This window comes from Moschus berezovskii, chromosome 10, assembly GCF_049115385.1.
Source record: "Moschus berezovskii isolate FMDL1 chromosome 10, NW_MosBer_1.0, whole genome shotgun sequence".
In the NCBI taxonomy this organism is placed as follows: Eukaryota; Metazoa; Chordata; class Mammalia; order Artiodactyla; family Moschidae; genus Moschus; species Moschus berezovskii.
Window position 1 is genome coordinate 30748003 of NC_142469.1, and position 228269 is coordinate 30976271.

A 228269-nucleotide genomic window follows, 5' to 3' on the forward strand; every position below is an offset into this window, starting at 1 on the left:
TGAAAACAAAAGAAAAAGAAAAGGGGGGAGTCACGTACCTGTAAGTTCAGTCTCCCCAAATTACGAGGTTATACACAGGAGTCCCTGTTCAGAAGAAACATCTGATGGGAAGGCAGTGGTGGCACCATGTTTCTTTGTGTCCTTCCCTCTGGTATCTACAGGTGATCCTTTGGGGGGAACTTGAACGTGGCCGTCCTTTTATGCGCTTCTTCAGTCTCTGGTTCTCCATACTGACTCTGCCCTTCCTCTCCAGATGGGGAGAGTCTTTGGAGACTGTTCACCTCATACCAAGATATTCGTTTCCTTCATGTCCACAGAAATTTGAAACAGTCATTCTCTCCACCTCAAAAATGGCTTTGGCAAAGCATCTTTTCCGGTTTCCTCTGATACACATTTCCTTCAGTTATATTTTCCTGATCAAAATAGTCAAGAGGCTCATTCATCTGATTTATAACATTGCAGTCCTCCTTTTGTGTCTTCTGGCAACTATTTGATTTCTGACTACTTTGGACATAGGACAATTTTATCTGTGATCTACTTGTACTGCAAAGTCAAGCCCAGAGTTCATTTTCTTTTCCAGGTTTTTGTTGTCAAGATCATCCTCTACTACCATTGTCTTAAAATTCAGCTCATGTGTACTCATGAGTTTTTTTCTGGACATGGAAATGTCTCTCAGAATTACACCAGGTGCCAGTTTAACCAAATTTCTTATTATCCATGTGTTGGGGCCACATTTTTATTTTATAGAGCCACTGAATTTCTTTCTTCCTTTGTAATGTTAACTAGGTCCTTTTTTTTTTTTCCTGTCCATCTCCTTTTCTGGAATTTTAGAGAAATCCCAACAATAGCTATTCAGCACCTATTGTATGCCAGGGTTAGGGTTAGAAGAAGTAGAGACACAAGGCAAAGTCTTGCCTTCTAGAAAATTATAATCTAGTTGTGGGTCATGAATAAATACTGAATTAGAAATCCAAATCTCTGGGGGCCATCCTGTTCTGTCCCTAACTCAGTTTTGTGGCCTTGGTAAAGGTTAGCTTATTCCGTGTAACCTAGTCACCATCCATCCAAGTAACAAAGGATGTGTGATGTTGACCTGTGTTCAAGAGAATCGAAGTGTACCTGGGGAGGCTTAAACAAAATAAAAGTGAAAATAAGGTTAGAGGGACTTTGTTTAAAAGCATAAATAATCTGAAGACTATCACCAAATGAATTGCTCTGATTAATTATATGTGTCGTTTAATCTCTTGATCAGATGCTGGAGAACTGGCTATAGCTTATAAATAAATATATGTATTTGTGAAATAATCATTCCAGAATACGTACGAATGTGTGTATAGTATGCATGCTTATATTCACATTTGAAAGTCATGACCAGAATTTTGGTCCTTAAAATTAATCACTCGGAACACTATAGGCTTGGGCCAGGTGGTGGGAGTCACCGATATATTGCTGCCTCTTTTCTGGCTTATGTCCTGGAAAAGCGTCAGAGTATGGATGAGAAGGGGAAATTGAGCGACAGGCCTGCCTCAGGTTAGAGAGCGGGTTGGGGCTGGAGCCAGGAATAGCCCACAGCAGGATTCCTGAGTGATAATCGAGCGGCGTGACCCCGGGCAGGCTTTCCCCGATAGCGGAGGGAAGGCTTATCAATCCTCAGGCTCTCCATTCCATCCTCTCTTCCGAAAGGGGTGCTGTGAGCAGTAGGGGGAGGCAGTTAGGAGACCCGAGCCCTGGAGGGCTGAAGGCATGGCCTCACTAAAGGCAGGGCAGAAAGTGGCCTCCGCTGATCCTCTTTTTTTTATTCTGTGGCTCCTTCACTGGGTGCATCCTGGTCAAGAACCTTCCAAGGCCCCTATTGCTGGCTCTTTGCCCGAGAGCAGTGGGAGGCGCGCAAGCCAGCCTGGTGGGAAGACTAGCCAGACGTGCGCCTCCCTTTCAGCGCTTGCCGCTCTATCCTTCACCCGGTGGCAGATGCTTTGTTCCGCGGGCGAGGCCGGCAGCTGGCCCCGGCGCCCCCCGCCCGCGGCCCGCGCGCCGCCGCGCATCCCGGCCGGCCCAGCCTGCGCGGCCCGAGGCCCGGCGTGGTGGACGGCCATCCCCTAACTTCTAACAACACCTGCTACCAGAGTGCCTGCTGGTGGCCTGAATGAAGCTGGCTGTCGGTGCGCGGGGCTGGGGGGAGGCCTTTATATTTATTGCCCCGCGGGGGGAAGTCCGGGAGCCGTCCCGTGGGGCAGGAAAACAGCAGGCAGGTCGGCGGGAGCGAAAAAGCCATCAAGCGCCTGCGCCGGGGGCTACTTCACCGGCCGTGGGGCTGGCCCTCTTCCTCCAACCTGGCAAAGACGGCTGCATTGTCTTTGGAAGTTTCCAGTGACCTCGTTTGTCCTGACTGCAAGGAAGCAGTTAGCCCCCACAGAAGTGGAATCTGCAGTTTCCTCCAGGCAGGACCTTTTCACTGCGTGACTCAGCCTCACTTCTCCCGGGCGGGACGGGAACGGCCCTGAGTGAAGGAAATTTAATTAACTTTAAAAAAGGGGGGGTTGGGGTGGAGGATGCTTAATTTGTATTAGGCGAATGCATTTCCAAAGGCCTGCTGAAATTTCCTCTTCCAGGCCTTTAAAATAGGACACACACCAAAAACCGAACTTGGCCTTTTTCTCTACTGTCGCTGGTTTCTCGGCTGGCTCAGCTTACCAATTCCCATCTCATCCGGGTTTGCAAATCTGAAATCCTCTTGATGACTCTCTACCCTGCCTGGCACATCCTGTGAGTGAGTTAAGTCGCTCAGTCATGTCCAACTCTTTGGGATTCCTTGGACTGTAGCCTGCCAGGCTGCTCAGTCCATGGAATTTTCCAGGCAAGAATACTGGAGTGTGTTGCCATTTCCTACTCCAGGGAATCTTCCCTACCCGGGGATCGAAGCTGGGTCTCCTGCGTTGCAGGCAGACGCTTTATCGTTTGAGCCACCAGGGAAACCATAGCTGGCACATCCTTCCAGCTATGAAATCCTTTCCCTTCTGCCTTTGCACCGTCTCTCACAGGGTGCTTTTGCTCGATGTTTTCAGAGACACGGTCGTGCATTTCTTCCCCTCTCAGATGGTAACCAGGGTCTGCAGTATCTCACTCTCCAGCTCTCCAGCCTATAGGCTGCTACCATATTGTCATATACTCATCATCCCAGTGACATTAGAGGACTGACTATTCTCCATAGTAAAATGTGCAACTCCTTGATGGGACGTTCAAGACAAAGGTCTTTACCTTTGCTCTTTACCAACATTATTTGCCTTCTTTCTATTAAAACTCTTTGCTTTGGTCAAAATAATTCATCAAAAATTCCCTAAAAAAAATATCTCTCTTTTTTTTTTTCTGCCGCTGTCCTGTGTGCCCTCTCCAAGACACCTCTCACCTCTCTACTGAAACTTTGCCCATTTGGGACTTCCCTGGTGGTCCAGTGGTTATGACTTCACCTTCCAATGCAGGGGGCATGCGTTAAGAAGCTAAGATCCCACATGCCTTGGAGCCAAAAGCAAAAACACAAAACAGTTACAACATTATAACAAATTCAATAAAGACTAAAAATGGTCCACATTAAAAAAAAAAAAAACTTTAAAAAACTTCATCCATCCTTCAAAGTCTAGGCCAAGTATTCCTTTCAGTGTGAACCCTTTCCTAGTTTCTCAGAGGGAAAAAAAAAAGTTTCCTTCCTCAAGAAATCTAACACTGTATCAGTCTTGGGCAATTTATTACACATTTCTAGCAATTTATCCACATATCTTGTCTCTATCTCCTCTGACACACCCTAGGAAAGATGGGCAAAATGATTAGTTGCCTGCTTAATTGACACAGCCTTGAAAATATCCATTAAGTGCCCATGAAGTATCCAGTAGTGTTTTTACTCTATTCATTTATGAATGACCTACTTAGAGTAAAATAAAGGATATTTTAAAGCCTCAGAAGAACAGTCACATCTGTTTCCCAAGCTCCTTCCAGTGCTGACCCTGGCATGTATCCTGCCACACCTACTTCTTACCAAGGGCACGCATTTGTGTAGTCTGTAGCCATGGAAGTACTGAGGTCAGCTAACATTGGAATATTGGACTTAGTAGCTCTATGTAGAAGCCAAATGAACTAACCAAGGGCAAGTAACAAGGGTTTATAATATGGTCTATAAGGAAACACATCTACTTAAATCCCAAAGCAGAACTAGCTATCCTATTTTATCTAATACAAGCGAAGTAAAAAAAATACACATACCTCCATATGAACTAGTCAAGCAACATTTCCAAAGTGTGAAGTTCTCAAAAGGCTCTTTTTGGCTTAATGTCCTTACGTGAAGTCTGATATAAGATAAAATTTAGATGTCCTTCTTCAAAACTCATTATAACCAGAAGATACTACAAACCCAAGTGGCCCTAAAAAGGGTCCAGAAACCACAGTGTGTGTGAATTAGTGGGAGAGGTTGGGGGGGAGTTGGGGGGTGGGAGTGCCCCATACCATTACCATCAGGCAGTATTTGAATATTATCTGGGTGTCCTATAATTGACCTCATTTTTGACATCATCTATCTGGGAGGGATTGGGGGCAAGAAGAGAAGGGGATGACGGAGAATGAGATGGCTGGATGGCATCACCGACTTGATGGACATGAGTTTGAGTGAACTCCGGGAGTTGGTGATAGGCAGGGAGGCCTGGCGTGCTGTGATTCATGGGGTTGCAAAGAGTCGGACACGACTGAGCGACTGAACTAAACTGAACTGAACTGATCCCAAAGTAGAATCAGGTTCCACAAAGTTAAAGTTTTACATTTCAGACATGACTTAAATCTTGGCATATCTGTCAAACAAGAAGGTAGGTATTTCAAACCAGTTCTTCTTATTTTAAGGAGAATTAGAGTATAAGATGACTTTTTTCATTACTACTGATCCATAAAAAGAATACTTCTTTTAGGACATTTGTCTTTTAAAACTCTGTGCTGTGTGCCAAGTTGCTTCAGTCATGTCCAACTCTTTGGGACCCTGTGGGCCATAGCCCATTAGGCTTCTCCAGGCAAGAGTATTGGAGTGGGTTGTCATTCCCTTCTCCAGCAGATCTTCCCAACCCAGAAACTGAACCTGCAACTCTTAGGTCTCTTGCATTGGCAGGTGGGTTCTTTACCACTGACACCACCTGGAAAACCTGTTATTTCAGTCATTACTTTCTCCTGACTTTATGTAGTCTCCTTATCTCAGAACGGCTCTCGTCAAGCTAGCAGAACATAGATAACACCCTGACAACCAGGAAAATTCAGTTTCCTAAATCCAGCTTTTGCAAGAAAGGCTGCAGTATCATTTCACACCTGCCAGGATGGATAAAATGCAAAAGACAGATAATACAATCATTGGGCAGCATGAGGAGAAACTAACTCTCATCCAGTGCTGACATAAATATATATTTGTGCAGATATTTTGGAAAACAATCTGGCAGTTTCTAAAATGTTGAACACAAATTTACTGTGTGACCCAGTGATTCCACTTCTAGATACTGACTCAAGAAAAATGAAAACATAAAAACATACTTCCACATAAATACTTGTACCCAAGTGTTCATAATAGCACTATTCATATTAGTAAAGATATAAAATTAATCAAATATCAACTAAGTGATGAATGGATAAACAAAATGTGGTATGTCTATACAATGGAATACTATTCAGTAATTAAAAAGAAAACAAGTACTTACATAAGCTATAACATAAATAAAATTTCAAAAGAGTAGCTTAAGCAAAAGAAGTCAGACAGAAAGAACCAGAAAAAAATGTATGCATGATTCCATTTACATTAAATGTTCAACAAATGAAATTCTGTGAGACAAAGTAGATTAATGGTTGCCTGAAGCTAGGAATGAGGAGTGATTGATAAAAGAAAGAGTGCTAAGGGAGGGGTGGTGATAAAAATGTTCTAAAATTGGATCATAGTGATGTTTGCACAATTCTGTAAATTATACTTAAAACAGGTGAATTATGGTATGCAAATTACAAGTCATAGATTTGAAAGAAAGAAAAGAAGAAGGAGGGAAAGAAGGAAGGGGAAAGATGGAGATGTTGCAGTGAAATAACTCTCTAAGCTGCAGAGTTCTGCCTTGGAAGCGTCACACACCATGGACCTGACAGTTTCAACACACAATGTCCCACTGGACTCCCCTATTTCTGGAAGAAGGAGCAAATTATGCAGAGTGCTAAGGAAGTTTACAGGCTGCAGAGGGTGGAAAAAACAATCCTTCCTTTTATCTATTTTTGTAAAAGTAGCAGAAGCTATAAACATCTTCTCTTTCCTGAGTTGATAATTTTATCCCGCGTGACCTGTCTGTAGCCCCAGAGAAGGAAGTCATTTAATTCAAGCCCTGAGGATGGAGAGGTACTTGGAGCTCTCTCACCCCATCGTGTCAGCACGCAGCCCCCCTCTGCAGCCACATCTTCTCTCACCTGCTTCTGGCATTCGTCTTGCCAATCAATGGCAAGAGGACAGAAGAATTAGCTGTTGGCTGGTGACCCCACATAATGGGCTGACCCGGGGGCGGGGGAGGCGGCCCGGGAGCAGTTTACTTGTGTGACACCATTTCCTCTGAACTGACAGGCAGCCCTTCCTTCTGAAGTCCCTCCCGGGCCCCCAGTATACTCTGACACAAGTGTACACAGCTGGCTAGAAGCCAGACCTGACCTGCATCCTTATTACGGGTTGTCTTAGAAACAAGCCAAGGATTGTGTGGACGCGTCTCTTCCTGGCAGAGTGAATCTCACCAAGCGAACCTCGCCCAGTCCTGCCAAGATGCTGCTTCTGCGCCTGCTGGGAGAAAGAGAAAGGGGAGGCACCAAACAGACGGAAAGTCAGGACAGGGATCCATTCTCAGAGCGGACAAACCCGGCGGAGAAGTGCCATAAGCGACATGTGAAAACTCTGGATGCGCTTGGAGTTAAAAGCACGCACACTTGCTCAGGTCTCTGCAGGGATGGGCTTACTGCGTGTAACCACATCCTGTGCTCACTGAAACGCTCCAGTGGAATGTCATGCAGTGCATGTGCCAACAGTGTCACCTTCCAGCCAGGGCCATGTTTTCTATTTTGAAGAACAATTTCCAAGAGGATGTTTTTCTTTTTCACAGCAAGTCCAATATCAGACTGAGTGTGTTTGTAGTGGGGAAGGGGGGGAGGGGGGAGTCCACTTCTAAACAAAAGGTTGTTTACCATCTTATCTTTTGAACTAAATATAGAGATTTCCCTCAAAATGGGCACACCGATGACCTACAAATGTGGTGAGCTCAGGACAAGTAAGTGGGGCCCTAAGCCATTGTCCGTGCTCAGGGGAGGACTGCTCCCGGGTGACTGTGAGAAGCCTACACATGCCAGGACAACCTCAGGCCAGCACAGGACATCCTAGGAGGACGTGTGTTCAGGTTCCTCGGTAGCACACAGAACTTGGGTGTAACCTGGGCCCAGACAGTCACGTCAGGCTTCCCAAAGGAAGGCGCTTGGGAAAGTCTCATTGCATCAAGACTACTCAGGTAACTTCCATTTTTAGAAGAAGCACCCTAGATTTGCTCTACACACTCTTTTAGCTACTGCCAATTTTTCCAGTCTGCAGAGAAAATTTTCTAGAGTGTTCCATTCATTGTAGCTCCTTTCCTCGCTTTTCCACTTCCATCTATCTGCCTTTTGTCCTAAGCCAATCTCCTGAATCCACTCTGGGAAAGTCATTGGTCACTTCTTTGGTGTCAAAACCTGTGGATGCTGTTTCAGTCTCATCTAACTCAGCTTTTCAACAGCATTTGACACCGTTGAGCACTACCTTCTTCCTGAAACACTATATGTGTGCAGTCGCATCTGCCTGGATGAAAAAGGCCACCTTTCCTTGTCAAAGGTGACATCTGTCGAACGCAACAAGCTGAGCACGGAAGGGGTTGCATCTGCCTTCAAAGGCCTCAGTTTTATCCTTACAAAGGATATGCACACAGGTGAATTATATTCCTGCCATCTATCCAGTTACAGTTACCAAATATGACACCTGCCAAATTCACCAGTGAGTCCACCTCTCGTCTACAGCCATCACCCTAGTTCATGTACCCATTGTCCAGTATGCAGACCACCTTAACCTCCATCAGCTTCTCCACGTTTTTCATATTTGTCATCTCTGATCCATTCTTTACAAACTGGCCAAATTTATTGTTTAAAAACAAAATCAGATGTCTTAAACATCTCCCTTTGGCTAAACTGTTGAAATCATTCCCCATTCTCCTTAGAATTCAATTCAATTACTTCAGCCTAATGGCAGCCCACTCAAGTATTCTTGCCTGGAAAATCCTATGGACAGAGGAGCCTGGCAGGCTACAGTCCATGGGGTCACAAGAGTAGAACATGACTGAGCGACTAAACCATCGCCACCACTTCAGCCTACAAAGACTTCTGTGATCTGAGCCAGCCTCACCTCTCCAGGCTCTTTCTTCTATGCTCCTTACCTGTCCCCTTGCCAATTTTTTCTGTCTTTACCTTATGTGACCTCAGCCCAACATATTATCACTGGAGATTACTTCTTCCTGTCCAGAAGTTTTCTTTCATGGCTTACCTAAAGCTTTCTCCCTTGCCTGAGTGCAGAGCTTAGCCTAGTTGTTCTCACAGAAAGTGTGTCTACTTCTGTTACCTAATCACCTGTGACCATGAACAGGAATATCTTTTCCGTTAGACTGTGGTATCCTAGAGGGCAGGAACCATGTCATTTTGGTCCTGAATCTTCAGTGCCTAGCTCAGTGTCTTAATCAATAAATGCTGGCTTACTGAATTTTGAATGAGTGACAAAATTTTCTTCATAACAGTTTAACTGGGCAGAAACTGTTCATTGCCTCTAATATCTATTTTCCCTCTTTTGTAACAGAACCCTGAATGTGTTCAGCTGAAAAACTGTATTTCCCAGCCCTGACGGCGTAATGAGATGGAGGGAGAAATCTCTATAGTATCAATACTTACTTATGGAAAGTTCTTAAGAAAAAAGGGGCACCCTTTCTCTCCTTTTTGTTTCCTCTAACGTGACGTGAATGGCTGCAGCTTTTTCAGCCCTTTCATGATCTTGATAATGCAAGGCAAAGCAGTAGAAGAAAATGAGCCTGGTCCCCTGATATATTTTATAGGGTAACCACACCAGCGTTGCACCAAATACTGCTGGATTTCTTAAATGTAAAATAGTGGATCCTTAAACTGGTTCACTCTAGATGGCTCTCTGGTATTAGCAGAATTTAATCCTAACCTGGCATCCCAGGTGGCTCAGTGGGTAAAGAATCCACCTGCAGTGCAGGAGACACAAGAAACAAGGGTTCGAATCCCGGGTAGGGAAGATCTCCTGGAGGGAGAGCACGTCAACCCACTCCAGTATTCTTGTATGCAGAACCCCATGGGCAAGAGGAGCCTGGAGGGCTACAGTCCATAGGGTCACAAAGAACTGGACACAACTGAAGCAACTGAGCATGCACGGTCCTAACCTACACACATCCTAAAATAAAAATTCTTACCTAAGGTCAGCATTCCTCAGTGCTGGAGAGTTGGAGCCTTTGGTTGCCTAATTCACTCCCTGCACAGAGGAAATATGGGCCAGACAGCAGTTATGTAAAGCACAGATGGTCACTGTCACGTTTGATGCCCATCTATTAGTGGATTTAGTTAGAACAATGGGCTCCTGTAGAGAAAAATAAGTTAAGAGTTTATCAAACCAAGACACATGATTATTCAGTGGTCAGTTTTTAAGGGGAGTAAGTGACTGGATTAAATCTACACTAGGTTATTCAAAAGGGTAATTGGATTAGATAAACCAGTAAGGCTTCCTTGGTGGCCCAGTGCATAGGAATCCACGTGTCAATGCAGGAGACGTGGGTTTGAGCCCTGATGGGGGATAATCCCACAAGCTGCAGAGCAACTAAGCCTGTGTGCCGCAACTATTGAGCCTGTGCTCCAGAACCTGGCGGCTGTGACTATTGAGCCTGCATGCCTTAGCGCTCGTGCTCCACAGCAAGAAAAGCCACCGCAACGAGACACCCCCACACCGTACCCACAGCATAGCCCCTGCTCTCTGCAACTAGAGTAAAGCCCTCCAAGTAACGATAACCAGCATGAATAAATAAAATTATTTTTTTTAAAGCCAGTTAATTTTGTCCAAGCAGTTGTCTTCCTTTAAATAACATTTAAATTGTAAGTTGATCATTTTAAGACCAAATGGAACTTTGGTCACCAAACAGGACATTTCAACACCACAGGATCACTTGACCCAGAAGTAGTCTAGGGAGTACCTTCATTGTAAGTATGGGAGCTAAAAGTCACATTTGGAAGAAGCATCGTGGATCTAAAAGGCATGGAGCACAGCAGGTACAGATGCAGTCTGGGCGGGAACTAATTTTTAGTATCTTGGAAAAGCTGGCAGTTGATTTATTCTTAGCGGGCTCAAAAGATTTAATGGATGTAATCTTAAAATACATTTTCAAATAATTTAAATACCTGAAGTATGTGAAAGAGTCCAGACTCCTGCATTTACACTGGAAAGTTTGATAAGCTGTAGTTTTTCCCATATAGGCACGCAATTGATTTAACTATAGGCTTGACCCATGGAATTCCCTTGTCAACTGACAGCCATGAGAAAACCCACTCTTGCAGTGGAGTCCTCCTGAAAATAGAGCAGACACTTCTTGCCCTTTCTCACAGGCCTCTTGGCTGCAGGGAAACAAGAATGCCCTTTGTCAAGGCATACCCAGGAGGAGCACTTTGGAGCTCAATTTTCTCATGGTGTTTTCAAATAAAAGGAATGACGATAATTCAATTTGAAATATGTCCAAGTGTTTCTAGCATCATCCCTGGGCTGTGGTATGTTTCTGAAGCAAATAAGATAATAAGGAATCAAATACGGAGAGTCAACTAAGTGTCTAATATGCTAAAAAATGGCCACTTACAGATTTTTGCCATTGCTTTCTTTTATCTCTCCTTTTCTGAAATAACATGCTTGATAACCTGGTCTCCGGAACCAAAGAAACATATGAACAGAAATGGTTACCAGATCATGTCTGTGACCTCAGTGTAGCTCAATATATAAAGGAGCCATTTCTTCAGTAGTTCTGCAGCTTAACTGCCTTCCAGACACAGTGAATGAGTCATGAGTCCGAGGAGGTTTAGCTGGAGAAAGGGGGCCTGGGTCGCCATCCACACAGACTAGGCCTACAGGGATATAGGACACTCAGTTTTGATGAAATGCTGAAGGGTACATGAAGTTGTTTTCACTTCCTTCAACCATATACTTACCAATTAATACCTCTATAACTGTTACTGGTTTAATGCTAATGGCTGAAAACTATTTTTAAATGAACACATGAAGTGTTTTCAATTCTGCTGAATGCCATTTACATGCTATTCACAAACCAAGAAGGTTAAAAGAACAGGCTCTTCAGTCAAACTGCCTAGGATCAAATCCTAGCCTGCCTGCCTGTCCTCCTTCAGGGGATCTTCCCAAATCAGGGATTGAACCTGTGCCTCTTACAACTCCTGCATCGGCAGGCAGGTTCTTTACCACTAGCACCACCTGGGATCTACCAATTACTAGCGGTGTGATCTGGGAAAGTTAGTTCACCTCACTGTATTTATTTTGTCATATGTAATCAATGAAGATGATGGATAGCAAGTACTCAGTAAAGTTCATTATATATAGTGCAAGGCATCAAATATATAGAATGGAAATTCGATTGCTATACACATGGAAAGAATTCCAGTGTTACAATTAAAATTTGTGTATGAATGAGTTGAGAGCTTTGGAATTAGTCTATTTTAGTTTTCCACAATCACACAGAACTCTGCAGGTAAAATGTCTTTAACTGGATAACATCAAATAGTTTGGTAATTCATTTAGCCTGCTGCAATGACATTACAGATGTGATTATAAAATTGCAGGATGAATTGAGGAAGAAAACCCACAAACTGCTATGCCAAATTTACCTATCAAAAGAACTGCTGACATTCCAAGCTGTTACTTTGTGAGACTTTTCTAAAATTTATTTTAATGTTATTCTGATTGCCAAAAATATTCTTAGTTATTCTGTTGAGGAAGACAGTTTATAGGCTACAAGGCAAAAAGTAAGCAAATCTATTTTTTTTCCCATCTATTTTTTTCCCATCTGACACTGATTGTAATTATTCCCCAAAATCCTGCTTAGCCTTAAAAAGAATTGTTACCAATAACAGAAATCCAAAAGATGAATAACTGGCCCTGAAAGCAATAAATGAATGTATTCCCCATTCATCCATAAATATTTACTTCAATGCACTACTAAAGATGCTTTTATAATATCAGTCACACTGGCTTAAGCAAAATATTTTATTTTAATATTTTAACTGATTGTTTTAATAGGAATGTGTATAAACTCCTGCCTATATGTAATTAAATAGAAGCTACTCAAATCAGTTTATAGACACAGGTCAAACTTGAAAGGATCCACAGAGATGCCTACTGAGGAGCCCACAAGAAAATCGTGGCAAATGTACTACTGTTTTTAAATGGAAGGGAAGTTTCAAACGTTGGTAAGGTAGACATTATTTGAATTTATTATCCTTTAGTGTGAGTTTCCCCTGTGGCTCAGCAGTAAAGAATCCACCTGCAATTCAGAAGCCACAGGAGATACTGGTTCGATTCCTGGGTTGAGAAAATTCCCTGGAGGAGGGCATGGCAACCCGCTCCAGTATTCATGCCTGGAGAATCCCAAGGACAGAGGAGCCTTGCAGGCTACAGTCCAAGGGTCGCAGAGTCAGATACAACTGAAGTGACTGAGCTCACATCTTTTAGTGTTATATTTAAGATTCTCTGTTTCGTTTCCTGGGGCTGCCATAAAAAAAAGATCACAAACTGGCTGGAAACAGCAGAAATTGTCTCTCAGTTCTGGAGATTAGAAGTCCAAAATGAAGGTGTTGGCAGGGCCATGCTCTTGCTGAAGGCTCCAATGAAGGATTCTTCCCTGCTTCTTCCTTAACTTCTGGTGGTTTCCAGTGATCCTTGATGTTCCTTGGCTTGTGCATACATCACTGCTCTGTCTCCACTGTCACAGGGCATTCCTCCTGCCTGTCTGCATCCAACTTGCCTTCCCCTTCTTATAAGGACACCCAGTCATGTTCACTTAAAGGCCACCCTACTCCAGTATGACCTCATCTTAACTTGATCACATCTGCAAAGACATGTTTCCAAATAAGGTCACAGTCACAGATACCACAGGTTGGCCTTCAACACTACTTTTGCAGGAATGCAGTTCAACTCATACCACCTTTTGTGTCAATTTAGCTAACCAGCTAATGGTTCCCAGTTACTCAATCCAACATATAGATGATGCTGTGAGGATGACTGTTGGTATGATTAAAGTTGATCAAAATCAGTTTGCTTTATGTAAGGAAGATTATCCTAGATAATCTAAGTGGTCGTGATTCAACCAGTCGCAAGACCTTAAGAGCAGAACTGATGTTTCCGCGAAGAAGACATTCCACCTGTAGACCATAGTGTCAGCTCCTGCCCCAGAGTTTCCAGTCAGTCCTCTTTGATGACCAGTCCTGCAGACTTGCCTAGCCAGTCCTTACAATCAGGAAAGCCAGTTCACTGTAACAAATCTTTTAACATATGCACATACACATATAGTACCAGCTCTTTATCCGGTAGAATTCTGACTGATACACCTAAAGGAGTACAAACGTCCTCAAATCAATATCTCATCATTCAGAAATCATTTACTGAACTCCCAGAATGGCACAGGGGTTAAGTGTGTAGATTCTGGTGTTAGGGTGCCTGGGCTCAAAGCCCACCTCCACTGCTTACTGGTTCTATCACTTTTGGCAAAGGAACATAACTTCCCCATGCCTCAGTTTCCTTCTTTGTATGAAAGTATGTCATAACAGTATCACTCGATAGAGGACCTATTAATAACATTGTGAATACTTACAGCAGGTAGTCCTAGGTAATGTTTGTTACCAGCGGCATCCCAGCTCTGACTTGTATGTACCAGCTCAGGAAAGCCAGTTGTGAACATGTCTTCTCAAGTCCATGTTCAGTTTCAAGAGATTTGGTAGCTTGAACTAGGGTGTGAAGGGAATATTTACACCAGGGTAATTAAATTGACAAACTGCAATTCAGGGCTTTTTTTTTTTTTTTCAGAGCTGGATTACTAGCATAATACTTCTACTAATATCTGATAGCCCTTGGTAAATAGTGGTGATTATAATAGGTAAAGTGCAATCTGAAAAAAAAAGTGGATACTATTGGTCCTTTATAGTTCTTTTGTACAAAATAAACAAAAAACACCCCTCCTTCAACACACTTCACTGACACCTGCCAGGAAATCATCATATTAAATTAAAATATTAAATCTGCAGTATGAATGGTGACAGCTAGAGTTACATAATGCATAACTCAGACAACTAACTACACATAGTAGTCCTGCAAGAAACAGCATTCAGTGACCATTTCATTTTTCTATTATTGTTTTCAAGGCAATTTAAAAAGAGTGGTTCCCCTCGTTCCATTTTAACCTCAAATACATTATAATCCTTGTAAAGAATTGGCTGGAAAACAAAGATATTTCTCAAATATTAATAAAATGAAATGTTTTCTATTCCAGGACATTTTGAAACATCTTTTCAGTGCAGAAAAGGACCTCAGCAAGAGCATCAGAAAGATAAATAACCAGTTACTGGGAAGAGCAAAGGTGAAGGGATGAGATAGGCCATATATTTACAGAATTTTTTTTTCATATTTATTTATTTGGCTGCACTGAGCCTTAGTTGCGGTATGTACGATTTCTTTTTTTTTTTTTCTAGTTGACCCATGCAAACTCTGAGGACATGTGGGATCTAGCTCCCTGACCAGGGATGGAACCTAGGCCTCCCGCATTGGGAGCGTGGAGTCTTAGCCACTGGACCACCAGGGAAGTCCCCTACACAACATCTTGACTAAAGCTGGATAATACACAAGAAACAAACCACCACAACAATAACAAGAACTTCCACATGAAAGGGCCCTTAGAAAGTAGCGAGAGCTGAATCTCTCTTGCTAGCACCCGAGTTTGCATGAAGATGCCGGAAGTTTAGCCCTCGACCCGAACTGCTCCATCCACAAAGCCAGCAAGTCTTCACAGGCCCAGGGCAGCCGTCCTTGCAACGCACCGTGAAGACAGCCTCCCTACCACATTCCCGGTGCCTCCACAGGGTCTGCTGCTTCCCAAGTCTTGAAGACACAAAACGAAACCCCAAGGGCTGCATTAACAAGGGCCCCAAACACAGGCAAGCCAAGCCAGCAGTTGTGGCAAAGCGTCCTGGATTCCCATGAGAAACTCTCTGGATCTGGTTCATCGAAGTCACAGGAGACTGCAAACAGGCGGCCACAAAGGGTTTAAAAATACTGTGGCTGAAAAAAAAAACCAAAATAAAATAAATAAAAATACTGTGACTGCTAGAGATTTCCCTGGCCATATTTAGTTCACCCGCCTCACAGGGATAGGAGAGGGCTGGAAAGAGACAAAGGGAGATGGTGGGAGAGAAAGGGTGCTGCTCCCCTTAGGAATTAGGAAGCAATACTGCAGCCACCTTCCTGCCCCCAACCCCAAGGCTCCCTGAAGCGCCTGCTTTTCTCCAAGGAAGCTGCAGTACTCCTCCGCTATCCCTGGACGTCTGCTGGGCTTGTCTATTTTCTGCTACAGGCAGAGAACAGGAAGGAAGAGTTTGTTTCCTGTAAATAGAGGGAGAGAAAATTACAGCTATTATTGTTTTGACAACGGAAGCCCTCCCCAAAGCTTGCCCCACGGTTCATTCCTGACAGGCATCAGGTCTGAGTTGCGGCTCTCTCGGCAGAAAACTCCTCCCAAGGGGTCCCCAGGGAAAGCTGAAAGCCTTGATGGCTTTGCATTAGGTGTCTAATGGCATAACTATGTGATTCTGGGCAATCTTGATATCGGGCTGTGGAAATGGAATGCAACTTTGATGAATGTTTTGATGCAAAACCTCTGCTGCCCTCGGTGAGCGTGTTGGAGCCTGACACACACACACCAGAGTTGCAAAGGCCTTGATAACACAAATTATTTATCTGTTAACTACTTCCCCTTGCTCCCTATTCTCCCAAACTTCATTTCTTTTGAAGATTCTTGGCTTTTTAAACTATAGACACATGCATATTCAGTGCAAGGGCTTCCCTGGTGGCTGAAATGGTAAAAAAAAAAAAAAATCCATCTGCAGTGCGGGAGACCTGGGTTCCATCCCTGGGTGTGGAAGATCCCCTGGAGTGGGGCATGGCAACCCACTCCAGTATTCTTGCCTGAAGAATCCCCATGGGCAGAGGAGCCTGGCGGTCCACAGTCCACAGGGTCACAAAGAGTCGGACATGACTGAGAGACTAAGCAGAACACAGCGCATATTCACTGAAAAGGTATAAATTATCCACAACATACTGGGTATCCTGCCTTCTACTTTGAAAACGTGATGTGTCTGCATGTTGTTGGGGATATATTTGACCGTGATCCTCAGACATACATTTGTTATTTTTAGATGTTTTAAAGTCACCTTTTACATGACTGGTATTTGAAAAAGAAATGAGGAAGGAATTAGCCAGAACTTAGATTGGGAGCCAGGGAAAATCTATGACTATGTACATTTCCTAATGAGAATGAGATTTGTTACTCCAAGGGAGTGATTTTCTCATACTGGTAGGAGAAATAAAATTAATTTTGATAGTGGAAGCAGGATTCATATTTTTGTCAAATATAGGAAGAAAGGGTTGTTTAGATTTTCTTTTTTTTTTTTTTGCTGAATTTTTTTTTTCTTTTTCGCTGATTTTTTTTTTTTTGCAACAGTAACAGAACACCCTAAACAGAGTTGTTATGGGATCACTTTTACTCTTGGCAAGCAGATGGCGCAGTGGTAAAGAATCCACCTGCCAACGCAGGAGATTCAAGAGACTAGGTTCAATCCCTGGGTTGGGAAAATCCCCTGGAGGAGGAAATGGCAACCCACTCCAGTATTTATGCCTGCAAAATTCCATGGACACAGAAGCCTGGACCATGGCTCTTGAAGAGTCAGACATGACTGAGCACAACAACAAATTGGGATGGCACACCCTGTTTGTCTGCCTTTACCAGCTGGTCCTTTTATCATTCTTTCCTAGTCCCTGTCCTCAGCTCCACCAGGAAAGATAGTACGTCCCAAGGCTCAATCTCGGTTCCTCTTCACTGTTCTTCCTAGGATTTTGGCTTTAATAATATCGATATGCTGATGGTTTTCCAATCTGTGACTCTAGGCATCACCTGTCACTGGGATTCCCAATTCTTAGAAGTCACAGCCTACCTGATGAATCTACTTGGCCATCTTACATCTCAAATTTGACATGCTTAAAACAGAGGTCGTGTTTTCCCCATCTCTAAACCTGCTGTTGCTTAGTATCCTCTTTCTCAAAAATTGCTACCACCAATCACCTAGTGGCACAATTAAGACATCACCCCGAGTCCTCTTTTCCCTTTATCTCCAATATCCAATCTGCCAGCAATTTCTCTTCTTTTGATTTCCAGCTGACATCCTCTGTCTTCCTCCAACACCATGGCGGCTCTGCCAGTCCAAGTCACCTGGCCTACTGCAGTAGCCCCCATCTGACAGCTGTATTAAACACTTGTACCCCTAAAATCCTTCACATACAGTAGTCAGGGGCTTCCCAGGTGTCACTGGTGGTTAAGAACCTGCCTGCCAGTGCAGGAGACTTAATACATGTCTGTTCAATCCCTGGGTCAGGAAGATCCCTTGGAGGAGGGCACGGAAACCCACTCCAGTCTTCTTACCTGGAGAATCCTCACAGACAGGGGAGCCTGGCAGGCTGCAGTCCATAGGGTCACAAAGAGTCGGACACAACTAAAGTGACTCAGCACACACGCACAGTACCCAGAGCGGTCTTTTGAATATGTAAATGAGATAAAATAATTTATTTGCTTAAAGCACTTTAGTACCTTCTTTATGCTGACCTGCAAAATCCTGCCACTGGTGATCTCTTCTATAGATCTAACTCCCTTCACTTCTGTACTCTACCATCTTTCTCTTCTCCAGAGCCTTCCTTTCTCCACATGAACCTCCACTGGAAATGTCCTTCTCTTAGAATTTCATGCCATTGGCTCCTTCTTGACACTCAGATCTCAGTTTAGATGTCGTCTTCTCAGAGAGGTCTGATGCTTCACTATTTCTATCGTTGAGCTTATCACTGCCTGGTGGTTCCTTGTTCATTTGTCTGTGTATTATTTCTTTTTCCAATGATATCATAAGCTTTTGTGAGCAGAGGCCTTGTTTTCATACCCAGTGATGTAGTCTGTGTACCTAGAAGATTTCCTGGCATGCCCTAATGCTAGATTACTGTTGAGTGACTGAGAGACTCAATAAACATACTCTCAGGGGGTGATCTGTGACCTCAGGAAAAACTTCCCTAAAAAAGTGTTGCTTGAGCAGAATCCTGAATGATGAGTGGCAATTAATGGAAAGAATTCATGCAGAAGAAGAGATGAGAAAAGTCTTCTAAGCAGAAAGAACAATAGGTGTAGAAACATGGAGTTGGGAAGAGCACCCCACCTTTATAACAGCCTAAGGAGGGAGACCGCGTGCAGAAACGTGGCCGAGGCCAGAGGCGGTGGCCAAGAGGAGCTACCCCATGTCCAAGAGACGGTGGCTGCGTAGGCTCAGGAGGGCCGAGAGGAGCTACCCCATGTTCAAGGTCAGGAGGGGTGGCCTTGAAGAGATACCCCTTGTCCAAGGTAAGGTGCAGCGACTGCGCTTTGCTAGAGCAGCTATGAAGAGATATCCCACGATCAAGGTAAGAGAAACCCAAATAAGATGGTAGGTATTGTGAGGGGGCATCAGAGGGCAGACACACTGAAATCATAATCAGAGAAACCTAGTCGATCTGATCACGTGGACCACAGCCGAATGTGGTCCACTGGAGAAGGGAATGGAAAACCACTTCAGGATACTTGCCTTGAGAACCCCATGAACAGTATAAAAAGGCACAATGATAGGATACTGAATGAGGAATTCCCCAGGTCAGTAGGTGCCCAGTATGTTACGGGAGATCAGTGGAGAAATAACTCAGGAAGGAATTGACGGGATGGAGCCAAAGAAAAACCAATACCCAGTTGTGGATGGGACTGGTAATAGAAGCAAGGTCCGATGCTGTAAAGAGCAATATTGCATAGGAACCTGGAATGTTAGGTCCATGAATCAAGGCAAATTGGAAGTGGTCAAACAGGAGATGGCAAGAGTGAACATAGACATTCTAGGAATCAGTGAACTAAAATGGACTGGAATGGGTGAATTGAACTCAGATGATCATTGTATCTACTACTGTGGGCAGGAATCCCTTAGAAGAAATGGAGTAGCCATCATGGTTAACAAAAGAGTCCGAAATGCAGTACTTGGATGCAATCTTAAAAATGACAGAATGATTTCTGTTCATTTCCAAGGCAAACCATTCAATATTACAGTAATCCAAGCCTATGCCCCAACCAGTAATGCTGAAGAAGCCGAAGTTGAATGGTTCTATGAAGACCTACAAGACCTTTTAGAACTAACACCCAAAAAAGATGTCCTTTTCATTATAGGGGACTGGAATGCAAAAGTAGGAAGTCAAGAAACACCTGGAGTAACAGGCAAATTTGGCCTTGGAGCACGGAATGAAGCAGGGCAAAGGCTAATAGAGTTTTGCCAAGAGAACGCACTGGTCATAGCAAACACCCTCTTCCAACAACACAAGAGAAGACTCTACACATGGACATCACCAGATGGTCAACACCGAAATCAGATTGATTATATTCTTTGCAGCCAAAGATGGAGAAGCTCTATACAGTCAGGAAAAAAAAGACCAGGAGCCGACTGAGGCTGAGATCATGAACTCCTTATTGCCAAATTCAGACTTAAATTGAAGAAAGTAGGGAAAACCACCAGACCGTCCAGGTATGACCTAAATCAAATCCCTTATGATTATACAGTGGAAGTGAGAAATAGATTTAAGGGACTAGATCTGATAGATAGAGTGCCTGATGAACTCTGGACGGAGGTTCGTGACATTGTACAGGAGACAGGGACCAAGACCATCCCCATGGAAAAGAAATGCAAAAAAGCAAAATGGCTGTCTGAGGAGGCCTTACAAATAGCTGTGAAAAGAAGAGAGGCGAAAAGCAAAGGAGAAAAGGAAAGATATAAGCATCTGAATGCAGAGTTCCAAAGAATAGCAAGGAGAGATAAGAAAGCCTTTCTCAGCGATCAATGCAAAGAAATAGAGGAAAACAACAGACTAGGAAAAACAAGAGATCTCTTCAAGAAAATTAGAGTTTCCAAGGGAACATTTCATGCAAAGATGGGCTCGATAAAGGACAGAAATGGTATGGACCTAACAGAAGCAGAAGATATTAAGAAGAGGAGGCAAGAATACACAGAAGAACTGTACAAAAAAGATCTTCACGACCAAGATAGTCACAATGGCGTGATCACTCACCTGGAGCCAGACATCTTGGAATGTGAAGTCAAGTGAGCCTTAGAAAGCATTACTACAAACAAAGCTAGTGGAGGTGATGGAATTCCAGTTGAGCTATTTCAAATCCTGAAAGATGATGCTGTGAAAATGCTGCACTCAATATGCCAGCAAATTTGGAAAACTCAGCAGTGGCCACAGGACTGGAAAAGGTCATTATTCATTCCAATCCCAAAGAAAGGCAATGCCAAAGAATGCTCAAACTACCGCACAATTGCACTCATCTCACACGTGAGTAAAGTCATGCTCAAAATTCTCCAAGCCAGGCTTCAGCAATACATGAACCGTGAACTCCCAGATGTTCAAGCAGGTTTTAGAAAAGGCAGAGGCACCAGAGATCAAATAGCCAACATCTGCCGGATCATAGAGAAAAGCAAGAGAGTTCCAGAAAAACATCTATTTCTGCTTCATTGACTATGCCAAAGCCTTTGACTGTGTGGATCACAATAAACTGTGGAACATTCTGAAAGAGATGGGAATCCCAGACCACCTGACCTGCCTCTTGAGAAACCTGTATGCAGGTCAGGAAGCAACAGTTACAACTGGACATGGAACAACAGACTGGTTCCAAATAGGAAAAGGAGTAGGTCAAGGTTGTATATTGTCACCCTGCTTATTTAACTTATATGCAGAGTACATCATGAGGAATGCTGGGCTGGAAGAAGCACAAGCTGGAATCAAGATTGCTGGGAGAAATATCAATAACCTCAGACATGCAGATGACACCACCCTTATGGCAGAAAGTGAAGAGGAACTCAAAAGCCTCTTGATGAAAGTGAAAGAGGAGAGTGAAAAGGTTGGCTTGAAGCTCAACATTCAGAAAACAAAGATCATGGCATCTGGTCCCATCACTTCATGGGAAATAGATGGGGAAACAGTGGAAATAGTGTCAGACTTTATTTTTTGGGGCTCCAAAATCACTTCAGATGCTGATTGCAGCCATGAAATTAAAAGACGCTTACTCCTTGGAAGGAAAGTTATGACCAGCCTAGATAGCATATTAAAAAGCAGAGACATTACTTTGCCTACAAAGGTCTGTCTAGTCAAGGCTATGGTTTTTCCCGTGGTCATGTATGGATGTGAGAGTTGGACTGTGAAGAAGGCTGATGGCCGAAGAATTGATGCTTTTGAACTGTGGTGCTGGAGAAGACTCTTGAGAGTCCCTTGTACTGCAAGGAGATCCAACCAGTCCATTCTAAAGGAGATCAATCCTGGGTGTTCATTGGAAGGACTGATGCTAAAGCTGAAAGTCCAATACTTTGGCCACCTCATGCGACGAGTTGACTCACTGGAAAAGACTCTGATGCTGGGAAGGACTGAGGGTAGGAGGAGAAGGGGACGAGAGAGAATGAGATGTCTGGATGGCACCACCAACTCGATGGACATGAGTTTGAGTGAACTCTGGGAGTTGGTGATGGACAGGGAGGCCTGGCTTGCCGTGATTCATGAGGTCGCAAAGAGTCGGACACGACTGAGCAACTGAACTGAACTGAACTGAACTGAAGGAGGAGCCTGTTCAGAGGTGTGGACGGAGGAGAGCAGCGTGAACTGAGACTGGTAGGTATACAGAGCATCTAGACAAGAGAAGGATTCCCACCTTTACTATCAAGGCTTTGAAAACCACTGTGTGTTTAAGCAGGCAGATGCCATTTTAAGATTGCTTTTTGAAAATACCCTTTGTCTGCAGTTTAAAGAGAGGCTGGGATATGGGCAGTGTGACTGTTGCTCTTCCTGCCATTAGGGTGATGCTGCAGTAATCTAGAGGAAAGATCATGGGAGCTTGGTGAAACAAGTGCTGGAGGAGAATGAGAAACTGGGACAGACTCCAGAGTCAACTGGGGCTTCCCTGATGGCTCGGTGGTAAAGAATGTGTCTGCAATGCAGGAGATGTGGGTTTGATCCCTTGGTCAGGAAAATCCCCTGGAGAAGGACATGACAACCCACTTCAGTATTCTTATCTGGGAAATTCCATGGACAGAGGAGCCTGGCAGGCCACAGTCCATAGGGTCGCCAAAGACTCAGACATGACTTATCAACTAAACGACCACCACCAGAGCCAATTAGGAGGGGAAAGAGTTAGTGGTGTTCAATTCCATAAAGGTAGAGTGATGGAGGGTGGGGAAAGATGGTGGCCTTAGGCCTGAAGCTCAAGTTTTTGACTTGTATGCATACTTCAGTGGAGGGTGGCACAATTTTTGGAGAAAGAGAACATGAAATAGAATCAGAATGACAAAAAAAAATCAAAGTCTTGATTTTCTTTTTTTTTGGATTTTCTATATACTGAATCTGAATTCCTTTAATATATCTAAGTGGGGATGTGGAAGTAGACAGCTGGAGTCAGGTGTAGGGAGCTCAAAGAAAAAGTATGGTGGGCAGGAGATATAAATTGGGAGACACTGGTTATAATCGATGCACACTGATGTTAAGGACCACCCTGAATTATTTATTCTTGCTATAGATGCTAACACACAAATATAAGCTACTGTGACCATTATAAGTGGTGAGTGGGTATGAAGGCAATTTGTACATGTTATTTTAAAGAAGCAAAATGAATGTTCATTTGGAAAGTTTTTTATTTAAGCTTCTGCTAAGTCACTTCAGTCGTGTCCGACTCTGTGTGACCCCATAGACAGAAGCCCACCAGGCTCTCCCGTCCCTGGGATTCTCCAGGCAAGAACACTGGAGTGGGTTGCAGGGAAAAAAATGAATTAACAGGAAAATCATATTTAAATTTCCCGTGAACATTCACAACAGTTTTTCTGCCAGAATTTCAAATTGGTTAAAAATTACCTCATTAAAAACCCTTCAGATGACTACTTCCTTTAAGGACCAGTTTATTGGGATTCCAAAGCTAGGTTAGTAATGGAGCAAATATATCCTAAAGAAACATTTTTATTGTAATTACATCACGACTGTTTTCTGGGTTGAAGAATGATAAAGAAGTATATGTTCCTTAGAGCACAAAGTAGCAGTTGTCCACCTTGCAAATCTGACTCATCTTTCATTACACTCCAAACAAGACAGCTTGACATGAATTGATTGGAGTAGAGAGGGTGAGTTTACTATGTTTAAGTTTGAATTGTTTTACGTGAGACATAAGACAAGTGTGGAAGTGTGTCAGAGGAGATGTGCATGGAAGGTATATGTGTGAGGGTATCCATTCCATAGTAATGAATTATACAGGTTTCCTAGGGTTGCCATAACAAAACTCCACAAACTGGATGCTAGAAGTCTGAAACTAAGGTGTTGGCAGGGCCGTGATCCCTCCAACTCTTCTAGGGCAGGAGACTTCCTGGCCTCTTGTGGCCCCAGGCAGTCCTTGGCTTGTGCAGTCCTAAGTCTTGGCCTCTGGGTCTGTATGGCTCTGTGTCTTCATGACATTTTCCTCCTTGGATCTCTGCTTTCTCTTATTAGGACACTAGTCATATTGGATTGGAGCCCACGAACTTGAATATGACCTCATCTTAACTCATTACATCTGCAAAGACCCTGTTTCTAAAGAAGTTCCCATTCACACATACTGGGAGTTAATTCTTCAACATGTCTTTTTTTAGGGAGGTGGGGAAGGAACACAATTCAGCCCGGAGCTTAAACTATGGGAGCTAATGGAAATGCACGTGTGAATACGCAAGGGAGGGCTCAGTGTAAGATTGTGTGTTCATGTGAGTGTGTGTTTGAGTGAGTGTGCATTTGCGTTATAAAGAACTACAACCAAGTAACCAGTTCCTTGATCTCTATTCTGATTCCTGGTTCTTGCTTTCAGTGGTTACTTGGAGAGCTTTTATGCTGTCCCATGACTCCATTCACAATGAGTAATGGATCGTTTCCGGGCTCTCACTCCCACTTTTAATGAATACCAACACTAATTAACTGACAGTAACATGGAGTTGCTCCTGGTGGCATGAATCTCTCGCTGAGGTCATAACGGCTGTTGGAAATGTAATTTATTACTTTGTAAGGCACATTCTGGGACTCTCAGTGTGAAGACCATTTTTGCAAGTGCCAAGGCTGTGTTAGGCAGACCTTTAAGGTAATATGTTCCATAGCTCCTGGGCCTTGGCATAATGATGCATCAAAGGCACAATGGTTCCACTGGAATGCTGTAAAGATTTCCAACCGTAGTACCATCTGCTGGGAGGGACAGATGAGTACTTTTTGAACCAGGACTCCCACTTATATCCTGAAACCAGAGAAAGCAGGAGAACACCCTCAATTCTCAGGACATGGCGTATTATTAGTGTTATTTGTATTATTAGTCTTCGAATTATTCTAAGAGTGAGAAAATTGCATCTCAGGAAGAAACAGCGCCCTATCATATAAGCCATATCAAGGATGTGTGATTAGGAGAACAGCAGGCACCTGGGCCCTGGTGAGCCCTGCAGTGAGGTCACTTGGGCAGCCGGCTTCAGGACCCAGCTCTGGACTCCCCGTGAACTCTACCAAATTAGCTTTACACGAGGAAGCCGTCTTGCTTCTCTAGAGGATCAAAGTAGCTGGACCTGGTCCCAGTGTTCTGTAGATAAGCAGGTCACAGGATACGTTCGCGCCCTGTTCTGCTCCTAGCACACCACGCTGCGGATGCCTCTGTATTTTCCAGTTAATATCCATAGAGGGAACTCGGGTCCACGTGCTTCCTTCTCTTATCTGCACTAATCTGGTGACCTGAGATCATTTATGTACCCTCCACTCTTGTTACAACGCCTCTGGAACCATGTAACATTTTTTTCTCATGTCTGGGGCTACTGTTCCCAACAGAGTCCTTTTATCCTTTGTACCAGTAACAGCATCTCCTTGTAACACTTAACATGCTTGTCTCGCCAGGGCAGCCTGACAAGGGAAAATATGTAAATATGACTTTCAAAATGACGTCTGAATAGTGGAAAATCACAAGACTATCCAGCCAAAGTAGTAAGAACAAAGACAGTGAAAAGATGTACTAACAAAAAGAAGAATGGAAGAGAATAACATGAGTTAGAATGAATTTTAGCTGTTCAGTGGCGGGTGTTATTGGTCAACATTCCATGCTTGGATTTGTTCTCCTTTTTCTGACACTCAGTCCTCATAGACGAAGGCCACACTGTGCATCCATCCTCATATACAACTATGTGGTAAATGTGACCATGAAGTTTTGAGACTGATTTTTGAAAAACGTCAGAACTTAAATATCCAAATTATTATTTTCCTTAATCCTGGAAACATGTAGTCATTCCAATGCAACTATATTTATCTAAAAGCCTGTGAAACTGTTCTTTTAGAATCATTTTTGAATTTAGGTTGTGAACACTAAAAACAGAAATCATACTCATTACTTTGTGTTCATATCTGACATACGTCCTCAAACTGTTTAATTATCTGGAATACTTATCATATTCAAGAGATAGTTCTAAACATCTTGTCTATAAGCCAGCCCCTTTGAATGAACCTTTGCTATTATGTTTTTAATTTATTAGGTATTTTAATAATAAAGGTAATACACATTCATTATAATAAGTCAAATATATGTATAAGGAAAAAATAATAATCTCCATCCTCTTCTCTCCCACAAATATCACCCTCATGAACGAATAAAATATGGCACATCTATACTAAAGAAAATAAACAGCTATATGTATTAATCTGAGGGGATTCCAAAGGCATACCTTAAATAAAAAAGAAAGAAGGATAGAGTATACAGTATGACTTTATTTTTATTTTAAATTCTGTCTATAAATGAATGGATCTGTAGCATAGAAGCACCATATTTTATTCAAGTATTGCCCTATAAGTGGATAGTCAGGATATTTGCAGTTTGTTTCCCCTACAAGCAATGTTCCAGGAGACTTCTTTAATCATAGACATCTTTATATCTTCAGAAGAGATCCCCAAAGTTGGAATTTGGGGGTCAAAGTGCATATGTGACTCCTAAGAAGAAAAAAAATTCTTAGAACTGGTAAAGCATAATTGACATTTTATTAATAGAAAAATTAAAAATCCCATTTGTGTTTGTTTATTCTCATGATAAAGAAAAAGCTATCTAGATTATTGTTCAACATTCAGGGAGCACATCTTCATATGACACAACAAATCCACTGCAGCCATGGGCAACTGTGCTTGTTAAGGCAGTCACTCACATTATTTCTCACTCTTGAGTGTCTAAAGCCAAGCTTCAAAAGGAAAATCACAGTGATATGAGCATAAAGGAGCAAATACATCCAACTACACTATTAGATAAAACCTAATAAAAAGTACCCAGAAGATGTCAATTTTATCATTCTGTTTTATGACCACAAAGTATACAATAATCCAAGGCTAAACATATTAACTCGTTGTAAACTCTGCCTGAAAAAAGCAGCTATTCCACCTGTTTGTGACTTTCTCTAATTACTCACTAAATGCCCACAATCGCAACGTCTGTGCTTCATCGTTGAGTCACTCTTCTAGCCCAATCCCCTCCCTAATGTCATCACAGTGACTTGTGGGTACATAGGTGCATACTGATGAAAAACACTGCATGCCAGTTTGCAAAGAGTAACTGGTATAAAGACCATCAAGTGCCGTGTTCACCAGTAGCCATGAAATCTCGTCTTCCATCTGTAATTGTAATTTAGTGCTTTCAGTGGTTCAGGAAAGAGGAAATACTCTTCATACTTTATAAAATAATGAGAAGCAAGGTTACTGAGAACTGGAGAAGTGTTCTAGTATGTCCCATAAAGTATAAATTATATTTCATATGATAAATATTTACTGAGTGCCTCCTCTCTGCCAGGAATAGTCCAAGGTATAAGGAACATAGAAATGGAGTAACTAGTCACTGCCTCCAATAAAGGCAAGAGACAAACCAGTAGCCACATTTCCAGCAGTTTGGGAGGAGAGGTGATGGACTTGTATACAACTTGCACTGGAAACCCAGAGACTGGTCCGTACAGAACCGAAAATAGTCTAAACACTCACTGCCTTTGGCAAAGAAGTCCACAGAGCTGAACATTTAGTTTGCTAAATGGTACAGAAAGCTCAAAGATTAAGTCAAGTAACAAAAATATGATACAGTAGTAAATAGGAAATCCAAAAGGTTACAATTAAACTCTTCATTTTGAAAAACCTAAATACACACTCACATATATTTATGATGGAGCCCTACCAGGACACTCATGCTAGGGACAGGAACAAACAAACTTTCTAAATTGTGAAATCAATTTATCAGATAAAATTCCTCTTTAGCCGCATCCACATAATAATAAACCAGTGTACCATGAGGTTTGACTGTATTTCTACAATCTTAACAAAAAAAAAAAGTCATTGAAAACAAAAATCTTTTTATTTAGTTTTTACTGACACAGATAGACTTCGTGTGACACAGCAATTACAGCTTAATTAGGCTTCATAAACGAGCTACAAAACATTTTTTTAAAGACGCTAAAGAATCTATAAAAGTATCCCAAGAAAATTTTTAAAAATTGATAAATCTTTAAGAACACCCACATAATCCACTTTTAAATGGGAACAGTAAATGATGTGGGTGTAACAAAGCCCTCATAAAATATTTCCATCAATGTTTACTTTTAATCTAAAAACAATAATCCAGGACTTCCCTGGTGGTACAGTAGATAAGCATCCACCTGCCAGCACAAGGGACACGAGTTCGATCCCTGGTCTGGGAAGATCCCACATTCTGCAGAGCAACTAAAGCCCGAGCGCCACAACTACTGGAGCCCGTGCGCCTGGAGCCTGTGCTCCCCAACAAGAGAAGCCCGCGCACCACAACAGAGAAAGCCTCTGCACCAACAAAGACCCAGAGCCGCCATAAATGAATATAAATTAAAAAATAAAATAAAAACAATAACCCACAAAGCCACAAATTTAACCCTGAGCTTTGCTTTTGGGGAAAAAAAAATCCAGTTTTATCTGTTCCCCTTAGCTCCCCACAGCAGAGGGGTATTTGCTGATTTCTCATTTGTTTGCAAAACATGAAATGTTCTTCAGTAGTTTGCTTAAGGGAAATATTGCGCATCTTCACTTCGTGTTTTCCTGCAAAGGAGTAAAACTTAAGGTCTTAATTATTTTTTAAAGCCATTTTGCAAGGCCTCCAGGATATCACAACCCAGCACTCATCTGTATATAAGCACATTACCCCTGCCTTTCCTTTCCTCTCCCCTCCCTTCCACTCTCCCTCCATCCTCTCCCCCTCCCTTCAACAGTATTGAGCAATAACAACTACATGTTTATCACAGTGCTCTCTCTGCAGATTCCAAAGCAGACTTAACAATTATATCACAGCTGCTCTATTAAAGGGCTTCACAGAGCAATGTGGAGACTGCAAATGTACACGATTACATTCAGAAAACTGAACACTTCTGCTTCCGTATCATTTCATAATTTCATTAGTAGGATGAACAACTGAGTACAAGCCTAGTTATCAATTCCTTGAGGCCAAAACTTTTCTCTTCTGCCTTGGGGGACAATGTTCCAAATTCCGAGTGATCATGTAAAACTGGAAATGTGGTCAGTTGGAAACCAATTAAAATCAATGGAAAAAAAAAAAGCTGCAGACTAATTTAGAACTAGGAAAATACACAAATAAAATTATTGAGAATGACATTTTATGCGAAAGAATAATAGGAAAGTGTTCCCCAATCCTGGACTCGGAGTGAATGCCCCATGACTACTGCAGCATTTCAGAACAATCATTTTTCAGAGCAAGCATAACAGGCTGTAGGAGCTGGAGGTTAATTCTTGCCCAACACACACACGTAGAGCTGTGCTCATGTTTAGTCACTAGGTCGTGTTCTGACGCTTTGTGACTCTGTGAACTGTAGCCCACCAGGCTCCTCTGTCCATGGGATTCTCCAGGCAAGAATACTGGAGTGGGTAACATTTCCTACCTCAGGGGATCTTCCAGACCCAGGGATGGAACCCAAGTCACCTGCATCTCTGGCACTGGCAAGTGGATTCTTTACCTCTGAGCCACCAGAGAAGACCCATACCAACCTGTTACTCAGTTGGGATACATCTATTGAAAAAAACATGGATGGTAAGAGAAAATTCACAGAGAAGCCTTATTTATGATATTATCAGGTCTCTTCAAGTCTGCCAAGTGGCCCCTGAGGATATTCACCTCCGTTCCCCACTTACACTGAGGATGACACAGGGACACACCACAGAGGAAAGCACGTGGGTGAAGGAAACAGACGAGAAATGAAAGCTGCCTCTCTGCCTTGGGGTCAGATTAGAGCCTCAACTTTCTGAAATGTCTACAGTGTAGACCTTCCTAGAAATGGGCAGGGGGAGCAAAACTCCAAACACCAACTTTAGAAGGCTAATTAATAAGCTGGCAGTGTCCCGGCAACCTAAACATAGCTATAGCTCCCTTTTGACTGGAATATATCTATATATGTGAATTAGTGTTCTTGCCTGGAGAATCCCAGGGACGGCGGAGCCTGGTGGGCTGCCGTCTATGGGGTCACACAGAGTCAGACACGACTGAAGTGACTTAGCAGCAGCAGCAGCAGCAACACAGAGGCTTATAAGGAACAGGAAGAACTTTTTATTTATTCACTTGTTTTATAGCCTATATCACATCAGAAAGGATTGTAAATGACTTACAAAGATTCCGGGAAGATGGCAGTGGTGAAGGCATGGTATTTAAATATCCTTGAATTCCCCTCATAAAGAACAGAGCAACTATGATACCAGAACCCAACAACCCACAGGCAACATGTGCAGCAAACTAAGTGACAAAGTATCCTCCACAAACCTCAAACTATGAGCACCCACAGCTACAGGATCTGTGTGTGGCCATCGTTAGCGCAGGAGGATGCAGGGAGAAGCCGGCAGGCATCTGGCAGCCCTGAGACTAGGAGAGGCCCACTGAACTCTCCCCAGGGGCCCACAGCCATATGAGAGAGTGGTTAGGCTGGAGAGTTTCATCAAAGCTCCCTCCCAAGACAAAGCCCTGCAATGAGAACAAACTACTGCTGAGGTAGAATTCAACATGGGCAGGAGCAATAGGAGCAGAAGAAAGAAAAAGTCCTGATAAGTGCTATGAAAACAACAGAAGAAGGGGACTTCCGTGGTGGTACAGTGGATGGAAATCCACCTGCCAATGCAGGGGACACAGGTTCGAGTCCTGGTCTGGGAAGATTCCACAGCTACTGAAGCCTGCATGCGGTAGAGCCCACCACTGAGAAGTTCCCAAGAGAAACTGTACAGGGGACCAGGCCCAGCAGAATCACGTCCTTTAATACTGCAGTGTCTTGATTCTAAGGCTTGTCTAAGTCTTGACATCTCTTGCTTGAGGCCAAAAGGACAGGTTGTGTGGAGAACTCTGTGTAAGTGGAAGCAGGACTAGAACCTCCACCAAAGAAAGCCAAGAAGTCTTGTGATTCTCGGACCTCCTCAGCCTACCATTCTCATGGTGAGTGCAGCGGGGAGAGACTGAGGAGGGCAGCTCGGAGACACGAGAGCAACACCTGCAAGAGGGAGAGGGCTCAGAACAGCTCTGAGAATAGCTCTGAAACAGGCTTAACGTGTGTCCTCTTGCTGCGACCCCATCCCAGGCAGGGGGATGGTCAGGGGACCCATCGTGGGCAGGGGCTGGGGAGAGAGGGGCTTCCAGCCACACCCACCATGCTCAAAGCTGATCATGATGTGATCTAAATGCTGCTCATGGTGGCAGATACGGGAGCAGAAAGGAAAAGACTTGATAAGAGATCACAATGACTGAAAGAGTAGAACCATCCAAAGTCACAGTTTTGAGCCGGAATAATGGGAATAATGTACGCAGAGAACTATGGGGACCAGAAAGAGATGCCTGCTCTGAGTAGATAATTATCCCTCCCTCTTGTTTACACATCACAGTATAGCAAAGCTCACAAAACTTAAATGAGATTTCAAATTCCTGGCGCACCATCTTGGAGGCTTCAACAAAGGCAAGTAATTCAATATTCTAGTTTCCCCACAAGTTCATGGTTTTTTTTGTTTGGTTTGGTTTTTTGGTTTTTTAATTTGGAGAGATTATTTTAAAGGGTGTGTACATATAAGCTGGGGCTTTCAGGTGGCACTAGTGGTAAAGAACCCGCCTGCCAATGCAGGAGACTCAAGAGATGAGGGCTCAGTCCCTGGGTGGGGAAGATCCCCTGGAGGAGGGCATGGCAACCCACTCAAGTATTCTTGCCTGGAGAATCCCATGGACAGAGGAGCCTGGAAGGCTACAGTCCATGGGGTCGCAAAAAGTTGGACACAACTGAGTGACTTTGCTTGCAGCACGCACATATAAGATACTCTTACTTCTTATGAGGTAGGACAGAAAATGATAATGGTTTCTTAATAAAAACAAGAGTTTCTATTCCTCGAGTACTGATTTTATTTCAAGCATTATGCTAATCACTTTATATACACTACAGCAATAATACTGTTTTCATTTTCCTGATGAGGAAATTTAGGCACTACAAAGTTAAAAATATTAAGAAATTCATCCCAAGGCCCACAGCTAGTAAATGGCCATTTCACGTGGAAAGCTTAGATCTGACTTCAGCACACTTGTCAAGGGTTACAAATGATGTTCAATATTGCCTCTGACTTCACTTTTCTAGTATCTATCAAACCAGCAGGTTTTTCTCAGGTGGCCACTACAAAATTAACAGGCGTTCTTTTAACTAGATTGCAACTCACTGGTTATTTAATTGAACTATTAATGAATCGGTTTAGTCAGCACTCTTAATTCCTCGTTAACTTATTAAAGCATGAAACTGATGGAATATCTGGCATGTACAGAGCACATCAATCTGCTGGAGAAACTGGAAACAGAGACTTTCCTTCCATGTCCACAGTTTATCATCCATGGAGAGACATACTTTGAGAAATAAGGTATAATTCCAAAATCAGGCTGAACACCACTGCACAGCATACCATTTAGATTCTTATTCTAGTAAAACATTCTATTCAACAGTTTGAGTTCAGTTTGGAGAAAGGCTTACCTAGTATGCAAAATGACAATAAGTGGGATGATAATCTAATGTAAACCTTACCACCAATTCTTGCAAAGAGATTAAGGCACTAACTTCTTTTCTCATCTATATTTAAAATTTTTTATTTTTACCCTTTGACCCCCTTCTTTCATTTCTCTCACTCACAACCCTCTACCTTTGGCAACCATCAATCCATTCTCTATGAGTAATAACTTTTTTAAAAAATTAAAAGTTCAATAAGTCAATAATACTTAAACATAAAAAGATTAAACATTGTAAAGGATGTGAGAGTTGGACTATAAAGAAAGCTGAGCACCGAAGAATTGATGCTTTTGAACTGTGGTGCTGGAGAAGACTCTTGAGAGTCCCTTGGACTGCAAGGAGACTCAACCTATCCATCCTAAAGGAAATCAGTCCTGAGTGTTCATTGGAAGGACTGATGCTGACGCTGAAACTCCAGTACTTTGGCCACCTGATGTGAAGAGCTGACTCATTTGAAAAGACCCTGATGCTGGAAAAGATTGAAGGTGAGAGAAGAAGGGGACGGCATAGGACGAGATTGTTGGATGGCATCACCGACGCGATGGACATGAGTTTGGGTAAACTCCGGGAGTTGGCGATGGAAAGGGAGGCCTGGCATGTTGCAGTCCGTGAGGTCACAAAGAGTCAGACACGACTGAGCAACTGAACTGAACTGAAAGGATGAATAAAAGAACACATGTAAAAAAAAGGAAACTATACTTTCGCAGACACACACCAAAGACAAATAATTGCAATGATTTTTCAAAATCAATCAGATGAAATCACTATTTTTCACTGAATCATTAAAGTCCTTCCTTTCCCAAATAGTTATTTGGGCCTGAAAAACCCGTGTAATTACCTTTATTATCTCCTTGACTTTATTTTTTTTTTTTTTCATTTTGCTTGTAATTTTGTTTATTTCTTGTTAATTACCAAGAATTTAAAAGGCCCCCAGATTGCTGGTTCCTCTGACTGTAGGAGTTGCTTCATTTGGCTCTGCCAGGACTCTGATCTGGGGGCTCACACCTGGCCTCAGGTGTGGTTTGAGCAAAGAATCTGGAAAGAGTCTCAGTAGACCCACTTCTCTGCCGTATTAACAAGCCACCCCCGCCCCCCTACCCCTGACACACACCGCTGCAGCAGGCAGAGGCGATGGGAGCAGGCTCCTAATTGCTGCGGCATGCCTGGGCAACCATTGCTTTCTTGGATATCAGCAGAAGCCACGGAGTATAATAGGAGAGATCACTGCTGACTGGGGTCTGATCATCTCTGGAGCATATCGGGCTGCTGATCTAAAGTAAGCCTTGATGTCTGAAGCGCAGAAGGACTTCTTCCAGAATTGGAAAGAGAAGCTTGGAAGGAAACTTGAATGGCAGCTTCTGTAATGTTCCCCGCCATCCTTGCCCTATTTTTGTTGAGATAGTCCTTTATCCTTTAGTGCCCTTGAGTGATTTAACCCCACTGGATAGAACTGTCGCTGAGGACCTACTTTACAGAGGAAACTTGAGAAAACCTACATTATCAAGTACGCTTGGTCTCTTAACCTGTGCTTGTCTTAAAAGTGGCTCTGCATCTAGATGTGTAGGATGTTTTTTTTAATTGTAAGATACAGTATATGTAGAAAAATGTTCACAAAACATTTATAAACAGTGTAAAGATTCATATAAAATAAACACCAGGGGATCACCGGTCAGTCAAGAGGTAGAAGACTGAAGAATCTTTCGCCTCAGAACAATCCCTTCCTTTCCCTCCAGAAGGAACCACTATCCTGACATCTAAAGCAATCATTTCACTGTTTTTCATGCTTTTAGGCATCACTAAATGATATTGTTTACGGTAGCCAGTTTTGAGCTTTGTATAAATCTGGTAAAAACATCAGTCTTTTTATGACTTGCATCTCTCACTCTGTAGCATTTGAAGAATCATCATTGTTGATACCTGCAGCTGTAGCTATCTGTATTTTGCTGTTTAGTTGCTAAGTCCTGTCTGACTCTTGTGATCCCACAGACTGTAGCCTAGCAGGCTCCTCTGTCCATGGGATTTCCCAAGCAAGAATACTGGAGTGGGTTGCCATTTCCTTCTCCAGGGTATCTCCTTGACTTTAGCAGGGGACATGTGGAATGAGAAAAGTTATTTCAGAATGAAACTTTAAAAAGCAAAGTCAGAAGAAGTAAGTCACAGACCTGGGTGACCCCAGCCTGCATGGAAACAATAATTCAATAAGTCCATAAGGGCAGCAGAGTTTGCTGACCGCCTTCTCCACTGAAGCGAGCACAGAGGGGCAGGGAGCACTGAGCCAGGAACACAGCAGCTGGGCAAACAATTTACAATAACAAGGTCCATTCCAAACAGGAACAGTGAAGGGAAAGCCAGCCCTCTTGGTGAGAATTGCCTCTTGCTTGAAATCATTAAAAACCAAGTAGAGTTTAGATCTAGGGATGACATTCCTTGGAATATTCCTCAAAGGGGAGCCACTTGTGCTTCCAGCTATGCCTTGGGCCCTAAAGCTCTCCTTTCCTCATGGAAATTTGCCACTTTTGTCTGATCACTTCTACTCATGCCATGCTCTGTGATCTCAAGAAATGAAAGTCACTTCCCGAAATCAATCACCAAAAGGGATTTTAGACCTCAGCGATGCTAAACTCAGAAAAAGAGACAGAAAAAAAAAGATAGTGACTTCTTAACAACTGTCAATGTTTTTCTTTCCAGTTTCAACAGTTTTATCTTAAAATCACAGCTCTTTGTTATTGGAGGTGAATGTAGAACAAGACTTGAGAACCTGTTTCATGAATGCTCAGGCTGCTGGCCTTGGAAAGGGTCAAAGTGATGAGGTAAATAAAGACCTTGCTTGGGAACTCAATGATTTAGCTCAACAGCTCACATTTGCTGAGCCTCAACCCAAAGATTTGTACTGGAAGGACTCCCCTGGTAGTCCAGTGGTTAAGAATCTCCTGCCAATGCAGGAGACACGGGTTCGATCCCTGATCTGGGAAGGTCCCATCAGCTGCAGAGCAACGAAGCCTGTGCATCACAGCTACTGTGGCTTGCACACTCTAGGGCCCACGTGCTGCAACTGCTGAAGCCAAAAATAAATAATCAATAAATTTAAAAACAACAATTTGTTGTTTTTAAACACAACAATTTGTTTCATCTTATGTCACCAAGAGACTATCGTGTGATACTTCTCCATTTAATATTGGAATCTGTTATTATTCAGAAGTATCATGGACTTAAGACTCACATCTCACTCTAATAAATTCCAGTGCAAGTCCAAACCAGTCACACACAGAAATACACTATGTACTGAGATATAACCATTTCTTGCATGTTTGGTAGAATACAGAAGCTATTTTGTTTCACAAGTATAACATGATGATTTTTATGGGGGAGGTGAAGAATAATTTATCCAGTGGGGGAGGAATGTAATTGGCTTGAATATAGAGGACTTGGAATTGGGCCAGGACAACAGCAAGTTACTGAAAAGAATACTCCATTTTGGACACCAAAAATTAAAATGGCACCCTTACCCCCGCGCCTGTAGAAGCTTGTATTCTCATGTTTATTTTTTCTCTCTCTCAAAGTAGAAAATACATAATATGTAATAAGGCACTAAAGGGTTGTATCAGAAATCATGTTTGCAGGGGACCCACTGAATGCTAAGACACTGTGCTGAACATTCTGTCTTCACGATTCTTCTGCACCGTCTGTACAGTCAGGCTCCCTTCATGAGCCCACAAACGCCTGTCTTGGCCCCCTCTTCAGCCTACAAGTGATCCCCAGTGGTGCAATGCACTTTCAGGAAAACACCTGGAAAGAAAGAGGCCTGAGAAGACTGGAAACAGGTTGGGCAGCAGAGCAAGAAACTGGCCCTGGGACCTGGATGATGGCCTAAAGGCTGAGCAGGTGCCAGGGGAGTCTGCCCCTTGACCTGAACACTCCTTGACGCAATGCCCAGAGGCCAGAATAGAGATTTCTAAAATGCCAGGGACTTCCCTGGCAGCCCAGCGATTAAGAGGCCCTGTTTCCAATGCAGGGGGTGCAGGTTCGATCCCAGCCAGGGATCTAAGATCCCACATGTGGTGCGGTCAAATAAATTAAAAAATTTTTTTTAAAATCACTGATCTTCTATTACACAATATATTTGGGCCAAATAACTGAAACCGTCCCTTTGTATTCTTCTAGTTCAGATTTCATAATCTCAGAGATTGTTATAAATCAGAGATAACATGTTTAGAATAAAATATTGATTAATATGAAAAAGGAAAGCAATTATATAATGTGTGATAGTTAATAAAGATAAAAACTATTTGCAGATTCTAAAAAAAAAAAAAAATCACTGATCTTAGATCAGCATACAAACATAAAAATAATTTTAATAAATAAATGAATAAAACGTGGAACCTGGAGCAAATCCACGTGTGTCTCCAGCTCCTGCCTCCAGCCTTGGTCTCAGGCTGCTGTTACCAACCTGGGTTTGACTCAAAGCCTAGGCTCTTAGTGTGCGTGTGTCAGTCACTCAATCGTGTCCGACTCTTCGTGACCCCATGGACTGTGCCTCCCAGGCTCCTCTGTCCATGGGATTCCCCAGGCAAGAATACCAGAGTGGGTAGCCTTTCCCTTCTCCAGGGGGTCTTCCCAACCCAGCAATCGAACCCGGGTCTCCTGAATTGCAGGCAGATTCTTTACCATCTGAGCTACCACAGAACCCCTCAATTAATGGTAAAGTCATGATAAATCTCTGAATTTACTTTGTTCTTAAGCATTTTATTTATTGCTATTCTTAAAATCAAGAGTTGTAGAAGTCCTCGGCCTGGTCTAATGAAAGGGTAGGCTTTTGGGTGCACATCTAAAAACACAAATGAGTTCAAATGATTCCATTCTATTTCTGAAAACCCTAGTCTACTCCCCCAAAGTCAGCTTCTTAAGACTCACCATGACCCCTCACATTATTTGGAAGTATTGCTTCTTATCTCAAGCTTACCATGAACTTTTATTTCTATTATACTTCCCCTTCTTCAATATCTTGCATGCAAATGTTTATTTTTCAAAACTCAAACCTAATTTTTTGGTAGGGTTGCTGAGGATTATGTCTTACCACTCAAGCTAATTGTATTTAAAAACAGACCAAAAAGCACAAGGAAACAGGTATGAGGATTACCAGTCCGAGGGAGACTCACTTGGGAGAAAAGCATCCACACACCAACTTCAGCAGGATGTGGGATTTTTGCCACTGACTTTTTTCTATTCATGGTCTCACTTGTGAACAGTAGAAGCAAAAGGAGCTGGTTGGTGGTCTGCGCCTGTCCAGTCAATGCTGGGAAACTGTCAGGATTACAATGCTCCTTTGTTGGCTGGCTTGGCAGCGATGCCAAGAGCTGAATGGGCCACAGAGACTGAACTAGTTATGACGACCGCTGGGTTCTCCCGAATGACCAGAGGCCCTCCCCACCCCATCGCCCGGCCACCCTGGGATGACAGTGTGGACACGGAGACACTCCTATTCCCCCCACAAATATGCTTCACCAAGTTGGCTGATGGAAAGCATCGACTACCTGATGATCCATCTGATTCAGTAGGGGCATCAAGCTTACTGGAAACTTGCAAAAAAGAAGAAAGCAGAAAAACGAGAAAGTGTATCTTGAAAACACTATCGTGTAATTATGTGCTAATCTTTTCCCACTGAAACTGTACAGGGAATTTTGCAGATGGAGAGTAAAAGATGAAAAACTAAACTTAGGACAAAACAGAAAAAAAAGTTCTCCTCTGATAATATTCATGGAGAAAAATATGATCTGACCAATTTAGGTCACAGTGATTTTTATGTTTGTTTTTGACAAATCACATGTCCCTGCGCCCCAGTTTTCAGATTTAGATGCATCTCCCAATAACAGAGAAAGAAACTAAAGACTAGGAAGCAGGTAGGGCAAGAAAAAAGATTACTAAACAGAAAATGAGTTGTTTTCTAACAGCTTTCTGCTAACCAAGACTCCTGGTTTTATTTAAGAAGCCCACTGCCTTTGAAAATACACAGGGTCTTTTCAATAGAAAAAGATCAAATGATGTTAATCAGGCAGCGGGGCCTAATCCTTTAATGCTGCTGTCTCTTTACATTATAAACATTCCAGCTGTATGAGCTGGAACGATTTTTATCTTAGCTTTTCTTCTTCTTCCTCTCTCTTTAAATTTTAGGTTTTTGCCAATCAGTACAGAATAGGCTTTCTTCTACCTCTTTGCTAAACCCCATCCACCAATAATCTGGTGTGCCTTAGAACAAAGGAAGACAGAAGATGGGGCAGCGGGTACCTCCATCTCCCTGTTTTCTAATCCACGTCCTTCACACACTTAAGTCAGTTCCAGTAGAAAAGCCACGACTGCCGGGCACTGCATGCAGCTCACGGTTCTCCACGCTTATCATCTCTGCTCCCGCTCAGCTACTGGTCTGGCCTGATAGTCTCAGTTCACGTACCACAGGAATGGATGCATTTACAGCTACTCTCAATTGCTTTTTTTTTTTTAAACCAAATCTTTGCTGCAGAAAGATAATAATTATATTTTGAAAACAGTAGCATGTTTAGCTGAAAGAATTGACTGGGACAGAGAGAAGGATATGTGACAGCTGTCTTCAGATATTTGACCTGCCACCCTGTTGACATAGGACTGGACTTCTGGAGGAATGCAGAACCATCACAGCAGTGATTCTTCAATGGGGGTGTGGTGGTGTGCAGAGACACTTAGAGAATTCTTTAGGTTACATCTCTGCTGAGATGCTAATGTCACTGCAGCAGAATGCCACCGTTATCCTGAGAGTCTGACCTATTTCTTAGGAAGATGAGGATGGAAAAAATTGAGGTGTATCAAATTGGACTATAAATTCCACGAAATCAGTTGAACTATATGTAATCTCCTTATCTTTTTATTCCTAAAGACTAACAGGGCCGGACATGTGGCAAGTGCTCAAAAATGCTTTTTGAAGTATTATTTTGTTGATGAATTAAAAAAAAAAAAAGCAGCGAAGCAAATTTCACTTTAACATTAGTGGGATGCTCTAAGAAGAAACACTGTCCTAGGTGGCTATGAGAGACAGTGAGCTCTTCATCTTTGGAAGAGTTCAGACAAACTGGAGATAGTGTTATGTAAGCTGAGGAGCTGACCCGGTTTATAAAGTGAAAACAGTGGCAGTCCATTTTAGCTCCAGGCCAAGGAAAAACTCCCAACACTTTCTACTCATGACCATGAACAGATTCATCTTTTGAACGGTATAGAAAGACGCAGCCTGCAATACTGTCAGTTTAAACCAGAGCACCAAATCCTTGTGCCCTGCTTTCTGGGAGATCTGTGTTAAATTTGAGCCACGGTTCATTAAATCCTAAGTTTTTAATTTCTATTCCTAAGACTAAAGATTTTTTTTTTTTTTTACCCAGAAGAATACTTGTACCTTTGAAAGTCTCCATGGATATGATTTTCTTTATTAGTGCATCATTTGAATGCTGATGTTTATTAGCCTAGAGCCGTGGTTGACAGGTCCTAAAAACCCAATTCCCTCTTCTTGCGGAACTAGACCTTGAAACCCATCTCTTTGTCGCACTAATTTGGGGCCCAAATTTCCAAATCAATTTAAATGTGGCCCATAAGATAATTCTAACATTTCTTGAAACATTCTAAGTCTTTTGAAGACTTCCCCCTCCCTTCTCCCCATCCTGCTTTTCCCTCCTCCTCCTTCCTTTTTCTTCTCCTCCTCCTTCTTTTAATTCTGAATGAAGGTTATCATCTCAGGAAATGTGGTACCTTGATAATCTCTTTTGGGGATTATCTATGCATCCCATGTTGATTTATACTGAACAACTGTGGCCGGTTAAAAAGAAGTAATAAAGTGGGAAGCCTCATGCCCAACTGGTAGACTTGCTGTGATGATCTTTTGGTGAAGAGCGCCACCTCTCATCAGCAAAACAAGGTAGCCTTTCTGTGGGCCAGAGTCGGAGGAGAAATGGAAGAATAAATCAGCGATCACTAGCATTTTCTCTTTGCACAACGTTCCATTACCTTTTGGACCTCAGACTGCATCTCATGTCTGTTTCAGTGGGAGCAATTCTGGGCTCTAAAGTCATTATTTACTATCTATGAGTTCACTGCTGAAAGACAGCAATTCTTAATTTATTTCTCAGCCTGGACCATTCTTTAAAACCTTGGACTTTCTACTGACTAACAGTGGTAACAGTGACAGACTATTTTCTTGGGCCCCAAAATCACTGTGGACAGTTCAGTTCAGTTCAGTTTAGTCGCTCAGTCGTGTCCGACTCTTTGCGACCCCATGAATCACAGCACACCAGGCCTCCCTGTCCATCACCAACTCCCGGAGTCCACTCAAACTCATGTCCACAGAGTCGGTGATGCCATCCAGCCACCTCATTCTCTGTTGTCCCCTTCTCCTCCTGCCCCCAATCCTTCCCAGCATCAGAGTCTTTTCCAGTGAGTCAACGTGTCGCATAAGGTGGCCAAAGTATTGGAGTTTCAGCTTTAGCATCAGTCCTTCCAATGAACACCCAGGACTGATCTCCTTTAGAATGGACTGGTTGGAGTGAAGAGGAACTAAAAAGCCTCTTGATGAAAGTAAAAAAGGAGAGTGAAAAGGCTGGCTTGAAGCTCAACATTCAGAAAACGAAGATCATGGCATCTGGTCCCATCACTTCATGGGAAATAGATGGGGAAACAGTGTCAGTGTGGACAGTGACTAGAGTCATGAAATTAAAAGACACTTGCTCCTTGGAAGAAAAGATATGACAAACCTAGACAGCATATTCAAAAACAGAGGCATTACTTTACTGACAAAGGTCCATCAAGTCAAAGCTATGGTTTTTCCAGTAGTCATGTAGTGTGGATGTGAGGGTTGGACCATAAAGAAGGCTGAAGAATTGATGTTTTTGAACTTTGGTGTTGGAAAAGACTCTTGAGAGTCCCTTGGACTGCAAGGAGCTCAAACCAGTCAATCCTCAAAGAAATCAATCCTGAATATTCATTGGAAGGACTGATGCTGAAGTTGAAGCTCCAATACTTTGGCCACTTGATGTGAAGAGCTGACTCACTGGAAAAGACCCTGATGCTGGGAAAGATTGAAGGTGGAAGGAGAAGGGGATGACAGAGGATGAGATGGCTGGATGGCATCACCAACTCAACAAACATGAGTTCGAGCAAACTCTGGGAGAAGGTGATGGACAGGGAGGCCTGGGGTCCTGCAATCCATGGGGTCTCAGAGTCAGACACGACTGAGCGACTGAACAACAATGTAGCATGTGAAGCGGAAGTCCTATGTTTAAAGGTTAGAAGCTAGGCTCTTTGATCTGCCAGTCTGGATGGAATCCCAGCTTCACTGCTTACTTACTAGCTGTGTGCCCACTGGTGAGTTACTGAACCTGTTTAAGCTTGACATCCTGAGGGAATATCAATTTAGTGCACATTTTATTGAGCTGTGTTAAGATAGAATACACTGTGGAGCCACTATGGAGAACATATTAAGGTTCTTTAGAAAACTAAAAATAGAGTTACCATGTGATCCTGCAATCCCATTCCTGAGCATAGATCCAGAGAAAATTCTCATTCAAAAAGGTAGGGAATTCCCTAATGGTCCAGTGGTTAGGACTTGGTGCTTTCACTGCTGAAGGCCCAGGTTCAATCCCTGAAAAGATACATGCACCCTAATATCCACAGCAGCACTATTTACAATATCCAAGACATGAAAGCAACCTAAATGTCTGTGGATACATATGTATATATATATATGCTTTCCCAGTGGCTTGGACGGTAAAGAATATGCCTGCAATGCAAGAGACCTGGGCTCAATCCCTGGGTAAGGAAGAGCCCCTGGAGAAGGAAAAGGCACCCACTCCAGTATTCCTGTCTGGAGAATTCCATGCACAGAAGAGCCTGGTGGGCTATAGTCCAATGGGTCGCAAACAGTCAGACAGGACTGAAGCAACTTAGCACCCATCTATATCTATCTATCTAACTAAACACACACACACACAACTACAGGTTTCCCAGGTGGTGTCAGTGGTAAAGAACCTGCCTGCCAGTGCAAGAGAAATAAGAGTGGCAGATTCGATCCCTGTGTCCAGAAGATCCTCTGGAGGAGGGCATGGCAACACATTCCAGTATTCTTGTCTGGAGATTCCCACGGACAGAGGAGCATGGCAGGCTGCAGTCCATAGGGTCACAAAGAGTCGGACATGACTGAAGAGACTTAGCACACGGCACGTATTTATATACGGAACACTTGCTGTTGTTTACTCGCTAAGTCATGTCTGACTCTTTTGCAACACCATGGACTATAGCCCACCAGGCTCCTCGATCCATGGGATCTCCCAGGCAAGAATACTGGAGTGGGTTGCCATTTCCTCCTACAAGGGATCTTCCCAACCCAGGGGTTGAACCCATGTCTCTTGTGTCTCTAGCATTGGCAGGCAGATTCTTTATCACTGAGTCATCAGGAAGGCCAATGGAATACTACTCAGCCATTACAAAAGAATGAAATAATGCCATTTGCAGCAATATGGATGGATCCAGAGATTATTATACTAAGTGAAGTCAGTCAGAAAGAAAAAGACAAATAGTACATGAGATCACTTATATGTGGAATCTGAAATATGACACAAATGAACTTACTTACAAAAAAGCAAGTCTCAGAAAACAAACACCATTACCAAAGGGAAGTGGAGGGGGGGTGGAAGAGATAAATTAGGAGTTTTGGATTAGCAGATACATACACCATGTATACAATACAAATAATAAACAAGGTCCTATAGGGAACTATATTCAATATCCTGTAATAAACCATAATGGGAAAGAACATGAAAAAGAATATATGTACATATAACCGAATCAGGTTGCTGTACACCTGAAACTAACACCACATTCTAAATTAACTACATTTCAACAAAGAATAAAGAAAACATAAAGTACAGCGATGCAAGCAAGGCACCAAGCAAGTTAACATTAGTTTGTTTTAGTATTATGAGATTACTGGTTCTTTTCGTTCATACGGTTCTGTGTGATAAATAATTGGGGAGAACTGGGTCTCTTAGTCCTTAAAATATTTTACTTAGGTCTCCCTCCCCTATGACTATTGCTCTAGCTGAGACTTCTCCTCAAAGGACACAGAGCAAATGAAGGTGTCATGACACAAACCTGTTCTGTGCTAAGTCGCTTCAGTCGTGTCTTACTCTTCGCGACCCCATGGACTGTAGCCTGCCACACTGCTCTGTCCATGGGATTCTCCAGGCAAGAATACTGGAGTAGCTTGCCAGTGAGTTTCCTTCTCCAGGGGATCTTCCCGACCCAGGGATCAAATCCGAGTCTCTTATGTCTCCTGCATCGGCAGGCGGGGTTTTTTTTTAACCACTAGTGCCACCTGGGAAGACCCTAAGGATTCATAAGTTTGAGGATAAACTCAAGAATATCTGCTTTTTCCCCCTGCCCTCCCTACCCTACTCTAATCTTCAGAACTACATCCCTTACAGAAAAACTCAAGAAGAGTCGATTTCAGAATGTCTCCTTGACTCTGTTCCTAGTAAGTCTCCCCAGTAATTTTAGACCCTTTATAAACTTTATGAAAGCCACTGTGTTTTAAAAATTATATTGCAAATAATTTAATTTACTCTATTTCCTCTTTCACATTATGAACTTCACAACGTCTAGCCTCTTTCTGTTTTTCTCACTACACCCCAAGTTCAAGTTCCAGGAATGATTCAAAGAGAATTCATGCCTTGATATTACATAACCCTGGGCTCATGTTGTGCTTCTATTACCTACTTGTTGGGTATCTTTGGGAAAGCTGCTTCAATTCTCTGAACCTTGGTTTCTTTGTTCCTAAAATGAAGGCAACCGTGCAGAGTTCCCAGGAGTCTTAGAAGTAACACTTGAAAAGTCCTTAACACATAATAAGCCTTCAGTAAAAGGTCATGATCTGTACTTTTCTCTTTCAATTGTCTAGTATGACTATTACCACCATGATGACCACCATTTCTAAGCCTATCATCGGCTCGGATTCTCAAGAACTAAAAAAAGCAGAAGAAAGGAGATATAAAAAACCAGAAAAACATGATGAGAACTGAAAGCTTTTGCTGAAACCAAATCAGCAAACACAAGACAATAAACATAGTATTCCAGAGTGCAGCCCAGCAGGCCTCACCACGCTGATGAACAAGAACAATGGTGAGATAGTGCCACTTAGTGGTGGTCTCCTAATATTACATGCAGCTACTCTGAGCTGTGGGGAAATAATTGCCAAAGGAACCTCCAGTTTATCCCTTCTGTCTCTGTTCAGAAGGTGGGCATGCACCTCTTGCACCACTGGTGCACCCATCCCGAGTGGGGCTGCGGACAGCGCTCATGGATCTGCTCAGCAGCACTTTACTGTGTGCCGGTTACTTCTATGTTAACAGCTAGATCCTCTGTGCTTATCGATTAACGCATTGGCAACAAGTCAGCAACCAACCAAGGTATTAATCAATCACAAAGTAACAAGGATAATGAGATTCTTCTTGACATTGGCAGGATAAACTGGGACCTTGATAATCATTTCCCCCTCTGCAAAGAAGGAAAAAAATATTTTGTAAGTTTTTCAAATGAAGTTCAAAAAATTATGAATGCTTAAGGAAAATGTTTTATCTATCATGATAGGGCATCTTGCAGTTACTGAAAATAATTAAACACAATGATGTTAAGTGAGGGGTTATACAGTGATCTATAGACATTCAGTCCTGAATCCCTGGGAAAGAGAAAATGAGCAGATTCGATTTACTTTGTATTATTTATTCACTTGTTCATAGTAGAATGTATGAAGACAAACTAATTCCACCAACAAAGGAAAATTCTAGTAGCCCAAGAATAAAGCAACATACCCTTCAACTGTAAGAAAATTTTAGAATTTTAGAAGTAGAAGGTACTTTAGGAAGAAGAGGGCTTCCTGGGTAGCTCAGTGGCAAAGAATCTGCCTACCGATCCAAGAACCACAGGAGATGCAGCTTCAATCCCTGGGTCAAGAAGACCCCCTGGAGAAGAAAACGACAACCCACTCCAGTATTCTTGTCTGGGAAATCCTCATGGACAGAGGAGCCTGGCGGGCTACAGTCCATAGGGTCACAAAGAGTCAGACACGGCTGAGCATGCATGCAATCCTTCTTAAGAAGAAGAAGGTTTCTTCTTACATAAATGACACTGTTTATCGAATGCACATTTTTTGTGACTTGGTCTTTTAACCTTGATTGCCGTGTTAGGTTTTGTTACAGAACAGTCTGGATCGATTAACAAGTCAGGCTGTAAAACACCTTCTACAATGTGTCATTTATTTGGAAAGAGGCGGCCTGGGAGAGAATTAAAAACAGCTGAAGGCACATAGACACCCATTGCTGCTCCTTTTTTAAAAGGCAGTTTAAAAGCTCAGATCAAGAGAGAATAGGAGGAAACAGAAAGTTAGAGCAGAACAGATGTTGCCGCTGCCGTGGCTCTGACCCAAGACAGGCTCCAGCCTCGGAGACAGAAAGGACCATCCACGCAGCTTGATACATCTCCTTCCCAACTCTCTGCCACCCAGATTCACCTGTGTGTCCCAGTCCTGAATGCCCTTGCTTTAGCAAAATTACAAGACTTTTGGACCAATGGCATCTCTTCTGGTAGATACCGGAAAACATCTCCCAAACAGACTGAAGTTTGTTCGTTAAGTTAACATTTTTGCCCTCCTGACTTGTGCTCTTCTATAAACATCTCAATGGGGCTTCCCTGGTGGCTCAGTGGTAAAGAATCTGCCTGTGATGCAGGAGCCACAGGTTTGATCCCCGTTCAGGAAGATCCCCCGGAGAAGAGCATGGCAACCCACTTCAGTACTCTTGCCTGGAAAATCCCATGGACAGAGGAGCCTGGTGGGCTACAGTCCATGGGGTCACAAAGAATCGGATTCGACTGCAGCGACTTAGCACACTCACAAAAGGAGAAGACGGCGACAGAGAAGGTTGGATGACATCACCAATTCAATGGATACGAACTTGGGCAAACTCTGGGAGACAGTGAGGGACAGGGAAGCCTGGCATGCTGCAGTCCATGGGGTTGCAAAGAGTCGGACAGGACTTAGTGATGGAACAACAACAATTTCCACCTTCTGAGGTCAGAAAGGAAACTTATAAGCGTAAGCTAAAAAATTACCATTTCAATTAAGTTGAACCAAAGACACACACAGAACCTGACTTATCCCTAGAGAAAGTTTGAGATGACACTTTGCCTGGAAGAACATTTCTGCTCCATATCACCTTCCAAGCTCTGACATATAATTCCTTGGCAATACAGCCGCTTGAAATTCATTCAATGTTTACCAAGTAATGGCATATTCTGACACACCGTCTCTCCTTGTGAAATGATTTCTTCACGCAGGAGAACTTGATGACTGCCAGGGTTCCCACAATGCCATTCTAGAAAGTCCTAGGAGGTGGTATGGATACTAGAAAATACAGGACTGACGGTGATACCATGTTTCAATTCTGACACAGCAATTTAACACGTGTACAATCTTGGGTACATTTTTTTTAATCTTTCTGAGTCCGTTTTCTTACCTGCAGAAAACAAATAATACTCTGAAGGACGGGACAAATTTGAATAATACAGTAGAACTCCTAGTGCAGGGTCTGGCACAAATGAGGTGTTCTTTAAAGAAAGGTATTATCAGGACTTCCCTGGTGATCCTGTGGTTAAGAATCTGCCTGCCAATGCAAGGGACACGGGTTTGATCTTTGATCTGGGAAGATTCCCACATGTCTCAGGGTAACTAAGCCTGTGTGCCAATATTACTGAGCCCATGCTCCACAACAAGAAAAGCCACTGCAATGAGAAGCCCACACACTGTAACTAGAGTAGTCCCCGCTCTCTGCAACTACAGAAAAGCCTGTGCAGTAACAAAGACAGTTCAGTTCAGTCGCTCAGTCATGTCTGACTCTTTGCGACCCCAAGGACTGCAGCACGCCAGGCTTCCCTGTCCATCACCAACTCCCAGAGCTTGCTTAAACTCATGTCCATTGTCAGTGATGCCATCCAACCATCTCATCCTTTATCGTCCCCTTCTCCTCCTGCCTTCAATCTTTCCCAGCATCAGGGTCTTTTCCAGTGAGTCAGCTGATCACATCAGGTGGCCAAAGTACTGGAGCTTCAGCTTCAGCATTGGTCCTTCCAATGAATATTCAGGACTGATTTCCTTAGGGATGGACTGGTTGGATCTCCTTGCAGTCCAAGGGACTCTCAAGAGTCTTCTTCAATGCCACAGTTCAAAAGCACCAATTCTTTGGCGCTCAGCAATAAAGACCCAGCACACCAAAAATTAAACATGAATAAATAAAAACAATTTTTAAAAAAGAAAGGCATTATCATTTCCATCTAAATACTTCTTGTACTCACTGCCTGATTCATGCATGCTAAGTTGCTTCAGTCATGGACAACTCTTTGCGACCCTATGGACTATAGCCTAACAGGCGCCTCTGTCCACGAGATTCTCCAGGCAAGAATACTGCGATGGGTTGCCATGCCCTCCTCCAGGGGATCTTCCCAATGCAGGGATTGAATCCACATCTCCTGGGGCTCCTGCACTGCAGGCGGATACTCCACCACTGTCACCCTCTCAGAAGCCCCCACTCTTCCTGTAAGACTGCCTGACTGTCCTGAGCTTTTAGTGAGGCTAAGGCCTGCAGTTTTAGTATCTGTCCTTATACCGAATTGTTTTCCTAGAGTCAAAGTCTGTTTCCACCACCTGTAACATTAACCACTCACTGCCTTTGTTGTTTGCCATGCTCACTCTTGTTCTCCCCCCTCTTCCGTCAGAATTCCTCTATACATCCTGTCTTGAATGTTGGTGTGGCTCCTCTGTCCACGGGATTCTCCAGGTGAGAATACAAGAGTGGGTTGCCATGTCCTCCTGCAGAGGATCTTCCCAACCCAGGGATCAAACCCACATCTCCTGCATTTCCAGCCTTTGCAGGCAGATTCTTTACCACTGAACCATCTGGGAAGCCCTAGGTCACCATGGAGCAGCTCCCAAAACTGGCTGTCATCAAGGTCCTCCATGAAATTCACCCGGAAAGCCACCCTATTCCTGATGTTACCTGCTGATGAACAGGGGCAGACTGTAGTCTCAGTCACTCAAGACGGATAAAAGTTCCAATCTGTTCCACGTGATAAGGATGGAGTGATACAGTAGCTGAAGACTCTTGTGCAGTTATGAAACTCTTTAGTCACTGAAGATGGTTATCTATGAAGAAAGTCTGGCAACCTTCCAGAAAACTCATGTAAGAGATTGTTTATTAATACCCAGATAATAATTTAAAACACAAACCAAAACAATACTGTAATACCATCTTTATACATGCAGAGCCCCCACTCTGTAATCCAGATGTGTCCAGGGGTGACTCTAACACATACTCATGACAATTAGCGTGGAGCCAAACTGTTCTTGCTCAGCTTAAGGTTAACTGGAAAGAAGATACATCTTTCTTGGCAACGTCTCGGCCATCACCCTCAGCCAACAGACAGGGTGCACTCTGCAGCGGCTCATCTGAGCAGAGAGCACCCCTCCACCTCTGCCCCTAATGGCTGGTTTTATGGAAGACTGCTGCCCACTCCTAACTTATTTTGTTGCACTGCAATACTGCACCACAGGCAAGCAAGTGGCAAAAGAGAACAAAGCCCAAGCTCTTTCCCTTGAGCAAATACTCCCATGGGAATACTGCTCCACTCCACAGCCCGGCTATCCTCCGTTTATCTTCTGTGGGCTGAACTGCTCTGCTTAACCTAGTTACGTGCATGTGTGCACTCGGTTGCTTCAGTCGTGTCCGACTCCTTGCAACACTATGGACCATAGTGTGCCAGGCTCCTCTGTCCATGGGATTCTCCAGGCAAGAATCCTGGAGTGGGTCGTCACGCCCTCCTGCAGGGGATCTTTCTGACCCAGGGACAGAATTCGTGTCTCCTGCATTGCAGGCAGATTATTCACCCACTGAGCCACCTAAGAATCCCAACCTAGTTCCATAAATGATCAAAGCCCTCCTCTGATTCCCCTCACCTTTCCAGGACCTCTGTGGCCAAGCTCCAGAGCCTGTCTACCCTACTTTAAAAAGGGATTACACATGAGAATTGCTTGTTTACTTTATTTTCTTGCTCAAGTTAACGTAAACATACTTCCATTTTCTGCCAATTACAATTCATCGACAATATGAGTTTAATTGTAAGCATTTTCATTTTGGAGCTATACACTGCAGCTTCTTAACTGCAGCATAAGAGACATCTGTGCTGGATAATTCTTTGTTGTGGGCGGTTGTCACAGGCTTCGCAGTTTCAGTAGCAGTCCTGACCTCTGCTTCCTAGACGCACACCCTCCCCTGTGTTCTGTGACAACAATGTCTGGTTGTCTGGTTTGGACAATGTCTCCAAACATTGCCAAATGTTCCTCTGGGGCAAAGTCACCCAGAGACTGAGAGTCACTGAAAAAGACCAACTATTAAACCTTTTTATCAGTGAAGACAAGGCAGGCAGAAGCATGATTTCTCTCTTGGTATCTAAAGGAAAAAAATTTTTAAAAGAACGTAGGTTTTAGTCTCTATTCTTTCATCTGTTCCTAAGACATTTTTATAAACATTTTCTGGGCAAATTTTCTTGGATCAATCCATTGCTATCTGTTCACTTGCCCAGTGCTTTACACAAATAACAGTAACCAAATCTATTTTATACACAGGATCTTAATTTCCACAACAAGATGTGGTACTAAAAGCCAGAGGGTTGGGAAGCAGCAAGGTGTCAATAAAGAAATATTTGGAGGAAGACAGGCCACAGCTTCAATTCTGGAAGCATTGTTCATTGGTTGTGAAAACTCAGACCAGCTCTTCAGCTTCTGTGCCACTCAGTTTTCTCGTCAGAAATGTGGAAATGTTATCTTGGAGAAACACTGGGTGAATTAAAATGAGGTGAGATGAATAACAATATATCTCACTTAGCAGGGACTTAATCAGTGGCAACTTTTTAAATTAGAACACCAAGACCAGAGCTTCCTGGAGACACCACAGCGGTACATTGAGGCAGCTTTCTCAATAGCAGCATTGCCCCATTCTGGTCATAGACCTCTTTAAGGTCTGATTCTTTCCTTATTTAGCACCACCTACCAATCAAGGGCTGTCTAGTCAAGGCTATAGTTTTTCCAGTGGTCATGTATGGATATGAGTTGGACTGTGAAGAAAGCTGATCACCAAAGAATTGATGCTCTTGAACTGTGGTGCTGGAGAAGACTCTTGAGAATCCCTTGGACTGCAAGGAGATCCAACCAGTCCATTCTAAAGGAGATCAGTCCTGGGTGTTCATTGGAAGGACTGATGCTAAAGCTGAAACTCCAATACTTTGGCCACCTCATGCGACGAGTTGACTCACTGGAAAAGACTCTGATGCTGGGAGGGATTGGGGGTGGGAGGAGAAGGGACGACAGAGAATGAGATGGCTGGATGGCATCACCAACTCGATGGACCTGAGTTTGAGTGAACTCCGGGAGTTGGTGATGGACAGGGAGGCCTGGCGTGCTGTGATTCATGGGGTCGCGGAGAGTTGGACACGACTGAGCGACTGAACTGAAGCTAAGAACGGCCTCCCAGGTGGCTCAGTGCGAAGAATCCGCCTGCCAGTGCGGGAGACACAGGAGGTGCAGGTTCAATCCCTGGGTCAGGAAGACCCCCTGGAGAGTTCCATGGACAGGGGAGCCTGGTGGGCTATGGAATATGGGGTCGCAAAGGGACGGACAGGACCAAGCGACTGAGCACACGTGCACCTAAAGAATATCTCCTGGCCCACCATCGTAACCATGTGTGAAACAAGCGCCACCGCTCTTGGCATTCATTCGGTGCTCAGTGCATTTAATTCTGTTGCGATCCTACTCTCCAAAACAACTGTGTCATCTTCTCTTTCCTTAACCCTCTGATGCGTCCTCTTCCATTCATAGATTTCCTGGTCTCCTGTCTTCCTGGGATGGTAAGATCGCACTTCACAGGTCTCTTCCTTTGAAGCTACCATGGTGGTGTTACTTATTTTGGCCAATGATATGTAGAATAAGGGTCAGATATCATTTCCAGGGACAGGCTTTAAGAGGCAGGATGCCACTCTTCCCTTTTTCAATTTCAGTAATAGAGAAGAACAGCGAGTCACCCAGCTCCCTGGCTGAGGTTAGAGCAACATCCCCTAGTTGACCAGCAATAGACATTTAGCCTGAGAGAAAAACAGACCTTTGTCATGTCAGACTCTTCAGATACAGACTTTGCAAATAACTACAACATAATCTAGTCAAGACTTCACTTCCTCTTTGAGTGAGAAAATAGAAACAATCAGAAGGCAACTCCACAATTTCTCATGACCACAACTGCCATTAATTCCCTTCCGTCGCTCAGTCGTGTCCGACTCTTTGAGACCCCGTGGACTGTAGCCTACCAGGCTTCTCCGTCCATGGGATTCTCCAGGCAAGAATACTGGAGTGGGTTACCGTTAGTCACCACTTATTCTCCCTTCCTTCTGTATTATGGATGAATGCTCCTGAGACCAACCTTTCATCTTGTACCCTAGACTGTATGCTCTTCTGTCTACTCGAGGCCATCATTCCAGCATTTCTCTCCTTTGTCTCTTAAATCATCAATTTCCCCCTCTCTACTAGGTCACATCCATCAGTAAATAAGATACTAATATAATACCCCAATCTTCTGGAAAAAAAAAAAAGTCCTCTAGTAGCCCCACTCACTTTAAAAGAGGTGCAATGTTTACTCTTGTTCTCTCTGGAACCATCTTCAGGTAGGGTCCTGCTTACCCCAGTCAACTGAATCTGCTCTTATCAAGGTCAGCAGTGACACTGAATTTGCTAAATCTAGTAGTCAAATCTCAGTCCTTATCTGACAGACAGAGTGCCTGATGAACTACGGATGGAGGTTCATGACATTGTACAGGAGACAGGGATCAAGACCACCCCCAAGAAAAAGAAATACAAAAAAGCAAAATAGCTGTCTGAGGAGGCCTTACAAATAGTTGTGAAAAGAAGAGAAGCCAGAGGCAAAGGAGAAAAGGAAAGATATATCCATCTAAATGCAGAGTTCCAAACAATAGCAAGGAGAGATAACAAAGCCTTCCTCAGTGATCAGTGCAAAGAAATAGAGGAAAACAATAGAATGGGAAAGACTAGAGATCTCTTCAAGAAAATTAGAGATACCAAGCGAACATTTCATGCAAAGATGGGCACAATAAAGGACAAAAATGGTAGGGACCTAACAGAACCAGAAGATATTAAAAGGGGATGGCAAGAATACACAGAAGAACTGTACAAAAAAGATCTTCACGACCAAGATAATCATGATGGTGCGATCACTCACCTAGAGCCAGACATTCTGGAATGTGAAGTCAAGAGGGCCTTAGGAAGCATCACTACGAACAAAGCTAAGGGAGGTGATGGAATGCCAGTTGAGCTATGTCAAATCCTAAAAGATGATGCTGTGAAAGTGTTGCACTCAATATGCCAGCAAATTTGGAAAACTCAGCAGTGGCCACAGGACTGGAAAAGGTCAGTTTTCATTCCAATCCCTAAGAAAGGGAATTCCAAAGAATGCTCAAACTACCACACAGTTTAACTCATCTCACACGCTAGTAAAGTCATGCTCAAAATTCTCCAAGCCAGGCTTCAGCAATACATGAACTGTGAATTTCCAGATGTTCAAACTGGTTTGAGAAAAGGCAGAGGAACCAGAGATCAAATTGCCAACATCCACTGGATCATCAAAAAAGCAAGAAAGTTCCAGAAAAACATCTATTTCTGCATTATTGACTATGCCAAAGCCTTTGACTGTGTGGAAAATTCTGAAAACTGAAAACTGTGGGAAATTCTGAAAGAGATGGGAATACCAGACCACCTGACCTGCCTCTTAAGAAATCTGTATGCAGGGCAGGAAGCAACAGTCTGAACTGTAAATGGTACAACAGACTGGTTCCAAATAGGAAAAGGAGTACGTCAAGGCTGTATATTGTCACCCTACTTATTTAACTTATATGCAGAGTACATCATGAGAAATGCTAGGCTGGATGAAGCATAAGCTGGAATCAAGATTGCTGGGAGAAATATCAATAACCTCAGATATGCAGATGATACCACCCTCATGGCAGAAAGTGAAGGAGAACTAAAGAGCCTCTTAATGAAAGTGAAAGAGGAGAGTGAAAAAGTTGGCTTCGAGCTCAACATTCAGAAAACTAAGATCACGGCATCTGGTCCCATCGCTTCATGGCAAACAGATGGAGAAACAGTGGAAACAGTGGCAGACTTTTTTTGTTTTTTGGCTCCAAAATCACTGCGGATGGTGACTGAAGCCATGAAATAAAAAGACGCTTACTCCTTGGAAGGAAAGTTGTGACCAACCTAGACAGCATAATAAAAAGCAGAGACATTACTTTGCCAACAAAGGTCCGTCTAGTCAAGGCTATGGTTTTAGCCGTGGTCATGTATGGATGTGAGAGTTGGACTGTGAAGAAAGCTGATCGCCGAAGAATTGATGCTTTTTTAACTGTGCTGCTGGAGAAGACTCTTGAGAGTCCCTTGGACTACAAGGAGATCCAACCAGTTCATCCTAAAGGAGATCAGTCCTGAATATTCACTGGAAGGACTGATGTTGAAGCTGAAATTCCAATACTTTGGCCACCTGATGTGAGGAGCTGACTCATTTGAAAAGACCCTGATTTTGGGAAAGATTTCAGGCAGGAGGAGAAGGGGATGACAGAAGATGAGGTGGTTAGATGGCATCACTGACTCAATGGACGTGAGCGTGAGTAAACTCCAGGAGCTGGTGATGGACAGGGTGGCCTGGCGTGCTGCAGTCCATGGGGTCACAAAAGTCGGACACAACTGAGAAACTGAACTGATTGACTGATCTGATATAACGCTGACTTCATTGATCACATTCCTTCCTTCTTGAAATATTTTCATTTGGCCTTCAGGACACAACTATCTCTATTTCACTGGCTACTTCATCCTGTTCTCGCTAACTCTAAATGTTGGTTTGCCTAAGACCTGAGGCTTCAGACTTCCTTTCTTCTTCATCCACACTTTTCCACCACATAGTCTCATCTAGTTTCTTGGTTTTACGAACTGTCCTATGCTGCTCACACAAAGTTGTTACCTTTCCCCTGACCTTTAGATTTACATCTCTACTAAGATCTCCAATAGGTATCTCAACATGTCCTAAACTAAACTGCTGATTCCTACCCTTCCCACAACCTACTCTTACAGTTTTCTCCAGCTCAGTATATACAGCAACTCCATCCTTTTGGTTGGTCAGGTCAAAATTTGTGAAGTCATCCCTGATATCTCTCGTTCTCTCATCCTCCATGTCCAATCTGTCACAAACCCTGTTAGTCGTACCTTTAAATTATACCCCAGATTCAACATCTCACCACCTCCACTACTAGAATCCTGGATTAAGCCAAAATCATCTCCCCAAAGTATTACTTCAATAGACTCCTAACTGGTCTCTCTACTTCCTTCCTCCTTATAGAGTTTACTTTCTATGCTACCCGCTCTCATGGAGTCCTTCAGTAGGCACATCACTAATGGCTCAGATGATAAAGGATCTGCCTGCAAAGCAGAAGACCTGAGTTTGATCCCTGCGTCAGGAAGATCCCTGGAGAAGGGAATGGCTACCCACTTCAGTATTCTTGCCTAGAGAATTCCATGGACACAAGAACCTGGCGGGCTACAGTCAATGGAGTTACAAAGAGTCAGACACGACTGAGTGACTAAGTGCCTTTAAAACCTGGCACCCTTGGTTGTTGATAGAATTAAGACAGATGGTTGAAATAGGCCCTGAACAACTTTTCAGGGTAGGGGATTCTTTATCACTTGCGGTGTCAGGGAGGTCGTGATTTCATTATGGGATTGTTCTCACTCCCTAGCCTCCAAGTCCTCTAGTTAAGGCTAGCATCCAATCCTTCCAGTACTCTTGTCACTCCTAATTAATGTCCCCTTCCAATCCATTTTCTTTGTGCCCCCGTTAAAAATGTTTATAGATTTCTCGCTTGGATGTAGAGTCGATCTCTTCCTCTAGTCCAGAGGCAAGATTTTGGTGCATTATGACATAACCCTCCCTCCTCCTCCACGCCACTCACTCTGCCCGTCCCCAAGGAACTGCAAGCCCTTCAAAAGTTTGATGGAGTGCAGTTGAGCAGAGTTTAGCAAATAAGTAACGCATACCTAGATGCTCCTTTTCCTATTTGGAACCAGTCTGTTGTTCCATGTCCAGTTCTAACAGTTGCTTCCTGACCTGCATACAGGTTTCTCAAGAGGCAGGTCAGGTGGTCTGGGATTCCCATCTCTTTCAGAATGTTCCACAGTTTATTGTGATCGACACAGTCAAAGGCTTTGGCATAGTCAATGAAGCAGAAATAGATGTTTTTCTGAAACTCTCTTGCTTTCTCCATGATCCAGCGGATGTTGGCAATTTGATCTCTGGTGCCTCTGCCTTTTCTAAAACCTGCTTGAACATCTGGGAGTTCACGGTTCACATACTGCTGAAGCCTGGCTTGGAGAATTTTGAGCATGACTTTACTAGCGTGTGAGATGAGTGCAATTGTGCGGTAGTTTGAGCATTCTTTGGCATTGCCTTTCTTTGGGATTGGAATGAAGACTGACCTCTTCCAGTCCTGTGGCCACTGCTGAGTTTTCCAAATCTGCTGGCATATTGAGTGCAGCACTTTCACAGCATGAGGAACTCTGGGCTGGAAGAAGCACAAGCTGGAATCAAGATTGCTGGGAGAAATATCAATAACCTCAGATATGCAGATGACACCACCCTTATGGCAGAAAGTGAAGAGGAACTCAAAAGCCTCTTGATGAAAGTGAAAGAGGAGAGTGAAAAGGTTGGCTTGAAGCTCAACATTCAGAAAACAAAGATCATGGCATCTGGTCCCATCACTTCATGGGAAATAGATGGAAAAACAGTGGAAACAGTGTCAGACTTTGTTTTTTTGGGCTCCAAAATCACTGCAAATGCTGACTGCAGCCATGAAATTAAAAGACGCTTGCTCCTTGGAAGGAAAGTTATGACCAACCTTGATAGTATATTAAAAAGCAGAGACATTACTTTGCCAACCAAGGTCCGTCTAGTCAAGGCAATGGTTTTTCCCGTGGTCATGTATGGATGTGAGAGTTGGACTGTGAAGAAGGCTGATCGCCGAAGAATCGATGCTTTTGAACTGTGGTGTTGGAGAAGACTCTTGAGAGTCCCTTATACTGCAAGGAGATCCAACCAGTCCATTCTAAAGGAGATCAATCCTGGGTGTTCATTGGAGGGACTGATGCTAAAGCTGAAACTGCAATACTTTGGCCACCTCATGCGACGAGTTGACTCACTGGAAAAGACTCTGATGCTGGGAAAGGTTGGGGGCGGGAGGAGAAGGGGACGACGGAGAATGAGATGGCTGGATGGCATCACCGACTCTGTGGACATGAGTTTGAGTGAACTCTGGGAGTTGGTGATGGACAGGGAGGCCTGGCGTGCTGTGATTCATGGGGTCGCGGAGAGTCGGACACGACTGAGCGACTGAACTGAACTGAACTGACCTAGATGCTCCAAGTACAGAGTCTCTGACGTGGGTGGTGCAATGCTCAACGGCTGCCACCGGGGCCAGAAAAGCGGAAGTCGGGATAGAAGGGTTGAGGAAAACCTGAGACAGAAACGTACAGGGACGCAGAGGAGGAGAAGGGGGAGGGAGGAGCTTCAGGGGGCGGAGCTTCGGGAGGAGCTTCGGGGGAGCTTCCCGGGGAGGAGCTTCGGGGCGGAGCTTCGAGAGGCGGCCCCGGGGCCCGCTGGGACCTGCGGGTATCCACTGCCGCATGGCTTCGGCCTCACAGGCTGCGACCATGTCGGGCCGCGGAGCCCGGAACCTGCTGCAGTTCCTGCGGCTGGTGGGGCAGCTCAAGGTGAGCGGGCGCCGGGAGGGCTGTCTGAGTTCGCGGCTGCGCGGAGAGAGGCCGGGGCGGCCGCCGGGCAACCCGGCTTCCGGTCCCCGCCCGGCCTGAGGCCTGCCCCCTTCCTCGGCTCTCCGCGCCTCGTGGGGCCTGCAGAGGGAAGCCCTTCCAGAGGGCTGTGGCCGTGAGTGAGGATCGCGGGCGGAGGAGGCAGGTGGTGGAGACGGCGTGGCGGGATTGCTGGCCCCCACCCCAGGCCGGGCAGAGTCCAGCCGCGCTGGACCCCAGCGTCGTCCTGGCGCTCGGAGGGGCCCGGCCCCGGCGGCCTTGCCGGAGATTTCTGAAGGGGAGCCGGCGCGGTGATGTGTGGCTCTCCAGGCTCGAGTCTGCCCCGAGTACATAGGAGGCTCACGACCCCACAACTGGGCTAGTGGGAAGAACAGAACCCATTGATCCTGCAGGGTTTGAGTGCCTAAAATCTTTTTTTTTTTTAAGGAGGGATTTTGTTTTGGACACACTGAAGTTATATCCGAGGGGATCCTCCTTCCATCCCCCACCCCTATCCTGGCCACAACCAATAATGATTTTGCAGAGTTTCTCCAAGCTCAAAGCAGATTGTTTCGTGCCACTGTTACTATAGTTTATAAACTTTAGACATGTCAAGTCCCAAGGAGAAAAGACAGTCTCTTAGGATCACAGGGTATGACTGGCGGTAGTGTGAAGGAATTAGAAATGCCTTACTTAACCCTTTATGCTTCAGAATTTGGAAGTCTGTCACTTGTTCAAGTTCAGCTGCTGCTGCTGCTGCTGCTAAGTCGCTTCAGTCATGTCTGACTCTGTGCGACCCCATAGACAGCAGCCCACCAGGCTCCCCCGTCCCTGGGATTCTCCAGGCAAGAACACTGGAGTGGGTTGTCAGCGCTTTCCCTTTTATGTCTAAGGACTTGTGTATGTTCTGTACATGCAAACATCAGTAACACTGTTGGACTCACAGGTTGTGTGTGTATATAAGTTACTCAGTCGTGTCTGACTCTCTAACCCCATGAACTATATAGCTCACCGGGCTCCTCTGTTCATGGAATTCTCCGGGCAAGAATACTGGAGTGGATAGCCATTCCCTTCTCCAGGGATATTCCCAACCAGCGATTGGACCCAAGTCTCCTGCCTTGCCAACAGATTCTTTACCATCTGAGCCACCAGGGAAGCCCTTCTATGTTGTTTGAGTTATTCGTCCCTCTCTCTTTCTCGTTCTCTGACCTGACTCATTTATTCGATTAAGTTGGCTAAACATTTTTTAATATGTGCTGAAAGTATGGCCCAGTGTTCTATTCCCTGGACTTCTCTTAAAGAGCATAGCAGATAGTTAAAATATATATTCTTATAAATTTCTTTCTGTTCATTTTTATCAGAGAGTCCCACGGACTGGCTGGGTATACAGAAATGTCCAGAAGCCAGAGAGCGTATCAGACCACATGTACAGAATGGCAGTTATGGTTCTGGTGACCAAAGATGAACGTCTTAACAAAGACCGGTAAGCTGTGAACTCTCGTGTCAGTTAGGGTCTCTGATCTGGCTCTTCACATATGAGGCCTGTGTCCAGTTCTTCTAGCTTAGTTTATAGTCAAGAAAAATTATTTGAGGCAAACCATACAGATACAGGATGTGGGCAGGGGGACTGTGTGCTGCAGTTGTAAACTACACTCTGGGTTTTCTCTTGGCAAGTGAGAGTCTGCCTTAGTCTCAAGGAAACATAATTGTGATTTGAGGATTTTCCAGGGCCTTGAAGTTAAGTGTTTTATGTCTAAAATTGGATCCAGACACTATGTTTTATTTAGCCCCTTTTCTGAATAGCAGCACTCGTTTGTGAAGTGACTTTTTGAAGTGGTATGTGCAGGAAAGAGCTGAGAAAGAGATATCCTGTCCCCTTAAGTCAACCAACAAGAGTTTAAAATGATTTTTGAGCACAAGACAAAGTTTTCTAGCCAAACAGTATAAGGTAGTAAATAAAACCCAGATGAAGTGCATAGGCCCAGGGTGGCTTCTATACAAAGCACAAAATAAGTCATATTAGAAAACTACTCTAACAGGAGAAATCACCTGTTCTTGGGTGATCTTACTGGAGGGGGCAGAGTCTGAGTTGACCTCTAAAGGGTTGATTTGGTATAGAAGTAGAAGACACAGCACATAAAGAGAAGGGCATGGAGACCAAATCTCTGATGATAGGGAAGTAAAGGTATGTTTTGGAAATAAGTCAGTCCATCCAGCTGAAGCAGAGGTTCATCTGGGAGTCTCAGGAGCCCTGTTACTCTGTAGATGGGGTAGAACTTAAGGAGATTTTTGACACATGGTACAAGATGAACATGGTGTCAATTGGAGATGAACCTGTGCATAGTCTGCAATTTGAGCTAGATGAGAAAGCAGCTGCAGGCAGGGACACCTGCGAGTTTTTGTTCTGCCTTGTTGATGCTGGGAACATAAAGCAGACTGGCCCTCTGGGGCATTTATCTCATGAGCTGCCTTTGTTATTTTGATGAAGGTTATCCTGATCAGCAATCATTACCACTAACAATTACCAATTGTTACCACTGACAATTATAGTCATTTGTTGAATAATCAACGTGTTCCAGGAACATAAAGTATCGAATTTAATTTTCATACCAAACCTAGGAAGTATTAGTAACCCTTTCTTACAGATAATAAAATGAAGGCTGCAAAACTTAGCATTTAAAGAAATTAAGTGACTTGGCAAAGGGCACGCAGCTAATAGATGTTAATTGCTGGATTCAAACTCAGATCTGTCCAGCTCTACCTATTTCTCTATAAAGGGCTTCATTTTGACATCTAACTAGTACATTTGGAAAATGATTTTTTTAAGTGTTATATCAGTAAGTAAATGCTATAACCAGATCACCTTCTTCTGGCTTTTTAATCTAAAGTTATCAACCTTTTAAAGTGATATTTGAGAGACCAGCTTTTTTTTTTTAATTCATGCTAACAACTTCCCTTGCAGTCTCATGTATTTGTGCTGAATATTAACTAGCAGTTTTGATTCAGATCTGTTGCAGGTTGGCAGAATATAATTACCTTTAGAAAATACTGCATTAAAATCCTCTGTGAGGCTGGAGAAAAAAATATATATTATGTAACTTAAAGTAGTATAGAGAAGGAGTCTGTAGTGAGTATAATTCTGTGTAATTATTTCTTGCCTGGTCAGATGTGTACGCCTAGCCCTGGTTCATGATATGGCAGAATGCATCGTTGGGGACATAGCACCAGCAGATAACGTCCCCAAAGAAGAAAAACATAGGCGAGAAGAGGTCAGTGTTGACTGTTGACTCCACAAAAGAAAAACCCATTGCTGAAACAAAGGAAAACCAGAAAAACCCATTGCTGAAATGCAGCTAAGTTCACCAACCGTATTGCAGTAAGAGAGAGTACCTCCTTGACAGAGTCTTAGTATCTTGGGAAGGAAGATCAGGGGAGGGTATTTATAGAGTTGCAGGGCCTGGGCCTGAGGATATTTGGATGATCTTACAAGAGCGGCTGCTGTCTTACAAGGTGAGATTGCCCAGAGTTTAAACATAAAAGCTTTGGGTTGGTAGGGCTGGTGAGGCAAGGTCTTAGCAAGGGTCTTGAACAGCAAGCTGTTAGTGCTTACTCTCCTTTGGATTGGTTTACAATCTTACCTTCCAGAAGTAAGGATTTCATGGAATAAGCAGTGAATTGGTTTTTGCTTGTTCTAAGCCTTAACACAGGGACAGGATGTTGTGTTGGTTTCATTTCTCATGGAGAGGCAGAATGGTGATCTGAACACAGGATACGTGGTATGGCTTTCATTCGAACCATAGAGATAGCTGGAACTTGAAGGCATTCTCCATGCCAGGTAAGCTCTTTGGAGAGAAGTTCTGTAAAACCCAGGAGTAATCATTATTATAATTAGTATTTAGTAAGACAAGCCAATGGCAAGCCACTCCAGTACTCTTGCCTAGAAAATCCCATGGATGGAGGAGCCTGGTAGGCTGCAGTCCATGGGGTCGCTATGAGTCAGACATGACTGAGCGACTTCACTTTCACTTTTCACTTTCACACATTGGAGAAGGAAATGGCAACCCACTCCAGTGTTCTTGCCTGGAGAATCCCAGGGATGGGGGAGCCTGGTGGGCTTCTGTCTATGGGGTCACACAGAGTCGGACACGACTGAAGTGACTTAGCAGCAGCAGCAGCAGCAGCAGCAAGACAAGCCTGGTGGGCTGCAGTCCATGGGTTTGCAAAAGAGTCGGACACAAGTTACTGACTAAACAAAAACAATAACCAATTTTAAGCTAGTCCTTTAATTTAGTGGTTGAAAATCTTAAACATTTGTATTAGTAAGAAATGACATCAGTTAAACAGGGTCTGCTGATGTGGAGTCTTGAGACCAGGGGCAAATAGGAAGATGTATTTGAAGCAGAGACTGGAAAATTCAGGAACTTTTTTTTTTTTTTTAGCTAAATGGACAGTTCCCAATTCCGAGGTTGTTGCAAGCTCCTTTTCTTGTAGGCCAGAGGGATTGATCCTCAATGTCTTTAAGTCAACAGATCCTTCATCAAAATGGTTTAGCAGGGAAGGTGGACTTCAATAACAATTCTTGGGGAAAGGGTGTGGCCAGAGCTGAGTAGCCAACAGCACTTTTTCCCCTTTTGAGGCAAGAAGATCCACAGGGAATCTCAATTCAGGAGTTCCAACACACCATAAATTATGGGAACAAGGGAGATACAGGTCCAGAACACATGAGCATCAGGACCGTTTGTGAAAAGGGAGGAGCTAAGGAAACGTTTCTCTGTAGGAGTCTGGACTGTGGTGAATAAAGAATTCCTGGGTGGATTGGTTGATACAAAAAGAAACCAGTTAGTTCAAGATACTGAGTTGCAGGGACTCTCCCGGTAGTTCAGTGGTTAAGACTCCATGCTCCCAAAGCAGGAAGCCTGGGTTCGATCCCTGGTCATGGAGCTAGATCCCGCGTGCTGCCGTGAAGTTCTCATGTGCTACAACTAAGATCGGGTGCAGCCAAATAAATTAAAAAAAAAAAGACACTGAGTTGCAGAAAGGAGTCAGCCCCAAACCAGAGGATGCTGGGTGTTGGCGTGTGGCATAGAGGAAAAGCCTCCTCAGTTATACAAGGGTGAATTTAGACATTGTGAAGGAGAAATAACAGGCTGAAGAACCATAGGGTGATCAGAAACCTTAAAGTGACCAGAGGAAGAAGACACTTCCCATGTCGGCACCCACGCAGTGTGAGGCTCCCTCCACCGAGGAAAGAATCAGAACCTTCTGAAGAAAGAACAGTTCAGGAGGATGCATCTCCAATGCCTGGCGCCAGAGGAAACCGACCTCTGTCCTGACAAAAGCTGAGTCCTGGCTAGTAGTGCCCCCTGGCGGGACATCGAAGGAACTTGCCACCCAGAGAGTGTTGGATGCCATATCTAGGCAGTGATGAAAAGCCCTCCCGGCCTCATTAAAATTCCTGGCTGCTGCCCACCCCATCTGATTCACAGGAGAATAAAGATCATCATCAGAAAGGACGGGCAAACATCTTTAAGAACCGCGAGTTCTTGGACAAGAAACCAAAGGCTCGGGAAGCGCTGATCCTTCATTGCTTCTTCCTCCGCTCATTAGGATTTGGGAACAGAGAGAAAGATGTGGGAGGTGAACAACTCCTTATGCAGATGGTGTTTAGGGATGAGGTTTGGATGTCTGAACCATGCCTTAAGATAATTGATTGAGGGTTTCTTGGCTCTTTGAGGTGAAACACATATATTGGACCAGAAAGTGTCATTTTCCAGAGGCTAGTCCACTACATCCAGAGGGCTTTAAACCCAAGTAAGAGGGAGGGAAAATATTTGATAACCCTGGATGGCTGATTGTCTCAGAGGAAAGTAGGTACTAAGATGAAAGGGAGATTGAGGGTGTAGAAGAGAAAATTTAGAGGGGGCAAAAGCAATGCATATAGTCTGACTCCCCTCCTAAACAGAATAAAATTAACTTTATGTTATAAACTGAGATGGTAAATGATGCCTCGTAGTAATCATGGATTTGAGAGTTGGGATATAAAGAAAGATGAGTGCCGAAGAATTGATGCTTTTGAACTATGGCATTGGGGAAGACTCTTGAGAGTCCCTCGGACTGTAAGGAGATCCAACCAATCCATCCTAAAGGAGATGAGTTCTGAGTGTTCATTGGAAGGACTGATGTTGAATCTGAAACTCTAATACTTTGGCCACCTGATGTGAAGAACTAACTCATTTGAAAAGACCCTGATGCTGGGAAAGATTGAAGGCAGGAGAAGAAGGGGACGACAGAGGATGAGATGGTTGGATGGCATCACCGACTCAATGGACGTGAATTTGAGTAAACTCCAGGAGTTGATGATGGACAGGGAGGCCTGGCATGCTGCAGTCCATGGGGTCACAAAGAGTTAGACACAACTGAGCGACTGAACTGAACTGAACTGAAGGGATCGTTAAGAACTAGTGGAATGGAGCTTGAGGCTGGAATACAGCAATAATAGGTTATTATATTCTTTTGCAAAGGGGAAACTTACTAAGAGGACAGAGTCATGATACACACACACACATATATATATACACATACCTGACAGTTAAAGTTGCTGAAGAGCTAGAGGTTAAAAGGGGAAGAACCATTTATTATGGGAGTGAAAATGGCAAGATAGAGACAGTGAAACATATAGTGAACATTTTGTAGAGTCCTTACCCTGTTCAAGATAAGAAGTGCTTTATACATAGTGACTATTTCATCCTCACAGCAAACCCCTTCAGGTGGGTACCCCTATTAACCTCATTTTATAGACGAGAAACCAGAAAGACCAAAGATGTATCTTGCTCAGGATTCCACAGCTAGTAAATGGCAAGCTGGGTTTCAAACCACATCTCAGTCTAGAGTTTGTCATGAGCTTTTGCACTGAGCAGCGTCACCAGTGATGTGTGAGTGATGAATACTGCTTTCTGGGTGCTTAACGTTTCATTCAGCTCAGAACTTCAGGCAAATTCTTGGCATGCTTTGCTAACAGGAGGAAGCTAGGGAAATTACCGCTGTGAATCTGTGTGTGAACAAGGCGAAACTCAGCTTAAAGGTGGGAGTGGCAGGGCTCACAGTCAAGAAGGGAAAGTCTGGTATCTTCAGACCCTTGCCTGGACCTCAGCGAAGTCGATTTCAGAGGATCATTTAGAAAGGGCCTGATTCTGTGACATAGGCTGCCAAACAAGGAATAACAGCTAAGAGGTCTCAAATGCAGTCCTGATTTTATAATAACAAATGGTGTCAATGAGTTCAGATCCAGAAAAATCATTGCTCAGCTTCAGGAAGAGAACAAAAACTTATTTGTTTGTTATGTTTTGTTTTTTAAGGACATTGTGATTTTAGTCAACAGGAAGCTTGTTAATAAGTCATATGTGATTTCCAAAAAGCCAACTCCGTCTTGAGCTGCATTTATAGAAATAGAGCATTTACCATGATGGACACTTTGGTTCCATTGTGTTTTGACTGGGTCACACCACCCATCAATCACTATATTCAGTGCTGGGTGCATCACTTTAAAGGGAATAAAATAATTCCTTGTCAGAGCAGGACTTTTAAGTTTGTATTCCAAGAGTTTAGATTTTGATATATCTCTGAACATATATGTTATTCAGTTCATTCCTTTCAAACAAAAACAGTGGGCAAACGTTTCTATAATAGTGGAGAGAAAAGTGATCTATTTGTAGAGACATTTTTAATTTTTAAAAATGCAGAGTTTTTTCTCAAGTATTTTGCTGAGATTTATGAAACAGAAACAAGGGAGAATGCAAGTACAAAATACCCAAAATTTCATGCCACTAAGGGTGGTATCGGAGACCGGCAGTGGCACCCCACTCCAGTACTCTTGCCTGGAAAATCCCATGGACAGAGAAGCCTGGTGGGCTGCAGTCCATGGGGTCGCTAAGAGTCGGACATGACTGAGTGACTTCACTTTCACTTTTCACTTTCTTGCATTGGAGAAGGAAATGGCAACCCACTCCAGTGTTCTTGCCTGGAGAATCCCAGGGATGGGGGAGTCTAGTGGGCTGCCTTCTATGGGTTCGCAGAGTCGGACATGACTGAAGCGACTTAGCAGCAGCAGGAAGAGTGGTATAATGCTACAAGCCATTCAAGATGGCGACACTGCTTACAAGAGCAGACCATTGACACTGGCAGTATGGTTTGCTCTGGAAGTGGTTGCGTTCTATAACTTTTTATTTTCTCCCCATTATAAATAGTTACATATAAAATATTCACTTTTATTTTTATTGCTTTTTACCATTTCACCATTTGATTTTAGTAAGACCTTGCCCCTTTTATATAAGCACTTTGCCAAAAGTGATTCTTAAAACACTATTCTTTTCAGGGAGCCTAAGCTCCGGCCAATTGTGCGGTAGTTTGAGCATTCTTTGGCATTGCCTTTCTTTGGGATTGGAAGGAAAACTGACCTTTTCCAGTCCTGTGGCCACTGCTGAGTTTTCCAAATTTGCTGGCATATTGAGTGCAGCACTTTCACAGCATCATCTTTCAGGATTTGAAATAGCTCAACTGGAATTCCATCTCCACCACTAGCTTTGTTCGTAGTGATGCTTTCTAAGGCCCACTTGACTACACATTCCAAGATGTCTGGCTCTAGGTCAGTGATCACACCATCGTGATTATCTGAGTTGTGAAGATCTTTTTTGTACAGTTCTTCTGTGTATTCTTGCCACCTTCTTAATATTTTCTGCTTCTGTTAGGTCCATACCATTTCTGTCCTTTATCGAGCCCATGTTTGCATGAAATGTTCCCTTGGTATCTCTAATTTTCTTGAAGAGATCTCTTGTTTTTCCTATTCTGTTGTTTTCCTCTATTTCTTTTCATTGATCACTGAGGAAGGCTTTCTTATCTCTCCTTGCTATTCTTTGGAACTCTGCATTCAGATGCTTATATCTTTCCTTTTCTCCTTTGCTTTTCGCCTTTCTTCTTTTCATAGATATTTGTAAGGCCTCCTCAGACAGCCATTTTGTTTTTTTGCATTTCTTTTCCATGGGGATGGTCTTGGTCCCTGTCTCCTGTACAATGTCACGAACCTCCGTCCAGAGTTCATCAGGCACTCTATCTGTCAGATCTAGTCCCTTAAATCTATTTCTCACTTCCACTGTATAATCATAAGGGATTTGATTTAGGTCATATCTGAATGGTCTTAGTGCTTTTCCCTACTTTCTTCAATTTCAGTCTGAATTTGGCAATAAGGAGTTCATGATCTGAGCCACAGTCAGCTCCTGGTCTTGTTTTTGCTAACTGTATAGAGCTTCTCCATCTTTGGCTGCAAAGAATATAATCAGTCTGATTTTGGTGTTGACCATCTGGTGATGTCCATGTGTAGAGTCTTCTCTTGTGTTGTTGGAAGAGGGTGTTTGCTATGACCAGTGCGTTCTCTTGGCAAAACTCTATTAGTCTTTGCCATGCTTCATTCCGTGCTCCAAGGCCAAATTTGCCTGTTACTCCAGGTTTTTCTTGACTTCCTACTTTTGCATTCCAGTCCCCTATAATGAAGAGGACATCTTTTTTGTGTGTGTGTTCTAAAAGGTCTTGCAGGTCTTCATAGAACCATTCAACTTCGGCTTCTTCAGCGTTACTGGTTTGGGCATAGGCTTGGATTACTGTAATATTGAATGGTTTGCCTTCGAAACGAACAGATTTCATTCTGTTGTTTTTAAGATTGCATCCAAGTACTGCATTTTGGACTCTTGTTGACCATGATGGCTACTCCATTTCTTCTAAGGGATTCCTGCCCACAGTAGTAGATATAATGGTCATCTGAGTTCAGTTCACCCATTCCAGTCCATTTTAGTTCACTGATTCCTAGAATGTCTACGTTCACTCTTGCCATCTCCTTTTTGACCACTTCCAATTTGCCTTGATTCATGGACCTAACATTCCAGGTTCCTATGCAATACTGCTCTTTACAGCGTCGGACCTTGCTTCTATCACCAGTCACAACCACAACTGGGTATTTGTTTTGCTTTGGCTCCACCCCTTCATTCTTCCTCGAGTTATTTCTCCACTGATCTCCAGCAGCATACTGGGCACCTACCAACCTGGGGAATTCCTCATTCAGTATCCTATCATTTTGCCTTTTGATACTGTTCATGGGGTTCTCAAGGCAAGTATACAGAAATGGTATTGCACTCATCTCACACGCTAGTAAAGTAATGCTCAAAATTCTCCAAGCCAGGCTTCAGCAATATATGAATGGTGAATTTCCAAATGTTCAAGCAGGTTTGAGAAAGGCAGAGGCACCAGAGATCAAATTGCCAACATCCGCTGGATCATGGAGAAAGCAAGAGAGTTCCAGAAAAATATCTATTTCTGCTTCATTGACTATGCCAAATCTTTGACTGTGTTGATTACAATAAACTGTGGAACATTCTGAAAGAGATGGGAATACCAGACCATCTGACCTGCCTCTTGAGAAACCTGTATGCAGGTCAGGAAGCAACAGTTAGAACCGGACATGGAAGAACAGACTGGTTCCAAATAGGAAAAGGAGTATGTCAAGGCTGTATATTGTCACTTTGCTTATTTAACTTATATGCAGAGTACATCTTGAGGAACGCTGGGCTGGAAGAAGCACAAGCTGGAATCAAGATTGCCGGGAGAAATATCAATAACCTCAGATATGCAGATGACACTACCCTTATGGCAGAAAGTGAAGAGGAACTCAAAAGCCTCTTGATGAAAGTGAAAGAGGAGAGTGAAAAGGTTGGCTTGAAGCTCAACATTCAGAAAACAAAGATCATGGCATCTGGTCCCGTCACTTCATGGCAAATAGATGGGGAAACAGTGTCAGACTTTTATTTTTTTGGGCTCCAAAATCACTGAGGATGCTGATTGCAGCCATGAAATTAAAAGACACTTACTTCTTGGAAGGAAAGTTATGACCAACCTAGCAGAGACATTACTTTGCCAACAAAGGTCCGTCTAGTCAAGGCTATGGTTTTTCCCGTGCTCATGTATGGATGTGAGAGTTGGACTGTGAAGAAAGCTGATTGCCGAAGAATTGATGCTTTTGAACTGTGGTGCTGGAGAAGACTCTTGAGAGTCCCTTGGACTGCAAGGAGATCCAACCAGTCCATTCCAGAGGAGATCAATCCTGGGTGTTCATTGGAAAGACTGATGCTAAAGCTGAAACTCCAATACTTTGGCCACCTTATGCGACGAGTTGACTCACTGGAAAAGACTCTGATGCTGGGAAAGGTTGGGGGTGGGAGGAGAAGGAGAGGACAGAGAATGAGATGGCTGGATGGCATCACCGACTCTGTGGACATGAGTTTGATGAACTCCGGGAGTTGGTGATGGACAGGGAGGCCTGGCGTGCTGTGATTCATGGGGTCGCAAAGAGTCGGAAATGACTGAGCGACTGAACTGAACTGAAGTGAAGCTCTGGTGAAAGGAATTGGAGCAGATTAAGAGGTGGAGGATGACGATAGGTGGAGAGGGAAGGAGTTGGAAGCCATTTGAGAGTAGGTTGCAGACCTCATACCCCTCAAATGGGATATTTGATGATTTTGGAGCAACTCGGAAATGAAGGAAGAGATGGAACAAGAGGGGCTCTTGGGACTTTGGAGATTAGAAGTATGTACTGAGCACCCTCCGTGCTCTCACTCTCTCATTTCAGCCTATCCGTGCGTTTGGCTCTCTGAACTCCACTCCGGGGCTTCTCTCCCTCCATCTCATCATGCAGCTGCCCCCTGAGTGGCTAATTAGAGTTACATGGCCATCCCTTGGACCAATCACTGACCACAGAGATTCTAGTCTGCTGGGTTACCACCCACCTGATTGACATTGTGTTTTTGTGAGGGAGGAAGACAGGAAGGGTCGGGTTAGGCATAGTGGAAGAATTTGCAGGGACAATTTTCAGCTTGATATGAGACATTGGTACTTCCTACTAATGCTGCTTAAAGTCCACTTGAGCAGCCTCTTGGGGTGCTAGGTTCCCACCATGAGGCACGTGTGTGGAGGGAGGCACGAGTGCCCAATGATGCTGCTGAAGGGTTTGGAGCATGTGGATGGTTTGGCTCACTACCCTTTAACATCTCTTTTCAGCCTTTGAGTCTGTGAGCTTAACAAAATGCTGTCTTGTAATTTTCTTTCTGTTAGTGACAATAGCTGCCCATTTGTGTAGTGCTTTACATTTTGCAAATAAAAACATTAACAATAGAAAGTGAACATAATGGTGTACCAAAAGTTTATTTGAGCTTCGTATTCAGTGATACTTTCCTGTTTTCCCCACAGTCAGATTTGTTTTGAACTATAGTACTTACTGTTGAGGGCTTCCCCGGTGGCTCAGCAGTAAAGAATCTGCCTGCGATGTAGGAGACAAGGGTTTGATCCCTGAGTTGGGAAGATCCCCTGGAGGAGGGTATGGCATCCCACTGCAGTATTCTTGACTAGCGAATCCCATGGACAGGGGAGTCTGGTGGGCTACAGTCCATCGGGTCGCAAAGAGTCTAATACAACTGAAGTGACTGAGCACGCATGCACTTACGGTTGAAATTCACATGCAATTTGGGACTCTCATCCACAGAATATAAGGCCTTTGGCCTCACTTCTGTTATTTCTGTAATCGTCTCATACCCTTCTCATTGTCCTTGATTGTGTCCAGTGTGCTGCAGGCCACAACATAAGTGCTCCTGAATAAATACCTATAAATAGAGGAAGACACTTATTTATTTAATGTACACATCTGCTCTCCTTGTTAGCCTAAATCTTCTCCAATATTCTGCTGCCCCTTTGGGAGTTATTTGGAAGAGTGTGAGTCCATTATTTGGCATTTGTAGATGTGTTGTTAACTAACAAATGTGAACATGGTTAAAATAACAGTTTGATCTTTCAGGAAGCAATGAAACAGCTAACCCAGCTGCTCCCAGAGGATCTCCAGAAGGAGCTCTATGAACTTTGGGAAGTAAGTATATACACTGAGTTGCTTTTTACTGTAACTGAATTTATATGGCCCATCAGTGTTTTAGTTGCCTTAGACTATCTTAACATGCCGTGTCCTGCTTTCTGGGTTGTGTCTGATTCTCACCTCCCAGCTGCTGTAGGTGTCTGTCAGGGCTGATAGAAATGTTTCCTCCTTCCATGTTCTGCGTTTCCCTTCTCACCGTAATGCCTGGTACAAATACTGACTCAGAGCCCCTGAATTTCCTGATGCGTTGCTCTCATCCTCCACCCTGCCAGCCTCACACCCACCCACCCACCCATCTTTGGTCCTTGAGAGAAACGTGGGCTTTGGGGTCGTTCAGAACTGGGTTCCCAATTCACTGCTTCCTGGCTCAATGACCTTGGGCTCATCCGCCTCCCAGAGTCAGCTGCCCATCTCTGAAACCCGTAAGGGTTGTTAGGGTTGCATGAGGGCAAGGGCAGACGTGCCGTGGAGCCCAGCACAGAACAGGGGCCCTGTCGCGTCTCAGTGCCTCCCTGGTGCTGCTGATAGCAGGTGGCTCCAGGGAAGGGGGCATGCCTAGTGCTCCTGTTGTCCCCCTCCTACTGCTGACTTCCACGTGTGAAGGGAAAATAACACATCCCTGCCTCGGGCAGTTTCTCACTTCCCTCCAACTACCTCTTCTCCTGCCTTCCTTGCTTGAGCCCTTAGCCCCTCCTTACTCTGGGGTAGCCCTGCCTCATAGCTCTGGAGGCCGGAAGTCCAAATCATGGTGTGGGCAGGGCCATGTTCCTTGAGGGCTCTAGAGGAAGATTCCCTCCTTGCCTCTCCCTGGCTTCTGGTGATGCCTCGTCCAGCTTTGGCAGCCTTGCCTCTGAACACATGGCTCCCGGCTCTGCCTGCATAGTCAGATGTTGTTTTCCCCGTGTCTGTGCATGCGTACTAAGTCGCTCCAGTCGTGTCCGACTCTTTGCGACCCTATGTACTGTAGCCCGCCAGGCTCCTCTGTCCATGGGACTTCTCCAGGTTTGAATACTGGAGTGGGTGGCCGTGCCCTCCTCCGGGGGATCTTCCCGACCCAGGGATCGAACCTGCATTGCCTGCATTACAGCCAGATTCTTTACCTCTGAGACACCAGGGAAGCTGCCTGTGCCACCTCCCCACCCCCACCCCCTGCCCTGTGTCTGTATCTGGGCCCAGTTCCCTCCTGTAAGAATGTTGGTTAGATTAAGATCCGTCCTAATCCACTGACTCTTTCTTAATTTGATTACATCTGCAAAGACTGTTTCCAAAAAAGATCACATTCATAGATTACAAGAAGATTTGAACTTTGTCGGAACACTATAAACAGAGAACAGCTCTCATATTACACATTTTAAAAATCATGTTCAGTATTAACACATTGGCTTTGGTATGAGATTTCCAGGGTTCGAATTAGTGGCTCCTCTGTTTACCAGCTGTGTGATCTTGGGCAACTTACGGTATGTTAATTTCCTCATCTACAGAATGGCACTAATAACAGTATACCCGTATTACAGGGTTGTATGGCAATCAAATTAATTAGTAGGTTAAGCTGTTGGAAAGCCCTGGTGGCTCAGTGGTAAAGAATCCACCTGCCAATGCAGGAGACACTGGTTCCATCTCTGGGTCAGGAAGATGACCTGGAGAAGGAATTGACAACCCACTCCAGTATTCTTGCCTGAGAAATCCCATGAACAGAGGAGTCTGGTGGGCTGCAGTCCATGGGGTTGCAAAAGAGTTAGACACGACTTAGCAACCAAACAATGACAACGCAGTTAGAATATTGCCTGACATATATAGTATGCTCTGTGTTTCTGTCTCCAGTCCCTATGGTCTGATTTTTATTTCAGAAAATAGGGTCATTCCGAACTCAGGGAACTTTGAATAGTACTAGTTAGATAGAAAATGGCAGTTGAATTGATTTCTGAAATGTAAATCACTGCTGTTCACCACTAACAACAGCTTTCAGCTCAAAGGGTCACATCTAGTTAAAGCAATTAAATATCCTTAATTATAATTTATCATTTGCCATAGAAGCGTGAAATCACATTTCAGTAAGTCAAGAGAAAGCTTTTTCCTCGAAGTATCACAGAAGGTTGTCTACTCTACCACCCGAGTTTTGCTTTAAAGAAAGAGCCCTTCCAATCCCAAGGCAGAGCAGGAGCCGCTTCCCGCCACGTGCCCAATGTCTGGCACACACACCTGCCTTTGAATTGTTTCCCAGCCTGTAGCTGAAGATACAGCTGGGTTAAAAAGTACTCCTTCAAAAGGCCCCTGGAGAAGGAAAATGGCAACCCACTCCAGTATTTTTGCCTGGAGAATCCCATGGACAGAGGAGCCTGGCAGTCCATGGGGTTGCAGAGAGTCAGACACAACAGTGTGTGCAGCACTTCAGGAGGTCTCCCTGTTCTGTCCTCTGAAGTAAAAGGGTAGTTTTTCGGTGGGGAGTTTGATGTGCAGCAATATGAGGGTCCGGGGTCCCAGAGGGAGAGTGACTAAGGTGGGAAAGCGTGACATGCTGATTAACTTTACGTCTGCACTGTGGTCAGGGCCAGCCTTTCTCCAAGGGAGACAGGAAACCTTTGACCTTCTCTGCCTTTCCTCTCTCTCTGCCCTTTGGGCGTCCATGTTGAGGACCTAGACCTTGTATGTCTTTCCTGCTTGAAACCCTTATCCTTCTGTTGCTCTGCAAACACCCACCGGAGCTGCGTCTAATGAAAACCAAGAAACCGCCAGTGAGTCACAGCACATCACCCTGGCGAGAGGAAGCACAGCAGATTTATTATCTCGGGTGCAATTACAAATGAGAACCTGACAGAAATCAGCTGGGAACGCTTTGGTCTTAACAGAAGAATGCTTCCCTGCGGTCTTAACTGGGCCATGCGGTTGTGTGGCAGGTGTGCTCTGAGAGGCCGACTGCCTGCGGCTTCTTGTTCCAGGTCTGCACCGAAAAGGGAGGGACTGTGGGACGAGAAAAGGTAAATAAGCTGCTCCTGCCCGCTGCCCTCACCGCCCTCCTGCCGCCACCACACGCACATACACCCGGCAGAGGAGTCCTCAGACCCTGGTCGTGTCCCCAAGAGTCATCACCCAGAGGGATGCAGTTCAGTTCAGTTCAGTGGCTCAGTCGTGTCTGACTCTCCGCGACCCCATGAATCACAGCATGCCAGGCCTCCCTGTCCATCACCAACTCCCGGAGTTCACTCAAACTCATGTCCGTTGAGTCGGTGATGCCATCCAGCCATCTCATTCTCTGTCGTCCCCGTCTCCTCCCGCCCCCAATCCTTCCCAGCATCAGAGTCTTTTCCAGTAAGTCAGCTCGTCGCATGAGGTGGCCAAAGTATTGGAGTTTCAGCTTTAGCATCAGTCCTTCCAATGAACACCCAGGACTGATCTCCTTTAGGATGGACTGGTTGGATCTCCTTGCAGTCCAAGGGACTCTCAAGAGTCTTCTCCAGCACCACAGTTCAAAAGCATCAATTCTTCAGCGATCAGCTTTCTTCACAGTCCAACTCTCACATCCATACATGACCACTGGAAAAACCATAGCCTTGACTAGACAGACCTTGGTTGGTAAAGTAATGTCTCTGCTTTTTAATATGCTATCTAGGTTGGTCACAACTTTCCTTCCAAGGAGTAAGCGTCTTTTAATTTCCTGGCTGCAATCAGCATCCGCAGTGATTTTGGAGCCCAAAAAAATAAAGTCTGACAGTGTTTCCACTGTTTCCCCATCTATTTCCCATGAAGTGATGGAACCAGATGCCATGATCTTCCTTTTAGCTCCTCTCTATTCTGAAAGCAAGGACAGAGCTTCCCAGTGTAGAGTGGAAACCAAAACTAAAGGAGAAAGCCAGAAACTGGCTTCAAAAGGAAAAGGAGACCTGACATTAAATGGAGCGGGAACTAACTGGAGAAGCATAGAATGAAATATTTGTTGTCGTTTAGTCGCTCAGTCGTGTCTGACTCTTTTGCAGCCCCATGGACTGTAGTCCACCAGGCTCCCCCGTCCATGGGTTTCTCCAGGCAAGAATACTGCCATGGGTTGCCATGCCCTCCTGCAGAGGATTTTCCCAACCCAAGGATCGAACCCACATCTCCGTGTTTCCTGCGTAGCAGGCAGATTCTTTACCACCTAGCCATCGGGGAAGCCTCAAGATGAAATATTAACTTGAAATTAATACTCAGAATCTGGATTAAAGAAAAATGATCTTGGAGACAGGTTACTAAACAGGAAGGAAAATGTTTGGAAGTGCCCGTGTGAACACATGAGACTTCGCAGGCATCAGGTGGACTAGATGGAACTGTGAGCGCCCACATGGAACATGGGTGTTAAGCTGGGGAATTGCGTGTGAATAGTCTCTGTGACGGTTTTATGTACAGTGTAGAAATGTGGCCAGTGGAAAATGTGCTTTTAGCTGTAACTGATTTCAGGTACCAGATTTTCCTGGCATAATCTATCATGTGGGCCTCCCAGGTGGCCCTAGTGGTAAAAAACTTGCATACCAGTGCAAAAGACATAAGAGATGCAGGTTCAATCCCTGGATCGGGACTATCCCATAGAAGAGGAAATGACAACCCTCTCCAGTATCCTTGCCTGGGGAACCCCATAAACAGAGGAGCCTGGTGGGCTACAGTCCATAGGGTCACAAAGAGCCAGACACAACTGAAGCGACTGAGCACCCACACGTGCAGCCCTAATCATGCTGCTTTAATTGTCCCTTTCCTTAGGAATATGAGACCCAGTCTAGTGCAGAAGCTAAATTCGTGAAGCAGCTGGACCAATATGAGATGGTTCTTCAGGCATCTGAATATGAAGACCTTGAGAACAAGCCTGGGAGACTGCAGGACTTCTTCGACTCCACCGCAGGTACGCAGCGCTGATTTCAGTTTGGCTTAACTTGCTCCTAGTGTAATGACTAATATTACCTTAGGGAAGTCCATGGTTGTTCAACCCTCCTCTGCTTTCATATGGAGCATCTGAGAAGAAAATGGTGGGATTCGTGGTGTGAGGCTGCCTAATGCAAGAGAGCTTTGCCGCCCTGGAGTCTGAGCACCAGATTCACCTCACACATACTGGCTGTGTGCTCCTAGGCGGTCTTCTGACCTCTCTGTGTGCTTCCTGAAAAATGGAAATCATAATACCCAACTCAAGCCATATGTAGTACCCTACTCGATCCATAGGTTGGTTTTGAGATTTGAGAGAGATGATGAATGTCAAAGTGCATTATGTCAGTACTTAATAGATGGAAGGTCATGTAAGGTAGAGGCAGAGATAGTGATTTAAAAAGAGAAAACGCCAGACAGCGAAGTCACCATTGTCTCTGTAGCCCTTCAGAGCACAGGCCTGAAGCTGCTTGGGTTTGAATCCTGGTTCTGCCACGTTCAGCTTAGGTAACCTCCAGTAGATTACTTCACCTAGTTCTGGGTCTTCATTTCCTTATTCTTGGGGTTCCGGTGTAGCTTAGTTGGTAAAAGCATCTGCCTGCAATGTGGGAGACCTGGATTCAATTCCTAGGTTGGGAAGATCCCCTGGAGAAGGAAATGGCAACCCACTCCAGTATTCTTGCTGGGAGAATCCCATGGACAGAGGAGCCTGGCGGGCTACAGTTCATGGGATCTCAAGAATAGGACATGACTTAGAGCTATGTTTCTTTTCTTCTTTCTTCCTCATTTTTAAATTAAGAATGATCATAGAGTCTACTTTATAAGGTGGTTTGAGGATATATGTGAAGTGTTTAGAAGAATGCCTGGCAGTAAGCCTTGGCTCTCTTCATTTCGGCACAGCTTCTGCAGCGAGGAGCCAGGGGCACTGACCACGGGTCTCCTGTTGCTCCCTGGAGTGGAACTCCAGCTCACTTCCCTCAGAGTCCCCAGGCTCAGCTGAACCTCCGTGTCTCCTGAGAGAACTGTTAGAGATGGCCTTGCTGTAAGAGAGAGATGGCCTCCTGACCCTTTTGTGGCCTCATCAAGTTGAGCAAAGTCCCAGCTCCAAAATAAGCTCCCAGATCTGATTTGCATTATAATGGGGTTGATTTTATTTTTCTTCTGTCTTTTCCAGCCCGCTTACCTCTGCCCTAGGCAAGGCCCTCATTGTTTCTGTATGGATGGTGGTTATAACCACATAATGTAATCTCCCAGGCTCAGGAGTTCGCCCTGCCCATCTGAGTGCTTTCCTCCTTTGTAGATCTAGGTATCATCACATCTTTGCTTTGTGGCTTTCGTCTTCCTTGAAAATAAAATCTTGATATTTCCTGCACTTCCTGGGTGGCGCAGTGGTAAAAAGTCCACCTGCCAGTGCAGGAGACGCAAGAGACACGGGTTGCATCCCTGGGTTGGGAAGATCTCCTGAAGTAGGGAATGGTAACCCACTCCAGTATTCTTGCCTGGAAAATTCCATAAACAGAGAAGCCTGGTGGAATGGTCCATGGGGCCCCAAAGAGTTGGACACAACTGAGCACAAACAGCTCTGTAGTCTAAGGCCGTTCAGCTCTCTGGTTTCCTTTCTCAATCCTCCCTGTCCCAAAGAAGTGTTCCTTCTTTTTGCTAAACCTGCACCGTGATGTCACAGTCTGACTTGCATTCTCCATTATGATGTTCCTAGTTGGGTTTCTTCCCAAATCCCCATCTAGTCGGTCACTCCACCCTGTGATAAGCTGTTTGAGGGCCACAACCAGCTTTGTCTCCTCTGTCCTTGAAGTAAGTGATACTCAAAATGTTTGACTTCAGTTAAATAGAATAACACTGTAAACCAGGAGTCGGTCAACTATAACCCATGGGCCAAACTGGCCTGCTGCTTGTTTGTGTAAATAAGGTTTTATTGAAACAGCCACACTCTTATGTATTGTCTCTACTGCTTTTGTGCTACGACCACAGAGTTGAGTAGTTGGCCACAAAGGCCAAATTGTTCACAACGCCCGTAATATTTACTGCCTGACTCTTCACAAAAAAGGTTTGCCAACCGTGTTAGAAGCAATGATCGGGTTCCCAGATAGCATCTTTTTCCCAATAAGGTCATAATTATGTTTGTGTGGTGCTTTACACTGTTATCCTCGGATACATTCACAATGAAAAAAATAGAAAATGAAACCCGAGAATACTGATAGAATCCAAAAATGTGAGAGCTGCAAGGATCATCTAGTTTAAGCTCCACATTTTACCAAGGAAGAAACTTGAGCCTAGAAAGTGGGTGATGCGCCCACAGCTGAATCTGAGATTAAAACTCACTGCGCTTTCTCCTCTGGTGTACTACTTCTAGTGAACAGTTAATGTAAAATGTGTCACCGATGTAAGAAATGATTTCTCACCATTTTGCTTGCCCTGGTTTGAACAGGGTGGTCATGGTAGGAAACACAAGAAGAGGTCAGATTCTGGACATATTTTGAGGGTAGAGTCAACAAGATTTGGATGTGGCGGTGTTTGTAAGAGGAACCAGAGACTTTTGGACTTTCCACTAGATTGGGCTTCCTGGGTGACTTAGTCGGTAAAGAATCCACATGCAATGCAGGAGACCTGATTTCCATCCCTGTGATGGGAAGATTCCCTGGAGGAGGGCATGGCAACCCACTCTAGTATTCTTGCCTGGAGAATTCCATGGACAGAGGAGCCTGACAGGATACAGTCCATCGGGTCACGAAGAGTCAGACACGACTGAGCAACTAAGCACATACACACAATAGATGGGAAAAAATCAGGGGTCCCAGAAGCCAAGGGGAGAAAGTTTCAAGAGGGCAGGAGTAGCCGTCAGATTGAGCAGCGTGGTGCTGATTGCTGCCCTTGGTAAGAGCAGTTTTGGTGGAATGATGGTAAGTCTGACGGCCAGCCTTTACACAGTGGGGCAGAGGGTGACCTGGAAACAACACGGAGCGTGGAGGACAGGCCCCGGCTTGGTGCTAAGAGCTGCGTAAGACAGAAAACAGCCAGCACCAGGGGAGCTACAGGGAAAGCTGCATCTCAGGACCAGCCAGGTGTCAGGTAGGGCAAAAAAGTGAAGGAGACATTAAGCAAAGAGATGGCGCATAGGGAATAAATGGGATAGAGTTCACTGTGAAATGAACAGTAAGCAGCAAAAGGCACTGTCAAGAGAAGACCGTCAGGGAAGAGACGGCGGGCTTAACACCGCCCCTGCCAGCCACTGTGCACCTAAAATAGCTCAGAGCTCGGTTACTGCCCAGGGCAGAAGTCCAGGGAAAGCCAAGGGGCCGGGAAGACAGGACAGACCAGCTGCTTTCAGGGTAAATGTTTGCATTCTTGTTTGCAAATGAGGGGACAACCTGGACCCACTGGTCTTCCTGCTAGTCTTTTCATATGTAGGTGCTTGAAAGTGAAAATGTTAGTCATGTCTGGTTCTTTGTAAAATCATGGACTGTAGCCTGCCAGGCTCCTCTGTCCATGGATTCTCCAGGCAAGAATGCTGAAGTGGGTTGCCATTTCCTTCTCCGAGGTAGGTGCTTGGTTCCCCATAATTGCAGATTCAGAATGGCCAGAGGCTGTTCTCAGATGTTCCCAGAGAGGGCTCCAACCTCCCCAAGTTTCCCTGGAGTTCCCAGTAAAAGTTGCTTGGTGCAGTTTTCCCCAGCTCTGCCTGAGCTGCAGTTCTTTTCCTAATTCTCATCTTGACTGTCCTTTGCATCTGGGGTGATGAAAAGTAAGTTGAGTGGTTGCCTTCAGCACCTCTCCAGGACCTGGGATTGTATCATCTGTGTTGGAGTGAAGTGTGGGTCAGATCACAGAACCGAGCCCCTGGCAAGCCCGAGGAGCCAGCTGGAGAAATTGACATGTTCTCTTGTCATTATTTCTTCCCCCATCTTCTTGCTTTGCAGGAAAATTCAGTCACCCTGAGGTAGTCCAGCTTGTTTCTGAACTTGAGGCAGAAAGAAACGCTAACATAGCCAGCGCCGCCAGTGAGCCACGCTCCTGAGATGTCCCCTGTGTTGCTGGCACTCCTGTAACAAACATTTCAGTTTTCTGTCTCGTGGTATTGTGTTTTGCCGCTATTGGTCTGTTGATTTTCCCAGATGTGTTTATTTTCAATTGCCTGGACTCCAGCACGAAACGTGATACAGTTTGGATAATGAAGCTACAGAATGTGGTCATGAAAATGTGGTTGGGAGACTTGGAGGCTGGGGGGGAGGGGTTTGAACTAAATAAAATTTTTAAATCTTAAACTTTGGAGTATTTATTGCTGATTCTAAATCATCGTATTCTGAGTTCATAACCTACACCCCTGAAGGCCAGATTCATTGAATAATAGAAAATTTAATTATGATTGCTTTTAAGAAGATTCTTCAGCTGGCTTAGTGATAAGGATCTAGGAAAAACAAATTATTATAATGCATTCTCCCATCAATTGAAATGCTGCTTTATTCAAATTCTGCAGCCCGATCTTTAATTCACTGTGACCTGTTTTAGGCCCCTGATCACAGACTTGAAAACCTGGTCCTGGTTCCCTCCCTAAAATCCTTTTTGTCATCTGGGGATAGAAATGTGGGCATGCAATTTCAAATGTTATTTGTCTGCCTCTGCTTTTCCCCTGGCTGGTTTATATTTTTCAGGCCTTGATTATATTTATCACCAGACAAGAAATACATAATAAGTTATTACTGGGTCATTGGACCTTATGGAGAGATCACGTCAGACCTGGCTTCTTCCCCTCATTTCTCTTTCACAGGATAAGTAGTTTGCCTGCTTGCCTTTAAATGATGCACAGCACTGAATGGTGAAGAAAGGATGGCTGTCCGTGCATGCCAGCTCAAGAGTTCAGTGGCAGCATGATGCCTATCCCTTTAATTCAGATGTCAGTTTCCGTTTGAAGAGGGCCTAAAAAGGCTGGCATGGTGAGAATTCTAGGCAGCGTTTCTTTGGAAACTCTTCGCAGTATCCATGGATACCCAGTCTGCCGGAAGCAAGGTGCCGTGATCTCCAGAGACAACACACACGTGTACATAGAGCTGATCTGCACTGCAGAGAGCTGTGCTGCTCTGCACTGCAATGCTGTTGCATCATAGCCACACTATGTAAAAACCAGTGAATGGTTGAAAGTCAACAAAGTCTGGTTATTACCAGAGATACAATTAGCAAGAAAACAGAACCAGATCAGTATTTTGGAATTGATTTTTTTTTTCCTCCTGGCATGAAATCATGCACACAAAATAACCCCAGATAGAGTTCAGATATTTATAACCGGAAGATGTTCTGTGACCCTGGAGTTTTATTGGGATGTTCGCCTGCTGTAATTTTCATAAATCCACACAGAGACTTTGGAAGTTTTTACTGGGTCAGACTTAATACTGGTCACAATCATCGCAGTTTTTCATTTACCTGCCACGTGAGGATTCACATTTACTCCTAAATCTTTGCTTACTGGAATAATATATTTAAACACCAGGTTTTAAACAGTTGCTCTCCACGCAACATTATCACCATCTCCCTGTTCCCAAGTCCAGGCTCGCTCTGCTTGCCAAAGATCGGCCAGTAAATCTGAGAAAAGGTATTAAGGCAAGGAAGACGACTTTATTCGGAAAGCTGGCTAACCAAGAAGATGGCAAGATAGCACCTCAAAATAACCATCTTCCCAGGGCCTAGTTGCCAGGTTCTTTAATGGATCAGAGATGGGGGGAGGTGAGGAAACCAGTAAAAAGACTATTCAATCCTTGCAAATGTCTCAGAATGGCAAACCTCAGGCAGGGGGATATATTAGTTTCACTTCCTACTGTCCTTCAGGTAGGTGGGCTGAGATTATCTCCCCAAGGCAGATATATGTTTGCCTATAGTAACAGAGTGGCAAAGTGTTAAGTCACTCAGTCATGTCCAACTCACTGCAACCCTGGATTGTCACCTGCCAGGCCCCTCTGTCCATGGAATTCTCCAGGCAAGAATACTGGAGTGGGTTGCCATGCCTTTCTCCAGGTGATCTTCCCTGATCCAGGGATCAAACCCAGGTCTCCCACATTGCAGGCAGATTCTTTACCATCAGAGCCACCAGGGAAGCCCCAAAAGTGGCAAGATGAGGTAGTTAAAGTCACATAAGCAACATGAATTCAAAATTAACCCTTCCCGGTTACATTCTTTTATTGCACCCATCCACACTCCAACTTGATAAAAAGTGAGAGGAGAGCGTTCGGGTTAAAGTTCACAACCTTACACACCACTATACAGTGAAGTTCAACAACTTTCAGGCTGACATAATTTTGGAACAATGTACATGGCAGAACAGTCACTTAGATCCCCAGTGTTCTCTTCACATTGACCACTGTGAGTGGCATGGCTTATCAGGAGTGTTCACAGTAAAGCACACAGTTGTTCTGTTTTCCATGGTTCATGACCAGATTTATAAGAAATGTGTAATTTAGGGAAAATGCAGATTGTTTTGCTGACATGACTATCAATAGTCATAGTTGAGATACAAATTTAAGATAAAGGTATAGTGTGAATTTATGAATATTCTCCAAAACAATAGGATTTAATAAGTGATAAATGGTTAAATTACAGAATGGCTTACTTCAAAAAAATATTTTGTAATCACAATTCACATTGGAATTTTTGATTATTGAGAGATATTTTTGGTATCATTATAATATCATTTCGTATACTTGGTGCTGATCTAGCCTGAAGCTGTTTTGATTTGTTAACCAAATCTGTCCATTGTGTGCAAATACTGTTCAGTACTGTGGAACACTTGAAAATACTGCATGTGAGCTGAGCCCAGCTGAACAAAATAGGGCAACACAGCAGCCGGTCAAATTGGGATACACTTGCCCATCAAAGTCAGGGAGACACAGGCAGCCCTAGAGTCATTAGGCAGTGAGAAAATGAGACCTACCAACCAACAGCTGTTTTAATTATTCTACTTAGTGATGTGGGTTATTTATCACACATCTCATGGCAGAATGAAAAAAGGCATCATGGCCATCATACCATTACTCACTCGGAATAATTTTTTAAAAACTTAACAATTATTAGAGGTGATATGAAAATAGTTTTTATAAAACATCAAAATAGAATTTTTGAAGAATAATTTAAACAGCTAAGATATAGTTTATTTTAGCTTTGAGCATTAACACTGATTTTCTTGATCATTTTTCTGCCCAGTTTTCATGCTGTGTTTTCAGATTGTAAGGTTGAGACTATTGTGTGTAGAAATGGGTTGATGAATGAAGACATTTGTTTATAGCAATGTAACTGCATTTTCTAATACAATGCACTGTGCTGAATGTGGCCAAAAGAAGGTGGTAGTGAGTTTATAAGAGGTGACCAGGCCACTGTACCAAGGCAGACCAAGGGCACGCCACAGCAGAGGGCAAGCAACACAGTCACAAGCCAGCTAGACAGGGTTTGGCTTCAGCCAGCAGGCTGGAAGGCTAAGTTAGGGAGAATGCCAACACTTCAACTGGCAGAGCTCCTTTGTCCACATTCGTCCACTCTGATTCAAGTTTACATCCCCACACCTGTTGCTCCCGAGAGACCAGGCCTCAGAGATGCTGTGTCCCTGAACCATTTTGATTTTCAGTTAGGCATATGGATTGTCCTGCTCTGTTAATGTGAAGAGAATTTTTTTAAGTTAGCTTTATTTCAGTATGTTACAAATACCCATTTCTATCTAATGAAGTTTAAAAATGAACATACTATGTTATGCATATTATATGGATTATATATTTATAATAATTTATAGCTATATGTTATATATATTATTACTATACTTAAATTTTGTGTTTTTTTTTAGTTGGTAAGTCTGTTCTACATTCTAGACTGTACATTTTAAAAATGTAGTTATAGAATGCTATTGTCAGGTAATTAGAATAGAAAAAAGGAGTCCAAAATGGCGGTGGCTAAAAGACAAAAAAGAGAAAAGCCTGCAAAAACGGAACAGAAGAAAATCCGCAGACTGGAGTGAGAACTTCAGGTGAAACAAACATGCCCCCTTCTTGGCTAGCTCAATTGGCATAGGGCAGGCTCAAGGGGAGGAGGAGATGAATGAATAAAAGGAGGAAGCCAAGACAGATTGAGGCCTCTCCTTTTGGGCTGGCCCACCCTCATGCCTCGAGGGTGTACTCTTCTTTGCTTGCCCAATAAAACTGAGCTGTAACAGAGCTGCAACACTGGTCCACCACTTCAGAATTTTGCTGCAATGAGACAGAACTGAGGAAATTTTACACACACCCCCCCCACCTCCCGCACTACTACTAATAAATGCTACCTAACAACAAACGTATGTTCCCATTGAGAAGAAAAGAGAAGTTTGTGATGCAGAAGGTGAACAGAAATCTGACGGTACTAAGATGATTTTTTTTTTATGTGAGCAGTTTGCAAACTGGAAAGAGTGGCAGAACTCTGCTTCTACTATTTTCTAGCAAATCCTTTTGCATCTGTTTCTTGCCTACTTAACTCAGTAGTTACCTGAGTTAAATACTATTCTAGGTAGATTTGAGAGAATTTCAGAATTGGAGATTGTTTTAGCATCCTAAAGTAGCAGAGGTTATAATTACTTATGTATCCTCTTATATTCTCCAGATTAGCAGTAGAAGTTCATTTTAAAACAGCATCTGCAGAATTACACTACCACCTATCAAGGTCATCAACAGCTCTGAAAAGTAAAGAAATTAAGAATTCAAAGTTATCATTAAAATCAATTATTTTAATTGCTCAAATAAGCATAAGGTGAGGGAGCTCACAAGCGGTTTGAGGATATTTGCAGTGTCATCTCATTCCCTGCTGGAGCCAGTAAGAAAGAGAGCCATCCAGCAGGGGGCACTTAGCCTTCAAAGACATGCACTTCCTATAGGAGTCCAAGCAAAAATCAAAGCAAATAATTAATAGCTACAGGTTTGGAAAACATGTTGAATTACACAAAAACAAGGGTCATGACCAATTGTGTACCTGCTGAAGTCAACATTTTAAAAGATGACAATCTAGGAACTCTAAAATGGTTGGGTGGTCCAGCAAAGACACGAATTCAAATGTAAATCATTTAATTAGACTCTGAGGCGAAGCCATTTGAAGAACAAGGTCAAGGCCTGTGTTTTCCCTGCAGCACTGTGGTCTTCCTTCCGGAGGCGCGCGGGCAGGGCGGGGCCCTAGCACTGCAGCTCCTCCCCCTCGGCCAGCCGGGGGCCGCCGGCCACGCTCTGCGCGCTGGCATGGGCCGTGGAGCTCAGCACCTCCTCGAAGCTGCCGCCGCCATGGTTCACCCCACCTACTTTCGTCTGAAACGGACAGAGAGACACACGTGCAGTTAGTTTGTCATTTTCGTAAGTTTAGAAAATAAGATGGATTACTCTGAAGTTCAGAAATACTTGTTTTCTTGAGCGGGCATGCAAAGGATGTAGTGAAGTTAAGTTTCCTTTCACAGAGGGCTAGGGTGTCAATCATATTTGAGTTTGGGGATTGGACTCGAAACTTTAATTTGTACAACACTCTCTTTGTCTCTCTAACTTTAGCAATATTCTCTTTGTCTCTTCTACATCTAAAATTCTTGAGTCCCTTCAGGGGCATGTCCAGATCTGTGGATTTGCACCGTCTCTTCAGTCACCCAGAGAACCAATTTAATAAAAACAGAATTGAATGTTAGATAAATCCCCCCAATTTTACAAATGTAGGAACTCCTTTAAGCAAAGCCAGCTTTTCATTTTGAGACTTAACAAGACAATCTGAAGTTCTGGTAAATGTCTCTTGGAAAGCAGAGTGGATGAAGGGAACATGATCTCTGGTCTCTACTTTGAGAGTTGGAGATGAATCATGGCTTAAGCATTGGTCACCTCACATCTTTCCAGGCACTGGTCTTAACAGGAGGATATACCTTAAAATGCAAAGTTATGATGCTTTCAGATGCTCTCTTTTTGTATACTTGTTGTTGGCTAATAAGAATATAGTTAGGAAGAAATCAATTTATAATTAAGGAATATGGTTAAGTACTTTGAAAAATTTCTTAGCAAAAGGTCTTTCAAAAGAATATTTAATGGCCCCAAAGGCTTAATGCAAGTCTTACTAATGGTCACATTGGCCCTCCTTTAACCAGTAACAATATGGAAAAATACTTTGAGGAAAAGAAAGGTACAGAATAGATAATGTGGCTATTGCCAAAATTCTATCTACACCTCACTGTCACTTATGATCACTCACAAGAACATAGACTACACTGGGGAATGTACTTGCTGATTGCCTGGTCTGCCCTTTAAAAACTTTAACCAGGTTTTGAAAGCAGTTCAGTTCTTGCAAATCACACATATACTTTTCTCCCACTGTCACTAAAATCTCTCTGCCTCTGTAAATTCAGTTACTAAGTTGAGTTTTTCCACTCTGCTTGGGATTGGAAAACTCATTCTGGAAAGTGACAGATTATAAATATTTTAGACTTGAGGACCACATAGTCTCTGTCACAAATACTCAAATCAGTCATGGTAGAAAGTGGCCAAGATAATATATAAGCATAGCTGAGTTCCATAAAAGCTGTATGTATGGACACTGAAATGTGAATTTCATGTAATTTAATTTTCAAATTACAAAGTATTATTCTTCCTTTGAAGAAAATTACCATTAAGAAAAAAGTAAAAATCATTTCTTAGCATACAGATCACTCAAAAATAGGGGACCAGCTGGATTCAGTCCATCCATCTTAGTCTGCAGACCTCAGGCACAGAGCATTGATTCCTCTTCTACTCTGTTATCTTAACACTGGGAAGAAGCAGGGAATTGGCTTCAGCTACCTAATTTTTCACTATGCTTATTTTCTGAGAGAGACAAGTCTAATTCAATGTAATTGACTCTATTAATAGTTTTCATCTTCCTCTTTAGTTGCATTCAGCCACACAGAGTACTGAGTTAGGTGAATACCAACTACAGATGTATTCTTCTGGGTTTTGTTTTATTCTTCTCTTCTAGTTTTCAATTTCTGAAATCAAAAGAGAAAATTAAAGAAGGAGGAAACCACTTTGAAGTAAAGCAATTTAGCAAAGAAAGGAGTGGACTAAAGGGGTTTCCTAACCATGTGAGTTTAACGACTACACACTACAATACTAAAGTACTGCCTTAAACCAAGGATGTGGGCTTCCCAGATGGCACTAGTGGTAAAGAACTCCCCTGCCAATGCAGGAGATTTGAGAGACTTAGGTTCAATCCCTGGGTTCATCCCCTGGAGAATGGAATAGCAACCTACTCCAGTATTCTTGTCTGGAGAATCCTACAGACAGAAGAAGTTGGTGGGCTACACATCCGTAGGGCCACAAAGAGTTGGACACAACTGAAGTGACTTAGCACGAATACATGTGCTTAAGCAGAGATGTGAACAATAAGCTTCTCCTAACTCTTCCCTTCAAAATGTTTTTTCATCCAAGAATTTGTCACTATGTCCCCAAAATTATAACTGCTCTTAGCAAAAAAAAAAAAATTTTCTTTGAATTACTGAACTGGGTTTCCTGATCTCTCATAATAAAATATCTAGTTGAAAGGACACAAAAAACCAATAAATGTAATATGTCTTACCTTTTTTGAGGTTTCAACTTAGGCTATACAATGTGCTTATCAAAAAGTAGGTGCACTGAAAATATTTTCTGTTTGACATGGAACAATAGAACAGTTGGAAAGGATGTCATAGCTCATGATTCACTGGAACATGGTAGAACATTCCAAATATGGTTTCATAGGAGCTGATTCTAGGTCTGCTTTCTGTTTGCTTGTTTTAGATGAAATAGAAATTGTGCTTATTAAGTATAGAGGTGACACCAGCCAAGATTTCAAGTAATACACTGATGTGTATTACAAGGATGTAGGTGGAAAGGACTACCTTTACATGATTTTGATGAATTGGCAAGTTTTTCTGGAAAATCAAACTATCTACACAATTGGGTATAAAATAAGAATGATCCACCGAATGATCCATTGGGTACAAATGCCAGATGGTGTGACAGATTGTGTGAGAAGATGGCAGGAATGGACCTCACTCCACAGCAGAACATTTCTAATAGAACTCAGATATGAACATGATCCCCTTTAAGTGGTGTTTGAAAAATCAGGCTTGAAGCAGTACGTTTCAGTACAAATACAGCATATTGACCTGCAGCTTATTTCACTCATCCTTACTGATTCATGAGTCATTCAGGAAACAGCCTCAGGATTCATAATTGAAGAAAGTTATAGAAGCTTTGGAGAAGATTAAGAACACAACAGTAAACTACACAGAAAATAAACAATGTAAGAAGGGTTAAACATCTACTGTTTAGTCTGGAGAACAAAAGGAATGAGGAATTTGTAATTGGCGGTTTGACACAAAGAATGATTTTCAGCTATTCTCCACTGTCTCTGTGGGCAGGAAAAAGGGAAACTAAGCATTGATGTGAGTCTTGTAAAATCTATGGGCAGTCATGCAGATATAGGACCTGTTTTCAGGTGGTCTTGACACAGGCTAGAATCCAGTTGGCTAAGTTGGTTTTGTGCATGTCTGAGGGAGGAGGCACGCTCTATACCTTCCATCCAGATAAGGTGAGAAAAGTGAGAGGCTGACAGTGTGGATCAAACACTTGAATCATATGTGTCCTATAAGCTTACCAGATTTTCCTAAAAGCAAAAGCAAATAGGTTGTTCTTTATTCTTCTTTTGCTTCTTCATATCTCCTTCTTCTAAAGGAAGCCTAAAAATGTACAACTTTTCCTATGTCAGAATTTAGCTAACAGAATCCATTCTTCTTGGGCTGTCTAAGGCTGAGAACCAAATGTTGAGAAATTAACCCCTAGGGTTTTTTGAATCTTCTCTTTTGAAACTAGGTATTTTAGCAAGAGAAATGTCTGTGACACTGCATGTCCCTCCCTAACAAAAGTTTTCTCTACAAATAGGGGCAATATAATGGCTCCTCCTGGTTCCTAAACACTCAATAAATGATAACGTTGACAAGCAGGGCAGTAGAACTGCACAACCAGAAACTTCTCGTGAGTGAAGTCAATGAAAGCACGGTAAACGCTGAGTAATAATTTCATTCTTGGGCCTTAAACACCTAATCACAGGCCTGGAAAAGAGAAGATCATGTAAAAACCCTCCTCAAAAGGGAAAGACCCTCCAGCTCAAAATCAGTAAGAGCATGTAGGACCTCCAGGAAGAAATTACTTACAATCTCATAGACTCTCACCTGGCAGCCCATGTGAGGGCTGCATGATTCAGAAGCAGCTGGGTAATCAGCACATGCCTATATCTGCTTTTGAGCTAGTTAAAGGTCACACATGTTCTTAATTTTCCCAGTAATAGGGAAATACAGAAATGGATTGTATATAAAATGGTGATAATATCAAGATGTAATTATGTTTAGGTAATACCTTTAAAAATATCTTAGTAGTAGCAATGATTTTTCCTGTTTTAAATATTCTATACATTTAAGATTAGACTGCTTCTATTTTTACTCTTTTATCTTCAGTACATTAATTTATCTATGCTCAAACATGAAATTCAATCATTTTTTTTAGCACCTACTATACAACAGGTATCTTTTCAGTGTATATCCAGGGAACAAATGCACCATTACAAAATAATACATTTTGTGACTCAGCTTCATTTTGCCTTCATGCTGTGCTGTGCTCAATATGTGAATGGAGTAGACAAATCTAAATAGTTGAGGGGTGGTGGATGGCAGGATAACCCATGGAGCCAAGTTTATTTCTACTAATCCACAGTTTATTTCTACTGATACACCAAATCAGAGGAGCTCTGAGCAGTTACTGAAATTCCCCTTACACTCTAAATTCAGAGTTCACATATGGTTTGTCCTATCCACACTCATCTATCACATATCTGCTTCTTGAGTAATAGCATTAAGAGTTCTAACCAGCAAAGAGATCAACACAAACCCCAATTCACTTGAATGCACAATTCACTCCTGAATGGTTTATATGAACAACTTTGTACATATAAAGTAACAATATTCAATACTGGTTTTATTTGTAGATTTATATGTGAAGAAAAGTGACTCGGTGGAAGGCTGCCTTCTTGGTGGCAGCCTTGGAACCAAACGCTGCTGGCCCCGCCTTTGGAACCAAGAGACTAAACTTTCCTGATTCATGAACCCCATGACGCAAAATTTACTTCATCTGTACCTTAAGGCTTGTGACAGTTGTCTCAACCCTCTCCTCAAATGATTTGAAAGTAGGAGAATTCCTAAAATAACAAAAAAAGAGAGGTCAGCTCCAAAGACCTAGCTGTCTTAGCGACTGTGCTATCTGGTTTCTACTCTTGTTTGCAAACATCAACTCCGCACCAGAGCTAGTTGCTGGTTGGCCACCTACACCAACCATGTTCTAAAAGACATTTCACTTCTGCTAGGTTAGATCCAAAAAGCATAACCTACCATGGGATTTTTCTAAATAAAATTGTCAGATGTTCAGCTATAGAATAAATAATATAGCATTTGGCAAGGATACAACTGGCATAATTCCATGTTGAAACATAAATCATTTCCAGTGAGTCAAAGAAGTGATAGCTTAATTTTTCATTTACTAATTAATTATTTCTATCACAATATGCCTTTTCCAAACCCAGTTATTTTATAACCACTGTAAAGTCTATCTGAAGAATGTCATGTTCAAGTTTTCCCACATGGAATTTTAAAAGTCATTTATTTTTAGTGAATGTGAGACAAGACAGAAATAGCTACAGGGGAAAAAAGTTCATATGTTTTCAAACTTTAAAAGTTTTTAAGTTTTAAAACTAAGTATTTTGTCAGTGTCCAGGAAGCAGTGTTTCTGAAAGTCAATGCCTTCTTTATTTTAGGTTGAAATATATTTATTACTTGTCTAATGCTTGATCAAAATGGTGCTATTCACATGTGTTATATTTCCTTTCAAGGAAGATACTTATTTGTTCTTACTGGACAGAACCTTGCAGTCTATTGACATTTTATTTGTAACTCAGTCATTGTGTTAAATAATCTACATACCATGTTATACTTCTAAGATTTAGATTTTTCGTTTGGTGCTTTTTGGTTTCCTATATGTATTTATCTACATAAAACTATGAGTTAATGACATCATTACCCTTCAAAGTGATATCACCCAAGTCCAATGATATCAACTAAGTCCAACTAAGGCAACTGGAACTGAATTAAAAATGAATCTTAAATCTAGTATTCATGTCAACTTTCAGCAACAGTGACTGTCATCATTTTCAGGTCAAATAATTCAACTGAATGTTACTATATTTGATAAGCCACTTTCTAGTCTCTCTTGAGTGCAGAAGAAATAAAATAAGAGAAATGACCTAAAGAAACTTTATAAGGGAGAATAGTTATAAAACCTGGGCTTCATTGCGTGGTGTGGGCTGTAGCATGGCTCTAATACTATCAAGAGAAAACTAACATACAGAATATGTTTTTGAATGAATTTGTCTTTGTTAGAGTTTGTCTGTCAAGGCTGATACTGTGGATGGTCAGAAATGCATTTGCATCCAGGTTGCATGAATTGACAATGTTGAGCCCGGAGGGACCAAGCACAGCATCACATCTTGTATATGACTCAAATATGAGTCAAATTCCTATGAGCAATCCTCTATAGTACCTGTCTCATGATGAAATACTAGTGAAATTGCATGAGAATGATTCAAAAGTATATACTTACTAGCACCTTACTTCCAATGCACATTTTATTTGGCCAAGCTGGTCACATGACTACCTGTTATCCATCAATTGTATAGGACCACAGTGGGCAGACACTTCGTTCATCCTAATGGTTCATAGTGTATGTTAATTGAGTAAACTGCCCCCCCCCTTTTTTTTTAAGTTAATTTCAGGCAAGCTCATAAGGAACACATTTGACCCATAAGTCATTTGATTATTTCTGGCTCCCAGAGAAAAGCCACACTAATTTTTTTCAAGCCTTCTTTGGACACTCGGACAAAACTTAACAAGTAAGGAAGCTCAGGGCTGCAGGGTGCACTGGTCAATGTTCGTATGCTAGGGAAGCAAGTCATTCAAAGATAAATGAAGCTATTTATGCTCTCTATTTTTCCCCACATTAGGGAAATCAAATGCTCTGGTCCAACTTGCAAAGTCACAACATAGCCCCAGTGTAGAAGAGACATCAGCAGGTATAATGAAACAGACATTCCTCTAGTCTGATTACACTAGAGTGCATGCTGGAGAACAGGGAGAAACTGCAAATAACCCTAGAAAGAATTTGGCTTCAAAGTGCTCGAACTATTTAGAGTAACTGAGCTCCCTCTAGAATGTAATCACATCACAATATGTAATACAAAGCAGGAAAGAAGAGATATAGTTCTGAATGAAGTGAGGGAGGGCTCCAGGGGCTAGATGTCCTCCCACTGAACCCCTCCAGGGTTCCTGGAAGCATCGTGGGAGGGGCCCGAAGTCTGGTTCTAGCCCTTTATTTTTAAGCCTGATGAAACTGCTATCACCGAAATGATCTTCCCAAAGCTGCCAAGTTTAGCCCTAGCAGAACTGGGCTACAACCTGCATCCTCTGACTCCCAGTCTAACATTTTGATTTTATCTGATTGTATCACTCCGTCACACAAACTGGAAGCCAGAGGAACACCTTACTCCAGAGTTTTCAGCTGACCAGTAAGCTGAATGGCATTTTTATTGTTCAACAGACCCTTCACCTTAATATATCCTTTAACAAATCCTAATGTTATCCTTTCTAGAACTGTAGCCCTCTTTGTCTCCTATTTTTTCATTTAATGCTGTGGCAATAAAATGACTTCCCCCTTTACAGGTGTGCTTGGAATGTTCCAGGCCCTGTACTGAGTGCTTTATGCAGACCATACATCTCACAACAGCCATTTGAAGTAAATAGAGTCTCATTTCTCCTAGTATACGGGCAAGAGAATGGAGATTGAAGTAGATTTGGTAAGTGGTCTCAGGTCATACAAATCAGGAACTGCTGGATTTAAACTAGTGTGTCCAGTCAATAGGAGCCCTTCACAACTACAATTCTTCTGTAGCATTGTCAGCCTTTTTTTCCTGAGGGCCATAAGAAAAGAGAATATAATAGGTCATGGCACTTCCCCTCATATAAAAAAGGAAAAAATCCACAATAAATGTAACACTTCATACACATTCTGCATTGAGATTATGTAAACTAATTTACACACATTACCTCATCGCAGGCATACTTATGGAATGGCGAATGGAGTAGCTTCAGGGCAAAAGCAGATTAAAGGGGAAACAAAAAAGAAAAAAGAAGATAGTACAATATAAATATATGAGAAACTCCTCATTCACAGTTTTAAAACAGCAATGTCAACACCTGAAGTATTCCCTGCCCTCCCCACCAAGATGATATTTGTTATTGTTGGGAAGAATGGGCCACAATCATTTCCAAACGAATAAAAGAAGAGCAGATGGTCCGTGGCTGCATATTATTTTATTGGGTTGGCCAAAATGTTCATTTGGGTTTTCTGCAAGATTGTATGGAAAATCCCAAACAAATTTTTGACCAACCCTATACTTTCCCTGTAAGCCAGGAAATCTGAAGAGAGTGTCTAGTTCCCCCTAAGTCAGCCCAGCAGCCCATGTACATGACTCGGGGGACATGACTCCTGGTCCAGCTCCCTCCTCCTGTTTCAGGAATACAGTCAGGGGCAAGGGGCAGTGCTCAGCAGGTAGAGCAAGGCAGCTAACACCTCATCATCCCATTTGAAGCTCATCAGAGGACTACACATGAGTAGTTACCATGAGTCAATCAAGGAAACACACCAAGTAAACACGTTTCACACAGTCCAGCGTGGGGGCAAGGGGTTCCGCCTCCATCCTAGGACAACTGGCACAAGGATCACCCTTTTCTGAGACTTCTAAGAGCATCAGCTGTCTTACCTTATTAATCCTACAGCAATTGATTCATTGTCCCTCTGACTGACTGACTGTTATTTCTATGTGAGTTCCGCTGAGAAATCAGGGTGTGTGGAGGGCAGAAGCAAAACGGGGTTCATTTTGCTAGGTGAGCATTCCCTCATCCACTTTCCAGCGCAGTTCCTGCCTGCTCCTCTCCCAAAAAGCTTAACAGGTAAGGGATCAAACCCACCCTCACCTTCCCCAACAATATCCACTGAGGTTAGGGTTAGTAACTTTACTAGAACTCAGAAAGAAAAGGACAAAGAAATGCAGTGGATATTTACAGACACTCCATTTAGAAATCGTAGGCAAAATATTTCTTCATAAATTACATTTAAAAAAGAGAATTACTAAAAGAAATTCATCAACATTATCAAGTATTCATCTCTTAAATACAGGAAGGTTTCTTAGGAAAGAATGAAGCTGCAATACTTTGGCCACCTCATGCGACGAGTTGACTCACTGGAAAAGACTCTGATGCTGGGAAAGGTTGGGGGCGGGAGGAGAAGGGGACGACAGAGATGAGATGGCTGGATGGCATTACCGACGCGATGGACATGAGTTTGAGTGAACTCCGGGAGTTGGTGATGGACAGGGAGGCCTGGCGTGCTGTGATTCATGGGGTCGCGGAGAATCGGACACGACTGAGCGACTGAACTGAACTGAACTGAATAATATTCTACCCCAAAGGAGGCTTAATTCAGAGACCTGGGACTGACAGTTGCACATGTGTGAACATTTGGGCTTTCCACTTCAACTTCAGAGGGTACAGAAAGTTGAAGGTGAATCATCTGCCTAAATAACAGTTATAAGAAGTTCAGAAAAACATGACAATCTAGAGGAATAGTTCTGTTTCTCAACTTTACTTTTTGCCGGTTTCATATACATCTGCAGTGCACAATTTCCACTTTCCTTTTCTCTGAGGACCTCTGCCATGTAGACGGGCATGATGCAGAAAGGGATCCCTGAGGATGACTCAGCAAGCGAAAGTGATGCATTAATAAATGATTCAGAAATGAGATAAACAAGTGGTGAAATAGATGCAAACACATTAGGTGCCCTATACTCTGTAACTCCCTGGTCGTGAACACTCTCAGGAAAAGAGCTTTGGAGCCAAGGCATGCCCACCATGGTGCTCTGGGGAGGCAGGGAGCTTCGAGGGAGGCAGCCAGTTGGGCCCCCGGGGTAGCGCTTACCCGATGGAATGGGACCTGCAGCCATAGCAGCACAGGAGAGAAAAGGAGGAGCAAGGTTAGCACATCAGGATGCAGAGAAAGGACCTCACTGCCCACTGTCCCCTTTCAAGAGCCCCAGGGGAAAGATAAGGGACCCCATTCCTTACTCTTTTTGAGTGCACTGACTTTTTAATGTCTTCACAATTGCTTTACCAACTCTTACATGCTGTGCTTCTCACCGTTTTTCTCATGGCTATAGCTGGATTCTCTGTTAAAGTTACAAGCCTTGTCCAAAGGCTTGTCCAAAGTGTAACCTCTCCACTCGATTACACGCTGTTTGAGCAAATTCACCCAGAAGTGCCAAGAAGAGGGCAACATTGTTATTATAAAAATGATTCCAATAGCTTGCATTTCTTCACAGAGTCCTTTCATAAATGTGACTTCCTGTTAACCTCAGAGAAAACCATCTGGTTAGGGAGCTAATATTAGCCATGTTATCCAGCAGACAGAGAAGGAGGCAGAATTCCTTGACTGGGCTGAGGGGCCTTCACTTAGGGGTCATCAGGATAAAAGGAGGACCTTAGTTCAGGAAATATTATTTATTTTTATAAAACATCTGAATTAAATCTTAAAATAGTGTTTTTAACTCAGTTATTAAAAGGTCCAAATTCTAAGTTTTGGAAACCTGTGAGTATTAACTTGTAATGATTTTAAAGAAAAATCAAGAGGTCCTGTTTTTCTCCTGAGGTATCTACATTTTTCTGGCAATTTTTTTGAACAAATTCAGAAATGTGTTCCCAGAATTCACAAAAGGATATTATGATGTAACCAACAAAACATAAAATAATATGATATTAATACTTTCAAACTGCAAAGGGGTTCAAAGTAAAATGTCTGTGATAAAATTTTTAAATTTCCCCACTATCATTTTATACATTGGCAAATTAATTTGAACCCCAAATTGAAAACCCACTAATTGTTCTCATTTAAGAATCATTATTGTATTAAATTTAAGTAATTTTCAAATATGATTTTTACGTATATTACTTGTTCTAGTATAATCAAAAGTAATAATCCTTTGTAAAACTTGTTTTCACAGGGACTTATCCTCATTTATATATAGATGTTAAGATATTTAGCTTGAGAAAAATATAGATCAGAAAATATAGGTCTTCAAAATATTACAGAATCATATTTGAATCTCTAGTAATAAAGACTACATTTCCCAATATTTTTAGACAGTTTATAATGGAAGTGTTGTGTCCTCTACACAGAGAAGTAATTAACCAAAAGTTTGGAACTCCTGGGAAACAGATTATCATTATGCTAAAACAAAGCCACATTGAAACAGGAGGAAAGGCAGTCAACACACCTTGATATTATGCCCAGTTCCTGCAGGAACATGAGAGTGTCAACATGCTATATATGTGAAACACAGTCTTCATTCTTTACAGCTCATGGATACAGCACACTCCTGTTCAGGGACTCTGCCTAATATCTGTCTTGGAGGGCCACCTTATAACTGAGATAGTTTCTTAGTAAAGGTAAAAACTAGCATTTATTGAATGTTTAATACATGGCACGCTGTCTTCTGCTACTTGCATAACAACCCGATGACGCTGTTACTCTTATCTATGTTTATAACTGAGAATACCCAGGCATAGGCAAGATAAGTTACACTTGGCTTCCTCAACACCTAACCAGTTGAAGTCAGATCACCTGGGAGCTTATTTCAAACAGATTCCTAGATGCCATCCAAGACCCACTGAGGTGCAATCTCAAGAGACAGAGGTGGAATCTAGGAATATGCATTTAACAAGCTTCAGAGGTGTCTGTAAAGTCTCCTACAGTTGGAGAAACACTGTTCCTGTTGGCGGTGTTATGCCTCTGTGATCATTGTTTCAACTAAGTATGTGGAAAACAAATTTTATAAACATGACAAAACATATTTTCTTGGATATAACTGGTTATAAGGTCTTTCCTGTTTTAAGGAATTATTTAATTAGTTTAGATAAATGCTTTCCTGCCATTGAAATGACTGCGAACTTTATTCTAATAAAGCTAGGGTTAATTAATTATCCAAAATGCTTACCGGTTCATCACATGCTGCCTCTGAAGAATTTTAATTGCTTTCCGTTATTGCTTTATTAGCAAAAATGAAGATAAAGCAATGTACTCAGATTCATGCATATGTACTTACTTAATTCTAGCTTCATGAATGCCAAGTTCTTAAGATGATGCATGAATGTTGGGCACAATCCAGTAATTTTTGAAGTCAAAAAATAACTTAAACACAAAGATATAAATATTTGCCTCTAGGCATCAAAGCTGCAGGGTAATACAAAAAGCAATAATTTAAGAATCCAGTAAAATAATATGCACGTAGTTTTTAAATGGAAGAAATACAAAATGTACTTGAGAAGTTTTTAAAAATTGAACTCGATTTTTAGAGACAAAAATGACATTGATTTATAAAGAAAAATCTCCTAAGCATATCAGCCAAATTCAAAATAAACTATGATAGGTATTTAAATAAGTAAAAAAATATGAGAGCAGCAACTGTATGTAAGATAACTTTCTAAAATATAATATAAAAAATAAAAATGGTCAATACTACATTGTTCTCAGTTCAAAATCTTGATATGCACCCTAATTTTATATAACAAATACTGAAAATAACCAAAATGTGCAAAGGAACTGGTTTAAAAATTTTGGTACAGCTGTGCACTGGAAGATAATACATCTACCAAAAATGAAGATGTAATAAACATTTATTAACATATTCACAATATATTGCCAAAATAAAGAATATTACCAGGTGCATATATCCATGGTACCTTTTTAGAATGAAAGAATAAACATCTTTATATTTAGCATAGAAAAAAATATATATACTAGCTGCATGTGTACAAAAATGTTTCCAAGAATAGTTTATCAGAGCATATTCACTGAAAGCATATTTTAACTTAGTTTAAGTTACAGTGATTCAAATTCAGTGTGGGCTGCATTCTTTTGGAATCTCTCCTTATTACTGGTGATTAAAGGTGCCCTCTGTCTTCTATTTTTACTAAATAGTAGAAAGGGCATCTCTGGGATCAGGTCCACTAAGCTGACCTGTAGGTAGAAAATGTCCCGATATAAAAATGTATCTCAGTCACCAATATGATCAGCCACATAAAATTTTAATCCAATTAAAGAAAAGAATGCCTTAGGAAGACTAGTCAGTGGATAATGCCCCTCCTTGTCTCTGAAAGCCAAAGGCCTAGCCTCTTCTGCATGGTTCTTTCCCACAGTACCTCATGTCTCCAAACTTCTTGCTGATGGCCGTCCCAACGTTGCTGAAAGCTGCAGTTGCCTTCTGCCCTGCATGACTCAGGGTTTCATGTGTTTTCTTGTAGCTAGAAATAAAACAGAAAAATAAGAACAGCTCATTATCAAGACCGCCCATAACACATTCATCGTCCTTCTCTCTCCTGTGTGCTTAGTCGCTCAGTTGTGGCCAACTCTTTAGGACCCCATGGGCTGTAGCCCACCAGTCTCCTCTGTCCATGGGGATTCTCCAGCAAGAATACTGGAGTGGGTTGCCATGCAGGGGATCTTCCCAACCCAGGGATTGAACCCAGGTCTCCCACATTGCAGGCAGATTCTTTACCATCTGAGCCACCAGGGAACTTTTGAAAATTCCCTTTCCAAAACAGGAAGATGATCCACAGAAGCAATTGCTTCTGTTCGTTGGGGAGGATGGATTGGTGGCTGCTCATCAGCAGGAAAGTCAGACCATACAATCTGAATTCAGTAAAAATACCCATTTGTAAGCCTAGATCTGAATGTGCAGATCTTTAATCACAAATAATGGAACTGCTCCGATAGTAGAAAATTATTCTTAAAGAGATGTATTAACTCTTTGAAAAGACAATGAAAGCTCTAGCCATCAAAGCTAACACAGATTAGAGAATGCATATTTCAAGAAGAAATGTAAGCTTTTACTATTTATTTGGGTAAAAGAAACCATAAAAAGGCAAAATAGAACGAGTACTTATTTTGTAATATGGAGAGAGGTTGGAATAAGAAGGGTGCATAATCTTAAGCTAATACAGTGACTTTTTTCAAGACAGTTTTAGGAATACAGTACTACAATGATCTGTTCCTAAACCTATGTCCCCACAAGGCTGACTCCCCGAGGATAAGGAAGCCATTCATTTTTGTGTCCCTAGGATCTGGCAGCAGGAAAAAGGGGAAACTGAATAAATACTAGATGAAGGAATCGGTGATTGAAGGTTGGTTTTCCTTGGGACTGAAATCACTTTAGTAAAAGTGAAAGAGGAGAGTGAAAAGGTTGGCTTGAAGCTCAACATTCAGAAAACAAAGATCATGGCATCTGGTCCCATCACTTCATGGGAAATAGATGGGGAAACAGTGGAAACACTGTCAGACTTTTTTTGGGGGGGCTCCAAAATCACTGCGGATGCTGATCGCAGCCATGAAATTAAAAGATGCTTACTCCTTGGAAGGAAAGTTATGGCCAACCTAGATAGTATATTAAAATTACTACATTACTTTGCCAACCAAGGTCCGTCTAGTCAAGTCTATGGTTTTTCCAGTGGTCATGTATGGATGTGAGAGTTGGACTGTGAAGAAAGCTGATCTCCGAAGAATTGATGCTTTTGAACTGTGGTGCTGGAGAAGACTCTTGAGAGTCCCTTGGACTGCAAGGAGATCCAACCAGTCCATTCTAAGGGAGATCAATCCTGGGTGTTCATTGGAAGGACTGATGCTGAAGCTGAAACTCCAATACTTTGGCCACCTCATGCGACGAGTTGACTCATTGGAAAAGACTCTGATGCTGGGAGGGATTGGGGACAGGAGGAGACGGGGACGACAGAGAATGAGATGGCTGGATGGCATCACTGACTCGATGGACATGAGTTTGAGTGAACTCCGGGAGTTGGTGATGGACAGGGAGGCCTGGCGTGCTGTGATTCATGGGGTCGCAAAGAGTCGGACACAACTGAGCGACTGAACTGAACTGAATACGGTATTCTATTATTCTTTTTTGTTAGCAGGAAGAAACAAGTCTATAATATTATCAGTACCATATGTTATTTATTTACACAATGCCTGTGTTTTTAGGAAGTGTAAAAATCATGTATTATCTAGATGATAAAATCAAACCAAACATTCATTACTAAACAGACACTTCCTAGGGAATAGGGAAAGACACACATTACACATTACAGTGAAGTGAAGGGCCCCTCTGGAGTTACGCGCTGCACAGACCCTGTACCTTATGGTGCATCCTAATTGGGCTTGATCTGAAAACTGAATAAGTAATATACATCCCCATCCAGATGCTAGAAGCCTGCATCTTGAAAAAGGGCCCTTCTGTCAGGCCACTGATAACCCCCAAAGAAGTCAGCATAGTTGCATTTTACTCCCTTTACTGTGCCATGAAATTCTGTACATAGTTTGTGCTGTGCTCAGTTGCATCCAACTCTTTGGTGACCCCAAGGACTGCAGCCTGCCAGGTTCCTCTGTCCATAGGTTTCTCCAAGCAAGAATAGTGGAATGGGTTGCCATTTCCTTCTCCAGGGGATCTTCCTGACCCAGGGATCGAACCCACGTTTCTTGTGTCTCCTGCACTGGCAAGTGGATTGGATTCTTTACCACTACGCCGCCTGGGAAGCCCACACAGTTTATACTACTAACATTTAAAACTGTTTTTCACTCTACCGCATAAAAATATGTTCAATAATTTCAAATAATGAAAAACAACTTAAATGCTAACCTTCTAGAGAAGAGCCATGGTGACCTTAAAATGAGTGAGGGAAATTTGTCCTTGCGTGCTCTAAAGCAACTCCAGCAAACACCCGTTTGGGGGGAATATGGACTTCCTTGGTTGTTCAGAAGGTAAAGAATCTGCCTGCAATGCAGGAGACACAAGAGATACAGGTTCCATCCTGGGGTCGGGAAGATGCTCTGGAGAAGGAAATGGCAACGCACACTAGTATTCTTGCCTAGAAAGTTCCATAGACAGAGAAGCCTGGCGCGCTACAGTCCATGGGGTCACAAAGAGTAGGACAAGATTAAGCAACTAAGCATGCATGCACATGTATATATTGATGAGAACATTAAGTTCCACTCTCTTAGCAAATTTCATTTATACAATAGTGTTTTCAACTATGGTCATTATATTATACATTAGCTTCTCAAACCTTATTCAACTTATAACTGAGAGTTTGTACTCTTAGCAACCTCTCCCTATTTCACCCATACCCACCACCTCCAGAAACCACTCTTGCATTCTCTGTTTCCAAGAGTCTGACTTTTTTTTTAGATTCCACATATAAGTGACCATGCAGATTCTATCCTTCTCTGACTTCACGTAGCATAGTGCCCTCAAGGTCCATCCATATTATTGCAAACAACAGGATTTCCTTTTCTCATGCTTGAATAATATTCCATTGTATCTGTGTTTGTATTTTTACATTTTAAGGAATGGGTAACCTTTAACCGTTAGAACAGGTGAGCTGTTTGGCCAGCATAATGACAGAGGGTCTTCCTCTCTTCATGTCCTAGTGATTTGAAAAGCAAAAGGAGAAAGCATGTCATCCTCTAAAGTGTCCTGACCTAAAGCATTTTCTACATGCAGGTAGAAGAAAAAAATTTTAATTCAACAGTCTTTTTACAAGAAGACATTTTATAACCCAAATCTATTTTCTATTATGGGATTTAAAAGAGAGAGATATTTTAACAATTGCATATGCAGCACTTCACCAAAGACACAAAAACTATTTAGACTTCTTCTCTTCCAAAAGTTCCCTAAACACAACACCAAACCACAGATTTACCACTTGAATCTAGAAAAGTAGAACCTATGCTCTACCTTGTATGATGAGGCCAGTGAGGAGAATAAACAACCATGAGAGAGATGGGCTACATGGTCTTTTAAAATTAGATCTTTAATCTTCACTGGCACTTCTGAGCCTAATGGTGCCACAACAATTCCTCATAAGTAAGATATAATAATCTTTACTGACCACGATGGGCTGGAAGTCTTAGAGGCACAAAATCAAAAAGTAAATAAATCATATACCAAGCTTCAATTTTCAAGCACTGTGCATTTTTTAAAACGCTGAATGTTAGAGTTTTACTCCTCTGTATATAGGGTGAATTTATTAAGCTTCCAAAAAGATGGAATAGTTGAAATTCCATTCCATGACCTTCTCCTCTTTGTAGACTACCATTTGGTCTATGATACAACTCAGAGGGGTTTATTTCGGGGGCAATTTCACGGGTTAGCAAAGGCCAAACACTCACTAAAATGAAGCACATCAGTTTGAATAGCCCACCATGACATCACGTTTTCAGATTACTTTTCCTTCTATCTCCAGAATAGATTCAATTTCTCCTGCAATGGTCTCCACACCTCTTCACCGCAAGGCCACCCACCTACCTTGTGCCTCCTTAAAGCCTAAAAACATTACAAAGCTTCAGAGAAGAAAAAAGAAGAGGGTAGGGGGACTTTCTGTGTGTGTTCTTAAGAGTCTCTGAAATCAAGGCACCCAAAAAACTATGACAAAACAACAGCAACAACAAGCCCTGGGTCACAGATGATCTCTTGACCTAATACTGTATGGTTATCTTTCTAAAAAGGAGATAATTTTAATCTGCTGTGTAGTTATTCCTATTCATCTGGTTTCATTCCAGTATGAATCCTACCACAAACTAAAATATGCAAAATCTTCCATTAACATATCAGAGGTTTTCATTTCATTATAAATCAAACTAAATAGGTCATGACTGTTTAATCAGTATGCAAAGTATTGCCTCTGGAATACCTGTAGTGCCTTGACAGCTAAAATTCTTTTTAGTGCTTTGAAATCTAATTCTATCCAAGCTAACCCTACCCAAGTTCATCACTCCCTCACAATCAAAATTTTCACCACATGAGGCATAGATATTGTTCTAAAATCGGCATGATGTACATTAATAGCAGGAATTTAAATATTCAGGGGAGAAAAAAAATGAAAGATTGGTGAATGGAAAAAAATAATGAATCTTACACACATATCCATCACCCACAGTTAATCCCAGTTAATATATTGCTTTCCTTTCAGTCTTTTTTCTACATATATATATTTTATAAGTTAGATGGGTTTTCACTGAATATTATGTTAGCTAGCATTTTTCCATATAATTTTTTTAAAGTAGCATTTTAATGGATGTAAATTATTTAATAAACAATAATTTATTTCACCATTAAAAATATCCAGAGGAAAAATAGATTCTATGATCACACCCTACCCCCTTTCCCAACACAGGACTTTTCCCTTCCCTCAGCAGTCAAGAAAAAAGGGTGGGAGAGAACGATCTCCTGTAATTATGTTGCTGATAGACACAGGCCTCCCTCTTAAAAAAGAGATTTATTCTTCTTTACAAAGGAAAGTTTGCATCATTCCTAAAGGTTAGTGAGACCATAATCATCTGTATTTATTAACTAATCTCTGAGGAAATCTATTCTAGTCCTGTAGGTTTCACTGCATCAGTATGTAGATAACTCTCATGTCCATCTCTAGCCCTGACTTTTCTTCTGAGTCACCCCCTTGGGGCAACTTGTTGGTCTGTTGGGCATCTCAGACTAAACACAGTTCAAACAGAATTTTTTTCCACATTTTATTTTTCCTTGGTTGCTAAGGCGTGTCCAACTCTTTGCAACCCTATGGACTATAGCCCAGCAGGCACCTCCATCCATTGGATTTCCCAGGCAAGAATTCTGGAGTGGGTTGCCATTCCCTTCTCCAGGGGATCTTCCTGACCCAGAGACTGAACCTAGGTCTCCCACATTGCAGGCGGTTTCCTGCATTTCCGGCAGATTCTTTACTGACTGAGCCACCAGGGAAGCCCTTGTATTGGGGTATAGCCGATTAACAATGGTGTGATAGTTTCAGTTGAAGAGTGAAAGGGATTTGGCAGTATACAAGTATCCATTCTCCCCCAAACTCCCCTCCCATCCAGGCTGCCACATAACATTGAGCAGAATTCCATGTGCTATACAGCAGATCCTTGTTGGTTATCCATTTAAAATATAGCAGTGGACCTATCTATCCCAAACTCCCTAGCTATCTCTGCCTCCCAACCTTCCCCCCTTCCCGGGCAATCATGGTTCCTTCTCTAAGTCAGTGAAGCCAAAACAGAATTCTTGGATCTCCCCACCAGACCTGCTTCCTAGAACAGCAAACAGGCATACAAAGTGTCAGATGCTGTTCTGCACTCACTGAATCCTCATTACCTATGATAAGTACTAATATGATCTCATTTCATGGAAGCCCCTCTATGCTTGGGAGAGAAGTATCAGCAAAGAGAAAAACTATTTCCCACTCAGATACTAGGAATGTAATATCTTTAAGTTCCAAAGGGTAATATAGTAGGGAAGAAAATGTATAACACAAGGTCAAAAATTTCTTGATGGTGCAATCTGGAGTCAAAGATAGGAAGCCTCTATGGTTTCTCCATCAGTCCCCACCCCCCAACACACAAAAGGAAGAAAAATCACATTATGATGTGGGCACCTTCTTCCCTTTGGCACAAGACCACCTGGCAAGCAAAATATTTTAAATCATTAGAAAAGTACCACAATAGTTAATTATTTTGTGTAATTTTAAAAAGTAACCCCATACAAGCAGGGCTGTAGAATACTCAAAGTTATTCTGTACCTTGCCTAATATCAGACAAGAAGATAATAGCAAAGCTGAAAGCATTTCTGCTGGTCTAAGAAAGAAAAACTTGCTTCTCCAGTGTTTCTCCTGTACGCTCACACTTACCAGCACACCAGCTCACACTTACCAGCACACACTTCTGACACCAGCTGTGTTTGTGTGGAGGGGTTTCTCACATCAAACAGTTCCACAACACCAGCTGAGTCTCCTACAATTTAATTCTGACATTACCTGGAGATCACATCAGATCCCACAGGTTAAGGGCTCAGTCCCACAAGACTGCTCCCCACTCACCCCACTTCAGATGCCAATCACAAGTCCAGATTATCACCCATGCTCCTGACCAAAGTGTTAGTCACTCAGTCATGTCCAACTCTTTGCGACCCCATGGACTATAGCCCGCCAGGCTCCTCTGTTCATGGAATTCTCCAGGCAAGAATACTGGACTGAGTTGCCATGCCCTTCTCCAGGGGATCTTCCCGACCCAGGAATTGAATTTGGGTCTTCCACATTGCAGGTACTATCTGGGCTACCAGGGAAGTCCAAGGGGCTATACATCAGAGGTTCCCACAACCTCCTCCCCAAGTTCAATTAATTTGCTAGAGTGGCTCACAGAACTTAAGAAAACAGATTCCTTGCTAGGTTATACCGATTTATTATAAAAATTATATGATAAAAGATACAGATGAACATCCCGATCAAACAGGTATGTGGGGATGGGAACCCATCCCCATGTTCCCATGGGGACACATGCTTTCCATGCTCTCTCCTGGGATGCCACCTGCCTGGCACTTCCATGAGTTCAGCAACCCCAAAGCTCTCCAAATGCCATATTTTTGAGATTTTTATGGAGTTTCATCATAGGTATGATAGACCATTTGCAGGTCCTTTTCTCTCCATAGAGAATGGGGACATAGGACTGACACCTTCTAATCATGACTTGATCTTTCTGGTGACCGGCTCTCCTCCAGGAGTCCACCAAGAGTCACCTCATTAAAACCAAGGATACGGTTGTCACCCTGGAAATCCCAAGGGGTTTAGGAACTCTGTGTCAAAAACCAGAGTCAAAGTGCAAACATGAGAACAAAAGATGCTCCTAGTGCTCTTATCACTTAAGAAATTATATGCATTTTGGGAGCTTTGTGCCAGGAACTGGAGGCAGAGCCCAAAATATACACACATATTCTATTATTTCACATGGCCTTAACCTGGTTTGAACATTTCCTAGAGTAATAGGGATAAAAAGCATGTCCCCAAAATATGAGAGATACAATTTTTTCTCTTTATGTTAATGGTCTACCAGTCTACAGTTTTTATTTATTTTTTTAAATTTATTTTATTGGAGTCTAATTACCTTACATTAATATATTGGTTGGTTTTGCCATACATTGACACAAATCCACCCAGGGTGTACATGTGTTCCCTTTCTTGAACCCCCCTCCCACCTCCCTCTTCCCCATATCCTCCCTCCAGGTCATCCCCGTGCACCAGCCCCAAGCATCCTGTATCATGCGTCGAACCTGGATTGGTCACATATGATAATATACATGCTACAATGCCGTTCTCCCCAATCAACCCACCTTCACCCTCTCCCACAGAGTCCCAAAGACTGTTCTATATACCTATGTCTCTTTTGCAGTCTCGTGTACAGGGTTAGGTTACCATCTTTCTAAATTCCATATATATGCGTTAGTATACCGTATTGATGTCTTTCTTTCTGGCTGACTTCACTCTGTATAATAGGCTCCAATTTCATCCACCTGATTAAAACTGATTCAAATGCATTCTTTTTGATAGCTGAAAAATACTCCATTGTGTATATGTACCAAAGCTTTCTTATCCATTCATCTGCAGATGGATATCTAGGTTGCTTCCATGTCCTGGCTATTATAAACAGTGCTGCAATGAACATTGGAGTACATGTGTCTCTTTCAATTCTGGTTTCCTCGGTGTGTATGCCCAGGAGTGTGATTCCTAGATCATATGGCAGTTCTATTTCTAGTTTTTTGAGTCTCCACACTGTTCTCCATAGTGGCTGAACTAGTTTGCATTCCCACCAGAGGGTTCCCTTCTCTCCACACCCTCTCCAGCATTTTTTGCATGTAGACTTTTGGATAGTAGCCATTCTGACTGGTGTGAAATGGTATCTCATTATGGTTTTGATTTGCATTTCTCTGATTATGAGGGATGTTGAGCATTTTTTCATGTGTTTGTTAGCCATCTTTATATCTTCTTTGGAGAAATTTTGGCCCATTTTTTGATTGGGTCACTTATTTTTCTGGAATTGAGCTGCAGGAGCTGCTTGTATATTTTGAAGATTAATCCTTTATCAGTTGCTTCATTTGCTATTATTTTCTCCCATTCTGAAGGCTGCCTTTTCACCTTGCTTATAGTTTCCTTTGCTGTGCAGAAGCTTTTGATTTTAATTAGGTCCCATTTGTTTATTTTTGCTTTTATTACCAATATTCTGGGAGGTGGGTCTTGGAGGATCCTGCTGTGATTTATGTCGGAGAGTGTTTTGCGTACGTTCTCCTCTAGGAGTTTTATAGAATCTGGTCTTACATTTAGCTCTCTAATCCATTTTGAGTTTATTTTGGTGTATGGTGTTAGGAAGTGTTCTAGTTTCATTCTTTTCCAAGTGGCTGACCAGTTTTCCCAGCACCACTTGTTAAAGAGACTGTCTTTTGTCCATTTTATATTCTTGCCTCCTTTGTCAAAGATAAGGTGTCCATAGGTGCGTGGATTTATCTCTGGGCTTTCTATTTTGTTCCATTGATCTATATTTCTGTCTTTATGCCAGTACCATACTGTCTTGATGACTGTGGCTTTGTAGTAGAGCCTGAAGTCTGGCAGGTTAATTCCTCCAGTTCCATTCTTCTTCTTCAAGATTGCTTTGGCTATTCGAGGTTTTTTGTATTTCCATACAAATTGTGAGATTATTTGTTCTAGTTCTGTGAAAAATATAGTTGGTAACTTGATAGGGACTGCATTGAATGTATAAATTACTTTGGGTAGTATACACATTTTCACAATATTTATTCTTCCAATCCACGAACACAGTATATTTCTCCATCTATTAGTGTCCTCTTTGATTACTTTCACTAGTGTTTTATTTTGGAAGTGGTCAAACGGGAGATGGCAAAAGTGAACGTCGACATTCTAGGAATCAGTGAATTAAAATGGACTGGAATGGGTGAATTTAACTCGGATGACCATTATATCTACTACTGTGGGCAGGAAACCCTTAGAAGAAATGGAGTAGCCATCATGGTCAACAAAAGAGTCCGAAATGCAGTACTTGGATGCAATCTTAAAAATGACATAATGATTTCTGTTCGTTTCCAAGGCAAACCATTCAATATTACAGTAATCCAGGCCTATGCCCCAACCAGTAATGCTGAAGAAGCCGAAGTTAATCGGTTCTATGAAGACCTACAAGACCTTTTAGAACTAACACCCAAAAAAGATGTCCTTTTCATTATAGGGGACTGGAATGCAAAAGTAGGAAGTCAAGAAACACCTGGAGTAACTGGCAAATTTGGCCTTGGAGCATGGAATGAAGCAGGGCAAAGGCTAATAGAGTTTTGTCAAGAGAACGCACTGGTCATAGCAAACACCCTCTTCCAACAACACAAGAGAAGACTCTACACATGGACATCACCAGATGGTCAACACCGAAATCAGATTGATTATATTCTTTGCAACCAAAGATGGAGAAGCTGTACACAGTTAGCGAAAACAAGACCAGGAGCTGACTGTGGCTCAGATCATGAACTCCTTATTGCCAAATTCAGACTGAAATTGAAGAAAGTAGGGAAAACCAATAGACCATTCAGATATGACCTCAATCAAATCCCTTATGATTATACAGTGGAAGTGAGAAATAGATTTAAGGGACTAGATCTGATTGATAGAGTGCCTGATGAACTCTGGACGGAGGTTCGTGACATTGTACAAGAGACAGGGATTAAGACCATCCCCATGGAAAAGAAATGCAGAAGAGCGAAATGGCTGTCTGAGGAGGCCTTACAAATAGCTGTGAAAAGAAGAGAGGCGAAAAGCAAAGGAGAAAAGGAAAGATATAAGCATCTGAATGCAGAGTTCCAAAGAATAGCAAGGAGAGATAAGAAAGACTTCCTCAGTGATCAATGCAAAGAAATAGAGGAAAACAACAGAATAGGAAAAACAAGAGACCTCTTCAAGAAAATTAGAGATTCTAAGGGAACATTTCATGCAAAGATGGGCTCGATAAAGGACAGAAATGGTATGGACCTAACAGAAGCAGAAGATATTAAGAAGAGGTGACAGGAATACACAGAAGAACTGTACAAAAAAGATCTTCACGACCAAGATAGTCACGATAACGTGATCACTGACCTAGAGCCAGACATCTTGGAATGTGAAGTCAAGTGGGCCTTAGAAAGCATCACTACTAACAAAGCTAGTGGAGGTGATGGAATTCCAGTTGAGCTATTTCAAGTCTTGAAAGATGATGCTGTGAAAGTGCTGCACTCAATATGCCAGCAGATTTGGAAAACTCAGCGCTGGCCACAGGACTAGAAGAGGTCACTCTTCATTCCAATCCCAAAGAAAGGCAATGCCAAAGAATGCTCAAACTACCGCACAATTGCACTCATCTCACACGCTAGTAAAGTCATGCTCAAAATTCTCCAAGCCAGGCTTCAGCAGTATGTAAACCGTGAACTCCCAGATGTTCAAGCAGGTTTTAGAAAAGGCAGAGGCACCAGAGATCAAATTGCCAACATCCGCTGGATCATGGAGAAAGCAAGAGAGTTCCAGAAAAACATCTATTTCTGCTTCATTGTCTATGCCAAAGCCTTTGACTGTGTCGATCACAATAAACTGTGGAACATTCTGAAAGAGATGGGAATCCCAGACCACCTGACCTGCCTCTTGAGAAACCTGTATGCAGGTCAGGAAGCAACAGTCAGAACTGGACATGGAACAACAGACTGGTTCCAAATAGGAAAAGGTATACATCAAGGCTGTATATTGTCACCTTGCTTATTTAACTTATATGCAGAGTACATCATGAGGAACGCTGGGCTGGAAGAAGCAGAAGCTGGAATCAAGATTGCTGGCAGAAATATCAATAACCTCAGATATGCAGATGACACTACCCTTATGGCAGAAAGTGAAGAGGAACTCAAAAGCCTCTTGATGAAAGTGAAAGAGGAGAGTGAAAAGGTTGGCTTGAAGCTCAACATTCAGAAAACAAAGATCATGGCATCTGGTCCCATCACTTCATGGGAAATAGATGGAAAAACAGTGGAAACAGTGTCAGACTTTATTTTTTTGGGCTCCAAAATTACTGCAGATGCTGATTGCAGCCATGAAATTAAAATATGCTTGCTCCTTGGAAGGAAAGTTATGACCAACCTTGATAGTATATTACAAAGCAGAGACATTACTTTGCCAACCAAGGTCCGTCTAGTCAAGGCAATGGTTTTTCCCGTGGTCATGTATGGATGTGAGTGTTGGACTGTGAAGAAAGCTGATCGCCGAAGAATCGATGCTTTTGAACTGTGGTGTTGGAGAAGACTCTTGAGAGTCCCTTATACTGCAAGGAGATCCAACCAGTCCATTCTAAAGGAGATCAATCCTGGATGTTCACTGGAGGGACTGATGCTAAAGCTGAAACTGCAATACTTTGGCCACCTCATGCGACGAGTTGACTCACTGGAAAAGACTCTGATGCTGGGAAAGGTTGGGGGCGGGAGGAGAAGGGGACGACGGAGAATGAGATGGCTGGATGGCATCACCGACTCTGTGGACATGAGTTTGAGTGTACTCCGGGAGTTGGTGATGGACAGGGAGGCCTGGCGTACTGTGATTCATGGGGTCGCAGAGAGTCGGACACGACTGAGCGACTGAACTGAACTGATGTACAAGTCTTTTGTTTCCTTAGGTAGATACATTCCTAAGTATTTACTTCTTTTTGTTGCAACAGTGAATGGAATAGTTTCCTTAATTTCTCTTTCTATTTTCTCATTATTAGTGTATAGGAATGCAAGGGATTTCTGTGTGTTGATTTTATATCCTGCAACTTTACTATATTCACTGATTAGCTCTAGTAGTTTTCTGGTAGAGTCTTTAGGGTTTTCTGTGTAGAGGATCATGTCATCAGTGAACAGTGAAAGTTTTACTTCTTCTTTTCCAATTTGGATTCCTTTTATGTCTTTTTCTGCTCTGATTGCTGTGGCCAAAACTTCCAGAACTATGTTGAATAGTAGTGGTGAGAGTGGGCACCCTTGTCTTGTTCCTGACTTTAGGGGAAATGCTTTCAGTTTTTCACCATTGAGGATAATGTTTGCTGTGGGTTTGTCATATATAGCTTTTATTATGTTGAGATATGTCCTTTCTATTTCCACTTTCTGGAGAGTTTTTATCATAAATGGATGTTGTATTTTGTCAAAGGCATTCTCTGCATCTATTGAGATAATCATATGATTTTTATTTTTCAGTTTGTTAATGTGCTGTATTACATTGATTGATTTGTGGATATTGAAGAATCCTTGCATTCCTGGGATAAAGCCCACTTGGTCATGATGTATGATCTTCTTAATATGTTGTTGGATTCTGATTGCTAGAGTTTTGTTAAGGATTTTTGCATCTATGTTCATCAGTGATATTGGCCTGTAGTTTTCTTTTTTTGTGGGATCTTTACCGGGTTTTGGGATTAGGGTGATGGTGGCCTCATAGAATGAGTTTGGAAGTTTCCCTTCCTCAGCAATTTTCTGGAAGAGTTTGAGTAGAATAGGTGTTAGCTCTTCTCTAAATTTTTGGTAGAATTCAGCTGTGAAGCCGTCTGGACCTGGGCTTTTGTTTGCTGGAAGATTTCCGATTACTTCCTCTAGTTCTGTGCTTGTGATGGGTCTGTTCAGATTTTCTATTTCTTCCTGGTTCAGTTTTGGGAAGGTGTACTTTTCTAGGAAAATATCCATTTCTTCCAAGTTATTCATTTTATTGCCATATAATTGCTGATAGTATTCTCTAATAATCCTTTGAATTTCTGTGTTGTCGGTTGTGATCTCTCCATTTTCATTTCTAATTTTATTGATTTGGTTCTTCTCCCTTTGTTTCTTGATGAGTCTGGCTAGTGGTTTGTCAATTTTATTTACCTTCTCAAAGAACCAGCTTTTGGCTTTGTTGATTTTTGCTATGGTCTCTTTTGTTTCTTTTGCATTTATCTCTGCCCTAATTTTTACGATTTCTTTCCTTCTACTAACCCTGGGGTTCTTCATTTCTTCCTTTTCTAGTTTCTTTAGATGTACAGTTAGGTTATTTAGTAGACTTTTTTCTTGTTTCTTGAGGTATGCCTGTATTGCTATGAACTTCCCCCTTAGCACTGCTTTTACAGTGTCCCAGAGGTTTTGGGTTGTTGTGTTTTCATTTTCATTCATTTCTATGCATATTTTGATTTCTCTTTTGATTTCTTCTATGATTTGTTCATTATTCAGCAGCGTGTTTTTCAGCCTCCATATGTTGGCATTTTTAATAGTTTTTCTCCTGTAATTGAGATCTAATCTTACTGCATTGTGGTCAGAAAAGATGCTTGGAATGATTTCAATTTTTTTGAATTTACCAAGGCTAGATTTATGGCCCAGGATGTGATCTATCCTGGAAAAGGTTCCGTGTGCGCTTCAGAAAAAGGTGAAATTCATTGTTTTGGGGTGAAATGTCCTATAGATATCTATTAGGTCTAACTGGTCTATTGTATCATTTAAAGTTTGTGTTTCCTTGTTAATTTTCTGTTTAGTTGATCTATCCATAGATGTAAGTTGGGTATTAAAGTCTCCCACATTATTGTGTTATTGTTAATTTCCCCTTTCATACTTGTTAGTAATTGTCTTACATACTGTGATACTCCTATGTTTGGTGCATAAATATTTATAATTGTTATATCTTCTTCTTGGATTGATCCTTTGATCATTATGTAGTTTCCTTCTTTGTCTCTTTTCACAGCCTTTGTTTTAAAGTCTATTTTATCTCATATGAGTATTGCTACCCCTGCTTTCTTTTGGTCTCTGCTGGCGTGGAATATCTTTTTCCAGCCCTTCACTTTCAGTCTGTATATGTCACTCGAGTTGAGGTGGGTCTCTTGTAGACAACATATATGGGGGTCTTGTTTTTGTATCCATTCAGCCAGCCTTTGTCTTGTGGTTGGGGCATTCAACCCATTTACGTTTAAGGTGATTATTGATAAGTATGATCCCGCTGCCATTTTCTTTATTGTTTTGGGTTCGAGTTTATACACCCTTTCTGTGTTTCCAGTCTAGAGAAGATCCTTTAGTATTTGTTGGAGAGCTGGTTTGGTGATGCTGAATTCTCTCAGCTTTTGCTTGTCTGTAAAGCTTTTGATTTCTCCTTCATATTTGAATGAGATCCTTGCTGGGTATAGTAATCTGGGCTGTAGGTTATTTTCTTTCATCACTTTAAGTATGTCTTGCCATTCCCTCCTGGCCTGAAGAGTTTCTACTGAAAGATCAGCTGTTATCCTTATGGGAATCCCCTTGTGTATTATTTGTTGTTTTTCCCTTGCTGCTTTTAATAGTTGTTCTTTGTGTTTGATCTTTGTTAATTTGATTAATATGTGCCTTGGAGTATTTCGTCTTGGGTTTATCCTGTTACGGACTCCCTGTGTTTCTTGGACTTGGGTGATTATTTCCTTCCCCATTGTAGGGAAATTTTCAACTATTATCTCCTCAAGTATTCTCTCATAGTCTTTCTTTTTGTCTTCTTCTTCTGGGACTCCTATGACTCGAATGTTGGGGCGTTTAATATCGTCCCATATGTCTCTAATATTGTCCTCATTTCTTTTAACTCTTTTTTCTTTTTCCGTCTCTATTTCATTTATTTCTACAATTCTATCTTCTAGCTCACTTATCCTGTCTTCTGCCTCCATTATTCTACTGTTTGTTCCCTCCAGAGTGTTTCTGATCTCATCTATTGCATTATTCATTGTATATTGACTCTTTTTTATTTCCTCTAATTCCTTATTGAACATTTCTTGTATCTTCTCAATCCTTTTCTCCAGTTTATTTATCTGTAACTCCATTTTGCTTCCCAGATTTTGAATCATTTTCACAATTAAAATTCGAAATTCTTTATTGGGTAGGTTCCCTATATCTTCCTCTTTTGTTTGTGTTGGTGGGCATTTATCCTGTTCCTTTACTTGTTGGGTATTTCTCTGCCTCTTCATCTTGCTTATATTGCTGTGTTCGGGGTGGCCTTTCCGTCTTCTGGCAGTTTGTGGAGTTCTCTTTATTAAGTAGTTACCTCGTTGTGTGTGGGGTTGGATGGGTGACTTGCCAAGGTTCCCTGGTTAGGGAAGCTTGTGTCGATGTTCTGGTGGGTGGAGCTGGATTTCTTCTCTCTGGAGTGTAATGAAGTGTCCATTAATGAGTTTGAGATGTCAGTGGGTTTGGAGTGGCTTTGGGCAGCCTGTATATTGAAGCTCAGTGTTATTCTCCTGTGTTGCTGGATAGTTTGCATAGTATGTCTTTCACTGAAACTTGTTGACCCTTGGGTGGTGCCTGGTTTCAGTGTATGTATGGAGGCATTTGATGAGTACCTATCAATTAATGTTCTCTGGAACAGGAGATCTCTGGTGTTCTCAGGATTTGGCCTTAAGCCTCTGCCTCTGGTTTTCAGTCTTATTCTTTCAGTAGGCTCAAGGCTTCTCCCTCTGTTACTTCCAAGGCAGTTCCTTCTGTTGAAAAAGCTCTTCTGTTTTCTGGTCTCCTCAGTGTCTAATTCCCGTCCTGACACCAGGATGCGGTAGTGGACACTTTTTTTTTTCCTGGCTCACCTATTCAGTCCTGCTATGGGGAGGGAGGAACAGCTAACAAATATCCCTGGCGTCTGTGGGGAGTGCTCGCAGTGTCTTGGCTACACTGGGAATGCTCCTGCTTGAGGCGTGTGTGCTTTCCCTGTTTATGATACTTAGGCTTTAGGTTGCTCTGCTGGGAGCTGTCCGCGGCTGGCGCTGGGTTGCATGCACTTCCTAGGTCTGAGCGGCTCATGTTCAGGTCCTCAGGTACTCAACAAAGGCACAGACTTGGCTGGGCCTGCGTTTTGTGCCTTCCCCGGTCCTATCAGCTCAGGTGACCAGGCGTTTGGCGAGCGTGGTAGCTGCGACTTATCGCCTTCCCGGTCCCTGCCATTCGGTTTTCTGGGAGTCCAACTGGCGCACTTTCTCAGGCAGATATCGACTGGCCGAACCCAAGAAGTCCTGGCCAGCAAGGAAGCCTGCCGGCAGCTTGGCATGGGAAGCCTCTCTAGGGCGGCTGCTTCCCCGGCCCGGCGCTGGCTGCCCTCCCCGCCCACGTCGGTGGGGGCTGGGGGATGGGTCACCCACTGCCGGCTCGCTCCGCTCAGTGGCCGGTTCTGTGGGCGGGGCTGGCAGAGTCCTGGGTTGGGGCTTTTCACAGGCTTTTCCCAGCCCTCTCGCCCTTCAGCTGCAACCTCTGCTCTGGTATCCTAAGTTCGAGCCCTCAGTTTGTCCTGGGGCGTTAAAGCCCGGTTCTCCCTCTAAGCGCTGCTGCCAGTTCTCCCTCTAAGCGTGCAGCCATTCTCCCTCTAAGCGCTGCTGCCAGTTCTCCCTCTAAGCGTGCAGCCATTCTCCCTCTAAGCGCTGCTGCCAGTTCTCCCTCTAAGCGTGCAGCCATTCTTCCCCTAAGCGCGGGCGCCGGTTCTCCCTCTAATGCCTCTGCCGGTGCCTCCCTGCCCAGCCCCCGCCTGCTAGAGGGGGGCGCGGGTGTCTGCGCCGCTTCTCCGCCAAGAGTTTCCTCTGGGCACTTAGTCTGTGAGTTTTAATTATTTATGTCTTTTGTCTCCCAGTTATGCGGCCCTCTGAGATTCCACTCGCCAGTGTTTCCAGGTGTTTAGAAACTTCTCCTTTTTTTTTTTTTTTTTTAAGCGTCCCTTCCCAGGACGGAGCTCCGTCCCTCCCTCTTTTGTCTCTCTTTTTATCTTTTTATCTATTTCCTACCTCCTTTCAAGGACTATGAGCTGCTTTTCTGAGTGCCTGATGTCCTCTGCCGGTATTCAGAAGTTGTTTTGTGGGATTTACTCAGCGTTCAAATGTTCTTTTGTCGATTTTGTGGGGGAGAAAGTGGTCGCCCTGTCCTATTCCTCCACCATCTTCCCGTGCTCCCCCAGTCTACAGTTTTTAAAACTGTCAATAATTTTTGATAGAAATTTGAAATATGTAGTGAATGCCAAGTATTCAAAGGATTTAGAATTTTATGTAAAAACATAAGACCTAAGTATATTTAACAAACGTTAAAAAATATATATAATGAAGAGAAAAAATTTAAAACTGTACAACTCCATAAAAGTAGTCTGAGTGAAAACAGAGTTTTGGTGAACAAAGTTTTATTTCATGAAGCTACTTTGTAGAGCCTGTATCATGCAACATATTAATGACCATTCATATTTCTATATATTTCACTTCTAGAGAAAGCATTTTCCCTGGACACCAGTACAAAATAAACATTGAAGGAAAAAGAAAATATAGAAGAGGCAAGACAGCAAGCTGAGTGATTTCTTTTTAAGAAAAAAAATATACTTACGCAGTAGTTGTCTGCACGTCATGCCAACTTTTGCTAAAGTTCTGTTTTAATTCATTCATCAGGTTCATGCCGAGTTTTTGTTTTATCTCCACAAGATGCCTTTCTTTTGCTGATAAAACTTGTCGTAAGGTTGTAATTTCATCTTCCAGCTACAAGCAGGAGGGAAAATGATGGGGGAAAATGTCAGACCAGGTGAAATATACAAGGGCGGAAGCTCTCAGTGATCCAAAGCACCCTGGGCACCCCCTTGTTTACACAGCCCCATGCAAGGCCTTAGCAAACACATCAGGTAGAGAAGTCTAATATTTTCAAATGAAAGTAGATTTTTTAGTTTGAATGATTCTAAATGTAAACACTACTCCTTGTAAAAAATTCACTCATACAGCAAAATACAAAGACAATAAAAACCATGTGTAATCTACTAGGAAATAGACACTGCTTAGAGTTTTTGGTTTTCAATCGTCCAAATGTTTTTCTAAAATTATACGTAGATATAATTTTTGAACAGGAAATTGATTTTGTAGTCTATACCTAGTAACTTCTTTTCAAGTGCCATTAGTCAGTGTTATTTTTTTGCCATCCACACCTAAGCATACATTGTGGTTTTGCCAAGCTGGCATTTTACTACTTACTTTTTTAAAAAATGGAGCATCTAAGTCTCATTTACATTCCAAGTGTCACTCTACTCCTGACCACAAACACCATCACTAACCCTGTGAATCATCTTGCAAATGTGTTCCCTGGGTCACCAGAGACATAGCTGCTAGAAAAACATCTGAACAATGACATCTACTTTTGCAAAAATAGTGTTGTGAACCTTTGTATTCACAAAAAATCACTTAAACAAAACAGGCAGAAATACTGAATCAACCATCTGAAATATTCTAGTAGAAAAGAACACTATCTTGGAGCTTTTAATATTAGCAAAATGTCCTAGTAATCTAACATTATTCATTTTTTTACGGTTGTGAAACGTTTTTGTATGTTCATGGAAATCTTTCTGAAGTCTTTCTAAAATGAATTCCACCTTCCCTAACATGTTATAATTAGTAGCATCCTATGTTTTCTTTTCTTCTTTGGCCCTGCCAAGTGCCATATGGGATCTTAGTTCTCCAACCACAGACCAAACTCATACCACTTGTGTTGGAAGCACAGAGTCTGGACTACCAGAGAAGTCTCCAAATTATCTCTTCTTGACAAGCAAGAGTCTTCAGTATGCAGATATATACTCATTACTCCAAAAGGAGTATATTCAGGGGCGACCAAGGGGGACTGTGTTTTTAGTCTCTCCATTAAATGAGAACGCACTATCATTTTAAAATCAGATCCTTCTATCCTTTTGCTCTCATGTTATAGTCTATATTTTCATCTTGTCAGTGAGCTCACCTGCATTTAGTCTGTTGCCTAAGATTTCTCAAGGTTGTATCTCTAGCTCTCTTACCACAGAGCTTACCATTGGGCTTCAGGTCACCTTTTTATTCAGTATAGAAAGATTTTTTTCTTCTTTCTTTTGAATAAATATGTTTGAGTGACTGAAATGGCTGGGAATCTAGTTTTGTAGATATATTCGGTATTACTGCTTTTTCCAATGTGTAAAAAGAGTAATGAGCAATTTTTTAACTTGCAGAGAAAAATTAAAGATGTAGAGAAGAAGAGAGAGGTTTAAACATCTTGATATTCTCATCCTTTTATTTATGGAACCTCAGAAATTTATTCAAAATTATGGGGGACAGTAGGATATTCATTAGTTTTGGGGAGTTGGGAGGAATAGGTAAAGGATTCATATGATTTCTAATGAAATCCATGATCCCAAAAATGTGATAGAAATATTGAATTCATCAAACATCATCCTAAAGAAATATTAAATCCCACATCTAATCATTTAAAAATTGAAGCATATGTTAAAAGGTAGTTGTAGAGAAAAGACTTCTAATGATGGAAACATGAACTCAGTTATGCAGTTCATTAGCCTATGCAGACTAATGTCAGGTACTATAATGAAAGTCTCACTATTTCAACAAAATGTAAGACACACTTCTTAATGCTTTCATTTATATATCAGTGATCTAAATATAATATATGCCAAAATAGCTATTAAGAAAATCCCAAAAGGTAAAATAAAAAGATAATTCTTAAATTACATTAACATGCAAGACTGAAAATGGTCAATCTCATCTCTTTCTGCAGAGCACAGAGTCCTGACACAGCAGAAAGTCCTTTCATCACAAATACTTTAAATGATGATCCTGGTGAGATTCAATCCCTTATTGGACTAATGAGAATTTTTGGCCTAGTTACATCAGTGGTTCTCAATTTTAGTTTACATAAAAGTCACTCAGAGAGCACATTTAAACTGCAAATTCCAGAAGGAGGCCCCTTTTAAGGCCCTGAGATTCTGATGTCTCAAATTTGGTGAGGCCTGTCTATATATATATTATTTAGCAAACACCCCCAGATACTCTGATGCAGGTAGTATAGAAATTCTACATTGTAAGTATCCCTGTAAGCCATATCAAATTCATTTTGGAATGAGTTGGAGTGCAGGTAAATCATTAATTAAAGTATTTAAGATATCCTTTCCCTGTTAATTTTAAATTAATCATGTCTTTGTTAGAAACTAATAGTCTGGTTCTTTGGTTTCTTGACCCCCCCAGGAGATCTCCTTGTAGGATAAATATTTATGTACAAGATTAGATATTTAAACTTGGTTACTTAAATATGAATGAATAGGAATTTAAGTGTTGGCGAGGATGTGGAGAAATTGAAACCCTTGTACATTGCTAGTGGAAATAAAAATGGTTCAGCCACTATGGAAAATAGCCCAGCAGTTTCTCAAAAAGTTAAAAGTGGAATTACCATATGACCCAGCATTCCTATTTCTACTATATTCCCCAAAGAATTAAGAATAGGTACTCAAACAAATACATGTATATACATGTTCATAACAGAACTATTCACAATAGCCATAAGATGAAAACAACCCAAATATTCATCAAAGGATGACTGGATAAATAAATTGTAGTATATACATAAAATGGAATATTATTCAGTCACAAAAATAGATGAAGTACTGATTTAAGCTACAACACACATGAACCTCAAAAACATTTGGCTAAATGAAAGGAATCAGACACAGAAGGTCACATATTGTATGATTCCATTTATATGAAATGCCCAGAATAGCTGAATCCAGAGACAGAATGCTGGCTCATGGCTACAGAAAAGAAGGGTAAATGGGAAGCAACTGCTTAGCAGGTAAGGGATTCCTTTTTGAGATGATGAAAATGTTCTGAAACTAGACAGAAGTGATGTTACACAAAATTGTAAGAGTACTAAATGCCATTGAATGATTCAATTTAAAATAGTTAATTTTATATCAATTTATTACAATAAAAATGCAAAAATACAAATGAACTAATGAGTTAGCTTCAAAATAAAATTTATGTTAGAAGACTGAAGACTTACTTTTCTATTTATTCTGCTATATTATATAAAATATGTCACAAATACAAAGAAATAGTTTTTAAACTAATAATTATCAGTATGATGTTTAGGAGTAAGAACCTTTGGTCTCTTGTTCATACTGCTTCAAGTCATGCTTATTCTCCTGCCCTGGCTAAGAGTAAAGAAGAATTAAAATTAAAATGCAGATAATACCTGGGAGAGGATGACAGGCCATGGGTTACCAAGACATCTGGTCAAATGTCTTATTCTGGCTGTGTCTTTGAGGGTGATTATGCATGCGATTAACATTTAAACCGACAGACTGAGTAAAGCAGATTGCTCTCCCAAAGTTGGTGGGCCTCACGCAATCGGCTGATGACTTAAATAAAGCAAAAAGGCTGACCCTCCCTTAAGTAAAAGGGAATTCTATCTGCCTGACTGCTTTTGAGCTAGGACATTGTTTTGTCTTGTAGTTGTCTGGCTTTTTGTTTTTTCTTGCCTTCAGCTGCAAACTAAAACATCGGCTCCTCCCAGACCTTTAGACCAAACCACACCATTGACTCCCCTGGGTGTCCAGCTTGCTGACTGTAGGTCTTGGGAACTGCCAGCCCCCAGAATCACATTAGCTGATTCCTTAGGATAAATCGCTTTCTATATATATCCTATTGGTTCTACTTCTCTGGAAAACTGCTACAGTAAGACACTATTGGTTATGAAGGCTTTAGTTGTTCACCAGTTCAGTCCAGAAAGAAATAAAGACTTGAAGGAAAAAACTGGGAGAGGAAGGAAGAGCCCAGGACACAAATGTCAGCCTGAGACAGGTGGCTTGAGGGCACTGTGTGCTTTCCTTGGGAAACCACACACCAAACAGGAACAGCCAAAAGAGGCTTGTCTACTTAGTAATGCTGTCTGGTAATTTTCCTACTCCTATTAATGCCTATTTTTCTTGAGTCATTTTATTTAGGAGACATTGGCAGTACTTGATTATTATATAATCATAAATTTACTGTTATCATGCCAACACTTCATTCTTTTCAAAAACCAAGCCACATTATAGAATACTGAGCATCAAATGCAGCTGAGCAAAATCAAAGTGGGAGTGGGATGTTAGTAGCACAGAACTAATAAGCAAGTTTATTTAAAAAGAGAGCTATAAAAAATAAAAAAACCCACAGAATAGATGTGTAAAGACCTCAGAAAAGATCTTAGGAGCAGCTGGTAAGAGGACTAATAAGAACAAATACCTAAAATAAATAGTACTTCTTTATATATGGACAAGATTTGTTTCAAAAAAAACCCCATATTCTACTTCTGGAATTTACAAATACACATATTTGTTGGTGCTATGAGTCAAGTTCATTAGAAATCTTAATTGTGCACCTTCCATGTATGCACAAACCACTGCATCAGGTCAGAAGTGATACTGGTGTTGCTTTGAAGGAACTTTTTCTTCTTTTTTTAGAGCTCAGCTTTCTATTGAATGTGTTACTAAAGAGGTTTAATGAGAAAAGACCAGAGCCCATGTCAGCATCAGACTCTTCAGATTCTACTGTCTTTGTTTCTACTTTCTTCTCAGCTGGGGCAGCAGTGGTGGCTGGGCCAGCCCCAGAGGAGACTCCAGATGTTGACACTGGCCAAAGCCTTTGCAAACAAGCTTGGCCAGAAAGGCTCAACATTTACACCAGCTGCTTTTTTTATCCTTTTAATTAATTTATTTTTAATCAAAATAATTAATTAATTTATTTAATTACTTTACAATATTGTAATAGCTTTTGCCATACATTGACATGAATCAGTGAACACATGTACACCAGCTGCTTTAATGAAGGCACTGATTTTATCCTCTGGACCGTCACCTCATTGTCGTGCAGAATGAGGGCCGAGTGGATGCAGGCGAGCTCCCAGGAGGCCAGGGTGCAGGCGAGTGAGCTAGGCAGGGGCTGCCAGGCACAGTGCTAGTGGCCAGATGAAGTGAGAACCTCACCCCAAAATGGCCTTGGCTTCCTCAGAAGGACCAAGCACCTGAGCAGCAGCAGAGGAAAGCTGAAGGAACTTTTAAAAACACGCGTATTGCATGACCACAATAACAAACTCAGAACTGAACAGATTCCTCTTTTAAAATGCAGACTTCCGTCTAAGATGTTGTAGCCTCTTGGACAGTATTTGCTTCCATCTCTCTTCTCAAGGACAGGTCTTCCTGCAGCCAGCACTTGGTAAACAGAACAATATGCTGGTTGTGTGAGTGAATGCAGTTACAGATTCACCCTGAAGTCTAAAGGTGTCCTCCTGGGAATATGGACTACAACACAGCGTAAGGTAAAAGCAGACCAGGGTGCAGGGGGAACGGAGCAGGGTGGATCCAGCACAGCTAGCAGATAGTAGGAGAATCCAAGGGAGGGCAGTGTACAGAAGGGGAGACCAGGTGCCCGGCATACCCTGCGACCCCTTTAAGCAAAGCAGTCAGACATAAGATGTCCTCCTACACAAAGCTCTTGCCTTGGATCATGACCACAACTGATTGCCTGACTTGAAAGCAGTCTAACAGGCTGATCTATGAGGTGTCCACCCACGTGGCTAACAGACCCAGTGGGATCTTCCCTCAAACAGAGAGGAGCTGCTTGTGAGCAGGGGTCCAGGAAGAATATCTGTGGAGAACTAAGGTAGATAAGCTGAGCTGTTTACAAGACGTCTCAGTTCTTCATAGGGCCAGCTGTGGGACCCTTGATACAATTGTCCTTGATACAATTGATACAATTGTCCTTGATACAATTAAACCCTAGCAGCTGAGGTCATCTGAATGCATGTGTGGTCTGAAAGAACCTAATTTGTGTCTGTGTGCGAAGGGCAGGCACTGTATAAGGGCAGAAAAAGCTGGTTTAAGTAAAGAGTGAGCAAAAAGCATTGGTGGCCTGAGGTGGAGGGAGAAGAAATGGGAATGTGAAAAGGAAAAATAGCAGATAACTTTCTTTGCTTTTTGCTGTGCATGAGCAAAGAGCGGTGCCCAGTGCCCCCAGAAGTCACATGGCCGCCTTTAGCAAGATGCAGTGCTTCTTCACCCCTGAGGAATCCAGAAATGAGAGACAGGAGGCATGGCGGCTAATGCATCCTAAGGGGTGAAAACATCAATCCTGATAACATGAACAAGTAACAGGGAGTCTGATGTTACTTTCAGAAGTCAGGCTCAAAAAGTCTTAGGAGTGAGACACACTGGAAGATCGTTAATGTGGCCAAATGAGACAAAAATGTGTGAAAACACTGGGTTTTTCTATTCATGGGGGCAACCATTGAGAACCAAGGCTTACTGTTTCTTGATTATCAAAGTAATACACGATCATTGCTGAAAGTTTAGAAAATATAGAATGCAGGCACACAAAAACATAGATGTATGCATATCTATCCATCTATCTACCTCTCTATCAGTAATTGCCCAAAGAAAAATCAAGTCATTTTATAAAACTTGGTCTGTTACAGAGGTTGTGTATGAACCTAAACTTGGATGGTAGCAATGAAGGAGTTAAATTTTAGCTTAGAATCAGTTAGCTAACACCGGTCTGTAGAATATAACTTTTGGACACCAAAACACACAAACAAGTCATGATCCAGGATTCCAGGCCTTAAGAAAATGTGGAGCTAGGATGTTCTCTGTCAAGGCTGACTGGTCCATGAACCCTGGCAGGTATGGCCAATCTGAAGTCAACAAGGTGGTTCTGGATCAGTGGCCACAGACAGATCCAGCTAAAGAACTAGGCCATTTGATCTGAGGCACTGTTCTTACTAAAATAATCTCTGCTGCACTATAAGAACAAGCTGCTCTTTTATTTGAGCATGAAGTTATTTTAGGGTGTGTCTTGTGAAAGCACCTGAAATGTCTTCAGTATTATTAAGAGCTATCATGAACACTCACCATCAGAACCTTTGGGATGAATCAATTGGGGTGAGGGTAAGGTGAAGCTTAATTTAAAGCAGTAGAAGAGGCCAAAGCAGGAAGGCGGAGCCCTGCTTCCCACTGGACTAGGGGCTTCCTGTCCTCTGAGCCAGGGATTCAAAATGGGGAGGAATACTGGCCCCTTCCCTCTTGCACTATTGCTGTTTCTACTTAAGAAGCTCCCCTTCTGCTGCCCTTTCCTCCTACAATGTAAACGCTCCTTAGCAAAGTATTGAGGGACTAGTGGGTGATACAGACAAGTGGCTTAAACTAAGAGTTGTCTTCACGACAAACCAGGCAGCCTCCCAGAATCTAGGACCAGATGCTCAGAGCAACTACACAAGATCTAACAAAGCCCAAAGTCATCACAGTTCCCTCTCCACCCCCAGAGCTCCATTCTTCTGAAAAAGAGCACATCAATTTAATAAATTCAATTACTTCCATGACTGACTTGTCATTATAAAACTAAATCATTTCCAAGTAGTTGTTGAGCTAGGCTGCTGACCAAAAACAACAACTGCTCTTAAAAGGCAGCTGGCACCTAAACTGAGGTCTTGAAGGAATTCCATCAGGTTTAAGCATTGTGATACTAAATATGAGGTGGGTGTTTACAACTATTTATTGTTGCTTGAGCATCATGACCATTTGTTTTCCTACAGTCACCTTTGGGTAATGGACCATCAGCATTACAAAATACCATAGAAAATGAATTATCTTACAATTCAACACCTATTCAATCTTATTAAATGAAAGACAACATATCTGTAATATGGACCTTTTATTGGACCATATAAATGTTCCACTATATTGGTCCATATAAATGGACCTCCATTTCATAAAACCTTACAGAAAAACTCAAACAAATTTTTGGCCAACCCAACATCAGACTAATAATTCTGAGAATCCACAGATAGGCATAGCAACAAGAAGATCACTAAGCATACCTGAACTAGTTCTGCCTTTAACTCTTCTTTTTCTTCCTCGGAGAGCATGCTAGGGGAGTCAGCACTGGCTATTGCATCTTCATCTCTTCCTTGCAGTGGTTCAGTCTCCAACAAACCTTTAGGCAAGATTGGTAAAATATACTGTCATTTAAAGAATGAATTTACCCAAATTCTCGTTCCACAGTCTGAAGGAACTAGATACTCTGATCGACCCTCTCTCTGAAAAACAACTAAAAATTCCATAAGAAAATCATTCTAAATGTATAATGAGCTGCCAAGAAAGTGAAGAATACTAAGAATCCCCAAAAGTTAAGTGGAAGTGGGAAGCTATGGATACAAACAAGTTTTCATTAGTTCTACATTTGCCACCGAGATGAATCCCAGCCTCGGTTCTCACTGTCCTATGAGATACAGAGGACTGGGGCCAAAGCCCAGGACTACTGAGGGAGACGATTTTGTGAAAAGACCCTCCATAAATCTGCCACCATAAATCCCACGGGGCTACACCTTGAGAGTACGGTGAACTGGAAGTAAATACCCTTTCTCCCCACAAGGCAGGATCTATAAGGCAGATCACCTGCCTTGACCCTCAGCACAGAATGGACAGACCAATAGAGCCTCCCCCGAGAATTCATGACCACCGTGAGGTGGTCCAAAAAAATCTTGAGATCAGTTCAGTTCAGTCCCGTCATTCAGTCATGTCCATCTCTTTGTGACCCCATGGACTGCAGCGCGCCAGGCTTCCCTGTCCATCACCAACTCCCAGAGCTTGCTTAAACTCATTTCCATCAAGTCAGAGATGCCATCCAACCATCTCACCTTCTGCTGTCACCTTCTCCTCCTGCCTTCAATCTTTCCCAGTATCAGGGTCTTTTCCAATGAGGCAGTTCTTCCCATCAGGTGGCCAAAGTATTGGAGTTTCAGCTTCAGCATCAGTCCTTCCAATGAACACCCAGGACTGATCTCCTTTGGGATGGACTGGTTGGATCTCCTTGCAGTCCAAGGGACTCTCAAGAGTCTTCTCCAACACCACAGTTCAAAAGCATCAATTCTTCGGCGCTCAGCTTTCTTTATAGTCCAACTCTCACATCCATACGTGACTCCTGGAAAAACCATTGACTAGATGAACTTTTGTTGGCAAAGTAATGTCTCTGCTTTTTAATATGCTGTCTAGGTTGGTTATAGCTTTTCTTTTAATTTCACGGCTGTGGTTACTTTCTGAAATGATTTTGGAGCCCAAAAAAATAAAGTCTCTCACTGTTTTCATTGTTTCCCCATCTATTTGCCATGAAGTGATAGGACCAGATGCCACGATCTTAGTTTTCTGAATGTTGAGTTTTAAGCCAACTTTCCATTCTTCTCTTTCAATTTCATTATGAGGTTCTTCAGTTCTTCTCCACTTTCTGCCATAAGGGTGGTATCATCTGCATATCTGAGGTTATTGATAATTCTCGCAGCAATCTTGATTCCAGCTTGTGCTTCATCTAGCCTAGCCTTCCTCATGATATATTCTGCATATAAGTTAAATAACCAGAGTGACAATATACAGCCTTGATGTACTCCTTTCCCGATTTGGAACCAGTCTGTTGTTCCATGTCCAGTTCTAACTGTTGCTTCCTGACCTGCATACAGGTTTCTCAGGAGGCAGTAAGGTGGTGTGGTATTCCCATCTCTTGAAGAATTTTCCACAGTTTACTGTGATCCACACAGTCAAAGGCTTTGGCGTAGTCAAAAAAGGAGAAGTAGATGTTTTACTGGAATGCTCTTGCTTTTTCGATGATCCAGCAGATGTTGGCAATTTGATCTCTGGTTCCTCTGCCTTTTCTAAAACCAGTTTGAACATCTGGAATTTCACAGTTCATGTACTGTTGAAGCCTGGCTCAGAGAATTTTGAGCATTACTTTGCTATCATGTGAGATGAATGCAATTGTGTGGTTGTTTGAACATTCTTTGGCATTGCCTTTCTTTGGGATTGGAATGAAAACTAATCTTTTCCATTCCTGTGGCCACTGCTGAGTTTTATAAATTGCTGGCATATTGAGTGAAGCACTTTCACAGCATCATCTTTTAGGATTTGAAATAGCTCAACTGGAATTCCATCACCTCCATTGGAAACATCACTACAAACAATCCCTGAGATAAGAGGTATTAAATAAAATTCTTTTCCACTTTGGTAATGGAAATATACATAAATGGAGCCTAGAACAGTTGCACCTGTAAGGAAATACCATGACCACACAGACTCTTCGTAAGGGACGTGAGAATTTCCCGGATTCTTGGTGACACCATTGTGCCACAGATTGTCGAGGGACTTCTGACTTGTCATGTGAGAAAAAATGCCTTATTAGCAAAAAAATAAAGAGGTTCCCTATGGAGTTCATCAGCATCTGGTCAACGCAAATGCACTGTTCTCTGGCGGCGTAGAACGCAGGCAGACACATATAGGGAAGCTTTATTTATGATGTGAATTACGACAGTGCTGGTGTTTATACTTCTCCGGATAAAGGGAGGTCATACAATAAATTCTACTGGAACAACTTGTTACCCATATTAAAAAAATAAAATGGGACACCTTCTCACCATTCACCAATATTAAATTATAAATATTTTAGAAAACAACATGGGACTTCATATTTATGGACCTCTAGGTAAGAAAGGATTTCTTAAGATACACAAAAAAGGGCAAATCATGAAAGAAAGGAGGGATAAGATTAAGAATGAGGTATCACCTCACACCTGTCAGAATGGCTATTGTCAAAAAGACCACAAATGCTGGTGAGGAGAAAAGAGAATCTTTGTGCACTGTTAGTGGGAATGTAAACTGGTGCAGCCATTATGGAAAGCCAGTATGGAGGTTCTTCAAAAAAACAAAAATAGAACTTACTCTGTGATCCATCAATTTCACTTATGCATGTTTACCCAAAGAAAACAAAAGCACTGATTTGAAAAGATATATGTACCCCAATATTCATAGCATAATTATTTATAATAACCAAGACATGGATGCAGTCTAAGTGTCCATCAACAGGTGAAAGAATAAAGAAGACATTGCAACATGTGGACGAACCTAGAGGGCATTATGCTCAGTGAAATAAGTCAGACAGAGAAAGACAAATACTGTTTGTTATAATTTCTATGTGGAATCTAAAAACATAAAACAAATAAATAAAACAGCAACAGCCTCACAGATATAAAGAACAAACTACTGGTTACCAGTGGGAAGAAGGATTGGCAAGGGGAAACATAGGGGTAGAGGATTAAGAGAGACAAACTACTATATGAAATAAATAAGATACAAGGATATATTGTAAAGCACAGCCAATATTTTTATAATAACTTTAAATGGAGTATTTGTTTAGTCACTCAGTCATGTCTGACTCTGCGTGACCCTATGGGCTGCAGCATGCCAGGCTTCCCTGTCCGTCACCGTCACCCAGAGTTTGCTCAAACTCATGTCCATTGAGTCAGTGATGCCATCCAACCATCACATCCTCTGTTGTCCCCTTCCCCTGCTGCTCTCAGTCTTTCCCAGCATCAGGGTCTTTTCCAATGAGTTGGCTCAGTATATCAAAATACTGAATCAGCTTTTCACCACCAAAGACCACAGCTCCTGTCAGGCAGTTTTCTTCTACAGCTCAGCTCTCATCTAGTTCCTAGAACCCTGACCTCTCCTCCAGCTTAGGGACTGTATTGATTTCCTGCTGCTGTCATTCTGAGGAACTTCAACATCCCCTGTTGGTTGCCCTTAATCCTTCCTATCTTTCTAATAGTTCCTTCACTAAACCCTCTTGAATCAGGCACCTTTTATGAGCATGCCATCCATCGAGTTCTTTCCTGGTCCCTGACTGATACAGGAAGACTGCCCCCACTCTCCTTTTATTTTGGGGTGAGGTGTCTAGGAAAAAAAAATCTTTCAGATTGTCCCATATCAACCTGGAACACACACATCTCTGTAAACTGGGTAGGTGCTGGGTGGTGGAGCAGATTGACCCCTGGTGTATAGCTTCCTAATTCAATCTTCTGCAGTCAGTTAACTATGCATGGGATCCAGAACACCCCTCGTACTTAGGGAGAAACTTGCCACCTTAGCAAGGGGTTGGGGTCCTGCAGCAGGAGTGGAGGGTCCTGGCTCTGGCCAGAGGTCTGGATGGAGGAGGTAGAGAGATCTGATGCCAGTGAGTGCCAAAGTGATGCTGAATCAGCCTGGAAGGGCTACTGGGCCCAAACTCAGGTGAGGAAGACAAGATCACAAGCAATATCTGCAGAAAACAGCAGCAGCAGAAGACTTCATGGTCCCAGCTGCCAAAGAGCCAGAGAAGAATACAAGGCACTACATGGACCCTTCCTGCTTCCATGTACTAGCCACCCCCTTATCTGGGACAAGGGAAAGGGCAGCTAAAAAAGAATTCTGAGCTTGAGGGTAATTTTACTGAGGAATTGAGTATTACTTAAAGGGGCTTTAAAAATGATTGTACTGGAATGGACTAAACCACTTTTTCTTCCACACTATCCAAAGGCCAAGGGTGGTAGGGATACAGGTATAGATCAGGGCTAGGTTTAAAAAACAAAATGGAGCACACACATGTACACCAAGATGTAGTGTGAATAAATCTTGCAGTCCTGCTGTGGAGTACTTTGCACGCAAAGATGGCCATTTTACTTTTATTTAGTTGTTGCTGTTCAGTCACTCAGTCGTGTCCAGCTCTTTGCAACCCCATGGATGGCAGCACGCCAGGCTTCCTTGTTCTTCACCATCTCCCAGAGCTTGCTCAAACTCATGTCCACTGAGTTGGTGATGCCATCCAGTCATCTGGTCCTCTGTCATCCCCTTCTCCTCCTGCCTTCACCTTCCCAGCATCAAGGTCTTTGTCAATGAGTCAGCCCTTCACATCAGATGACAAAAGTATTGGAGCTTCAGCATTACTCCTAATGACTATTTGGGATTGATTTCCTTTCATTTAGTACATGCAACAAAATATACAGATTCGTTTTAATAAAAGTAATAAATATCCACAGGTATGACTCTACTGCAGGATTCGTGCTTCTGCATTGGCGAGGTGACATCCTGGGTAGCAGGTAGGTCTCTAAATACTTGTCCAGTGTGAGCGTCTTCCTGCTTGCATTGGCCGGTAATGACTCAGATGGGTCAGTCCCACATATGAGGCTGAATGACAACAAACTGAACCAGATCCAACTGAGAAGTCACTGTGGCCTGGTCTCAGCCATTGCTACTGGGGTCTCTCACTCATAGGACCTGGGTTTGGAGCCTGGCTCAGTCACAAGTTGTTGGGCTCTAATTTAAGCTAGTCTGACTCCTAACCCTTCTATATCTCACAACCATTTGAAGAACAGTAAACAAAACTTTCCCTTCTCCAGTGGACCACATTCTGTCAGACCTCTCCACCATGATCCGTTCATCTTGGGTGGAAAAGGGAATGGCAAACCACTTCAGGATACTTGCCTTGAGAACCCCATGAACAGTATCAAAAGGCAAAATGATAGGATACTGAATGAGGAATTCCCCAGGTCGGTAGGTGCCCAGTATGCTACTGGAGATCAGTGGAGAAATAACTCCAGAAAGAATGAAGGGATGGAGCCAAAGCAAAACAAATACCCAGCTGTGGATGTGACTGGTGATAGAAGCAAGGTCGGATGCTGTAAAGAGCAATATTACATAGGAACCTGCAATGTTGGGTCCATGAGTCAAGGCAAATTGGAAGTGGTCAAAGAGGAGATGGCAAGAGTGAACATAGACATTCTAGGAATCAGTGAATTAAAATGGACTGGAATGGGTGAATTTAACTCAGATGACCATTATATCTACTACTGTGGGCAGGAATCCCTTAGAAGAAATGGAGTAGCCATCATGGTCAACAAAAGAGTCCGAAATGCAGTACTTGGATGCAATCTTAAAAATGACAGAATGATTTCTGTTCGTTTCCAAGGCAAACCGTTCAATATTACAGTAATCCAAGCCTATACCCCAACCAGTAACGCTGAAGAAGCCGAAGTTAATCGGTTCTATGAAGACCTACAGGACCTTTTAGAACTAACACCCAAAAAAGATGTCCTTTTCATTATAGGGGACTGGAATGCAAAAGTAGGAAGTCAAGAAACACCTGGAGTAACTGGCAAATTTGGCCTTGGAGCATGGAATGAAGCAGGGCAAAGGCTAATAGAGTTTTGTCAAGAGAACGCACTGGTCATAGCAAACACCCTCTTCCAACAACACAAGAGAAGACTCTACACATGGACATCACCAGATGGTCAACACCGAAATCAGATTGATTATATTCTTTGTAGCCAAAGATGGAGAAGCTGTATACAGTTAGCGAAAACAAGACCAGGAGCTGACTGTGGCTCAGATCATGAACTCCTTATTGCCAAATCGGACTTAAATTGAAGAAAGTAAGCAAAACCACAAGGCCATTCAGATATGACCTAAATCAAATCCCTTATGATTATACAGTGGAAGTGAGAAATAGACTTAAGGGACTAGATCTAATAGCTAGAGTGCATGATGAACTCTGGATGGAGGTTCGTGAAATTGTACAGGAGACAGGGACCAAGACCATCCCCATGGAAAAGAAATGCAAAAAAGCAAAATGGCTGTCTGAGGAGGCCTTACAAATAGCTGTGAAAAGAAGAGAAGCGAAAAGCAAAGGAGAGAAGGAAAGATATAAGCATCTGAATGCAGAGTTCCAAAGAATAGCAAGGAGAGATAAGAAAGCCTTCCTCAGTGATCAATGCAAAGAAATAGAGGAAAATAACAGAATAAGAAAAACAAGAGGTCTCTTCAAGAAAATTAGAGATATCAAGGGAACATTTCATGCAAAGATGGGCTCGATAAAGGACAGAAATGGTATGGACCTAACAGAAGCAGAAGATATGAAGAAGAGGTAGCAAGAATACACAGAAGAACTGTACAAAAAAGATCTTCACGACCAAGATAATCATGATGGCGTGATCACTCACCTGGAGCCAGACATCTTGGAGTGTGAAGTCAAGTGGGCCTTAGAAAGCATCACTACGAACAAAGCTAGTAGAGGTGATGGAATTCCAATTGAGCTATTTAAAATCCTGAAAGATGATGCTGTGAAAATGCTGCACTCAATATGCCAGCAAATTTGGAAAACTCAGCAGTGGCCACAGGACTGGAAAAGGTCAGTCTTCATTCCAATCCCAAAGAAAGGCAATGCCAAAGAATGCTCAAACTACCGCACAATTGCACTCATCTCACACGTGAGTAAAGTTATGCTCAAAATTCTCCAAGCCAGGCTTCAGCAATATGTGAACTGTGAACTTCCAGATGTTCAAGCAGGCTTGAGAAAAGGCAGAGGCACCAGAGATCAAATTGCCAACATCCGCTGGATCATGGAGAAAGCAAGACAGTTCCAGAAAAACATCTATTTCTGCTTCATTGACTATGCCAAAGCCTTTGACTGTGTCGATCACAATAAACTGTGGAACATTCTGAAAGAGATGGGAATACCAGACCACCTAACCTGCCTCTTGAGAAACCTTTATGCAGGTTAGGAAGCAACAGTTAGGTCTGGACATGGAACAACAGACTGGTTCCAAATAGGAAAAGGAGTACGTCAAGGTTGTATATTGTCATCCTGCTTATTTAACTTATTTATATGCAGAGTACATCATGAGGAACAGTAGGCTTTAAGAAGCACACCCTGGAATCAAGATTGCTGGGAGAGATATCAATAACCTCAGATATGCAGATGACACCACCTTATGGCAGAAAGTGAAGAGGAACTCAAAAGCCTCTTGATGAAAGTGAAAGAGGAGAGTGAAAAGGTTGGCTTGAAGCTCAACATTCAGAAAATGAAGATCATGGCATCTGGTCCCATCACTTCATGGGAAATAGATGGGGAAACAGTGGAAACAGTGTCAGACTTTATTTTTTTGGGCTCCAAAATCACTGCAGATGCTGATTGCAGCCATGAAATTAAAAGATGCTTACTCCTTGGAAGGAAGATAGCATATTAAAAAGCAGACATTACTTTGCCAACCAAGGTCCGTCTAGTTAAGGCTATGGTTTTTCCAGTGGTCATGTATGAATGTGAGATTTGGACTGTGAAGAAAGCTGATCACCGAATAATTGATGCTTTTGAACTGTGGTGCTGGAGAAGACTCTTGAGAGTCCCTTGGACTGCAAGGAGATCCAACCAGTCCATTCTGGGGGAGATCAATCCTGGGTGTTCTTTGGAAGGACTGATGCTAAAGCTGAAACTCCAATACTTTGGCCACCTCATGCGACAAGTTGACTCACTGGAAAGCCTCTGATGCTGGGAGGGATTGGGGGCAGGAGGAGAAGGGGACGACAGAGAATGAGATGGTTGGATGGCATCACCGACTCGATGGACATGAATTTGAGTGAACTCCGGGAGTTGGTGATGGACAGGGAGGCCTGGCGTGCTGTGATTCATGGGGTCGCAAAGAGTCAGACACGACTGAGCGACTAAACTGAACTGAACTGAAACAAAATTTTGGCAAACACAAATCATGAGTGAGCTCTGGATTAAAATATCTCCCCTCTAGTCTTGAAATGAAGTCAGCCACTGGCTGTTGTTATTCAGTCACTAAGTCACATCCGACTCTGCAACCCCATGAAATGTAGCATGGCAGCCTTCTCTGTCCATCACTATCTCCCTGAGTTTCCTCAAACTCATGTCCATTGAGTCGGTGATGCCATTCAACCATCTCATCCTCTGTTCTCCCCGCTCCTCTTGCCCTCAATTTTTCTCAGCATCAGGGTCTTGGCCAATGAGCCAGCTCTTTGCATCAGGTGGCAAAGTATTGGCGCTTCAACTTCAGCATCAGCCCTTCTAATGAATATTCAGAGTTAATTTCCTTTAGGATGGACTGGTCGGATCTCTTTGTTGTCCAAGGGACTCTCAAGAGTCAATGGATTAGCTTATGGCTTCATGTATATGATTGAAACAGTATAGACAGCTATGAGTTACAATGACTATGAACTGTGATTTCAGTTGAGTGATCATATCCTGAATTGCTGGCAAATACAGAAAAGTTACAGGATTTCTTTTAAAAAGCAAAATATTCTTGCATGTATGTGTGTGTTTGTACCAATATTCAAAAATTAACAAATAAATTTAACAAAGAAGAATAGTGCATATTTTCAAAAAGAACACATAGCTATTCTAGGACTTAAAAAATAATTTTAAAAAATAGGTTAAATGAAAATTAATCATGTTTTAAATAATAAATTTAAGACTACAATATTTATTATTTAATCATATTTTCTTTAGGATGTTTGGTAAAAATAACTTTAGGCATTCTTTTAACATAAAACTTCAAAGTATCTCCACTTATTCCCTAAGGGAAAAACAACTGAGCTAATCTCATTACTGTTGGATTTATGTTTATCTTTAAGTGTAGAAAGCTCCTAATACATATTAATTTGAGAAGGGTAGAAATTAAAGCTATAAAACAAATTTATTTATTAGAATCCTTTCCACAGGATTCACTAAATCTTCCACAAAGAAGCCAAAATATTGTTTCTTATGCACCACGTTGTAGTTTTGGTAGAGGCCTCAAATGCTAACAGCAATATAGTGAGACTTCTGCACTGCCACACCCTAAAATCAAGGCTTGAACCCTAAGGTAGGACATAACTGGGTGGGAATAACCTATCTCTAGCCTTTGAGAGCAGGGGTGAAACATAAACCCCAACTGTCACCTATGACAGTCTGTAGCTTTAACATATGCAGCCTCACCACCATCAAACACTGGAAAAAGTCCAGGGTGGGCTTTAATCTCCCAAACCCTCTTGCATAGGAGTTGCTTAACTAATGCTGATTGAACCAATACCCTAGAACAGAAAACCAGGCTATCAACTCTTCTGTTTGTTCACTGAAGTATAGTTGATTTATAATGTTGTATTAGTTTCTCGTATATAGCAAAGTGATTCAGTATATATATATATTTTTTTTCATATTCTTTTCCATTGTTTCTTATGGGATATTGACTACAGCTCCCTATGCTATATAGTAGGACCTTGTTTTCTGTCTCTTTTATACATAGTAGCTTGTATCTGCTAGTCCCAAACTCCTGTTTTATCCTTCCCCCACCCCCATTCCCCTTTGATAACCATAAGCTTGTTTTCTACATCCGATCAAGTCTTCTTGATGCCCTTCGCATATCTCTTTATTATCTGTCATATTTGTCTATCCTTTTGAATTTTCACTGCAACAGCCCACTATTGCTTGCTGTGCCTACTGCTTACCGTGATTTAGGCTTTTATCACTACACACTCAAAAGTATTTAAATCTCAGCTACATTTTAGCTCCTTGCTTTCAGTGGCTTTCTCCACCACTCAACCTACACAACACTCAAATTAATATTTTGAACACATTACTCTCATCATGTCAAAACTAGTTTAAAAAACATTAAGTGGATGAGATTTGTTTCTAGACTAAATTTGAAAATTCTAATACTAGCATTCAAAACCATCTACAGCTGTCTACAAGTGATGATTCCAACTAGCTTGCCTAAGATTTTCCCACCAATGCTTCCAAACCCAACAGGCTGTCACATGCTATGTCCCTCAGTCATATTCTATTCATTCCAGTTTTCGTACCACCCCATCTTTCTCTGAATTCTCTCTCCCCTTCCTCTTCAGTTTCTCTTCTGAGAATCCTACCAAGTTGCCAACAACACTAGGAAAATAAGCTAACATGTTGTGTGCCTTAAATTAATCTAAAATGTTGCCTATTTTGCTTTCTCTACATTTTATGATATATACTACTCTACTAGTCAAGGCTATGGTTTTTCCCGTGGTCATGTATGGATGTGAGAGTTGGAAAGAATTGATGCTTTTGAACTGTGGTGCTGGAGAAGACTCTTGAGAGTCCCTTGGACTGCAAGGAGATCCAACCAGGCAATTCTAAAGAAAATCAATCCTGGGTGTTCATTGGTAGGACTGATGCTGAAGCTGAAACTCCAATACTTTGGCCACCTCATGCGACGAGTTGACTCACTGGAAAACTCTGATGCTGGGAAAGACTGGGGGCGGGAGGAGACGGGGACGACAGAGAATGAAATGGCTGGATGGCATCACCGACTTGATGGACATGAGTCTGAGTGAACTCCGGGAGTTGGTGATGGACAGGGAAGCCTGGCGTGCTGTGGTTCATGGGGTTGCAAAGAGTCGGACACGACTGAGCGACTGAATTGAACTGAACTGAACTCTACATATTGCTACTAAATAGCATAGAGTATAAGTGACATTATAATTTGCATTAGAAATTGCAGTAGAACACACAATACTATATATTACTATAGTTATAGTTAAACAAGTTTATGAAGAAAACATTTCAGACACTGTCTTGCAAAAGTTTCATGTCCTTCTTAAAATATGAAGAACACATGAATCACCACTATTAACAGCATTGTTTTTTTAAAGCTTTGGTGTCATTTAATAATATAACTAAAACAAGTCATCTCTGTAATGCTTAGCCTGAGAGTTACTAATCAACTAACTAAAGGAAGACTTTATGTTTTTAACTAAGCATTTTATCTAAAGATGCTTCTGAGGTTGTAGAAGACTAAATTAAATTCTTATACTCCATCTTTCTGCTTTTTTAAAAAATATGCTATTTAGGTGATAACCCACATAGTTAGATGCTAGTTAAAATATATTCACCTCTAAAGAACAATTTATGACTGATCAAAATCTAACTGGCTACAGATGGAAGTGACATGCTACTACAGATACAGATCAATGTATGTATGGAAACATTTCCTTCCATTTCTCACTCATGCATATGTACAAGGTGACTGTCTTCTGATTGTATACGAAAACATACATTTGCAGTGGGTATTGATGAGGTCACCAAAATTCAACAGAAAACTAAAGTTAGCAGAAAGTATATGGCACCCAGTACTTATACAAGCACTGCCCAGCCCCAAAGGGCAGTCTGTCTTCAAGGAGCTCAGATCAATCCAGGATGCACTTAAACCTAAATGATCATTTCTGTGACTGAAGTCTGACCAGGGCTCTTACTCACCTCCCAGGGTAAGAATCCTAGATAGCATGAACTGGCCCAATTTACCCAAGGCTTCCTTGGGCTCCCAGCCAACCCACATCTTCAGGGTGCACCTGAAGGCACTGAAAACTGGGCATTTGAGGATCAGGCCTTGTTTACCCTATGGCTACAGTGCCACTGCCCAGGCCCATGTGAGTAGCTTGCTTTGTGGCATCATTTTACTGAGCTAACTATAGGAAATGTCATTGCATTAAGTACAGTGTGAAAGACTAGCTGGCCATTATTGTGAAACACTAGATGGCCATTCAGGCTGGGATCACCGGGTTGGCTGCATATTTGAGTGATATCAGATTCCAAGCTGTCATCTGAGGTTTTTCTTAGGTCCAGATATTTTATGTCACTATTACACACTGTGGTAATCAACCTCTTAGATGACAGCTTTTACTAACAGATTTTCTGGGAGATTGTTTGTCTAGTACATCAAATTTCTAACGGGAAAGCCTGTGCTCTTTACTTTCTCAGAACAACATCTATTTGAGAAGCCAAATGAACAGCAAAGGATTATTTGGTAAGCATTGGGAAGGACACTGAGAGTTCAATGACATCAAGATGTATAGCACTTATGCCGTATTTTAACTGTGTGATTCGTTGTCTTTCTCCTCCGTTAGATTATGAGGTACTTTATTCACTCAATACTTGGTACTCCATAAATATCTGAGGAATAATTTAATTAGCTATCATGACCTTCAGTTCAGTTCAGTTCAGTTCAGTTCAGTCGCTCAGTTGTGTCTGACTCTTTGCGACCCCACGAATCACAGCACGCCAGGACCCCCTGTCCATCACCAACTCCCGGACTTCACTCAAACTCATGTCCACAGAGTCGGTGATGCCATCCAGCCATCTCATTCTCTGTCATCCCCGTCTCCTCCCGCCCCCAATCCTTCCCAGCATCAGAGTCTTTTCCAATGAGTCAACTCGTCGCGTGAGGTAGCCAAAGTATTGGAGTTTCAGCTTTAGCATCAGTCCTTCCAATGAACACCCAGGATTGATCTCCCCCAGAATGGACTGGTTGGATCTCCTTGCAGTCCAAGGGACTCTCAAAAGTCTTCTCCAACACCACAGTTCAAAAGCATCAATTCTTCGGCGATCAGCTTTCTTCACAGTACAACTCTCACATCCATACATGACCACAGGAAAAACCATAGCCTTGACTAGATGGACCTTTGTCGGCAAAGCAATGTCTCTGCTTTTTAATATACCATCTAGGTTGGTCATAACTTTTCTTCCAAGGAGTAAGCGTCTTTTAATTTCATGGCTGCAAACAGCATCTGCAGTGATTTTGGAGCCCCCCAAAATAAAGTCTGACACTGTCTCCACTGTTTCCCCATCTATTTCCCATGAAGTGATGGGACCAGATGCCATGATCTTAGTTTTCTGAATATTGAGCTTCAAGCCAACCTTTTCACTCTCCCCTTTCACTTTCATCAAGAGGCTTTTGAGTTCCTCTTCACTTTCTGCCATAAGCGTCGTGTCATCTGCATACCTGAAGTTATTGATATTTCTCCCGGCGATCTTGATTCCAGCTTGTGCTTCTTCCAGCCCAGTGTTCCTCATGATGTACTCTCCATATAAGTTAAATAAGCAGGATGACAATATACAACCTTGACCTACTCCTTTTCCTATTTGGAACCAGTCTGTTGTTCCATGTCCAGACCTAACTGTTGCTTCCTGACCTGCATACAGGTTTCTCAAGAGGCAGGTCAGGTGGTCTGGTATTCCCACCTCTTTCAGAATTTTCCACAGTTTATTATGATCCACACAGTCAAAGGCTTTGGCACAGTCAATGAAGCAGAAATAGATGTTTTTCTGGAACTCTCTTGCTTTCTCCATGATCCAGCAGATGTTGGCAATTTGATCTCTGGTGCCTCTGCCTTTTCTAAAACCTGCTTGAACATCTGGGAGTTCACGGTTCACATATTGCTGAAGCCTGGCTTGGAGAATTTTGAGCATGCCTTTACTCGCGTGTGAGATGAGTGCAACTGTGCGGTAGTTTGAGCATTCTTTGGCATTGCCTTTCTTTGGGATTGGAATGAAGACTGACCTTTTCCAGTCCTGTGGCCACTGCTGAGTTTTCCAAATTTGCTGGCATATTGAGTGCAGCACTTTCACAGCATCATCTTTCAGGATTTGAAGTAGCTCAACTGGAATTCCATCACCTCCACTAGCTTTCGTGGTGATGCTTTCTAAGGCACACTTGACTTCACATTCCAAGATGTCTGGCTCTATATGTGCTTCAAATGCCTATACCTCAAATCTGATGTTCAGTCAGGGGAACACCTTTTTGTGGCATTGACAACAAGATGACCAAGACTTACAACCAGTTTGATGGCCGTTGACAGAAGTGGTAATAAGATGGCAGAGAAGTAACAGTCAGCACACATCAGTACATCAGTGGCCCTGGCACCAGCACTCCATTTCTGTTACTGCATCTAGTCCCTTCAAAAACTATGTTAAGCCTGAGGCTAGCTTTCATTCTATCAATGTTCTTCCTGAGTTTATACCTCTATAATTCCAAATAAAACAATTCTAAGTTTCTACTTCCTTGAAAAAGATACAAGTAAGTAAAATGAGAAAGACTAAGATGAATTAGGATCCTTAAGACATGATGGGTGACCCAAGAAAGTTAACTCCATTTGGTAACAGAGAATACCTACAGCAGGATCTTACCCAACATCCCCACAAACTGAAAATAGACACATACTCATGACTTTGGCCACCTGATGAGAAGAGCTAAATCACTGAAAAAGACCATGATGCTGGGCAAGATTGAAGGCAGGAGGAGAAGGGAACGACAGAGTATTACATGGCGGATGGCATCATCAACTCAATGGACACGAGTCTGAGCAAACTCCAGGAGATAGTGAAGGACAGGGAAGCCTGATGTGCTGCGGTCCATGGGGTTGCAAAGAGTAGGACATGACTGAGTGACTGAACAACAGCAACATTAGTGGTAGAAAGGTTGTCTTCCTGTCACCAGGACATAGTTGTATTATACTTCCAACATCATCAGTGTTAATTTATGTTGTTTAGAATATATCGATAAAAGATAACTGTGGATACTGTAGAAAAAAGTTGTTTTTTTTTAACGTTTAAAAGTGGGTCAAGGGACCAAGCATAAGATGTTAGTTAGGTTTTCTGAAATGAAAGCCAGCAACAGAGAAGCTTAAGTTCCTTACAGTTGGTGTGGTAGACGCATGCTGCCAGCGACTGTTTCTGAACATCACTCCCATGGGACCACCATGCATCACAGCAAAGAGTGAGCCATGCAGACCTGAGCTTTTATTCCTCACCTGAGGTCATGTGGCCCTGTTCACACCAATGGCTTCTGTTGCTTACAAGCATTTCAACTGAACACACTCCAAACCACGGAGGAAAACAAGAAGTCAATTTTCAATGAAAAGATGTAAAATATTTATTTGAATCTTCTTGGCTCTCAAATGGCCTATGCTTCAAATATAAGATTAAGGCACTTAGAATATGTTTCCCATGTTAAACTGTCATTTGCTAGTCTTGAAAGGCACAATTCAACACACACAAAATAGATGTGTGGTGGATAAATCTGCAACTCAGACCAAAGCAACCCAAATATACAGTCATGAAAACACAGCAGCCACAAATTTCTGACTGAAAAACAAATAGTTGTGGAAAAACAAAAAATAGCTAATCTTCCTGAGGGACAGACTCCAGGAACTTCCTTCTCTGAATAAACTCCTACACTGATGCAGAAAAATAAAACTATTGCAGGAGTGTGTATAGACAAACCCAAAATAGGTAGACCATCTAAACCTTTAAATCATCCTTTTCTTTTGCATCCCATCCTCACTTCACAACTCCCAGCCCCATACATACATATTCAAGTTTGCCTCTCATGGAATTTGGAAAAAGAAATCAAAACTGACAAAAGATTAAATCTTCCAGATTTAACACCCAGCCTCATATTTTTGCCTTGAACAAGAAGTGAAATGTTCTCACTTCTATTACAAGAAAAGCCCAGGTATGTAATAAACTATCCTGGACCCAAACTCATCAACAAAAATTAACACTCTTTTTTTAAAAAAAGAAATCCCTTCTCCTGTTCTCCCTTCCTCTCCCCTCTTTCTTCTTACACCATCAGCTACAGGTACCACAGTCTGACTCCAAGGCCTGATCATTTAAAAAGCATTGGTCAGAGGTATAGGCAGTCTTCCCTTTACGTTAAACAATCAGTTCAAGAATATTCACATTTATCAAGTTTTGCTTATTAAAAATTTAGCGTTTCAAATAGCTGCTATTGACAATGTCCAGGAGGAAAATCTCTGTTATCCTGAAATCTGAGGAGGAAAATAAATGCTAAAGGAGCTAGAAAGATGTGTTTCTGAATCATGAAATCTTTGGCAGAAATGAAATATTCAAGAACTAGGAAAGTTTAGGACTTTCCAGGTAGCATTAGTGGTAAAGAACCGCCTGCCAATGCAGGAGACAGAGGTGATGGGGATTCAGTTCCCTGAGTTGGGAAGATCCCCTGGAGGAGAGCATGGCAACCTGCTCCAGTATGCAGAATCCCACGGACAGAGGAGCCTGGAAGGCTATAGTCTGCAGGGTTGCAAAGAGTCGGCTGAAGCGCTTTAGCATGCACAAATGCAAGTTTGTGCCTTTTAAGGCAAGTTAAATACAAGAAAATGCAATGGCTAAATAAAATATGATTTTAGTTTCATTGAGTTAGATCAACTAGTTGTAGGGGACTGGAATGCAAAAGTAGGAAGTCAAGAAAAATTTGGAGTAACAGGCAAATTTGGCCTTGGAGCACGGAATGAAGCAGGGCAAAGGCTAATAGAGTTTTGCCAAGAGAACACACTGGTCATAGCAAACACCCTCTTCCAACAACAAAAGAGAAGACTCTACACATGAACATCACTAGATGATCAACACCAAAATCTGACTGATTATATTCTTTGCAGCCAAAGATGGAGAAGCTCTATACAGTTAGCAAAAACAAGACCAGGAACTGACTGTGGCTCAGATCAGTTCAGTTCAGTTCAGTTCAGTCGCTCAGTCGTGTCCGACTCTCCGCGACCCCATGAATCACAGCACGCCAGGCCTCCCTGTCCATCACCAACTCCCGGAGTACACTCAAACTCATGTCCACAGAGTCGGTGATGCCATCCAGCCATCTCATTCTCCGTCGTCCCCTTCTCCTCCCGCCCCCAACCTTTCCCAGCATCAGAGTCTTTTCCAGTGAGTCAACTCGTCGCATGAGGTGGCCAAAGTATTGCAGTTTCAGCTTTAGCATCAGTCCCTCCAATGAACATCCAGGATTGATCTCCTTTAGAATGGACTGGTTGGATCTCCTTGCAGTATAAGGGACTCTCAAGAGTCTTCTCCAACACCACAGTTCAAAAGCATCGATTCTTCGGCGATCAGCCTTCTTCACAGTCCAACTCTCACAACCATACATGACCACGGGAAAAACCATTGCCTTGACTAGACGGACCTTGGTTGGCAAAGTAATGTCTCTGCTTTGTAATATACTATCAAGGTTGGTCATAACTTTCCTTCCAAGGAGCAAGCGTCTTTTAATTTCATGGCTGCAATCAGCATCTACAGTGATTTTGGAGCCCAAAAAAACAAAGTCTGACACTGTTTCCACTGTTTTTCCATCTATTTCCCATGAAGTGATGGGACCAGATGCCATGATCTTTGTTTTCTGAATGTTGAGCTTCAAACCAACCTTTTCACTCTCCTCTTTCACTTTCATCAAGAGGCTTTTGAGTTCCTCTTCACTTTCTGCCATAAGGGTAGTGTCATCTGCATATCTGAGGTTATTGATATTTCTCCCAGCAATCTTGATTCCAGCTTGTGCTTCTTCCAGCCCAGCGTTCCTCATGATGTACTCTGCATATAAGTTAAATAAGCAAGGTGACAATATACAACCTTGACGTACACATTTTCCTATTTGGAACCAGTCTGTTGTTCCATGTCCAGTTCTAACTGTTGCTTCCTGACCTGCATACAGGTTTCTCAAGAGGCAGGTCAGGTGGTCTGGGATTCCCATCTCTTTCAGAATGTTCCACAGTTTATTGTGATCCACACAGTCAAAGGCTTTGGCATAGTCAATGAAGCAGAAATAGATATTTTTCTGAAACTCTCTTGCTTTCTCCATGATCCAGCGGATGTTGGCAGTTTGATCTCTGGTGCCTCTGCCTTTTCTAAAACCTGCTTGAACATCTGGGAGTTCACGGTTTACATATTGCTGAAGCCTGGCTTGGAGAGGCTCAGATCATGAACTCCTTATTGCCAAATTTGGACTTAAATTGAAGAAAGTAGGGCAAATCACTAGACCATTCAGGTATGACCTAAATCAAATCCCTTATGATTATACAGTGGAAGTAAGAAATAGATTTAAGGGACTAGATCTGATAGATAGAGTGCCTGATGAACTCTGGATGGAGGTTCATGACACTGTACAGGAGAACAGGACCAAGACCATCCCCATGGAAAAGAAAAGCAAAAAAGCAAAATGGCTGTCTGAGAAGGCCTTACAAATAGCTGTGAAAAGAAGAGAAGTGAAAAGCAAAGGAGAAAAGGAAAGATATAAGCATCTGAATGCAGAGTTCCAAAGAATAGCAAGGAGAGATAAGAAAGCCTTCCTCAGCGATCAATGCAAAGAAATAGAGGAAAACAACAGACTAGGAAAAACAAGAGATCTCTTCAAGAAAATTAGAGATATCAAAGGAACATTTCATGCAAAGATGGGCTCGATAAAGGACAGAAATGGTATGGACCTAACAGAAGTGGAAGATATTAAGAAGAGGTGGCAAGAATACACAGAAGAACTGTACAAAAAAGATCTTCACGAAGAAGATAATCACGATGGCGTTATCACTCACTTGGAGCCAGACATCTTGGAATGTGAAGTCAAGTGGGCCTTAGAAAGCATCACTACGAACAAAGCTAGTGGAGGTGATGGAATTCCAGTTGAGCTACTTCAAATCCTGAAAGATGATGCTGTGAAAGTGCTGCACTCAATATGCCAGCAAATTTGGAAAACTCAGCAGTGGCCACAGGACTGGAAAAGGTCAGTCTTCATTCCAATCCCAAAGAAAGGCAATGCCAAAGAATGCTCAAACTACCGCACAATTGCACTCATCTCACACGTGAGTAAAGTCATGCTCAAAATTCTCCAAGCCAGGCTTCAGCAATATGTGAACCGTGAACTTCCAGATGTTCAAGCAGGCTTGAGAAAAGGCAGAGGCACCAGAGATCAAATTGCCAACATCCGCTGGATCATGGAGAAAGCAAGAGAGTTCCAGAAAAACATCTATTTCTGCTTCATTGACTATGCCAAAGCCTTTGACTGTATGGATCATAATAAACTGTGGAAAATTCTGAAAGAGATGGGAATCCCAGACCACCTGACCTGCCTCTTGAGAAACCTTTATGCAGGTTAGGAAGCAACAGTTAGGTCTGGACATGGAACAACAGACTGGTTCCAAATAGGAAAAGGAGTACGTCAAGGTTGTATATTGTCACCCTGCTTATTTAACTTATATGCAGAGTACGTCATGAGGAACTCTGGGCTGGAAGAAGCACAAGCTGGAATCAAGATGCTGGGAGAAATATCAATAACCTCAGATATGCAGATGACACCACCTTTATGGCAGAAATTGAAGAGGAACTCAAAAGCCTTTTGATGAAAGTGAAGGAGGAGAGTGAAAAGTTTGGCTTGAAGCTCAACATTCAGAAAACGAAGGTCATGGCATCTGGTCCCATCACTTCATGGGAAACAGATGGGGAAACAGTGGAAACAGTGTCAGACTTTATGTTTTTGGGCTCCAAAATCACTGCAGATGCTGACTGCAGCCATGAAATTAAAAGACGCTTACTCCTTGGAAGGAAAGTTATGGCCAACTTAGATAGCATATTAAAGAGCAGAGACATTACTTTGCCAACCAAGGTCCATCTAGTCAAGGTTATGGTTTTTCCCATGGTCATGAATGGATATGAGAGTTGGACTGTGAAAAAAGCTGATCGCCAAAGAATTGATGCTTTTGAACTGTGGTGCTGGAGAAGACTCTTGAGAGTCCCTTGGACTGCAAGAAGATCCAACTAGTCCATTCTAAAGGAGATCAATCATGGGTGTTCATTGGAAGGACTGATGCTGAAGCTGAAACTCCAATATTTTGGCCACCTCATGCAACGAGTTGACTCAATGGAAAAGAGTCTGATGCTGGGAGGGATTGGGGGCAGGAGGAGACGGGGATGACAGAGAATGAGATGGCTGTATGGCATCACCGACCGACTCGATGGACATAAGTTTGTGTGAACTCCGGGAGTTGGTGATCGACAGGGAGGCCTGGCGTGCTGTGATTCATGGGGTCACAAAGAGTCGGACATGACTGAGCGACTGAACTAACTGAACTGAAATAAAATATGAAAATATAACCCTACTGGTAAGAAGGAAAATGCCAATTAAAATTGAAAAATCATATGATTTTTCATCTAAGAGATTAGCAAAAATGCGAACGTGGGAACACAGCCTGTGCTGGTACGGTTGTAGAGAAACAGGTCTTCTACCACGTCATGGACTGTGACAGGTGATTGAGAGCCTCTCTGACCCTGCCCTCCCACTTCTGTGAGTCAATCTTACAGAAGAAAAGAAGACTTAAGAAAACAGGTATTAAATATTTACAGCAGCATTGTTGGCAGCAGTGGAAAACTAAAAAAACCCTGGATGCTCATTAGTATAGAAAAGTCAGAGACACGCACAGCACACTCACACAGAGTACTACTTTTCAGTTATTAAAAATAATGAATTGGATCAACATGCGTGGACCGGGAGGAAGGTTCATCGTACATTGTTAAATGTGTTAAAGCAAATTGCCAAGTCATGTTTGCCTATGACCCATTTGGGAAGAAGACTAAAAATTGTTTTGAAAGGCAGTCTCAAGAATGAGGTCTTCGGACCTCCATCTGGCAGAATAAGAAAGGGCCTTGGGCCTGGGATATTTCATACCAAGAGATAAAGAGCCCATATGGCCTCTGTGGGGTTTATCACCTCGTAAGGGAATCTCTTTCCTTATCTCAGGCTTAGTGGGTGCTTTTTTGCTCTGCTTAAGCATGTGGCAAAGGCCTTCAAGCACACCCCAGCTTTCAGTATTTCAGACTCCACAGGGGTGGGGTTGGGATCATTCCTCTCCGTTGCTGATGGTGGTAGAAAGGAGAGGGGCAAGTAAGATCCATTGCCCTTGTCCACCTGGGTGAGGGAGGGGACTTGCTAGTTCTGAGGGACCTAGGCACACTAATGAAGCTGATCTTTCTCTCTTTATATGTAAACAAAGCACTGTTCCATCGAGAGCTTGACTGTGTTGCTGTATTTTCCCTGGCAACTCCAATATCAAGATACAATGGGCAGGAGTGTTTAAAGTTCTCTCCTGGCATTGATGCACGGTGTTTTGCTCCCTTGGGATAAATATCCAGCACGCAGTACTCTGCTCAACAGAAATACCTTTTATATGTGAACATGAATGTCCATGTGTTTCTAAGTGTACTGAGAAAGGTGAGAAAAAATACACACCAAATCATTAATGCTATTTATTGCAAAAGAGTGAGATTGGACAGGGAAGAGATTAACTGTTCTACATACCTCTGTATTACCTGGCTGGTTACAATAAGTATATGCAATTGACTGGATGTTCATGGTCCCCCCAAATTCACATGTTGAAATCATAATCTCCAATGTGATGATATTAGGAGGTGGGGTCTTTGGGAAGGGATTAAGTCATGAGGGCTTCCCTGGTGGCTCAGATGGTAAAAAAGCTGCCTGCAATGCAGGAGACCCAGGTTCAATTCCTAGGTTGGGAAGATCCCCTTGAGAAAGAAATGGCAACCCATGCCAGTATTCTTGCCTGGACAGAGGAGCCTGGCGGGCTACAGTCTATGGAGTCACAAAGAGCTGGACACGACTGAGTGACTAACACTTCTAGGTAATGAGGGTGGAGGCCTCATGAATGGGATTCAGTTCAGTTCAGTTCAGTCGCTCAGTCACGTCCAACTCTTTGCAACCCCATGAATCACAGCATGCCAGGCCTCCCTGTCCATCACCAACTCCCGGAGTTCACTCAAACTCATGTCCATCGAGTCGGTGATGCCATCCAGCCATCTCATTCTCGGTCGTCCCCTTCTCCTCCCGCCCCCAATCCCTCCCAGCATCAGAGTCTTTTCCAGTGAGTCAACTCGTCGCATGAGGTGGCCAAAGTATTGGAGTTTCAGCTTTAGCATCAGTCCTTCCAATGAACACCCAGGACTGATCTCCTTTAGAATGGACTGGTTGGATCTCCTTGCAGTCCAAGGGACTCTCAAGAGTCTTCTCCAGCACCACAGTTCAAAAGCATCAATTCTTCAGCGATCAGCTTTCTTCACAGTCCAACTCTCACATCCATACATGACCACTGGAAAAACCATAGCCTTGACTAGACGGATCTTTGTTGGTAAAGTAATGTCTCTGCTTTTTAATATACTATCTAGTTTGGTCATAACTTTCCTTCCAAGGAGTAAGCGTCTTTTAATTTCATGGCTGCAATCAGCATCCACATGAATGGGATTAGTGCCCTTATAAAAGAGACCCCTGAGAGTTCTTTCCCCCTTCCACCATGCGAAGACATAGCAAAAAGATGGCCATCTATGAACCAGGAAGTGGATTCCCACCAGACACAGAATTTGCTGGCACCTTGATCTTGGACTTTCTAGCCTCCAGAATTGTGATAAATATATTTCTGTTGTCTAAGCCACTCAGTCTATGGCATTTTTGTTATGGTAGCCTGAATGGACTAACACAGTATGTAACTGTAAAAATTTCTCAAAATTTCCATTTTATAATTTCAAAATTATGAATAAGTAAAATTTAAAAGGATAACAAAAGTATAAATATATATACAAGATACTACCTATCCTAGTCAATTCAGGTAAGAAAGATAAGTACTTAAGTCCTGGCTATTTATCTTTTAAGATATCCAGAAAATAAGACTATAGGTTCAGGAGTCCCATGGGTACAAATATGTCTCCCATTGTTATAGTAAGAAAGTCCTTTCTAATGTCCAACTCAAATTACTCTCACTACCATCAAAGCAAATGCCTCATTTCCATTCAGAACAAACAACATTTATTTATTATCTTATTTCAGTGGAATCAATGAAAAATTATACAATAACACTAATGTGTTACTTTTAACAATACTAACTGGTATGTTCAGCAAACTCTCTTAAAGACAAATATTGAAAACTAACAACAAAAAGTGAAATGTTAAATGTCCAAAAAATGGAGGATTATTTTTACACTTTATGATGTCTGTTAAAAATAAACATTTTGCATTGTAAAACATCATTCTCCAGAAAAACAATTAATGATAACATTAAAAGCTCAAAATAGCATGTTAATTTAAAAACATATAAAACTGTAGTTTGAAATTTTAAAACAAATTTTATGTAAAATGCATATATTTTCCATGCATAGAAAAAGATGATATGAAAGAAATCTACAAAAATATTTAAAATGAGTATTACTGGGAATTGGATTTATCGGTGACTTTTTCATTTATTTCCTCTTTTCTGTATTCTTCAAATTTTCTAAAATAGATATACATTAAGAAAAAAAAGTCCAGATCACTCTAGTTGGGTTCCTTGGGGCCCCTCATCATACCAAGCTCACCTAAGGATAAGCTGGTCTATAACTTCACCGGAGAGCCTTTGATGGCTCTTTACTAGATGCAGAATAAAATATAACCATCTTAGCACAGCATCAAGACTGGATAGAGCCCCTCTACACAGCCTTTCGGGAGTCTTTATCAGGCAGCCTGCTCTCTACCTGTGTCAGCTCATCAGCCATTCTCAGAGCACTGGGCAATCTCAGCTCCCAATCCTCTGTTCACGCTGCTGCTGCTAAGACACTTCAGTTGTGTCCGACTCTGTGTGACCCCATAGACGGAAGCCCACCAGGCTCCCCCGTCCCTGGGATTCTCCAGGCAAGAACACCAGAACGGGTTGCTATTTCCTTCTCCAATGTGTGAAAGTGAAAAGTGAAAGTGAAGTCACTCAGTCGTGTCTGACCCTTAGCGACCCCACGGACTGCAGCCTACCAGGCTCCTCCATCCATGGTATTTTCTAGGCAAGAGTACTGGAGTGGCTTGCCATTGCCTTCTCCGTCTGCTCACGCTACTCTTTGGCAAGTCATTCTCTTTCCTGGCACCTCCATGTGTTCAACCCTGCTTCATCCTCAGCCTGCCTCCAGCTAAGCAACTTAAGTGATGTCCGACTCTTTGCGATCCTATGGACAGTAACCCTCCAGGCTCCTCTGTCTATCGGATTCTCTAAGCAAGAATACTGGAGTGGGTTGCTATGCCCTCCTCCAGGGGATCTTCCCAACCCAGGGACTGCACCCCTGTCTCTTCTGTCTCCTGCAGTGGGAGGTGGGTTCTTTACCACTAGCGTCACCTGGGAAGTCCTTCAACCTCAGAAAGTGAAAGAAAGTGAAAGTGTCAATCGCTAAATCATGTAGGACTCTTCGTAATCCCATGCACATTAGCCCAACAGGCTCCTCTGTTCATGGGACTCTCCAAGCAAGGATACTGGAGTGGGTTGCCATTCCCTTCTCCAGGGGATCTTCCCAACCCAGGGACTGAACTTGGGTCTCCCACATTGCAGGCAGATACTTTACCGTCTGAGCCACCTGCAAAGCCCAGGTCAAATGGCACCCACACTGTGAAGCATTTCCCTGAATTAACTGCTTCTTCATGTATGTGTCTTATCTGTTCTGACTGGTTCTGCTCCAGCACTCATCACACTGACTTCCAGGTTTATTAGTCCTTATCTAAGAACTCTTCGAGAATACACTCTGTCTTCATTATGTCTAAACCTCCAGCACGTAGCATAGTTATAGCATATAAAAGGAGAATAACTGGAACCTCTGATCAAAAATCACCAAGAAAATGGAAAAGACAAGAAAAATTACTGAATGAGGGAATCCTTCTGAGCAAGAGAGTTGCCGATTCTTACAAATTACAGTCCAAAATCATAGCCTACTTTTTGGGGGAAGATAGACTTTTAAATACGTAGGAGTAAAAAGAATAGACAGGTCTTTTCAATTGTGTCAATGTTATCCCCACAAGGACAGCATATATACAGTATAGGTATAAACCATTGAATAACTCATTTCAGTCTACATCTTCGGCACCAGTGGGAGACAATGCACACTTCTGAATGATGAATGGTGACTTTAATTGCAAATATAGAGTTGGTAAAGGAACATGCACAAAGAAAACTTACACAAGCTGAGCAAATTGGACCTGGGCAAAAGGGGTCCAGATTTTATTTTACTTTATTATTATTTTTTAAACATTCGTTTATTTACTTACATATTGGCCACACCCTGTGGCATGCGGAATCCTGACCAGGGATCAAACATGTGCCCCCTGCACTGGGAATGTGAGGTCTTAAACTTTGGACTGCGAGGGAAGTGCCAAGGGTCTGGATTTTAGAAGGTGGCTGAGGAGACAGTTCCCTTGGTATCTCTAATTTTCTTGAAGAGATCTCTAGTCTTTCCCATTCTGTTGTTTTCCTCTGTTTCTTTGCATTGATCACTGAGGAAGGCTTTCTTATCTTTCCTTGCTATTATTTGGAACTCTGCATTCAAATGGGTATATCTTTTCTTTTCTCCTTTGCCTTTAGCTTCTCTTCTTTTCTCAGCTATTTGTAAGGCCTCCTCAGACAACCATTTTGCCTTTCTGCATTTCTTTTTCTGGGGGATGGTCTTGATCACTGCCTCCTGTACAATGTCAAAAACCTCTGTGCATAGTTCTTCAGGCACTCTGTCTATCAGATCTAATCCCTTGAATCTATTTCTCACTTCCACTGTATAATTGTAAGGGATTTGATTTAGGTCATATCTGAATGGTCTAGTGGTTTTCCCCCCTTTCTTCAATTTCAGTCTGAATTTGGCAATAAGGAGTTCATGATCTGAGCCACAGTCAGCTCCTGGTCTTGTTTTTGCTGACTGTATACAGCTTCTCCATCTTTGGCTGCAAAGAATATAATCAATCTGATTTCGGTATTGACCATCTGGTGATGTCCATGTGTAGAGTTTTCTCTTGTGTTGTTGGAAGAGAGTGTTTGCTATGACCAGAGAGTTCTCTTGGCAAAACTCTGTTAGCCTTTGCCCTGCTTCATTTTGTACTCCAAGACCAAATTTGCCTGTTACTCCAGGTATCTCTTGACTTCCTATTTTTGCATTCCAGTCCCCTATGATGAAAAGGACATCTTTTTGGGGTGTTAGTTCTAGACAGTCTTGTAGATCTTCATAGAACCATTCAACTTCTGCATCTTCAGCATTACTGGTTGGGGTATAGACTTGTATTACTGTGATATTGAATGGTTTGCCTTGGAAACATACAGAGAGCATTTTGTTGTTTTTGAGATTGCACCCACGTACTACATTTTGGACTCTTTTGTGACTATGAGGGCTATCCATTTCATCTAAGGGATTCTTGCCCACAGTAGTAGATATAATGGTCATTTGAATTAAATTAGATATTAAGAGGTGGCAAGAATACTCAGAAGAACTAAACAAAAAAGATCTTAATGACCCAGATAACCACAATGGTGTGATCACTCTCCTAGAGTCAGACATCCTGGAATGTGAAGTCAAGTGGGTCTTAGGAAGCATCACTACAAACAAAGCTAGTGGAGGTGATGGAATTGCAATGGAGCTATTTCAAATCCTAAAAGATGATGCTGTGAAAGTGCTACACTCAGTATGCCAACAAATTTAGAAAACTCAGTGGTGGCCACAGGACTGGAAAAGGTTAGTTTTCATTCCAATCCCAAAGAAAGGCAATGTCAAAGGATGCTCAAACTACTCAACAATTGCACTCATTTCACATGCTAGCAAAGTAATGCACAAAATTCTCTCAGCCAGGCTTCAATAGTAAGTGAACCATCAACTTCCAGATGTTCAAGCTGCATTTAGAAAAAGCAGAGGAACCAGAGATCAAATTGCCAACATCCATTGGATTATAGAGAAAGCAAGAGAGTTCCAGAAAACACATCTACTTCTGCTTTATTGACTATTCCAAAGCCTTTGACTGTATGGATCACAACAAACTGTGGAAAATTCTTAAAGAGATGGGAATACCAGACTACTTAACCTGCCTCATAAGAAATCTACATGCAGACCAAGAAGGAAGAGTTAGAAATGGACATGGAACAATGGACTGGTTCAAAACTGGGAAAGGAGTACGTTAAGGCTGTATACTGTCACCTTGCTTATTTAACTTATATGCAGAGTACATCATGCAAAATGCCAGGCTGGATGAAGAAGAAGCTGGAATCAAGATTTCCAGAAGAAATATCAATAACCTCAGATATGCAGATGACATCACCCTTATGGCAGAAAGCAAAGACAGAACTAAAGAGCCTCTTAATGAAAGTGAAAGAGGAGAGTGGAAAAGTTGGTGTAAAACTCAACATTTAAAAAACTAAGATCATGGCACTGGTCCCATTACATCATGGCAAATAGATGGGGAAACAATGAAAACAGTGAGAGACTTTATTTTGGGGGGCTCCAAAATCATTGCAGTGTTGACTACAGCCATGAAATTAAAAGACAACTGCTTCTTGGAAGAAAGGCTATGTCCAACCTAGATAGCATATTAAAAAGCACAGACATTACTTTGCCAACAAATGTCCATCCAGTCAAAGCTATGGTTTTTCCAGTAGTCATGTATGGATTGGACTATAAAGAAAGCTGTGTGTGTCTGTTAGTCACTCAGTCACGTCTGACTCTTTGTGACCCGATGAACTGTAACCCACCAGGCTTATCTGTCCGTGGAATTCTCCAGGCAAGAATACTGGAGTGGATTGCAATTCCTTTCTCCAGAGGATCTTCCCGACCTAGGGATCGAACCCTGGTCTCCTGCATCGCAGGCAGATTCTTTACTGTTTGAGCTACATGGACGTGCCAAAGAATTGATGCTTTTGAACTGTGGAGTTGGAGAAGACTCTTGAGAGTCCCTTGGACTGCAAGGAAATCAAACCAGTAAATCCTAAAAGGAAATAAGTCCTGAATATTCATTGGAAGGACTAATGCTGAAGTTGTAACTCCAATACGTTGGCCACTGATGTGAAGAACTGATTCATTGGAAAAGACCCTGATGCTGGGAAAGATTGAAGGCAGGAGGAGAAGGGGACAGCAGAGGATGAGACGGTTGGATGGCATCACCGACTTGATGGACATGAGTTTGAGCAAGCTCTGGGAGTTGGTGATGGACAGGGAAGCCTGTTGTGCTGTAGGCCATGGGGTCACGAAGAGTCAGACATGACTGAGCAACTGAACTGAAGTGAGAAGACAGAGCCTTTCAAGATGAGCAGGGGAGGGACAGGGAGAATGCAAAGCCCCAGTGTCCATGGATCTCAGACAGCGCACAGACCCACTGCAGTCAGAAGTTACCAGAAGCTTGTCTGCTGTCCCCAAACTCTCAGACATACAAGCCTTTGCTCATTCTGGGGAGCAATGACTACTGAGGAACATTTAAAAATCAGGTCATGTTGAACTGATGAGAAACTGTATATCATTTGCCTCTATTTTGTGAAAGCATTTCCTATATTTTGAATGCAAATTTTTTCAAAGAAAATATGTATTTAAATTAGTTTGTAGTGAGTACAATTCTGTACACATGTAGTCAATTTTCAACACATTTTAAACAAATGACTAAGTCTAGAACTATTTTTTTTTTAAAGATCAAACTATCTTAAGAATTTATTAAGTGAGTTTATGGCATACTAAACATGGAAACGGGCTTCCCTGATGGTTCAGACAGTAAAGAATCTGCCTGCAATGCAGGAAACCCAGGTTTGATCCCTGGGTTGAGACGATCCCCTGGAGAAGGAAATGGCAAACATCTCCAGTATTCTTGCCTGCAGGATCCCATGCATCAAGGAACCTGGCAGGCTGCATACAGTCCATGGGGTCACAAAGTATTGGATACAACTGAGCAACTAACACACACTCACAAACATGGAAACAGGAAGGCTCCTGGTCCTTTTTCAAACTTCTCCAGGTGGTGGCAAACAAAGCCACAAAACCAAAGTCTTCAAGTAAAATGACTGAAAGAGGGTTTAAATAATAATCAGTGGCTTTAAAATGTACATTCTTTTAGAAAGATGCACCTCAGAAGTTTAACACATGCGAGCAACTCTAAGGGCTTCCCCGGTGGCTCAGCAGTAAAGAATCCACCTGCAACGCAGGAGTCTCGGGTTCCATTCCTGGGTTGGGAAGATCCCCTGGAGGGGGGCATGGCAACCCATTCCAGTATTCTTGCCTGTTGAATCCCATGGACAGAGGAGCCTGGTGGGCTACAGTTCATACTGTCACAAAGAGTCAGACATGACTGAAGCGACTTAGCATGCACACACAGCAGCTCTAAACCAAGGCGATGTGTCCCAGGGAACCCAACTCAGGCAGTCAGGTGGTGATCATCCACTAAGGAGACTTCATCCGGCAGTGCAGCAATGTGGAAACACAAGAAAAGTCAAGCTTTAACACTGCCCTATGATTCCAAATCATTCTTGTGCAGTAAGTCATTTAAAATTTTTCATTGACATCTGATATTTCATGATAGAAGTACTCAGTTCTAGCACATTTTCCTTGTATATTAAGGCAAGCTAAATTTGATATCTTTTTCCTTCAGAGTCTCATTTGAATTGAAATAAATGTCTAAATAAAGAATTTAACACTTGACTTTTTCTTGGTTTTATGTGTCATGCAAACATCAGTATTATTTAGTGAATCATACAAATCTAACAAAACAATTTTTTAGGCTGTATTTTTTATAAAAATGAAAATCAATAATATCCAGTCTTATATCCTTCAATCCATAATCAGCTGAGTAGGTAAGATTGCTTGTTTAAATTCAAATAAACAAACAAAAACACTCTTACATTTAAAGAAAAAGTTTTCTTTCACCAGAATCAGATTCAGTTTCACAGCAGTGTCTAGATTCTACAGGCTCTTTGTCTGCTTAAGTGCCAGAAGAGGTCAGTAATGTTATACTAACATGATGTTAGTATATTTACATATTCTTTTTCCTAAGGATGAAGGAAAATGAGCCAAACTTGTTCTTTTGTGTGATGACTTTTCAGTTGGATGGGTGGCTCAACCCCAGTACAATTTGACATTTGGGCTCAGAGGATTCTTTATTATGGAAGACTGTTCTGCACACTGTAGGATGCTCAGGAGTTTACAGGGTCTCTGCCAGATAGATATCGGCAGGACCCTTCCCCCAGCTGGGACTGTCTCTAGACATTGCCCAAAGTCCTCTGCAGGGCAGGACCACACCCAGCTGGGAACCACTGAAGAAGTTTTCCTGGAAGCATGGAGGCAGCCCCATGTCCCCTATTATGGCTGCCAGGAGGGAGCTGACACATGTTCTCAGTGTGTCAGGTACTAGGTCAGTGGGTTTGATGCTCATTAATTTATACGGTTAAGTATCATCACTCCTAACTTACAGATGAGAAAATTGGTGTTCCCAGAGAGAAAATGGTCGAACTGTGTTCCCCTGCTTTTTCTGTGTGCATGTGTGCTAAACCGCTTCAGTTGTGTCCGATTCTGTATGACCCCATGGACTGTAGCCTGCCAGGCTCCTCTGTCCATTGGATTCTCCAGGTAAGAACACTGGAGTGGGTTGCCGTGCCCTCCTCAGGGGATCTTTCTGACCCAGGGATTGAACCTGCACCTCTATGTCTCCTGCATAGGTTCTTACCTCTCCTGCATAGTAGGCAGGTTCTTTCCACTAGCTCCACCTGGGAAGCCCATAACATCCCCTCCCTTCTCTCTTATTTCCTTTTTTTTCTGGAGACATTAGTGACTCCACTGTCTCAGGTAAAGGATACTCAAATCCTCTTTGAAAACCTCTCACCTCCGAAGGTTAGTGGGCTTCATTCAGTTCTCTGTGGACTCTTCCACATCACCAATTACAGACATTATCGTTTACCTAGTTCCTGCCACCTATCTGAATCCTTAGCACTTAGATGAAATGAAAAGCAACTTGCCCAAGTTTTTAATGATCGTTTGGAGTAGAGCTCAAATGAGAGTAGTCATTGGAACGAAACTCTTGTTTCTGAAGTATGGGCTAACTTTGAGAAAATATTAAATTATATGTTATTTCAGAAATAACAAGTTTGCACACATGATTAGAACATTAAATTTTACTTTGAGTAGAAAACAGACTTTGCTTTAAAAAAATTCATCCAACTGTGGTGCTTCTAGTGGTAAAGAACCCACCTGCCAATACAGGAGATACTAAGAAACACAGGTTAGATCCCTGGGTCGGGAAGATCCCCTAGAGAAGGAAATGGCAACCTACTCCAGTGTTCTTGCCTGGAGAATCCCGTGGACAGAGGAGCCTAGCCATGGGGGTGCAGAAAAGTCAGACACCACTAAAGCGACTTAGCACATGGCACGCATTCTGCCTCTTAGAGTTCTGAGTCGTACACTTAACACTCAAAAAAGTCTTTACTTTAGGGCCTGGCAGGGAGAAAGAGGGAAGTGATTCCTGACTTGGAAGACAAATATTTCCCCAAAAGTCTCACTGTTAGAAAAAGAACTCGAGAGAGATATGAAAATGAGAATCAGAAAAATAAGGAAAGTTACATCTCCTGCATTTCTAAGCATGTGAACTTGATTTATACCACTCAGTACGGAACTGGATCAAAGGGCAGATATGTATTGTTGAGAGCTATTCAATTAGAGATTATGAAGAGAACAGACCTACCAAGATGAAAATGTTAAAAGATTCAAGGGTTTAGACAGTCAAAGTGATAACACATAAAAAGAAACTGTAATCTGGGAAAGGGACATCTCTTTCTCTATATGAAAGACTGTTCATATAAGGAGGGATGTTGAAAATAGCCGCAGCTTTTTTTTCAGCAAGCAACAAAAAAGATGAAATGACATTTCAGTAAGCAAGATTGTCCGTCTGTGTTCAGAAATGTTTTCAGATTATAAATTAAATGTACTTCCTCAAAGTCTAGAAAATGTAGGGAGACTCTTTTCCGGAGCTCCTTAGTGGGAGAGTCACCATATGACTATTCTGATTAAAAGCACAGGTTTGGCCAAGTATCTCCAAATTGTTATTTTTTCATTTTTGTGCTGAAAGATTTAGGAATATGACTACACCTTTGCTACTAAGGGGCAGAAATTCTAATGCTGGGTCTGCCACTCTCTGGGCAAGTGGCTCCAATCAGGGCTCCTCTTTGCTCTCACCTCTGTGCCTCTTGTGTAAAACACGGACAGCATGTCAGACTAATAAATCTGTTTAGATACCATGGTGATGAGATAGGTGGAGAGTCTAAGAATAATATCTGATGTCACACACACAAACATGAGGAAAAGGAAAGCTCTGTTTCCACTGAAATTTGTTGTACAATTTTAATGGAATCTGATAAACACAAAAGTACATATTATGGATAAAATAAATATTTATGTCAAGTTCATTAATCAATGTCATGTGTCTTATATAAGCTAAGAGAAAAAAATAACAATTTAACATGTAGTATGTCTCTTAAAAACTATTTGGCGATTGTCAGTCTGGTATTGAGACAGAAACCCAGATGATATTTATTTACATTTCCTGTATTTTCAGGGCAACATACCCACAAACTTGTTTCAACATTCAAACTCTAATTAAGCTCTTACATGACCGAAATGGTAATTAACACTTTGGAACTGCCCCAGATGTTTCTGATGCAAGTTCATGTTTGATCTTCTCATTATCTCTCTGTGACAGTCACAAGGATTAAGGATATGAGATGAGGTCTTAACATAAAATATAGTAAGTCTTAGAAAACAACCACAACTTTGGAAGCTATGCAAAGCTTATCTTTTCTTGTTTTCCTGAGCCTTTGATGATTCATACCTTTAGAGCTAAATTTAAGGCATCACTCCAGGTCAACTGAGTTGGAATCTTTGAGGTCAACCTTGTACATTTGTGTTTTTTTAAGTCCCACAGGTGACACGGATGGGCAGTCAAGCTTGAGAACAACTGATTCTAAATGACATAATATGATATAAGCCATGCCACAGTGAGACTGGCCCTGGTCTAGTTTCTAGAAATGTAGTGATTATCAGAGCAGACAAAGCCTTTGCTCTCATGAAACTTAAGAGACACCTGAGCAGATAAGCAACAACTCATAAGGTTGTGCCGGTGCTATGGTACAACAGGGCGCCGCGACAGAGCGACTGGAGGGAGGGTTTCCATCTCTAAACAGGACCGGCAGTGGTCTGAGAAGTCAAAAGAAGCCTCTCTAAGATGGGTCATTGTGCTGGCCCCAAGAAGGAGCTGAAATTTAAAACTCCAAAAGGAAAGACATTTCTAGGGACAGTCAAGAGCTGGCTCAAAAGCCCTAAGGTTAAAACCTGCTTGGAACATCAAAGAATCACAACACACAAGTACTGATTAAAGCAACACAAGATGACAATGCTGAGAGAAGGAACAAGATGGCAGAGGAATAGGATGGCGAGACCACTCTCTCCCCCACAAATTCATCAAAAGAGCATTTGAACGCAGAGTAAAGTCCACAAAACAACTTCTGAATGCTGGCAGAGGACATCAGTTCAGTTCAGTTCAGTCACTCAGTCGTGTCCGACTCTCCGCGACCCCATGAATCACAGCACGCCAGGCCTCCCTGTCCATCACCAACTCCTGAAGTTCACTCAAACTCATGTCCATCGAGTCGGTGATGCCATCCAGCCATCTCATTCTCCGTCGTCCCCTTCTCCTCCCACCCCCAACCTTTCCCAGCAGGCACTCAGAAAAGCAGCCCATTGTCTTCGAAAGGAGGTAGGAAAAAACAAAAGATAAAAAGAGAGACAAAAGAGGTAAGGACGGAGCTCCATCCCGGGAAGGGAGGCTTTAAAAAGACAGAAGTTTCCAAACACCAGGAAACACTCTCACTGGGTAGTCTGTGGCGAGCCTTGGAAGCTCAGAGGACCACATAACCGGGAGGAAAAAAGAAAGAAAGAAAACCCACAGATTACCCGCCAAACTGTAACTCCCAGCGGAGAAGCAGCGCAGATGCCTGCATATGCCATTAGCAAGTGGGGTCTGGGCAGGGAGGAGCCGGCTGAACTGCTTAGAGAGAGGACTGGGCTTGAATGCCGCGAGAACAATCTGAGAGATCTAACTGGGGATAGCAAAGCAGACTGGGATAGGTTCCCCACGAAAAGGCAGAAAGCTCTAACCTAAGACTCCGCCAGCCCAGCTTACAGAACAAAGGGCTGAGCAGAGCGAGCCGCTCGCGGTCGTCCCATCCCCCATCCCCCACCGAGACAGGCAGGGAGGTCAGCCAGAGCCAGAGGGGGCAACCGTGGCCCCAGAAAGGCATCCAATACAAACTGCAGGCAGGCTTGTTGCTAATCAAGACTTCTTGGGCTCGGGCTGGTCGATATCCGCCTGAGAAGGTGCACCGGTTGTACTCCCAGAAAACCGAGTGGCAGGAACTGGGGAGGCGATAAGTCTCAGTGACCACGCTCGCCAAACACCTGGTCACCTGAGCTGCTCGGACCGGGGAAGGCACAAAACTCAGATGCACCCAAGTCTGCTCCTTTGTGGAGTACCCGAGAAGCTGAACTTGAGATGCTCAGACCTGGGAAGTGCATACAACCCAGCGCCGGCCTCGGACAATTCCCGGCAGAGCAACCTAGAGCCTGTGCAGTGTAGACTGGGACAACACATGCGCTGTGAGTGGGGGCAAACCCAGTGTGACCGAGACACCAGAGATATTTGCAGCGTTCCTCCCTGCCCAGAACAGGACTGAACAAGGGAGCCTTAAAAAGTGTCCACCCGCCCCCTAATATCAGGGCGGAAATTAGACACTGAAGAGACCAGCAAACAGAAGCTAAAACAGAGGGAACCACCTTGGAAATGACAGATAGAGAAGTCTAGAGACTACTCCAAGAATAAGACCGAAAACCAGAGGCAAGAGGCTTAAGCCCGAATCCTGAGAACACCAGAGAACTCCTGACTCCAGGGAACATTAATCGATAGCAGCTCATTAAACGCCTCCATACCTACACTAAAACCAAGCACCACCCAAGGGTCAACAAGTTCCAGAGCAAGACATACCACGCAAATTCTCCAGCAACACAGGAAAATAGCCCTGTGCTTCAATATACAGGCTGCCCAAAGTCACTCCAAACCCACTGACATTTCATAACACATTACTGGACACTACATTGCACTCCAGCAAGAAGAAATCCAGCTCCACCCACCAGAACACCGACACAGGCTTCCCTAACCAGGGAACCTTGACAAGTCACCCGTCCAACCCCACACACAGCAAGGAAACTACACAATAAAGAGAACTCCATAAACAGCCAGAAGAGGGAAAGGCCACCCCAAGCAAAGCAATATGAGCAAGATGAAGAGGCAGAGAAATACCCAGTAAGTAAAGGAACAAGATAAATGCCCACCAACACAAACAAAAGAGGAAGATACAGGGAATCTACCTGATAAAGAATTTCGAATTGTGATGGTGAAAATGATTCAAAATCTTGAAAGCAAAATGGAGCTACAGATAAATAACCTGGAGAAAAGGATTGAGAAGATGGAAGAAAGGTTTAATAAGGACTTAGAGGAAATAAAAAAGAGTCAATATACAATGAATAATGCAATAGATGAGATCAGAAACACTCTGGAGGGAACAAACAGTAGAATAACAGAAGCAGAAGACAGGATAAGCGAGCTAGAAGATAGAATGGTAGAAATAAATGAAACAGAGATGAAACAAGAAAAACAAATTAAAAGAAATGAGGACAATATTAGAGACCTCTGGGACAATGTTAAACGCTCCAACATTCGAATCATAGGAGTCCCAGAAGAAGACAAAAAGAAAGACCATGAGAGAATACTTGAGATAATAGTTGAAAACTTCCCTAAAATGGGGAAAGAAATAATCACCCAAGTCCAAGAAACCCAGAGAGTCCCCAACAGGATAAACACAAGGCGAAATACTGGAGTACACATATTAATCAAATTAACAAAGATCAAACACAAAGAACAAATATTAAAAGCAGCAAGGGAAAAGCAGCAAATAACACACAAGGGGATTCCCATAAGGATAACAGCTGATCTTTCAACAGAAACTCTTCAGGCCAGGAGGGAATGGCAAGACATACTTAAAGTGATGAAAGAAAATAACCTACAGCCCAGATTACTGTACCCAGCAAGGATCTCATTCAAATATGAAGGAGAAATCAAAAGCTTTACAGACAAGCAAAAGCTGAGAGAATTCAGCATCACTAAATCAGCTCTTAAACAAATGCTAAAGAATCTTCTTTAGACAGGAAACACAGAAAGGGTGTATAAACTTGAACCCAAAGCAATAAAGAAAATGGCAACGGGATCATACTTATCAATAATTACCTTAAACGTAAATGGGTTGAATGCCCCAACCAAAAGACAAAGGCTGGCTGAATGGATACAAAAACAAGACCCCCATATATGTTGTCTACAAGAGACCCACCTCAAAACGAGGGACACATACAGACTGAAAGTGAAGGGCTGGAAAAAGATATTCCATGCAAATAGAGACCAAAAGAAAGCAGGGGTAGCAATACTCATATCAGATAAAATAGACTTTAAAACAAAGGCTGTGAAAAGAGACAAAGAAGGAAACTACATAATGATCAAAGGATCAATCCAAGAAGAAGATATAACAATTATAAATATTTATGCACCCACATAGGAGCACCACAATATGTAAGACAATTACTAACAAGTATGAAAGGGGAAATTAACAATAACACAATAATAGTGGGAGATTTTAATACCCCACTTACATCTATGGATAGATCAACTAAACAGAAAATTAACAAGGAAACACAAACTTTAAATGTTACAATAGACCAGTTAGACCTAGTAGATATCTGTAGGGCATTTCACCCCAAAACAATGAATTTCACCTTTTTCTCAAGCGCACACGGAACCTTTTCCAGGATAGATCACATCCTGGGACATAAATCTAGCCTTGGTAAATTCAAAAAAATTGAAATCATTCCAAGCATCTTTCTGACCACAATGCAGTAAGGTTAGATCTCAATTACGGGAGAAAAACCTTAAAAAATGCCAATATATGGAGGCTGAACAACACGCTGCTAAATAATGAACAAATCATAGAAGAAATCAAAATATGCATAGAAATGAATGAAAATGAAAACACAACAACCCAAAACCTCTGGGACACTGTAAAAGCAGTGCTAAGGGGGAAGTTCATAGCAATACAGGCACACCTCAAGAAACAAGAAAAAAGTCAACTAAATAACCTAACTCTACATCTAAAGAAACTAGAAAAGGAAGAAATGAAGAACCCCAGGGTTAGTAGAAGGAAAGAAATCGTAAAAATTAGGGCAGAGATAAATGCAAAAGAAACAAAAGAGACCATAGCAAAAATCAGCAAAGCCAAAAGCTGGTTCTTTGAGAAGGTAAATAAAATTGACAAACCACTAGCCAGACTCATCAAGAAACAAAGGGAGAAGAACCAAATCAATAAAATTAGAAATGAAAATGGAGAGATCACAACTGACAACACAGAAATACAAAGGATTATTAGAGAATACTATCAGCAATTATATGGCAATAAAATGAATAACCTGGAAGAAATGGACAAATTCCTAGAAAAGTACAACTTTCCAAAACTGAACTGAAGGAAGAAATAGAAAATCTGAACAGACTCATCACAAGCAGGGAACTAGAGGCTGTAATCAGAAATCTTCCAGCAAACAAAAGCCCAGGTCCAGACGGCTTCACAGCTGAATTCTACCAAAAATTTAGAGAAGAGCTAACACCTATTCTACTCAAACTCTTCCAGAAAATTACAAAGGAAGGGAAACTTCCAAACTCATTCTATGAGGCCACCATCACCCTAATCCCAAAACCTGTTAAAGATCCCACAAAAAAAGAAAAATACAGGCCAATATCACTGATGAACATAGATGCAAAAATCCTTAACAAAATTCTAGCAATCAGAATCCAACAACACATTAAGAAGATCATACATCATGATCAAGTGGGCTTTATCCCAGGAATGCAAGGATTCTTCAATATCCGTAAATCAATCAATGTAATACACCACATTAACAAACTGAAAAATAAAAATTATATGATTATCTCAATGGATGCAGAGAACGCCTTTGACAAAATTCAACATCCGTTTATGATAAAAACCCTCCAGAAAGTGGGAATAGAAGGGACATATCTCAACATAATAAAAGCTATATATGACAAACCCACAGCAAACATTATCCTCAACGGTGAAAAACTGAAAGCATTTCCCCTAAAGTCAGGAACAAGACAAGGGTGCCCACTCTCACCACTATTATTCAACATAGTTCTGGAAGTTTTGGCTACAGCATTCCGAGCAGAAAAAGACATAAAGGAATCCAAATTGGAAAAGAAGAAGTAAAACTTTCACTGTTCGCTGATGACATGATTCTCTACACAGAAAACCCTAAAGACTCTTCCAGAAAACTACTAGAGCTAATCAATGAATACAGTAAAGTTGCAGGATATAAAATCAACACACAGAAATCCCTTGCATTCCTATACACTAATAATGAGAAAATAGAAAGATAAATTAAGGAAACTATTCCATTCACTGTTGCAACGAAAAAAATTAAATACTTAGGAATATATCTACCTAAGGAAACAAAAGACTTGTACATAGAAAACTATAAAACACTAGTTAAAGTAATCAAAGAGGACACTCATAGATGGAGAAATATACCGTGTTCGTGGATTGGAAGAATAAATATTGTAAAAATGAGTATACTACCCAAAGTAATTTATACATTCAATGCAATCCCTATCAAGCTACCAACAATATTTTTCACAGAACTAGAACAAATAATCTCACAATTTGTATGGAAATACAAAAAACCTCGAATAGTCAAAGCAACCTTGAGGAAGAAAAATGGAACTGGGGGAATTAACCTGCCGGACTTCAGGCTCTACTACAAAGCCACAGTCATCAAGACAGTATGGTACTGGCATAAAGACAGAAATATAGATCAATGGAACAAAATAGAAAGCCCAGAGATAAATCCACGCACCTATGGACACCTTATCTTTGACAAAGGAGGCAAGAATATAAAATGGACAAAAGACAGTCTCTTTAACAAGTGGTGCTCGGAAAACTGGTCAGCCACTTGGAAAAGAATGAAACTAGAACACTTCCTAACACCATACACCAAAATAAACTCAAAATGGATTAGAGAGCTAAATGTAAGACCAGAAACTATAAAACTCCTAGAGGAGAACGTAGGCAAAACACTCTCTGACATAAATCATAGCAGGATCCTCTAAGACCCACCTCCCAGAATATTGGAAATAAAAGCAAAAATAAACAAATGGGACCTAATTAAAATCAAAAGCTTCTGCACAGCAAAGGAAACTATAAGCAAGGTGAAAAGACAGCCTTCAGAATGGGAGAAAATAATAGCAAATGAAGCAACTGATAAAGGATTAATCTCCAAAATATACAAGCAGCTCCTGTAGCTCAATTCCAGAAAAATAAATGACCCAATCAAAAAATGGGCCAAAGAACTAAACAGACATTTCTCCAAAGAAGACATAAAGATGGCTGACAAACACATGAAAAAATGCTCAACATCCCTCATAATCAGAGAAATGCAAATCAAAACCACAATGAGATACCATTTCACACCAGTCAGAATGGCTGCTATCCAAATGTCTACATGCAATAAATGCTGGAGAGGGTGTGGAGAGAAGGGAACCCTCTTACACTGTTGGTGGGAATGCAAACCAGTACACCCACTATGGAGAACAGTGTGGAGATTCCTCAAAAAACTGGAAATAAAACTGCCATATGATCCAGCAATCGCACTCCTGGGCATACACACCGAGGAAACCAGAATTGAAAGAGACACGTGTACTCCAATGTTCATTGCAGCACTGTTTATAATAGCCAGGACATGGAAGCAACCTAGATGTCCATCTGCAGACGAATGGATAAGAAAGCTTTGGTACATATACACAATGGAGTATTACTCAGCCATTAAAAAGAATGCATTTGAACCAGTTCTAATGAGGTGGATGAAACTAGAGCCTATTATACAGAGTGAAGTAAGTCAGAAAGAAAAACACCAATACAATATACTAACGCATATATATGGAATTTAGAAAGATGCAAATGATAACCCTGTATACGAGACAGCAAAAGAGACACAGATGTATAAAACAGTCTTTGGGACTCTGTGGGAGAGGGTGAGGGTGGGATGGTTTGGGAGAATGGAATTGAAACATGTATATTATCATATGTGAAACAAATCGCCAGTTCAGGGTGGATGCATGTTACAGGATGCTCGGGGCTGGTATGCGGGGATGACCCAGAGGGAGGATAAGGGGAGGAGGGAGGTGGGAGGGGGTTCGGGAGGGGGAACTCTTGTACACCCTGGGCGGATTCATGTCAATGTATGGCAAAACCAACCAATATAATATTGTAAAATAATTAGCCTCCATTAAAAATTTTAAAAAAAAGGACAATGCTGACTTACCCTGTATTACCAGGGAATGTCACATCAGTGCGCTTCTCATAGATCTAGTTTACTTAATGTTTTTAAAACACTCATTTTATACAAAATCTTTTTGTCATTAAAGAGACACAAAAAATGCATGATATGCTTCTTACCCTCAAAAAACAGAGTAGAGTGCCTCAGTGTGCACAGCTAAATATAAATTAAGAAAGAATGTAATAAACACTTTGGCCAAGTGTTTAAACAGCATACTATTGGCATGAAATAGGAAATGTTTAATTCCAAAAACTAATCCTCAAGGTCTTCTCAGAAATAATGTTGTTTAATATTGGTCTCCCAAAATAGGAGAATCCTGACAGGTAGTAAGGGGGAGGGAGATCTTATAGGAAGAGCATTGGCAAAATATAAGAGCCAAAAAAGTTCAGGTTTAGTGCAAGAATGAAGAGTTGCTTGAACATCTGAAGTTAAGCTTTTAGGGGAAGGGATAAGCTGCTTCTGTTGCTAAGTCATTGCAGTCATGTCCGACTCTTCGCAACCCCATAGACAGCAGCCCACCAGGCTCCCGTCCCTGGGATTCTCCAGGCAAGAACACTGGAGTGGGTTGTCATTCCCTTCTCCAATGCATGAAAGTGAAAAGTGAAAGTGAACTCACTCAGTTGTGTCCAACTCTTCGCGACCTCATGGACTGCAGCCTACCAGCTCCTCTGTCCATGGGATTTTCCAGGCAAGAGTACTGGAGTGGGTTGCCATTGCCTTCTCCAGAAGGGATAAGAAATGTACCGAAAAGAACATTTGGTCTGGATCCTAGAGGACCCTGATTTGGAAAAAAGATGGAAAGGAGACTGGAGGCAGGAGATGGAAAAAGAGAAGGACAGGGTTTTGAGCAGAGGGATAGCAGAATAGGAGACGTGCTTAGAGGAGAAAACACAACTTTCCTGATGCTATGATGTACTCAGGGATGACCTCAGGGGCTGCTGAGTTATAAATGGCCCTTCCATCCTTAAACAGAAAACTCAGAAATACTGAGCTTCCAGATCTATTCCTACTTCTTCCAGATCTTTCCCTGCTGTGAACTGCCCACTTCTAACCGATTGCAAACTACAGGATGCCAAGGAAAACACAAAAAGTTGCACTCAATATCAATGTGTAATTGAGTAAATATGCTGGAACTCCAAAGGCAGTCCTAGTCAGCCCTTACAGATTAAATGGCATGGGGCCCTGTATTCGTTTTTTAATTTTTTTACTTTTCAGAAAACTTTTCCACAGAATTCTCTGGTTGTCTAAATCATGATGCTCTAAGACCAGTGATCTATCAATTGAACTGTCAACATTATCCTCAAGAAAAACAAAAGTCCTTTGGATTGTGAGCCCCTTGAAGGCCTGGGCATGCCTTCAATCCTCATCAACTCCCCAGGTCAGTCTTGCAAGTCTCAAAGGAAAACTACTGTGTAATGAATGCATACAGCTTTGCACCTTTACTAAGGTTGATGTTGGAATTGGGAGGGGAGGAAATACGTACTTAGAATCCAATACTTTCACATCAATATCTATACCTAGATATATAGATTTACATATAAAATAGCTATGTATATATATATTTCTCATTTACATACATATTTTTCATGAATATGTGCTTTGCTTATGTATGTGTACACACAAAGGCTCAGTGGTAAAGAATTGCCTACCAATACAGGAGACATGGGTTTGATCCCTGGGTCAGGAAAATCCTCTGGAGTAGGAGATGGCAACCCATTCCAGTATTCTTGCCTAGAAAATTCCATGGACACAGAGGAGTCTGGCGGGCTACAGTCCATGGGGTCACAAAGAGCCAGACAAGACTGAGTGCACACACACATGTACATTTTATAGACAAGTTTCCTATTTGTTTATGCATACAGTTCTCATATCCACAGAGGCTGTTTCCAGCTTGCCTTAGCACTCCGCCACTGTGCGTGCCCCTGAAGCTATGCCATCGTAGAGAGAATGCCTCACACAGGAAGTCACAGAAAAATTGGTTGGGGATCTGTCAGCCTTCCGCAGCCCACTGGTTCTCAGCAATTTACCCTCATGGTCCCCCTAAGAGCTGTGACACACTCTCAGGAACAGTGACTCACTGTGGCAGTGAATGGCAGTAGTGACGACAGGCACTCCCCCACCCTGTCTACCCAGGAAAAGAGGCACCAGAAAAGGAAGAAAGGGGAGGATGGAGGAGGAACACGGCAAACGGGAACAGAAACACAAAGAGCTTGAAAAAAATCCCCTAGGTCCTTCTGCCCCACCCCTCTGAGGACAGGTCTTAGCCCTGGTCTCCACCCTCTCTACTGAGAATCGCACTGTAACTTCAGAATATCTCCTTCCGAATAAGATGGATCTGAATCTGGTCCTGGCAACACATTTAAGAGCTGAGCAGTCCTGGCTATCTCACTTAGCTTCTCTAAGTGTCGCTTTCCTCATCTGTAAAATAGAGAAAATAATAGTCACTTCCTCAAAATATTGTCCGGAAGATTAAATAAGATTAAATTATGTAAACTCTTGGGTATAATGTCTAACACAGAAGGATAATGAATAGATGTCAGCACTGATTATTACAAACAACCAGCTAGGTAGAGCTACACGACCATCAGTGCCCTTAGGATTAAATGCTTGCCAAGGAGGACAAGGAGACAGTGGACAGGGAAGCCTGGCATGCTTCCGTAGGGTCACAAAGAGTCGACATGACTGAGCGACTGAACGACAATGGAGGACATGGATGCTAGTAAGATCTCTCAAGAAATCAGGTGGGACACCTGTGACAGAACCGGCTCTCACTAGAGCAGCCGTGTGTGGGCCTGACTTTATCAGTAAGGTACACGTGCATGTCCAGTGTGGAGAACAGGGGAGCCAGCCCCACAGGGGTCCGTGCAGGCTCAGGCCAGCCACGAAGCAGACCCCCACTGCAAAGTGCGTAGTTGGTGTTTGGAACCATGACTAATATTCTCTTTTCTCTCTGAGTTCTTAATAACTCTCAGAAAAGTGGGCTTAGCCCTAGCTGGTAAATTCACAAAGGGGAGAAAAACTTTTACTTAAAGGAAATCAGTCCTGAATATTCATTGGAAGGACTGATGCTGAAGCTGAAGCTCCAATATTTTGGCCACTGATGCGAAGAACTGACTCATTGGAAAAGACCTTGATGCTGGGAAAGATTGAAGGCAGGAGAAGGGGACGACAGAGGAAGAGATGGCTGGATGGCATCACCAACTCAATAGATATGAGTTTGAGTAAGCTCCGGGAGTTGGTGATGCTGCAGCCCATGGGGTCGCAAAGAGTCGGACACGACTGAGCAACTGAACTGAACTGATTTTGTCAGAATTGAAGATGGGCTGCAGAAAGACTCACTGTGAGGTACTGCTGCATGAAAAGAAAAGAAAACATACCCATCTCCCTCTGCTTTCCCACGAGGGGCTAGTAACGCGTCCCGTGGTGGCCAAGTGATGTCATAGCAGGGTTTTTTTTCCATTAAAGGGACAAGGTCTGCATGTCCATTTCTTCCTTAGCAGATTATGCATCAAGTTACCAGCAAGTACATTTGGCTATCCTTCTGAGGCACTTCCAGATAAGGAAAATGAGGATTTCCCCCTTTTCTCAAAAGTATTATTGCTATGAATTAACCCCAAAGAACTTCATGATGCTGGTTCTGAAACCCTTGGCATTAAGGGCAGGTGTCAGCATGGCTGGGTGACAGTCATATGCCAAGAGCTAAATACTTGGTGTCCTGAGTGCCAGCCAGGTTCATCAGGAGAACAACAATTTCCACTTGAAGTCAAGTCATCCTTAACCACCCCTCACCCCAACAATTCTCCTGCAACAGAGGCCCTGAGGGAGTAATGAGGAGGGGACAGTTTTCTGCCACAGTATGACTAGGAAAGTTTGGTGGCTGTGTAGTTGCTATTTCAGGTTCTTCATTCATAATCCTCTTCAAATCTTTTATGATTCTGTATTATGCTTTAGAATATCAAGTTCCATGTTATCACACTGTGTGAATATTGGTTCTTTTTTCTTGAACTTTTTGTTAAAAAACAGTAAAAGTTCATAATGACAAGGTATGTTGGTGTCCAGTGCGCAGAAGGAGGAACAAGAAAAAATCAAGCATCTGAAGGCCGGTGCAGACTGTGATGTCCCACAGCTGTCCATTTCTTCCTTTGCTCAGAACTCTCTCTCTCCAGATATTAAGGAGACAGACAGGCTCAGAGTATGTTTGGCTTTATATTAATACTTCGAATATCTTCACCCTGTTTCTCTCTTTTGACAAACTACACATGAGAATAGCCAGCCAAATGGAAAACACCACTGTTCTTGGGCACTTACAGGGCCGCACCAGTGATATTTGGTAGTGGGTAGGTTCCTCTACGCTGTTTCACTTACAAGAAATAATATGCACCCAGTTTTGAACACAGTATTATCCCTTCTCCATTTCCTTTTGAAATTAAAGGAAAACTGATTAAATCCATATTTTGATGAAACTGAAAGAGGACATTGAGTCTCTCCATCTAGAAACGCCTGTGCTCACGAAACACACCAACCAAGTGGACGATGGATGAGATCCAAGTGTCAAAGGACAGTCTGCTCTGCAAAATCGTCCACTAGGAAATAAGGTTAGGAACACTATTGAGAATAAAGGAATGGAGAAAATGGAATCTGAACAAAATAACCAAGCAAACGTCAAGAACAAAATCCCAAGGTCATCAAGAATTCAATCTTGGAAAAACAAAGCTATAGTTTGGAAGACAAATGAATTCAGAATCAAGTTAAGATTCCATGGAACATCATACGACATAATACAAACCACTGTCATCAGTAAGCAGAGTGGAGACAACAGTAATGGGTGACTCCATATTGTTTCCTTGGTCTAGCAAAAGAGATTATGTCGGGTACACTGTAAAAACTCCAAAGCATGCCAACGTAACGTCGATGGCATTCCGCTTCATTGATTTCCTATCATCAGTCTGGGTTTTGCAGTGATTCACAAATGCCGCCTACTTCAGTACTGTTTTCAGAGAGAATGACCTAGGACTTATCCTGAAAATAGGGCACCAGGGACAACAGTCTGTTTCACTTGAGACTGGTCACAAGTTTGGTGTCTTAGTTTTCGACAGTTCTACAAAAACCAAGAAAGGTGTATTAATTCTTGCCAGTTACAAAGTCACAGCCTGTAGGAATAATTCAAATTATCACCAGTATAGATTATAAAAGCTATTTCTACTTTGGCTCTTGAGGCTGTCTTTATTTAAAGATGGGGGAAACGACCTAAGAGCAGAAAGCTCTATCCACACTTCCTTTCTATCCTAAACTCCAATACTTCACTGTTGGTAGAGAATTCTAGGAAGGGAGGGCAAATGGAAAGGGATATTTTAGGAAGACCTATGATTTGACTTTCACTGTCTTAGAATACCCTTTTTATTAAGTGTTTCATTAACTAAGTATTACTGCTATGGATTTTACTTTATATTCTTATGGCTCAATTTATTTCAAACACTCATGGAATAAGGAAACAAAATCAAGTTCCTACAATATTAGATCTACTCCAGAGTAATAAGGGAAGAACAATGAGGTTGTTGAGAGAAGTCTTATGGAAAAGTACTATGAAGAGAGAGGTTGCCAACCCCAACTCTGCTCTTTCCTCATGTGATTAACTACCTTTTGACAACACCTGCAAATTCAAAGGCATCAGTGTTAATGACTATGAAAAACACGTTAGATTGAAAAAATTAAGTTGATGGCAGCATATAAAGGCTTTCTTTCCTAATGAATACCTAAAAATGTTTGTTGTACACATCTTAAATTAGGTATCCTAGGACGCCGTAGGCAGAGTCCATTTTCTGCCGTCTTTTTAAAATGTGTTGCTCCAAAATCCAGTTAAATATAATACATGTCATTTTCCTTTGCAGTCAAAGTAGAAATCAAATTTTTAAACAATTCCACTTTCAATGCCTACATCAGCCACCTCTATGATTATGACCCACACAAATCCTGTATTTGAAATGAAGTGCGCAACTGATCTCTACTAGTCCTAAAAAGAATTAATTTAGCAGTTTGCCCAACTGGGATAATTACTATAAAAATATACTTAATTGTTGTTAAGTATGGTATGGAACTTTTTTCTTTCTAGTTAAGCATATAATTTTAAAGCTTAAGTAGAAAAGAATGCTTAGGGCAGAGGTGAAATTAACTGGGATGCCATCTATTTATATCAGGATGATCAGCCTTCTTATGACAAATTCAACTGCTGGAGAAAAATTATTACCTAAGGCATCTACCACAGCAGTAAAAAAGTATCTGCTCCCATTTTAAGCTAATTCTCTAAAAGTATCACACAATGCTTTCCTTAAGACTGAAAACTATTGGGTTGGCCCAAAAGTTTGCTTAGGTTTTTCCCATACGATGTAATGGAAAACCTTGAATGAACTTTTGGGCCAACCCAATATCTTAAGGAACCTGCTCCCTGAATGTCTTCTACATAAGCTGGCCTTACTGGTATTTACTCAACAAAGCGAAGAACATCTAGGTCTGGATTTGACCTCACTGAGTAACTGCCTTACCAGCCCAGTGGATATCTTCTGACTAGGGAATGCCAGGCACCCAGCTTGATAGGTGTTTTCTGATGCGGTTTTTTTTTTTTTTTTTAACTGCAGGTCACTACCCCATTTAGTGGATCAGTAAGTCAATTTAAGGATCTATGACTAGCGTTTTTTTTTTTTTTCTTAATGAAATAAAACAAAGTAGATGAGAATAGAGTAGAAATTACTAGGAATACACAGAGTTAGGACAAGTAATGTTTCATGAAATTTTGCTTCAGTTTTAGCCATTATTCTATATATATGCATATACATATATATAGGCACAACCATACACATATACACACCAATATAACAGAATGTAACATAAGATGTATTGCTTATTTTCTACCAAGGTTTGAAAAGTTTGAAAAACACATCTAAGAAGGATGCTTTACTTCATTTATACAAGATCTAAATTTTCACACACTCTCACTGTATAGGCCCCTCTTTCCAACAAGGTAAGGGTAGGAGTAAGCCAGGGTAAGTGAGGCCCTTTTAGCTATACTTAGAACACAGCTGTAGGAGGAAGAATCAACACTTATACAGGAAGATCCACAGAAGGATAAAAATATGCCTTTCCACTTAGATACCAAGTTGACAGAGGAGAGAGGCATTGCAGTCTCCACTGGATTCAAGAGTTTTCTCAGCTATGGTAACCTGTTCTGAAACCTACCCAGCTGTGAAGGCTTTAGCGGGATGTATAATATGCTTGGATAACTATGGGGTATCTTATTCAACAGGCAATGCCATAAATCCTGGCCACCTTCTCAACAGAAACTTCCAAAAGAAGATCTCTATTAATTATTCTTAAAGGTGAAATGCTCCCCTTACCCCTCCCTCCAAACTCCAGCTAAAACCCTTCTTGTTTTAATGCCATAAAAAACCTTGGAAGATGAGGAGGTATAAAAACAAAAGTGCAACTGACAGTTTCTGGATTTAAGATAACGTAAGACTTTGTTTATTCGCTGGCAATGCATGTGTGTATATGTGTGTCAGCCAGTTCAGTTCAGTTCAGTCGCTCAGTCGTGTCCGACTCTCCGCGACCCCACGAATCACAGCACGCCAGGCCTCCCTGTCCATCACCAACTCCCGGAGTTCACTCAAACTCATGTCCATCGAGTCGGTGATGCCATCCAGCCATCTCATTCTCTGTCGTCCCCGTCTCCTCCCACCCCTAATCCCTCCTAGCAACAGACTCTTTTCCAGTGAGTCAGCTCGTTGCATGAGGTGGCCAAAGTATTGCAGTCTCAGCTTTAGCATCAGTCCTTCCAATGAACACCCAGGACTGATCTCCTTTAGGATGGAATGGTTGGATCTCCTTGCAGTCCAAGGGACTCTCAAGAGTCTTCTCCAGCACCAGAGTTCAAAAGCATCAATTCTTCAGCGATCAGCTTTCTTCACAGTCCAACTCTCACATCCATACATGACCTCTGGAAAAACCATATTCTTGACTAGACGGACCTTGGTTGGCAAATACACATGTATAAATACATAATTACATATGCACTTTTTACCACTGTTTGACAAAAATAGCATCATAGTTATGTACTCTTCTGTCTCTTGCTTTTCTTACATAACAATTCATAATGAATATACATGCTAAATGATTTGTACATCCATAACTAATTGCTTTAAGGGACTGGTGAATAGCTCATGATAAGCAAATACTGTATGTATTCAAACACTGCCCCTTTGATGGACACTTATTTACTTCACTTTTTTCTGGCTGGGGAGGTGCCCACTACAATCAGTGCTGCAATGGATATCTTTGTGCAGGTACCATTACATAGGGTATTTTGGTTCCAAAAAATTTCAAGAGAGGAATTTGAATTTTAACAGATGTTGCCCAATTGTTTTCCCAAAAGACTAGAGCAGGTCACATCTTGTTGATTATTTATTCTGCATATTGTAGTGTGCATACTGTCATGTGTGCATGTTTTTTTTTTAAACATTCTTCCCTTAAGACCTTCCAGTGGAGTTATACAAATGCAAACAGCATCAACCTGTGCCACTTCAAAGCCCTTCACTAGGCACACTTCAACTCTCTAAGCTTCTTTCCAATTCTTAGAATCTACAGTTGATCTTAGCCAAAAGGCCGAGAAGCAACCCAATACTTTTGTCCTGTCGATTCTAACTAGAAAATCTTGCTTCAAGCTCACTCTTCCAAGAAGTTCTCCTTGATGGTTGTGACCCAGGCTGGCCACCTGAACCTTCTAGATGCTTCAGTTTTACATATACATGTTCAATGCTGCTTTTCACTCCTATTTTCCTTTCATTTTTGTTTATTGTATAAGGATTGGTTCTACTGGAAATTCCTCAAAGAATGGGAATTTGTTTCTTTGGCTGTCCTTAGAGTTTCATAAAGTACTCAAAATACCATTCATTGCATTTGTAATCCACACCACGTGTGTGTGTGTGTCTGTGTGCGTGTATGTTACAATGTGATATATAAACACACACGGTAATTTGTGAGTACTTGGTGCACAAATTACTTGAATTCTTAAAGTGAAAGTTGCTCAGTCAGTTGTGTCCGAGTCTGCAACCCCATGGACTATAAAGTCCATGGAATTATCCAGGCCAGAATACGGGAATTGGTAGCTGTTTCCTTCTCCAGGGGATTGTCCCAGCCCAGGGATTGAACCCAGGTCTCCTGTATTGCAGGCAGATTCTTTACCAACTGAGCTCTCAGGGAAGCTCTCTGTGATGAGTCAGATGGGGGGAAGGGAGGGAGGCAGAAAAGGCCGGTGATATATGTATAATTATGGCTGAATTGTGTTGTTGTAGGGCTTCCCTGGTGGCTCAGACAGTAAAGAATCTGCCTGCAATGCAGGAGACCGGCGTTCAATCCCTGGGTTGGGACGATCCCCTGGAGAAGGGAATGGCAATCCACTCCAGTATTCTTGCCTGGGGAATCCCATGGACAGGGGAGCCTGGTGGGCTATATAGTCCATGGGGTTGAAAAGAGTTGGAAGTGACTGAGCAACTAACACTTTCACTTTCTTTTATTTCACGGCAGAAACAAACACAACATTGTAAAGTGATTTCCCTCTAATTAAAGAATAAATTTTTTAAAAGAAAAAAAAAAAAAAAGACGCTGTACCCAGCACCTGGAAAGTCATCATCCATCTAAATGGCAGTTTCCCTCCCTTTCTACCTTCAACCAACTCAAAACCACCCCCTCAGCAACCTCTCCTGACTGTCTGTACAGAGGCAGTCACTGCTTTCACCTCACGTTCTAAAAATGCAACTCCTACACCACTTTGCTCACGACTTCAGCTCACAAACCCCGAAAAAGGTAGCTTGTGCCTCTGCATGGTCAAAACAATGTGGCGCTGTGCCTTTGCTCAGGTTTACATACTTTCCCTGCACCACAGTGTGCTTCGCAGCTCGCCTCGGAGAAGGCACAGCTGCTGTTTAAACTGATCTGCACAATGTCCAGCCAAGGGACGCACATTTACGAGTACTGGCTTAATAAAATGCCCCCAGGCACTGACTCAGCATCTATGCCTTTCTGCCATCTCAGGGACTCTGTCATTTATGCTCAACTGATTTCTAGAGAGTACAGCGGCCAGGGAGTATAGTCGTGCCTCCCTAAAGCCAGAAACATCCTAGAGGTAGCCTGGCCCACAAGAACTAGCCTGAAGGGCTGATGTAGGACAGAGCCACCAGGGGAAGAGCACTCAAACTCCACTTTCCAAACAAAAGCGAATTGCCCCAGAATCTCCCTAATGCCCGAGAGACTTCTCAGACCTTGTACCATCCAACACCAACTCACTCCAGCTCTCCTTTGAAACCGGAAAAAAGAGAGAAATTGTCCGGAGACCTATGGCTCATACCATGCCAAGGGAAACAGATCAATCCCGAATGCCCACAATTATCTATGCTGACACGTTTTAGTATCCCCTCTGGGTCATCACTGTATCACCAGAATCTAAACAGTGCATTAAAAAGCAGAGACATCACTTTGCCAACAAAGGTCTATTATAGTTAAGGCTGCGGTCTTTCCAGTAGTCATGTATGGATGTGAGAGTCGGATCATAAAGAAGGAGAGCACTGAAGAACTGATGCTTTTGAACACTTCTCAAGTGCTGGAGAAGACTCTTGAGAGTCCCTTGAACAGCAAGGAGATCAAACCAGTCAATCCTAAAAGAAATTAACACTGAATATTCATTGGAAGGACTGATGCTGAAGCTGAAACTCCAATACTTTGGCCACCTGATGAGAAGAACCAATCATTGTGAAAGATCTTGATGTTGGGAAAGATTGAAGGCAGGAGGAGAAGAGGGCAACAGAGGATGAGATGGTTGGATGGTATCATTGACTCAGTGGATATGAGTTTGAGCAAACTCCCGGAGATGGTGAAGGACAAGGAAGCCTGGTGTGCTGCAGTCCATGGGAGGCAGAGTCAGAAATGACTGAGCGGCTGAACAACAATACGCTGCCCAGCATACAGAAGATGTTCAGGAAATGCTTATCATTTAATAAATGTTATCATAAGTAACATATGCCTCTGTCTAGTTCTATCCTCAGTGCTAGTGGAAAACACCCAAATTCTATAGCTATTCTTAGTCTGATATTTAAATTCCATGATTCTGGTTAAATCTTGGTTTGATTTCATCTCTCTCTTTTCTCTCTAGAAAATAGCATGTACATAATCAGGTAAAATAGCTGGTCACCTTGACAGTATCACTGAACTCCCAGCAGCCTTGGTTCTTTTTGTACTATGGCCGATAATGTTTCTTTTTTTTTTTTTTTTTATTTTACAGTTAAAAGTATTTTTATTAAAAAAGCACAAATGCAAAGAAATGAACAGAGGAAAATTTATGCATCGAACCTGGACTGGTCACTTATGATAATATACATGCTACATAATGTTTCTTGAGTCTCTTAGATCTGTTACGTAGTTCTCTGGGTTATTCCTAAATCCTCCTGAAGAGGTATCTTATATCACAACCTCTTAGTCTTCCTGAAGTTAGGTCTTGGCATTGTCACTTATGCTAATCATTTAGATCACATATTAACAGGTTTGCTACCTCACTGCTACAAATAGATTGGAAGTATGTAAATTAATAATTTATTAATAATATGACATCATATTCACAGCCATCAGATTTTTCACCTTTCTGGATCTTAAAGAGAAAAGCAAACTGTAGACTTGAACCCAACTTCTAAGACTACTCTAAGCCATTAATTTCCCCCTCTTCTGTTTCTAGCTTTGTAATCTACACAAGAGCAATGCCGGCCTCCTTCACACCCCTGAAAATACTGTGAATACTCATAATTAGATGTATTGAATAGCATTCAGCAAGTATAAAGGGTTATGGTAATAGCAAGTCATTTGGCTGCCATTCTGTGGCCACCAGAGCTGGGAGCTGGTATGATTCTATTTCTTTATTTAAAGGAACTTTGAGCAAGTAAATAGAAAACATTTTTGATACCTGAATGTATCATTAGAAAAACTGGGAAACAGTGTTTTATATAAATGTTAAAGAATCCCACTCATGTTTTCAATCATAAGTTGAATTCTACAGAATGGGGTAATTTACACTGTCCTTTATATCCTCTGATAAAGAAAAGCTGAATACACACACATAGATATGCTAAATTTATTTATTTAAAAATTATGTATTGAATTTAATTTGCAAATTCCAATTTGTTAGTACTTTCAGGAACCTCAAAGTTAAAGTGAAATTTTGCTCAGTTTAAAAAAGTTATAAACCATGCTTGGCACTAACTGTCCAATTAACCATAGCAAATGGTAGGTAACCCTGGGAAAAGGTTCCGTTTCAAAAATCTGTCCTTGAAATCATAACAAATACAAGCCTGCCTTTCTTTCCCTTCCTTCCTTGTCTTCCATCTTCACTCCATAACAGAGTTGAATTGACTTACAACATCATATATGATGAGATAATAATTACACAAAAATAAAATAGGGCTTGTATAGCAACTATGAGAAGACATAGGGCAACTGACATATCTGATGATTTCTAAAGACTCTGAGTGGAACAATTACTCATGTGATAGAGCGCTGACAGAAGAACAGCAATAACCAGAACTATGGAAAAGACATAATGAAATGGTAGTGTCAAGATGGTATCAGAGTTCTGCCTGGTGATGGATTCAGGTGCATTCAGACTCGAGGTAGAAAGTGACTTTCCTTGTCGAAATGGCTTTCAAACTCTCTCCCTTAACCAGATTGCCTCGAAGATGCTACTCCCCAGTGCAACACAGGCCTCTTAAAAACTATTCTTGAAATTTTCTTAGAATGCTCAAATAACATTATCATGCATGAGAGCAGAAAAGATTCACTTCAAATAAGAGCTGCCTTCTCAGTATTTCTGTCCATAAAAACATCACTGGCATTCAGAGTAAGTACACTGAAGGACTAGAAAAAAAATTTATTACTACCAAGTGAAAAGAAAGAAATGAAAAATCATTCCTCTACATTGAAGCTATGCTGTGGAAAAACTTCTGCCTTAAATATATACCAGACACAATGAAATTAGCAGCATGGTAGAAACAAAACAGTATACAACTCACATTACCCTAAAGCCTAAATAGGAAGGGAAAAAAATGATCTGCCTGTGAAATGTTTTAAGGAATAAAATAAACATTCAACCACTAATACCATGGAAATCAGTATTCCAATAGTGGTTCTCAGTTAACAAAGGGCTTAGAGGCATGTGGGGATTATTATAATTCCTATTCACACTTGAGTACGACAAGGTTGCATATTGTCACCCTGCTTATTTAACCTATGCAGAATACGTCATGTGAAATGCTGGACTAGATGAGTTACAAGCTGGAATCCAGACTGCGAGGAGAAATATCAATCACCTCAGATACACAGATGACAGCACTGTAATGGCCAAAAGCAAAGAGGAACTAAAGAGCCTCTTGATGAGGGTGATAGTGAAAAAGCCAGCTTAAAACTCAATATTAAAAAAAAAATAAGATCATGGCCTCCAGTTCCATCACTTCATGGCAAACAGGAGGGGAAACGGTGGAAGCAGTGATAGATTTCCTCTTCTTGGGCTCTAAAATCACTGTGGATGGTGCCTTCAGCCATGAAATTAGCAGACGACTGCTTCTTGGAAGAAAAGCGATGACAAACCTAGACAGGATATTAAAAAGCAAAGACATCACTTTGCCGACAGAGGTCCATAGAGCCAAGGCTATGGTCTTTGCAGCAGTCATATATAGATGTGAGAGCTGGACCATAAAGAAGGCAGAGCGCCAAAGAATTGAAACCTTTTGAACCATGGTGCCGGAGAAGACTCTCGAGAGTCCCTTTGACAGCAAGGACATAAAACCAGTCAACCCTAAAAGGAAATCAACCCTGAATACTCATTGGAAGGACTGATGCTAAAGCTGAAGCTCCAGTACTTTGGCCACCTGATGCGAAGAGCTGACACACAGGAAAAGATCCTGATGCTGGGAAAGATCAAGGACAAAAGGAGAAGAGGGTGACAGAGGATGAGATGTATCCTCTGGATGGTATCACAGATTCAATGGACATGAACTCGGGCAAACTTCGGGAGATGGTAAGAGACAGGGAGGCCTGGTGTGGTGCAGTCCATGGGGTCACAAAGGGCTGGACCTGACCTGGAGACCGAACAACAACATTCACTCTTGAGGGAGTCCAGCCTCTGAGCAGTTGACTTTAACCAGGAGGCTAAGTGGGATGACCCTGTCTTTCTTAGAGCAACACTAAGTGCTGTCGTGCTAATGGCTCAATCCTGTCGGACTCTTTGTGACCCCATGGACTGCAGCTCACCAGGCTCCTCTGTCCATGGAATTCTCCAGCCAAGAATATTGGAATGGGTTGCCATTTCCTTCTCCAGGGGATATTCCCAACCCAAGGATCAAACCTGGTCTCCTGCATTACAGGCAAATTCTTTACCATCTGAGCCACCAGGGAAGCCCAAAGGGCGGTACAGTCACACTGAGGAGGTTGGTAGGTGGCAGGTGAAGAGGAAGAAGAAAGGCTTCCCTGACCAGGAAGAGAACCAGGGCTGCAGCAGTGAGAGCCCTGAATCCTAATCACAGACCACCAGGGAGCGTGCCCGGTACTTACTGCTTTAAGCAACATGTCCTGGGGGCTTTCTTGGGTAATCCACTGTGTTCCACAGCACACAATGATAAACAGAGTAATGGAACAAAGCACAGTGTTTTCCTTCCTGAAGTTCTCTGTTGCCAGGAGAGCTAAAGTGGAACAGGAAAGTGACTGGGGAAGTTGTGTCCAAATGAAGGAGAGAACCATGAAGGATGCCAAGAATGCAGCCAGGTGTGTCTGTTAAGACTGAGTGGTTCAGAGAATATGCAGGATTTCAGAGATACAGCAGAGGTCTTTACAGTTGGGTGGAAAGAATGTTCATATTTTGTAAGAGGCAAAGAAATGCAAAATCCAATCAAGTGGGGGCTGCAGATTTCCCTCTAGAAGTCCCAGAACTGTGGACACAGCAGTTCAGGGTATTCACCAGGGTCACCAGTGAGAATGTACGTAATGTCCCAACCAAAATCTCTTGTTCTTATGCAACTTCACATGTACTCAGAGAGCCAACTCTGTCTCCTGGAAAGTAAGCTGTTAATAAAGTCTCTGCGCAGAGTATCAACCCCATAAAGATGCAGAATCATCCAGGAGCACCACTCCACCTACCCCCATCAACTGTTCACTGTTTTCTTTACCACTGACCATCATATATAGTATACTACATCTTTAATTAATTTATGCTGTTTACTATTTATATGGGCTTCCCAGGTGGTGCAGCGGTAAAGAATCTGCCTGCAATGCAGGAGACCTGGGTTCAATCCCTGGGTACAGAAGATGCCCTGGAGAAGAGAATGGCAACCCATGCTAGTATTCTTGCCTAGAGAATTCCATGGACAGAAGAGCCTGGCGGGCTACAGTCCGGGAGGTAGCCCATGTTTATTATTTGCCTCTTCCCTCGAATGGGCTTCCCTTGCGGCTCAGCTGGTAAAGAATCCACTTGCAAGGTGGGAGACCTGGATTCCATCCCCGGGTTGGGAAGATCCTCTGGAGAAGGGAAAGGTTACCCACTCCAGTATTCTGAGCTAGAGAATTCCATGGACTGTATAGTCCATGAGGTCACAAAGAGCTGGACACGATTGAGCAACTTTCACTTTCTTCCCTCAAATAGGGGGAAGAAATTTCCTGAGGGCAGAAATTTTCTTTTTGTTTGCTTGTGTTTTTCTGGATTTTAGAACAATGCCTTGACACATAGATATTTCAGGTAATTACCGCATGAAGAAATGAGTAAGACCACAGAACTGGCGAACTTGTGGGAAGGCATCTGAATATTTGGAGTTTCATACTATGGTTGAGAGAGTGTCATCTTTTGAGAGACTATCAGGTTTATAATTATAATTTTAAACATTTAATTAGGTCATTGATTTAAATATGATTTTAAAGTAGAAATCTTACTAAATTTGTAAGTAACATTAGAACATTTAAGAGAATTTTAGATTTACTATATTTATATATTTAATTTCTAGATTTACAAGATTTAAGTAATTGGGCAGGATAATCAACTGGAAAAACTGAAGTACTCAAATGTGAAATTGACTATATCAGCTAAATGTATATATTGGTTAATATCATACTATTTTAATATCATACTATTCAAAGTTCCTTTAACAGTAATTATTAGCATTTTCTCATTTTATAAATAGGATAAGATTTGCAAGCTGAACTTAAGAATGTCAATTTTCTGAATCTGATTGCAATGAATAAAATATTAAGTGTTAAATGAGAAAAAAAAAAACCACTTCCAAATAGTCTTTTCAACAGGGCACAAGAACAAATCACAGTGTGATTCAGAAGGGAGAAGGCCTCACACACATGACAGGATCACAGGTCCGCAAGGCAGGAAGAAAACCCACGTTGGGTTCCAGTGTCCCCACGTAAAAGAAACCAGCCTGAGTCAATGACCCACCCCCAGCCCAGATCTTGGAGTGTTTTCATCTGCAAAATGAGGAGACTGTATGAGATCACTAATTAATTTCTCCCAACTCTTAGTGATGATGCTGTTCCTTAAGGATATAACAGATTCAAAATGCCATGGAAGTTGGGAAAAGAGAGGGATTAACTCCAGGGAGAAAATCAGAAGTTCATTAGCAGTTGGATGGGATCTGTCGAGTCGACGTGAGAGGAACCAGGATTCCAGGTGGACAAAACATGGGAAACTAAAAAGTGAGCTTGGGAAATGGAGACACAGAAAGATGTCCAATGGTGAGCACGCCATCCAGTACAGTCAAGAGAGCTCTGCACTGGGGTGTGGATAAATACAGTTCACAGCTCAAAAAACTAATGCGTTAGCAGCAGCATTTACTGTATCTGCTAGGAAGTCAGAGACATTTTACCAGCATAATAGCAGCATTTACATAGGGCCTCAACAAATATTTGATTATCAAAATGATTACATCTATTTGTATTAAGATTAAATTTTACCAAAAAAAATATGCTTTTACATTACACAGTAATTCCTTGGGAGCTTATTTTAAATTTACCTCATAGTGCACAAATTCATTAGTATAAAGGCTAATCCTAAGTCAAATACATCTTGAGTTTTATGAAACTGAAAGAATACCCCCAGAGTCTATATTTCTGTAAGAGATGCCCTCAGAAATCAGAATTTGCCCTAAATTCTCAACAAAGCTAAAAATACTCTCCAATGAAAGGTCAGTGAAATTGGGAGAAAAATGGATGCATATGCATCAATATTTCAAACCATCACAGGTCATCAGCAAAGACCTGGGGAAGGTGGCTCATTCAGGGAAGGAAATAAGTGCTTTTCAAGTTTAATTCAGTAACTTCTTGCAACAGGCAGAAGAGTAGAAGTAAGAACAAGGACATATCTTCTCATAAATCTCTACAAAAGAGCAAGCCGAGCAGGCCACCTGCACATTACAGAAGAAAATGCTATCAAATTGCGGTAGCCTTTATTTCTATGAATGAGACTTTCATTTGTCCAGGTAAAACAGCATGATCAAGTATTGCTGATGCAGGGTTTCCCACTGCACTGAAAATCAGCTGCTCGGGTAAAGCATCCTCAAGAGAGTGGGTTACAGTCTCTCTTTCTGGTCCCTCCTCTGCCCTGATGGACTCTGCACCAGGACAGCCAGGAAAACCTGGGAAGCCAGGGCACACGGTTCATCTGCACAGCTCATCCTGAAGTCTATTACGTATTTGTTCGATAGTGGCTTAATGGAGCCTGGGAGAAACCTAGTATCTACTTCTTGGCTTGTCAAATATATATCAGGTGTCCAGTGACCTCTTTTCTTCTGAGCTTTCTTACCAACAAAACTCTATTTTAAAAAAGAAATTCTTCATTGAATCAAGATACCATGGGGAAAACTAGGAGGTGCTTGATCGCATTTCCTGGGAAAGCGCCGTTAGAAGCACCTCTTGTCCTAAGTTTCTCTCATCAGCCTCCAGGCGTCTCTTCTTGTCTCCCGCTGTACTTCCTGTTCTCTGTCCAAGGCTCACCCTTTCTGGGTCCTTCCTTCCCTACTTCCTGTATTTCCCCCTCACCCTCTCCAGAGTCTTCTCACTCTCCTTTTCTTAAGAGGAGCAACTTAGTTCTTCCCCAGCTTCTATTTTTATGTCGACATCCCTCAACTCCTAAGCTTAATATCATCTTCAGTACTTCAATGCTGGAGATAATCATGACAAAGAAAGAATACTGAGAATTCTTACTATCACTCTTACTGCATGCGTGTCTGCTAAGTTTCTTCAGTCATGTGCAACTCTGTGCAACCCTAGGGACTGTAGCCCGCCAGGCTCCTCTGTCCATGGGATTCTCTAGGCAGGAATACTAAGAGTGGGTTGCCATGCTCTCCTCCAGGGGAATCTTTCTGACTCAGGGACTGAACCCGTGTCTCCTACATCTCCTGCATTACAGGCAGATTCTTTACTGCTAAGCCACCGGGGAAGCCATCACTCTTACTAGCCCTTCTTTAATTTAGAAAGATTTGATGAGAAGTTACAATAAATTTAAAAAAAAAAAAAACTAGCCATTTCTTATAAAAATTGAGATGTTCGTCCCCTATGACACCCTGCTGGGGTTAGACAAGATGTTATCCACTCAGTACTATTCACTCCTTCATTTTTGTTTCTTCCACAAGTATTTACACAGTGTTTTCCATGGACCAGTCATTGTTCCAGACACTGGGGATATGAAAATAAAGAAGACAAAGTTCCCTGCCCTCAAGGAGTTTAAATAATAGTTGGGAGAAAGTGGAGGCAAACAGTTATGCATAATATAAAATGCCATGATGCTATGAAGAAAAAGAAGGCAGAATAAAGGAAATAGATTGGGATGGGTATATATACACATAAAATATATATGCATATAAGACTCCTTGGCGGAGGCAAGGCAACCCACTCCAGTATTCCTGCCTGGAGAATCCCATGGACAGCGGAGCCTAGCGGGCTGTAGTCTATAGGGTCGCAAAGAGTCGGACATGACTGAAGTGACTTTGCACAGCACAGCACACACACACACACACACACACACACACATATATATGTAGTTTTCATTTGTGCCTTATTTTTTGAAACCTCTGAAATAGCAAGAGCAGAAACCTACATTTGTCATTAGGAGCTTTTCAGAATACTCGGAAATCTCAAGCGTGCTGCTAAGCAACAGCCACCAGGATCTTCAAAGGCCTGCCACCCAGAACACACACCTTGCTCCAAGGGCTCCGCATTGCTTCAGCAAGGCTGCACTGTAATAATCAACATCCAAACCACAAAAGACCAGAAATAAGATCTGCCAGCTGAAAAGATAAGCACTGCCAGCACTCCCCCGCCTCCGATGATCTATGAAATTATTATGAGAGCAGCAGTGGAAATGGAAGCAAAGAATTTAACTCATTCATCCTCAAAATGGCTTCCCAAGTGGTGCTAGTGGTAAAGAATCCACCTGCCAATGCAGGAGACTCAAGAGACTCTGGTTTAATCCCTGGGTCAGGAAGATCCCCTGGAGTAGGAAATGGCAACCCACTCCAGTATTCTTGCCTGGGAAATCCCATGGATAGAGGAGCCTGGCAGGTCCCTGGGGTCACAAAGAGTCAGACACGACTGAGCAACTGGGCACTCACATCCTCAAAATGTGTCCAAATGATGAACATGGCTTTGTATGTCTGCCTATCTCTAAGTTTTGATCCAAGAAGGACCAAAGGAGCAACCATTTAAAATACCCTCTTGGTAGCAAAATTGCAGTGTGCTTTACTAGGTAAAATTTACACTCCAGAAAAGAACTCTGCATGCAGGCCAGATGTCCAAATTCCAGCAACTTATATATTTATTTCTATCTTCAACCTACTCATCTTTCCTTAGCTCCAGAGAGCTATTTTTAATCGCATGGTAGGTGGTGTACAAAATCCAAAGAATTTTCTGATAAAAGAATGCATTAAAGATAGTAGCTTGACACCTAACTGCTATGACAAAAATGGGGTCGTAAGCTCATAAGAAAGGACTTTGGTTTAATTAAGTAAATTTCACCTTTCCTGTTCATTACTGGAATAGTACCCAAGCACTGTCCTAAGTGCCTCATGGGCATCGTCACAGTCATCACCAAACCCACCACTCTCACCATTTTTCAGATGAGAAAACTGAGACTGAAGTTAAAAGTCACACATCCAAAAAGTAACTGAACTCAATTCAGTTCATGAATTCTATGAGACAACATCTGTGTTCCCACCACTAGGCTGGAGTCCCTTTATATGCCAGAACGTCTTTCTTTTTTCCTTCTATTTCTTCCTCCTGACTTCTCCCCACATGACACACTCATATCCTCAGCCTGGAGAAACAGCTTATGTGGGTGTACAGTCATTCTCTAAATGCGAAGGACCAGCACCCAGACTTAAATTTTAGGAATTACGTTAGGAAAAGAAAATATCTAATTTGGCTGCAAACTTCAGAGAAGGCAATGGCAACCCACTCCAGTATGCTTGCCTGGAAAATCCCATGGACGGAGGAGCCTGATGGGATGCCGTCTATGGGGTTGCACAGAGTCGGACATGCCTGAAGTGACTTAGCAGCAGCAGCTTTCCACATAGAAATGAAAACAAGCATAGTTCCATTATTGCTGCATTATTGCTTTGTATATATATATATATACATATATAGGAACAGCGGCTTTATACACACACACACAGACACACGCATGTATGCTAATTCTCTTCAATCATGCCCAACTCTTTGCAATCCTGTGGACTGCAGGCTCCTCTATCCATGGGATTCTCCAGGCAACAATACTGGAGTGGGTTGCCATGCCCTCCTCCAGGGGTTTTCCCGAACCAGGGACCAAACCTGAGTTTCTTATGTCTCCTGCACTGACAGGCGGGTTCTTTACCGCTAGAGCCATCTGGGACGTCTGGTACATACATGGATACATACTTTTGCTTTTAAAAAGCAACATGTGATAAAGAATTTGAATGAGCCTTTCAAGAACAAGCTAGTCAGGAGCTCAAAGGACATTCGACCCAACCTCTCGAGTAAGAGGTGAGCAAACAGACCTGAAATCCAGGCAGAGGGAATCACACAGGGGTATGCAAACCAGAAATCATTCCTCACTGGGGTCACCCTGGGGTCTGTCCACCATGAGCACAAGTAGGGGCTCCCATACACACACATGCAGAAACTAGCCTGGTGAGTTTATGTCGGAAGTTTCAAGCAGAGTGTGCATCAGAATCATTGGAAGAGCACTGAAGACAGAGATGGCTCGTCTCCAAAGTTTCTGTTTCAGTAGGTCTAGAAATGGGGCTTGCGTGCATGCATGCTAAGTAGCTTCAGTCGTTTCCAACTCTTTGTGACCTCATGGACTGTAGACCTCCAGGCTCCTCTGTCCATCGGATTCTCCAGGCAAGAATATTGGAGTGGATTGCTGTGCCCTCCTCCAGGGGACCTTCCCAACCCAGGGACTGAACTCTCATCTCTTATGTCTCCTACATTGGCAGGCGGGTTCTTTACCACTAGCACCACCTGGGAAGCCCAGAGTGGGGCTTTAAGGATATGCATTTCTAACAAGTTCTCAGGTGAAGCTAATGAGGCTGGTCAAGGGATCACACTTTGACAAGCAGTACATTGCCCGTACACCACTGCCACCTCTAAGAACAGTCAGCTCTGTCATAGCTCAGGATGAAGACTGTTCATGCTGGCAGCATGGTCCACCCACGAAGGGACACGCAAGCCTGGCAGCCCAGTGAGGGCTGTTTACGCAGAGCATTCTGGAGTCCTGGGTACCCAGAGGACAGCCTAGAAGAAGAGACACAGGTTTTAGGTGGGCCTACAGACTGCTCACTCTGGACAAGGTTCAGGTAGATGAAGCCTAAAACGGGGCTGCCTGAAGTTAATGGCTCAGGACGGGTGTCAAGAACTGTGAAGGGTTGGATTTCGTCCCACTTGGCCAAGAAACAAATTAGCCTGCCAGCTTCGGAGATGCTGGCAGAAAACACCGACTCCTGGGTCACAGAACAGAGAGAATTTATTACTCACAGTGATAGCAGGAGCCATGGTAACATCATTGCACCGGTTCCCTGAGCCCTAATTCTGGCAGGGTGACACGCTGAGGGCCAGGTGCTGTCTGTTTACACAGTGGGATGAGTTTCCAAGAGTAACACCGAGATTAGGATGCTCTGATTTTAAACAGATCCGCAGACATCGGGGCTCACGGGAGTCCTGATCTTTATTATCTTGGACGGTAAACCTACCTACCCCTAAGGGAGGCGGCCTCTGTCTTCAAGGCTGCCTGCTATGCAAAACCTCCCTGAAAAGACAGTCCAGGGAGAATCAGCGCTGAAAGCCTTTGCTCCCAAGACCAGCCGCGCGGAAACTCGAGAGACCGACGGAGAACTGACTCCTCACAGCAGGCCCCGGCTGCCAGGACGAAGGGTGACCCCGACTGGAAACGAGGATGATGACGCGAGCAGGGGGGCAGCCGAGCGAGAGTTTCTGACGCAGAAGACTCAGTGAGTTGAGAGGCTGTGAGGAGGCAGCCGGGGGACTCAGAGGGAGTCCGTTAGGAGACGAGGTCAGGGAGGAAAGGAGGAAGGGGGACCGATCGTGGAGCAGCCTCGTGGCCACAGCAAGGACCCCGCCCTTTATCCTGAGCGAAAGGAGAGCTGACTGCCGAGTCCTGAAGGGACGAGTGGCATGACGCCACATGCTTTCAGAGGGTCTCTCGGCACCATGTGGGGGAACAATCTGAAGACAGGCCAGGGCTAAAGCAGGGAGACCAGCTAGGAAACTCCAGCCGAGAGTCAGTGAGAGATGATGGTGGCCCAGACCACCGTCTGGGAGGCGCAGAGAGCGTGCAAGTCATTTCACTCCAGGCATATTTTGAAAGGGGGATTCTCTGGTAGCTCAGATGGTAAAGGATCTGCCTGCAATGCAGGAGACCTGGGTTTGATCCCCAGGTTGGGAAGACCCCCTCAACCCGGAAAAGGAAATGACAACCCACTCCAGTATTTTTGCCTGGGAAGTCCCATGGACAGAGGAGCCTGGCGGGTTGCAGTGCATGGGGTCGCAAAGAGTTGGTAATGACTGAGCGACTAACACACACATTTTCATATTTTTGAAAGTAGAGCTAGCATGACAGACTGGAAATGGGCTATGATGGGGTGGGAGGCCCCCAAACAAAAGCTTTCCAAGGATAGGTTTGGGGCTACTGTGGTTGAAGTGGTGTTGTTAGCTGAGATGCAGATAATTTGGGGAGATCCTGGGATTCTAGGGTTATTTCCAAGAAAGAAGATCAGAAATTCAATGTCAGACACATTAAGTTCAAGATGCTTATTAGGCATTCATGTAGAGACAGCAAGTGAACGGGCTGCAGGTGAGGAGTCAGGTCCAGGCTCGGAAAACAGGTGTGGGAGTTGTCAGTTTACGGATAGAATTTAAAAGTATGAGAAGCTCACCAAGAGAACGAGTGCCGAAAGAAAGGAGACTGAGGCAGGGCTTGTGAAGGAGTGGGGGAAAGCACTTAGCATCCTGGAAACCAAGAGAACAAAGCGCTCCAGGGAGGAGGGACTGAGCAACTGTGCCAAGTGATGCTGGTAGGTCATCAAGACATTATGGTACTGGCACAAAATCAGAAATATAGACCAATGGAACAAGATAGAAAGCCCAGAGATACACCCATGCCCCTTTGGGCACCTCATCTTTGATAAAAGAGGCAAGAATATACTGTGAAGAAAAGACAGTCTCTTTAATAAGTAGTGCTGGGAAAACTGGACAGCTATGTGTAAAATGAACTTAGAACACTTCCTAACACCATACACAAAGATAAACGCAAAGTGGATTAAAGACCTAAATGTAAGACCAGAAGAAGGAAATGGAGAAGGAAATGGCAACCCACTCCAGTGTTCTTGCCTGGAGAATCCCAGGGACGGGGGAGCCTGGTGGGCTTCCGTCTATGGGGTCGCACAGAGTCGGACACGACTGAAGTGACTTAGCAGCAGCAGCAGTAAGACCAGAAACTATAAATCTCTTACAGGGAAAACACAGACAAAACACTCTCTTACATAAATCACAGCAAGACCCTCTATGACCCACCTCCTACAGTAATGGAAACATGAAAAAAATAAACAAATGAGACCTAATTAAACTTAAAAGCTTTTGCACAGCAAAGGAAACTGTAACCAAGGTGAAAAGACAACCCTCGGAATGGGAGAAAGTAACTGCAAATGAAGCAACTGACAAAGGATTAATCTCCAAAATAAAGCAGTCCATGCAGCTCAATATCAGAAAAACAAACAAGAAAATCAAACAATGGGAGGAAGACCTAAAGAGACATTTCTCCAAAGAAGACATACAGATGGCTGATACACACCTGAAAAAATACTCAACATTGCTTATTATAAGAAATGAAAATCAAAACCACAATGAGATGTGTATCACCTCACAACAGTCAGAATGGCCCTGATCAAAAAAAAAAAAAAAATCTACAAACAATAAATGCTGGAGAGGATGTGGAGAAAAGGGAGCCCTCCTGCACTGTTGGTGGGAATGTAAATTGATACACCCATTATGGAGAACAGTATGGAGATTTCTTTAAAAAAAAATTAGGAATAAAACTACCATATGACCCAGAAATCCCACTACTGGGCAAAAACTCTGGGAAAATCACAATTCTAAAAGACACCCCAATGTTCACTGCAGCATTATTTACAATAACCAGGATGTAGAATAACCTCAATGTCCACTGACAGATGAATGGATAAAAAAAGTTATGACACGTATGTTGTCATATGTGAAACGAATCACTAGTTCAGGGTCGATGCATGTTACAGGATGTTTGGGGGCTGGCGTGCGGGGATGACCCAGAGGGAGGATAAAGGGAGGAGGGAGGTGGGAGGGGGGTTCAGGAGGGGGAACTTATGTAAACCCGGGGCGAATTCATGTCAATATATGGCAAAACCAACCAATATAATATTGTAAAATAATTTGCCTCCAATAAAAAATAAATTAATTACTTTAAAAAAAATAAAATAAGGAGTACATGATCTGAAAAAAAAAAAGTTATGGAACATATATACAATGGAATATTACTCAGCCAGAAAAAGGAACAAATCTGAGTCAGTTCCAGTGAGGTGGATGAATCTAGAAAGTGAAGCAAGTCAGAAAAACAAATATATATGAATGCACATATATGGAATCTAGGAAAATGATGCTGATGAACCCATCTGTAGGGCAGCAGTAGAGACGCAGACATAGAGAACAGATTAATGGACACAGCGGGGGAAGGAGAGGGTCGAATGAATTGAGAGAGCAGCCTTGAAATATATACATTACCATATGTAAAACAGGGAGCCAGTGGAAATTTGATGTATGATGCAGGGAGCTCAACCCTGTGCTCTGTGACAACCTAGAGGCGTGGGATGAGGCGGGAGGTGGGACGGCAGTTCATATGTAGGTTCAGATGTCCCCAACCCAGAGAGAGGGGACATATGTATCTATGGCTGATTCCTGTTGATGTAGGATGGAAACCAACACAACATTGTAAAGCAGTCATCCTCCAATTAAAAATAAATAAATTAAAAAATGTAAACTAAATAAAAGCTGACAATAAAAGAATGTTAGTGCTAATACCACTGTTATTTGTATTACAATTCTCTTAATGAAGGAAGTCAGCAACCCCATAACATACATAATCAAAGAATATAAGTCGAGTGGGATGGGAGTGGGGAGGCAGGCTCACGAAGGAGGGGATATATACATGATTATGACTTATTTGCATTGTCATATGGTATAAACCAGCACAACACTGTAAAGAAATCATCCTCCAATTCAAAAATGAAATATATTTTCAAATGTTAAAAAAAAAAAAGAATGTAAGTCATTCTTAGGTAATATTGTGATTCCAATCTTTTCAAATGTATATATGAATCAATTTTCAGATGTGTGTTTTCCCTCTGTTTTTTACTGGTACTCAACCCACTTTTTTTTCTTTCCCAATACAAGATTTACTTTTCAAATGTGTTAGATTTTCTATTTGTAAATACAAGGGCCTTTCTCTCTCAGATGCCAAAATCATTTCTGGAAAGGAAAGGCCAAGGTCTCCGCTCAGCCCTTCTCCTGCGTCCAAGAGAATCCGTAAGGCATATGCATTGAGCACTACCATGGAGTAACCAGCTGCCTTCTGGCTGGTGGGTGCTCCCCTCCCAAAATAGCAAGATCATATTTCAAAAAAGTTCTGCATGTGTGTTCTTACCTCGATCCATTCTCTCAACCATCACGGTGACAAGCGCAAGTCCTAATCCTCAGAATAAGCTTCCTTCTTTCAGGTACAGAGTCATTGAGGGTGGGCTCTGGGAACCTGACAGAACATCTCTTATAAACAATTGGAACCAGGTCCGGCACACAGTAAGTCCACAATAAACAGACATTTTCCTTGTCAGTAACGTCCTTCATGGAATGTGTAAATTAGGAGAAATGGGTGAGTGCTTATAAGAACTTTTCCATCATTTGGAATAAACTTTGCAGAAAGCAAGAAGATGGATCCTGGGGTATCAAAAGAGGAATAACAACGATCAAAGACTTCAATTTCCTGCTGACTTGTCTCGACTCTTAAGTAAGGGAACCATCTTTCCATGATGTCTTCATGTAGAAATGAATCCTACCTGAACTCTGAAACCCCAATGCTGGCAATATTTATAAACTATTTACTGCTCTTGTCATCACTACTCTCAGCTCGTTCACATACAGGGGGTGGAAATCAGGGGAAAACAAACAAATATCCGACAGCCAGAGATTCTGAAATAGAGAAATCTGAAGAGACTCCCCTCTCATGGTCCCCGTAGTGATCGTTTTCTTCTGAATGAATCAGTTCTGTTTCCAGGATCCTTGACAAGCTGCTCTTGCTATTGATTGACAAAAGAAGTGTCTAATTATAAGAAAATTGCATTTTGCAGTTTCCAAGGGCTTGGTGGATTCTGCGTTTTAGACATACGTCAGAGAAAATGTAATTTGTGTAAGGTGCAAATAACTAGATATAAATCTAGAGATGAGATGTAACATATACACACACACACACACATTTTCGGTATGTGGTACATCATTTGGCTACAGCACAAATAGCCAAGCATCGGATTTTTGTCTTCTGAGGAAGAAGTAATAGGTTGGTGATAACGGGGTATTCTTGGAGATTTGTGGTTTTATTCTGGGACTTTCACATGCTCTGCATCAAAATGCAACATTTATAAACGACTCACACTGTGAGAAACTATTTAAATTTCATCTTTCCTTGAGGACCCAAAGCTTTCTTTTAGCCAACTCAAATTCATTAAAATGTTCTGCTGCCTTCCCTGGTGCATTAATAATGATTCTTAATTTAACGCATAGATTTTAAATAAATTACACTTCATTTCATAAACATTCCATGACAAGTAGAATGACAGGCTTGAAAGTCCGCAGTTTAGAGTCATCCTTCATGTGTTCTTAACTGCATCCTGATTCAGGTTAGGAGGTGGCTTCACAGTGTTGCTGGGGACATTCCAGAACTGCAGGAATGACGAACATTCACAGGCTGGTAACTGGGGCTGCCACCCTCTTTTCTCCAATTGCCAGCTCTTAAGTATAGACGATTTACACATTTTAAAGGATAGTTGCTAAAGTACTTATTTATTATTTACTTAGTTCCCTAGGCTTCGCTGGTGGCTCAGAGGATAAAAAATCTGCTTGTAATATAGTAGATATGAGTTCGATCCCTGGCTGGGGAAGATCCCCTGGAGAAGGAAATGACAACCCACGCCAGCATTCTTGCCTGGGAAATCTCATGCGCAGAGGAGCATGGCAGGCTATGGTCCATGGTGTCACAAAGAGTCGGACGTGACTGAGCTACTCAGCACACACACTGGCTGGTAAATTAGAGGAAGTAAGCGAGTCTGCTCAGTCTCACTTCCACAGTATAAAAATGCAGATTTAGTTTAGAGGTTGCATTGTGAAGAATACATGAGATAACATATTAACACCAAGTACCAAATCTTATGATTGACCAGAAAAATGGACTCATTTACTTCTGAGTTTTTTGAAGGAACTTCTCAAATTCTGCCTGCCAAAAAGTATTAAGAAAACAAGGTATATATTAAGGAATGCAATTCAAAATAGCTTCTAGTATGCTGAGCTGGATGAATCACAAGCTGGAATCAAGACTGCCGTGAGAAATGTCAACAACCCCAGATATGCAGATGATACCAACTCTAATGACAGAAAGTGAACAGGAAATAAAGAGCCTCTTGATGAGGATAAAAGAGGAGAGTGAAAAAGCTGACTTGAAACTCAACATTAAAGACACTAACATCATGGTTTCCAGTCCCAATACTTCATGGCAAATAGATGGGGAAAAAGTGGGAACAGTGACAGATTTTATTTTCCTGGGCTCCAAAATCAATGCAGACTGTGACTGCAGCCATGAAATTAAAAGAAGTTTGCTCCTTGGAAGGAAAGCTATGACAAACCTAGACAGCATGTTAAAAAGCACTTTGATGACTAAAGCCCATATAGTCAAAGCTATGGTTTTCTCAGCAGTCATGTATGGATATGAGAGTTAGACCATAAAAACCATAAAGCTAGACCATAAAGAAGGCTGAGCACCAAAGAGTTGATGCTTTTGAACTGCAGTGCTGGAGAGAACTCTTGAAAGTCCCTTGGACTGCAAGGAGATCAAACCAGTCAATCCTAAAGGAAATCAATCCTGAATATTCATTGGAAGGACTGATGCTGAAGCTGAAGCTCCAATACTTTGGTCACCTGATACAAAGAGTCAACTCCTTGGAAAAGACCCTCATGCTAGGAAAGATTGAAGGCAAAAGGAGAGGGGGGCGGCAGAGGATGAGATGGTTAGAAAGCATCACCAATCTCAATGGACACAAATTTGAGCCAACTCCTAGAGATAGTGGAGGACAAAGGAGCCTGGCATGCTGCAGTCCATGAGGTCACAAAGAACTGGATACAACTCAGCAACTGAACAACAACGACAACAACATAAAATCTATGATTCGTATGACTCCATTTTATAAAAAAATTTAATTGCAACAACAGTACATGCTGCTGCTTAATCGCTAAGTTGTGTCTGATTCTTTTGTGACTCGATGGACCAGTAGGCTGCCAGGCTCCTCTGTCCATGGTATTTCCCAGGCAAGAATACTGGAGTGGGTTGTCATTTCCTTCTCCAGGGTATCTTTCCAATCCAGGGATCAAACCTGTGTCTCCTGCATTGGCAGGTGGATTCTTTACCATTGAGCCATCAGGGAAGCCTAACAGTATATAATTTGTTACAAATGATTGACTTTATCTTATTATACATCACTACCTACTTTAAAATTTTTATTTAGAGGGAAAGTAAAACCGTAGAAAGTATATTTGAAGACAGTAAGAATACTCTTCATAATATTTTTAAAAGTCATAAATCAAAAGGTATAATACCTAGCTTCCATAGTTTGAGGTTTACGATTGTACAGCCTGAAATGTGGAAAACAGATTTCTTTTTCTTTGGGTAATCTGATCCTTACAATATAAGAGACTTAACCTCTTGTTCTTTGAGAGAGAAGGGATTATTTTACTGTTTTGTCGAAAAACAATAATATGCTTTGCTTACAAAGCAAGAATTTGTTTGCATGGAATATTAATAAAAAGGATATAACTGTATTCATTTTTTTCTAGAGCTCATTCTTTGCTTTATTTTCTGTTCTTATCTGTTTGTTTTCTTTCATCTAACTTACATTATCTTCCTGTGTTTCATTTGTCTGTATAAAGTGCCCTGACTTCTTCCTGGAACAAGACGAGTCCAAACAAATGTCTTGTGAGCAAAGAGGAACATAAGATAAACATGACATTTCACTTTAATGGAATCTGCAAACTGGCTTAATCTGACATGTATTACTTTAAGTCATTCATGGACTTCTGAGAATCCTCCTGAATAGAATGTCTGAATATAAAAAAGTTACTATAATTGGCTGAATATTGGCCCCCAAAGATATCAGGTCCTGGTCCCTGGGGCCTCTAAATATTACCTTTTATGGGATGGGAAGATTATCTTAGACTCTCCAGGTGAGCTCTAAATGAAATATCACAAATATTCTTATAAGAGCGACAGAGGGAGATCTGACAGAAGAGAAGGCAACAGGACCACAAAGGCAGGGGCTGAAGAGATGGTGGCCAGTGGTTGGAGGAGGCAAGGAAAAAGTATTTCTGAGAGAATCCAGAAAGATCGAAGCCTTGCTGACATCCTAATTCTGGTCCAGCGGTGGTAATTTTGGACTTCAAGCCTCCAGAAATGTGAGAGAATACATTTCTGTTGTTTTAAGCCACTATATTTGTAGTAATTTGTTGTTGAAGGAAAGTTACATGGCTCAAAATAGCCTGGAGTTAAAACTCCCCTCCAGGTCCTCCCCACCATTCTATGCAAAACAAAGAAGAAAAAAAAAATGGACATTAAGGTTGATTATGCCCAGCTCCCAGCCCATCCAGCCTCTGGCCAATCTCCAGAATTCCCTCCCCGGTCGTTTAGGACAGAACTACTCCGAACAACCTTGGAGAAGAACAGGCCCCCTTAAGACAGTAGCTTTCCACAGCCATGCCTATATATACTTACTCTTTTCTTAGGTTAGTGCAGCAGCTCACTAATCTGACTGCTGCCCCTTCTCGCCTCATTAAAAGTCATCTGTTCCTGTAAAGTGCTGGTCTTGTTCTTTTTCCAAACCTCGCCTTCTCTAACTCCTTACCCTACAGTTACCGCAATCATAGGACACTAATACAATTATTAATCTGAATACATACAAGTATTAACTTAAATTTTTCTTTGTAACATTCAAGACATTGGGAAAGACAAAAAGTTAATTTCCAGAGTAATGAAATATGAAAGGTGGTTCCAAAAGATCAGGAACCTTCTTTAAAGGACTGCCAAATGTTTCAGGAAAATGCTACATTCCAAAATAAATTCTCTCTCTAATATATCAACTTTATTAAAGCGAAATTCTCTAGTATCAGGAAAACAACCGGCAACACTAGCCTCTTGTGGGCTTCTCACTACACACAGCTCTCCAGCCTACCCTCGTGGAACTGTTCTTAACCCCACTTCTGTGTTTTCCTTCTGCCAACTTCCCAGAATGTCTTCTTTTTCCACTGGAAGTAATCTGTTCTTCTACAAAGTCAAAGAACCTAACAGCAGCATTTCACTTCTAAGAGCCACTACTGCATTTATGGAGATTTGCCTGCAAACGAAGTCCACAGCATCTGTACTATAAAGTGCGAGCTGAGTGGCTTCAGTCCTGTCTGACTCTTTGCAACCCCATGGACTGGAAGCCCCCAGGCTCCTCTGTCCATGGGATTCTCCAGGCAAGAATACTGGAGTGGGCTGCCATGCCCTCCTCCAGGAAGAGGTACTATAAAGTACCTGAGGACATCTCAATAGCACTGACCACTTAATCTCATTCATGTTTGCTTTTCTCTAGATCAAGGGGCAGAAAGAGAAGCCATCCCCACAATAGACCATTCTAAAATAAACAGTGCTGAGGATAGAAACTTGCATTTAGGATACTACAGGACTCTCTTAGAATCTAAGAGGCAATTATTTAGCCAGAGAAACATACCAAATGGAAAGCAGATCTCTTTAATATAAACCATAAACATTTTGTGAAACGTTTCACTCTTGAGGAACTTAATATGTCTGCTGCTTAACTGACCAAAAAAAAAAAAAGTCTGAAAATGGAGAACTTAATGTACTGGGAAGATGAGAATTTAAGGGGCAAACACCATCCACCTGACTGTAAAACTATAAAGTTGAAAGTCATCCTTGACACCGCCATCCTTCACAGCCAATCCAAGTTACCATTTTTTTCTTCCCAAGTATTTCTTAACTCTATTCACTTTTGTCCCCCTGGCCGACCATCACCCTAATCCAGTCTCCCTAGAAGGGCTTCACACAAAGGGGAAAAGAGGCAGAGGGGGCCAAAGAGAGGAAGAGCAGGTAGGAACTTAAGTTTTAGTTCTCTTCTGAAAGTGGTAGGCTTTGTGTGGGGAGTGGGCCTTTACAGCATCCACTCTGCAATATTATATACTTGTTGTTAGAAGGAATTTACATATCTGGCTTGTTTCCTTTCTGGAGAATGGGAAGGACCACCCTACCTAGCTCATGGAACTGCTGTGAAGCAGTGAGACAACCCATGTACGGCACAAAGAGCAGAAACAGGGACACGGTGAGCAACCTCTGCTGGTTTGACTATCACCTGCTAGGCCGGGAGCTTTCTTCAGGCTCTCACTGGCAACCCACTCCAGTACTCTTGCCTGGGAAAACCCATGAACGGACGAGCCTGGTAGGCTACAGTCCATGGGGTTGCAGAGAGTTGGACACGACTGAGCGACTTCACTTCACAACTTTACTAGGCTGGGAGCTTCCTTCAGGCTCTCATTGCACTGTGGTCCTCTTATCAGTTCAGTTCAGTCGCTCAGTCGTGTCCGACTCTTTGCGACCCCATGAATCATAGCACGCCAGGCCTCCCTGTCCATCACCAACTCCCGGAGTTCACTCAAACTCATGTCCATCGAGTCGGTGATGCCATCCAACCATCTCATTCTCTGCCGTCCCCGTCTCCTCCCGCCCCCAATCCTTCCCAGCATCAGTCTTTTACAGTGAGTCAGCTCGTCGCAGATGGTTGCAATTTTTCCGTTTAGTTATCAAATAACTCTCAAATTAATGTCCATCTCTTCCTCTACTATAAATTTCACAAAGCAGGGATCCAGGCCATGTTTGTTCCTCCTAACACAGTGCTTGGCAAAGGAAAGCACTGGAGTGTTTGTTAAGTAAATTTCACAAGTAAAGAAAACTGATAACACCGGTGGGTCCAATCTGATGAATGTTTCCTACCTGCTGTAGTATTTCTCTCCAAACTCATTGAATAACAGATTCGCTTGGGAAGCTTTCAAATATACCCATGCCAAGGCCCCAGAGATTCCAGTTTGCTGGATCTGTAATGGGCCAGGGCCTGTATTTAAAACTGCAAATAATTCTCATTGGCAAAGCAGGTTGGAAAGCTCCAGCTGTTCCTACCTGCTTCAGTTTAGGAGTGAAGGCCTCCAACCTGATCTCAACTTTTGAATTAGACCAAGAAGCTCCCCAGGGGCTTCCCAGGAGGCACAGTGAATCTGCCAGCCAGTGCTGCTGCTGCTAAGTCACTTCAGTCGTGTCCGACTCTGTGTGACCCCATAGACGGAAGCCCACCAGGCTCCCCCGTCCCTGGGATTCTCCAGGCAAGAACACTAGAGTGGATTGCCATTTCCTTCTCCAATGTGTGAAGGTGAAAAGTGAAAGTGAAGTCACTCAGTCGTGTCCGACCCTTAGCGACCCCACCGACTGCAGCCTACCAGGCTCCTCCATCCATGGGATTTTCCAGGCAAGAGTACTGAAGTGGCTTGCCATTGCCTTCTCCGGCCAGCCAGTGCAGGAGACACAAAACATGAAGTTCGATCCCTGAGTTGGGAAATTTCCCCTGGAAGAGGGCATGGCAACCCACTCCAGTATCTTGCCTGGAAAATTCCATGGACAGTGGAGCCTGGTGGGCTACAGTTAATGGGGTTGCAAAGGGTCCAACACGACTGAGCACACAGCACACACACAAAAATTCCCCACCCTTGGTTGAATTCTCCTTTCCTATTTAGATAGATAGTGGAGGAAGAATACTGGAAGCAGCAGCTTTACGGACAAGATCTTGGCTGATAGAATGAGGATGGTTCGTACAGTTCAGACCATTGTAAGCCTGGCAGCCAAACCTGTTGGGTGACTCCAGACCCAACATCTGCCAAGTCGCTCTCATGTAGGACACTTAAGCCCCTAAAAGGGGAGCACATGGGGTCATGAAACCTCTTCTTTCTTTTGTAAATATTTTAAACGGGGCTCTTATTTGATTTAAAAGCCTACATAGAATTTCCCGTGGAAGAAAGGTGGTGATGATTATTCTAAAGCCTGAAAAAGGCTGAACTCCGCATCCATTCCTTCTCGGCATTGCTCCCAAGAGAGACTCTATAGAGTCAGAGACTTCCCACCAGCCTCCTGCTCCACATTCGTCCACCTCTGCTTCTTTATACATACCATTTACTTCCATTCTGGCACGATTCCATCGAGATTCCCTAACCCTTCTCTGCTAGCGACCTCAAGACACCAGGCTGCCCTCGGTGAAGCCCTCTCGCGGGCTTCTGGAGCCAGCGACCCCCGGAGCTCGAAGGCCCCGCGCGCCAAAGGAGGCAGAGGTCGCCCCCCGACCGAAGGAAACCGGGGCCCTCGCGTCGAGCTGCGAAGCTCAGCGGGTGAGTTACGCACTCCCGGGCCTCGGAAGGCAGGTCCCCGCGCTGCAAAGCCCTCGCGTGCCCGGGAGACCCGGGGTCTCCGCGGAGCCAGCACCTGGGCGCGCGCTGCGCTCAGCCCGGGATTCGGGAGGCGCAGGACGCGAGCCCACCGTGTACGGCAGGAGCCGTCGCGTCCCCTCCCTACTCCCCGCGGGGAGAAGGGGACGAAAGGCGTTCTCAGGACCCTGCCCAACAGGTCCTGCGGGCGCCCGCGGGGAATGCGAAGCGCGAGCACGATTGGCTGCGAAAGAAGTCGAGCAACCCGGGGCGCGTTTCCCGTCGAGGGTCCTCTCCACTGAACGCCTCGGTCACTGGTCCCCAGCCCACAGCACATCCTCAGTTTGGGGGAGCAGGAATTGTCCCGCAGGCGCGGGGAGAAGTAGAGTGGTGGACACATGGGGTGCGGCCACCCATCCCTCGGCCGGGGAGCAAAGTTCGGTGATGAGGGGAAAGGGCCTTTGGGAGCCCCAGGGGCGATCCTCCGGGCGATCGGCGACCACTCACCTCGAGCCTGCGCCTCCATAGTGGCCGACTCCGGACTGAGAGTGGCGGGGACGCCCGGCGCCTGGCGGAGCAGCAGCGGCAGCGCCGGCTCTCGGAAGGCAGCTGGCCGCGTGCTCGCCCCGCGCGCGTGCAGCGAGCGCGGCGGGGAGCGGGTGGGGGCGGGGGGCGGCGGGCGGCCTCCGCGGCCGGCTCGCGGCTCCCTCCGCCCCTTCCCGTCTACCTGGCCCAGACCTCGCGGGGGTGCAGCCCGCCGCTGGGCGCCACCTGCCGGCCGATTCGGGCATCGGGCCGGGGCGCGCGCTCCGGGCTCAGGGCGCGTGCTCCGCCCAGTGAGGTCTGAAGCCGGCTTGAGGTCCGCGGTGCCTTCAATTTCTTTTTTTTTTTTTTTTGTAAATACATTTACTGGTATCCACTTTCTATAGTTCATCGAAATAATCCACAAACATAAAAGCATTTTTCTTTTGGATATCACCGAGGTCCATGTAAATACTCAGTCGTCAGAATCGTCTGCCGGTTCACAGACCTGAATACTGATAAATCGTTGAACAATGGCCCTTATACACTCAAGTGGTCCGGTGGCTCTGGAATCTATGCCAACGGAGCGGGTGGGGTAAAATTATGTGTACGTTTAAATCAAGGAAAAGGGTATCAATCATCAACAAAAAGAAATAATTAGGAATCAATATCCTAGGTGACGGAGAAGGCAATGGCAAGCCACTCCAGTACTCTTGCCTGGAAAATCCCATGGATGGAGAGGCCTGGTAGGCTGCAGTCCATGGGGTCGCTATGAGTCAGACATGACTGAGCGACTTCGCTTTCACTTTTCACTTTCACATTGGAGAAGGAAATGGCAACCCACTCCAGTGTTCTTGCCTGGAGAATCCCAGGGACGGGGGAGCCTGGTGGGCTTCCGTCTATGGGGTCACACAGAGTCGGACACGACTGAAGTGATTTAGCAGCAGCATCCTAGGTGAAGAAAGTGCCACTGTTGACACTTGGTGTCAGAATACTGGAGGTGAAAGGGTATGTGTGTGTGTGTGTGTTTATGGAACGGTTTCTTATGAATGCCATTGCTGACCAATGGCAAGATCCATGGGCTTGCAGCACAGGGGGCCAATGCCCTGAAGAGGGGAAGGAAGGGGGCTTTACAATAAGGGATCCTTGTTTCTGGTGGAAATACAGTGGTAGGTTCCTCTGAACCTCTGGACTCAATATTTTTTTGTAAACTGGATAGTATATAACTTTGTTTGATGTGTGTTTCTATTTAAAAATACCTCATTTAATACATACTGTTCACTCACTAATATTGAACACTCCCAGCCCACAGCACTATTAAGCTTATTTAACTTAGGAAACTTGAATAGAACTTCTGAAGCTTATTCAATATCTGCATTTCTCCCTAAGGCACAGACAGCCTTCAGGCACTTAGGATACCCCCTGGCACTTCAGCACTAGGCTTGGTGCGTTGTGTGCATGCGTGCTAAGTCCCTTCAGTTGTGTCAGACTCTTTGCGACCCTATGGACCTCAGCCCATCAGGCTCCTCTGTCCACAGGATTCTCCAGGCAAGAATACTGCAGTGGGTTGCCATGCCCTTCTCCAGGAGATCTTCCCAGCCCAGGGATTGAACCCATGTCTCTTAGTCTCCTGCATTGGCAGGTGGGTTCTTTACCACTAGCACCACCTGGGAAGCCCCAAAGATCAGCCTGCTGCATTGGCTGGGGATTGAACCCAGGTCTACTGCTTGGAAGGCAGCTATGTTCACCATTATACCACCAACTAGATGTGGAGGCCTTTTTGAATAGTAGAACTAGCCTTCATAGTAGCCTTCATTGTAGTCTGTAAGATGGGCACTTGTGTACCATCTGAGAGTTGAAACAAGAAGGTGGAGGTTAGCCTTTTGGTTCCTTTGCTAAGCGGTATACACCAGTCCTCCTAACTTTTTCAGAGCTCTGCCCTTGTCCAGGAGGGACCATGAAAGCGCTCTATTGATTCTGGTATCACACATTTTTGTAGGTAGGCAAATTCACAGATACAGAATCTGCCAATAAAAAGCATCAACTGTATGATTTTTCTAATCTGAAGCCCATGGGCTGTACCTGTAGATTGATGAAGCAGTCATATTTTTGAGGCAAAAGACTAGAAATTTACATTTCTGTTCCTAGCCTGACCTGACCTGGCAATGTGACCCGAAAGCACGGCAGGGACTAAGAAATATCACCTCCTGCTGCACCTCCTCAGATCTTTAGCTGTCGCGGTACCTTTTCCTCCCATCTGTACCATCTTCATCTGCAAAATACAGTGTAGTCTTTGCATACTTTTCGTCTTGAATGATTTGCTATATTGTTCAGTTTTTTTATTTTTTTGTCCTCTCTTAGATGGTAAAGTCGGTCAGGGTCCAGTGTGGATCTCTCATATTGAAAGTGTGAAAGTGTTAGTAACTCAGTTGTGTCCGATTCTTTGTGACTCCATGGACTGTAGCCCACCAGGTTCCTCTGTCAGTGGAATTTTCTAGGCAAGTGGGTTGCCATTTCCTTCTCCAGGGAATCTTCCTGACCCAGGGATTGAACCCAGGTCTCCTGCATTGCCAATATGGGTCTTTATATTGAGCCTCTCATTGCCTGCCGAAGAGCCTTATACAGATTCATAGCTATAAAATGATTTATTGAGTAAACAACTAACTAGTAGGTTCTATAGTTACTCTCAGAATACAGTCTAATAAACATTAAGAGAGACATATTTTTGCTTGAAAGAGGAACACTCATAATTGCCTGGAACACGTATAAACACATCAGTGTTTCTTGTTATATTGAAGAGGTCCCTGATTTGTAATCATTGCCATTAAAATTCCTCTATAGAACACCACGCATGGCTTTTAAATGTTTTTTGGTGATAGCGAACAAGGATGCGCCAAAGGATGAATCAGAATCGGTGATTAAGTCACTTTTTAGAGCCTGTTTCATTGTTCCGGTCCTCTCTACCCTGGAGATTAAACAACAGGTTAGAGTTGACTCCTAGCAGTTAAAAGGAGCTAAAAATAGTTAATGACTTTACACCTTGAATCATCTAAACTTCTTCTAAGCTCTGACTCATTTTTCTGATTTACAAAATGTTAAGGTCTGCCCTCTTGATGTCTTCTATCACTGTTCATAATAAGGAAATATTGATATTGATTCAGAAACAGCTACTGAAGATCTTCTGTGTGCCAAGCACTGTGCTAGATACTAAAGATACAGGAAGAGAGCATGATCCTTTTTGCCCAGGGAGCTCATGGACTCATGAGAAGGCAGATGATCTATAAAGCAGCGCAGTATAATAGGTCCCATGCCAGAGTTAAGCCAAGTATGCACCTGGGCGAATAAGGGAGCTCTCCTAACTCAGATGGGGGAGGAGACAAAGGAAGGTTTCTTTGAGGATGCTTGCCTCAGCTGAGTCTTGAAGGATGGAGGAATTAACCAGGTTAATGGTTTAGTCAAGGGAGATTGTCTTTACGTCCTCCTTTTTCTTGGCATTTAGGATGGTGAATTTCCTTCACTTCTTTAAAGCTAAGGAAAACAGCCATCTTCACTCTTGTGTTCTTTGTCTCTGTAGATAATCCACCTGGAAAACAATGGGTGAGTGTTTGGTTAAGTTAATGAAAGCCTGTTCACTCCTCCACAATTGATCTTTCTTCAGAGGTGGAGATGCAGTGGGAATCTTACCTGGACAAAGGGATGGTATACAAGCAGTCTTGCCTAAATAAGTTCCTGGGTCACTTAAAACTCCCCAGAGCACACTCAGACCTGGGCTGAGGGAGCCCTTGAGAGATGGGCAGAACAGAGAAATTTGAGGTACAAATAGGAAAGGACAGATAAATTATGCCACTCTGTGATACACCAAAGACGAACATGCTTTTTTAAAAATTAATTTATTTATTTTAGTTGGAGGCTAATTACTTTACAGTATTGTGGTGGTTTTGGCATACATTGACATGAATCAGCCACGGGTGCACATGTGTCCCCATCCCTCCCATCTCCCTCCCCACCCCATCCCTCTGAGTTGTCCCAGTGTACCGCCTTTGAGTGCCGTTTCATGCATCAAACTTGGACTGGTCATCTAGTTCAAATACGGTAATACACATATTTCAATGCTATTCTCTCAAATCATCCCACCCTTGCCTTCTCCCACAGAGTCCAACAGTCTGTTCTTTACATCTGTGTCTCTTTTGCTGTCTTGCATATAGGGTCATTGTTATAGGTTCAGAGGGTAAAGCGTCTGCCAGCAATGTGGGAGATCCAGGTTCAATCCCTGGGTCGGGAAGATCCCCTGGAGAAGGAAATGGCAACCCACTCCAGTATTCTTGCCTGGAAAATTCCATGGACTGGGGAGCCTGGTCGGCTATAGACCATGGGGTTGAAAAGAGTCGGACACGACTGAGTGACTTCACTTTACCATCTTTCTAAATTCCATATATATGCATTAATATTCTGTATTGCTGACTTTCTTTCTGACTTACTTCACTCTGTATAATAGGCTCCAGTTTCATCCACCTCATTAGAACTGACTCAAATGTGTTCTTTTTTATAGCTGAGTAATACTCCATTGTGTATATGTACCACAGTTTTCTTATCCGTTCATCTGCCGATGGACATCTAGGTCCTTCCATGTCCTGGCTATTATAAACAGTGCTGCGATGAACACTGGGGTACACGTGTCTCTTTCACTTCTGGTTTCCTCGGTGTGTATGCCCAGCAGTGGGATTGCTGGGTTGTATGGCAGTTCTATTTTCAGTTTTTTAAGGAATCTTCACACTGTTCTCCATAGTGGCTGTACTAGTTTGCATTCCCACCAACAGTGTAAGAGGGTTCCCTTTTCTCCACACCCTCTCCAGCATTTATTGTTTGTAGACTTTTTGATAGTAGCCATTCTGAGCAGCACAAGATGGTACCACATTGTGGTTTTGATTTGCATTTCTCTGATAATGAGTGATGTTGAGCATCTTTTCAAGTGTTTGTTAGCCATCTGTATGTCTTTGGAAAAATGTCTGTTTAGTTCTTTGACCCATTTTTTGATTGGGTCATTTAGAACATGCTTTTGATGCCTTTTGATGAAAAGTACTAGCTATGTAACTGGAGGAGGCTTCCCCAATGGCTCAGTGGTAAAGAATCCAACTGCAGTGCAGAAGATGCCGGTTCAGTCCTTGGGTCAGGAAGATCCCCTGGAGGAGGGCACGGCAACCCACTCCAGTATTCTTGCCTGGAGAATCCCATGGACAGAGGAGCCTGGTGGGCTACAGTCCATGGGGTCGCAAAGAGTCTGACACTACTGAAGTGACCGAGCACACAGGCACATGTAACTGGAGGCAAGTTTCTGTGCCTCTCCCTGCCTGAGTTTCGGTATTTTGTGGCGTTTTGTGGCAGGATGTTCTGTGCAGTATTAATTCATGTGTTCTTTCCCTCCTATCCTCTGGGGCCAGAGCAGTGTTTCCCAGCCCACTGCTGCACCCTCACAACACAGGGAAGGGGCTTTTAAACGTTTCAGACCGCCTGGCTCCCACTCTGCAGACGTTTAGATTTGAAAGCTCTCTACGTGATAGTGAAAGCTTTCTAGGTAATATTGATATGCTTCCAAGATTGAGAATGACTGTTTTAGAAACTGTCCATAGTATCTGAAAAAGAATATATTAATATGTATATATATATACACACACACACATACACGGACATATATTCACTATAATTATTACTAATAATTATCATTGTTCCTAGAGTGTAAAATCAAGCACAGATACCTAAAATATGGTAAAGTCACAATTTCAACCTAAGTCTATCTGATGCTAAAGTTTGTGTTTGAAACTAAAATTTAAATACTTAAAGGATATGAAAATTTGAGCTTTCAGATTAAAAAGTCACCACCTGGGTAAACAGAGTATAATGAAAAAGAAATGTGAACAGACAAAGCAAGGATTTTCTGTCCCTCCTTCCAGGGGAGTTGGGGAAGGAAGAGAAGTTTGAAGGAGAGTTTAGACACAGGTCTGTCTGTGCATCTTACCCTGTCCTTCCCTCCTCCAGGCAGAGCAAGGAAGACCTGGCCCTGACAATCCCCTGGGGAACTGTGATGTCCAAACAGTTTTGAGAAATGTTAGGACAGAATAGGTATCATCTTGAATTTCCCATCCTTCCAAGTGGTATAGGAAAATATCAATGAATTCCCTTGTACCCCATATGAGATGTGTTTATCCCTCAAAAACTCCTCAATAAATTGATCATACTATATAAAATCTTTTACAAAAAACCTAGTGTACAGATTTTACTTTTTCTAAGTTCCTCCAAAATTTCTAAATGTGTTCTCTGGGTCATAAATTATGCACAGCAGTTCAAAGAATTTAGAGAATAAAGGTGCTTTTTTTCCATTGAAAAGAGGTATATTATTTAATTGTACCCTGAGGATTAGTATCAGTCAGTTCGTCGCTCAGTCTTGTCCAACTCTTTGTGACCCCATGAATCACAGCACGCCAGGCCTCCCTGTCCATCACCAACTCCCGGAGTTCACTCAAACTCATGTCCATCGAGTCGGTGATGCCATCCAGCCATCTCATTCTCTGTCGTCCCCGTCTCCTCCTGCCCCCAATCCCTCCCAGCATCAGAGTCTTTTCCAGTGAGTCAACTCGTCACATGAGGTGGCCAAAGTATTGGAGTTTCGGTTTTAGCATCAGTCCTTCCAATGAACACCCAGGATTGATCTCCTTTAGAATGGACTGGTTGGATCTCCTTGCAGTCCAAGTATACACAAATACTAAAACTTACTCCTTTAGACTTTAAAGCTTTAAAACGTAGAATCATTTAAAAATAGGAATCTTTAAAATACATTCAAAATGTATTAATTTTCTAAGGTCTTCTTAACCTCAACACTCTTGCCATTTTTAAAGTTTTTAATTGAATTTGTTTCAATCTTGCTTTTGTTTTATGTTTTGGGTTTTTGGTCATGAGGCATGTAGGATCTTAGCTCACTGGCCAGGGATAGAACCTGCAGCTCTCCCGCTCCGCAATGGTAGGTGGAGTCTTAACCAGTGGACTGCCAGGGAAGGGCCTGTTGCCATTTTTCACTTGCTAATCCTTTCTTGTGCTATAGGATGGGTAGGAGCTTCCCTGACCTTTGTTCACTAGACACCAGTAACAACTCTTCGGGTTGAGCAATCACAAATGTCTCCATGTTGTCAAACGTCTTCTGGCAGGCCAAGCTGTCCCCAGTAAGAGCCATGACTTTATTTCTTGAAGGTCATTATGAATAGACTCATATGAATAGAAATGCTTACCCTGGGTGGGTAAGGCGGCCCCCACAGTACAGGGAGGCTTCCCAGGTGGCGCTAGTGGTTAAGAACCCTCCTGCCAGTGCAGGAGACAGGAGATGCGGGTTTGAGCCCTGGGTTGGGAGGATCCCCTGGAGGAAGGCATGGCAACCCACTCCAGTCTTCTTGCCTGGAGAATCCCATGGACAGAGGAGCCTGGCGGGCTACAGTCCATGGGGTTGCAAAGAGTCGGATACGACTAAATTGACTTAGCACACACAGTACAGGGAGGGCCTCTGGGCCAGCAAGGAGGGGTTCTTGCCCTTCATTTCCACACACAGCTGCTCTGGAGCTTTCCTGTCATCTTCTTCCCTTCTCATCAATCATTCCTTATCTGCTGCCCGAACAGACACCGTGGTCCAAAACTTTGCCTTGTTCCTATGGAGAGAGGGCAAAAGAAGGCAGAATGATCCCTGTGGCTTTTCTCTGTATGTCTGCACAAGGAACGTGTTAGAAGTCCATTCTCTTTCTTGAGGTCAAATGGGTCCATATCAGTTCTGCCCAGGCACACCCTTGACCTTCCAGTGGCAGCATTCTTAGCCTGATCTCTTTTATTGGAAGATGGATAATGAAGAGGATGAGGAAGGCATCACTTACACGGGCCTTCAAGTTGGAACGTGACCATCAGACACAAAGGATTTGAGACTCTGGCAAGAAAGAAGCCTAGTCCTGCACCAGTCATTTGAGAGGTAGCATCAGGTTTCCCTGGTGGCTCAGCTGGTAAAGAATCCGCCTGCAATGCTGGAGACCTGGGTTCGATCCCTGTGACAGGAAGATCCCCTGGAGAAGGGAAAGGCTACCCACTCCAGTATTCTGGCCTGGAGAATCCCATGGACTAAGTCCATGGGGTCACAAAGAGTCAGACACAACTGAGCAACTTTCACTTTCTTTCATTTGGTTTTCTTAGATTTCAAAACCTGTGGTTTGCCAAAGTCAGCTATCTCCAGGCTGTTTGTATCTTCTTATTTTTTGTTTTTTTGGGGTAGTTTTTTCTCTGCTTAGTGGTGTTTTTTTTAACATTTTATTTTGTATTGGAGTATAGTCAATTAGCAATGTTGTGATAGTTTCAGGTGAACAGGAAAGGGACTTGGCCATACATATACATGTATCTGTTCTCCTCCAAACTCTCCTCCCATCCGGGCGGTCTCATAACACTGAGCAGAGTTCCATGTGTTATAGAGCAGGTCCTTTTTGGTCTTGTGTTTCTGTTTAGTGTTTGCTGTGTTTCCAAAACTGTTCAACTCTTTCAGTAGCACTAAGGAAAGAGAGAAAGGGAGTGTGTTGTCAACTAGAGCTAGGCCAGCACAGGACGTGGCCAGGGTGACGACAGCCTGGAAGCTCCAAAAGAGGCACAAAAGGACGGGATGAAAAGACAAGGTCTCCACTACACAGCTAGTCCTCTCATTATTGGTTTTTTTCCCTCATTCCTTAGAGGGTTTCTGATTTGTTTATTGAAAAGTACAATTTCATTACAAAAGGCTCCGGAATGGCTTGTTGCTGGTGAGATGGCTCTTGTGGTTACTGGCTGTGTATCCAGTGACTGTCTTTGTCAGGGTTTGACCTCTAGATAAATGGATATAACCAAACCATTCTTGTAAAACAAAAGCAGAAAGGCAGGTATGGGCCATGCTTTTTTGAACACAATGTACACTTCTGGCTTCATTGTTTATAAGTGACATTGAAAAATTAGAGAAAGGTTAAGTGGAACGTCACAGAGATTGTTGATAAGGTCCTGAGGGATAGTTTTACAGGAGCCAGGAGCTCATTTATTTGGTTTAGCAGAAATCTGGATGATATCTTTTTTATTATTTTTATTTTTTATTGAAGGATAATTGTTTTACAGAATTTTTTTGTTTTCTGTCAAACCTCAACATGAATCACCCATAGGTATACATATTTCCCCTCCCTTTTGAACCTCCCTCCATCTCCTTCCCCATCCCATGCCTCTAGGCTGATACAGAGCCCCTGTTTGAGTTTCCTGAGACCTACAGCAAATCTTAATGACAGTCCACATCTGTTGTCCATGGCCATAGGATAGATCACAGACAACATTGCAAAATGGCAAAGGATTGTTTCATGACCACGATCGCTGTTTTCTAAACTTCAAAATGACTTTGGCACCCTGAAATCATCTAAACTGGGTCTTAAGTAAATGTTATAGACAATACAAATTGATCATGAAAACTGCAGTAGGTCAATACGAACATGTCGGTGTAACCTTTGTTACACTTGGAGATGCGTGTTTGCTCAGTCATGTCTGACTCTTTGCGAGTCTATGAACTGTAGTCGACCAGGTGGCTGTGTCCATGGAATTTTCCAATACTGGATTGTGTTGCCATTTCCTCGTCCAGGGGATCTTCCTGACCCAGGGATCGAACCAGTATCTCCTGAATCTCTTGCATTGCAGGCAGATTCTTTACCACTTGAGCCACAGGGGAAGCCCCTGTTATACTGGTTTATGTCAAATTAAAGGACCTGGCCTAGTAGGTAGGCTTGTCTTAGTTAAGACTCAATCAAATCAGCTCTGCTAGAGATGTGAATGAGTGAGTAGAATTAACTTGTGGTTTTGCCAACTATAACATGGAACAAAGCAATTTAAAATTGATTTGAAGTACTGTATATAGCCCAGTATATACACTGAGTAGTGCCAACATATTTGTGGAAGAAGAAAAAATAAACCCCAAACTGATTAGTATTAAGAGCTATTTTGGAATTGAAAAATCCTTAGAAGTACTATAAACTTCAATTGTTCAAATATTCTATTAATTTAATATTGCAGTATTTTAACAATTTGAGTGAAAATGAACATATATGAAAATTGTTCGGGAAAAAACATTTTCATGAGCTGTCTCTGAGTTCTTGTTTTTTTGTAGTAAGTCTTCTTCATGAATGAAGAGAAATCTGTTTCTCCAGAGAACTTTCCTATGATAAATTGATGAAGCAAATAGTACAGGAAAAATTCACAAGTCAAATATAAAATAATTAACTTAGGAAGTATTTACATTCACAAAATTCAAGTGAATACATTTTATGTTTAAAAAAAACTTTAAATTTTCTTTTGTTGTTCATATATACAGATTTGTTCTAAGTTCATTCTTTAAAAAATCTACTGTGAAAATCTGTGAAGTGGTTTTATCAAGATGAAACAATACATATGTGGTTTAATTTCTGTATATCTATTCCATCCCTTTGATCAGCATATCTATCCTTAGGACAATACTGCAGAATCTTAATTAACAGTTCAGTTCAGTTCAGTTCAGTTCAGTCGCTCAGTTGTGTCCGACTCTCTGCGACCCCATGAATCACAGCACGCCAGACCTCCCTGTCCCTCACCAACTCCTGGAGTTCACTCAAACTCATGTCCACAGAGTCGGTGATGCCATCCAGCCATCTCATTCTCTGTCGTCCCCATCTCCTCCCACCCCCAATCTTTCCCAGCATCAGAGTCTTTTCCAGTGAGTCAACTCGTCACATGAAGTGGCCAAAGTATTGCAGTTTCAGCTTTAGCATCAGTCCTTCCAATGAACACCCAGGATTGATCTCCTTTAGAATGGACTGGTTGGATCTCCTTGCAGTCCAAGGGACTCTCAAGAGTCTTCTCCAACACCACAGTTCAGAAGCATCAATTCTTCAGTGCCAAGCTTTCTTTATAGTCCAACTCACATCCATACATGACTACTGGAAAAATCATAGCTTTGACCAGACGGACTTTTGTTGGCAAAGTAATGTCTCTGCTTTTTAATATGCTGTCTAGGTTGGTCATGGCTTTTCTTCCAAGGAGCAAGCATCTTTTAATTTCATGGTTGCAGTCACCATCTGCAGTGACTTTGGAGCCTAAGAAAATAAAGTCTGTCACTGTTTCCACTGTTTCCCCATCTGTTTGTCATGAAGTGATAAGACCAGATGCCATGTAGTTTTCTGAATGTTGAGTTTTAAGCCAACATTTTTGCTCTCCTCCTTCACTTTCATCAAGAGGCTCTTTAGTTCTCCTTCACTTTCTGCCATGAGGGTGGTATCATCTGCATATCTGAGGTTATTGATATTTCTCCTGGCAATCTTGATTCCAGCTTGTGCTTCATCCAACCTGGCCTTTCACATGATGTACTCTGCATATAGATTAAATAAGCAGGGTGACAATATATAGCCTTGACGTAGTCCTTTCCCAGTTTGGAACCAGTCTATTGTTTCATGTCCAGTTCTAACTGTTGCTTCCTGACCTGCATACAGATTTCTTAGGAGGCAGGTGAGATGGTCTGGTATTCCCATCTCTTTCAGAATTTTCCAGTTTATTGTGATCCATGCAGTCAAAGGCTTTGACATAGTCCATAAAGCAAAAGTAGATGTTTTTCTGGAACTCTCGAGCTTTTTCAGTGATCAAACAGATGTTGGCAATTTGATTTCTGGTTCCTCTACCTTTTCTCAATCCAGGTTGAACTTCTGGAATTTGATGGTTCACATACTGTTGAAGCCTGGCTTGGAGAATTTTGAGCATGACTTTGCTAGCGTGTGAGATGAGTGCAGTTGTGCCTGAACATTCTTTGGCATTGTCTTTCCTTGGGATTGGAATGAAAACTGACCTTTTCATTAAACTTTGTCATATCTTTGAACTTTGTTACATTTATTCCTAGGTTCCTTGTATTTTTTTTGAGTCTAAGCTTCATGAAGACTGTTCTTCCATTTGGCTCCCCATTTTTTGTAGTTAGAACACCTTTTTTTTTAAATTTCTCTCTGAATGGAAATAAGAATCTGCATATGCTTCCAAGGTAGTTTACTTCCCCAGACATCTTCTCATAATTCACTCCTGTCCTTATATCTCCTCTACTATTTTTTAGCCCCTTCTCTTCATTTAAAAAGTGTATTTAACACTTTTAATAATTTAAGTATATTTTTATATTTTTATTGTGTGATGGTATTAGGATCTCTGGTCTATCATATTATGAGAATTAGAGATTAGGTTTTTAGTTGCCAAATATAAATTTACTAATACAAGGTTTACTCATTCCTAGTTTTCCTTATTTTCTAATCTTTGATGAAGCAATGACTTCACATATAAATATTATCCTATTGATCTAGGATGAGCTTATAAATGGGCAGAGTAGACAAGCACTCACGTGGAGTGTTTTGTGCTGTGCTGTGTGCTAAGTCACTTTAGTTGCATCTGACTCTTTTCAACCCCATGGACTGTAGCCCTCCAGGCTCCTCTGTCCATGGGATTCTCCAGGCAAAAATACTGGAGTGGGTTGCCATTCCCTTCTCTAGGGGATCTTCCCAATCCAGGGATCGAATCCACATCTCTTATATCTCCTGCATTGGCAGGCAGGTTCTTTACCACGTCAATACAGCTCTTTGCCAAAAATTACTGCTAACTCTTGATGATTGACATTCTCCCACAAGGCAATTTTCCAGATAACTTAAATGGCAGTTGTTAAAAAGCAAACATGTTCTTTCTAATGGTTAATATCACTAACTTGTGATTATATATATATATATATATATATATCCACATACCTTAAAAGAGCATTAGGATCCTGTGCTTGATGTTTTGTTTGGGACGAGTGAGGACAGAATGCCCCCTTGAAGGGATGATCCAGCTGGAATCTCAAGAAAATGGGAGTTAGAAGCTTGGTCAACAAGACCAGCCACGTTGAAATGGGGGATTAATTCTGGGAATTAGTTATAGATAAGGTTGGAAAAATTAGTGGAACCCAAGGAGAATCCGGAGTACCAAATGGTTCATACTATCAGGCTCTTGTTCTAATTTTCACTTTGAAAAATAAAACCCAAAGTAATAGTGTTAAATTAATATTAACAATGTAATTTTAGACTGTTCCAGAACAATAAAATAATCTCTCAACATATGCGTAAAATCTCTTTGGAGAGAGGTATTATCTTCATCCATCTTTCAGACAAATAAACTGAGTCTTAGATTGTTTAACTGGCTAGGTTCAGTTCAGTTCAGTTCAGTCGCTCAGTCGTGTCCGACTCTCCGCGACCCCATGAATCACAGCACGCCAGGCCTCCCTGTCCATCACCAACTCCCGGAGTACACTCAAACTCATGTCCACAGAGTCGGTGATGCCATCCAGCCATCTCATTCTCCGTCGTCCCCTTCTCCTCCCGCCCCCAACCTTTCCTAGCATCAGAGTCTTTTCCAGTGAGTCAACTAGGTTAGACAGCTAATAAATGTGGAGCTGGACTATGAACCTAGATTAAATTCCTCAACTTATGTTCTTAACATAGACTCCAGACTGCCTCCTAGTTTCTAATTTTCTTTCCCTCCATTCCTTGGAACAGTTAAAAAATTCACAACCACAATTCATTCTGTAATAATTTTAGGGAATATTCAGTGAGCATATAAATTAAAAACAAAATTTAATTGATTAAATTCACCTGAAATAAATGTCGCATAATATCAATGGAAGAATTTGAAAAGAAGAAAAAATTATGTTGACTTTCTATTAAAAATATTGACTTACTTCTATTTCAGGATGCTTCATTTTCTGCATATCCAGTGGTGTCTGTTACCCAATCACCTGTCTTTTTCAGAAGAGAAAGAAAACAGCTGATGTATTCATGAGCTGGATCAACAGTTTAAAACATACACTAGAAAAATGAACAAAATTAACACAATCTGACAAGCTGCAGGAACTCGCACACAATGTGACATTTCAAACCAGTTCTATAAGGAAAATGAGTAATTATTCCCCATAACTGTCAAATGAGTAGAGCAACTGCTCTAAATGCTGGTTAATAAAATCAGTTTGAGAGCAAACAGGACCCATCAACCTGCTTGAATAATTCAATATCCTCTGGAAAAGATTTTCCTCCCTTTTTATTCCTCTTAAATATTCAAGGAGTTTTGCTTTCTACCTTACGAGATTTCTTTTTTATTCCACCTCTTTCTATCTCCAACTCACTTTTGCCAAAACACTACCATTCACTAACATATACACACAGTTTGGTTTTGATAACTCATAATGACAGTAAGAGCCACAATTGATTTCTATTTCATAAGCTAAAGTATTCCACCTCCATTTGTCATTTTCAACAAAAGCAGCAAGAAAACTTTAAAGAACACAAAATAATTATTCAAATGAAAAAGAAACAATTTTTTAATAATTTGTTACTGTTTAGCATCTAGTATACCTTTTATACTTTCCCATGGGGATGTTCTTGGTCCCTGTCTCCTGTACAATGTCATGAACCTCCGTCCAGAGTTCATCAGGCACTCTAGCTATCAGATCTAGTCCCTTAAATGTATTTCTCACTTCCACTGTATAATCATAAGGGATTTGATTTAGGTCATATCTGAATGGTCTAGTGGTTTTCCCTACTTTCTTCAATTTCAGTCTGAATTTGGCAATAAGGAGTTCATGATCTGAGTCACAGTCAGCTCCTGGTCTTGTTTTTGCTAACTGTATAGAGCTTCTCCATCTTTGGCTGTAAAGAATGTAATCTATCTGATTTCGGTGTTGACCATCTGGTGATGTCCATGTGTAGAGTCTTCTCTTGTGTTGTTGGAAGAGGGTGTTTGCTATGACCAGTGCGTTCTCTTGGCAAAACTCTATTAGCCTTTGCCCTGCTTCTTTCCGTGCTCCAAGGCCAAATTGCCTGTTACTCCAGGTGTTTCTTGACTTCCTACTTTTGCATTCCAGTCCCCTATAATGAAAAGGACATCTTTTTTGGGTGTTAGTTCTAAAATGTCTTGTAGGTCTTCATAGAACCGTTCAACTTCGGCTTCTTCAGCATTACAGGTTGGGGCATAGGCCTGGATTACTGTAATATTGAATGGTTTGCCTTGGAAACGAACAGAAATCATTCTGTCATTTTTAAGATTGCATCCAAGTACTGCATTTCGGACTCTTTTGTTGAGCATGATGGCTACTCCTTTTCTTCTAAGGGATTCCTGCCCACAGTAGTAGATATAATGGTCATCTGAGTTCAATTCACCCATTCCAGTCCATTTTAGTTCACTGATTCCTAGATACCTTTTATTCTATCATCATGATTATTTTCTATTCAGTTCAGTTCAGTTCAGTCGCTCAGTCGTGTCCGACTCTTTGCAACCCCATGAATCACAGTACACCAGGCCTCCCTGTCTATCACCAGCTCCCAGAGTTCACTCAAACTCATGTCCATCGAGTCGGTGATGCCATCCAGCCATCTCATTCTCTGTCGTCCCCTTCTCCTCCTGCCCCCAATCCCTCCCAGCATCAGAGTCTTTTCCAGTGAGTCAACTTGTCACATGAGGTGGCCAAGGTATTGGAGTTTCAGCTTTAGCATCAGTCCTTCCAATGAACACCCAGGATTGATCTCCTCTAGAATGGACTGGTTGGATCTCCCTGCAGTCCAAGGGACTCTCAAGAGTCTTCTCCAGCACCAGAGTTCAAAAGCATCAATTCTTCGGCAATCGGCTTTCTTCACAGTCCAACTCTGACATCCATACATGACCACGGGAAAAACCATAGCCTGGACTAGACGGACCTTGGTTGGCAAAGTAATGTCTCTGCTTTTTAATATGCTATCTAGGTTGGTCATAACTTTCCTTCCAAGGAGTAAGCGTCTTTTAATTTCATGGCTGCAGTCAGCATCCGCAGTGATTTTGGAGCCCAAAAAAATAAAGTCTGACACTGTTTCCACTGTTTCCCCATCTATTTCCCATGAAGTGATGGGACCAGATGCCATGATCTTTGTTTTCTGAATGTTGAGCTTCAAGCCAACCTTTTCACTCTCCTCTTTCACTTTCCTCAAGAGGCTTTTGAGTTCCTCTTCACTTTCTGCCATAATGGTGGTGTCATCTGCATATCTGAGGTTATTGATATTTCTCCCGGCAATCTTGATTCCAGCTTGTGATTCTTCCAGCCCAGCGTTCCTCATGATGTACTCTGCATATAAGTTAAATAAGCAGGGTGACAATATACAACCTTGACTTACTCCTTTTCCTATTTGGAACCAGTCTGTTGTTCCATGTCCAGTTCTGACTGTTGCTTCCTGACCTGCATACAGGTTTCTCAACAGGCAGGTCAGGTGGCCTGGTATTCCCATCTCTTTCAGAATGTTCCACAGTTTATTGTGATCCACACAGTCAAAAGCTTTACTGCTCTACTAATTTCTTGGCATGGAATATTGTTCTGACATTCTAAGAAGTCTCTTCTTCTGTCCTTTCTTTTTATCTCTTAGGTTTTGTCATTCCTTCCAATAAGCTCCATTATTTTATTTAATTAGTCTCTTTTGCTTTTCAGGCATAAATTACTGCTTTCAAATTTGTACTACCCTAAAATTATTTTTTACTATTGTAGTTTAAAATTCATGACATATGCAGTGATTGTGTTATGTTTTCTACATGTACCATGGGTGATTCAGGGGTTCCCTGGTGTCTCAGGTTGTACAGAACCCACCTGCAATGCGGGAGACCAGGGTTCGATCCCTGGGTTGGGAAGATCTGGAGGAGGGCATGGCAACCCACTCCAGTATTCTTGTCTGAAGAATCCCCATGGACAGAGGAGCCTGGTGGGCTACAGTCCATGGGGTCTCAAAGAGTTAGACATGACTGAGCAACTAAGCATAGCACATGGGTGATTCAGCCATAATCTAACACATTTGGCAGCCTCTACTTTTTTTTCTCTCAAGTTAGCCACCATACTGTTATCAATGATTTTTCTGAAATACAAATCTAACCATGTTATTACTGTCTTTGTAAAAAAGAACTCTCCATAATCCCAGGGCATTTCTTATTTTTCTCACAAGACATTTCAAAAACTAAACCACTCCAAAGATCAAACACCATTACGAAATTTGCATATTACCATTTTAATTTCCCCTTAAAGTTTTTCAGTCCTTGTGACAACCTCCACAATAAAAAAATATTGTGTAATTTGGTTTAACTCAGCTTTTTGCAAACTTGACACCACACGCATGCGCGCTCGCGCACACACACACACACACACACACGCACACGCATTTTTTTTTTTTTTTACGAGATGGTGAGAAGTATTTACCAACATCTCACGGAACTCGATTCTTGGGAAAATAATGACTCTAAGGATAGGAGTCCGTTTTCCCCAGGACACAGGAGGCCGACTCTGATGTGGCCACGCCCACCTCTCAGGTCCAGCCTGGGGCAGTTTCTGCCATGAGGCAAGTGCTTGCACAGCCCTCTGCATTTCCATGTACTTTAATCTCTGTTCAGAAAAATCCTTTGTCCTCTTGCCCATCAAACTAACCTCTCATAATTCTTTATGATTCATTTTTTTAAAAAAACTTGCTTAAAAATTGAAAGCTCTCCTAACCATGCATTTAATGAAATCTATTGATATAAAATGAGGTTTCTCAAGTGTTGTATGAGGTATAATTCTGGCTGGTACCCAAATTACCATGTTCTATGTTAATAGTTATGTATTTAATAGATGTTAAAAACATACTGCTTTAATATTTATCATAATGATAGAACGGAGAAGGCAATGGCAAGCCACTCCAGTACTCTTGCCTAGAAAATCCCATGGATGGAGGAGCCTGGTAGGCTGCAGTCCGTGGGGTCGCTAAGGGTCGGACACGACTGAGTGACTTCACTTTCACTTTTCACTTTCACACATTGGAGAAGGAAATGGCAACCCACTCCAGTGTTCTTGCCTGGAGAATCCCAGGGACGGGGGAGCCTGGTGGGCTTCCGTCTATGGGGTCACACAGAGTCGGACACGACTGAAGTGACTTAGCAGCAGCAGCATAATGATAGAAAACTGGTTTTGGAAATATGTTGATTTTCCCTTAAGAAATAAGTCAAGTTTAATTAAACTATTAAATAAGTAATAGGTCTTTTGGATTGACAAAATCGTATGTAAATAATAGTTTGAGGAAATAACCGATCTAAGCGTATCTCTACCAACTGATTTAAAATTGCAGTGCCCTATATGAACACCAGAGGGCTCCAAATTATAAGCTCTATAAAACATAAGCATGTAAATGAACTCGGTTCATGGCAATAAATCCAATGATAACAGCTCTCATTTCTTGATTATCTACTTTATTTTAAGCATTTTTTCTAGGCAGTTTACATGTGTAAACTATTTTATTCCTCACAATATCCCTTGAAATGAGCTATTATCTCCATTTTATAGATGAAATTATTTCTGAAAATAACAATGTTTTATTTCTATTTGATCTTTTGAATTTAACATTGTCCCATGCATTGTGTTGATGCTTTGATATAGATCATCTTAGTTATAATTTTCAAGAGCTCTGAGAGTTAGGTTATAGTGCATTCCTTGTTTATAGATGAAGAAACCAAGGCTTAGGGAGATTAATTGATTTGCCCAATATTATATGGTTAGGCAATTCTTGGTGAGGGAAGTCTGTCTGAAACTAAAGCCTCTGATTTCATGAAGTCAAAAGTTTCTCAAGCATTTCACAATGCATCTTTCTCTTCATGTCCATTAAATACATAGCATTTAGCATTCTCATTTCACCTCTCCTATACCAGTGTGGTATTAGGTTGAAGTGTTAAAAGCAATCCTCATGCAAGCGATAAAAAAGTTGATACAAGTGTTGTACACCTACTACAATGTTCTTATGTTTGTCAGAAAAATAAAGCAAGGGAATGAGCAACTTAGGTAAATTCACCTTTGATACTAAGTTCAGTTGATGATACAATGAAGTGACACCTAATAAGGTAAGAATAATTTAACTAACCTAAAGTCATTGTTAGCTACATGACTCTGGGTCATTTTGGAAAGGCAAAGATTAAATATCTTTGTACCGGGACCAAGAGAGTTATATATTAAAAAAGAGTGAGAGAACCAAAGAGAGATTCCAGGGTAATCACTTTCATTATTATGACTCTAATAACCACATCTTGGTTCAGCTAATACTTACACTGCTAACAGCATTTCACCAGCAGCTGAAATGCTGAACACTCAACAGAGTGTTTCCCACAAGAAGTTTCTATTTCAAGTTTACTCTAAAGTGGAAACATCATGAAAGAAATTCAAATTGTGAAATTTTAAATGTAGTAATAGTCCTACATTAGGATATTTACCAATAAGCAGCCTGGGATAAATGTAAAGAGAATTTACGTTTGGCTCCTGACAGAAAAGATAACTGCAGAACGGAAGCCCTGGCTTTTGCAGAAGTTTTCTCCTTTTGGATGTTCTGGCCCTTTGAACTAATACTTTTCTGTGACAAGCTTTGCTACCTTTGGTAACCAGATTGTCCTCTAAATTGGTTGAAACTTGTGGATCCGAAGTTATAAGTAAGATCTTTCAAACTGCAAGAAGTTATAAGCAATACGATGAATTCAATAATTTGAATTTAGGCCCCAAGTGGCTATTTGAATGTTAAAACATGCTTTAAAAAAAAATCAGGAACTTTGAAAGAATTGGAGGGCTACTTGTACGTGCCTAGTCCTTGAATGTCTGAGAAACTTCATGTGTACACCAGTCAGGCCGTAACAGATGTCAAATGGCTACTATCTCAGCTAGGCTCTTTTCTTCTCTTCCCCAGTTAATCCATGTTTAGGTGGTGCCTTAACATTTTACTGATGCTTTCAAGTTTATTCCTTTGTACAAAGGCTCCTATGATAGTTTCTATTTTGAAATAAAAATAGTACCACTTTTAAATTTATTTTTATTATTTTACCAAAATTGGTTAACTTACAATTTACAAGTGAGCTAAACCTTTGTCATGTGTGTGTATGTATATGGAAGCACACGTGTACACATACATATCATCATAGTGGTGGCATGATGGCAAAGCAGCTCTCTGCCCCACTCCCACTAAAGAAAGCAAACAAAACTCCTCTGATGTGTAAAGCCTGCCAGTTTCTGCAGTGCAAAACACTCACATCTTTGCTGATTTGAAACTCCAAACTTGATATTACTGAACGTAGAGTCTGGAAGAGAAGGATGTAATTGATTCTCGAAATCCAATGGATGCCAATGTCAGGATGTGCACACACGCATGTGTGTGTGTCTGTGTGCCTGTGTGTGTGTTGTGTATTAGAGGCTAATGGGATTAGCCTAACAAATGGCCTTGTTTCTCCTCTTTGTTGGCACGTCCCAGCCCATCCTTTGTCTTCAGCTGCACAGAGGCGGTCAGTTGCTGGCAAGGGCAATCTGACAGCTCCTTCCTCCGATTTCCGTCTTGGGAGTTCTCTGCTCCTGCTTCATTGGATGCCCTGCGGAGACTGCTGAGCCCCTGAGATTCACGTACATGGAAGTATGAGGGAGTTTTGTTCCACGGAGCAACCCTCAACTAATGGGAATCAGAGCAGGTGGATAAACATCTCCTCTTCTGTTTTCAGGGTGGACAATTTGAGAAATATTCTACCTACCTCTTCTGAGGGACCTCGAGGATTGACTGAGGCGAGGTGCCCGCAGAGGCAACAGTGGCTTGATAATGCAGCCTTTGATGAATCCACCCTCCTCTCCTGTTTCATTCTCCCAGCAGCTTGCTTTTGTTTCTCAGATTCACATGCCAGAATAAACTATTACCTACAAGCAAGATCTGATCTTGGGCTCTGCTGTTTTGGAGGGCACGCCTGAGACTCTAGGCCTATTACTAAGGCTATATGATAATAATGAGGGGATGAAATGTAATCACTGTCAGCAACACCAAATAGGTTATTAGTTAAACTTTTATCTAAAAAACACTTAATTTGCTTTCTTTTTAGCTTAACTGCAAATTAAAACCACTTGGCTCTTAATTTGTAACTTCTAATTTAAAAAAAACTTGTGATAAAACCCAAGTGGCCTTATAAAAAGAAGAGTGGCAATACAACGATTTATAAAATCAATTGCCTTGGGCTTCTTCTATGCAACGTTTATATATATCAGTAAACTATCAGAGACAAAGAAACAGCTATTTAATAAACTAGTTCTTCTGCCCACATTCGCAAAATATGAGTTCTTAAAGTCACATACTAGAAGAAATACGCTTCAGTTCAGTTCAGGCGCTCAGTCGTGTCCGACTCTCTGCGACCCCATGAATCACAGCACGCCAGGCCTCCCTGTCCATCACCAACTCCCGGACAGACAAAATTCTTATGCAGTGTATAAAATGGTTATGGAAACAATTGTCATAAAAACAAAACATGGTGATTCTGCTGATTTTCATTAATAAAACTTTAAAAAGTTAATAATGAACTCAGAAGGTAATTTTAATCCATATACACTCTGAGTAGATGGGAATATACTCTTTTTGGCTTAGGTTTGAACCATTTAAGTATCGTAAAACAGCCATTTTTGATTTATGCATCTTTGCGTTTTCCTTGTCTTTCAGATAGCCACAAATCAAAACTTAGTAGGAGGCATGTTATTTCAAATAAAATAAAACAAGAAACACTCTAAACACACAACATACCCAATAGATAAAGACAAATATAATACTTAAATTTTCTCTAAAACTTTAATAGAAAGTACCCAAATACAAAACCAGATAAGTAATACTATATTTAAACTAAGTTGCTTCTTTCAGTTCAGTTCAGTTCAGTCACTCAGTCGTGTCCAACTCTTTGCGACCCCATGAACTGCAGCACGCCAGGCCTACCTGTCCATCACCAACTCCCGGAGTTCACTCAAACTCATGGCCATGCCATGGACATGGCTCATGGCTGATGCCATCCAGCCATCTCATCCTCTGTCTTCCCCTTCTCCTGCCTTCGCTCTTTCCCAGCATCAGGGTCTTTTCAAGTGAGTCAGTTCTTCGCATCAGGTGGCCAAAGTGTTGGAGTTTCATCTTCAACATCAGTCCTTTCAATGAATATTCAGGACTGATTTCCTTTAGGATGGACTGGTTGGATCTCCTTGCAGTCCAAGGGACTCTCAAGGGTCTTCTCCAACAGCACAGTTCAAAAGCATCAATTCTTTGGTGCTCAGCTTTCCTTATAGTCCAACTCTCACATCCATACATGACTACTGGAAAAACCATAGCTTTGACTAGACGGACCTTTGTTGGCATAGTAAAGTTGCTTGTTTAGAAACAAATAATTTTAATTTTTCCCAATTTTAAAACATATAACTTGAACAAAACACAAAAAGACATGTATATAATGAGAATTTAGAAAATACGAAAAAGAATATTAAAAAAAACAAAAATCTTATTTGGGTGTAAGAACATTTATTTTTCTTTTCTGCATGTGTATGTAATTTAAAATTATTTAAAGTGTCTCATTGATATAGAATGGACATTAAACTTTTATATTTAAAGTGTACAGTTGAATGAGTTTCCACGGGTGTATAAATCATTACCACAATCAGGTTAATGAATATTTTCCAAAAAGATTTCTTGTGTCCAATTGTAATCTATCCTCCAATCTCTTTCTTCTCTCTGTCTAGGAGTCTAAGTTTACATATGTGAGAATTTTTGATATCATCCTACACAGAGCTTCCCTGGTGGCTCAGACGGTAAAGAATCCACCTGCAATTCTGGAAACCTGGGTTCTATCTCTGGGTTGGGAAGATCCCCTGGAGAAGGGAATGGCTACCCACTCTAGCATTCTGGCCTGGAGAATCCCACGGACAGAGGAGCCTGGCGGGCTGCAGTCCATGGGGTCACAAAAAGTCGGACACGACTGAGCAACTTTCACTTTCACAGATTAAGATTCTATTCATTTTTAAAAATTCTTTCCGTTCTTCAGATATAATATTTTTTGACCTGTCCTCAAGTTTACTGACGCGTCACTCTGCTATCTCTGTTATAGTTCTGAACTCAACCAGTGAATTTTTCCAGATGTGGCATTTTTCCAGTCTAAGTTTTATTTGGTTCCTTTAAAAATAGATTCTGTTTCTCTGCTGAGATTTCCTCTTTTCATTCATTTCTCCTTCTCCACGCTCCCCTCCACAATCCCCCTCCTGCCCTGTCTTCTTTCTTAGTTCTGCAGGTAAAGATGGCAGAGGGTTCAACTGAAATTTTGCAGCTATGTCCTCTACAATCATGCCTTTGGAGCAAAATATTCAAGGAAAGCTATCGAGACCCTGCCACCAAGGGGGCTGCTTCTCCATATTTGATTTCCCACCACAACCTGCTTGGTTTTGCTTATTCTTACCTTTTCTGGTAACCGGTTTTTATTTTCACTGTACTCAGCAGGGACCCATCAGCTATAGAGGGTTTACAACATTGTAGAAACTGCACCCTAGAAATATTTAGTTTTATAAAAAACAAATTTTAGATGCAATAAAAGCAAAGGATTAGACTTTTATAATACAAAATGCCTACCTGTAGCTTTAAAAGCATTTGTTGGACCCCAGAGAAGTTTGGGGGGTAAAGACTTGGGGCCTTTCTTGGCTTATTTAATGGGCTTCCTGGGTGGCGCTGGTGGTAAAGAATCTGCCTGACAGTGCAGGAGATGCAAGAGACATGGGTTTGATCCCTGGGTTGGGAAGATCCTCTGGAGAAGGAAATGGCAACCTGCTCCAGTATTCTTGCCTGGAGAATCCCATGGACAGAGGAGCCTGGGGAGCAACAGTCCATGGGGTCGTGAAGAGTCAGTCATGACTGACCATGAGCACAAGAATATTAATAATACCAAGTTAATATAAATTTGAAATGATACTTCCTGTTTCTGCTCCTGGACACATGCATAGTGAATTAAATTACTGCAATTTTCTAGGCCTTTATTAATTCATTTGTATAGAAAATAAGCAACAAAAATAGTGCTCTTAAGGGCTCTTAGCAAAAATATGAGAGATGTTTGACGTTGTTTCCTAATGACCTGGTAATTGTTGAGCAAGGAAGTGTAAAGTGTTCCAATACAGACCTCTTACTGCCTCCAGTGGCTTTAAAAATTCTGATTCAGCTTTTTCTTCGCAACTATTATTAGTCTCTCTCTTTCAGTCGCTAAGTTGTGTCTGACTCTTTCGACCCCATGGACTGTAGCCTGCCAGGCTCCTCTGTCCATGGGATTCTCCAGGCAAGAATACTGGAGTGGGTTGCCATTTCCTTCTCCAGGGGATCTTCCCAACCAGGGAATCGAACATGGGTCTCCTGCATTGCAGGCAGATTCTTTACTGACTGAGCTATGAGGGAAGCCCCTGTTAGTCTAATATTGAGCAAAACTTTGAATACAAAATCATGGAAGAGGAAAACAATGGGATCAAGAAATCCTTTTTTTTTTTTTTTTTTGATGCTTTTAACAAAATGCCATCAGCATTTAATCATTTTGTAGATATTTGATTGTCATTCTGAAGCATCTCCCAGAATAATGCGATGATTCTGAGTGCCTCTGGTGGTTACAGGAAACACTGCAGTAATGTGTCTGGTGTTTAGCTCACAGATTTCCTCCTCAGATGACTGAATGGTCCTAGCAATGAGCTAGCAACATGACTCCAAAAGTGCTTTGAGCAGCCTTTATTCATGTTGCTTGGGACTGGGCTTACAGTCTCCTGGAGTTAATTGCAGCCGCCAGTCTTTCCTGCCGAGCCAGCTGCTTTTTATGGTCAGAGGAGATAAACAGAGGCTCAATGGGAGATCTATTTCTGGATGTTGAAAGGGCTTCTGTGCTGCTGGCTGTGTGTGCGGGGGAGTGCCCCAGCCTCCCTCATGGAATGCCTGGATGATTTCTTGGGGTGTCCTCTTGCGGGTACTTCCTGTACCTAATTTAAATAGTAGATCAGCTAAGAGAAACAAGTCTCAAGGAGTCTTAGAGTCTGCAACCACGTCTAACTAGGTAAACCAAAATTCTAATTTGGCAGGCCACTACATTAATTCAACGGTGAATTAATAACCAGGATGAGAAGTCTATTAATTTGAGGTCACTGCGAGTCTCTTGGGCTACAGTTCATAGGGTCACAAAGAGTTGGACATGACTGAGCAACTGAGCTCGCACATTACAACCCAGCGATTATTAAGAACATTCTCTGGGTCAAGTGTGTTTTTTGTGAGGGAAGCAGAAGGGAGTTGCCATTCATTGAATACTACTTTGAACCTCCTGTATGAACATTATCCCCAGTATATTCATTCCCATTGTGCAGTTGTTAAAGCACAATTTAACTGTATACAATTATGAATGATTTTTAATGCTGTAGTTTGACTTTATTACATATTATTGTTCACATAACATGTGAGAAATCTGGTTCTACCATATTCAAGGAAGGGAAGTTGTCTACAGAAAGACTGAACACCTGTTCCAAGGCCATACTACCCAGGAGCAGGGAGCAGAAGCCAAGTCTTCGGGTTCAAGTCACACTCTCTCAGTACCCCGGAGCATCTTATTCATGTGATCTAAGTTCCTTGCTTAAGAATGCAAGTCATATGGAAGTTTATACCTCTCCACAAACTTACAGTTACAAAATTAACGAGTCACAGGTATGAAATAACTAGTGAGGTACCTACATAAAGCTTTGTATGTTAACATATAGTAACTAGATTTATTGTGGTGATCACTTTGAAATGTATAGAAAAATCAAATTACGTTATGCAACAGGAGCTAACAGTGTTCTTGGTCAATTAAACTTCAAAAATAAACTCACAGAAAAACAGATCAGATCTGTGGTTACCAGAGGCAGGGAGTAGGGGGAACGAAGATTGGATGAAGTCAATCAAACAGCACGAACTTTTAGCAATAAGTACTAAGGATGTAATGCGGGCGGCTTCCCTGGTGGCTCAGAGGTTAAAGCGTCTGCCTCCAATGCAGGAGACCCTGGTTCAATCTCTGGGTCGGGAAGATCCCCTGGAGAAGGAAACGGTAACCCACTCCAGTATTCTTGCCTGGAGAATCCCATGGACGGAGAAGCCTGGTAGGCTACAGTTCACAGGGTCGCAAAGAGTCGGACACGACTGAGCGACAGAACAGAATGGAAGGATGTAATGCACAATAGGATAAATATAATTAACACTGCTCACGGGACATATGGAGGTTTTTAAGAAAGTAAAGAAGTTCTCATCACAAAGAAAAATTGTTTTTTCTATTTTTAAAAGGTGTCTATCTATACAAGATGACAGGTGTTCACTAAACTTAATTGTGATAATCATTTCATGATGTATTGATATGTAAGTCAAATCAATCATGATGCTGTATACCTTAAATCTTTCCCTAGCACTTTCTCCCTTAGATTGGTGTTGAGGCCTGGCCTTCTCTGAAACGCATATACATTATATATCTTTTTACAGAGGAGCTCAATATATGTTTACTAAAAATAATAATTAACTGAATAAAAAATATTGAATAGGTTTTCAACAAATAAATACAAGAGAACATCATTGGCATTCTTCTGTGTGCTTGAAGACACATGGTCTCATGTGATGGGAGCCTCAACTCTGTATGAGTTATTTCCCAATGTTCCTTTGTCCCTGGTAGCTCAGTTGGTAAAGAATCCAATGCAGGAGACCCTGGTTCAATTCCTGGGTCAGGAAGATCTGCTGAAGGGATAGGCTACCCACTCCACGGTATTCTTGGGCTTCCCTTGTGGCTCAGCTGGTAAAAAAAATCCACCTGTGATGTGGGAGACCTGGGTTCGATCCCTGGGTTGGGAAGATCCCCTGGAGAAGGGAAAAGCTACCCACTCCAGTATTCTGGCCTGGAGAATTCCATGGACTGTACAGTCTATGGGGTCACAAAGAGTCGGACACGCCTGAGCATCTTTCACTTTGTAAAAAATTGCAGATATTGAAAAAGTGGATAAGGTATCTTGCCTGATTCCCTGGTTAATAAGAGGAGATGAGGAAGCAATCTAGTGCTGTGACTCAAAGGTCTTCCTCAGCCAGGGTTCAGATCTCAGCTCTGTCCCTGATAGGCTTTATGATGGGGCAAGTTATTTAGACTCGAGTCAATGAGCTTTCCAGGTGGCGCTAGTGGTTAAGAGCCTGCCTGCTAATGCAGGAGACATAAGAGACGTGAGTTCAATCCCTGGCTCGTCAATATCCCCTGGAGGAGGGCATGGCAACCCGCTCTAGTATTCTTACCTGGAGAATCCCATGGACAGAGGAGCCTAGACGGCTAAGGACACAACTGAAGTGACTTAAGACACACACAATGCTAACAAATAATTTAACAGAGGTTAATTCTAATGTTTGGGGGGAACCAGGACACTCTAATGTAAAAAAAAAAAAAAAGCCTTTCGTTCCTAAATCAGATGGGGTTTGCAACTGTCCTGACTTCATTTCATCTCCACCTGGATCCAGGCTCTTCCAGGTAACTCCTGACTCCTCTCTCCTATCCTAGCTTCTCAAACGTCCTTTTCTCTCCTCTCTCCTTTCCCTTCTCCTTTTCGTCCCATTCTCTTTCTGTTCCTTTTCTTTCCTTTTGGATACTGTTTAATTGAGACATAGAGAATTCATCAGCCAGGTTTAGAAGAAGTGATCTGGCGAATGGAAGATGCAACCAGGACTCTGCGGATAGCTATCTTCTAGCCTCGCCATAACATGAGATTGAACTTAAAAATTCACCTCCTCAGTTAAAGGACAAGCAAACAGAACAACCTCCTTTACACACGCAGGAAGAGACAGTCTTGGGATGCACTGCTGACGCACAGATGTCACAGCCTCGCTGTCCCTCCCCGTGTGCACATGGAGACCCATTTCCCTTGGAACCCTTGTCCACAGGGGTGGGCAACAGCGGATGTGGGCCCTGCAGGAAGGCGGCAAGCAGCACCAGGGCCCCACACAACCCATCCGTCCTCTGGCCAGTACCTTGTCTAACATCCAGATGAAGTGATACTGTATTATTTATAATCCCTTTCTAATCAATAACTGCCCCCCCCAAAATAACCAGTGTTGTATCTTTTATCACCATTGATTAGTTTCATCTGTGTTGATGGTTGTATCAATATATCCTTGTTGCATCTGGCTTCATTTGTTCAACGTCTGTGAGACTCAACCAGATTTTTGTGCATTGCTCTGCTGTTGAGTCATTAAGTTATGTCCAACCCTTTTGCAACCCCATGGACTGTAGCCCGCTAGACTCCTCTGTTCATGGGATTTCCCAGGCAAGAATATTGGAGTATGATGCCATTTTCTTCTCCAGGCCATCTTCCTGACCCAGGGATCTAACCTGTGTCTCCTGCATTGGCAGGTGAATTCTTGACCACTGAGCCACCAGGGAAGCCCATGCATTGCTCTGTAGATTTTTTAAATTATTATTTTTCATTGTTATTGTCTTATAATATTTCATTGTATCAGTTCAGTTCAGTGGCTCAGTGGTGTTCGACTCTTTGCGACCCCATGAATCACAGCACTCCAGGCCTCCCTGTCCATCACCAACTCCCGGA

The 228269-nt window shown here is 42.3% G+C and overlaps 2 protein-coding genes across 6 annotated transcripts; one reads left to right on the plus strand and one right to left on the minus strand.

Annotated features, from left to right (window-relative positions):
- Positions 1-57375: 57375 nt before the first annotated feature.
- Positions 57376-79661, plus strand: HDDC2 (HD domain containing 2). 2 transcript variants are annotated; one of them, XM_055433909.2, is made up of 6 exons: positions 57376-57532; positions 58930-59051; positions 60735-60837; positions 70455-70523; positions 75252-75390; positions 79343-79660. In XM_055433909.2, the coding sequence occupies exons 1-6, from the start codon at positions 57446-57448 to the stop codon at positions 79438-79440; spliced, it is 618 nt and encodes a 205-aa protein (XP_055289884.1). In that variant the 5' UTR covers positions 57376-57445; the 3' UTR covers positions 79441-79660. The 2 variants fall into 2 exon arrangements, with proteins under 2 accessions (XP_055289884.1, XP_088696692.1); XM_088840566.1 differs by lacking the exon at positions 60735-60837 and having other exon boundaries at positions 70442-70523; positions 79343-79661.
- Positions 79662-84132: 4471 nt separating this feature from the next.
- On the minus strand, positions 84133-199965 carry TPD52L1 (TPD52 like 1). 4 transcript variants are annotated; one of them, XM_055433910.2, is made up of 8 exons: positions 199751-199965; positions 191121-191225; positions 124140-124255; positions 115827-115975; positions 97810-97911; positions 92605-92643; positions 89591-89651; positions 84133-84721 (listed from the first exon to the last, which is right to left on the minus strand). In XM_055433910.2, the coding sequence occupies exons 2-8, from the start codon at positions 191140-191142 to the stop codon at positions 84593-84595; spliced, it is 618 nt and encodes a 205-aa protein (XP_055289885.1). In that variant the 5' UTR covers positions 191143-191225; positions 199751-199965; the 3' UTR covers positions 84133-84592. The 4 variants fall into 4 exon arrangements, with proteins under 4 accessions (XP_055289885.1, XP_055289888.1, XP_055289887.1 ...); XM_055433913.2 differs by lacking the exon at positions 199751-199965 and adding an exon at positions 190202-190375; XM_055433912.2 differs by lacking the exon at positions 92605-92643.
- Between the last annotated feature and the right edge of the window lie 28304 nt (positions 199966-228269).

Bases quoted from the DNA above. Each gene is read 5' to 3' on its own strand.
- HDDC2 (XM_055433909.2), top strand. From the start codon at position 57,446: ATGGCTTCGGCCTCACAGGCTGCGACCATGTCGGGCCGCGGAGCCCGG. The intron at 59,052-60,734 runs GTAAGCTGTGAA...TTGCCTGGTCAG, and splicing joins GAACGTCTTAACAAAGACCG to ATGTGTACGCCTAGCCCTGG. The intron at 70,524-75,251 runs GTAAGTATATAC...CCCTTTCCTTAG, and splicing joins AGCTCTATGAACTTTGGGAA to GAATATGAGACCCAGTCTAG.
- TPD52L1 (XM_055433910.2), bottom strand. From the start codon at position 191,142: ATGGTTGAGAGAATGGATCGAG. The intron at 115,976-124,139 runs GTATGCTTAGTG...TCCTGCTTGTAG, and splicing joins TAAAGGCAGAACTAGTTCAG to CTGGAAGATGAAATTACAAC. The intron at 84,722-89,590 runs GTACAGATGAAG...TGTCCGTTTCAG, and splicing joins CAACTGTCACAAGCCTTAAG to ACGAAAGTAGGTGGGGTGAA.